A 288,358-nucleotide genomic window follows, 5' to 3' on the forward strand; every position below is an offset into this window, starting at 1 on the left:
TTTGAAAATCTGATAATGAATAGCAAAGCAAACACAGTGTTCTATCATACAGCTATCATAGTTCTCTGGGGTAACCTAAACAACCTGGTATCTGAAATTACCATGTTCAGTGGACTACTTTTTCCAGCATTGCTTCTAGCTATTCTCCTTCAGCCCAGTATTGAATGATACAGTTTTGTACTCATATAAATAATCAAATTAATTTTAAATACCCTTTTAGTTTTAATGGCTGGTGTCATGGTTTTTTACAACATGGTTTGTTGTAAAATAATTAACATGTCAAATTAAAAACTGCAGCAGAGTGTATCTTCTGATTAAGAAATAGTGCTTTGAAACAAAGTTGCCTAGCTATGCCTAGAGCACTGAACTGAGACCTGAAAGATCTCCTCATGGGTTTATTCCTGGATTATTTTGAGTAAATCACTTTTCCTACCCATCTGTAAAAAGGGGGTGGTAATATAGGTACCTTCATCTGCAGATCTCAAGGCCTTTTGCAAGTATGAAGTATTCTATTTTAATTCAATGCTATCTATGAGACTAATTAATGTAATGGCTCAAGAAAATCTTTTGATCATTGAAGGTGAGAAGGGACACCAGTTTCTTTTGATTTTGAAGGCAAGAAAGCACAAACAGCCCTCCACAGAATCAGACCCTTCAAATTATGTAACTGTTGAAGACAGATATGCTGAAGCTCATATGGTTCAGAGGGATTTTCATGAGTTTTATTATTCAGAAAATAGACAGAATCCTGAGATGAGAGAACTTACAGACAAGTAACTTTTTTATTTTTCTATTTCTCTTTTGGCTAATCAAATGGACATTTGAACTCATTTCTAAGAACAGGGAGTACCATTAAAATCTTGATATTTGCTCTTCCCAGTAATTACATTTAGCAGAGTATTCAAAGCAATCTTGCTTCTAAACACAGTAAATGCAGTGGGTCAGGTAAATGTTATGATTCCGTAAATACTGAGGGTTTCATGGTACCTATGGTAACATAAGGAGCATGTGAGGAGACAGGCACTGAAGAACTCAGGTTTTACCCACTACATAAATAAGGGCTTATTTTCAATTTTCAGCTCAGCTCCCCTTATGTCCCCTATTGACAGTGTTTAAGAAAAGACAGAATTTTAATCTCAGGGTTTTCTCAGAAACTGTTGTTTATCAACAGAGCTCAGCTTGAGAAAGCGGTCCAAGCAAGAAAGTTCTGGTTGGAATGATTAATGGATTGACAAAATTATAAGCATCTGGCAAGGTCTTATAGTAGGATCTGTTTGATAAGACCAGTCTAATATTTATGGTCCAAGCACTGAAGGAAGATTATCCCTTTGCTATTTTATCAAGAATCCTTGATCTCTTTGCTTTACAGTTAATCACCACAATGTGGGCAGGCCAATATCCTAAGCGAAACAAACAAACAAACAAACTTACAACTGAGGCTGATATACGGAGAGAGGTTTTTTGACAAATTCAGAGTTATTGGGGTCCTACAGCTCACCCTTGGGCTGGGAGTTTGCAGACCGGCAAGTTCCTTAGCTTTGATGTTGAATGTATGCAAAGAAAGTTTTGTGGCAATTTCCTTATCTGGAATATGGGTCTAATGATACTTCTCTCTCTTCCTTCAGCTCTCATAATGAAATGGTTATATGATGGTTAATATTAAATCATTGGGACAGGATCAGGCCTCTTAAGAGGCAAATAATAAGTCTTATGTATTTACTAAGTGACCGTGTCAGAGTGTTATCTTTCCTCCTGAATGATCTTCTAATTATCACTTTTTAAATGCACTTAATGGAAAAGGGGAACAAACATTTCAGCCTCGGGACCTCATTTCAAGGTTGCACATTGAACAAAAGTGCATTATGAAAACGCTTTTGTACCAACTGTAATTAGAGATAATTGCCAGCAGTCTAGCTGGTCATTTTCAGGAACTAGGCACAGCAGGTTATCTCTGCTTAAAATGCCCATCACATTTGATTCTGCTTGCATATTTTTATATCAAGGACCTCTACAATTTTACTTAAGGATGTGAAAGGATAATTTACAGCCTGGCTGATTACAGTGTACCTGCAAATACGCAGTGTGGATAGCCCACTTTAGCTCTGATGCTTGGAAAGTAAGAGTGCTCTTGTTGCATAGAATTAGCTTGTGCCTGATCAAATTAATTTAGCTGTTGATTCTACTTTATGGGATCTTAGGAAAGTAACTTTACTCTCTGTATAACTTGAATAAAGCTACTCAATTCTTACATTATCAATTTGCACAGAATGGAAGAGTCAGACTGTACATCCTGGCCAGCTTGTGAAGATAACATGTGATTGAGGATTTTGAGTCTGATGATGATAAGGAGATGACCTCAACTCTCATATATCTGTACCATCTACAATAGAATATTAACTGTTTTTCCTGCCAGTCTCTCAGGTACTAGGTATGGTATGAAAGCAAAACCTTTAACATATCCTGGAAGTGTATATATAAGATATACTTTTATATATATGGACAAAAATGAATGTGTTCTGTATCTACTTGTGTACGTTGCATATATATTTATAAACACAAAAATACACTTTGTATTTTTGCTTTCACTGGTTCTTCAAAGCAGTTATGTGTCAAACCAGTCTCTTACACTCGTGAAAGTAAAAAATTTTATTAGCTTAGATGGGATTTGTGTCACAGTTTTGATACCTAACATGTAGACATTCAGATCTGCACCAGTCATCCCAGGCTCTCCTTCTAACCAAGAGATGCACTTCAGAGGAGTAATTCATATGCCCTATTATAGAGACTTTATGTGTCCCCAAACTGCCTTTTGCTTTCCTTCAATTATAGAGGGACCCAGGAGTCGCTAGATCAATGCATTGCACGTGTCTGCATTTAGTTAGACAAGTCCCATCCCTTGTTATTCTAAGGTGTGGATAGTGCCAGGTCTGAGGCACAGGAACAGACAGATGCCTGACACACAAATTAAGGAATGTGAAGTGTTAGCCACTTTGTAGCTGAAATATGGGACACTGAGCCCAGATGACGTGACGTATATAACATGGGAAGTTAAAGGCAGAACCGAGAGCAAACTCGACATTTTTCTGAATCACGCTACAGGGTTTCGTTTACAAACTACACTTACTGTCAGTGTAATTAAAGTAGCAATTAATACCAAAGTAGCAACCTTAAATAACTTGACCTAGGCAAATCATTGAGTCATTACTCTGGTTCAATATTTGTCTTGTTTACTTTGGAGTAGGTATTACTTAGATACCATCTGTTTCCTGTTAGCTGTATTTTAAGAAAAAAAATAATAAAAACTTATCTTGAGAAAATCTATTACAAAGGAGTGCTCAGGAAATATACAGGACAAGGCCTAGCAAGAAAGATGGAGCTACAACCTGTGACTTACAAGGTATTGGCAACAGTAAGGTGAGATTTCCCATACCTTTATACGTATCCTTTTATCTTTGCCTTTAGGAAAGATCAAAGGAAGTTTATGTTATTTCTATTTCTGCTTAGTGCTTTGTAAGTTGTACAAATATTTTGCCTAATGCAGTGTTACAGTCCTTTGGGAGTTGGACTGAGTCCACCGAACACATTGCTCATGATCATTTTGCCCATGTTTTTAATCTCTTTATAAAACTGTTCTTGGTCCTCAGGACAAATTCTTTAACCTATTATTGTACAGAGCCAGAAGCCAAAAAAGCAGGAGTTAAACAGGAAATGAGTACACTTATTTAGAATGTTTTTACCTAATATTTTTTAAGAAAGAAGAGCTTAAAAATTAAGCCCAAAGATTCATGTCTTGAGTATTGCAAGAGCTCTTGCTATCATGACTTCCAGAGACTCAGAGCATGACACCCCTGGAAGTTTCTAAGACAGGCAGGTCCTGATTCCTATCTTTAACTAAAGACCCTTAAATGAACTGCTTCTGCTAGGAATGTCATTGATATTCATGCCATTTAATGCTGATGGTGGATATCTTCAATCTTTACAAGGTATTGCACAGCAAGGGGAGAAATGCAACCTGAACATTATAGTCCTTGCCATCAAAGAGAAAAAGTAACGTTTGTGCAAAGAATCTAAAGAATCTTATGCATTTAACAAGACAGTTCATAGTAAATACTAACAGAGCATTGTTATTTGTGTCTGTCTCCCTGTTCTTTGACATGGTGAACCTATTCTAATCAGAGAGTGAGCAAATTGCTGCTACACTTATTTATTATGCATCTCAGTTAGCACAGCTATTAATTTGGGCTTGGAAATGACTATTTTTGCCCATTAACCTCCTGTATCTCCATGTGTGAAATAACAAATCTGGAAATCCTATCCACCATTAATATATAAAGGGTTTCTTAATGAAAACCTATAAGACACTAATTATCTAGTTGGATTTCTAAGTGGGGACTGTATTGTGCTTGAAGTTCAGCTGCTAGAAGAGGTTGAAAACTGCACAGAACAGAATACGTGGCTCTAGTTCAAAAAAATGTATTGAACGTATGCTTAAAGTCTAGTTATGCATATGCTTGAAGCTGCACACAGGTTGTGGTAGTGTCCTGAATCACACGTAAAAAACCAATGTCTTCATCATTTAATTTCTTCATTCAGCCAAGTGAAATATTTGCTGCATTCTTGTCACTGGAAAGAGCAGTTAAAAGATGTGCTATCATCTTCTTTCTTCTTAAATGAAGAAATCCCTTGTTTAACAGATAGCTTTTCTATCATGTTAAGCAATGCAGTTTATTAAATTTATGGTAATTTTTACTTACATGACCATACTATTACCTTTCAAACTGAAATATAAATTCAAGGAAGAAATAGAGTTCATGAAATTTCTGAAAATGGCTTTCTTAATGATTTTTATTCCAAATGTCTTTGAAAACAAGTTTGAAAGCTTTTTGAATGTGTCTTAAATATTCCATAATGATAATAAAAGACTTAGTCCTACATTGTAAAGAAAGGGAAGGTTATATAGTGATAGAAAGAGGGAGAGCTCTTCAGGTAGTTCTGATTTCTATGCCTATGTTGGAGTAATTTTACCCCAGCTGAAGATCAAGACCTGAATGTGAACATTGCAAGCATTAACTGCTCCAGTTTAATGAAATGCAGAATGTAGTATACTGAGAAATGAAAAGTATCTTCATGTAGTTTTAACAACTGGAGGGAGAAGAGTAATTAAAAAAATAATCCTCATATTTATACAGCATGAACCACAACATTAAGGTTGACCGTATAAACGTTCACAAGACTGTGCTGGTTGTCAAAGAGATTTAGAAAGGAAAGAATAAGGGTCTTCATTGGCAGGAGGCTTTGCAAAAATCTGGTTTCTTTTCCATTCTGCAGATTCTCTGGTGTCAAATATTACGATTGAAATCCTGAACATCCAATTCTTATAGTTGCAACACCAGCTGTAGTCCATCTCCCCTTTCCTCCTAACTACAGTTAGCAGACTTAATATCCTTGAAACACATACCTCTTGTCTAATGATGGTTGAAACTGGCCGACATATTTAACGAATAGTGGGGACGGGCAGACATACAGGAGGATTACAGAAGCTTCCTTTTCTTAGGAAACCAATTAAAAAATGATGAAGACTTGTTTTGCATCTTGCATTTTGAAAGTTAGTGGTGATGGGCAGGTCAAAATGGAACTGAAAGCTTATTTTGTTACGGCAATTAAGAGAGAAGAGGTGTATAATTAGGCTAATATTTTATGGCTCTACTCATAAGCAAATATACATGTAGAAGTCCAGGGACTTGCTAGAGTGTGTGTGTGTGTCTGTAAGAATATATCACCTGAGCAAGAATTGTTTTTTAAAGGCCAAGTGAAGGGACAGCTGAGAAACAAGACAGATTTTTTAAGTCTCTGCCAACTCCTTTCAGACATGTAAGCTTTGCAAAAAACAGCTGCTGTTTTCAAAACCTGACATTTCAGAACTCCACACAACCTCGGTGCTGGTCAATCTTAGAGCAACTGCTCTGCCCAGCCTCCCAAGGGGCAGAAACACCTGCAGAAGGTACTGTTTAATTGGCATAAAAACAGAAGTGGAGAGTCAAAACCTGTCAGCTTCATCTGCTGCTCCTTCTTCATCCTCAGCTACTTGTCACTTCTGCAAAGTTTTCTCTCAGTGTAACAACCATGTCAACGTAAATATGCCAGCTTCATAGGGGAAGAAAGGTTTAAAGTATTATCTGATATCCCAATCATTCCCATCCTTTTAGCAGGTAAACACACATCCTGGGGTATTTATGGAACAATGTTTCTTGGTGGTGTAATGGCACGAGGATATTCTTGGCTGGAAGTTGCAATATGGCACAGATCAACATTATACTGATTTTTTTTTTTTTTTAACTTGATTTGGTAACTTATGTTGCAGGCTGGATTCTGTGGCGTTTCACACTACTGTACTTTCATAAGGTAGCACAGAAGCTTCCAGAAGAATAAAGGAAAAGGATAAAGCTTTTACATTTGGATTTTATCTTTACCTTCCTAATTGGGTCAGCTGCTCTTAAGAGGAATGCAGTAAAAACCCACAACTTACAGATGTCTCAGCTATCTTAAGCTGATGATAAGAGGAGCAGGAAGAAAAATTGCGTAAAGTCAAATCACACAAAATACCACTTCATCTCAGATACTTTAACATGTTCATGCAGTGGTGATGACATCCAAATACTGTGTCTGGCTTGTATTTTTAAGAGCAGAAGGGGAAGTTTTATCTCTAACATACATGTCTATGACATGACATTACTTGGGGATCAAACAGCTTTTACCCTGCTCTTACTGGAGGTGTTGCAAAAGCTCTCAAGGTTCTTGATTTAGTCTTAAGAAACTTCCAATCTGGTCTGATACTAAAGTGGGTTGGTAACTTCAAGAGAATTAGGTATTGAAGGAATATAACTCTGTTCAAAACCAAATTCTGTTCAAAAGTTTGGACTTTACTCCAGATTAATGTCTGCATTTACAGACAACAGGACAGATATTTCTGTTCCACAGAGATTGCTTCCCTATAGCTTTGTATGCCTGCTACATCATTTCTTGTTTGTTAAGAAAAAAAATCCACCTTTTCATCTTTCCTGTCTAGCTAAGGCTGGCTTGTGATCTTTGCAAAAATTTAAGCTTTTCTTTAAGGGGGGGGGGGGGGGGCAAGAGGTGGGTGGAGGGAGAGGGGGCTACCCTCTAAACCAGGAGTATTGAGTTTACTCTAGTTGATTTGGCTTCTATAGTTCATGAAGAGTGAAAGATATATCCAAAATATTCCTTTTCATCTTAAACATAACTTCAGTGAGAAAAGTTCCCTCTAGAGATACTACTGTGTCTCTATTTACTAAATCGGAGAGCTATTGAAGGCATCTAAGAGCTGGGTTTTTCCTTTTGATCTTCCCTTCCCTTCCCTTCCCTTCCCTTCCCTTCCCTTCCCTTCCCTTCCCTTCCCTTCCCTTCCCTTCCCTTCCCTTCCCTTCCCTTCCCTTCCCTTCCCTTCCCTCAATGTCTCCTCCTCTTGTCTGCAAAAGGGAACATGGAAAGTTACCCTTAGCTTTGATGGGCTACCTAATAAATCAGAAACACATGATAAAAATGAGGAATCAGATGCTGCCCCAGGCACACGTGACCAATAACTGGAGCTAAGAGGTGATTTGGGAAGGTGGATATATTTATTCAAGCTTACTTCACTGAAGCCCTTTTAACTTTCTTAAACCTCCTGCTTGTTAAGGTAGTCTCATGATTGCCAAATGCATGGCTGGAATATGGCACCTATGTACATGATGGGCAAGATCCTTCAAGGAATTATGAAAAAACAGAAGTTGTTGTTTATTCTGGTGCAGTGTAGGTGCACAACTTACTATCTCCAAGAGCTCCATCTTCTTTCCATTGCAAAACTGCCATTGCCAATTGCATTAGATCAAAATGGGTTTGTAACTCTGGGGGAAGGTTTTGGTATTTGCTCTCCTTCCCATCCACAGCTCTCACCACCCTCGCCATGCTCCATCCTGAACTTTAAACCCATTTATTTTTCATTTATGGGATATAAATAATGACCCCCCAAAACAGACCAGCAGAGAATTAGGCCGACTGTGAACTGTATGAGGGAACCACAAAATGAAACTTTGGTGTTTGTGTTTTCCATAATAAATGACCGTAATAGTACCTCCTGGTCTTAAATTCAACATGTGCATTACTACCACAGATACAGAAAATTGAACGTCTTTCCTAGTATCCTTCCATTAAAATTTCTATATTACTTTTTTAAACCTCATAGAGAGATACATTTGTGTTCCCCTAGTTAGTCCATTTCTCAGGTATGGATACTGCTTCTATACTACAAAATAAAAAATCCCCAAAATACAGAGAATTTGGTTCATGTTACAGCCAGAGATAAAGATTTCTAGCTGTTTGAGAATCCTTTTGCTACCTGCATGTAAACAACTGTAATGATCTTGAAGGGTTGATAGCTTAATCTCTAGAGAATAGTAAAGGTGAAAGGAAAATGTCATACTCTGACAGTAATTACATAAGTATGATTAAGCTAAACTACTGAATGGATGCCTACGGACTTTGATTGTGGTACAGCTATGGAAAAAGAAAATTATTTCCTGCTTCAGAGGAGCACACAGGAAAAAATATATTCCAATTTTTGATGTATCAAATGTCAGAGGAATGATATCTCAACATTTTATTTGTACAAATACATTTGGGGATTTAGAATCATAGCTCAAGGAGAGTATTTGGATTGTGCATTAGAGTCATCAAGGCTATAATTTAATTTGTGATAAGGGAAAGAAAAGAAAAATGTGGATAAAAATGGTGCTGCGTGTATGTGTAAATACAGAAGTACATAGTGCTAAAATACAGCAGTCTGTATTAACAGTAAACTACGATTATTTTGGAAGCTGTGGAAAGACAGCAGAGACATGACCTGTTTTTCCCTTTCTCTTTATTCTGGAGGGAGATGGGAATACTTATTTCAGTTTAGCAGTGTTTTCATCTGTCTTTGATTTTGCAGTGCTATCACATACCTACCCTTTTGGGTCCAGAACCACAACTAGTATAATTTGACCCAGCACCATTGATTTTACTGGAATCACACCAATTTACTATATCTGAGAATTGGGCCTGCACTGATTTCTTCTTCTTACTGTAGCAGTTTGTAGTATCTTGTTGTCTTGGCTCTTTTTTTTTTTTTTTTTTTTAATTAAATATGTTCTTTCACAGCTTATTAAACCCTGTTGTTTGCAGACAGTCAATGCAATAAAGGTTAAGGTGTCAGGTTTTGCTTCCTGATATAAGTGTTTAGGCTTGACTGAGGCCACCGGGGAATGACTTTACAGAGGTACAAGTTGCTCATTGGAATCTGTGAAAAAACTAACGACTTCAGAAGAATCCAGATACTACATATTAACTAAATTCCTAATGCCTGGGAAAAAAGAGAACACACTCTCTACAATAATAGTCCGTAGTTGTACCTCATCTGATCAGCAGCATTCTTAACCTGGGAAGGGCAGCTAGGCTGATGAAGAGTCAGGAATGTGCAGAACCATTTGCTAATCTATGTATAATCTACCCCAATGACCCTTTTTAATTTTGTTTTTACAAGAAAGAGAAATTTCCAGAGGGCAAGCTGGTAAAATGCGAAAATAAATCCAGGAAGGACCTATCAAAAAGCCTGACTCAAGAAGAAAATGTCATTTTCCAAAAAAAGGATCTTTTCTGAGGGAGAGGGGAGTGAGGGAAGGAGATAGTGCTGTCCTGCGATGGAATAGTCCTCCTTTCCCTTTCCCTTTCCCTTTCCCTTTCCCTTTCCCTTTCCCTTTCCCAGGGCTGAGGACTGCTCTGGAGTTTAGCACCCAACAGTCCAAAGGCCCTGGAACAAAAAAAATTATTTCCTTGGGCCAACTTCTGTGTGTAGGAGCAATGTTCAAAATTAGTCAATTGTATGACAGCATATTGTCATTCTCAAATCCTCAGGTGGCCGTGCAAGAGTATTTTTTTCCTTCATCCAAGCTATTTCTCAAGATATATTTCTACATATAAACTACACCCTAGGATATTCCTGAATTCCAGCATGCTTTTATTGGCCAGGGCCCATGCTTCTTTTATGCAGACACAATCAAAGGTATAATACGCTTTCATCTGTTCTTTATAAGACATGTAGATGCAAGTCATCAGTCTCTTTCTGGTCAGTTTAGAGGAGATAAGAGTTGCTCTCCTCCCTTGCTGGAGGGGTTTGATTTTGCAGGCCAAGGTATATTATGGTTTGTCGGTTTAGATTCGACACTCCTCAGCAAAGTTTCCAGATGGTTGGCCATGATGGTGGCCCTTTTGCAACCTTTGCCCACGCTGCTCAGTTTTTACCTGAATTAATGCATCAACTGGATTCTGTAAAGGTGTAATGCCTCTGGGCTTTTTAGATGGCTCCTGTAAGCACAGAGCCCTGTAAAGTAGTGTCTGGTTTTTGGCTGCTCTGTAGTGCCACCCTCTATTGCCTTTTCAGGGATCTTTGATATCAAATCTGGTTTTGCACTGGTAACTTAGCAGCTGGGCCTGCTGTGTAGTAGATGCAGGAGAAATACTTCCCTGCTTCATGACCAATGTGTCCATTGCAACCAGCGCAGATACACGGTGAGGAAACGGGAGGCATAAGGAGAGGGGGCATCGGATAATCCTTGCACGTGAAGTGTTGGATTTACTGGCTCTGCTGTCTTTCCCTTGGGAGGGATTTTCTGCACCTCAGATGTCTGCGATGCAAACGTGGATGTGAGCTTCTTCCCCCAAGGCTTCCGTGACCACCAATGGACAAAACCAGGTAGTTGTGCCGCACGGCTCATCTCACCTACATTAGATGTCTAGTGGAGGAGGAGATGAATTGAAGCTTCCTAGTCCATTGACTGAATTGATTAGATCTTCTGAAGGAGCCCTGGGGGACTAGCTTAGGCAGAAATGCCTACTTTGCAGGCGCTTATGGATAGTGAAGGTAAATCCTTTCCTTTTCTTTGTGATAGATCTTTTCTCTTTTTCTTTCACACAGATGCCTAGAGCCAGCTTTTTAGCCCAGAGCCTTCTGTTTGCTTCTTTTTTTCTTCTCCTTTTTTTTTTTTTAATTATTAAGAAATCCACACACAAGTTCTCTGTTGCTCCAGGAATTTCTCTCCTCTTCTTTTCATATCCTTACCTAGAATTGCCATTTTTTTTCCCCTGGACTCATAATTATCTCCACAGCAGCTAATGGGGATTCTCAAAAAAAGGGTTGTTATTTCATTTGAAAAATAAGCAGCAGAAGCAGATACATGACTGCTGCAGCAGAGGTACTGTCTGGTCTGCTTTTCAGAGATTTTGAGCATCCCCTGACCTGTTTTATTCAAAAGATATGACTCCAATGTCACCTTGAGTGCATAGCTCTTTTCTTATATATTCTTGCTACTAAAAATCATTAATTAGGTAGACACTGAAAAAAAGCTCTTGAATCCCAAAATATTAACTTGAAATTTAAATCTGAACTTCTTGCTCAAATGAGCAAAAAATCTAAAGATAATCCACTATCGATATGGAATTGTTTAAAAACAGTTTATTTTCTGATATGGTCAGGAAGTGGTAAGTTTTGAAGCTGGTGCCTAACATTCACTAGCCAGGAAAGGAATAAATATCATTCTAACATTTCACCAGAAGGGCAATGAAGGAAAAAATAATACTTGCCATGTATGAAGGAACCAGTGCTCCCAATTGTCACGATATTTATTGTAAGTCTCAGAAAGGAGGGTGAAATTAATTTCACTTAGCTATATAGAAGCACCCAAACTACCTGTCCCAGATCTCTCTATGGTCAGTGAAAAGAGAATGGCATCTCCACTGTGTGATTTTGCCTAGACACGTTGTATCTAATATGAAATTACTCTGTAAGATGAAAGACCATATTTAAATGAAACCCCACATTTTTATCTTTTTTTTTCTTAAAGCCCCAATTCCTGTGTCAATATGAATAGAGAAAAAACTTAGCTATAATTGAAAAGAAAAATAAAAGTATCCACCTTTCCTGACTGTCACAGAAAGGCTTTAAAACATGTCACGATGTTTCTGTAGAAATCAAGAAGCAAAATAAAAGGAATTATGGTATTTAGTACTTTAGAAGAATTATTATTTATTTCAGTGGTGCCTTTGGGTAGAGGTGTCCCTATAAAAGGTTGTTATTATTTCAAGATCTTTGAGTTCAACTGCTAAGTAAGCATTCCTTCAATGGAAAACTGTGACTGTCCATCCAGGTCACATTTTAGAGTGAAACCCCACAAGACTGTAAGGTAGAGCATTGACACATTGACTGGCAGTTCTCTGGCTCAAGCTCTGTCGGAGCCATCACTTCCCTTCCAGACCTCCCAAGTCAATCTTTGAGAGCCAGGTGGCCAAAAGGGACCGCTGACCGCCCGTTAGGCACTTCATACCACCATGTTTAGGCATCTGAGTTAGAAAGAAAATACTGATGGTATTCAGACACCAAATGCTTAACTCAAGTGCCCCTATTACAACAGGTCTGAGTGATCAGCCCTATATAGCACAGGCAATTGGTGGTGCAGCAGAATGGAGACCTCCCACATCTGTAGTGGCTGACGGCCCTTACCCCTGATGCCACTGGAGGAAACCCTTCTTTTGAGCCAGATGTTCTTTCAACTGCAATTTGTCAAACTTCTCACAGGGGGATCTGAAAGTTTGCTAGGGTAATTTCATGTTCAGTAAGAGCATGGTGACTTGGCTGGAGAAACAAGTGATAGAGCAGGTAAAGGTCATAGCGGTCACCTATTTTGCCAGGAAAAGCAATTACCTAGTCTTGTATAGCTGTGGTCATGGCATTGGCAAATTAAATAAATAACTACTGAGATACAGTTTTCCTGGAGATTTGCCCAAGATGAATTGCGCATACAGTGATCTTGCATCATCTGTGCTGTTGTAAAAGCACAAGGTGGTCTAACAAGCTGTAAATCCTCTGGTGAAATGACTGCTTTAAGGCAAAGCCAGAGGATCACAAGTGACTGCGTTTAGAGAAGTTACTACGGTTTTTGCCATAGTGTCACAGCTGACTATGTACTTACTGTTACTCCATTGGCCTGCAGTCAAAATCAGTCATGTCAGGACTGAAGAGATCCCATTTTACTTTGAATTGTCAGAAACTAAGGGTGTACACATTGCCCATAGTCGCATCTCAGCTGTTAAGGATAGCTCATCAGCCCAGATTTTGTGTGGGTCTGTGACCAGAGACCACATCTCAGGTGCTCCTCAGAGAACGGGGTGTGCTCTTTTCTCAGCTCCCCCACTTTCCATCCACGTTATTACCAAGACAACTTCATGAGCTTTACAGAGAGGGCAAAAGAGCTTTGGGAATCCCACACCTCTCCTGAGTTGCTTTAGAATGTCTGGCAGAATGAAGGCAAAACCACAAAACGCTCATAAACGAAGTCAAGGAAAAAGAAATCAAGAATGTTAAGAAACAGAAACAGGTCCAATCAGTAGTAGGATGGTCCAGCGCAAGAAAGCGTACATCAGGTGGGCAGATTGTGTCTCCTTTGGTCCCAAAGGATGTGGGGTTTGTAGTCTGTGCATATTTTAAGATGGGAAACTCACGGAAACAAGCATTTCCCAGGAGCAAAGGGGTAAGCTAGGTTGGACACAAACCTCATTAGAGTGGCAGATTTGGAGATTTCAGAGCAGCAAGTCTGCCTGATGCTGGTAATAACTGCTGGTTTTAGAGAAACAGGACTGGATAAAAATTCTGTGCAAATTCTTGGTGCTTGTTTACCATAAGGAAATAGTGAATGAAATGAAGTTCTGTGCCTTTTGCTGCTGTTCATCCAGAGAAATACCCATAATCCAAGACTGTGCTTATTCCTGCACCAAGAATTTTATGAATAATTATTCTGTACATTTGCATAGGCAACAACAGTATTTCTGAGACTCTGAAACTGCTGGAAATGTAAAGAGTCCACTCTTTTGCAGTCTTAAAAAAGGAAAGATTCAGTGAAAAAATACTTAGATCCAGATAAGGCAAGAATTTAAAATTTTCAGCTAAGGACAAGACTAAACATTTATCTGACTCAGCTTTTAAGAAGGAGTGCTGCTGAAGGGTCTTAGGGAGAAAGAATACTAGGCAGAACAGAAATGGAAAGCATGTGGTGGCTGTGGAGTGGAGAGGTCACTGAAAGTATGAATTTCATCTGAGATCTCTGTCTACCTACTGTTAGGATCCATGTAAAATAACACAGAAGCCACTTCACAGAGGAGATCCCTGCCTTTATTATAGCTGCCAACAAGAGAGCTTGAGAGAATATTTAAGATGGATAGACACCTAAATCATATAAATTTGTCTTCTGGTTTTTTATTTCTGTGGGTGCTAGGTGTATGGCCTCGTTCCATCATGACTTTGGAAGTACATAATTTAGGGCTACAGTCATATTTGTTCCCTCCAATGTCAAAAGAAACAACCTTTGCAAGGAAGTTTAGCCATTTTAGGCATTTTCCTCCCCTTGTGCCCAGTCATGTATCTCCGTCACACTTCTACATTACTCTTTAAGATCCTGTTCGTAGAGGTCACAGTTAGTAACTACTTAGACACCATCTCAGATGAGTGCCACAGTCTGAGATCTGCATATACTCAAAAGTGGAAAGTGGTGGTTTTTAAATTCATATATGTTGACTTATCTGTGATTTGTGCTATTTTGAAAAATGCAGCTTTCTGTCCTTTGTGTTGGGTTTCAGATCTTGCGTTCTGCACAAAGAATACTTCACCCTCCTTTGCAATCAGAGCTGTGCTAAAAAAAGGGTGACAACAAATCACCCATGCCAAGCAATGGTGAGGAACCCCGGTTCCCTGATAGCGGTCCTGGGGACCAGATCCTCATTTCTGTTAGTCACATGGTTAAAACATAATTTTTCTGTCTTCAAGATCCTTTCTTGCCCTGGACTAAGAAAGGCTGAACTTTTGCATTACGATAGCCTATGCAGAATTCAACTAAGCTTCTCCTTCACGTGCCTTAAAAATTCCTTGTATGGGGGTTTGCTTCATTCCCAGGGATTGAGGTAAGGTAATTAGCATGTAGCTTCCTGTACCCTCCTTGCCTTTTTGTAAGGATTAACATAGCTTTTTTTTAATTTTATTTTTTAACATTGGGGACCTCTCTTAATCACTGAAAACTTTCAAAGAAGGTGGAGAGTGGCAGCATTTTGTCAGCCAGCTCCCTGCTAGATGCATCCAATCTGGCTCCAGGACTTGTACATGTCCAATTTACCAGGTTCAGGAGTTTACTAGATTCCCAAATTCCCAACCCAGTGCTTGAATTTCTTTCTCTCTGAGAAGAGAGGTATTTTCTTTTTGTTCCTCTCTGAATCCATCAACCTAATTATTATGAACAGCCACAGCTGAGGCAAACAGTATCTACAACATTTCAATTAATGCTCTATTGAAAACACTTAGGGCAGGATGTATTCACTCCACCCCTTCCATCCATTCTCCTTTTTCCCCTCCCAATCTTAAAACAAGCCAGATGGAAGAAAAATTGTGTGCAGCAAACCATACATTTCTTTCAGGTCACCACAGTGAGGCATGTAAAATGGATTGATGTTGCACATAGCAGAACAGAAGCTAATTTTACTTGTCTCTTTAGTCCCTACTGAGCAGCCGAATCTGTGCTTGACAGAAAATGGCTTATGATGAGAAGCAGCTTTGTCTGTCAATGTGGCATGTTGTCTAACCCACCTTGCATGGTCCAAATATTTGCCTGAAACCAGCATGTGTTGTGGATACAGTTGTCAATGACGATTAGAGCTTTTCCCAGCATGTTCTCTCTTCTCCCATCTGTCATATAGCCCTCAAAGGCTGTTGGAGACCCAAGTAAAGCCATAAAGTGCAGCATGGGCTGAAATCACCCCCTTTCTTGCTTGGGACACCAGGGAGAAAGTAACAATTCTTGCCTGAGATGGAGGGAGATAGAAGCATAGGAGCAGAGCACATTTATTTTACACCAGACAAATGCTCCGTGCAGTGAAGAATTCACAGATGAACTGGCCTTCTTCAGCTTGGGCCTCTTTCTGCCAATGCTACAGACTGAAAGGGCCAAAGCTAAAAAGGAATCTGGTCTGTTATCTTCAGCTGATCTTATGTACAGCTGTAAAGAGAGGATGAGTGGGAGCCAGCTCACTAAAAGTAGACACCGACATTATAGACATTTAACTCTGGGGTGGACACCATTGACTGCTCACTTTATAGTCAATGGAGATGCAGGATGGGATTCTGATTCCTAAACAAAATTGCTTGCTGACATCCTGCCAGCTTTACAGTTGTGCTCCAGAAGGGCACAAACCTCCTATACATCTTGCCGTGTTTGCCAGGCCTGTGTGGATGTCTGGTACCCTCAACATGAGAGCATCCCTAATGCCAATGGGCACAACCACGTAGGTAAATGAATCTCTCCCCTGAAGTTTGGCATGGTAAAACTTACCCACATGGGTTAATTCATTCCCATTCCTGACTGTGTCTTTAATTGGTCCCCACATGGTTAGAATAAGATTTCTGTTTTGTCAGAGGGGGAAAAAAAACGATTGTTCCTTGATTAAGATGTTATTTTATTCCATTCTCAAAGGGTTCCCTAAATGACATGGGAAACAAGCTGAAATTTTAACAATGATGAATGTGATTAATATGTTGGAAGAGCTGGTAGTTTTATTTTTCTAGTGAAAAGGTTTTCTTATCCAAATAATGGAATGCATTTAAAAATATTTTTTTGGTGAAAAAATAGTCAGAGCTGCTTCCTTTTCCTTCCTGGAAGATTTTTCCCCCCAAAACGAGGGAAGGGATGAATTACTTGTTTGTTTGCCCTTCTAGGTCATACTTCATATTGTTAAATCACCCCTGTCACATTGAATAATGTCCTTCTCATGGAAATGAGATGTTCAGTGTATTTCATGAAACAACCCTGCAAACCACATCTTAAGAGATAGAAACTATGTACTTCAGTGAACACCTTAGGACAATCTCACAAGAAGATTAAATTAAACAATTAATTCAAAGAGCTCCTCTGTAGAAAGAGTAGGACCTATGCAGTATTTTGCTTGAGAATCACTGCACACAGTACAGTGGATTTTTCTGTATAAATTTTGTTCCTGTGGGTCTCGTTATGTGACTAGAGCCCGTCCACCACCCTGGCTGTGCCAGAAAATGCATATGTGATGTGGACATGCACGTTAATGCCCTTCAACTACATGCCAGGACAAAACTATTCCATTATGTACCTTGGCTTCTTTTGGCTGGAAGCCCAGGCATGCACATAGGAAAAAAAGAAGGTCTTAAGGCACTGCAAGACGTCAGGATGTGCAGTGAAGTTGCTCTTGCGGCGGAACCTATAGGAAGCCTGTACTTTTATGTTCTGGTAGGTGAGGGCCAATCAGAAGACCATAAATGTCATTTTTTTAAGCAACTAATTCTCCCTTTGATGTCTTCTTAACATCCTAAGGGATATTCTAATGTCCTCCAACTGCTGATCTAGAAGGAGTTGGTCTCCTGTTGGTGCTGTGTAGTATCTGCCAGTCCCATGTGGATGTCCCATGGAACCTAGGATGGCTGAAAAAACATTAGAAGCTTGCATTAGGAACAAAGCTCTGAGAATTGAATGACATGGATTAAACTTTTAGCAAAGATTGTTCTGATTGATTGTCTAATTGTGAGCCCAATTGGAAGGGATTAAGAAAAAGATCAGTAAAAACTAAAATTCTGGAAAACTTCAAAATCAAAATTAAGGAGGACTGGAAAACTAAAATCAAAGAGGATGTGACCAAAGTCTCTACGTATTATTGAGACCTTCCGAAAATATTTTTTTCCTCCAGAACAGGATTTCAGTTTGAAAAGAAGAGAGAAATAAGAGGAAGCTCTTCAAGGGAAAGCAATAAAAATGACAACCTGCCAGAAGGTAGAGATGACACACAAGGGAATCATGATGATGACAATAAAAACTTTATGTGCATGTGAAAAATTTGGTGATATGTTATTTACAGAGCACAGAGGTGTCTAGAGTACTGACCATAACTAAGTACTGTGCTGTCAAATTATTGGCATTTCATAGAACAAAGGAGGTATAAAAACCACAGAAGAAGCCATTTCCTTTCGACAAACTGTTGCAGCTCATTTGTTTCAGTGTATATCTGTGGACTTTTTTCTTTCTTATTACTATTCTGTCTCCCTGTGAGACGTTTTGCTTCCAGGGGTGGAAAGGCAGTTACAAGTGTATGCAAGAGTGCCTGCCTGCCAAGACTTGGGATCTATTGCTCCTGAAAGATCAGCCATCAGGTCAGTCTCAGCACTTATTGATTTGACAGTAGTGACTATTCAACTGCATAGAAGTAGAAAGCTGCAAGACTATTTCCAGGCAAAAGCAAGAGCTTGACCTGACATCGGGAGTATTAATGGGCCGCTAAATTCAAGGTGTGCCCAGGAAGATGAAGATCCCCTTAAGGCTGTATACAGCATTATTTGGCGTACAGCAAGTTCTTCCCTTGTGCATGTGTTTGCTAAGGGGCTTAAAAGTTCAAAGATGGCTTAAATCAAGGATATTTTCTGCATGACAACATCTTTTGCTATCCTGTTCTGCAGCCATGTGTTCTGAATAAAAGTTTTATGCCCGACACGGACTGAATAAACCCCCTCACTTCTAAATGAGCTTTACAACCTTCTCTGGTTGAAAACTCACATTTTTGTGAAGAAGAGAAGCTTAAACACCAGAAAATATATTGGGGTAGGTTTTCATTTCAAAAGGAAAACAGAGTTGACAGCCACAATTTGAATTTTTCTTGAAAGTAAAATTTATGAAAAATTAAAAATGGTCCATAAATGTATGACCAAAAAATTTTTTTTCTGGACCAGGGAAAAAAGAGGAAGAAATGGAGAGGAGGAATAGGAGAAAGAATGTGAGCAGGAGCTTTTATTATATGGTCATAATTACAAATCAAAACTCTAGGACTGTAAGGTCATAAGACCTGTCAATTTGTTCTGCAAAGGGAGTCAAAAGTCTGGTCTTTGGAGAAAAAAGTGATCCTAATCTCCAAAATCCACATGTGGAAACCATCACCGAGAAGTGATGAAGATTCACAAAGCTTTACAGTGATCTTCCCTTGTGATCTTGTGCTTGGAAAGAAGTTCCCATAAGGACCCACAGTATCTCATTATCTTGCTATAAATACTCTTTTCACACATACCTGCAAATATATTGTTAATCCATTCAGCTGGAGATCCTGACCTATGTTACTGCTTAGTAATATTGACCAATAGCTTCTTTAAAAATTTCTTTAGAAATTAAATAATCTACAAATAAGGTTTTCTCTGTGTTTCACTGTTTGCACCATGTGGTCTTTCTCCTTGTAAGTATATTTCAAAGGTAGACTAATTTTAGGCACATAAAAGTTTGTTTTGTACAGACGAACATTTCAGTCAATGGAGAGATGATTTAAAAAAAAAAAAAAGAAAAAAAAAAAGAAGAGTTAAAATCAGCCAAAATAGTTTCTTGTTAGTCCATTCCGAACCAGCACCGGTTGTTACTGTTCTGCATGGTCTGCGGACAGATCAGGTTTTGAGTGACCTAAGAGACCTGCAACAGCAGTGTCATGGGAATAGAGAGGACCAGGCAGAGATAACCAAAATACACATTGCTTGTTTTCATGAGACTTTTAGGAAAGACTCAGCTATCACCAGTAAAAAATAAAATAAAATAAAATAAAAAATATTTCTGAAGGCAAAAGACAGATAACTTTTTTATATACTGATGTTGTAGTTGTTTGGTAGATAATGGGAGGAAACAAGCGGATACCTCTGACAAGGTTAATGTGTTTGACAAAATGGCAAAAACAGTCTTGTCAAACATGAGGTTGTTTTCCTAATTAATGATTTATAACATAATTATAATCCTGTGTTTAGATCACAGCCAAGGTCCTTTGCTATAAATAATTCATAAGTCAATGATCAAGATTCAGGCGTAGCAGGTTATAGGAGATTTAGTAACACTAGGTAGTGACAGAAGGCAGAAGCCAGGCTACAGGCACTAGAGGTTTAGCTGAGATGTGGAGACGAATGTAAGAAGAATGTGTATGACCCAAACAGGATGATTTAATTAATCTAAAATACTTTGTGAATCTCTTTATACAGTCTCTGCGGATAAATAGGCAATGGTGAGTTATGTGCGGTATCTAAGCTCCTTTCCTTAAGCTTAGGGAAGACATTGAGTATGAGCTTCTTCTCCAGACCCAGACTTGGAAATCTTCTGAGGGAAAATGTTGAATTGAGCAGACCTCCTCTACTATCTTCCTTCTTTTCATGTAGTAGCCATGTGATCATACTATCCCCACTAGGGATTCTGTTCTATGCTTTTTTGGATGGAGATGATTTGGATCCACTAGCCCCGGGAAGATTTCTTAATCGGTAGCCCATAGGTTATGTTAAGAAGGCTACGATGGATCTGTCTGCTTTGATTTTATTACATTGCTTGAATATCTGGAACGTAAGAGCCACAGATTTAGGTATCACACCTTGCCTTAAAGGTCAAGCAGATCTAGGTGGGATCTTGTGTAGTTTGCTGAGAAAAGGGACATGGCTGCTCTGTGCAGGCCAGCCTGCACTGGCCAAATATCCAGTGAAGGCATCGGTCCTAATCAGAGCAACAATCTCTAAAGTTTTACCAGAATTTGTGGCAATCACCATATCTGCCAAATAATACATGATATATTAAGTTCATATTGTGTATCATCCTTTCAAAATGTTTATCATCTGAATCATATAAAGAATAAGAGCTTGCTGAAGCAAACAGATTGAGTTCTCTCTAAACCTATACAATAAAGTCTTTTATTTGGTTTTAAATACTTCTGAGCATTGTTACACACCACAGTTTAACATATATATTAAAAAAAACCCAACAAAACCAAAACCAAAACAACTATTCATGACAACTTCTTGTAAATCAGGAAAAAATATTTTCTATGAACAAGTAAAATGAATGGACCCACTTCTGCTACACACTTTGTTAAGAAAGAAAGAGAGAAACAGAATAAGAAAGAAGGAAAGATGGTAGGAAAGAAGGAAGGAAAGAAGGAAAGAAGGAAAGAAAGGAAGGAAGAAAGAAAAAGAAGGAAAGAAAGAATCAATTATCTTTATTTCAGATGACAGTATTTGACGAAGTTAGAGATTAATTAAATAGGAAATATAACACTTTGATTTTTAATATTGACTACAGGAGAGCAATGATGGCAATAGATCATAAGTGTGCTGCTTCTCTATCAGAATGTACACCCTATTATATATGGGGTAGGGAAATGTATGGCTTTCATAAGGAATGCTTAAACTCATAGAGTTTAAGGTAAAAAAATCATAATCTAACATGATTTTTCATGATCTAATATGATCCCCTGCATGCCACAGCCCACCAGAATACAACTAGCATTCATATATGGTTGACAGGCCAGGTATGCTGTGTCTTTATTAATAACATTACAAGAAAAGCTGAAAAGGATCATAGCTGCTTCTCAGGACTGCATTTGGTATCCAAAGAAGAGCAATGAAGCTGGTGATGGGTCTGGAGCACAAGTCCTATGAGGAGCGGCTGAGAGAACTGGGGTTGTTCAGTCTGGAGAAAAGGAGGCTGGGGGGAGACCTTATCGCTCCCTACAACTACCTGAAAGGAGGTTGTAGTGAGGTGGGGGTCGGTCTCTTCTCCCAAGTAACAAGCGATAGGACAAGAGGAAATGGCTTCAAGTTGTGCCAGGGGAGGTTTAGATTGGATATTAGGAAAAATTTCTTTACTGAAAGGGTTGTCAAGCATTGGAACAGGCTGCCCAGGGAAGTGGTGGAGCCACCATCCCCGGAGGTATTTAAAAGATGTGTAGATGTGGCGCTTAGGGATGTGGTTTAGTGGTGGACCTGGCAGTGTTAGGTTAATGGTTGAACTCGAAGATCTTAAGGGTCTTTTCCAAGCTAAATCATTCTATGCTTCTGTGGTTCTATGAAATTCAGCCCATGCTGAGCCTGTGCTCAATGATTTGTGTCTGGCTAAAGCATCTTCCCAAGAAAGACATTAATTTTCATTTGAAGACATCAGAAAGGAAGAATTTATGGCTTGGCTTAGAGTTGTTTACCATTTTAAGTACTAAAACAATGTTTTATTTCTAATATGAAGTAATCTGACTTTAACTTCCAGCCACTCCTCCTATGCTTTTTACCATTAAGTTAAAGAGCTTATCAGAAAGCCTTATTTCCTTCCAATATAGTATATTCATATTAGAGCACTATCAGTCATCTTTATGATAACCAAAACAGACTTTTTTCCTGTCTTTCAGTCTGTGATTTATACAATTAAATATCAGTTTTTACAATAGAAATATCTCTACTGGAGTTATTCCCTCCTGACTCTTGTCAGGCACTGGAGAGCCAGTGAAAACAGTCAGTGGAAACGAGGACACAATTTATCTCACCCTAAAATAAATATCTGAAATAATGCATATGACTTGCACCTGAAAAGTGCCTATTTCTTCCCACTAACTATAAAATGAGCCTGGTGTGACCTGCTCAGCAGCAAATGTCTGTTTTGCATATAAATAGTGTCAAACATTTTCGGTAAGGGTTAGTAATTTTTTTTTTTTTTTTCAGCAGCAGTGCACAAGGGCATGCAGTTTTCCTGGATGAATTCCACAGAAACAGTATAGAGAGCAAAAATGACACATTATTCTCCTCTTCATACATCCAATAACTGCTTCCAGTCTTTTTTGCATAGACAGACAAAGAGCATCACAGTGAATCTTATCTTCTCTCCCTCTGAAACCTTTTTGAAATAACTGCTTGTCTAAACACACCCCCAGTTGGGTCTTTCATTCCTAATTGTCAGGTGTGTAACTCTCCAAATCACTAGAAATCATTACACTGGTCCTCTTGGATTTAAGTGCCTCATTTGCTGTCATTAGATTATTTGCTGTGAAATAAACCACACATAAAAGTAACTTTTTTTTTCTTTCCATGAAAGCACAGATTTAATAATGGTCAACATCCTTGCTAATGCTGGTCATTAGTTATCTTGCTCTATCTATCTTTGGGCCTACATTTCATCTTCCATCTAGGCCTTATCAGGATGCTGCAGTTGTCAATTAGCCTCATTATCTGCAAGGAAAAATAGACCCAAAACTGCTGGCTCATGTGAAACCTTTAGTGGTCATTAAAAGAAGATTTGGCCATCTGAAAATAATTCTATTTACAACTGAAGAGTCTGCATTTTTATTACAGTCCTGAGCTCCCTTCCTGATCAATCCCTTTGTCTGAGACTGAAAAGGTTGCCTCTGCACTGTATAAAATCATATTTACATTTATCATCAGTGAGCTGGATAGGAATCTTACAGTCACCTTCTAACCTTCCCTCTTAAAGCTCTTAAATTTGTTGGCTTATGAACTAAAATGCTTTCCACATCTCTAATCTCCTTTAATAGATTTTTAAGACTGTCCATTGCCAGTTAGGGTAGACAGTTGCAATATTTTAATATTACCCTTTATTATATTTAGAAAAACTTCCCCATTTTGCTTTAATGGGAATGACGTCTTCGATTACTTCCAGACCTCACCCTTACATCATTGAACCACTGTACACAGCAAGTAAATGCTGCTACTGCTCATGAGTGATGTGGAAAAAAAAAAAAAACAAACCCAAATCAAAGCTCAAACCCCAAACCAAACCTGTTTGGGGCCTGGGGATCCCAGGCAGCATTTCTGCGCCATCATTGCTCTGCTCTTCCCTGTGTTCCTCTGCGCAGGCACATGATATGCAGCTCAGGGACACAGCAAGGTAGAGATAACAAGCCCAGCTATAAATCTGCCAGAAACTAGACAAGCAAAACACTCTGTAACAAATCCAAGGCACTCAGGGGCAGTCCAGCTTCGATTTGCTATGTGTCATAATTGTTTGCTATTCCAGAGTGATCACAGGGATAATTCCCCAATTCTAAGGAAGACATTTTTGATGATGAGGGTGGTGAAACCCTGGCACAGGTTGCCCAGAGAGGTGGTAGATGCCCCATCTCTGGAAACGTTCGAGGTCAGGTTGGACGGGGCTCTGAGCAACCTGGTCTAGTTGAAGATGTCCCTGCTTATGGCAGGGGGGTTGGACAAGGTGACCTTTAAAGGTCCCTTCCAACCCAAATCATCCACTGCCTGAGATAGAGACTTTCATTATATGGAGCACACTACAAGGCTCATGGAGGACAACTGGATATTTTTTATTTTCTCTTGAAGCAGACGCAGGTACACATGTATGTCCTTGAATTATAGTCTCACCACTACCTACTCCATGATGGATTTATTTGTGAATTAGTAATTATCACCTAGCAAGACACGGCTGGATGTAATGAGTGATTCTAGAAAATAAAATCTTACTGGGAAGAGGTGAGATTCTCAGGCCATGACTGGAAGACCTTGGCTAAGAAACAAACACCTACTCCTTGAAAAGACACCTGCCAGAGCAAGATGAAGTTTATTTACATGCTAGGTAATTAAGTCTATTTGATTGACATTTCTTTGAGATCAGAGGTGTTCTAGACATACTGAAAGTGTTAATCAGAGCTCAGAAACAAGAGGCTGTAACAGAATATGATTGGAAGTAGCTGTTTTACTGATGAAGAGATAAAGTTGGGTCCCAAAGTTACGCTACTGAGCAAATCTTGCATGGCAAGATGTTTGTTTCCCAAAGAAAGTCTCTGTGCTCAAAAGTGTTCTCAAACTTTATGTCAGATTCATTCAATGGCTTGGTTTGTGGGGTTTTCTCCCCCAGCCCACCCTTAACTAGCTAATGTTCAGATTATGCTACTCTTTCCTCACAATCTAAGTGTGATTTATTTGGGATTCCAGTTTAATTGTCGCTTGGACACCCTGACCATAGACATTAGGTTGACAGGGTCTATTTGAGGCCAGTGGATTTCTTAGCATAGACCCAGCATGAATGTAGTGATAGTGCCTTCAAGGTCACCTCTGTTCCAGGAAGAGATTATTGGCATTCACACAGCATGGAGACCAAGCATAAACATTTTGAGGATCAATGCTGGCTACATGCTGAGCACTACAAGCCTGGCACAGAGACCCCCTTTTCTCAGCAGCTCTGCAAGTGGCCACTTGGGGATTGCTGAGATTTCTAACTCTAGCTGAGTGCTGTAAACCATGTCTGACTCTTGAAAAGCAAGTGGGGTGACTCTACACCAAGTCTCTTCATAAATACTATCTTTCTGTTACATGGGAAGAAAAAAAAAAACAAAAAAAACCCCCCAAAACAGGCAGGCTTCCTCCCTCCTTTCCTGTCCTCTCCTCCCCTCTTTTCACTTGAAAAAAAATGTGGTCAGCTGTATAAGATTAAGGGAGAACAGCACTGTGCTGAGAAAATAGGAGCAAAGCAACATTGTGCAAGGTACTGTACAAACCTCTAAAGGTGAAAGTCCCAAGAGCATCACAAGAACCAAAGGGCTTTTTTTACAGACAAACTGCAGCAGATGTCTGTCCCTCAGGAAGACCTAACCACAATCCTCCAGCTGAAGGTGTGATTGCCATGCATATGGACCTGAAATGGCTTCAAAGGGGCTGGCTCAGGGGCTGACACCATCATTTTCTGGCCTAGTCTTCATCTCTTCTAAATTTTCCACTTATTAAATTACTACTTCTTCCACTCTCTCTGCTGTCCTATTGCACAGCCATGAATGTACATTCCATCCAAAATGTGACTTTATTTTTGAACAGGGTTAAATCAATCTCGACTTCATTGGCACCCAAAGCCTTCCTGGCCTGAAGGTGGGGCTGGTGTTATCGTACTTTTCCTTCCCTGCCTATTCAGTTTTTCAGTGGCCTGGAAAGTAATAAATTTGGATTACTCTAGAATGACATTTGACCCATTTTCCCTGGTGGCTTCTGGTAACTAACACAGCTGAGATGTTTGTAGGCTTGAATTTGCTACATAACGCTGGAGGAAGAAAAAACCCAGGGGTTCACAGATGAGAAGATACTGAAAATCACTGCTTTAGATTTACACTGGAGGAAACTAGAAAATTGGCAAACTGCTTACTTTGGTTTTCTGGATTCACTCGTGATGAAAAGTCTGCATAGGCTACTTCTCGTTTCCAAGGCAAGGCTACTTAGGTAGCTCCCTGTAGGAATTGCTAGCTACCTAAATGTCTTTAAAATCCTTGTCTGATCATCAGCAATCTCAAATCTATAGAATACTCCCCTTTCCTATTTTTTTTCTCTACCATGTTGACATTTATAGTCACCTGTGCAGGAACAGTACTTTTATGTTTGGAAAGACTCTAAATACAAAGGGAAGAGGGCATGAGGCTGTCTAAGAATCACTTTGAACATCTATCCCTTCTATAACAGTAGATTATCCAGGGGGTGATGCGCTGTTAGCAGGTACTGTGCTTCTCTTTAGAGGCACAGCTTTTCAGTGACGCAGAATATGAACCCTGTACTGACTGCTTGAGGGCATTGCAGGGCTCTGTGATGAAACATATTGCAAGCATGGGGGATAATTATTATTTCTACAACACTTTCCTTGCTATTCAGGAATCCCTGGGCTGTTTGGTTCCCCCATAGAGCTAATTCTGATTCATATTGCAAATTTCTGCCTATGATTCCTTCGCAGATGAAATGAAGTACTTCAAATGAGAACGATCACTGGCAATTTTACTTGGAGACAATTCTGTGCAATGTGAAATGATTGTGTTAAGCCAGTCTGCTTGCCTGTCATGATTTGGGAAGCTCTTTGAAAAAACCTGAAAGTGATGTTCACAAAAATTGCAGCTCCACAGCTTATAAAGTCTTTATTGCTAGTGATGACATTTTGGGTTTTTTTTTCTAGATTTCCAATCCATGTTCATTCAGAGCATTTCATTATGGTCCTAAGTGTAAAAGAGCAGGATTGATAGAATGATGTGCTTTACCGCTCATAAAAAAGAACTAGAAATGAATAAAGGGAACATTTAGTGTTCAGAGGCACTGCAGCTGGAGTGCGTTTTCATGCTTATTGCAGAAAACTGCATAATGTTATTGCCTCCATGGCTCATTGAAATATTTATCAGCAAAAGAGATGCTTCAAAATTATCTGTGATAGTCACAAATATATGAAGAACCAACTTTAATGTTGGCCTCTCCATGTTGATGGCAAAGTCTTAATGGAATGTGGGTTACTCTGGGCTGAAGTGCCAGTTTCTAGACCCTGAGAAAACAGACGTGTCCAGTGGTTGTGCAGTTATATCTCGTGTGTGTGTGTGATCATGTGTTTCTCCAAGATGGAGGAAAAATATATCTCAGAGTTGTTTTGCTGGTGTTTTCCAAGGGAGACCAGTACCATAATTGCCATTTTTATTGTGGAAACTGAGGAAGAGAAGGTGAAATAAGACAAAACAGTCACTCAGGCCACTGTCCCAACTTCAGCTCAGGTCTTTGATACCTCAGGCATAGCCATCACTTCAGATAAAGAGTAACTTTGGCTTGATTCTTAATGTATTTGCAGGATATATATTTTTTAAAAAATATGTGGAGAAATTGTTTCAGAAGATTGAATGGTACGTTAGCATTTTTGTAATATGTAAATTTATACCGTATGTAAAGCTAATAGTATTAAGTGTGCATGTACTTGGTGAAAAGCCAAGGATATCATGGGAGACATCTGAGAGATGTATTTTATCTCTGGCTGTTAAATGCACTTAAAAGCAGCATGAGCAATGTGTATTCTAACAGAAATTATTGACCTTCGTTGTACTGAGTATGGGTACATATGGAAGAGGAGGCTGTAGTGATAGTCCCTCCATATTTATACATGTAAACATTTATACTGTAGACATCTTCACTAAGTAGAACAAACACATCTTATATTTTTGCTTTTAGCAGAGACAAAGTATTTTAAGAATCCCTTCACTAAGAGGAAATGGGTTGAATCGTAGATTTTCATCTATGCCACTATTTCTAAAACCTTTCATTCACCACTTCTTGTAAGGATAGTGGTAAATTTGCTCCTGAAGGTTGTGAGACACTCAGATATGGCATTGCAGAGGGCTGCAGAAGCTTCTAAAATAATGTAAGTGAACTAGATGAACATCTGGCTGACCATCTTCTTTGGAAATGTCCACAGAAGAATGAGAAGATGACAGAAAGAAGTGAAAGACAGTACACAGGCAGATGAAACCAGCAACTTTAAAGCAGCAGCACAGGTGGACAGCAGCCAGAGGAATGAAAAATAGAAGACAGACGCAAACAGCTACAATTGGATAAAGTGCAAACATCAGAACTGCTTGAAGAGAGGCTGCTGTAGCCTTTGTACGAGGTTTTAGACTAAAATGAGTAAGAAAAGAATTAGGCTGCAAGGCAGACATTTAGTGAATTAATGATATGTTGACAAAAAAAAAAAAATTATTTTCCCTGGACATAGGTAGTATTTGATTCTTGCTAATCTTGCTACTGCAGTGCAAAAAAACCCTTATAAACCACCAATTTTTTAGGATGAGAGTGTGTTATATCTACTTTATGTTGTGGCAACCTGCTAGGATCAGACTGTACTTTGATTAAACAGAGAGCAGGAACAAAGCTGGTATTTAAAATAAGCAACACGTGAGGAACTCTTTATTTCAAATGTGGAATATGTGTAGAGTTAAGCTAAATTCTGAGATAATATTCCTGTGACAAAAATACAAAAGAAGCTACATTAAATCTATTGACTTTATGCACTGTTTATTGTACGATTATGTAAAACAAGTATAAATGATTAATAAAAATGGAAGTTAGACAGTTCAAAGATAAAAGAGAGTGCTAAAGAATCATTTTTGGGAGCTTTTCCCTGAAGTGACATTCCACCATGTCTTGTTTCTACCATGCTAGGGTATGAAATATGAGGTCTTTTGTTCTGTATGACTTTGATTTTAGTAATTAACTGGCTTTCTGTTTTGCTTTCTGCAACATGTATTTCTCTGTGTAGCTCTAATAACAATCCTTGTTACTGTAGAAAGACAACTGACAAAGTCAAGAAATCCATAACCTATTTAAAGAAATAATAAGAACTTCAAAAAACGAAGTGATAAATCCCAGCATAGAATAAAAATCCAGATACAAATAAGAACAGAGGGTGGGGGTTTTGTTTATTTGTTTGATTGGTTGGTTGTTTTATTGTTATTTACATCAGAAAATAAGATGAACAGGTTTTCTTTTCCAGGAAGTTTTGAGAATATAGGGATCTCCTGATTCCATCAGGTCCTTTGCCTATCTAATCCAGTCTTCACTTTGCCCAAGACAAGGTGTATTAGATGAAAGTGTAAGAATCTAATGCCTAGGGTAGTATTTTTTCTGTGTTATTTTTACCCTGGCCTTTAGTAATTAGGGACTGATTAAAGCTTTCAAGCTTTAACATAGCCTACTAAATTCATTTTATCATTATTAATGTTTCCTTTGGATAATCTTGGTATTTTTCTTATTTTCCAATTCCTTCCTTTCTGAATTGTACTCTCGGTCTCTATAGTTTTTTTATGGAAATGTGTTCCACCACTGAAAGCTTGTCTTACAAAGTATTTCCATTTGTCAGGCCTGAGTTCCCCAACTTTTCATTCATCTGGCCATCATAAGCCACTAAATTTTATCCAGTTATTGAAGTCACCTATCTTTAGATGTTGACAATATGGGTACCTTTTTCTGACCCAAGGTTCCTTTAAAGTTAGCGGAAAGAAATAGCACTTTTAGAATGTGATTTTTCTCATTTATTTTACATACCTCCCTTAGGTTAAGGTGATTCATGCACTGATTTCTGGTGACTGTAAGAACTAGATTTCTTTTGACTAGAAAGGGAAACAAGGATTAGTTCAGTTACAGGCATCTACATCGCAGGTACATCTAACATTTGATTAGATGACTCTTACAGAATAAGAACCTTCCCCTTCCTCTGGTACATTATTCCATTGATTGCTTTTCCTACTTATTTAAGAAAGCATTTTTTTATTTCTGAAATAATTTGTCTGGCTTTGCTTCCGATCACTTGCTTTTCTTTTTCTTTTCTCTGCTACGTTTGACAGAGCTGAAGGAGCAAGTGTGCTCGTTGTGCATATTTTATCTAATTTAATGTTTTCATATGTTCATGTTACAGGACATGAAGACAGAAATTTTGTATGAGCCTGCCTTTGACTGTTTGCATAGCATTTTCATGCTCAGAGAAGGAAAGTGGATTGTCAGGGAGGCCACAGTCTCCTGCAGGAGATCAGATTTCATACCAATGTACACTAGACTGCAAAGAGTGTCATGAAACATGGGAACAGCAGAAGAGATATTGACTAGAAGTCAAAGGAAAAAGAATTTTAGCTTTGTCATATTTGATTTAAGACAATTGGCTTTCAGCCAAAAGTAGAGGAAGACAATTTAAATATAAAAGAAAAAATACATATAAAGGGAAAAAAGCAGAGAAAAAAAGAACATATCTGAATATAATTACCAGTTATGTTCCAGTGACAAAGCATGTCCATTATTACAGAGTCTGGCTTACTAAATGATGACAAACTCCTACTAACAACAGTCACAGCTATTCCTTTGATGTGAGTGCAAGTAGGAGATATTTTGTAATGGTTAAAGTCACATCTCTGTTCACTGCTAATGACTCATATTGGAAGGTATTATTTCACGTAATAAATGCTCTTGGCACCTAGGACCCAAGACAGTGTATTAAGAAAAACAAATATATGTAATAAAAGGAGTAAGAAATTAGCGTGGTGAAGAAGTTCTGAAAGAAATATAACCCAAACAAATTTCATTATCTACATACAACATTATTTCCTCATTCCACATAAAGAATTGCATCAGGTAAAACAGCCAGCAGGCATCAGTCCCACAAGAGAAAACACCATTAGTGGCATTTGCAGAGGTAGCAATAAGCTCCTTCCATTAAAACCTTTTCATTGTGGCTTGGCTAACACAGATTTGATACTCAGGGTAATCATACACCTTCTGCAGCTCACACTAGAGTGTTATTTGCTTCCATCTTCTCCTCTTTTGAAGGAAAAGTTATTTGCTGGTCTTCTAGAACTGCAAATTTATCCAGTTGTCGTCCTTTGGCAGTAGAGAAGACTCTCCCTCCAAAGGTATTTAATGCAAGAAGAAAACACCAGATATTAGACTTAAGTAATTTTGAGTGCCAGAATCAAAGACAATGACCACAGTTGGATGATCCTCACCTCACAAAGAGGAGTGCAGCAAGGAATTTAACTCAAGACATCCTGTCAGAGAAATTAGAAGAAAACCATTTGACTGCAGGGTTAGAGGAGCCATCTGTCTATGCCTAGAGATAGATAAAGGAAGGCAGAATCATCCAAAGTGACAAAACCAGCTTATAAATCAAGATAGTTCAGATGGGAAGTGTGACCTTTGAATTTAGGCACAAGATGGTCATTAATAACTCTAGTAAGACCTGTCTAAGGAGGATGTAATGCATCTCTCAGCTGCTGCAAAAGAAGACTCTGCAAGATGAAGGAAGGTGTGTGTCAGTTGGAGATGGGAGCTGGATAGATCAGTGACTTCTTCCTCAAATCTGCTTCACTAGTGACTTTATTATGCTTCAATTAAGGAGAAGTTGTCTGTGTCAAGGCTTAGGCCACAAATCCTCAAGCCACCAATCTCCAGCACAAAAACACTCACGTGGACTCGCCTTCAACTACCTTCTAGGTTTGAAGGTCAAAGTGGAAATTTTCTGGGTGGCTTTGGTTTTAAGAAAATATTTAATAAATTCTGATAGGTATCCACACTCTTCAGATGATAGAATAAGAACCCCTGAAAGGAGACTTCTGCTTGTCAGTCACATTCTGATAAATGTCCATGAAGGTTTGTATACTTGTGGAGGGTTCTTTCCATACTTGTTGACAAGCAGGAACTACAGACAACTTTCAGCCTTCAGAGGACACCTATTTCTTCTAACATTTTTGGCTTAGGCTCTTTATCTCACTACAATATCAACTATTCTAAGATAAATACTGATAAGAAATACTCCTTACACCTGCATTTGTTTATCGTTGCATGATTTCTTTTGAAACAATCACATATTCTTATTAAAATACTATTCATTAAAGCTTGGTGTATATTGAGCTTCTTTATATTTATAGGTGGAAATTCAGAAAGAGTTATCAATTAATCTTTCTGCAGACCAGTAGCTACCGATCACTGAATTATGAGAGAAGGCACAGATGTATATGCCTTGCTATATTACTGCTGTTTTCTCCAATTCTTTTTATAAATAGTCAAAATCTTTGGTTAAAAAAAAAATCTATTGTAGTAGCTCTTTTAGTGAGAAATGTTTTCAGATTTCTGTTTTGAGAAATAACAAAAACATTTTTACATTTTTTCTTATATCTGTTTTGGAAATTGAAAAAAACCCTGACCAAATCATTGCATTCTGGTGTTACTTAAAGACAATCCTCTCATCATACTATCCCGCCACTACTCCTCCAACCATCACCCTCCAAACAAACAAAACAAGCCAAGAAAAAGATAAGAATATTTCACTTAAAATTGCAATTTTCCTTCTAAACCTCCTGCTGACACTTACGGATTGTGCATAGCTTTGAGCAAACTCATTAAATCAGTGGGAAGGCTCGTGATAGCAAAGTGAAGGACATGAGTAAGTGTTCCCAGGACTGTGACCTTAACAAGAGCCTTGATAGGTATGGTGATCCCTTCCCTGTCTCCACACAGAACTTCTTCTGCCTGCCTTATTTGCTCTGTGATGTGCTTGAGCAGGACATAAGTCACAGCTCAGAGCCTGTCCCTAAGAGCTTCTCAGCACTTTGTTGCTGCTTTCCATTTCTGACCAGAGCTAGGAATACCCGGTATATCTTCTTCCCCTCCTTCCTAGAAGGCAGAAAACTTAATTCATCTGCGATTGTTTGTTCTTGGACACAAATGGTCTGAGAGGCGGACTTCTAGGAACAAAGAAAACACGAGAAATCGGTAGACTGGCTCTCATCTCAACAGAGTAGTGGTAATATCAGCTGTTGTCTTCCATGTGAAACTTCAGTATGACTTCAGATATGATAACAGCAGGTTCATAAGCTCATCATGACAAAATCCAGAGCCCCAGCCTGGGCTTAAAGTGCAGTTTGAACAATAGACTCTTTCTACACTTTTGTGGTATTGTGTGGAGGTTCTCATCATCAGCTTTGTTTTCTGTAAGAAGTAATGCATCTTTTTGTGCCCTGTGCTCTTTGAGGGATTGCGTATCTATTCCTCCTGCGCTCCGATAAAGAAAATGGTGCTGTCAGAAGATAATATACGTTTCCTTTAGTGAGTGCCAAGTATGGAGACACAGTGTAACCATTGTTGGTCTCTTCCAATTTCAGTTTTATCCAGGTTTGGGAAGGAGAAACTCCCAGATGTTTCATCAAGGACATGGGAAAACTTCCTCCTGGACAGCAGCATAGAGTTGAGTGGTAGGAGGTGGACATTATCCCCTGAGATTGTTCATTTTGGCATTTGTCTCCCTTCCCCTTCAGCAACACCTGATGCAGTGTTCCTTCACACATCAGCATGCTGTGTATATATCTGCATGACTAGACAGCTCTTACCATCTAAAACAAAGACGCATCCACATCTGGTTGGTTTTATTTATGCTATTCGTGTTTCTTATCACGTCATTCCTCATGCAAAAATCAGCAAGCCCCCCCAATCTCATTAAGGAAGAGGATAAGGTGGGGTTGAAATTAATGAATACTCACTATAATCCTTAACAACTAATTTATTTAGAGAGCTCACATTTTGTTTATTAGAAGTTCAAAACTTAAACATTTTATTGTTTTTTCCAGAGTTTGCACAGAACTTTCAGTGGGTCAAATTTCAAGACTGTATTGCAGTTTAGCATGTATATTGAACCTTAAATACACACACACAGACATTTATTTATACAATCAAGGAACAAAACTGTTGCAAAATTCAAGTAAAAATCAAACTAAATTTTCTTAAGATTGTTATTGACTGAACATAGACACCTGAGTGCCTTCCACTCAAAAAATGCTTTAGAGATCATAATTATAAAAATGGATAAATAATGGACTACATTCAAGGAATTGAAACAGTTCAGAGACAGGAATATGTCTGAGAAGGGGATAACTCAGCTACTAGAAATCCCACCATTAAAAGCATTACTTGCAAGTTATTTGTTCATGCCTAAAAACAAGTGAGACCTTCTTTTACAGATGGTACCTCTGCAAATAATTTTCACCTTAACAGTAATACTTAACATCTTACACCTGAAAGTACTACTTGGGTGGTATATGTGATAACCATATTACACATTTTTCCCATGTAATCCAAGTCACTTCAATGCAATTTAGAGTATAGACAGTGTGAGCTCTTTCTAATACAGTCAGTGAGCAGGCAGGGATGTTTCAGAAGTACCTGACAGTCACAGGAGGGGTCTATCTCTAGAAAAAGAGATCATAGAGCAAGGAAAGTCCTAGAAAACTCATTCATCTAAGAGTCTAAAATGTGGTAGGATGGATCTCGGCCACGTAGCAACAGAGAAGTTATAAGTAGAACTGCAAGAATGCTGGAGCTTTCAGTTCAGATCGGAATAGTAATTTATACAATAAATTACATAACATATATTTATAGATGTATTTATAAAATAAATTTAATATAATATATAAATTATATATTTATATGGCAGTCAAGTGAAGTCCCTGTCGACTGGTAAAAGGGAAACATTGCACCCATTTTTAAAAAGGGTAGAAAAGACCGACCTTTCAGCCTCACCTTTGTGCCTGGGAAGATCGTGGAACCTTCTCAGCCTGGAGAAGAGAAGGCTCCAGGGACACCTTATTGCAGCCTTTCAGTACTTAAAGGGGCTTATAAGAAAGATGGGGGCAAACTTTTTAGCAAGGTCTGTTGCAATAGGACAAGGGATAATGGTTTTAAACTGAAAGAGGGTAGATTCAGACTGGATATAAGGAAAAAAATGTTTATGATAAGGGTGGTGAAACCCTGGCACAGGTTGCCCAGAGAGGTGGTAGATGTCCCATCCCTGGTAAACATTCAAGGTCAGGTTGGACGGGGCTCTGAGCAACCTGACCTAGTTGAGGATGTCCCTGCTCATCACAGGGGGGTTGGACTAGATGACCTTTAAAGGTCCCTTCTAACATAAACTGTTCTATGATTCTATGATATTTATTGTTTCATATCAGTCCAAAGCATCTTTTTGCCCCCACAGTCTGAAAAATAGTACAAAATTTCTTTCCAGATCGATTCAAGCTTTTTGCTAAAAATGTCAAAATGGAGACCAAACTGTCAAAACCTTTCATTTAGAAAGAACTAAAATGAAACCTCTCCATCCTTTTCTTTTTTCCTTATTCATCAAGCACATCCTGATTACACAATAATTTAGTTCCTTAAAAGTGCATTTTTTTCTAAGATTATATTTTTGTCCTAATTTCTCCCAATTATTTGTTGCCCTGATTACAGAGCTTATGGCTGAAAAGTTGAATGTTGAGGTACATTGAGGTGAGGACATCAATAACATTATGTATTTCTGAAAGATGTCAAATGAAACCTTTGCTTCAGATATGTAAATCTCTAAAACCAGTGAGATCTAATCCCTAAATCATAGCCTGGTAGTTTGGGGCTATTCATACTCAGGAGTGGTAAGATGTTACTACCTTGTGAATGTGTACCTGAACCTTTTGTTAGAAGTAACTGTTCTCCAAACAAAGTTTGCAGAAACAAGTATGTCTAAGCTTCCCAGATGCCACTGGTGCTGTGTAAGCTGTGTATATCACAGTCTAGTGACCAAACTAAAAAAATCAACGATTTGGGCTAACAGATTGGGTGAAAAAGTGTGACAACCAAAAATGTAAGAATGTCTGCACTGAGTTAGACCAGATACCAGCATGTAGCCTTGCAAGTCCCTAGAAAAAATATAAACAAAATGCAAGCATTAAGATAAAAGTGTCCCAAATTATCTCCAAGCACCTACTGTGTTTCAGAGACTTTCTGAGGCAGAAGTGGGCTCATGGTATTTAATTGCCTTTGTGGACTTTTCCTCCATGGATTTGCTTTGAACCCTTGGAAGCTTCTAGTATCCACCAGGTCATATAACATTTTAGGTTAAGATTCTGTGTTGTTTGGAACCAGGCCTCCCTGATTTTTGTTCAGCATCTTTTCGTTCTTGCATTGGGAAGGACAGCGAACATTTTTTCCTTATTCACCTCCTCAATACCCCTTTTTATAAACCTCCACCCTTTTCCCTCTCAGTAGTCTCTACTGAAAGCTGAAGAACCCTAATCTAGCCAGTTCTTATAGGTAATTCATTCCATACATTTAATCCCCTTGCTGACCTCCTGTAGTGTCTTGTTTGTTACTACTTTGCCCATTTTCTATCAGAGAAGCTCACACACATTCCCTTCTGTTGACTCCTTTTAGTGGGGATATAACTTTCACTGGAAGGATGATTCACACAATGTAATTTCTTTAAACAGAGGATCATGAATCATAAGAGTTTGTCAGAGGGCATCTTTAGCTTATTTACCTGAGAAGAGGAAAGAAATTCTGCCCTCACGCCAAGTGGGGCTGGGGCTCCAGAAAGAGAAGGTAGGTCAGATAGGGATAATAACTTTGTGTTTATTTGTAACTGTACTCTTGACTTCAAGAAAGGTAGGATACAGAAGCCTTGCGCTGGTCATGTGAACTATACACTTTTTTAGTAGACCATGTGTATGTAAAACATTCCATTGAGACTGACAGATGCAATACAGGAGCTGCAGGAGCCCCATGGTCTTGTGGAACAGCAGCTGGTGGAAGAAACAGTCCTCTAGGGCATCTCAAAAGGCACTGGACACCTCTCTCTAGGTAAGTGATTGCTACCTAAATGTTACCTAACCTATGGATGTTAAAAGAGCCAACATAGTCTAGGGAGCTGTTTGGTGGGTCACATGCAGCCATATGGAGAAGGACTTGGGGGTACCGGTGGATGAGAAACTGAATATGAGCCGGCAATGTGTGCTTCCAGCCCAGAAAGGCAATCATATCCTGGGCTGCAGCAAAAGAAGCCTGGCCAGCAGGTCGAGGGAGGGGACTCTCCCCCTCTCCTCCACTCTGGTGAGACCCCACCTGCAGTACTATGTTCAGCTCTGGGGCCCCCAGCACAGAAAAGACAGGGACCTCTTGGAACAGGTCCAGGGGAAGACCACGAAGATGATCAGAGGGCTGGAGCACCTCCCCTATGAGGACAGGCTTGAGAGAGTTGAGGTTGTTTGACCTGGAGAAGAGAAGGCTCCGGTGAGACCTTATAGCAGCCTTCCAGTACTTAAAGGGGGCCTACAAGAAAGGAAAGATAGGGAGGGACTCTTTACAAGGAGTGTAGCGACAGGATGAGGGGTAACTGTTTTATACTGAAAGAGGGTAGATTTAGATTAGACATTAGGAAGAAATTCTTTACTGTGAGAGTCGTGAGACACTGGAACAGGTTGCCCAGAGAAGCTGTGGATGCCCCCTCCCTGGAAGCGTTCAAGGCCAGGTTGGATGGGGCTTTGGGCAACCTGGTCTAGCGGAAGATGTCCCTGCCCATGGCAGGGGGGTAGGAACTAGATGATCTTTAAGGTCCCTTCCAACCCAAACCATTCTATCAGTCAATGATTCAATGCAGGTATCTATGGTAGGGTGAGCTCAGCGTATCCCTAGTCTTCACTGACTATAATGACTAGATCTCCGTTGACTATAGTGGGAACATACCACCTAGCTGACATGTAGATACCCACATTCATCTCTTGATCTGCAAACTGACTCCCATCCTTTGTCCCTGGGATGATATACCTTCTCATGTGGCAGTCTGTGAAGGCTGATCAAGGTAAGGTATGGCTACCACCCTTTGGATAAGCATGCCCTTCTTTATAGTTGGCCTGCAAGCTGGCTAGCAGAGCATGCCTTCCTGTCGTGCCCAACTTCTGGTGGGTGATTTCTGCAATTGCAAAAGCCTGAGTCAGAGGCAGGTTAGCCTTACCTGCATACACTGAAAACTAAGCTTAATGTGTGTCCTCCCTCCCCTCATTTTTCTAAGTAGTTAATTATAGCACCTTCTACAGCAGAACATGTGTGAGGGAAGAGAGGAGATGGTGAGGGAAGGTGCAGTTCTTCTCCAATAAACCTCATTATAGTGCTGGGGGAGGCAAAGAAAGGCTGGATACAGGAATCAAGTGTTTTGATTCAATTAAATTCCCTTTGAGGATAGCCAGAACAACAGCCTCCTGTCCAGCCAGCTGGGAGTGAATTTACAGCACCTCAGCTTCCCACTGAAGGCTGCTGTGCCACCTTCCAGCATCCTGAGGTACACATCTCTGTGGGCTAAGCTACCTTATATTTACTAAAAGGTAAGAGTAGGCACACAACAGGATACCTACTGCTCTTTAAGTTCACACTTTGAGTTACTGCCTTTTAACATAGTGATGTAGACCTTTGCCTACACATCAAGTATGTCCCAGTTAATCATAGCAGGTGGAGCATTTAGCAGACTGCACTCTCCCTGTCTGTGGACACAGTTCTACTGGTAGAAAAGTCTGAAAACAGTACAGCTCATTTACATATCTAGAAAGGGAACAAATGACTCTCGTTTGCATAAATAGCTGTTTTCTCCCACTCTCTACCTCCACCAGATCTTATCTTCAGGAACCAAGAGTTATCTCTTTCTGACTGTTAGAAATCTACTGGTTGGTAGGAAGTGACTAAACAATATCCAGACTAGAGGGTCCCATCTGGCATGAGGTATTTCTCAACCTCACATCTCAACTGCAGCACAGGAGGTCTTTCCTTTCTTCTGGGTCTCTTTTTGACCCCTGGCACAGCTGATCATCACATCAGAGGATATGCAGGCCAACAGGGTCTGGCAGGTGGGATCTCACTGTGGGTGGGAGGTTGTGGGACTAACTGGGGGTAGTTCTTGCCCTGGCAGAGGAGAATAAGCCAACTGGGTGAGTCTCAATATTTCAGGCTTGTCAAACCTGATAGTGAAAGAGGGATTCATTTCTTTAAACCATAGAGGTCTACTTTGTGGGTGTTGACAAGCTGGGCTAGTGTTCCCAGTGTGTGGAGAGAGACACATTTAGGACACAGTTCCTCTGACCTGTTTTCAGTATCTCCTTGGGCTGAGATGGATCGTGCCTTATATTCCAGTGACAGTACTGATAAGATCTGACCTTAATATGTAGGGAGAGATGGTTGGCCAGCTCAGACCTAGCTGTTCGGTCAACTAAATCACACCTGAGATGTCAAAATAAAAGGACAAGGATCTTCCAACAAAATACCTCTAACCTAGTCTCTGCAAACACTGTTGCAGCCAGCTTGCCAGTGTCTTGCCTCTATGTAGGATGACAGATGGATGGCTGTGTAGGTCATTTAGCAGTAACTCACACTTTTCTCTCAGGAAACCTTCTCCTGCCCCTGTCAGTCTCTCATCCTAGCCAAGATAATGGCTGTTATGCTTTACACACACTTAAACAATGAAAATCTATTTAATAGACTGCTCATGGGATAATAATAAAGCATTTTTTTTTGCCTGACAATGGCTTAATTGTTTTCTCCTAAAGAAAATTTTCTTTGGAGAACAAACTTAGACTCCGCTGACTACTTCAGTAGGAAACCTGATATGAATATCATCTGAGATCATCTAAGGCAGTCCAACTGCAGCTGGATATGGGCCACTAGATGATTCTCTTGGCCCGTTGCCTTTCTCCTGGGAAAGATAGGGAGCAGATGCTGGAGTAGCACATAATAATTGAACAGCTGGGAGCCTTCTTCCATGCTCAGCAACCCAAGACAACATTTCATAGTGGGACTTCTGGTTTTTGAGGTAGGACTGCCATAAATTCTGGAAGTTTTGAGGGGACACATCTGGGGTTTTGTCTGTTTTGTTGTGGTAGGTTTTTTGGGGGGAAAGATGTTCTTTAAGACTGCAGAGCAAACACAGATGTTTTATCATGGAAAGAACAAACATTTTGTTGTGGAGGTTTCTTTGTTCTGCATCTTACCCTTTAGGATGCAGAAAAATAAGGCTTGCTGAGATACATCTGACTAACAAATAGGTGTTTACATCTGATTTATTTAGTCTTGGCTCCCTTTATACTTTATGAAAATCTAGTCAGGTGTTTTATACTATGTAGACTTATAAAGTGGGTGCAATGGATGACATCCTAACAGTGCCTCGCTCTCATTAATGTCTATATAGAGTGCACAGGCTGATTAGCCCAGCTGTACAGTGTAAATGTCTACATCTTTTGTTTGTTTTCTTTTTTTCCCTTCATATTTAGTGAAGTTACTGAAAGCTGTGAGATGTGGCTAGAGAAGATGGCATAACTGGAGGAAAATGTGCAAAGGAAAGCTTTGAAAAGTCTAGTTGATTCTTTCGGCTGCACCATGGTGCTGGAAGAAAACCAGAACTGAATGCATTCACAATGTGTATGTGCATGCTTTTCCCAACAGAAGGCATCGATGCAGCCATGGGGCTGTTACTGTGCCAAGGGCTGTCTGGTCTAGTGCTGCTGTTGTGGAGCTGTGTCCCCTCTGGGTCCTGCAACTGAACTAAGAGCCACAGGGACTATAACATAAAAGTAAGTAATTGGGTCAGGGATTTTCACACTAGACAGGTAATGGATTTAGTTGCTTTTATGACCAAACTGCCTTTTTTCTGCTTTGTTTAATCTGGGAGCAGGGTAAAGGCAAGGAGGATTTGAAATGAATTTACATGCTAAGGGAAATGGAAGATGGAGCTGCAGAAAATAAAGGGAAAGTGGTAAAAGATGAGCAGAAGAAAGGGCTTCCACAATGGGAAGAGCAGCAGTATCAGTGACATGGTTTAACCCCAGCCGGCAAGTAAGCCCCACATAGCCGCTCGCTCACTCCCTCCGTGGGATGGGGGAGAGGATTGGAAGGGTAAAAGTGAGAAACCTCATGGGCTGAGATAAAGACAGTTCAATAGGTAAAGCAAAAACCATGTGCACAAGCAAAGCAAACCAAGGGATTCATTCCCCACTTCCCACGGGCAGGCAGGTGTTCAGCCATCTCCAGGACAGCAGGGCTCCAGCACGCCGAACGCTGACTGGGGAAGATAAACGCCATCACTCCCAACGTCCCCCCTTCCTTCTTCTTCCCCCAGCTTTATAGGCTGAGCATGACGTCCTATGGTCTGGGATATCCCTTTGGTCAGTTGGGGTCAGCTGTCCCGGCTGTGTCCCCTCCCAACTCCTTGTGCCCCCCCAGCCTGCTCGCTGGTGGGGTGGGGGGAGAAGCAGAAAAGCCCTTGGCTCTGGGTAAGCGCTGCTCAGCAGGAGCAAAAACATCCCTGTGTTATCAACACTGTTTCCAGCACAAATCCAAACCATAGCCCCGTACCATCTACTATGAAGAAAATTAACTCTATCCCAACCAAAACCAGCACAATCGGTATCCCAGGTGCTGTGAAATTTCAAGGTAATTAGAGGAACCTCATCAGTAGCCAGCTGCTCTTACAGCACAGGTCTCAGAATTTGAGTAAGGATGTGGGAATATCAGCATCTCAAGTTCTTGACATGGATCTGTGGGGCCTGAGAGCAGCATGGCTGGCAGCAGCAAATCAGCTTGGCACCAAGTGTCTCCATGGGATGCCCTGGCAGAGGGGTCCTGTAGGTCTGCTACAGATGTTCAGACTCCTTTAGTGATCATTTTCCAGGTCTGGAGAGCTTTCCCTTGAGTGGTACTCTCTGCAGAAGAGGGCAGTGACTGGATGCTTTTGTGCACTGGATGCTTTTGTGCACTTACCTTGGAGGGAACATGTGCCACCCTGCTCATGTCCAGATACGAGTCAAAGGCAGCAGTTGTACGTCCCACCAACCAGCTCAGCCCCCTCTGGAGCTCCGCTCCACTGGTTTTCCAGCAACAAGTCCCACTCCTAAAGTACTGTCGCAGGGATCCTGGTGCTGCCTAGCTCTGAGACAAGGGAGGACGGGGCAGATGCTGCTGTTCCAGTGCAGTCACTGCCCTTCCTAAGTGTGTGTGCCTGAGGAGATCTTTTCCACAAACTCAGAGGGCTCACCCTGGACACGGGCCACCTGCCCGTCTGCAAATACCATCTGCGAAATGGTGCTTCCAGGTGAAATCCCTGCTCTGCTTCCCCTCCCTGACAACTCCAGCTACTTTATCGCTTTTCTTTGCAATCAACTCTTCTGTAGCTCAGGGAGAAATTGCCTGCCTTCACCCCCCCCTCCCACAGCCCCCTCTCCCTTCCAGCAGCGATGCCATCTTCCCTCCCATCACCGTGTTTTGCTGACCCTGTCACACTAATTAAAAAAAAAAAAAAAATCTCTGGGACAGAAGAAACGGTGCTTAGGTGACAGGGAGAAGGAGGATTTGGGGGAGGTAGGAGGAGGAAAGAAAAAGGGGAAAAAAAAAAGTGTTTGATTTAAGAAACTTAATTTGAATAAACCCCTCCTCCCGCTCCTCCTGATTGGTTTTCTTTTCTTCCTCCATATTAATGAGACTAGCCAAGGAAAAGCTATTGGTTCCATATCCCCTTTCCTTTCCTCAGGCACTTGGGGGCGGAGGTGTTTGCATTTCTCCGCAGGACCAGCTCGCTTTGCAGAGCATTGTCTGGGTATGAGAATCACACACACACACAGAGAAATACAGGGGCGAGCACACCATAGCAGAGCATCTAATCCAGCCTGAATATCCCTCTCCTCTCCCACCCCAGCCCCTACTTCCCGATTACGAATAATCCCCCCTAAAAAAAAAAAAAAAAAACAAGCAGGAAAAAAAAGAGGGGGGGAAAAAAAAAAAGTTTGCAAATCTCCTGCCTCCCTTCTTGGGTTTGTTTTGGGTTTTTTTGGTTGGGGTTTGGGGGGGGGGGGGGGTCGCTTTTTTTTTTTTTTTTTTCATTTAGCGATGGCAAATTCCTTCACGGCCAGGACCTGGCCCATCCCCTGAGCAAAGGCAGCCTGGACATGACCGGCAGGCGAGGGAGGAGGAATTTGGATTCCCTTCGGAGACACCGACCCCTCCTCCGCCGGGTACGAGCGAAGCGGGGGGGAAGCCCGGCTCCGGCCGCTCACTTCCCCCGCGGGCAGCCGGAGCTGGACACGTTCACCCGGGGACCCACTCGGTGTCCCTCCACCGCTGGCTCCGACCCCACCGACACCCACCCCGCCCCGGCACGGCGGGGATGCAGCATCTCCAGCACCGGGACGGATCCCTGCTGCGATGGTAAGTGCTTTTCTCCGGCTTCACAACATCCCCCCCCCCCCTCCATCCCCTCCTCCTTCTCCAGCCGGGGTAGCAGCGGCTGCCCGACCCAAAAAGCCGCTACCGCAGCCGGCGAGGAACAGGGGAACCGTCGGCTTGTCTGAGAGTGACATTGATTTACCGGCTCTTCCCTCATCTTCCCCAGGTGCTGGGAATACTTCTTTTGGGGAGGGGGGAGAATCGCATGCGAGGCTTTCTGCCTTCAGCCACAACTGCAGGCTCTGAGGATGCGGCCGCAAGAGAGATTTGGTTCTTTTTCAAACAAATAAATCGCCCCTTTGCAAGTGGTGACAGGTTAACGTGCTCGGTATGGGAATCACGTCTGTTTTTAACGCAATATGGCTGGTAAATAAAACCCGATTGCTAACAGTCCCCGGTGCTGCTGTTGGCATTTTCGAGCTCAAGGCTCCCTTTGCAGTTCTGCATCTTCACCTGCCGCAGAAACTCTGATTCACCCTTCAAGCAGTGCACCAGGACTCCTCTATTTTTCCTGGGGGGTAGTAGTAAAAATTGCTGTTAATGTGCCTTTGACCTCTGCTTGCGTGCCTCTGTGCACTTCTCCTTATCGGTGTTTGAACAGCTGGCTCTAATAATACCATCTTTATGCAAAGCACATCTGAAGTCAGAGGGACAGCATACAGGACAGACTCTTTACCGCTATGCTGTGAATTTAACATGCGAACACTTCAGGTATGTATTGGAATTTGAAGAGTTTACAGCCAAGGAGAGAAAGATAATGCAGCACGTTGTTCAGGACTGGAAAATGCTTGGAAGAAAGATAGGTTCGTTTAGTGATATAGCGGTGTTTATGGCTAGATGATCATCCCACTTACATAGAAACAGGTCTGGAAGAACTCCCTGCAAGTCAGTGGCTTTCGTCTGCATCTAATCTGCTGCTAAACAGAATCTGGCCTTTAGCCTGAACGATATAGTGGAGTAGCACTAGAGGTAATTACAATAATAATAAAAAATAGTAACCAAAGTGAATAAGGCAGCGAAGTGACCTGATTCTTTCCTAGGGTATTATGGATTACCATCCGTCTTGTGTATGTTAATCACAGTGCAAGTGTTGGACTGATACGGCAATATGCAATGTAACTGAAGTAGTGTTTTGAGTGTGGGTTTGTTTTTTTTTCAAATCTGTTGGACTCAATAAACAACAAATGGATTTTCATTTGATGTTATTTGGGTACACAGCCATCTCACTTCTCTGTTCAGCCTATGCAACTCTGGTCAGGTACAGTGGGGAAACGTTTCCCTGGCTAGCACACGCTAATAAAAGGGAATGTATGATTACTTAAGGTTGCTGTCAATGACAGCGTGAAGGCAAACTCCTTAAGTGGTGTTGGTGTAGCTACAGAGAAAGAACACATTATACAAGCGTCTATACTTGGCTAATGCAAAACCACACTGGAGCTGTCTTGAAAGAAGTTGTCCTATAGGATGGGTAAGGCAACTCTGCTCCAATCTGATGAATAATTAAGGAATGCTATTCAGTGCAATAATGGGAGTTGGATTCAAGTTGATGTCTCTGCTTGTGTCTCAGTTGCAGTTCTGGGTTATGGTCTCCTACCTTTTTTTTCCCTGTTTCTGTGTGCTGAGGGTAATGGTTGCTGCTTTGTTGTTCATTCAGGACAGCTACAATTGATCTGTTATTGTACTGGCAATTTATCTTGGACATCGCGGAGTGGAAGGTTTCTGTTTTGTTTTCTCCAATCGAAGGCATGTGTGCAGTGACTGGAAGGATCACCATTGGCACTGAACAGACTCCAAGGTCATGGGGGGCTGTATGTGTGATAAATGCACATATTTATCTTTAAACAAGAAACTAGCTTTGTGATCGCTTCTTGTCTTTAGCCTTCCATCATTTGTTGGGGTCCCTGCAAGAAAACAGGAGGGGTCCTTCCTCCCTGTAGATTTAAGATGTCTGCTGTTTGCATGGTGGTGCCACAGCCACATGTAGCTCTAGATCTGCTGTTGTCTGTGTATATGTGAAGCTCATAAACACGGAGGCAGAAGCTTTGTTGTGGGATGCTACCAGGGAGAGAAAAACAGAGATTTCTGAGATTGTGGGCTGCGCTGTTGATCACGTTCAGACCTTTGTTCACCACATCTCTCTTCATTTGGCTGACTGAGCGAGCATCCTAGAGATATTTTTTCTGGGGTTGAGTTCCATATGTGCCTACGCCTTTGATAAGTTGAGACCCATGTCTCCAAGCTGATTCATTTCAACATAGCAGATTTTGTTTTCCTTTCCTTCTTTCTGAGCACACTTAGTACAAACAGTCGAATTCCTAAATTAGCTCAGATTATCTTTTATTTAATAAAACCAGAGTATTTGAGTTAAGAAGCACTGAGAAAAAGTAAACTCAGGACAGGATCATGCTGTAACTCGTATCTGGTGGAAAGACCTGCCAAAATATCGGGTCTTACATTTAGTCCTGATTTAACAGAGGAGTTATTTATTCACTACAGTTCTCAGGACAAGTAAACTGATATCAGGATATAGAAGTCGGTGGAGATACTGAATTTTATTTCACCCCGCTATTTGGCCCAGGGAGTGCAGCCTCAACATTTAAGTCAGCAAAGTGTATTTTTGTGTTGGCTCACGTTCCTTTGTTTCCATTCCCTGTTCTCCGTTCACATCCAGCCATCCCATATCACCTGTGAAGACAGCGGGGGTGGGATTTGGTACACACTGCAGCCAACAGGATTTTGGAGTGAGTTTTTCACACCAGTGTAGAAGTGGAACAACTCTACTGAAACGGATGTAAACGTACCAGTGAGGAACTCCCTCTTTTATCCTATCCAGAACTTTAAAGTCTTCTTTGCTGATAATGTATCCTCAGGGATAGCTGTAACACCACTCTGTTTCACAGTACTCCTGCTGCCCGATATATACAGCATCCCTTGATGAGGTACTTTTCTAGTTCCCTCGGTCCTGAATTAGTTCTGTCCTTAAGAAATGCTCTGCATACAGAAAGGTATTTGGTAGTTTTCCACAGCGCTAACAAGTCCTAGAATTCATGTGTCTGTGGTGGCTGTTGAAACGCTGTTTGGATTGCAATTGAGTGGACACAAATATATGGGAAGAAAGGCAGACTTTTTTGCAGAACGCTTCACGACAGAACGTCAGGTCCTCACCCTATTGCTTTGCGTGTGTTTTATTCTCTGACCACCTTTTGCTATCTCAATTTATTGATCTGTCATCTTAGGGTTGAACTTTTATCTCCACAAGACAAACTAGGAACTCATGTAAAACAAGCCAGATTGTTCAAGTCTTGTTTATGTAATTCACTGCAGTTCATTGATTGTATCCCCATGCAAGCTGATGGGCTGATCTGTAGAGTAGCCGGCTTAATAATTTCAGGGTAGAACTTCTCAGGAGGTGCTAAATCGTTCCATCTCCTGAAGAAAAGGTAGAAGCATCATCACACAGAGCATTTAAAGCTAACATGGCTGTTGTGCTGAGGAATATTCCCTTGGAAAGGTTCCAGCAGAAATACACAGACGCAGTTGCAGGGACTCTTGTTTGCTGCTCTGATTCTATACTACTGTTGAATCCAAATTCTTCCGAGATACGTGTCCCATGAAATGAGCTGATCTGCATTTGACATTAGAGTTTATCTGCCCTGGAGATATCCTGACAGTCTCATTCCTGCTCATTCAGGTGTCACATTTTACTCTTGGATGGCTTAAGGTAGGATTATGTTCTGAAACTGCTCTGATCTGTTTATTTGACAGATTCATTAAAAAAAAAAAAAAGTTTTAAAAAGTGGGAAAACCTATGCTTACTACCACTGTTTAAAAAAAAAAAACGAACAAATAACCCCCCAAAACCAACCAACAAATTAATGCAATAATTCTAGTTTTTGTTAGCATAACTCATAATTCACTCTAACACTGACAGAAAAGGGGATAAATATTTATATGGTCTAATTCTTCTTCTTAATAATAGATATAACAATAGCAATAATAATAATAATTTCTTTTATAACATGTTGGGAATATTGAAGTCTAAGAGCTCCTTACTGAACATAGAACATTAAACTTCTGCCACGTATGTTTGCAGTTTTGTCCGTCCAATGTTGAGGCATTTCACAAAAAGCCTCAACCACGGTGGCTTTTGCACTCCATTAGAGATGACTGGGTCATGATTGCTCGGGAGCTGCAAATGGAAAGATAATTATAGTCCGTTATCTGTGATTTGTTGGGCCTACTAAATGGAGCTGATGGTTAGGGCAGGAAAAGCCCTTTTAATCTGCATGGTGGATTAATAGCCTAGATTTTTTATTTTTATTCTTTAGATCCTTAGAATGAGGCAAGTTTTGCTACTTTCTTTTCCTGCAAGGGACAGTATATTGTTCTATCTGATTGGGTGTGGGTTCTTAAGGAAAAACGCCTTATTGAAGGGAAATGTGACAGAATCAAGTTCTTCTTTTGCAGGGAGTAGACATATCATTAGTTCAATCTCTGAGGAGTGGAAGGGGTATAAATGTCCTCCTTCTCAAGGTGAAAACTTGGCCCCAAAGGATCTGCTGGCAAATCTATCATTCATTTCATGTGGAGGAAGGCTTTCTCACTCAGGAGAAGTGTTTGGCAGCCTGGGTGACGTTCATCTACTCTCACTTAAGCATCTGAAAACTAGATGGTGACATCCAAGCTAATCATCCCAATTGACTATATTATAAGTGGGGAGGGTGGTTCATCTCATCCTGAAGTGGGTCAGATGAATCACCCTATGGAGGTTCTTGCAGCAGCTGGCTCAGAGATACACATCCAAAATCAGTGAGATGAATCCTTCCATGGTATCTCAGAGATATCCCTGGGAAGTGTAATTCCTCTCTTGCTCCCATCTTTTCTCAGGGGGAAGACTGGTAATTTTTTGCTAGCTCATAGCAATAGCAATAGCAAATTGTGAAGGATGTTAAGTTTTCTGAAAAGCCCAAGCCTGCTGTGGTGGCCCCAAATCTTCCTCACCCACATCTTCCCTTTATTCAACCAATGGCAGACTCAGCCTGTCCCTCGCAGGGAGAATTCATGCCACATGTCCCAGACAACATTCTATCTACTTGTCTTTTTTAAATTTTTTTTTTAATTCTTCATTGATTATTTTAAATCTCAGAGGCTTCCTCAGTGTATCAACACTTCCTGTCTTCAGAGCATGTCCAATTGCTAAGAGGAATTTGTCAGTTGAAGCTTGTATGTGATTTTGTGAACAGGTGGGGATACATCAACACGGGGACATATCTAGGATGGCTACATGATTTTCTGCAGGCAGATGCAAGCTTGCTCTGCCCGTTCCCTGAGCCAGCCAGAAGCTGTGCAATGCTCCAAGCCTCATCTAATATACCCTACTTGTCAATAGCTACACTGTAAGTTGCAGGAAGATGGAGATGAATGCTGACCAGACCTCATTAGCTTAGGGTTGGCATCTTGTGAAATACATTTTGACCAGCTTGGAGCACTTGACGTGCTTAGAATTAGGTGACCTAAAAGCCAGCTTTTTGCCATAATCAATAGCTCAATGCTTTCTTATTATAATGCACCCACCATCTGTTCTAAGCTAAAAAAATCCCCGTCAGTTGATAAATGGATTTAACTAACACCTTCGTCTCTAACTACGGCCTTTAAAAATATTTACCAAAAACCAAATAATGAAAAAAAAAAAAAAAAAACAACAGGTGAACCTCTCAGAACACATTGGTATGTAGACTGGAATTAAAGCTGTAGTAGTAAGAGATACACTTCTCCACAGCGGAAAGAAATCACATTTGTTTGGAAAGGGAGTTTAAAATAGCTAAGATATCCTTAACTATTAATTCCTTTTCCTGGAATGGCAAGACTTTATTAAGTCATAACATTTCTGTTTCTGCTCTTACCGTCACATTTTTGAAGTAGGTTTACAGAAGATTTTTTTTATTTCTAGCAAAAATATAAAATGGCACATTCACGTCCTAAGTAAAAAGCATTTCCTTTAAAAAACAATTTTTGTAATAATGACATTTATCTATGTATCCAAATTCTCTAACTGATGTAACTAGTACGAAAAGCCAAATATGAGCTTGGGCTTAGTACAAAGATGTCGGACACACAACAGAACTTTCTTAGAGTTGGCATAGAAACAAATTATATAAAGAAGCCAGCACAAGTGCATTATATAAAGGCCCAAGTTAAAGTTAGTAAAGTTACTCATTTCCTGTGTTTGAGAGAGCTGGATCTTTGGATTCCTTCCAGGAGTTTTGTGCTCTGACTTAAGATGCAGAGGAGATGAGAGAGCATCAGAAATACCGCAGATGCTTAAGCTCTTCATGACTAAGGCTGTGAATGTGTCACAGCTGTCACTGGAGCCTTGGATTCCACAATCCACACTCATTCACTCGAGTTGCATGAAGTTTGACAGCTTGGATGGTGGTTTTGTGCTAGTGAATGGGTTAGTTAGCCGAGATGATTATGTACAGTGGGCGAACAGCTGGAACAAACTTCATTAGAGAATAGTACTTGGTGACTGCAGAGGAGCGAGCAGCATGCAAAGACATTATTAGCTGTGTTGAAGTTGCTTCTCTGCAGCATTCAAGTCTCTAGACACTGCTCTATATTCTCTAGTTTTTTGTTCTCTGACTTCCTCTTCGTACCACAGCTGGATGTAGTAATGATGGTTGTGGAAAAGAGCCTTCAGAGACTACCAAAGTCTGAATGTTATTCAGAAGAGGAGAAGAAATAAATGCCACAGCCTTTCTGGTTCCCCCAGCAAGTATACCCCTGACAGATTTTCACCTCCGGTATTCAACTCATTTCCTTTTCTTTGTATGGAAGACTTGCAGGTCTCTTTTGCTAAGATAGTTTCTATCATGCTGACCAGAAATGGGATTCAGCTCGCAGATTAAGACACCTAAAGATAGGTGTGCATTTTGAAGTGTCTACCTGTATCTAAGTACATCCTGTTATAGTCAAAGGGGATTTAGGATGCAGTTCAGTCACCCAAACGTAAGTGGCATCCGAGATCCCCTGGGGTATCTAACACCCACTAGGTATCTGTAGGTACGATGCTTATCTACAACACATCTTTTATGCTCTGTATGAGGGCAGGTAAAATGCCCTGGGGTATTGGTGACAGCAAACACCAGCGTTTAGGCTACTGATTCTGGTCCCAGGCCAATGAAGAGTCAATATAGATAAATATAGTTATCTACTATAGCGTGAGCTCTGTAACTCTTTAGCCTGAACAGTCTTCAATAAATGCCACTGAGATAGTTTAATCTGCAGTCTGAATCCTGCCCTGGGTTTCTGATCCCTCCTGATGGTTTAGAATGAGACTGATCAAACCTTGGCCTCAGTGCTCTTACCACACACATAAAGAGTTCAGTTGATTTTCATATACTCTCACGCAGGGCTTGGAAATACCCTTTGGTATTGCTGTCTTGGGATATCACAGTTAAGATACTGGGCCACAAAAGGATTACTACATTGCAAGTGTATCCACTTAGCTCCAAATCATTCCTGGAATTATTTTCCCTGAGACAACCTTGAGACTGCATTCCCCTTTTTCCCAATTCAGCTACCACAGGCAGCTCCTGGTCATCCTGTGATTGAATAATCTAGAAGGTGTTTTTCTCCCTGTATAATTTAGGGCTGAAGTATTCCCAACCTGAGCTTCATCATTTAGTATGTTGCCTTGTGCAGCTCACTAGGCCATGCTGGCTCTGTCCTGTTATCTTAACCATTCTCCCTTGATCTGTGCATCATTACTGTCCTAATCTCAAGCAGAGGAAAAGGTCAATCCACACAGACGTACTCGGGTCATACCTATGATCTTGCTTTACTTTCCTTTTGACAGCCTGACTGAATATTCTCACTTTATCCTGACACTTCTGGGTGTCCAAGACACAGCTCTTTTGTTGCCCAGCTTTCTCTCCCCTGTTACTTCTAGGTTCTTTGACTGTTTGTGATTCACCAACTTCAGCCTGGAGTTTTTCCTTGTGACTTCTTTTCCCAGCTTCCTTGAGACGTAGGTTCCCTGAAGTTTCTGCATCTTTATTGCAAAAAGACCTTTCTGTCCAAGTTCGCTAGAGCTGCTGACTTTTCTACCTGATTCTCTCAGTTTCTCCAAACTCTCCTGTTTGGAATGAAGACTGTCAGCTACACACCTACTCTGGTGAAGGTTTGTATTGCTTTGCTTTGCTTTGCTCTCTTTTTTTCTGGGATGTTCTCTACCTCCAGAAAACATGGAGCTGGGTCCAAGGCGATTAAAGCAAAACATGACCTATTTAAAGCAAAACTCTTCAAAGAACAAGGCTTTAATGTTATTCTGATAGGCCCAGCTTCTTCAAGCTCTTCTGGGAAGTTTTTCATTTGGAAAACCTCTGATGTAACTCTTCCTGAAAGAAAAAGGGTTTTTTAATTTTTCAAGATCCATTTTATCTGTAGCTTCCTGGTCTGGCAAAATAAACCTCACATCTTCCTAGCAGAAAAGCAGAAACCACAAAGGGTTCTCCAAACTAAAAGCCTCCCTTTTGACTCTGTTGTCTTGATTTTATTTTTTTTCTACTGATAGCTCATTAAATTGACCTCTTGCTTTCCTTCCCACTGTCCCTACTGAATTAGAACAAGGGCATAACTTAGCTGCTGTACTATTCCCAAAGAGCTTCTGAGACAACCCTCAGTAAGTAGATTATGTATATTTTGCAGCAGTTTCATGGACACCACTACCGCATTATGCAGTACAATGGATGTGACCCGTTGTCAAATCTATCCACAGCCACAAAAAGTTTAGTGTGTGAAATGTCATTAAAAATATGAGTATGAAAGCATGCAAGCAACAATGTGATCACTCAACCACACAACTTAGATAATTTGTAACACCTGGCTATTGTCTTAAAAGGTGAAAAAGAAGCTCACCTGAACGTTAACATGCCATTCATTTCTTCGCTAACTGGAAAAGCTCTCACCTGATATTCTGCTTCTGAAATGTCCTGGGCCATTTCCAAAATGCATCACTCTACTGTGGTACTACTTCTGTGTGAGTCTGAAAAATCACTAGTTTTAGTGCCTCAGCATTTACATTTAGCCTGCAACAGGTAAAAGATCAGACCAGAGATCATAACCTGTACTACAGAAAACAATGTGCATTTGTATCAGGAATGACAAAGGTGAAGGAGACAGACTTGAAGATGGTTGAACCTGTCTTGCTGTTTCACATCACTACAACTGCCCTCAACATAATAATCTCCATCTTTCCTCAAAATGCATCTCCAGACTTATCTTCCTTGGCTCGTGGAGCAACTTAGATCAGAATGCTGTCCCGTCATCCTCCTGCCTTGATTTTCAGCACTTCTAAACATTGTAGTAACCTTTGTGGCATTTTTTTCTCCTCTAAGATCAAGAAGGCTAAGAACAATGACTGAGGTAAGGGAACATGAAGAAAGAAAAATATCTAATGTGCTCTATATTGAACTGGTAGTAGTGACATCATCTGAAGCTGACCTTTACTTCCAACAAAGAGCTAGTCTCTAAAAAGATACAAACTCCTCCATGCTCAGTGAAATGAACCATACTGATTTGCCAGCCCATTTAATAATCAAATGAGCAAAAGAGTAAAGAAATGCACATTCCTCCAAGTACTTTCCACTCCCCTATGTGCCATGCTTGTTCAGTACCCTTTTTGCAATGTGCCTTCTCTGTTCAATTGGGATTCAGGCTCTTCTTACCAATGCCATGACTTCAGACAACATTAAGATGAGATCCATAGCTGGCAGCTCTATGTTTTCATGCCTGGCTTTACAAAACGTTCTGTATGATTCCACACCTTATTCTTTATTTTCTGTATCAGTAGACTGCTGTCTTCAGCGACTCATAAGTAACAATACAAAGCAGGTGAATTACAGTGTGACTTACACGTTGCTCTGCCTGTTTTGAGTTTTCCCCTCTTAGTTTCCTGTGAGAAGTTTTGGAAGAGCCCCTACACAATGTTTTGTAATGAGCTAAGGGAAGGAACCACTGTTATTAACGTCAGCAATGTTGAAATGTTGGTCAAATATATTCTTCCTGCTTGTTGCAACTTGGCCTTACTACAATACCATTAAATCAACGAGAGATGACCCTTTCTTAACATGTCTCTCAGTAAATATTCTACCAATGGTCTTTGAATTTTTTAAAAATAAATCATCTAAATGAATCGGTCTGTATATTGAAACTTGTTTGTTCATTTGGTGATTTCTTCAACATGTTGCTCCAATAGCAATGAAGCTCCATTGCAAATGCACAACACCCTGCACATGAGACATCTGGAGAGCTTACAGTTTAAACAGATTTCTACAATATATCTATATCTGAGATACATCTAAGGAGCATAAGAATATAGGGTTCAGTTCGTTTTTTCCTGAAGCAGTAATTTAAAATATATCAGATGACTTGTGCCCCAAAATGGCCTTTTTTCCCCACTGTCCATTAAGGGAGTCTGGGATGACTTGGTTATCTATAAACATCCACAAAATAGATGTCTGAAGTTACTGGAGGGAATTCCACTTTGATTTGCATAAAGATCTATAGAAAATTTGAAGGAAAGCTAATAGTGGCGTATAGTTTCTCTGAGGACTTGTATACTGTTGCTATCAAAACACTCTCTTAACTTTCCTCATGGATTTACAAAACAAAGACCTTTAATGTCACGGATGGAACGCTAGGGTTAATAGATTTAAAGCAAAAAAAAAAAAATCAAAATATTTCTTTCATAGAGTTACAGAATTTAAAAGTGAATACTTACTCTTCTTCTCCCAAAGGGTTTCTTAAAAGTATCACTGTCATTATACTAAATTGGTAGTTAATAAGGAATGATCTGTAGAAAACTCACAACCTCAGAGTTCTTATGTGCTTAGAGAAGCACAGACTCATCGTCAAACATTTATCAATTGCTTAGGTTTTGCAACATGCTTTTTTATTTTTATCATACGTAATGACAGAAATTTCTGTTGTCTTTTCAAGATAAAATAAATCTCCCTTGATGTGGAAGAAACTGCTTTCAGTAAGATCTTTTCAGCAATGGTACATTTGCTTGACTCAGCACTGGCATGAATACCAATTAGACAAAATGGTTAGGAAAACAGATTATCATTTACACTGCTGTAATGGGAGGAAAACAGGAAGAATCTGCAGTAACCTGGGAGACTGATTTCCAAATGAGTTGTTCTCTATGCCACATTTAATAAATAAGATATTTAACAAATAAAGGCCAACACCACAATTACAAACAATGCTCAGGGAAAATCACGGCCCAGAGACTGTTCTCGTAGGCAGTTTGGATGAGGCCATTCTAATTTGTGGTAAAGCAGTTTAGCAGACTGGGTAAAAGTGGTGACATGTTACTTGACCTCAAGGCCAAGGAACGGTCCCAGACCTGATGTATTTAGCAATGTAGTTGTAACATTAAAGTCTATTTCTTGTCCTTGCCCCTGCTATGAAACCACCATTGGTGGTTGTTGGCTCCTTGCTTTGCTTCCTCGAGCCCCTTATTCACAAACAAGTAGCTGACAAAACACTTCTGATACAAAGGGGGTGATGAATTTAACAGAAAAGCAAAGGCTTCTGGTTGGTTGGACAGATAGATTTTTACTTTGGTAGAGGATTGCTCAGTGGTTATTCAATTGTGGCCATTGACAGATGGATTCACTGTGGTCCAGCTGTTTACTTGGACAGAACAGCTTTGCTTTTAGACCTTTTAAGCATTTTTGGTCTAGAGGCCACACAAAGGAGAGTTACAGAGAGCCAGATTACGCTTTTACACGAGGGGAAGGGATATAGAAGACTAGAGACTGCAAGGAGCTAGGGACACACCAGAAGTAAACTTATCTATGGGGAGATGTTCTCATTCTGGGATAAACATAACAGTACATAAGCTTTCCCTGACACTGCCGAGGAACCTTAGGAAGTAGGATCTGACATGGACACATGTCAGTGGTAACGAGAAAGTATTTTAAAAGCTCAAATGCCCTGAAATGATTTTATGTTAGTGAAGTCTTTCCACGTATTCTATTTGGCCCATTGTCTGTAAGTCTTGGCTGAGTACCCGGTAATTAAAACAAATAATTCTGTTCGTTAGTTGCTGCCTGTTATAAGCTATATCTCTTTTCAATGAATTTAGCCACTATTTGCTTCTTAGTCTGCAGCAGAACTGGTGACAGGGGCTATCTGCATGCATGCTCCTGTTTGAATGTATTTCAGCAGAATACATTGTTTATAAAGTTCTTTGGGATACAAGGGACTCTATGACTGTGGAATACTTTGGCTGTGCCAATGCTGAGAAATTAAAGACCACTAGAGAACATCCTGGACCTCTGAAATTTGGTCATTAAACTGTTATTAAGTTATTATTAAATTAATTTTAAATTATTTACATGGCACGTTGAATGGGATTGCAGACAGGTCAACTGAGATTCTTCTTTGCAATGCCTGGACACAGTTCAGAGATTATCAAATTTCATACATTGTTCCCAATAGGCAGTTTGCCAATGGCCGCTCTGTTTGAAGGGCAAAGAGCTTAAACAACCTATATGTACCCTGTTGGCCTCAATGCAAGAAAAGCATACATCTAAATTATTGGGGGTGGGGGGAAGGTGAAGTATGGCTGAAAACACCACCACAAGTGAACAGACAGAAAAAATTCTGCCTTGTGCCTCCCACATTCCCTAGCTCCTGTGCTATTCTAGATCTCCTGGCAGTGCTGTTGGACTGCAGAGGGGAGTATCTTAAGGCAAAATCCTTTGGCTTAGTCATGACTCTATGCTTTGATATCTCATGTTGTGGCAAGTCTGGACTATGGCTTTTCTGGAGCATCAGAGTTCAATCTCCCCATGCAGTAAGGACTCAGCTGAGACAGAGCAGGAGGGATCTCCCTTGGTAGGCAGACCTGATTCTCCAGGGAATTGGGAAGTGTGTTGGAAGAGAGAGTTGGCTGCATGTTAGAAAATCTGTATACTCAACTTGGAGATTCCTAGGAAGTTGTTTCCTTAGTGACAATAACAACAAGAACAATTTTAGATTATTTTCTTCAGGTCTGTTTTTAGTGGTTTAGATCTGTTCAGAAGTCAAAGAGTACAACTGGCACTTCTCTGCAGAAAGGGGGTTTTTTTGGTTATTTTTCTTCTTTGTAGCTCACACTGGCACGTAGGAATTCTTGTTTATAATAGGGATCTGTCTTAATAATGTTGGCATTTTTAAATTCACAAACACTGTGGGAGCTGAAGGAACAGATCTTGCAGGATTCTTAATGTGTCTTGTAAATGGTAGCAAGCTGGGAGGTTATCTCTGCAACGGGAGTGCTGTGGGCCATGTAGGGTAGACACACCTTAAAGCCTACCCAACTCCAATGAGAAGGTACTCACCAACTCTCAAAACTAGGCTTGTAACAGGAAAGAGTAGGAAAGTGAAATAGAAAAAACAGCAGAAAATTGTGTTTAAGAAACAAACCTCGACATAAGCCAGCAACTTCCATATTTGCCACTATACACAGTAGATTCTGAAAACAAATTTTGGAATCTGATTTGGGAGAAAAAAAGAAATTAGCTGCAGAATGGGACTGTTCTAGCAATGAGACTAATTTTTTGGTTTAGCGTTTGCTGAAGAAATCCTGTAGGATGAATACCCGCTCTGCTTCCTAACAATTAAAGACCCTGAGCACAATCAGAGGAATTTAGCTTTGATTTCCAAGAAAACAAAACTGACTGAAACTGGCACAAAAATGTGCAGTTTGGAAGCTGGGAGAACTTTTAGAGGTCACAAGGTGCTAGTGAAACAGAGGTATAACAAGGAAAAAAGTGTAAGGACTTATGGGCTGTGACAGAAGGAAGTCCCAAGAAGTAAAACCATAAAGATGGTACTAAAGAGCAAACTCTATTATCATGTCTGAATTAGAAGCGCAGTCAGTATAGGCTTCACCTTTAACAAAAGAAAAGAGCTAGACATCTACAAAGAGTGACTGAAGTCAAAATATGATTCATGCAATGGAGGTGTCTGGCTCTTTTTATTAACAGGAGAAAGAGTTTTAAATATCTCTGCTTATAATTTAAATGCTAAAAAGTAACCGGGGAGGACTCAAGCCCTGGTGACCAGAAGCAGTACAGTCAGTTCACTAATACCTCGTGATATTTTCTTTGTTCAGAACATCACGTAATTATAAATAAAATTCAATGTCATGAGGAACTTTATTTTCCCTTCCTCAGTCAGAGCAGTGGGGCTTAAAACATTGTGTATGTGTGCATTTCCAAAAGTGTTTTTAATTTCTGTTCAATTCTAACACAGTAAATCATTGTTCAATTATGAATTGTTACGAAGTAAATCAGAATGCATCATATGGCATGGTCTAATATAACAAAATGAATTTTAAAATAGTGATTAAAATACATGTCCACTTAAAATCTTCCTGAAATACATTCCCCAGTTATCAAAAAGAATTTCCAAACTGTGTGTCCCAAATCAGCTACCATCAATCTTTCTTTTGCAGTTAAAAAGCTAAAAATGTAAATGACAAACAGAAATAGTACTTATGATTAAAATATAGATTGACCGTTTGCTATTTTAACACTTTGATTTGAACGATTAATTTAAATGGAGATCCCTGATAGCTAAGCAGCAAGGTTAATTAAACTCAAAGTCCTGCTTTGGACTACTTGTGCTGATATCCACATTTCACACCAGTGGTTTGAAGCCAAATTTCAGTCTCTCTAGGGAACTGTTCCTTGCTCTTATGCAACTACTTTTTTCAGTAACTCACCATTGTTAAGCAGTTCCAGCCTAGACTTGAATATTTATCCTTTCATCAAAAACCTGATCAGGTTTGACTCAGCTCTGAAACACATGGTTGATAAAATCTGAGATTACAAACTGTGCACTGCATGTGTATTTTACATTACACCACTCAGTAGTATCTAAGAAAATGAAAGTGATTTTTCTTAGCTTCAGCCTTCCGGACTCTTTTGTGGGTGAATGTATTAGAGCAGAATACTAAATTAGGAATTAAAAGATTTACTAGGTTAAATCAGAGAAATCCCACATGGGATGCAAAATGATATGTTGGTTATGTATTGAGGAAGGTGGAAGCAAGTGGGATGAAAAAAACAACCACAATAAGGGTTTAACAAATTAAACTGACAATGCACCATTTAACGTGCATGGTAAGAATACATTGATTAAATGGCAAATGAAATAGCAGGAGAATTTGCTGTATATTTTCTTACTGAAAAATGTTTCTCGTCACAAAATTAGAATATATACATTACTAAGACTCATTTTCACCTGCTCTGTCAAGAGTGGCAGAATGAATCTACCAGTTGAGAGTTGAAATTATGAGCATCAAGAGTGAGGAATAGTACATACAAGAAAAAGGGGAAAAAAACCCCAAACAGTTGTGTCATAGGAAGACCTTGGGTTTATGAGTTCTGTAGCCTGAAGTCTACACAACTGCTGTGAAGTCCTGTAGCTGTCTGAAGACACCACCACCTCCAGCCAACTCCACCATCTTGTCACCAGCTCTTGAATCTGCCCGCTGAGCTGAGAGCACTCCCTAACCCGATTGTATCACATTGACCTTGGTTAGCAAAGCCTTATTATTGAAGCTAACCCAATTTATTTGGAGTAAATTGGGTTAGGCAACGCTCGTACGATCAGCTCAGCAGGCAGATCGGAGGCAGTGCAGCATGGATTAGTGTCTCTAAACTGACTGGGAGTAATGGTCTTTTTAGCATGGCTACAGCTGGAGAGAGAGATGTCCCCAACCCAATGAAGGTGTCAAGAGCTGGCAGTTGTTTGAAGAACTCCTATGGTATTTATACACAATGGTGGGCATCTCATTTCTACAGAGAGTCAGCAGAAGGAAAGAATTCACATGCTTTCATGAAGAAATCTCAATTACCTTTCAGCTAATGCAAATAAGTTCTATTAACGTGCTGGAAAATAGTTAAAAAGAAAAACATTGTGAAAGAATAATAAAGAGAATTTTGTGTTCTTCCCTGTATTGGTGATCAGAGGAAATACAGCTGGTACTCAGAGCTAAATTAATCCTATGCATATCTGTAATACTGAAGCTATCTAGATCTGAAGTACTGTATGCCCTCATTTCTCACTGAAGTCAGTCAAAGCAGAAGTTGCTACTTTTGGCTTCAGAAATGTGGGCCTTTCATTTGCTTTATGGCTTCATTGATATGCAAAATAGGAGTGCTAACCCTAGCGCAAATATACATTATATCTTCAGCAACAGTGTTTATTTCTAGGTAAAATAATCCTAAAAGACTAAGATTGCCTTCAGGATGTCTTTACATGTGTGAGCAAACTGTGGCATTTGGTTTGCTTTGGAAAACAGATTAAAAAGGCAGAGGAAAATAAAACACATTAATTTCCATTTTAGAGACATGCTGATCTGTTTTAGAAGACAAGGAGGATGCTGGCCTTTTGGATTGGAACTGAATGACTGACACTGAATAATGTATTACTGTACTTAGGGCTTATTCACCTACATATTTATGACCTGTAAATCCTAATGTCCTGGTTTGGTTTGGGGTTTTTTGGGGGGAGGGCATTGTTTTACTGTAATCTTGCATTATTTTGTTTTAAAATTATGATTCTTTTCACCACTGCCTTGAAGATGACACAGAATACCACCACTCCTTTGCAGAACAGGAGACAGAATTACTTCTGTAAAACCTGTGGTTATTGCCCATCAAGGAATATTTTTTGATCCATTAGAGCCAAGCAATGCTGGATAAAATTAAACAATCCAAAGGACATCTAAATCCATGTCACAAAATTTTGGTTTCATCTAAGTGGGAGACATGCACACACACAAAATGTGCAAAATATTATTGGAAAAATTATTCTCTGCCTCACACAGTGTTTTCATTTCATGGCTGTTTCTGAATAAAGCAGTCCTCAATAAAATATCCAGTTCTTTGGGCGTCTCTAACGGCAGCCAAGCTGTGCCCTGGAGACTCCTCTAGTTCATTGCACAGTGACTGTACCATCCTATCTAGACTCCATCACAAAATGTATTCTGCTTGTCCAAAACAGCCTCACAATGTGCTGACTTTAGGTTATCAGACATTTCATTTTATTTGCCGAGAGAGGATCATTCTCTTCCTTTCCCTTATGTGTCCCTACCCTGGTCTCCCCAGTGAGTTACACATTTCAGAACAACATAAAAACTCATCCCATGCTTCATTTACTCCAGCTGGCAAACAAACTCTAGGGACAGAAGTGAACTCTGGGATGTGATGAAAGAAATACCATAAAATGCGAACTCACCTTTTCTACTGCATGCGGAGGATCTGGGGTGGGAGGTGGTGGTGGTATTGGTTTTTTACCTGGTGCCTCAAATGAAATGCTGGTCTTTGCTGTAGAATACACTCCCAGGGGACAGCCACAAAAGTCCCTGACATTCCAGTTCACCAGTCTGGGCTGAGCCAGAAAATAGGTGTAAAAGTAACTCAGAGTTATTCTGTGCTACCACTACCTAGTTCCTAAAATTGCTTTCATGTTTAAAAGCAAGGATGTCTTAGAGGTTATCAGGCTATTAGCCAATGCACAGACAAACCATTAAACTTTGGTCCGTGTTTTGCTAGCTGACTCTCACATACCACTGGTGGTCTCTCCTTTACTTTGTTGTCCTGGTCCACCATTAATTCTCTACCTTACTGGGGATCGGAAAACCCAAGAAGGCTACTTGCATATAGCTCTCTGCCATCTGCAGGCATGAGGGTCATTAATAATGCAGCCTGCAGAAACGAGGGCTTTGGGACATCTTTATTTCTCATCTTAATAAATTGCATCCTTTGGAGGATGCTGAAGTGGATTTCCCAGTGCTGGAGATCAATAAAGCTTTCTGTTTCTTAGGTTGCTTTTCTTTTTAAAACGTTTTTGTCAAACACTGACTGGGATGGGCAGGTACTGTGTTTCTGTGAGAAACCAACCTGTGAAGCTGTGCCTGCCTACAGCAATGTTACTGTAGTTATGTTAAGAGCTTAGAAGAAATCCTCTCCACAGAGCATACAATAGGGGAATAAAGAAATAATGGAGAACTGCTGTATTATACTACAGTGAAATTGTGAAACCTTTGGCCAAAATCCTTTGACCTATTAAGTTTCCAAAGGGTCAAAGTTTTATCCCCAAAGTGCTTGAAAGGCATGTGAGGATGATCAACATGGTAGAACCATACCAACACTTTAAGGCCATAGATTTTACTTACTTTGGTTTTTGAGCAACTAACCTAAATAATCTTTGCTTTGCACGACTGCTCCACCTGCTTCTCAAGACACCATTTCTTTGGTGCCATTTCTGCTGAGCTTAAATTACATATTAAACCCAAGGTGGGTGCAAATGAAGACCTGAACAAAATTTAGACTTGATCTTATGTGAGGAAAGTAAAGGGAGGAGGTTGGAGCAACAAGAAAAAACTTCTCTTACTGAACACTTCACCTTATCTGACCTTAATTTGCTGCCCAATATAAGATGCTATTAATCAACTGAGTGTAGCTTTGGCACACTTTTACTGTTTGGGCTGAAATTTTTCATGCTGTGTGCCTCTCTCAAATCTCTTCCTTTCCCTTGCTCCCTCCCTCCCTCCTTCCTGATAGAAAATATAGAGAAATAAAGCACAATTCATCTGATGCTTTGAGATACATGATTTGGGATGATCTGACTTGTGCTCTGAACTCTGCTGGCTGTACTGGCTGTGTCTTAGTGACTAACAAGGAATCTGTGGAAATTAGCTCTGTTTTAGAGGTATACATTTTAATGAAATGACTCTCACCCAAAGCCCTGAAAGACCACCCATGGGGAAGAGACATTTCCACTGTGTCTTTGAAACATGAGTCAACCTATTTAAAACTAAGCAGTGGACTTTTTGGAGAAGAGGGGGATTTCAGCCTGATTGAATTTACATCCTTATTTCCTAGGTTTTACGGGTATGCATGACAATAAATGTCAAAGCTATCCAATGGAAAGGAATAACATTTTAGTTGTCTTCTGGGCTACATGGGATAGTCTGGTTCCACGTGATTTCTAAAGGAAAACGTGAATCATACCAAGTTCGGTTGTATCTGATCTGATGACCATCCTATCAATAAACTTCATCATCACATGTCTTTATATCCGTAATCAGGGTTTTCAGGTTTTACCTCAACAGCCACATTCAATAGAGCAAAATAACCCACTTTTATAGATCCCATTGACTCCTGTTCACACAGCTTCTGCATATAAGAAGAATTCTGCCATAGTAAATTGGAGTTCCACAGAAGTAAAAACAATGCTATAACAGATACGACTGATCTCGTCTAGTTTTGTTTTGGTGGGGGTTTTTGTTTGTTTTTTGACACCTCTTGAATTAATAAAAGAATAGAACGTGTCATATCTCAGCCAACAAATTTCGCATGTACCTGTATGTTTATGTTTGTATGTATGTTTATATTAAACTGTTTTGATCCTGCATTGTTCAGATCTTCCCAGGTATTCACTTAGGGCCATATTCTGCCACTTTATAGGACACTACAGGGTCAACTTATCTTCTAGAATTGTCATATAGAAATCCATGAGCAGATCAGGAAGATGAATATAGAAATCATCAGTTTTAATCACAGGCTGAGATGATTACATGGGAATGAACCACTTCCATTCATTTATATTTACTTTTTTTCTAGAAGCGGTAGTGCTGCTGTATTCAGAATAATAGTGAAGCAGTGGTGTGTTGAATTAAGCTGAATATTTACATTATCCAGGTTTTAGTTTTTAAAAAGTAATCCCCATAAGAATCTTCACTGCTGTAAGTCATGTGTATTCACACCTTTTTAAGGCACTGGACACTCTGAAGTGTGACCTCCACTAAGACATCATAAGTGCTCTGAACCATGGCTTGGGAAATCAGTTTTATAGTGTGGAATAATTTTGCAATGCTACCCAAGTTATTAGGAATTCCAGCTTTTTCAAATGGCAAACTGTCTAGAGACAAGCTAAGAGAAAGGGCTGAAAGGGTTGGGATTACCTGCAACATTCTCATCATTGTGTGATCTGATGTGTCCTTGCTTCATGAGAGGGTCCAAGGGCCTTTGTCACCTGCTGAAACAGAAAAAAAAGAAGAATCCCATAACATTTTCTCTAGACTCATTTCTTTCTGTCAGACCAAAGGAAGGAGACTTGGACCGCCTTTTGTGAGTAGGATCTTTTCTACTGAGGCTTGAACTCCTCCTGTCTGTCCACGTGTCTAAGCTACAATCACCCTCATCACCCACTACCAAGAAAAGCTCTGCAACCTTCACTGCCTCTAGACAACTGGGAGCAGGAAAGGCCAAGAACACGTTGCAGTTTTCTCATTGCTGTTTTCTCCTGAGACATGAGTTCACTCCGTGCTTTAAGGTGGCTGGACGGGAGCCAGCTCTGAGTCGGAGGCCATGTGATTGGGAATCTATGTCTATTAGCACTGCAATAATCCACAGGTCAGAGAAATCAGTTTACAAAATATTCACATTATATAGAGTCCTCTTTAAATTCTAAGCTCTTTTGACTATCCTCCTTTTTCTGGAAAGTGCTTCCAGAGCCTCTTTCTGCTGATGGTCTGAAGCTTTCTTGTAATTCCCAGCTTAATGTATTCTTGTCCCAACACTGACTTTAATTTCAATTGCTTTTCTTCCTCCTTTGTTTATACTTCTGCTATGCTCAGGGCTGTCCCTACTCAACACAGACTCTTATGAGCTAATCAAACTTTTTCTGCTTTATTAGCTCTCTGTTTGCCAAGATGAGTAGCACATTGTCGCAGAGCAAAGCAAACCCATGTGCTGCTCATCTTCTGTTTGCTATGAAGGGACCTGAAGGAAACTAGCTGGGATATAGATGTTTCACTTTTAGACAGCCAAATTTGTGACATGAATTCCATCCCTGGTGTTGCAAGAACACGTGCTGTGGAAGGTGCTAATACTGTCAAAATGTAATGAGTTCATTAACCACAACATGGGATACAGCTGGGTGAACTTAGGCTGTTTGAGGTACAATAGAAAAGGAGGACAGTAGGAAATGGGGGGGCAAAACAGGAATTATGCAACTTGCTAGTGCTTATGCAGTGGCTTAACCTTATCTTTTAGTGTATGAATGAAACTGTCCAAAAAAAAAAAGTATTTCCATATTCCTAAGGACAGAAAAGACAGGGTTGTACTTCCAGACCTGTTCTGGGATACATTTCCCTGAGAACTGAACAATATGCACTTGAGGAATCACAAAAGTAGGGGAATGCTTTTCCTACCAAGCAAGGAAACAGGAAACATATTATATCTGTTCTTTTTTTCATCAAGATGGGCTGAACTTTGGCCCATGAAAGCTTTGTATGTTGGTGTTTAGAAGTGTGGAGGAAGCCAATGGTTGTTCATCTGGGACATCACCATAAATTGCCAAGTTGAAGTGCTCAATGAAGTACATGCTGTTAGAATGGCTCTGCCATTTGCATTGGAAAATAATAAGGAATTGTACAAATAAAGCAAAGAAAGATCATTTGGTCATCCTATCTGAACATCTTGGCAATTTCTCCACGCTTCCAAGCATCCTTCTGTCAATGCCAAGGTTATATCAGACTTTATTGCACATGAATGTCACATATTCATTAATTTGGCACCGGGCAATTGCTCATTGTATTTACCATCTTCCAAAGCATCAGATAACTCCTTTTCATTGCATACTTTATTACTTTAGTTCTGCTTTGAGATGGGAAGGGTAGACTTGTGTTGTAGTTTAACCCCAGCTGGCAACTAAGCACCACATAGCCGCTCACTCACTCCCCCCACAGTGGGATGGGGGAGAGAATCAAAAGGGTAAAAGTGAGAAAACTTGTGGGTTGAGATAAAGACAGTTTAATAGGGAAAGCAAAAACAACATGCACAAGCAAAGCAAACCAAGGAATTCATTCCCCACTTCCCACGGGCAGGCAGGTGTTCAGCCATCTCCAGGACAGCAGGGCTCCAGCACGCTGAACGCTGACTGGGGAAGACAAACGCCATCACTCCCAACGTCCCCCCTTCCTTCTTCTTCCCCCAGCTTTATAGGCTGAGCATGACGTCCTACGGTCTGGAATATCCCTTGGGTCAGTTGGGGTCAGCTGTCCCGGCTGTGTCCCCTCCCAACTCCTTGTGCCCCCCCAGCCTGCTCGCTGGTGGGGTGGGGGGAGAAGCAGAAAAGCCCTTGGCTCTGGGTAAGCGCTGCTCAGCTGTAACAAAAACATGTCTGTATTATCAACACTGTTTTCAGCACAGATCCAAACCATAGCCCCATACTAGCTACTATGAAGAAAATTAACTCTACCCCAGCCAAAACCAGTGCAACTTGTTTTCCAGAGACAATATGAGGTTGGTGTGCTCTTGCTGGAGTTCAGAGACCGTGTCTTGCCCATGGGCCACCACCAGCTGCAGGGCCACTCCTCTGGAGAGTGCCTGTACTAAATAGTGGAATGTCTTCTTAAAGATACCCCTGGTATTTCCTCACAGCTGAGAGCATGCAGCACCTTGCACAGGGCTAGCTTGGGTCTGGGGAGCAACAATAGCTTCATAATGACAGCTTTATCTCAAGATAATCAGTTCAGCACATCAACAGAGCTAATTAAGGGTGTTAAGAGTGTCATCACACTCCACTAAATATATTATTTTCAGTTAAGGAGTTGGTTTGAAGGTACTGTACAAGTACTGCACTTGAGAGGATCTTCAGATACAATGGGAATAAAGTGCTCTGGTCCAGAGCTTTATTTTTCTGCTCTTACTCTTTCCTCCGGCTGTGATAGATGTCTGCTCAACAGTGATGCCGTTGAGCAGAGATATATCAAGCCAGATTGGTTCAAAGCAGAGAGCGATGGCAATGCATAGGTAACAGCGTCCTTACGAGCTCCTATGTAAACAATAGTTACAGCTATAACCAGGGCAGGAAATGCAGACCACCAGTCAAGGAAAGCAAATTAATCAATAGCTCTTGTAAAACTTTGATATGGCAGATAGAGAACACATTTTACTGGTTGTGGAGTAATGATTTTGAAGGACCTTGCCAAGCAGCACTTAAAGCTCTGCTGGAATGGAGCAGCGCGTAGTTACCTTTATGATCCCATATTAGTTGCATATTAGCTATGAATTACCACATACATCACAGATGCTTCAAAGGGGTAATTGACCTGCCTGTGAAGATAAAAACTTCTCATATCATTTTTTACTTTGCCTACTAATGCTTCTTAAATGCGTGGTAGTTTATAAATATTTCCCTGCAACTGAGTATCCATGGTCTTTAGTTAAAGAAGTCATGCCGTTTCACCAAGTCTGTGGGGACGTTAACAACATAAGGGCACAATAAATCTGATAGATAATACGATAGGGAAAATAATGCTAATCAAGGCAAGAATTGCTGGATGAATTTTATGGGTGATGTTATATGGGAAATCTGCCAAGAATAGCAATCCTGTGCACAAGGAGTTATGAACTGTATTCCATAGTCTCTGCTATCATAAGTCTATACCTGCTGTAGTTGCAAAGATAAGCTAGAAAATCTTGACCTGTAGATGAATGATCCACTCATGTCCATCTGAATTTTCAGAGAGCCTGAAGCAACAGTTCCAACAAACAGAATTCCAAAGTCATTATAATGTCAAAATACTCAGAAAACCAGAACAATCCTTTAGATGTCAGTAACCTTCAGTGTTTTATCATACCTGTATGGGTGAAGAAGCATAATATGAAGGAGAAGAACTGTTATGTAGTGAAAATTTTTATTACTTATAAAAGCAAGGCATTTTAACTGGAGTTTGTTTGAAAAATCAAGTGTTGTTTAGTTTTATACACTATGTCCCAGAAGTGCATAAACTTTCAAAACTCGAGAAAGGTCGTGCTTTATGATCACACATATGAATGGATGGGATATAGTGGATTTGGATTTTCAAGAAGTTTTTTATAATGTCCTTACTGAAGAAAGATTCTACCTTGAAGGAAAGCAGGCATCAGCTGAGCTCAGAAGAGCTGAGTGGCTCAAACATGACTGATTTATGTTAATTTAACGGGTTTCCACACATATGCTGGCCTATGGTAACTTCTTGTGTGTTCTCTTTGCCTATGGTGAATGCAGTGCAATGAAACTTAAGCTTACTGACAAAACTAACCCAAAACTAAATTGTATGTCCTTGAATTTGATGTGAACCAAGAGGGACATATATACTTACTGCGTATCAGCTGCAACATAGTAAGTTTGTAAGCTGTAAAAAATTTATCTTGTGTCTGACCCCTAAAAAAAGACAAAACAAAGCAGCAGGAGTTTACAATTCTGTCTTAAAAATAATAGCGAGTGCCACAACAAGCTATGCTACCCTAATCTCATGTAAGGTCTGAAAGTGAACAATATATTAGCACAATTTGCAGATGATCAAGAAATGAATCAGATCTTCAGAAATTGTGACTTGGTATATCCTTCTTGAATTGGCTGTACAACACTTTTTAAAATCTGTTCTAGAGTAGTTTTGAGAGAAATTTTTGAAATGTTAGGAAAATTCTATAAAGCTAGAGGGCTAGGAAATACAAGAGCTGTCAGGTTATGCAGAAATGATAAGGAGTGTACTTTGCAAGGACAAATTAAAATACTCTTACATCTTCAGGGAATTTCAATTTAATTGAAACCACTCAAAGGAAAAGAAAAAACCACTCCACCAAAATTACAATCAGGGCCAGCTGAAGTAAAACATACACAGAAGTTATTAGGCTGTGTTAATAAAAGGAATGAAGATAGTACTGAAAGTAAGAAAAGGCCATGACATAGACGGAAGTCAGTGCTCTGTTGGGTTTACCATTAGTGCTTTGGTGTCTTAAACTTTGGAGATGGAATTGTCTTTGTTTGCCTTCATCAGCCTGAGTAAGCAGAGGAAAAAAAATAGACTCTTTCAAAGCAGTAACTCACTTTGTCCAAAATCAGGCATCTAGCATTAGGGTATAAAAATTGCTCCCTGAGGATACTTACCTCCACTGACTGTAAAGAGAGCCTGGGTAGGCTGGGCTGAACTACAAAGGTCTAACATTTGGATGTGACCAATGCTGTTTAATGTTTTCTTTAATGACCAGGATGATGGGGCAGAGTGCACATTCAGGATTTGGGAGGAGTGGTTGATAGACCAAGTGGTTGGTTGTTCTGTTATTCAGAGGGAACTAGACAGGCTGGAGAAATAGGCAGAGAGGAACCTCATGAAATTCAAGAAAGAGAAATGCAAAGCCCTGCACCCGGAGAGGAATAATCCAATGCACAAGGACAGGCTGGGGATTAGCTGGCTGGAAAGCAGTTTTGCAGAGAAGGACCTAAGGATCCTGGTGGACATGAAGTGGATCCTTAGCCAGTAATGTGTCCTTGTGGCAAAGAAGGCCGAAAGCATCATCTGCTGCATGAGGGAAAGCGTTGGCTGCATGTCTCAACCCTGGTGAGACACATCTGGAGTGCTGGGCTGCTGAGTATGAGAGAGACATGAACACACTGCAGTGAGCCCTGTGAAGAGCCACAAAGATGATTAAGGAATTACAAGGAGAGACTGAAAGAGCTGCGGCTGTTTAGCCTAGAGAATAGAAGATTTGGGGGGAACTTACCAATGGGTAGAAATATCTGACAGAGGAGTGTAAAGGACATGGAGCCAGGGTCTTCTCAATGGTGACCAGCAACAGGACAAGAGGGAAAAAGCACAAATTGATATATAGGAAATTCAACTTCAAGATAAGAAAACACTCTTTTATTGTTAGAATGGTCAAGTACTATAACAGGTTGTGCAAGGAAGTTGTGGAGTCTCAACATCTGGAGACATTCAGAACCTGATTGGAAATGGGTTTTCAATAACCTGTTACCTGCTCCAGCTAACCTGGCTTTGAGCAGGGGAGTTGGACTAGACAATCTCCAGAGGTCCTTGCCAATGCCCAATTCTGTGAATCCCCCTTAGCAGTTACTCTTCTTGCAAAACCACATTGCTCTGATTTCTTTCCTACACAAGTCCTCATGGAAGTCAGCAAAACTGATAATCCTACTTCATGCAGAAATATTCAAACACCTGGACTCTCATTTGCATATGGGAGTCACACCATCTGCAATTTACCATTTCTTATTTTTGTAATCACACCTTTATCTTCATTTTTAAAAAGGCAATTCTAGTAAAATTCATAGGTGTTTTCTGCATGCTATGCAAGGAAAAAAAGAAACAACAAAAAACCTGTTCCTCCAGATGGGAAAAGGACTGAGTATTGCTGACATACTTGGTTATTCTTTAACACTGAAATGCCTAAGCCAGTCAGCAAGTTGAATATATTTCTTTCAACTATTTCCATGCAAAATTACTGCTAGCCCTGTATCAGCTCCTTTTAAAAATTTTATTGCCTGAAGTCACAAGCAACAATTTTCCTGAACGGTGAAATCACTGGATATTAGAAGAGACTACCTGATTACATCTGTCATTACTGGACATTCTACAGCACACGACCCCCACATCAGTTCATGTGTTAGAACAAAGGCTGGATGTCCTACAGATTGCGTCCTTCCTTCTTGTATTGAGCTTGTAGGGCAAGGTTTTGGTAGCGGGGGGGCTACTAAGGGTGGCTTCTGTGAGAAGCTGCTAGAAGCTTCCCCTGTGTCTGACGGAGTCAATACCAGCCGGCTCCAAGACGGACCCACCGCTGGCCAAGGCTGAGCGTGTCAGCAATAGTGGTAGTGCCTCTGGGAGAACAGATTTAAGAAGGAAAAAAAAAAGCTGTGCAACTGCAGCCAGCGAGAGGAATGAGAACATGTGAGAGAAACAACCCTGCAGATGAAACAGCCCTGCAGACCCCCAGGTCAGTGCAGAAGGAGGGGAGGAGATGCTCCAGGCGCTGGAGCAGAGATTCCCCTGCAGCCCGTGGGGAAGACCATGGTGAGGCAGGCTGTCCCCCTGCAGCCCAGGGAGGTCCACGGGGGAGCAGATCTCCACCTGCAGCCCGGGGAGGACCCCACGCCGGAGCAGGGGGATGCCCCCAAGATGGCCATGACTCCATGGGGAATTCTGCGCTGGAGCAGTCTGTGGCTGACAAACTGCAGCCCGTGGGAAGAACCCACACTGGAGCAGGGGAAGAGTGAGGAGTCCTGCCCCTGAGGAGGAAGGAGCAGCAGAGACAACGTGTGATGAACTGACCCCAACCCTTATTCCCTGTTCCCCTGTGCTGCTGGGGGGAAGGAGGTGGAGAAAATCGGGAGTGGAGTTGAGCCGGGAAGGAGGGAGGGGTGGGGGGAAGGTGGTTTTAATATTTGGTTTTATTTCTCATTACCCTTCTCTGCTTTATTTGGTAATAAATTAAATTAATTTTCCCCAAGTTGAGTCTGTTTTGCCCGTGACAGTAATTGGTGAGTGATCTCTCCCTGCCCTTATCTCAGTCCAGGAGCCTTTCGTTATATTTTCTCTCCCCTGTCCAGCTGAGGAGGGGAGTGATAGAGCGGCTTTGGCAGGCACCTGGCATCCAGCCGGGGTCAACCCACCACACTTTTGGACAACCCTCTGACAAAATCCAGGTTGCTGGTTGCCATCTCTTTCAGGTAAAGGTGTGGCTTTTCTGCCTGAGGCCCTCAAGACATTCATGTATGGCTGAAAAGGGCCGACTTGTTCCTTGTAGCAGTAAATCCTGTCTGAAAATCTACCTCTTAGACCTCCTGATGTAATTACCCTTCAAATCCTGTTTTGTCATTAACAACAGACATGGTAAGTGGAAACAAGGACACTAAGGACTTTTCCAGTTAAGCACACAAAGTGAATAAATGTCTTCTTGGTTTTTAAATGGAAGATAGAGTCAGATTCTCAGCTGCTGTGATCCGTGCAGATACTTTAATATCAGTGAATTTACAAAGATTAATGCAAGTAAATGAAAAGAACCCAAAATATTTAAACTCCAGAAATAATAAGTGGTATATTAAAGACTGTAAAAAGGCCATGATGTTGTTCTGTTTGTTTGCCTTAATAGGATTGCTCTTTACAGACTACTTTCTATGGGAAACTTTAGAGCTCTTGCTGTCTGGTATTCAATTAAATTTTCTTTTGTTTTTCTGTTAGCTTAAATATTTCAGCATCAACTTATTGACACCCTAAACAGTCTAACTCCTTCTCAAGCCTTTGTGGTAGGTCAAACTTTGCTACTTTGGGTTTCATATTGCTGATCTGTATACTTCAGAAGAGACTGGATGTGGGGTTATTCTGGCCAAATTTTGATATCCACAATATAAATGTCAACATATGAGCTAGCTGTTAAGAATTCCTTTACACTCATGAGAGAGCATTAGAAAGTTTAAAGTAGTTAAAATAGTTAAAATAGGTCAGACAAATTGCTTTCTTCATATGTCTACTTCCTTCTGTTGACTACATAAAAAGAGACTTGACAATGAGCTCATATGTGAGTATGCATCTTCTAGGTTTCTAAAATTAGGTGCATGTCCTAGGTCACTGAAGTATTGCTTCCCCAACTCTGCTTATTTCTTGCTAGCAAGTGTCTCTGTTGACATGAGGAGGGTTCACCATGCCCTTTAATATAAATTATTAAGCTGGCATACTACATTTAGGAAGTTTTAGGAGGGAAATAATAAAATGCACTGGATTTCACACCTTGTATTGAGACCCTAAAGGAGATAGATAATCAATTACATAATTACCTGCTCAGATATTAGCCAAAGATGTCCATCTAGCAAACTTTGTGCCATAAACAGCTGTGGAGTTCCCTTCCCTGGGGAGAACTTGGAAATGCCAAGGGAGTGGTCTGTGAGCCAGACTGACTGGTGATGGTTGGAGTATTTTCTTCAGCATCTTCTTTCTTTTGCACCCCATCATTCTCCACCCATGTTTATTCTGCATAGGGAAATATTCTTCACGTTGCTAGGAAGTACCGCGATAACTGTGCATGAAGTGGGTGACTTTGCTGCAATGTATTCAGTCTGCAAAAGCTCAATTGATCCTGCATGTTGTCAGCAGCTTTCAGATTTCCACACTTGTGTAGTAGCTCGACCATGGTGCAGGAGAAGGATGTGGTGGGCAGCCCTCACTAGACACTGAATTAAGATTACTTAAGTAATGAACTCACATTTGGTCATCACTGGTCTAAGCCATTGTGGGTCAGCCTGGAAATTTATTGCTTTCCTTTCAAACCACTGGCACATGTCCCAGAGGACCATAACAAGGAGCCTAGCAGATCAGGTTGTTTCCGTCTTTTGGGTGAGATCTCAATAACAGCTCATAACGTAACTAAAAAAAACCTCTTTCATTCATCATCTGAGATGGGTACACTCTGTCTGAGGTGGTGTATGACAATTCCACCCATTACTTGATATGGTGAGGTTTGATTCTTTTATGCAGTGATTCTTTTATGCCTCCTCGGGAGCAGGCACGTCCTACTTGGAAAGGACTCACTACCTGTCTTTGTTGGTTACTGACATACTGTGCACTTGGCACTTAAGGGCTTCTCACGGTGCAATTCTCCTCACCAGCCTTTAGGCTTCTGTAACATAGTCCACATATGAGCTAAGCACTCCACAGTCCCTTTTTAGACAGGGGAAAGAAACAGGCCCTTGCAGCAGAACATGTTTTGCCAGAGCTTTTCCAACCTGCCCTTGAAGTACCCATGATTCGCCACTAAGTAACACAAAGAATCTGCTGTGGCACTGGGACTGTCTACAGTGGACAAATGAATCCACCTTTATAGATGGTGAATTGCTTTCTTAAGTCATCAGCTGACCAAAAACAAGTCTTTTTTTTTTTCTTCCTGTATTTCAGCCATGCTTGAAATAATTGAAGCCCATTCCATTTTAGTAACAATCAACAGATTTTCAGATTCTCAGACACTTTGACAGCCCTTCTGTTTCACCAGACACAACTGTTTTTTTTTTTTATATTGGGGAATTGTATATGCATAACTGAAAGGTGCAACCCCCATGCTATTGGCTATTCTGGCTTCACTAATTTTAATCACAGTAGCAGATACAGATAAAACAATAACATGAAGCACCAGTGTCTCTAATTTACTAATGAAGTTACAGGATTTGGCTACCAGTGACATCAGAAGATAATATGATAATTCAAGCTTCGCTTCCAAATCCTATATTCATATATTTATTTCTTTTCCCAGTTCTGAATGGAAATGGAAATGCTTTATAAACATTGCTCATATTTTTAAAAAGTTCATTTTTCTAGCAAAACATAGCTAATAGTACCTGTTTATGAGATAACTAGCCTTTCATTGGTAATAAGTGGACTCTGCACCTATGTGTATCATACATGCTAGGAGCTGCTAGCCAATATATACAGGTTCTGCTGCAGGTCTGGGGCATAAGTTCACAGAACTGGTAGCTGTTATTACCTAATAAACACTTGAGTCTCTGTGGACGACATGAAGGCCTCAGCCTAGTTTTTGATACAGGTTTCCATGACTACCTTGAAGGCAAAAATGAAGACGCTTCTTTTACTTTCTCTGCAAAATGTGAAAGGCAATGAAATGGTTTGCAGATGTTCTTGTTGCCTCTTTAGAAGTTCCTTTGAAACTAAGATAAAACAGAAAACATCCTTTCTCCACTTGTCAAACCCAGTGAATGCCAGGTTAAAGTAAAACTGGGTCTTCAAATATTGGAAAGAGTGTATTCTAAAGGTTACCCCTTTCCCACAGGGTATCTGTGCATCCGTTTAGTCAGGCATCTCCCACCCTTCCATTGTATTTAAATCATATTTCTGATGTACTACAGTGTCAGAATCCAAGGATAGAATTCAATTTCCACACCACTCTCTGGTCTTTCTGGACTGGGCTGCACACAAGAGTCCAAATGACCAAGAAATAATTTCAAATCCAATGTCTGCTAATGCACCTGTCTGGTTTTCTGTTGCTTCTGTTAATGGAATGACTTTCTTGTTCCAACTCACTGCTCAATGTCACCACATATGTTTGCTGTCCTCCTCAGCTGAGATCTTATCAGTCCCTCATTATTTGATAAACCATCAGAAATACAGTTAAGTAATTAAATTTAGTGCCAGAGCAGAGCAAGAGTGACTGATTGAGTAAGGATGGAAGAGAGCAGATCAGTTTAGAGGGAATTTTATGAATCATTGTTCTCCATTTAGTCAGGGTCGGGATAGAAAAGACAAAAATTTAGAGCGCGCTTAATTTTCCTTTTTTATTTTTTAATTGAAAGACTCTCTCGTTTCTAAATGCTGATGTCTTGGCAGTATGTTGCAGTCAGTATAAAAACTGACTGCCCCCGATCATAAAAGTTCTTTTACATTTGCTTTTGTAATTCTTTTATTTACTTTCTGTCTTTGGTCTGTTTTCTTTTCAGTCTTTTCTCCTTTGTTATATTTCCTCACATTCCCTCTGATATTTTAAATGTTTTTCCAATATACCCTTGCTTTATTCTTTCTCTAATTATTTATGTGTCCTGTATATCTGATTTGTTATTATCTATGATCCCTTTCTTTTCTTCTCTCAAACATTTACTTATCTGTTTAAACATTTCTCTAGTTGTGAAGATGTATGTCAGTTGTGTTTATGCCCACGGAGGTGATAGGTGGTGGCATGCAGGAAACCGACATCAGACAAGAAGATTTTAAAAGGGGCCTCGGCATTCAAAGGCTTCATTTACACTTGGAAATAAAACAGATGAGAGACAGTTCTCTGGCTCTGAGACAAACTGGTGTAGCACAGCTCATGAGGGCTAAGCTCTCATACCATCCTAAGCAGAGAGGTTGCACCTAAACTACTATAGATATTGCAAAGAACATCTGGCAGAGCTTATCTTGGAGGAATTAGGTCTATAGGTTGAGATGATACACTGAAGAGGTGTAGCGGTTAACCTTGGTTGGATGCCAGATGCCCACCAAGCCACTCTATCATTCCCCTTCCTCAGCCGGCCAGGGGAGACAAAATACAATGAAAGGTTCGTGGGTTGAGATAAGGACAGATCATTCAACAATTACCATCACAGGCAAAACAGATTTGACTTGGGAAAGTTAATTTAATTTATTACCAATCAAATCAAAGTAGCATAAAGAGAAATAAAAAAAAAAAAATCTTAAAACACCTTCCCCCCACCCCTCCCTTCTTCCTGGGCTCAACTTTACTTCTGAATTCTCCACCTCCTCCCCTCCAGCAGCGCAGGGGGATGGGGAATGGGGGTCGTGGTCAGTTCATCACACGTTGTCTCTGCTGCTCCTTCCTCCTCAGGGGCAGGACTCCTCACTCTTCCCCTGCTCCAACGTGGGGTCTGTCCCACAGGAGACAGTCCTCCACGAACTTCTCCAATGTGGGTCCTTCCCACGGGCTGCAGTTCTTCACAAACTGCTCCAGCGTGGGTCCCTTCCACGGTGTGCAGTCCTTCAGGCACAGACTGCTCCAGCGTGGGTCCCCCGTGGGGTCACAAGTCCTGCCAGAAAACCTGCTCCAGCGTGGGCTCCTCTCTCCACAGGGCCACAGGTCCTGCCAGGAGCCTGCTCCAGCGTGGGCTTCCCACGGGGTCACAGCCTCCTTCGGGCACCCACCTGCTCCGGCGTGGGGTCCTCCCTGGGCTGCAGGTGGAGATCTGCTCCCCCGTGGACCTCCCTGGGCTGCAGGGGGACAGCCTGCCTCACCATGGTCTTCATCACCACAGGCTGCAGGGGAATCTCTGCTCCGGCGCCTGGAGCATCTCCTCCCCTCCTTCTGCACTGACCTGGGGGTCTGCAGGGCTGTTCCTCTCACATATTCTCACTCCTCTCTCCAGCTGCAGTTTCTGTTGTGAAGGTGGTTTTTTTCCCCTTCTTACATATATTATCCCAGAGGCACCACCACCATCGCTGATGGGCTCGGCCTTGGCCAGCGGCGGGTCCGTCTTGGAGCCGGCTGGCATCGGCTCTGTGGGACATGGGGGAAGCTTCTAGCAGCTTCTCACAGAAGCCATCCCTGTAGCCTCCCTGCTACCAGAACCTTACCAGACAAACCCAATACAAGGTGATTCATCTCAGGTGAGGGACAACTGGGGAAATAAAACTAATGAATATGAAAGTATATCTCCATGCTAAAAAACTGACTGTAGGTAGGGCATCAAATAAGACCTCTGTGTCACCAAGGTATCAAGATCTGAGGCAGGAATGTGTTTTAAAAGGTAATGAGGGTTGGATCCAGCCAGAGATTGAGACAGAGAAGTTCTCTTGAATGAAAAACTGTTTGAGGAATCATCATGATTTGGAGCGAGTGGGAATTTTTAAACAGTGGGTTATGGCAGGAGGTGCTAGGATGGAGCTAATGTCAGGTATGCGATTCTGTTGATGTCCTCACCATCTGTCTAGCTCCTTGGCAGAGACCAAGCAAAGGAAGTCACAGATATGCGTGCCACTGTTGTCCATATAAGTCAGTGCTTTCTTATGTCATGGATGAACCTTTAGCCTGACAGTACACTTCATTCCTTTGCACCTCTATTGCCAAGTTCTCAAAAAGCTATCAGATTATTAACAACTCTGGCCACGGATCTTGTTATCTGGACAAGTGATCTCTGGGAATAAATCATCATGTCATATAGTCTCCTAAAAAGCCCCCAGACAGTCGTGCTTTTGAGACACTGCTGAAAATTGTGAAGGTCAAATCATGACTTCGGAAATGAAGCAGACAGTTAGGTCCTTTTTCTGGTTCAAAATAATCTATTCTACCTTTTCTTTTGGTACAATTTAGGTCTTTGCAGCTACAGAACCTGTTTCAGTAGTTTCTATGATACAAGTTACTGATAATACAGACATGTCCTTTGGCTTTAAATTAAGTATCCAAGATCATCTATAAGATCTGCAATCCAGACAAATATGGTTGATCTCTAATATGTACAACTCATAGTTCAAGTGTTGGGTTCTCTGTTTTCTGTCCATTTATTTTTCATTCTCTTAATGTTTTTCATATTTAAAATAATTTTCCTCTTTCATTGCAGAGATCTGAGCCTTGACTTGAAGACCTTAACAAAAAGATCTGCAGAGAGCGTGTGCTTCAGCCCTAATAATAGCATTAACAAGCAAAACTTGACTAAAGTTCAAAATTAAGAGATAAGATGGCCATCAGTCGGAAGATCTGCTTCTTTACTCTCATATTGCTTCCCATGGTAAGGAAAGATGTTTTTATTTACATTGTACTTATATAAATACATGTTCTTAAGGCCAACACTTGCTAAGAGTGAAGGATCTGTTGCTCACGCTGATTCTGGCTTTTTCTGTGTGGCCCCATAGGTTCTGTTAAGACTTTTCAAACCTCCTTTGTGGATGCAGTAGAACTGTGATCACTGCTCACCCTGTAGAAGGGCGAGTCAATTCCTTGAGAGGATTTGTTCACTGTTTGGATCTGAGATTAAAAAGAAAACAAAATGAAGTAATAATAAAAAAAAAATAGTGGGGCTCCTGTTTCAAATTCATTGGCTTATGATTATTTTTTCCAGACAGGGGGGGATAAAATTAGAGATTCCCGTCAGCCCTGTGAAACCTAAGCCTTGAGATATTTCAGCCAGTGCTTTTGGATGCCTCCATTTTCACAGGGCCAACTTTAAGAAACCGTACAAGTCGGCCTCTAAAGATACGAGCACTCAAAGTCTTTCATCACTTTTCTGAAGACCTTCAACTCTTTATGAAGATTACAGGGATTTATTCTCACCACAAGTCTTTACTTACTAAGTAACATGTTGTCCCATGAATTACTCAGTCTTAACATGTCTGGGGATTGTAACTCTGTTCCTGCCCATTGTCCCCCTACACGTTGTGGCTGTATCTAGCCTCACGTAACAGCCATAAGATCACTGAATCAAGCATGCTTTTTCACTTTGTAACTGTGATGAACAATATACAACCCCTACAATAAACTTATCTCGCATTTCAACTCAGTTCTTTGCTAGACCATTGATCATAGCTGTGCTTTTCATCACTTCTCAAGAAACATTGCACAGAGGGATACTGTGACAAATAGCACTAGTATTTAAATCCTCTATCCCATTCTCATTAATAGCCTTCTATAACTTCCACGCAAATGCTTTAAAATTGCTTAATATACAGCTATTCTCATGTTACTGCACTTTAATACCTAGGTATTTTAAAGCATTCTTGACATATATTTTGTTTTCATTTTTAAATAAGAACTATTTAATATGGTATGATGTGACCAGAGTATCTTTTAGCAGTTTTTACAGAGTTTCTTGCTCGTCTGTATTGATTGTGGGACCAGTCTTTTATGATACATAGCGGACAGCACACAGGTCTCGTCTTTATCTTGGCACACAAAAATACACATTCTTTCCTCTTAGGTCTTATTTAGGGACCACTTTAATTAACTGCATAACTGAAATGTAGCATTATTCAGCTAAATTCTGTAGAATAGGATTGGAACTGGTAGTATACTTCTGTTCATCCAAATGATATAGTACCTTACCATACAAATATCTGGTCTTTGAATTTCTTTCTAGCACATGACTCCTCTGACTATTGCCTAGCTTTCTTGGTCAGGTAGAAAGTATTATTAACAAAGTGAGCATGTTTAATTTTTATACTGTATCTCTGAAATAGTTAGACTAGAGTTGCTCTAAGCTAATGGGGAGGGAAAAAAACCCCAATATTTAACCTGTTTTAGGTGCTTATGTGTTAGTATGAGATTCCTGTCTTCTTGACTATAAAAGGAGGTTAGCTCAAATTCAGATGCTGGTTTTTTGGACATACATTAGATTACATAAACACACCCTGTTGCTTCTGGTTTGAGACCCAGAAATGACAACTGTCATGTCTCAGTCTCTTAGGAGCTCCCATCTTACAGCTAAGCCTAGGACAGCCTCAATGGTTCCTCATCTATAGGTGTTGGTGAGAGGCATCCTACAACAGGTGAAAATGGAAAGCAGATTGGTAGAGCTGCTGAATTCCTGGGTATTCAAGCATTTTTTTCAGCCTGGAACAAAATTAATTAAATGGTCATATGAATGGAAAGGCAAAGGACATTTTTCTAAATGACCAGTGATCTTCAACGTTTCAAGATTTTTGGTTTCAGCTTGAGACAGCCAAAAGGTGTCTTCTCATTTAGAGGTGAACAATTTTTAATTAAGGGAAATAAATGTGACTGAACATATCTCTTGAGTTTTCAGATGGATGACCTTCCTGGCAAATGTAGAAGGACAGCAAGTTTCCAATTCCTAACATTTCAGGACATAACTCTGATCGCTGAGCTGGATAATTAGTGATCAGCTCCAGCTTTTGGAAAGAACAGCTCTCTAATGAAATACTATGAAGCAAACCAGAGCTAATAAGAACAAATATGCTTTTATATATGCTGTTTCTGCAATGTTTATCATCTTGTGTATGAGTGCAAGATTTTATTATAGTCTTTTGCAGGAACCCAGGTACTAAAGTTAATGATTTTATGCACATGAACTTGTGTATTTGCACACACACTTTCTTGGTTAGCAAAGAGACTTATGCCTATGACAGCGATTGTACCTTAATTTGCGTATAGTATTCATTCCTTATTACATCTCTAAGCTTCTTTTCACAGACTGAGGTTCAGGAATGATATAATGTTATTTATGGTTCTTCCCTTGCTGGGACTCCTTTGTAATGCTTGTGGTAACACATTTTCTCTCCACTGGAACACACACTTTCTCTTCAAACCACCTCTAACGTGCTGTGCTGATGTCCTCAAATTGGTACTTTTCTGTCATGCAGATTCTCAGATTTTCTACCAAGGGAGTGGATGTGACTTTTAAAAAATGTGGAGTAAATTTGAATGTCATCCTAGCCTCCAAGAAGTTCTGGCAAAAAATTTTAACATTGCTTTTCTCTAAACGTATCTGGTAGTGTTCAAGAAATCTCCCGTTACTCTCAAGGAGAGCTCCTGTTCGCAGCAGTTGGGATTGATCCCCATTTTGTGGCACGTCTCCATCCCTCGCAGTCAGCATGGCTGCATTAGCTCCTGAATCTGTGCACCTGCTTGGATGTGCAGATTTTGGCTTTGGTAATAGACAGACCCATTCTACCCACAGAAAACCAAAGTGCTCGGACTAATGTCTGCATTCATAAACAGGTTAAGAAAAGGTAAAAAGAGGACAGAGTGTATTAATGGAAAGTTCTAGGTGTCCTCAAGTATGGACTCACACTAGACAACAAGAAAATAATATGCTAATAAATAATTAGAAATGGGCATGTTAAACCAATTCTAATTGTCAGAGACTGGCGTGGTTAGAATTTTCATGTGTTTTACAGGCTATTCTGTATTTGCCTATCACAAAGGTATTCCACCTTCTTATTAATCACTTGGGACTGAAGACAGGATCTAGAAGCGTGATAGCTGCTAGGCCTTTTAGAGGAATTATTAAGCTTTATTTTTTTCCCCATTTTAAATGCTTTCCTAGCTTTAAATGTCTATGTTGCTATTTTAGCTGTTTTTAATCCATTTTTTGTTAGCTAGCCTGCTTCTTTTCATTGTCATTCATTTCTCTGTTTTGTCTGAACACCTCTTCTTTTCATTTGCACATCAGTTTTCTTCATCCTACCTAGCTTTTGCTTCTGAATTCACTTTCACTGCCATTTTGATTTCTCATTCCATTAATCTATGATAGCAGTGGGCTTGGTTTTTTATGGGAAATATTAGCAAAAGTCATCATAACATTATTGAGGAGATAGGGTCCTAAACCATCGTTCCTTTGTCTGGTTCCAAATGTACTTGAGAAACAATGAAATTCATGACTCACAAAGTTGGCTTAGTATATGAACTGAATTTTAAATGTAACTGCAATGCAGGTGTTCTAACAGTCTGTAATAATTCAAATGGATGTATTTCTTCAGCTAATACTTGGAATTTCTTGTGGATGCATTTTTAATATTGATAAGCGTAAATGTTTCAAATGATAAGATATTCTTCATAGTATTTCATTAACTGGCAAACAAGTTCACTGACTTCCTTTAAAATAAAAAAAAAAAAAGATGAAAAAGAAAGGTGCAAGTTATGTCTCTTGTATACCAACATTGAAGTGCAATCACTTTATGAGGGTCAGTCAGATGGGCAAATACAGATTTGGATGTGCAGACAGTATCTCACAGATCAGAGAGTGAAACCTCAGTCTGATTATGTTTAAGCAATTCATTAAGAAGTGAGGAGAGAAACTAGACCTCTTCGCTCAGACCCTGTTTACTGAAGGGGGTAATATTTCTCAGTCTTCTAAGGGTGTGTATAGCCTACAGAGCAAAGAGCTTTCTATATCCTCCATTATTCATCTGTAGCTGTCACTTCCAGTGCCAGGCTATGTTCAAATAGGATCATCTACATTTCAGTCTCTGTCATTTTTTAAAGATGAGTGACACTCTATGCAGGCACACTATTCTACTAGTTTCTCTCCAATCCTGCTATGTTTGCTAGAGCATCCATTTTCTGCTGCAGCCCAAATGTGATCTTCCTCAGGCACAAACATAGGTGGTTGTGTTGGTCCCTGCTCTTTAAGCAATCTGTTTTTTCCATGTGGGACTTAATGAGACAGCTTTTAGTGAATTTTTCTGCCTTATGATTTGTAACATCTCATAATCCTATTAGAGAAGTCAAGTTGTCTGTAGGATTGCAACCGTCTCTAACATAATGCACAGTTAAATGGGACTTCCCTGTTACTTATGTAATGCAAATACAAGTATGTACAAATATAGCTAGGGAACTGCTGGGAATGTTCTCCAGAGGAGGAAAAACTCAGCTAGCCAAGACGTTACTGCTGCTATAATACTGCTGCTATAATACTGCTGCTATAATATAATACTGTTTCCTTTTTAAGGCGATGGTGCTGTGGGCAATCAGCAGAATATAACAATCTCATAAAAGCCTCTGCCTTGTTTAAAAAAAAGTCTCAGGATGTATGATATTGGGTAAGGTAGTCTCAAAGAGAAGATTCAGAATTTCTGGTAAGGTGTATCACAAAAAGCATCAGAGAAAATCGGTGTTGCAAAACAGTGACAGTGCCCTTGATACTAATGAACTTCAAACACTTTCCCTAAAAATTAGGATCCTAGGTTCCAGCTGGTCCTTCACCTGTCAGTTATGTGGGATAGGTGCTTACAGAGAGTGACAGTGATAGATATCTCAGGGTGATACCTCCACCTGGGATATCTACAAGTTCCTGAATTTTCTGAGAAAGCCTGGCATGTTGACACTCCTATCTAAGATGCCTGAAGTTGGTGGGAGACCTTGATGTTGTGTTGGTGCTCTGTCTAGTACACTGGCACTTCTAATCTCACACTGGGTACATCAGGTGTCAGTTATGGTTATTGCAGAAGCTGAAGAAAGATACACTTGGTTAAAATGTTTTTAAGCTTATTAAGCTGATTTGCACAAAATATGAATGACAACCAAAAAAAGAAAGTCTAGAAATACGCATAATCTACCAACGTGTGGTTCATAACGCAATGCACAAACACAGGTATCTACATGCAATTTTCCTCATTTAGGCAGGCAAGATATCTAGGTCTTAGAAATGCATGGCAGCAGGTTACGAAGCAGAAAATGGTTTCCCTACATAAATGTGTTCACTTTTTTGCCCTCTGGTAATAGTAATAATTTCTGTGACAAGCAAATAATATGATGACAACACTGATTTAAGGACATTAATATGATTCTTTTCCCTGATGGCTTTGTATTCATGAGCTTGGAGGAGCATTGGATAAGCAGTCAAATAACAAATTGGGAAATAAAAAAAGATCTCTCAGAAAAGGAGCCTGTAAAAAAAAAAAACCAACCCAGAAATCAGAATCAGTGATTTTTCACATTGCTCAGCTATTAATATCCAGCACCTGGAGGGATATTATTCAAGTCTCTAGCAAGTGTGCTAGCCTGCTCTTCCTTGGGTTTGCTGAGTCAGCAGCCTAAGAAGATTTACTGTGGATTCAGCTTGAAGACATAGCTGCAAGGCAGAACTAATGCTACATTAAAAGGAAGGGGGAAATGGAAGCAAAAGAGCAGGAAGAGTGGAAAATAATATGAAAAAACCTGTATTTGCATCACTGCACTGTTAGGGATTTGGTCTTTTATACACCCTCCTGCCTCTCTCACCAGGCTTTTAATAAATAATTTCTTCCCAATCCTTGAAATAAACTCTGCCGCTTCTCGGAGTGAATCTATATCGTACAGCAAGAATTGGGGCCTTTGCCCCAGGGTTACCCACCATGAGGCTCTCCAGGCGAACTGTCCAGAGGTTGCCTGTGCAATAGCCATAGGGTTAGGAAATAGATGCCAGACAGCTTAGAGTGCTTAAGGCTGCTTCCAGGGCTTCTTTTTCAAAGCAGTAGAGACATGGCTATTTAATCAAAATCTGTGAGGCCCGTTAAAAAACACTGCTAACCATAAAGCCTAAGTGTTACTATCATTGTAGTCCCCAAGGGCACAGAACCCAACTCAACAAACCGCTCTCTGTTTCTCTGGATGAGGGGTGAATAGCTCACTCCAGGCTAGCTTGTGCTCATGCTCCTGATAAGAAAATGGGGTTTCTCTCAGACTTTTTTGTTTTGTTGGGGTTTTTTTTCATGGGGAAATCACTTGGAAGTGAGGATTTTAGAGATATGGGTCCCCTTCTGTACTAAAATACGGTGATCTCTGTGATATATTTATTCCATGCTGTACAATGTTAGTTGTGTCTAAACCGGAGAACATCACCTTCCTAATAAATGCGACCTGCCTCTGTACTTTTCTGTCCATGTTAGAGCTGAGTTGTGTACCAAGCTGATGTCAGGAAATGTACTTTGGCCAATATTTAACCACCTAAATTCTGGATATCTAGATTAAGATATTTACCTATATTAAAATACATTAATGATGCTTCTATACTCAGTGGCAGGGACAGACACCTCCAGATAGTGGTATAACCCATCCTAAACCCCTCTAGGGCTCTCCTTACTGCAGGGTCACAAAAATTAGCTTAGACTCAACTTTGGTTTTTTTAGATTTTAGAAACTTCAACTTTATTGAGCAGTATGTTACATTTTATGAATGTCATGTCGATGATGAATAGATGACAGTAAGTCACTGTTGCCCAATTGATTGTCTTGCATTATCAATATCTTGGGACTCATCTTCGTAGGGTGGTTTGTAAGGTTATCACAAATGCTGTTTACTACCTTTCATGGAACACATTTTTAAAATCAAGTATTGAATGTCTGTTTTTGTATGGGTGAGGGCAGATGCCAATGGATCATTGTGCCTGTACTGAAGAAAAATAAAAAATGCATACCATGAAATACTTCAGGATCTTAAAAAAAATGAAAGAAGATCCATTTTAGAGAGAACAGGAAAAATATTTTCCCCACTTAATAACATTTAAAAAATATTTTGTAGTACTTTGATAGAATTATTCTTTCTAGTAAAGTTTAAAGAATTTCATCTCAATTTCAACCACTTTTCCCCTTTTTTTGTACAAAATAAGATTTCTAAATAAATATTGTCATCAAATAAGACAATATGGAAAGGCAGCACTTTATAACTCTCCTCCCCCTTTTTAAAAAGAAAAAATGACAGCTTTTTTTTTTTTTTTTGTTATCAATACGGTTTAGACTGTAAACTTAATCAAAATGTTGTTTCTGAGGGAAAATAGTCTCAATGAACATCTTTCAGCCAGATTTCATTTGTGTCATTTAGTGGGTTTAATGGTTTCCCAACTTTTGTATGTATTCCATGGTTGCGCTCACTGTTCCAATATACTATATTCACGTACATTTATGCTGAAAAATTCTGCTGAGGATTGCAAAGTGATAAAGTTTTTTACTGTTTCTGGCCTTCCTGATAACACATTTATGCAATGTCCTTTTCTGTCAAACATTGCTCAGTAGTCTTCTTTTGGAGTGTAAAATTCTTATTAATTCTCTAAGAGCTTTAGACAGAAAAAGAAAACACTTTAGCTTCTGTGTACTCTTTTCAAATGCTTTCAGTCCCACAATCTCTCTCTGACTCAGCATCTGCAGCCAAAGTGTGTTATTCAGGGGTTATTTAGGCTAAAGGCTGTTGCTTTCATTGTTTGAAGACTCCTAAAACAGTTTGTCAACAATTTGAGCTACTGGTATTTGCAGATTTGGGAAGGGAAAGTACATAGATATATTTTTTTTAATTATTCTTACCTGATAGCCACACCTGAGCATGTTACATATTTTGGCATAAAACTGTTTTTGGCTTTCTTGTTTGCTAAGGGCTTGCCAGATAACTGATAATGCAAAATGCATATTGGATAAGATTAGAGATATGCTGAAGCTCAAGGGTATAAATTTGTGTTTACTTCCTCACCAATATTAAAATGTTCTTTTTTTCTTACTGCCCTCTGGCTGAGCTGATTTTAGTTATTATATCTCTGTTAGCCAGTTTAATGATAATTTGTTCCATTACTTTTAAAAACTTAACAAAATACATGACAGTTTTGCATTGGAATAGAAACTAAATTCTCATGAAATCACAGGCTAAGCTAGTCCATTTTAATATCTCTTCCAGCAATGTAGATGTGCAAAATCTAAATCTTTTTGGCTATCATGTGCTGTGTATTGTGTCCGAACTAACACAGAAACACCAGGTGAACAAACTGCATGCTAATTTAAAATAACTATTGAAGCTCACTGCATATTTTCAGTCCAAAAGCTTTGACATCAGACGTGATGAAGTTACTCTTCATGCTGTAACTGCCTGTAGCTGTAGACATTCCCTTGCACACTCCATTTACAGAGCAGCTATGGAAGAAGCAGGAATTTTGTACGGGCAGGCAACATCAGTGGGAATGGGCTGTAGGATGCTAAAGGGCTTTTGATACCCTAAGGAAAGCAGACTAACGTGATCACATCTACACATATGTATTTGTTTTTCTGTTCCCCCAGGTCCTTTATCTACCCCTAAATCCTGAATGCTATGAATGGCTTCAACTAAATTTGACAGAAGGACCACATTCTCAGACAAATTAATTTTCTAATAGTTTCATATGAATGTTTAGGCAAAGACAGAGATTTTGTTAATTCCCTACAGAAAAATGAACTTCAACATAAGCTCAAGCCTCGTTAAACAGCAGAGTATCCCAACAGGAGCTCATCTAGGAGACACTACTCCTTGCCATCAATGGCTAAAGCCTTGTGTTACTGCTCACAAAACTTGTCAGCTTTTTTTTTTTTCTTAAAAATCTAACAGCTAACTCAGGTATCTGGCAATTCAGGATCACTGGCAATTAGAGCAGTTACCTAAGGCATGAGAGCTTGAAGATCAAATGTTCTTATTGCCCCAGATTAGTGCTCGATTTGAGCAATGCTGCAGGTTCTTGTTTCTCAGTTCTCTCTGCGTCAAACGAGACCAACTGCACTCTCTAAAAGTCTCTAAAAGGTGTGGAAAAGATAAATCCACTTAATGCTAAGCTATGCTCAAGCATTAGAGTAATGGTGCCAAACACAGATGTATGAGATATGTCTGGTTTGGTTAATCTCAGTGCTGCACTATGGAGAAGCACGTGCTGGTGAGCTGTCTGGAGATCTGTCCAGGGTTAAGGAGCAATATGAGACACTTGGTTTTCAGACATTCTGAGATTTCTATCTTCAGCTAACCTGAAAAAAAGTGTTGGTTTCTATATTCCATCTATTTTACAGCTCAAACCATAAACAAAATCATCAGTCATATCTGAGTGAAACATGATATTATTTCATCATTGTACTGAAGTGATGATCAAGCATCCCTATTTTTCTGCCTTTTCTCTCACATTTCTTTGTACGTGACCTGGTATCTAACTTATTCTCACCCATAAAATCCATGTACCCGGATAGTACATGTCATAGCAGCTGGGGGCCACCCCTGGGTGCTCTGGAAAAGCACAGATGTGGATGGCCAGGGCACGGCACAGTGCCTTCTGCTTTTCTAACACTGGTGTGAAGTCCCACATCATAAATCTTCATCTGGAATTCCTTCATGTTTGCATTCTCATACTAATTCCTTCTCCACAGGAGCTTATTTGTTCTACTTATCCAACTGTTTACTAGCTGCATTTTAATATTTTAGGGATTTATCTGTGAATTAAAGGAGTAGATAGGGATGAGAAATGATAAGGTTTATTTTGCTTTGGTTTTAACACTGTAACCTATTGGTTACAACATTAATTCTGCAAATATTTAATTACGGGACACAAAGATGGAAATGCAACTTCTTTTCCCTCTCACGTCCATGAACTTTTCCTATATGTCTGTTAATGAAATCCAGAATAACACCTTGTGGATGACAATTAATATTTGAAGGGCAGGTCATCTTGTACTGAGGTCAGCTCCCACTACCTGGCACTGCTCACAAAGGGAGGCTTTTGGATGTTGAGCAATGTGAAGTGGCAATCTTCCAGCTGTGTTTATGGCTTTGGGAAAAAACAATCACCAAACAGCTGCAGAAGCTGGCAGAAGCCATTTAAAATAACACCGTTAAAACTGTGGAAGAATGAAATCCTCTTTAATGTAATGTAACAAAAAATAAAGGGAAAGTGACAAGGATGTGTATGAATACCATTAGCCTAGAGAAAATTCTGTTTTCAGTACTGATTGTTTGCATTTTGAGGCAGTAGTTTTTATTCAGTTGTTTTGGGGTTTTTTTAATATGTGAAAATGTGAAATATATATATATATCTGTTGTCCAAGGTATAATGCAGAAATTCTGAACACAGTAATCCCTAGGATCAAATAAATGACAGCTAATGTATATTGGAGTCACCCAGAATAACCCATAATGGACATTATAAAATAGGTTTCACCAATTTTGCCTTCAATCTTTGTTTACCTTAAGTATGACAGCAATTTGCTCTCATGGCAGAAGAATCCCTTCTTTCTCTCTCTTCAGTATGTATTAGACATACAGTATTTACATGTGTTAATGTTTTCTTCTGATAGCAGGAAAACCAAAGCTGTCTGAAGTAGCTGCCCCCATTTCTGACCCTGCCTTTCTCCATGGAAAATGAAACCTTCTTCATTCTATTAACTTCAATCTGAACCAAATTAAAAGATTACTGCAATTAAATGTTACCATTTCAAGGGTTTCAGAGCTATATTTCTTTTTTTGTCATAATACAATTCAGAAATAAGTAGAGAGGAAATGCTTTGCACATCTTTATTCCATCGCACATATATGGCTGTAGGATGGGCAATAAGGTCCTGAATTCCCTGAGAAGTAAAAATAGTATACATAGTGGAACTAAGTTTTCTTTCTGTAACTGGAAAAACATTAGCAGAAGAGAAATTAACTTCTGGATATGAGTAGGGAGCTGAAAATGAGGCTGTTAAAGTTAATAACTGAGAAATTCTGATCACTTCAGGTCCTGGGTAGGCATTCATGTGGGGAAATTCATCTGAACCTGAGCAACAACCTTTTCTGAGGCTTTTTGGCTTACTAAAAACAACAGTTGAGGGAAAGACACAGGCAAAATTTGGCTTGTACTGCTGGGATGCATACTATGTCAAGACACATCAAGATGTGTGGGAATCTAGGATGGCTGAAGATTTCAGAACCAGGTATCAGTGAGACTATGATGTGGTCATTGTCACAGATGAAGTAGGATCCAGCATTTTCAAGCCCAAATACATAAAATTAGTCTCTCTTAGTCAACTTGCAAAGACCCTATTAAATATGACATGCATAAATACCTCAGCAGAACCCTTATCTCTTTCTCCAGGATGCCAATTTATTGATGCTTCCACCTATTTAGCAAAATAAATTTGGGAGGAGAGGCTTGAATGTATCAGCCAGCACTTACTATCTTTAGTGTAGAGTAGTAACCGTGTATGCTTGGGCTTTAAAGACCTTTTTTTTCCCTTTTCTTTTTTTGTGACACTGAAAAATTGTCTCTTGTTTAAATATGCAAAAGATTCTGAATCCTAAGTGTCTGCGCATTGCAGTCAGCTGCAAACAGCACAGCTGAAGCATCTGTTACCCTTGGAGAGAGCCCCTGTGCCACTGAGTTCTGCATCAAGAATGCCCTTGTACCTGCCAAAGAGGTGACTGGCTTAACACTTTAGATGCCTGCTGCCTTTTGTTGGAGCTGAGAACAACAGGAGATGTACCATGAGGATAATAAAATGCGTCCTGAATCTGTCCTTATTCAGTAAGATATCCCGTATCTGAACAAATTTCTGTATAGCAGTAGAGCAGAAAATGCTGGAGCAGAATCTGGGTCATGAAAAGACTCTGAAAGTGAGACCTGTGGCTTATCTGTCAGGGTCTGAAATGCATCCAAGTCCTGCCGGTTTATTTGGAATGAAGTCACCCTTTAAGGGGGAGATCTGTTCTTAGAAGAAGACCATCTCTACCACTGCATGTTGTCCCTCCTTAAATCAAATCATACCCTGCAGTGATATCAGAGTAAAAGAGGAATTTGAGATAGGGTATGCAATCTGGCACTGTGTTTTGTTGTTTTGTTTTCTAGTAATTTTGCAATGTTATATCGCAACACATCGTATTTCTGAACTTCTTGAAATCTGCTGGAGGTTCAGCTCATGAAATATATTGTAGTCACTGGTAGGATTTTCTAAGAACGCCTCATGAGCAGTGCAGATGTGATAAATTCATTGCTTCATGCATTTTATGCTGCTAACAGAGCAGTTAGCAGAGCAGGGGTTGGGTCCCACCTATATCCTACCCACATGATTGTCTCATGGGCAGTCTCTGTGCAGCTTATCTATCTTCACATCACGTGAAGCAAAGCATTCGGATAAGGAGTCACACGGGGATAGGAATCCCACTTTTTGCAGGAGATGGTAGCATTCTTACATCATGGTTCATTAGAACTTCAAGTAAGTGTTTATAATGGCAGCATATTCTTGATACAGTAACTAGTAAATAACAATATTAGCAGATGAAATGTCAGGAAAGGAAAAAAACACAGGAAACTTTGGGAAGAAGAAAGAGGGAGCTGTATGTCTAATACACCTGCAGCTAGAACTGGTCTCAAATACATTGTACCATGCCATCCGAAACCTTTTATACAGTATGTTACCCTTCCAAAACAACATCTCTGCTTTTGGGGATCCTATCCCACAGCAATGTGAAAAAAGAAAAAAAAAAAAAAAGAAAAAGGAGGAGTGTTCAGGGTTGGTTTCTAACAGGGAAGATTTACTTGGGTGTAAGAAGGTTATAGCTGGCCCACTGTTAGTACGTAGAATTGCTGAATATTCTGCCCCGTGCGTGATGTGGACTGGAGATTTCATCATGCACTGCTGGTTCCTCTCTCTGCTCTCCTTCCATATAGCTGCTGCTCTCAACTCCTCAGAAAATGGATTTAGGTTGGTGGGTCTGGATTTTTTATAGCCTGTAAAAGGAAAATCCCACTACATGTCACAACTCATCTAAGATGATCTAGAGTTCAACTCTTGTGATTAAAGAAAGGAGTTGGGTGTGATTGTTTCCATATCTCTCAAGCTCCTGTGAAAATATCAATTACTGCTGTCTGCCTATTGTGTTTTTATTGTGGCTAATACATGGGTCCCTGCTAATAGTGAGTCTGGGCATGTGCTTCTCTTTTATGGCATATAAGAAAGCAGTAAGTTTTTATTGTTCCTTTGAAATATCAGGAATGGGGAATTGAGGTCCAAAATTGTACTCCATCACCTGTTCACTGCATGTTCCTGAATGGGGCACATTGGAACTGCTTTCAAATCACAAGGCATGGGTCCAGTTCAGAGCTGCATGTTCTCAGGTTCTGAAAATATAGGTTATAGGTTAAAGACAAAGGCCAAATCTCCCATTGTAAGTCATTATTTGTCAATATACATTAGTTAAGAAGTTGACTCCTTTACTTTAACAAGACAAATACAATACAACAGGTAAGGTGGCTTTTTACATTCAGTGATGACTGGGGCATCTTTAAACAGGTATCATTTTTAAGCTTACAAATGCCCCAAACAGAAATATTGCATGTAGCTAAATTACTATGAATCACAAACGTACCAAGTACTGTCTGCTGCATCAGTGGAGGGAAGGAATTGTGTTGGTGGAACTAGTCACCCCTTTGGCAATGATTGGTCTACCCAGAACGTGGCTTTTCACTGTCTGATGTAACTGCATATCACCAGAGATCATGTTTTCTGAAAATTGCAATTAAATGTTACTGTTCAAGAGCTCTTGCCAGATATTTAAATACTGGTGATTAGCCATGATTAAATTGTGTACCCAATGACAGTGCAATACTTCTGCTGGCCTATAAAATCTGGGGTGCTTAAGGTGGAAAAACAATGCACTGATAACAGTTTCCAAGATATGGGGTGAGGGTGGGATTCATTAGTGCAATACCTACAGCTGCACAAGTCACCTTGGGCTCTCCTTTTTGTTACTAGCAAGAAACAAACACTGACACTGCAAGTCTCTCCCCATACCGTGTTTTTCACCCAGATAACTTCGGCCATAAATATTGACCAACACTGAGTCTCCAAAACATTAACAGGCTGAGAGAGGAGTGTCTGCTGATGCTTCTCAGGAGCATGGCATTGATGCAGTCCTAAACACAGAGATAAGGTACCCATCATTAGGCAGACAACCATCAGGATAGGAACCCTATTTTATTAGATCACCTAATAAAAGTATCATTGGTATCATTCTCTGTGGTATAAACCCAGACTGAAGGATTACAGTAGTTAATAACCTTATACAGGAAAATTCTGAAATTTTCTATGGTGTGGAAAACTCAGTTGTTTCAATATATTTTGTCATTCTGCAGGAATATGTTCATATATCTAGACTTTTTTTTTTTTTTGACAGAGCAGATTGCATCATCTTTTAAAATTTTGATTCCAAAATAGTGAAATATTTCACACTGACATCTTTAAGCAGAGTAAAAGCTTTCCTTACTCCTGAACTGGATTACTTGAATGACACCTCGGTTCCTCAACTGATCAGTGCAACATTTTCTAATGCATTTTGTATTTGTGGCAATGTTAGATGGCTGTGAATGTGGCCAACACATGGGAAAGCACAGCTACATCATACTCTTCACAGTCCTAAGTTGGGACGTCAGAGGAATAAGGCAGCTCATGCACTGTGGCTCTGCCAGCAATCTCCTTACAGCCACTGCTGTACTTTCCTCCCAGGCAGTGTCCATAGCCCAAGGACAACCAAAGCTGGACATAAATACCTCTTAAGATGACTCTTCTCTTTCTCCGGTAATTTGTTGTTGTTGTTGTTTTTTCTGCCTCACTGATCGTCATTAGGAAGTTTTCCTACATTGCTTCTCTTCCTTTCTAATCCCCTCTGCTGAGCTCCATACTGGCTCATCTCAATGTTGGAGCTCTGACACACCATTCAGTCTGCTCCCTTCTTTCCTTTGTGAATGTGTACTTTATTCCCCTCCTTGAGTTTTTACAGTGAACTAGTGGTGAAACCCTCCAGAGACAGGAAGGAGAAAGAAAGGTTTGTTTAGAAAGCTACTCTAGGCACAGTCTTTTGTGCAAAGATTTGATTCCTTGTGGGATTGAGTGTGGTTTTTTGGTTGTGGGTGGGTTTTTTTCCCCCTCCGCTTTGGCACAATGTCTAAACCAGTGTCTCTTAACACTGAAAGGAGAAGGAGGGAAATTGAGAATGAGCTTGAGCACTTCCCATTACCACTGATGTAATGAGCTCTTTGCCTCCGTTCTTCAGGATTCTCCCCAGTCCCAAAGCCCCTTTGGGGAATATTAGAGTGAGATCTGTAGCACGACACACTTGCTGGAGCCGCCTGTGGGGAGGAGTGAAAGGGAGGAATGTGTGTGATAGTTGAGGGCAAATAGCTTTAATTTAATTAGTAGATTAATTAAAGCTTTCTCCCTTAGGTAGGGTGTATGTGTGTGTGTAGAGAAAGTGTTTCTGCAGCCTCCTGTAACTGTTCATCACACATTTCTGTTCCAAGTGTGACTCAGATGGGGTTTCTATTGAACTTGCTGGGAGCCTGCACAAAACAAATTTCCTGTCTAGATCTTTTCTCTTCAGGGTTTTGTTTAAATGTAATGAAGTATAAATGGGCAAATAATAACGAGTAGTAACAAGAACTTGCCTTGCAAATGAATGTGGCATCTGGCAGCACGACAAATGCAGAACTCTTAAAAGCTTCTCTGTTTCCCAACGTTCCCGCAGTGAGAGAAGTTTTATGTTAGCACTGATTCCCTCAGTCTTCACTCAGTGAAACTCATCAAGAGTTTTTCTTCAGTGTGATAAACCCTTCAAGGCTACTTGGTAGCCTTGACTCTGCATGTTTTACATAGGTCCTGAGGAAAGCAGATTAAGGCCAACAGAATCCTGGGCTGTATTAACAAGACAAGAGCCAGTAGATACAGAGAAGTGATTATTCCCCTCTACTCAGCACTTGTTGGACCACTTCTAGAATATTACATCCAGTTTTAGGCTCCTCAATATATTAAAGATGTCAACTAACTATAGCAAGTTCGGAGCGGGGACACCAAGATGACCTGTGAGGAGAGGATGAGGAAAATGGGCTTGTTTAGGTGGTGGAAGGAGAGAAACTTTTGGGGCAACCTAGTAGCAGCCTTACAGTATCTACGAAGAGATCATCAGGAAGAAAGAGCCAGGGTTTTCATCATGGTGCATGGCAGGAGAACAACGGACTATGTGCATAAGTTGAAACAAGGGAGGTTCATGCTAAAGACAGGCCTTTTTACCGTGACGATAGGTGAGCATTGGAGTAAGTTGCACAGAGATTGCGCGGTTGCCATTCTTGGAGTTTTCCAAAACCCAGATGGAAAAAGCTCTGAGAAATCTAGTCTGGTCCCACTGCTGACCCTGCTTTGGCTGGGAGGCTGAGCTGAAGTCTTCTAGAGGTTCTTTCCAACCTGAATTATCTTGTGATTCCATGATTCTGTTTGAAAGACACATCATAGATACTTGCCATGGTCTCACAGCCACCAAAGACAAGGATGTCTGGATGAAGGCAAAGGTGTATGAGGGACTGAAGCTTTAAATATAAAATCTGTAGATGAGGAAAAGAAGGTTAAGAGAGCTTTAGGCTATCTTTTATATCCTATTGGTTTTGTGTTGCTCTGACACCAGATACAGCTTTCCAGGGCTAAACGGGATATTCCTGTATTACCACTGCTGCTTGAAGAGTGAAAAAGAGGTGTGCCTTTCCTAAAAATCCTCTGGAGACAATAGGAACAAGCCTTTCTGTCTGTTTCTATTGCTCTCAGAAAAGGCAACTTTAAGGACAATGGTCAGGGACCTTCTTAGGGATCATCTGGAAGAAACTTAACCCCCTACTCAGAGCTTAGGTGGGAATTATTAGGCTTCAGAGTAGGCCAGTCTTTTTGCCAAGAGAAGGGACTGATTTAACAGAGAAAGTCTGGGAGCTGGACAAGCAAAATCATTGTTACCTACAAGTTTATCCCATTGGATCAGCAGTTTCTCTGATTAGATGAACAGTGTGTCCCAGATTGGTCACAAATTAAAGAGTTCTTCTTTCAGTTCCCTCATGGCAAGTGTTTAGCTGAATCTGAACACCATATCCCAGATTTCTGTAAATATAATTCCTCATTTCTCAGCCAGACACAATGGTTAAAAAAGGTAGATCCTACCCTCCAACTTCCATTCCAGTCATTTCTACTTATTAATCAATCTGAACCGTTGTGCCGAATCTGCACAAAATAGTTACCTGAGGCTTGAGCAATCTGACCACAGAGCCCAGAGGAAAAAAACCCACTCATTATTTATTCTCCTTTGCCAATCACAAATTCCACCAATTTACATATGCATTACTTGCCTGCAAACCCCATTCAGTGAACTTCTTGCTGAGACAGTCACTGGTGGTTTGGCTAAATCTTGGATCTACACTGGGTTGCTCTATTCCCAACAGCTCTGCCATTGTCAAGGACCACGGTGCCACAGCCCGTGTCGGGAATTGGAGTATCCTTGGAAGAAATTGTCAGTGATCTCTGCAAGCCCTGCACCACTGATGTCCTGAAGTGAGGCCACACAACCCACTTTTGTTCCATACTAAAAGCTCTTGGAGGAGTGAGAATCTTCCCCTGAAGTTTCAGTCAGATTTGTAAGAGGTTAGACCCTGATTTGGACACTTAAATCCCATTGCTCTTGAACACTTTTGAAAATAAGTGGGAATTGCAAAGTTGGCAGGAGACTGCCAGCTTTTCAGGCCTAGGTTGACCTCTGAGGAATGAAGGAGGAAGACATCTGTCATGTGTTACTGGGAGTTGTACTTCTAGAGTTTTATCTTTGGAGGAGAAAGCCATTTTATGTAATACAATCAGCAATCAGAAAGGGCTATTGAACCTTTAGTTTCATCTCAAGCACATTATGTCTAGCAAGATTTTTAAACACTTTCCCAATGAGTGGTTGCATTCTGCCAGTACAAGGCTTTGAGAAACATCGCTTGGTATTGCCTGCTATTAGAGATAGGATAAAGGTATACCTTGGTTTAACTCAAGATGTCAGTTCCTGTGAAAGTCATGGACTATACTGAGAATACCTCACCATGCTCAAAGAAAGGTTTTTCAACTGATTTCCAAGATAAAAAACTAGGAAAGGCAAACTTAAAAATAGGTTTACCCCATGTTGCATAACACATCTTTTGTCCAGAGTTACCACTTGTCATGACCTGGGCCGGACATACCAGGGAGTCATGTTGAATTCAGAATTCCCTTGGGCTAAATTAAGGCAAAATGACACCAAAGGTTCAGTTAAACATTCTGTTCATGACAGAAGCAACCTGAACTTGGGAGGTGTAACAGTAGGTGGCGGGGTTTCTCACAACAGGAATTGCCACGGCACTACCTTAGTGAACCATGTAACCTGTGGTAACTATCTACATCAATTCAGGGAAGAAGGAGATCCCTCCCATTGGGTCACGAGGTTCAGAGCAGACCCCCTTGCTTTCTAGGCTCCTTCTCAGAGAAGAGCCTGGGGGCGGCTGGATCTGCTCCTAGTCCCAGACTTGGTCAACAGCTTATGTCTAAAGGGATGAGGTGTAGGGGTTATGGAAAAGGAAAGAGAGAACAAGACAGAAGGAGAAAAAGGAAGAGAGAAAGATGTCACCAGTCCTGGGTCCAGCATTGGTCCGGCCAGCCTAAGGGTCTCATTCTGGTGGGCACACACACCTGGGACTACAGTTTGTGTCCTTTTATCATCCTTGCCCCTCCTTTGGGTGGGCACTTGAACTCATTAGGCTAATTAGGTGCAATGAGCAGTTTGTGAGCCTTTGGGCTTGAGGGTCGTTTGGGGAGTAACTTCCCCTTCCCTGCAGACATGATCTTTGGCCATGCATGGTGAGCTGTCCTGCTCAGCACATCAGAACAGGGAGCTGGGCACCCTCCTGCATGCCCTCCTTCTTTTCACCTGTGGTTCCTTGCTTTGCAGGGTTCGTTGTTATGCAGAGTTCATTGTTAAGCAGAACTTGCCCCACTACAATGTTTGAGACATTAACTCTTTCAGTCTCTCCCACCACTTCAGAAGGTATCCATTGAGTGAAGGGAACTGTTGATTATGCTGCTGCTATTTTCTAATCTGCAGTGAGACCTGCATCTCTCCAGGAGTCATCAGTGTCAGAAGGTAACCGTATCTTAAATTCCTGTAAGCCAGTTTGAAAGGGATCAATGCCTTTTTTTGGTAGTGTGCACTGTTTGTGGGGTTTTTTTCTGCACAATTTGCTTAAGGCATGGTGCTGCAGATTGTACAATTGTGCCTTGGTTTGAATAAGTTTCTAATCACTTTACCCTTTCACTTAGTCTGAAGTGTTTTGAAATTACAGTAGTTTGGGTGCCATCTACACAGGCAGACAAAAACGCAATCAAGTAACAATGTAAGGCCTTCCTGGAGACAACAATTTGTTTGACTGCCAAGCCGGTGTTGTGGGTACCAGTAATGATGTAAATCAGTTCTTAAAAAATCCAGATAATCAGAGCTTCTTCCCAAACACCTCTATTTTTAACACAAACTTTTGCAAGTCTTGGCCCTGGTTTGACCAGTTGAATCATTGCTTAATAAGAACAGGGATTAAATCTAGTAATGTTGTTTCTATGACAAAGTAAGGTTCTTTCGGTGACACTCATGTAATAATGTATCATTTTTTAAGCTAACTTTTTAAAACTGAAAGTCATAATAGAATTAGTAAAAAGTGTAATTCAGTATGAAGTGAGTGATCTAATATACCTAGTGGATTAAATGGCCCTCTTGCATAACTTTAGAGACAACACTTAGATGAAAGGTGAATCAGAGTCTACTTCATCTCTATGTTGATGTAAAACACTGTCCATGAGGGATTTAATGGAGTTTTGCTGTTGTTGTTTCTTTGCTTTTTCTTATCCATATTTCGTTACCCCTCTCCTTATTGTCTTGGTGCCTGATATGACATATGCTGAATGGAGTGGAAATACTCTCATTTACTCTGCAAAAAAAGAATCAGAACTTTACAGGCATAATAGAATCATAGAATCATTTAGGTTGGAAAAGGACCTTTAAGATCATTGAGTCCCACTATCAACCTAACAGTGCCAAGTCCATCACTGAACCACATCCCTAAGCACCACTTCTATATTTCTTTTAAATACCTCCAGGGATAGTGACTCCACCACTTCCCTGAGCAGCCTGTTCCAATGCTTGACAACCCTTTCAGTGAAGAAATTTTTCCTATCCAATCTAAACCTCTGCTGGAGCAACTTGAGGCCATTTCCTCTTGTCCTATCGCTTGTTACTTAGGAAAAGAGACTAACCCTCACCTCGCTACAACCTCCTTTCAGGTAGTTGTAGAGAGTGATAAGGTCTCCCCTGAGTCTCCTTTTCTCCAGATTAAACAACCCCAGTTCCCTCAGCCGCTCCTCATATGACTTGTTCTCTGGACCCTTCACCTGCTTCATTGCCCTTCTTTGGACACACAGAAATGCAGAAGAGGAAAGAAGAACTAATGGTACTGAATTGCTATGTTTCATAGAATCGTAGAATCATAGAATGGTTTGGGTTGGAAGGGATCTTAAAGATCATCTAGTTCCAACCCTCCTGCCATGGGCAGGGACACCTTCCACTACACCAGATTGCTCAAAGCCCATCCAACCTGGTCTTGAACACTTCCAGGGATGGGGCAGCCACAGCTTCTCTGGGCAACCTCTTCCAGTGCCTCACCACCCTCACAGTGGAAACAGAAGGAAACTTCTTCCTTACATCTAATCTAAATCTACCCTCTTTCAGTTTAAAGCCATTACTCCTTGTCCTATCACTACATGCCCTTGCAAAAAGTCCCTCCCCAGCTTTCTTGTAGCCCCCCTTTAGGTACTGGAAGGCTGCTCTAAGGTCTCCCTGGAGCCTTCTCTTCTCCAGGCTGAACAACCCCAACTCTCTCAGCCTGTCTTCACAGGAGAGGTGCTCCAGCCCTCTGATTACCTTCATTGCCCTCCTCTGGACTCGCTCCAACAGGTCCATGTCCTTTTTCTGCTGGGGGCCCCAGAGCTGAACGCAGTACTGCAAGTGGGGTCTCATGAGAGTGGAGTAGAGGGGGAGATTTCCCTCCCTCGACCTGCTGGTCACATTTCTTTTGATGCAGCCCAGGATACGGTTGGGTTTCTGGGCTGCAAACACATATTGGCCGGGCCACGTTGAGCTTCTTGCCAACCAACACCCCCAAGTTCTTCTCTTCAGGGCTGCTCTCAATCCATTCATCTCTGTAGAAATGAAAATGCCAAGCGAATTGCACAGTTCACCATCACATCTTTACTATGACTTCAAAGCATGTTTTCTGATCCTGGAGTTTCTCAAGAATACTGGTGACTTTTCTCCCTTCCGTAGATCCACTGAGTTAACTTGTGTAGTGAAATCACATTTTAAAGCAATCGTGAATATTCTTACAGAGAGTAAAATGAGCAGAACAGTATTTTTTGAATAACTGAATGTAGTCAAAGACAGTTCAGGTTTCTTGGCTAGACTGGTTTGCACTGTTGGCCCATGGGATGATAAGTTTGGATAACACCGAGACCTTTTTCAATTCCAGCTTTGATGTGTTAAAAAATTTCTAAATTCTTATAGCCACCCAATCACCTCTCCTAAGCACAAGTCTTTATCAGTGATTATGAACATGGCACAAAGATAATGTCCCATACATAGAGAATGTCCTGTTTTTCCTCAGGACAGCTACCTAAGCATGGTGTTCAGTTTAAGTTCATATCCTTTGTTCCTTAGTACCAGTGGTTAGGAAGCATCTTCCTAATGTGGTCCAGTACTGCTCGCTCTGCTGTCTACTCACAGCCTTGCTTTGTGCTCTTTGGATGTATTATCAGGCCTATTCTCTCCCAATTTGCAGGTTTACTGGATGTGAGAGTCTGAGGCACATTGTCAGAGGCTTGTACCACGCTGTACCATGTGAGGCACAGTCTGTGCTACATGCTGGGAAGAGGTGCAGAGCTATTACTGTGCTCTGTAGATCTTTAGGCAGCAAATCAGACAGCTTGACTTGTCGTCTTTCCAGTACAGATATCTTGGGAAAAGGAAGAAGTTGCTCTCGAAGTTACCTTCACCTGCCTTGCTCCCAGTGTTTGATATACTTGAACCAAAACAAGAAGAAGGAAAGTCTATTTAAATTTCCTGCTGGAATAAGCTGGCAACACGTATTTATTTCCATGGCCAGGGAAGTGTATGGTACCCTTCTGATCTGCATAATTCCTCCCACACGGTTCCTTCCCTGGAGCATCCGTATGTTTGAGCAATGCCTTGCTTAAACACATGACTCTACAACTTGCTAATATCTGATTTACACATATAGCTAGGGCAGGTCCAGAAGCAGCACAGATGTGTTCACCTGGTTGTCTGCTCAGGTTTATGTACTAACAATGGCTTTCTTAATGGAACAGTTCACAATCGCGGCACCTTGAGAGTACGTGCGAGAGAATACAAGTAGGTTGTAACATAACAACATGATTGTTATTAATATTACCATAATGTCAAGAGAACAACAAAGAGTTAAGTACTACAAGTTATACACAGCACATGTCAGTTTGTTTTTGTGGTGGCCAACTTAATAAGAACAAATGACGAAAAATGAAAGCTCTTAATTTGTTGTACATCTGTAGTGTTGTAGCTAGCTGCTTCGGTCCTTTTGTGTGCTCTCAGAACTAAACAGTCATTGATTGTATTTACTCTGTGTGTAACTATACAATTATATGCCTTTTCAAAACTGGTGTGAGTCAAACTCCTTCACTTCATTGAGAGTAATAATTTTTTTAAAAAGAGTGAATTTCATGCACTATCCCCTTGGTTTCTTGATTTTTCTAGTATGTGTCAAAATATTTTTTAACTGCACATATCACTGATATCTTTCGGGAAACTGAAACCAGACTGTCTCTACTGAACTCAGGAAATTGCAAATGTCCTTGAGGCAAAAGAGATGAAATCAGGAGGCCATGAAGTTCAGGCTTACACTTCCACTTGAATTGTGCTCTGCCGTTCAGTTGTTGAAGACTGACTCGACAGATTAAAGGCTCTACCAGTACATAGTTAATGGAGAAACATGAAACGTGGATCCTTTCAGGAAAAATGATAACATTAAAGCATCTCTGCATTCAACAGAGAAACCTTTTGTTATTAACAATCCTATTGTGGTTTAACCCCAGCTGGCAACTAAGCATCATGCAGCCTCTGCCTCCCTCACCGCTCCTCCCTCAGTAGGATGGGGGGAGAGAATTGAAAAAAAAAGTAAAACTTGGGGGTTGAGATGAAGACAGTTTAATAGGAAAGGAAGGAAGAAAATAATAGTAACACCAACACTAACACCACTAATAATAATAATAATAATAATAATAAAAGAATTGGAATATACAGAACAAGTGATGCACAGTGCAATTGCTCACCACTCACTGACCAATGTCCAGTTAGCTCCCGAGCAGCAGTCTGGCCCAGTCTGGCCAACTCCCCCCAGTTTATATACTGGGCATGACGTCACATGGTATGGAATACCCCTCTGGCCAGTTTGGGTCAGCTGCCCTGGCTGTGTCCCCTCCCAACTCCTTGTGCTCCTCCAGCCTTCTTGCTGGCTGGGCATCAGAAGCTGAAAAATCCTTGACTTAGTCTAAACACTACTTAGCAACAACTGAAAACATCACCATGTTGTCAACATTCTTCTCATACTGAATCCAAAACATAGCACTGTACCAGCTACTAGAAAGAAAATTAACTCTATCCCAGCCCAAACCAGGACAAATCTAAGCCTGGTTTTATTTTCTCAGATACAACATTGCTTATTAGCAGAGATGACAGTTTCTATTCTCTCCTCTGGCACTGAGGTTAATGTTTCCTCCCTTTCCTTGCTTACTGTCACAGTTTCCGTGTTCCCTGATTTTTTATTTTTTTTTTTAAATCTGTTGATGAAGAGTTCTACAAAATGGCATAAAGGTGGTTATGGGAAGTCACATCAAAATATTCTGCCAATAGTGAAAGCTTAAGGCAGGCTACAGGGACAAGAGAAGTACATCACTCTAGTGCTCTCTGTGCCCAGCAGTCTGCATTTCAAATACCTCCTGAGCCAGACTTACTCAGATACAATTGACTAAATTCAGTCAGTTTAGTCAGATACATCTGACTAGATGTGCCTGTTTGCAAGAAAAACAATAAAATCTGAGCTTTTAACCTTAGGCTTTCTTTATAATCAATCAAGTCCTGGCTTTGATTTACCTCTACTAAAGAAGACACCAAAAATAGGAAGGATAAATCACACTCTTTTGTCGTTTCACTATAGACTGAATCTAAACCTTCTTCTCAAAAGTCTATGAGTACCCCATAGGACATCAAAATCTGGCCATGGTGGGTTTCTTAGTGTTCAGTATCCTTTGATGGACTTTGCATAAATACATACATATTTATATATGTTTTGAACTCCTGTAACATTTAACATCCACAATATCAAGGTGAAAAGAGTTCTGCAGGTTAAGTGTGTGAAGAAACATTTCCTTTTGTTTATTTGTATCCTGCTGGCATGAACAATATATATTGTAATTATATTACTACTACTACTACTACTACATGACATGTTTTCTTATCTGCACATGCTGAACTGTATAGAAACTGCCATGTTGATGTACTGAGACAACCTCTGGACACTCCTTTCAGACCTGGGCAACTGTGGAGAGTGAACCAGTATTAGCAGCAGAACCCTGATTTACTTGCTATTTCTCTTTTCTCTTTTTAAAAGATATTCTAAGAACTTAAATGTCAGCCAATACAATTTTCCTGATCTTTGACAAGATTTAGGGGACGATGTAGCAAAAGCCCTTAAGTTCTTGGGAGATCCTAGAGTTCCGTGGCAATATATATTTTCCAGGCCCTTGGGAGCCCTTAGAACAGAACAGTGTTTTGTTTTGAAGATAAACAAATCTAATATGGTTATGCCTGGTGTATCCCACGGGGAAAATAGCTGAAATTTATTACTGGGGTCTTGGAGACGAAACTGTGTGGCATTATCAGTTCCTACAAATGGTGAGTAAAGCTTTCTAGTAGAGGTTCATTAGGAACCCTCCCCTGGCTTTGAAATAGAGGTGGTGGCTTGTAACTGTTACAAGGTCAGAAGTGTGCAAATGGCTCCATGCCTCCCGGCACACACAAAAGCACAACACAAGCACCACCAAAGTAGGATTACGCCTGCCTTGGGATTTACTGTAAGTGTGTATTGAGTTCGATGCATTAGTGCCCCAAACTGTTCACTCCATTCCCTCTATTGGGATGTGAGGGAAGTAAGACTGAACTGTGCAGATGGGGCTTCAAAATAAACTGAAGTAAATTGAATTCAGGTATTGCTTTCCCTGTTTGCTTGTTCCTACTTAGCAGGTAAGGGAAAACAAACCACTTGACAGGTACACTCTACTTCCTCTGTAGTTCTCCATCATCAAGAGTGAAGGAAATGGGATGGGAAGTATGAAACAGCAAAATTGCTTCAATAAACCAGGGTGACATATGCCATCTTCAACCAGTGCACTGATTTTCATGGTGCTTTCCACAGAGTGGGATTTGAACCTTAGCAGTGCCCCTATAAAATGATCTAATGAAACCTGAGATTGTACTGCCCTTGAATTGATATCCCTTGGCCACCCTCTGCAACAGGAATGAAATCTTGTATTGATTTCTGGGAATGGGTCACATTCTTATTTTGTTGCTGCTTTGGGATTGCCTGCATTCTAGTGGCTGCAATGTTCCTCTTATAAACTAATTTACCTTTTTGTTTTCTTCCCCCCTCTGCCCCTTTTTTTTCTTGTAGTGGGCTGCCTTAGAGCCTTAAAGACAGAAAACAAAAAAAAAAAAAAGGAAAAGCTTTGGATCAAGTCATCTCAGTTTAATTGGCATTGCATTCTCTTTTGGCAAGAAAGTTGCCTTGTATTCACTGGGAATAAAGGAAGAAGGAAACATTAAGAAATGGGCAGGGGTGAAGGACAGAGAGAAAGAGCTTTTAATTTAGTTTTGAGTCCTGAGTGAGGTTAATAGATTGTGCAAGACTCATAAGAAACTGTCGGAAGATCAAACTGAGCCTCAATTGATTTCTGATTCCTCTTTGAATTATTTCTTTCTTTAGGGTACATTTGCTTCAGTCTTATATGAGGAAGGAATACAATAAAATAAAGCAAACACATTAGAAATTACACTTGGACAGGGAGAGCAACATAAAAACTGCAAACAATTTATAAGCAGTATAATTCCATAGAGTGGCCTTAGGCATTCGGGGTGGGGTTGTGGAAGAAAAAAAAAAGAAAATAAAAAGAAAAAAAAAAGAAAATAAAAGGAAAAAAAAAACTTTGTTGCAGTTTTCTCTCATCTTCTATGGTTGTTTTTATTTCTTTTCTTTTAAAATGAGACCTCAAAACTTACTGATGTTTCATCATACACTCGCTAGCTCTTTTAAATTCATAATTGTTCTTTCTCCACTTTTTTTCCCCACACTTCAGGTTACAGCAACCCATTCCAACTGCATCATTAAAAAGGAGCAAGAGACTTGTCTGGAGAAGATACGGAGGGCAGCTGCCCTGAACCCTCTCAATGACTCTTCTCCAGGTGAGTTGCAGCTTCAAGGACCATGTACGTTGAAGTGATGGTTTCTAAACATTTCCTGTCGTGTCTGCAGGGGTTTTCAGCAATGTCAATGCAAATGTCTTACGGTAAGAGGTGCAGTCGCTGCAGCTGAATGAGTTTAGAGAAACATTATAAGGACAAAAAAATCAATCAATGGGGATATACCAGAACAACTGCTCGTTATTATCAGAGGTCAGGAATTCTGTACTTTAGGTGATGCAATGATGTATCTACAAAATTAATCCAAAAAGAAAAAAATAGAAAAGAAAAAAAGAAACAGTATGCTTGGAAAGGTCTTTATAGTGTTTATGTCTTCAAAAGGTGGAGACAGCTATTGGGGACTGGACATAAGACTAAGTGCATCATTGGTCTGTTCTGTAACAACTCATTCCCCCTCATCAGCTCAGTAGTAATTTGTGCCTCCCTCTCACATGATCTGAAGACTTTACAGGGATTAACATTGTGATGACTGTAATCTTGATAAAGAATACTTGTGCTATTGCTGAGATAAGAAACTGAGGCAGCAAGTAAAGAAGAAATTAATAGTTTAATATCCTGTCTCATTTCCCACTGACGGCAGCAGGAGCTGCCTATGGCCAGCACCGATGAGAGAAGGGCAAAGAATGACAAAGAAACTAATTGGAAATCAGCGTCTATTTTCTGAGTCCTGTCCAAAGTGCTTCTACTGTGACTAGAATTGGTAAAACTGCAGGGAAAAGCAGATAAAACACATTGTGTGTGTGATAAAAGAAGGGAGATTTCACTCCCCTTTTCCTCGCCACATATTTTAGCCCAAAAGCAAGGGAGGGCAGGATGCAGATATCTGTGTTATCAGAGAGTCCTCTGAAGCAAGCCAGTCCTGCATTTTAGCTGCTAGGAGTATTTCCATCAGCATCCTGCTATTCATCTCATACCTAAGCTCATTTTTGTTCTGCTTTCCAGCTTTGGGCAAATGAACTGTGTGGTTTGGTGGCACAGAGGAAAACATGTACTTCAGGCAGTTCATTTCAGCCCCAGGGATGTGTTTTTGAGACCCTCTTTGTACATTACAGAAGAGCTTCCCAATTCTTCCCTGGTCCTGAAGTGGCATAAGCAAGGACAAAAGGGAAAAACCTGTTTCTCCTCCCCTACCCCCAGAATGATGTCAGAAGCTGACCATGAGCCCTACTTCTTATGATTAGGCAATGACTATTATTTGGATTCAAGAATTCATAGATTTTCCCGGGTCAGAAGAGACCATTTCACCAGCTAGTTTGTTCTTTATCACTCAAATCCAGAATAACCCTGGTAGTTGGGGGACTATTCAGACCCAACTCCTCCCCCCTGCCTGTTCCAAATTCAAAGAGCACAGCTCAGAGATAGAGGAGGTCCAGAGCCATTGGAAAGGCTTTTGCATCTCAATGTGATTAAAATGTATCACCCACTCAAGCAGGAAGGGACTGAATCCTTTCAAGCACTAGCTCAGCAGCACAACCCAGCTGCTCTTTATTCTGTTCCCTGAGTAGTTTTGGATTGAATCACTGTAAAGAAGATTTTCCCAGGCTCACTGTGCATCTTTTAGTTGTTCACCACATCCTGTGGCAACAAGTTCCACAGTTTACTTGGCTTTGGGTAAAGAAGCCACATCCCCTCAAAGACATTTATTTTCCAGTGAAGAATTCTGGCATATTTCTTATTTGAAAGCCATTTCATTCCATGGATCCTGTTTGTTGCCCTTTCCCTCTACCTTTTTTTAATTATTATAGACATGTTTTACATACATTTCATTTTACCTCTGGGACTATAGCATTCCACTCTATCCCCTTTAAGTCCTGACCTTCCAGACTCACCTTTCATTACATGATACCTATTTCAAGCCAGATCCTGCCACCCTCATTCCCAGCAAAGCCTTATCTTGGTAGTTAAAGGATGGGACATCAACAGAGCTCTACCAGCTTCTTACTGTTTGCTCAACATCATTGAGATACTACTTACTCTGTTTTGAATGACACCTTGCTGCTGCCTTGCTAACAAGAGGTGTATCAACACGGGATACTCCAAACATGATGGATTCACACTCCACAGTATTTGGGAAAATACTGCAGGTATCTGTTTACTCCAAAAGCACTTTTGCTCCTGGTCTATTACTGGAATGGAGCACTATTCACTACAGCTGAAGCTAGCTTTTAGGTTAAGTTATCAAGCATTGTTTGCAGAAGTTTCATTACGAAACTCCCTGAAGAGGTAGTAACTGCCCATAAATTAAGCAGTCATATCTGCGGTGTGTTGATTCCTCTCAATTTTCACCTGCTGCAGACAACCTATTTTTCACTTGGCAGAAGTGAAAATTGCCCAACATTTGTTTTTTGTTATTCATCTCTAGCGATAAGACTTACTAATGATGGCAGGTAGTGGAGAAATATATTAGCTTGTTTCCTTCAAAGAAAGAAACAGAGGAAATAATTCCCATGTTTGTCAGAAACAGCTGAAAGAAGGAAGAAATCCCTCCTGGCTGGTGAGTAAACTTCTGTTTATTCAAGAGCAAGGAGAAGCCTTTGACCACTTCTGCATACAAATTTCCATAGAACAATTCAACATATAAGTTTTCTGAGGATTTATTTCTCCTCAGAGGGGCTGCAGGCTATAAAATAGGATTGAGATTTTAGGGAGTCTGTAGAGACTTGGTCACATGTTCAAGTTACAAAAAATCCACCAAATCAGCTGAACTACAGTAACCTCTGTAAGCAAGGTAGCTCCACATTCTTCTGTTGCAGGTGACACAAAGTCAGATGATCACATCTAAAACTTGAATCTGGGACAGGAACAGTCTTTGTGATGTGTATTTCTACAGTATCTAGAACAATAACGTTACAGATCATGAAACCTACTCCACGGTGCCCACATGGTGCAAAACCCAGTAATGGTAATAGTAGGTTCTCTGCTCCTGTTTAGAGACCATGTCTTCTGCACTGATATTTCCTCTGCCTAAAAGTACTGTATGGAAAGCAATGCACTTTGAAGTCAAAAGAGGAAGAACATCTTATGGGTTCCTACATTTTGCAGTAATTCAACTCTCCTGCCTTTGCTTTGCCCCCTTGCTGTGTTCAGCATCTGTGAACACAGACACAAACTAAATGGTACCCCAGAGCTTCTCTGGGTGAGGTCCAACACAAGCACAATGTTCATGCTGCAACTGCAACCACAGGTCCTGAAGAGGAAGGCTGGCACTGTATTATGGAAAGCATCCAGCCCTGGCTTGTCAGGGCTCTGATGTTTTCCTCTTTCCCTCCCCCTCTACCTCTCATGCCCAGATGTTATGCTCATCACTGTTTTATTCTTCACAGCACCGTTTTCTCTCCTGCTGCTGTGTAATGCCTATAATGCTTCAGAGACAATGATTGCCTTGAGATTTTCTGTTTGTTTTGGTTTTTTTTCCATTAGTTTTATGATGGCTTCTTCCTCTTAAATGCTTTAAATTCTTCAGGAGCCTTTATATGAAAAGAAGTAAGGGGCATGTGCTGACCCTATGTGTCCATCCCTGTTCAGCCACCACCTACAGCCTGAATGAAAAAGAGAATCTGAAGAAAATGAAATCACAGCAGGACCCAGAATCTGACTCCTTCACTCTGGAGTGGGAATTAAAGTGATAAAGGGAAATAATGAAAGCCAAAGTCAGAAAAGAAAGGAAGGAGGGGAATGATTACTTCATACTCAACTTCTCTGGGCAGTGGAGCCAGGCTATTTCTTACATCTGTGTTTCCATTCTCCCTTGTTTGAGTTTTTGTCCCTGTTCTAGTGTAGAGCTACCCCAGTTCCTGCTGGACCCTCTTCTAGCTGTCAGCAGTCCTCAAGGGACTTTCTGCCAGATAACAATTGATAAAGCTCACTGCTGATCCATATGCACCCTTTTTCATTTTTATTTTTTTCCATCCAGACTCTGCTCACCTGTTCCCGACACTGGCACTAGGAAAGTATGGCACAGGAGTTACTCAGATACTTAATGACAGTTTCCTGGGTCATGTACACTTAGCATGGGGTTCATCTAATTAAGTGTTGATACCTGTAAATGCATCTACACTACAAATGAGCAAGTCACCTTACTCATTTTGTAGCTATGGATATCTAATAAGTAGAGCCTGAGACATAATTCATTTCATCCTCGAAGTAGATTAGATGATGCCTTTTTTTTTTCTACGGACATATATGGAAGTAAGGGTGACCATCTCACCTATAAATATTTACACTGTAGATGTCTACATTTTATCAGACAAATCCTACCTTTAGCTTCTGGCTCTGTTATACTGACTAGGTCATGCTAGAGGTCTGGATTACCCAAAAAAATCTGGACCGTGATTTTTACCATGGGATGTTTTGATATGTAGGTGTCTTCTTCATGCCATCCACGCACTTAACTGTAGTAGATTTACTTAGACCTGTGTGAGCAAGTTTTGCAATAAATGCTTCCTTTAGTGGTGACCTCAAAGGACAGGCAAGTGTTCAGCAGCCTGCACATTCACGCTTGCCACACGCACGCGCTGACAAAGAGAATCTCTCAGCTGTCTTCTGCTTCCTTGTGGGCTTCTAGCTCACCTAGAGGTCTTACCTAGGGCCTTACACTTTTGTCTGGCTTGATCTGGGATCTACTGACCAGTTGTATCTGATACTGTCCATGGGGGCACAGGATCACAGCCAGGAAATACGCCGCTCGGAGAAAGCCCATGATGGAAAGAGCCCTGCTGATGAAGCGTGGAACATTTCTCCAGCTGTAGATTGGCATGATAGATTTTTCGCAGTCTGTTACCTGTCTTGATTTCCACTGTTGGGACATGATATTCCAGACTTGTCCCCTGAATGTGGCTCGCTCTCAAATGGTGGGGGAGTTCCTTGAGTGATCTGCAGATTTGGGCCTCTTGATTTAATGTTTATAGTGCTTAAAATGCACTAATCTGGAATAAGCCAATGTATGATAATAGTGAACACAGCACAAGAATTTGAATAAAAATAGAAGTGATGAGGACTTATTGGTGATTATGTGGTTCATGGCTCATTGTTAAATTAATCTTTAACTTGTAGTCCTAGTTCTCTAGTCCCAATCCTCCTGTCCTTCCTGTGAAAAATGTTGAAGGGCAGTAGCATTGCCAAGCAAGTCAAGAAATTCAAATCAAATAAGTATTTGCAGAGATGCAATGCCTACAATAATCTTTGTTAAGAGGAATCCTATCAGCAAGTTACCCTGTAAATCAGCAAGAAAGAAACTGGTAAGGGTGCCAAGGGGGTAGGAGGTGGTAATTTGAAGGTAATGGTGGTGACGCAAGGAGAGAGTAGATTTTGAAGTGTTTCCATTTTCATATGATGATGGAGCAGGTTTTTTTAGGTTTAGATTTTTATTAGGTGTCTCATCAGCCTCCTGTCCTTTCAGAGCCTTTTAATTACCTGCTTTTATTTCCCTTGGCACCACTGGGAAGACGTTCATTGTGTGCTTGTGTACGTGTGCATGTGTCTCCCTTGTTGATGCAGCTGTGCACAAGAACTATAGGACTAGGACTGTTCTTCTCACATTCAGCCTTTAAAAGCTATTGAATTCTTAGAGTTGGGAGGGCGTAGCTAAGAATGTCTCTACACATAAATGTTTTCTACTTGGCTTCTGTTTGAACCAGCTTTGAGCCTAGACAGCTTTGATCTTCCTGAATATATCTGTCTTTGGTCAAAGATGCTTTTTTGCACTGATGGGTTTATCCACGACACTGCATAAAGTGTCTTCTACTAACCTCATGTTAGAGATGGTAGAAACAAGCGAGAATAAGCGAGGGACCATGTGATACCAGGGTTAGGATCTGTGCTCATTTCAGACATCTGTACCGTAGAGGTCTCTATCTGAACAAGACACTTGTGCAACCCTTGGTACCCGAGCTGTGATCAAGCTTTACTTTTTCTCAAGCAAATGCAAGAAAAAGAGCTTCACCAGTCTCTGGTTTCCAAGCATTGACTCATTCTTTAGCTCTTTGCTGAATGTCTTTGAGTTTATCAACATCCTTTTTAGTCGTCTGTTCATCAGATACAATGGATAAATACATGTCACCTAAATATGGGATTGTAAAGTAAAGAGGCCCTTATCAATGTCAGTTATTTAAATTGTGTTTATAGTCAATAGATCAAAATAAGTACTTAGAAGTCACTTACTTACACTTACAAGTTCTTAGAGGACTTAAACTTGCCCTATTTTCGACATCCATCTTACGCTGAGAAGACTGTATGACAAGTGCCCATTTCTCTGCATTGCCTATTAAAGCAGTCATTATGGAGGTCTAAGTTAGATGGTATGAATCCTGTTGACAATAATGCAGCAGCACTGGAACAAACAAAATCTTCACAATCCAGGCATAAACCAAGGTGCAGGCTCTATAAAGAATCTTGTTCTCAAATGGAGCAGCAGAAGCTAAAAGGGATGTTGCTAGCCCACTGTGAATTCAGTCACATTAGTGAAGCTGAAAGCCTGGAAGTGCACTGTCATTGAAAAAGTTCAGGATCAGCTTGGCAGGGGAAAGAAAGGGTGCTGCGTCACAGACAAACTGCTTTGGAATAAACTATCGAAAATTTTCTTGCTAGTCACGGCTGGAGACAGGACAAACCTCCAGTGGGTGAACCACTGGTATGTTCCCATTTCTTGGAAAAGCCTCTAGCATATTTCTTTCCCATCCCTCTATAATATGGAACCAAGCTATACTTATATGTATGGTCTGCCTGGGAAGACAAATAATATAATAATAATTTTACTGGTGAAGGATTCCTGGTAACGGGGATTAAAAACCCATCCATGTTGTGCCCTAGACATAATATGAGGATGCACGTATTAATGCCAGTTGAGCAGGGATATTCATTTGGCATTGTAACTCTCAGCTGAGATCATAGTCCTGGGAGCAGAAATAATTTGCTGCAGGGCAGTGGTGTGCTTGTACAATCCCACAGCTTTTATTTCCAGATCTAGCTGAGTTGCCATTAGACTGAGGATCTCTGTACCATTCTTTATTTGGGATCACAGTGTCTTTGGTAATCTTATGTGTCTCAGTGTCAAGAAAATCTTTCCTTAATATACTATCCCTTTCTCTTCAGCGCTGTGTGCTACCCACAGCATAGTGTTAAGCCATGGTAAATTGGTGGAGTGTGTAGGGCCATAGGTGCATCCTGCAGTACCAGAGCAGTATCCTGCCATGGATTTTCTACAGCACATATGATTGGTCTCTATCCTAAGAGTCTGTCGTGGTTTAACCCCAGCCAGCAACTCAACACCACACAACTTCTCACTCACCTCCCTCACAGTGGGATGGGGGAGAGAATCAAAAGGGTAAAAGTGAGAAAACTCGTGGGTTGAGATAAAGACAGTTTAATAGGGAAAGCAAAAGCCACGTGTGCAAGCAAAGCAAACCAAGGAATTCATTCCCCACTTCCCACGGGCAGGCAGGTGTTCAGCCATCTCCAGGACAGCAGGGCTCCATCACGCCGAACGCTGACTGGGGAAGACAAACGCCATCACTCCCAACGTCCCCCCTTCCTTCTTCTTCCCCCAGCTTTATAGGCTGAGCATGATGTCCTATGGTCTGGGATATCGCTTTGGTCAGTTGGGGCCAGCTGTCCCAGCTGTGTCCCCCCCCAACTCCTTGTGCCCCCCCAGCCTGCTCGCTGGTGGGGTGGGGGGAGAAGCAGAACAGCCCTTGGCTCTGGGTAAGCGCTGCTCAGCAGGAGCAAAAACATCCCTGTGTTATCAACACTGTTTCCAGCACAAATCCAAACCATAGCCCCGTACCATCTACTATGAAGAAAATTAACTCTATCCCAGCCAAAACCAGCACAGAGTCTTAACCCCAAATCCTGCTAGTTCTTATTCACTGCTTTGTCTCCAGCGATGTGATTTGTCCCTCTTGATATCAGTAGCTAACACCTCAATTGTCTAGTCTAAACTAAGTCTAAGTAGCCACTGAAGAGCTGTGGGTCCTTCCTTAGAGCTATTCCTTTCAAACAGCTATGGGTTCCTGACATTTGTGGGATAATTTTTTCTGTGGAATGGCATTTTTCTCTCTACTGACTCAAGAGGGAACCTGGAGGACAAGTTAAGCTGGATGGACTCCCTAAGATAGTTAAAGCTTAGTTGAGGTGATCATCAGCCTGGGAACGGTCAGTTAAGATGACTCAGAGAAAAGATGCAAAAATTGCTGTAATGGAGCAGAAATTTCTATTATCTCCTTGGGCAGCATGAACACATTCTGCTAACACATTCAGCAGCATTTTGGTGGTTTAAATGAGGACTGCCCTCCTTTGCAAGCCCTGCTAATATACCTAAGTTTAGTCATCTTCTCAGCATTTCCTGGACTTCCATTCAGATGGGAAATGAAGGGAAAGAAAAGCACTGGAATTTAACGCCTACAGCTCTGAAAACACCATTAACTGCAAAGCATGTGTATGAGCTACTATTCCATCCCATAATATACTCACTGTAATAATTCCTACCTGGTTCTTTCAAAGCTATAACTTTCATAATCCCCAGAACTGCCAGGAAGTCCTTCTTTAATAACCCAGGAACAGAAGTCAAAAGAAAATAAAAGGTGAAATGGATTTTGTCCAGGCAACTGGGTAAGATACTGACTCAGAGAAGATGAGTTTCTGGGAGCAGGACTGAATAAAAGTACTTTTCTGCAAGCAGTTTAGTCATTGAAAAATGCAGGTTTAGGTTAAATTTTGAAATAATTTAGGCTGAAAAAATCATTAACAAACGTGGAAAATAAAGATGTATTGACATTTCACGACAGAACATTGTTTCAGAAGTATTGCTACTTAAATTTAATTAGTGTTAAAAAATAAAGAAATGTTAAAATTTAAAAAAAAGAAGCTAAAAATAAAACTTCCTGTCTGACTGCCTAACTCTGTCTTATTTCATGTCAGCCAAAAGAAAGGAAAAAAATCTTACTAAATTGAATGGAATGGCTTTTTTCCCTTTTTCTTTGCTTAACAATCAAAACAAAATATCAATTATTTACACTTTTCCACTTGTGAGTTCCTTGTTTCTATGGTGACAGCTAGTTCATTAAACCACACCACCTCTCTTTTTTTGTCTGGAATTAAATAGTATCAAGAAGCCCAATCTTCCCTTCCGCTACATGGCATCCATGATGTGCAATGAGAAGCTGATCTAGAGTAAACAGGGAGAGCTTCTTTATAGTATATGCAGAGGCTATCAGTAAGTTGGGTTTTGCCCCATATGTTTATTTATTTGGTTTTGTGTTTTGATTTTGGTTTGTTTCTTTCTTTCTTTCTTTTTAAATGACCATTTTCAAATGCAAAGTGTAGTAGAAGTGTTTGCAATGGATTTTACCCGTGGGGCAGGGGGATTGTTTTAATTCATGTTACCCCAAGCGGCAATTGTGATCATTACATTTAATTGCAAGCATGATATACGAGGTCACAGCTGTTAAAAAATAAACAATGAACAGCAGTAAAACTTATGCAATTAAATGAGTTGTGGTCTTTCCTGTGCTGCTGTGATCTGTCGATATCTTCAGTCACAGACAGCTGGAAGCTGTGAACAACTTACAATCATTTTTAACTTTTTAATGTCTATAGTACCATGGCAGAAAAGAATCCCCAAAAGACTATTAACATGACATCTGATTTATAACTGACTATCTATGATTTTAGTATGATTTTCATCAGATCTTTGCAGCTCCTTTTAAACCATGTGCTTGTGCTATATCCCATCAGGCAGCTGCTGCAGTCTTCTGCAGAAGCGGATGCATTTCAGTGCTGAATTAAAGTGTTGCCTTGCATGCAAACTGTATTTTCATGAAGGTCCTAAAAACATGTCCTGTTTCTGTAAAAATGACTGTCAGGTGTCAGACAACCGGATATTCTTTTAAAAAGGAATTTTGCGAAAATGCTCTTTTGTTCCTATTCCCATGGCATATTCTGTAGCTGTCTGATGTATTTTCTGACAAAAATGAGTCTTTATTTCTTCTTTAGATTGTTAGTCTCACTGAGAAAAACAGCAGTAAGAAAGTGAATTCGATTCTTGCTGGAATCAATGGCACAGTTGACTGGTTTCTAGGATCTTTATTTCTAGTGATGGAACATGGATTAAGACAGCACTGATTGACTTTGAATTTCTCCGCACTGGCAGTGACTACATTTCAGAGAAATCCTAAGTGAACCCTAGACTTTGCATGTAAATTGCGTTCTAGTGTCCAATAAGCTCCTGAAGCAGGAGAATTAGAGAATTACTTTGGAGATTTTTAGGACCAGATTCAGGTGCGCATAAACAGCAAGTGTCTCTAGATTCCTTAGGGTATCAAGACATTCTGACATGGGGCCTACAGAAGATCTGTGTCTATCTGGACTAGCAACTTGATTCCCTGAAGCATCTCAAATTGCACTAAAACCCTATCTTTTTGAAAATAAATTAAATCCTTGCAGTGGAAATACCTGATGTAGCTACCTAAAAATTCCATGTTGAGTCTAAGTTAGTCACCCAGGCTCCCTCAATAATCAGAGATGAAAACCCGAAGACTTCTAAGTGCAGATCATTACCCACAGACATCTTCATTTTATCACTGGAATTACTTTCAGGGCTTCAGTAAATACATTGACTTTGTGGACTATAGTGGAAGCTGAGACGCTGGGGAAAGGGTTTTATTGTATAGAGACAGATATTCAGTGCCATTTGCGATGCCTTGGGTGTTTGAGACACCCACACAGTGCTGAAGGAACTCACAGACTTACTGGAGTAACAATATTGGAATAGAAGCAGGAGGTCAGCTAATAGCTCAGGTGGCCCTAGTGACATGCACTGAGGCAGCTAAAGCCCACCTCTGTTTGCGTACAGACATCTGTGTTTAGGTTTCTTAGTCTGAACCTAAAGACCTGTAGGACTCGCTGAATCAGGGTGGTGAGACACAGGAACAGGTTGCCCGGAGAGATTGTGGATGCCCCATCCCTGGAAACATTCAAGGTCAGGTTGGACGGGGCTCTGAGCAACCTGGTCTAGTGGAAGATGTCCCTGCTCATTGCAGGGGGTTGGACTAGATGACCTTTAAATGTTCCTTCCAACCCAAACTATTCTGGGATTCTATGATTCTATGAATCTCGATGGAAAGAGATAGGCATCTTCAGAGAACCAGTCATGTTTCCTAAAAGTCCTCTAAAAAAATGAAGGAAGGTTTGTTTGCTGAAGGATGTTACTCAACCTATGAAAAAAATGCCTAGCTTTCTGCATTGATTGTAGAGACAAATAAAAAAAAAAAAAAAGATTACTAAAGTGAAGTATTCTGAGCACTAGCTAACAGAGACATGCTTCGTTGTTTTTGACAGAGAAACTACAAGATTACGGCACACACGCATCCACAGAGTTTGGTTGTATTAGTCAAATTACCCAAAGGCAAGGAAAGGACAATACAGCAATAATTTGTGATCTCTGCTTGAGCTTATAAAAGCCTAGAAGGATGTAAAAGATACCGGTACATATGCTAATAGTTAGTAAAGACAAAATACAAATGTTGTTCCTTTCTTTAATTCCTCTACTCTGGGCTTCTGTTGCTAATGAATTCATCAAGTCCAGGCAGTGAATATAATAGGATCTACCAATACAGACTGAAAGTAGGATTCTTGCTGTGTTAAGGGTATGTTTTATCACCGTGGTATGATGAAGGATCTGTAATACACCTGCCAGTTCCCAGTCTATCCCACAACAGCTCCCCATATGGAATGATGTTTCCTGTTGCTGGCAATGACAGGATCCTTGTTCCTTCTTCTGGCTCTGTGTTGGGAAGAAGCACAGACTCTAGAGCAAAGACATAATGTGTGACGTTGGTTTTGCATCACCTGACAGGCTATGAACTTGTAGAACGCACAAAGCTTTTCCAAGAGAAGTGTGTATGGGAAGCAACGTTGCAGCCTGGGACCTGCTGCAGAGAAGCATGGCCAGACTCCCCCTTTTACTTACACGTGGAGACTGGGGTCACCCAGTCCATCATTTGCATGAGATGACAATGTCAGTCATCAAGCATCATGCAGGGTCCTTCCATTTCTGCTTTGTTTCTATTCAATCCTTCATTCAGTCTCTCATCAGAGGTAGATTTACCAGGCTTAGCAGTGGCACAGCCCAGGAAGTTAACTGGTTGGACCTTATTTTCTGGGATATAATGGGACTTTTGTGAGCCTGTGATGAAGGTGACATTGTTTGAAATTCCGTCGTTATTCTTCTGTACTTTGATACGAAGATAAGAACACTATCAGGGATTTTTTTTGCAGTGAGACGGCATGAAGTTTTTCTCATGGAACTTGAAATTTCTATGCCATAGGTATTTTTATCTCAGCTATTGTCCCAAAGCTGCCTTCACAGTCAATGGACAAAAGTTGGCTTTTTGAGGGAATGACTCATCAGACTTATTTCAAATGTCTGCTTTCAGATGAGAGACATTGTTCTCTAGGACTGCCTATTTCTATCTATTCGTACAAAAATTTTGAGGGCTATTCAAATGTAGATGTTGGCACTTGGACAGTTGAATTCCACTCTGGAAAGCACATTTGCCAGTTACTGCTTGCTTTGTTGATGAGGATGGTTGCCTGTACTTAGACCACTAGTGGGAGAAAAGCAAATGTGATGGGAACAAGAAGGCGTTACAACAAAATCCAATGGCTTTTTGTTAATAACTTCAATTGGAAGATTTTCTCTACACTTAAGAATCACTTCCTTTTCACCAGTGTATGGGCTTCTGGAGGAACATTCTGACATACTACATTTCGTATCTTTAGAATCACTCCTTTTGGTATCTGTGTGTATTGTAGGATCACTTGGGAAGCTCTAGTCATTGATCAAGTGTTGTTAGACCAAAGACTCGAGAGAGTTTTCTTAGCCTGTTCTTTTCTGTGAATTTTTTTTTACTTATGAGACTTCACCAAGCACTGATATTCTCACATAAGTGGCCAACGACTAAAATTGCCCAGCTGTACTATTTCATTTCTTGTTTCAGCTTATTCTGAGCTACATCCGCCACTTCTTAATATACCTTACAAACTTAAGCCAAGAACTTCATCACAGGAAACTGCCTACTCAATAATACATGCAATTGAATTGGACTCCTGACAGGTTTTGCATATTGATTTTTCCTCAGCAAAATAAAATTGAAGAACAGTAAGTTAAATCATCTTCAGACAGACAAGCAAGTTACAGTTCTATAACAAGTTATTAAGTACTCCATCTACTAGGATGTACTCCCCTCACCATGGCAAAAATTAGATAACTCAGTTTTACTTACTTTCAAAAGCAGAAGTGCAAAGTAAATTACATGTATAATACCACCTTAAATATGAACTCCCTAAGCGCTTACTAAGCCCTATTTTTTTCCACAAAGTTCTTCATATTTCTGCTTAATTAGACACTTAAGCTGTGCCCTTTCTTTTGTTGCAAATTACAATGGATCAGATTGTGATCTCCTCTGAAGGATGCTGAAGAGATTTAGAAAGTGGAGACAGCCCTGCAGTATCTGCTGAACTTCACGGCCTCTTCCATCACTGGAGGAGCACAGCAGCAGGATCTGCATGCCCAATATTCATTGTATTTTTTTTTTTTTAGTTTCTGGGCAAGGAAGGATGGGGGTGGGGAAAGGGAGATCCTTGGCTTTGCCCATGAGCTGCTAGCCAGCACTGCTGACTCAGAATGTGCATGGTAATTTGCTCCTGGCAAAAGGGAGGAAAAGAAAATGTGCAATTCCTTCCCCAAATTCCTCCTGTGAAATATAAGGAACAGGAAAGGAAAAAGGGAAAAATCTCTCAATTTCATGCAGTTTTCCAGCCTTTTGTAAAAGAAATGAAGCAAAGAAGAACTCTTCTCAAGTGTTTTGTTTTGGGGGCCATAAAGCTTAATGTGTTGAATTTTGCATGCTATACTAGAAAAAAATGAACTTGGCCTGTGCTGTTGTTATGCTTCCCAGCTTGAGATTTCATTTTCTAATATGAATTCCACCACAGAAATAGGTTATTCTGTGTTGCAGGAACACATTAGCAATACCATGCTGAAGTCTAAAGGTGAAATTAATGTCGCATTAGCTAGCTGTAAGCAGAATGTATGCTTAAAGTGGACATGTAGAGTCCTCCATAGGAAAAAAAAAAAAAGAAAGGAGGAAAAAAGTTGATTCAACTAGGTTATCTTTGATATATAATTTAAGATAATTTGTTAATTTCAGATACTTCAGAAGTAGGATAGTGTACTTTCTCTCCTATTGATGTGTGATATGTTTTTTCCTCATTTGATATCTACAAGAACATTGAAAGTTAGAGTCCAATTCTAAGCCAGCTTTTGGTTTTGTTTATGTTTTCAAATATGTGCATTATCCCCGCAAGATAGTTGGAAAGGAATAGAATTTAGAAAACTTGCCATCCAGACTTCAGATTGATCTCAGTTAAAATAGATTTCTTTCTTCCTTTCTTCCTCTTCATTTCTAAATTTTGCTTCTGGATGCCCTGAAGACTCATGATTTTTACAGCTCGATGAATACATAGTGTCTAATAAATGATTTACAGATGAATCAAAGTAATTACCTGCCTCTTGCACCATACTGTAAACATGTAGTTTAGAGGCACTTTTGCTTTTAACAAGGGTAGTTTTGAGCCTCAAGCCATGCGGAAATATCGAAACAGACTCACCTCCCAGCTAATAATATATTTATAGCTTCCACCAGCTTGTTTTGTGAAAAGATCACTAACAAATCACACTTTTAAGGTTTTGATAATTCTTAAACTAAACCTTTTGACAAAATAAGTGCAGCAAATACTCAACCGGCAGGGGGAGGGTTCTGCGGTCAGCATCAGGCACGGCTCTCACCTTTCGCCAGGGGTAATTCTGCTGCTGTCAACCTGCAACCTCAACGCCCACGGAATTCAACAGGCATTTTCAACACCTCTTTCAGTAAAGAGAACTGTAGTGGGCTCTGTATTTAGGGGAAAATGGTCTCCTTGGGGAACAATTCCATCACTGGATGTTAGACATCTAATTTATTGGCTAAATTAGCTGGCTAGTCTCCTAAGGCTCCTTGTACAGTTGATAGATACTGAGATTTACATTCAGTTTGCATATTAAAACACCTAAATTAAGGTGGCTTAATATGCAAGCTGAGTCCCACTCAAGGCATATCCATAATCTCAAAGAGTTTAGCTGCCTATTTCACCTCCCAGTCCTGGATTTCCTTTCTCCATAATTCACATTTATGATTTTATTGTCTGGCGCTTTTTTTTTTTTTTTTTTAAGTAAACCAAGTGGGAACCCTACACAACTAGCTTTGCCAGGTAAGGCACATGTCTGAAGTTAGATGGTGCAGTTTTCACCCTTCAAGAGCAGATAGTTGAGTCTTGTGGACAAGCACCTGAGGTGCTCTTCTTATTGATCCTTTTCCTTGCCTTTCTGATTACCCTAAAAGCCAATTCAGACTTCCTGAATACCTACTTTTCCATAGCAGCTTGCACTTTTGATAATCAAGCCATACACTTCATGCTCACACAGTTGCTAGAATTGATTGGTTTGTTTCCTTTACAGAAAAACAAATCAAAGGAAGCACAGTGAAACAACGCAGCTAGAAATCACAACCAAAACAAAGGGCAAGGTTATAATAATCCATATTGAGTGAATAACCAGGACCCGTGTGAAAAAAATTATTTGAAATAGAAATCAATGCACAATTAAATGCTTTAGGAGAGAAAACAATTATTAGAGTGTGTAACAAGAGTATGCCCAAACCACATGACAAGAGCAAAGCCAAACTGAAATAATGACCACAAACAATTAATTAAAATGTGCTGAAGGACTGTTGTATACTTTTTGAGAACATGCCTCATCTTTGTTCCCAAGACATGAAAGTACTTGACTCAGCTCCAGGTTTTTGGTCATATAACCAAATGACTATTATAATTCTACCTTGTCTCTGCTAACCTGCAAACTACTTAAAACAGAACCCATTGTTATCATAATTGAATAAGCTAGAACAGAATTACATGCAGTACTCCCAGTCGGTAGAACTATTTCATAATTGTCTTCATACAGGATATACCAGAATCACTGATTTGTTTCCCATTATTCTTCTGGATTGAGAACCGATAAAAAATTTAAATGGTATGATTACAATAGCTGATCATTCCTGTTGACATGAATAAGATTTCTCGCTTGGGTTACAAATGGAGCATTTTTTGTGCACTTTCTAATTTTTCTTCTACACATACCCTAAACAGTTAGTCTATGGACAGAGTAATCTATCTGAGGATATGTGTAAATATATATCTATTCTCTATACCTGTAAAGTACATACCTATACCTATAAATAATTTCTACATCTAACTGGGTCTTACAGTAGGGGCTAATTTTATATCTGCTAAGTAATATGACTTCTGTTCATTCTCAGAAAATCATGAAGAAATTTGTTACCATCTTTATATATGACACTGATGCTATCACAATCCCTGCAAGTCAAAAATTATCAAATGACTGAAACATAAAGAAGTTTCTGGACCTTTACTCTGTAACTCAAGCATGCAGAATTGTGCCCTGTAAGGTACTTTTCTCATCCTTTGTCCAGCTAATAAGAATGTTGCAGACAATGAGAACTCCCAACTTCCTTTTAGATATTTTAATTATGGTTTATTTTGCCTGGGTGCAGTGAATAATCTCTTTGACCTCCCCAGGTCCCTTTAGGTTTATTTTCTGCTTTTCCATAATTATTCCACATTCCAATAAATACCACGAGTGAAAGAGTATTGATTATATGTATGCAAATTTTCATAGTTATTTATTACTTCAGATGGGAGTGTAATTACCTGCCCACACGTATTTGTGAGCAACACCACAGAACAATTTATCTTCCTACTAGGTCTTTAACCTTTTCTAGTAAGAAGAGAGGGAGGAGGAATAATATACTTAATTCATTTTCATGTTTCTTTTCTAACTCATCTCTAAATTCTCTAAACCAATTAATCTCTCACTTACAGCAGCTTTATACATGGAGAAACTCATTGACTTTGTTGGAATTAAAGCCTCATTTACAGGAGTAAGCCAAAGGAAAATGAGGATCTGCAGACACTTTTTTCCCAAATATGGTTAAACCCCACATTCTTCCCCAAATACCACTTCCTGCAATGACTACTGTAATGGCTTTTATGGCAATAGGGACTAAACCAGCAGTGTTGGAGGTTTGCTGAATATCTCTATGTGTTACTGATGTTACTGGTCCTCTACCATAAATCGTCAAGTAGTGATGGCAGCTTCAGCACTCTCTAATGACTACTTCCCATTTCTTCCTGTATCCTTTCAACCTTTAGACAAAAAAAACCCCCAGATCCACCATACTTGTTCTGATCTAAAGGCAAGCAAAGGGGAATTATCTTGTCTCTAGCAGTTCAGATTTTGCATTTCCACCACTGTAATTTTGGGCCTTCCTGTGTCCAATTCCCACGGTTTTCTGGGCATTTTCACCTAATATGTTTCATGTATCTAAACATCGGAAATACTTCTGACCTCTTCCTATGTCTCATTATGATGTTTATGGGTTTTAGTTTTTTGTATTTTACTATAGGCTGTTGGGAGATTTTGTACTTTGTCGCTCACACAATATAGAGTTGTAAGCAGTATGCACACATTTACTTTTTCTGGATTAAATTTATATGGCCTCTGCTTGCTGCTGATAGTGCTGGTCTGGGTGTGATGGCACTGGTGGTTCCTTCCCAGTCCACATTCCATTCCATTTCTTCCCCTTCTCTCTCTGCAAAAAAAAATTTTTCCAGGGGAAAAAAAAAAAAAAAGTGAAAAAAAAAAGAGAAAGCATCCGCTCTTCATTACCAGACGAATGATCATGATAGTTCTCCATGCTTCACTAGCACCTCCTTTGTCCTTCTTCATCAGGCACTCTACCTCCCTTTTCATCTATTGATACATTGCCTTTTCACTAGAGTTCAGTTTGTAACCTGCCCAGATCAAGGCATATATCTTTATATATCTTTACTTTTGACATGAAGGCATCTAGTAGCTGGGAACTTACTGAATAGTAATGTCATTTCCTTTAGGCTCTTTGATACTGACCAAAATTTTCCAGGTGTATGCAAATCCTTGTGAGGCTGGATTGCATTTAATTTTCGGTGTTATTTTTTCTACTCTTTGAATACATTCCAGGTAGCCAGAGAAGTTCAATATGAAACAAGAGACGGGCTTTGTTAAACTCTGACATCGTTATTGAATCACATCTTTGCTTCAAGATTTCTTTTTCAGTTACTCCAAAACCTTGAACAAAATACAGCTTCTGTCTTCCTGTTCAAGAGTATGAAATGCAATGTGTCAACGTGCCTCTTACCAAAGTCTGAACTGGCTTTTTGTCATGTATTTATTTCCTTTGTTTCATCCACTAGATCATAAGGTTCCATGGATTCTAATAAGGAATTGCTTGAGTCACCACTAGAACAATTTCCAGGAGAGGTTATGGAATTTGCACACTGGAAGAAATTAAGTTATTTAATTCAGTCATTTCTCATTCTCAGAAGATTTGAAGGAGTAAATAAGAAATAAATGCCTCTCAAGAGTATCCATATTGGCGTCACTGTGGTTACATCAGGAATGAATTTGGCCCAAGATCTGTTAGAAGTTGTCTTCTACTACAGATGTGCCTTTTCCACAGAGATAACTATTTATAAACAATAGAAAAGCAAGAGTGAGGAGGACAGGTCTTCCTCTGAGTCTGAATATGAAAGGGCAGCTTGCTTCTGAGCTCTGTTATAACTCTTGCTCTGGAGAGTGTTTAGCTTTCAATGTTAATGTTTGTTTTGTTTAGTTTTCCAGCTGTAAAAAGAGCAGAAAACCTTCTCACCCTCAGAGCTACCATGAAACCTAAATAATGATAATTTGTAAATTCCTTTGAGGGAACTTAATATATGTGTAACAGAATTTAATATAAGTTCTGAAATTATCAGTCATATAGACTTGAGGTCAGTTGTTATTTTCAGTTGTTTAATGTCTGTCTGTTTTGATTGGTCAACTTATCCTTTAAGAAACAAGTCGCAATTCCTGACAAATTTTATTGACTAGGCAACTGTTGACCTCAGGCTTTGCCTGAATAAGTCCTATTGAAAATCCTGTTCTACTACGTTGGGATTTTTTAGGATTGAATTGTAACCCCATACCCAGAGACTGATTCAAGCTTTGTGTCCCATTTTAGTCCCGCTTCAGTGCTGTTGTGAGATTAGTTAGAAACTAACAAATCAAAGGAATATGTTATCATTTTTTTCTTTTGTGACAGAACAGATTTGAAGCCCTGAATTTATTACTGGGAAACCTCAATGCTCAAGAGACCTGCTACTAAATCTTCTTCTCATCTTCTTCCATGCAACTAAATCCTCTCTCAATTTTCAAAGGAATGCAGACTCCAAAACACCAAAAAGACATGCTGAAAATATTTCAACTTTCTCTGTATCCATGGTAACTAGTTATCTTAGTGATCTTTACAGATTTCTTCTTCACAGGCCCACAAATCTCATAATGGGCCAAATATCACTACTCTCCATGGGTGGCAAAAGTGGCAATGAACTGTACAGCTTGGAAAGGTTCCTTACCTACAGCCCTTGTTGAAAGCCAGCATTTGCTGAGGAGCCTTAATACTTGTGGGGAAAAAACATATTATATATAAATTTTTATATATATTATATATAAAAATATATAATATGTATTTATATCTATCCAGCTCCTCCATCACCAAAACCATTTGTAGGCTTAGTTAATATTGTTAATTGAAACTATTCAAAAAGGTAAGACACAGCTGATAGTGCTCCACTGTGTTGTCTTTAGTAAATCACTTTTTATGGGTAGGTTGTGCATGTAAAGGGGAGGCTTCATTTGGGTAGGATCTGACAGAGGAAGGTCAGCCTTTGTGGAAGAGGAACACATCTTTCTGGTTCTTACTCTATTGCTTTCTTCTCAAACTCTGTCTTTACTCTGCAAACGTCAGCCAGTATTTTTACTATGCTCTTCCCAGAAATTACTGTGAGCCCAGCCATTTAAGGATTAAAATTTGTAGCACTGTGATGTATGAAAAGCGTGCTAGGCACTGGTGGAAGAACCTCCCTTTTCCCCTCTCTCTCGGCTTGGAGAATTAATGGAAGATAGAGTTGATAAAGAAAAGTGCATGACCACTTCTCCTAAGAAGCGAGGGAAGTGAGTCAGAGTGGCGTGGCGGGGGGGTAGGATGATGACAGTCATTTCGGCTGCCACCAGCAATAAAAGAGAGGGGTACGGGCTGCTGCCAGGCAAGGCTACCTCCAGCAGTACCCCATGATCTCACATAACACATGGCCTGAGTGATGCCAGATTATCTGCAGCTGGCGAGCTTGGCACTGGCTCAGGTTCTGGCAGCTTCTAAGTCTCATTCTGTCCTCCAGCAGTGTTGGAATAAAATCTCCCATTTTTTTTAGCGATTTCACAGAGTCTCTCTACCTCCAGAACAGCAAACTGGTGACTCTCTCGTAGATGAATAACCAATCCTTTTTATTATATTTAAAGAAAGTTTTTTTAAAAAAACACACCTCTCCATTTCCCAGATTATTGGCTTTCTACTCTTCTGTATAATTAGACAAAGAAGTGTTCCAAAGATTTTGCCAAACTGAAGTTTCCCTTTAAAACTTTCCAAAGCTCACCTAAGGCCATTTGGTTGGCAGCATTTAAAGGATTCTGGACATTTTCTTGGATGAGGTTTTCTTAGCAGGTAACAATGCAAGAGCAGAAATAAGTTCAAGCTTAGAATAAATATGCTGTGATTGTAAAGAATTAAACAGCTTTAAAAGAAGAAAAAAGGCTTATTCCTCTCTAATTATAGATAACAGCTCCTGTCATTTAAAGGCTGATCTTTGCCATATATAAAATGTTCAAGGAAAAAAATAATAATTTGGTATTAACCCTTCCTTTTGAGGTGTGTTTCACATGAGACCTAGACAAGAACCTTTCACCCTCAAGATTAGTTCTAATGGTTGGATTTTTGCATAAATGAGATCTTCATTCTCTTTTCACCTTTGAGACAGGTCATGGTAAAACAGTGACTTCTGTATGTATTTGTATCTACTTTTTTCCCCCCACCAAAATAGTAGGAATAAGGATAGAGTTCTAATTTATAATTTGTGTGGCTCAGTCCTTAGGTGGTCAGAAGTTGAACCAAGGTGCTTCAGTGATGCAGAACATCCAAGCCAGGTGAAATCCTCTCTGTTGAACTTTGTTAAAAAAGACTAGCGCTCAGTTCTAAAATATACAATTTATGTTTGACAAAGGCAAAGCATACGCACCTAATATTTTGAGAGCTAAAGCCTGCTATCTTCATCTTATCTTTTTCTTCTCTTATGCTATAAACCCCACCATTCCAATCAAAGAAAAACTACTGTTTCTGTTTCTTTCACTTTTAGTTTTTAACATAATCTAGGATTAACTTCGTACATAGGAAGTGAAATATCTCAAATCATTTTTTCCAATGTTCTCTTTCATATATTAAGCTGATGTTTTTAATAGTTCTTTGAAAACAGTGCTGCACTTAGTACATCTTAGATCTCTGAAAATGTCATCCTGTAAAACAACTCACTTTAATGATAATGGTGTACCAGTGCAAAATGCTCTCGTGTTTTATATAATTATCATTACATAAAAAATGGATTCTAAATACTCATAATATAGTGTTGCATAACTTTATACCAGGGACAGCAGTTATCTAGAGAAAGGTAATGGAAAATATTAAGGTAGGCCAACTGTTGGTAAGTTTGACCACAGTTTATTTTTCTTCACATACAGCCCTAGCTGAGTCACTTTGACTATACATGCAGAATTCCTCTGCTCTGATTCCAGCTGGTTTAAGCCTAAGATTAGGCTTTCTCTTGGTGCCTTTTCTAATCAGTGGAGGAAAATACTCATCTCCAGAGGATAATTTATCTTAGAAACCCTCTGGCAGTGCCCTCCGGAGGTGTCTGTTTTTCTTCATGCACTGTAAAAGAAATGTAGAACTTAGCTCAGATTTATGTATATAATGTTTATACCATTAAGGTGAATGAATTCCATGTTAGACAATGCAAGGAGCAGCTCGGTGCAGCAGTAGCAAAATTTGGATAGAGGAACAAATTCTTAGTGTAATAGCTGGTCCAGATGACATATGCTGAAAGAATAAATAGACTTTGTTCAAATAATTCCAAAATCTATGAGGAACAGAACTGGGAAGGAAAAACCCTTTCGTTTTCTCTGCTCAGCTTCCCCTTGTGCTTAGTCTTTCATGCCTGCTTTGCATATAAGATATTTTAAGGAAGGAATAACTTTTCTTTTTCCTTATGCATGATCTAGTATTCTCTTTTCCAACATAGAATGTCTTCCATTAGTGTTTTTTCCCCTTTGTGTTTTTTTCCTCCTTTTATAACTTACTCTGGAATTTCAGTTGATGTTTCTTTTCTACTCTCTTATGGCCTGGACTTTCAAAAGAGACTATTGAATCTGAGTGTTATAAGTTTGCTTCCCAACTCGAAACATCTACAGAACCACCATTTCTGTAGTAGGAGCTCCTATAAGATACTTTTACTTTGAAATGTCAATTACTTTTGAAAATCTAGGCCCTATACCCAGGCCTCACTTAAGCCTTTATTTATTTTGGTATTTACCTAGATTTATGAAAGAACAGATAGGACCTATCTTATATTCCTCTCTCTCTGGAAGGCTATATATGTAGTATGCCCTTTAAAAGTTATTGTGCGTCACATAATTCAGTTTAATATGCTGGCTTGTAACATTACATTTCCTTTGATATTACTCTCCTGAAGGCAATATGACCTTGAAGGTGATATTTTAAACTAATAAATGAGGAGACGAACTGAAAATCAAACTGAATGCTGTAAGCCAAAAGGATGGATTTTCATCTCAAGCCTTTATTTCCATACATGAAAAATATGGAAGTCTAACATTTATATATTTACATTCTTTCTTGATTTCCTAAGGAAACAAATTTTATGCGAATTCTTGTCTATTCCCTTCTGTGTATGAATCCATAAATCCCTTTGTCCATTGTCCCGTCACTCCCTTTTTCACTCCCCTCCCTCACCCAATAATTTTGAGTCCTCTGAATAAAGTCAGCAACATTTGACAGAGGTGCACTAGTCTTAAAGCTGCAAATTCCTGTATATTTTGTGAAAACAGTGTGCTGAGTACAAGAAAGTTGTCAAAATAATTATTGTCATGGACAGGGGTACAGGTAGGACTAATCCACTTTATTAAGAAGAGTGAAAGAGTGAGCAATGAATTAGCACACAGGGTCTTGCCATCCAAAAAACACGTCTCTGCTTTTGCACCTTCCTTTGCCAAAAAGTTAGCAGTGATGAGAAGGAGGCATGTTACACTACGGACAGGAGAAGGACATGGGAGGATGTTGTGGGTACTGTTAAGAGTATTTAAGTACAGAGAGTGTAAATGAGAGTATTGCAGTAGAGGCACTATGAGAAAATAGGATACAAATCTATAGAAAAAGAACAGTTTGTACATAGTCCTGGTGACACAGTGACTCCATGTTGATGGAAGATAATAGGCTCTATTCTCTGTGGATTTAAAGAGAGGTCCATTCCCTGAACTCAGTGAACTTCAGCTATGGGGCTGCCTAAAATCTGGTTTTATATCTAGCCACCATCAGATCTGGGACTCTCAAGACAGCCCTAGACAGGAGAAAAAAAAGATAGGGACCATAAGCAATTTCAGAATTGCTCTTCATCACTGCTATTCTACCAGTATGGCTTGGTTTGTTTGGTTTTGTTTTTTTTTTTTTTTCTCTTGGTGCTTGTCCAGACATTTCAGGTAAGAGGGGAGCCTTTCAGCTGCCAGGACTAGCAGGTTAGAGAGAAAGTGTTTTGCTCTGAGAGGCTTAATTTGAAGCAAAGGATGGGAACAAGGCTTGTGTGAACCTTCACGAAAGGAGGATGACTAGAATGGTTTTATTGTTAGGTATAATTTTAAAAATTCATCAGAAGATTCTGCAATGATAAATATCCATAGTTTCCTCCTTGTTATGGAATTCGGCCTTTCTCTGAAAGAGCTGTTCTTTTTCAGTGGCTGCAAGTCAGATCCATCCTTAGGTATAGGAGGCACCCCCGTCAGCTTCAACAGTAGTAAATTTAAACTTAGGTGTCGTGGGCTTCATATGAAATTCATAAAGAATCCATGTTGTGCTTCAGCTGAAATCAGGACTCTGTTTTTTGAGGTGCATTTCACAAGAACAGTACAAGGTGGATCCAGCCACAGGAAGCTTACAGTCTAAACATGGGGTTTATCTCACTTTTACACAAAGAAGCTTGAGACAGAGATGTAGGGATTGATCACGTAAGGGATTTTCATAATCAACCACTGTGGTTTGCCTGTGGTTTGAATTGCTCAGGAGCTATACAGGTATACTGACATTGTTCACAGCCTCCAGTAACATGTCCCAACCCTCAGCTGGAATCCTTCGCTCAGGGTCGGAAAATGGCTAAGGGAGGCTCCATAGCCACTGGTTAGCCCTCTGCCCAGAGGGGAGAGCTGGTTCAGCTCTACTCCAAAACATCACATAGACCCGATGGGCAATACAAGCTTCAACCATTTAATAAGCAGCTGTCTGGGCTAAGCTAGTTCTTAGCCTTATTCTACTGAGCGTAGTCAGTGGAGAGATGGAAGTAGACTTTACAGGGTGATTCACCACCTTAGAATGGGATTTTCCCTATCTATCTGGAAAGTCTCTCTCCATGAACTATAGAGGCAACTTTGCTTAGCTGTATAGGGTAAAAAGGGTAAGTCTTAGCTATCTGAAGTTAAACCAATCCTGACTAATCCTATATTTGAATGATCACTTTGTGTTTCCTCAAAAGTCAGTGACAAGGAAAGGGGCTCCCAAAGGATCATCCATCCCACCGAAGAAGAGGTAACTAGCTGAATAAGATGAAGCACTCTTCTGCCCACGCTATGAAGAGGACATAAGTACTTACTCAAGACCAGATGCCAAGCTTTATACCACTTATGTTAGCTAAGATGAAACCCACAATGTTTACCAAACATGAATTTCAGTCTGCAGGTTGTAGTGCAGACTTGGGAAAGAAAGGCAGGATTTGTGCTTTCTGCACGGTGCCTTGTTTTCAAGACCACCCATTAGCAAGACCACCTTTGGGGTTTTTTTCCCCCACTCCAGCCCACATGAAATCTTACTCTTTAAAACCATTTCTTATTGTTACTGATTTCTAACATGTTAAGAAGCAGGAAAATTTGCCCACTTGAAGCTGCACCTTGCTGCTTGCAGTACTTGAGCTACCTCTTTCAAAACTAGTTTGGGCATCCCTACGTGACACGGCAATGGAGACATAGCGTCAGTGCCAGAGGAGATCACTGCTGTGCAGTTTCACACTCAAGTCACATTGATTTCCGTGGGCAGATTTCACCCAGCGGCAGTTGCTGGCTGTATCATGGTTTACAAATGTAAGGGGATTGTGCACGCTGGCCTTTATTCCATTTGAATTTTTTGTCATCCTTTTCTTTGCTCTTCTAAATTGTTTGTTTCAAATATGCTTTTCCAGGCAGCATCAGGCAACATTCTCAGCAGTAGTGTTCTTTCCAATCTCCATCACTCACCTATTTTAGTAACTAAGGCAAATCACTTCACTCTATGCCTCTCTCTCCCTCTCATCCAATGTCAGCACATCAGTGATTTCTAGCACAATGAACTTATAGTGTCTTTTTAAATGGAGCTATTTTTTAGCTCTGCATGATATTACCACAAAAACAGCCACCTGGTATAACTTAATTTAATACATAGTGCTATGCAATATTTATTCCGTGTCTACACTTTCTTTTCTGCAGTATGGGGATTTCCTTGCATTTCTCTAGGTTGGTTTGCAGTATCTATTGCTATCCCAGCATTTGGAAGACAACTGATATTGAAGTAATAATAAGAAATAAGAAAGCTTTCCCTATTCCTATCAAACTCATTTAATTTAAGCAAGCAAGGCTAGCAGGTGGTTCTCAGAAGATCTCATTAGCCATTTTGATCGTCTCTAACACCTCTTGTAAGCAAATATCTCTTTAACGTATCCTTTACTTTTGTACAGAGTGCCATACATCAGTGAACCACAAACCCATTACTACATGTCTTCAGAGTTACATGGTAAACACAGTCCCTACTGCGTGGACTGACGCTAGCTATCAAAGACAATAAAATCTAATAGTGCTCAATGTGATCTTGATTTCCATCTTCGGTACGCTAACCATATCACAAAACTTTTCAAACCCCATCCCTTGAGCCTTTTGGAGATGTTCTAGTGAATCACACCACTCATACAAAGACATCCTCATCTAGTAAAGGAAACAACCTGGCACAGGAGTGAAGAAAAGAGAGAAGGAGGGGCAAATGAAAAGGATTCCTTTTTTCCAGCTTCTGCGATGATTTAATGAGCATTTTTGCAGTAATATAGTATTTTGGTGGGTCTGGCAAAGCTGAGGGATTTTTATCTAATAGGGTCAGGATTTTACATGGTTATTAATTTATGTTATGTAATCTGATGATGCATCCTTTGATTTGAAAGAATGATTGTCAACTGCTTAGCATATGCCATCATTGTAACATCGTAACAGTGTTGTTTGACACTGACCTAATTCTTCAAACACTTTATCACTCAGAACTGCCCTATGCACCACACATGGTAGTATCTGGCTTATATTTTTGTGAGGAAAAGATAGGGTTTGATTCCTTGCCACTGAAGCTGAAGGAAAAAAATACACTAATTCCAGCCCTGTGAGGATACATTCTCCACTGATGGAAATCTGCTACTATCACCAAAGTTGATAAAGCTGTTTTTACACTGTTTTTACAAGTTGATAACCCATACCTCATCATATTGTACTTGTGCCAGTCTGAAAGTATGACACTTTGAAGTATTATCTGTTTTTACTGAAGATCTTATTTTTCTTGGCACATAGTCAAAGAGAGAGCATATTAATTGAAAACCACTTAGAAAATCATGTAGCTTGCAGCTTTTAATAGTTGATAAAATTATATGCTTGATCCCAACATTGAATGCAAATAAGTAGTGGAGATGTTTATATTTAGGTTTTCTTTCTTTTCCTGCTGAGGTAGAAGAAGATTCCCATTCGCGATTCTTTCACTAAAAGTCATTTTTTAAAACATTAATAGGAAATTCGAGAGATTGCTCTGAGTTCTTCTGTACACTGGGTAAGTCTTCTAGGTTTATGAGCTAGTAAGGTAGTGGTTCACAGAATTACAGGAGGGCTATTATGCTTCTTGGAAGCCAGTCATAGTTTGTCATGTCTCTGACACAGTGATCAGAAAGAAGCAGGGGCTGGGCTCCTTTTTTGTACTTACAATAGCACATGGGACCTGACTTTTTCCTATATCCTAAGAGAAGACAACTCCCATCCACAATCTCATCACCTCCTCTTTCTACATGCATGTAACAGGAGGTTGGTTCTTTCCGGCTTAGATCTTTAGTTCCAAGCTTGTTACTTGAAGCCTAGTCTCTGAACAGTTAGTTAAATGCCTGATTCTGTCTTTAGTTTATGCAAGTAATCATTAGGGGTCAAAATCATCCTTTTGGCATTGTGAGTTTATATTCTCTAGCGTAAAAGCCTGCAGTAAAGATAGTGAATGATATTACAACAGTTCTTTACTGAGGAAGGATATTTCCATTCCCAATATTTTTTTAAGAAAATAAACAGCATGAAAGAGGTGAGCTTCCCTCCCTCACATATCCACAAAACTGGCTGTAGGATGAAGCAGAATCTGTTTTTCAGTTTCCAGTCATCTCCCTGGGTCAAATTCCAAAATGTGCCAATACCCATCCTTTGACAAGGATTAGAGCCAACAGAAATTTATAGAACTTAAATCAAAGATGTGATCCATAAACAAAAAAGATTTAACCCAGCAGTACTGAAAGATAACTAAATGGCAGCAGATTTCATGCTCAAGGGAAAATTAGTTTCTGGTATATGTTGGAGTGATTTAACTGGGACTAAAATGTCATCTTCTGTGAGGGTAGAGTCTGGCCACTATTGTGCCATGCAACTACATATTTTATGCTATTCCTATGAATGAAAATTTTTTTATTCTAGGGAAAGCTTATTAGAAAATGATACTGTTTATTATTCTAAACGAGCGCATTTTCATGGATAGAAGAAAGAACCAACTATAAAACACAATAACAGTGTGAAGAAAGGAATGGGTTTCCACCACTAATGTATTTTATCCCTCCTTCTCTTCTATAGGTTGCCCAGGAATGTGGGACAATATTACATGTTGGAAACCTGCAAGTGTGGGTGAAATCGTCTTCGTCAAGTGTCCTGCACTGTTCAGATTTATCATCTCTGAAGACGGTAAAGTATTTTCTCTTTGTTCTTTGCTTCTGTCTGATAAAGCTGCATGGCCAGCATGAGTGTAAAACCTCATTTACATACTCAGTATAAAGGGAAATCTAAAACTTCAGTAGTCTGGATTTGGGCTTCAGTTTAAAAAATACTGTAGAAAACCAGGATGTTTGTGTGTAGATATGTGTGTGTGTGTGCGCGCACACGTGCAGGGGTAGGAGGGAATGTGTGAAAAAAGCCTTCACAGACTGTACAAGATGAAAATATCACCAACTTTAATTGCTAAAGGGGATGTTCTGCCCTTGGGTCTCCACTGAAATCAATGAGACCTGAAACTGTTTGGGTCTTCAATAACTAATCATCACAATTCAAACCTATTTTAGAAAAGACTAAAACTCAGAGTGGATTCCGCTCATGCTTAAGGAGAACATAGGCATGAGATGACCAATGTGAGGTGTTCTCATGTGGGGAGTCCAGGGAAGAGTCAGTGGGAATTAAAGATTCCTGCCTTTTTGTGGTCTGTAGAAATGAGACCTCACCATCCTTCTGCCCCTTGCAGCTGGCATCAGCAACCAAACAAGCAAATGAAAAATTGGAAATTGGGCTGTTTCTGCTTCCAACATGCATTGCTGCCTAACAAAATTGTCCCTCGTCTTGCAAAAAATACTGCAGATGGTCAGCTAGGCTGGTGCATTTTCTCTTTTCTCTCTTTCTGTTACCACCTTAAGCTTGGACCAAAAGTCCCATGCACTCACCATGGTTGGTAACCAAATCCTATGAGACCCCACTTCAATCCTTATACAACCCAGCTGCTGCTCCCAAATGAGTTGCTATTAAAAGGAGAACCTATCTTAGTAGTGGTAATACTAACTATTTGACATAGTTATTAATATTACCTAGTGCTTTTTAATGGTAAGCGTCTCCGTGCAAGCTACAGTTTGCATGATACCAAAAACCTCCTTGCGCTTTCTCAATTTTTTTAACCTTTGAAATGCATGAAAATTTGCCAGGTAAAAATAAAAGTGTGTAGACAGGAGGAAATATCTATTAAATTGTTCACAGCAGATATATAGATAGATTAGGTGTTATCTTGAATTCCTTTTTTATTTTTTTCATGATTCCATGAAATTATCTTCCCAGCTAGATGACTGAGAGAGTCTAAGTCCTCCCACCTATGTTATCTAACAACAAGCCTTTGCTGATACTTAACACAGTATTGTCCATCTCCTCCCAGCACCCATCTAGGCTACTGCAGATCACTTAATTAGCACTGTCCATTGAGAAACAAGTTCATCATTGTCCCCCAGGATCCTTTTTCCCTAAAATTATTTTACCAATGAATAATTCATTTACAGTCTTGAGTCCAGAATCCACCTTCTCTGTGTTACCACACACAGAGCAGAATTTGTGGGAGACAGTGTTTCATACACAGCTCCAGAAACACTGAAATCCTCACCTTTAAATCCATCTACCTGAACTCATCCAGACACTGAAGCAAGTGCCAATGCTCTTGTGAAATAGAAAGGAATTTAAGGATGATCATCTAAACTTACCCATACGAAACTTGAGATTTTTCTTTATATGAGTCCTCTAGACTCCATCTGTAGTCAGTGGAGAGAAAGAGACCCACAGAAGGCAAATTATGTTATTCCAAGAGACATGAAGTGAATCATACCTTGGAGATACCTCTCTTTATCCAGCAAGTACTAAGGGCAATTCACTTAAACTAGGCAACTAATTTTTGAACGGGGAAAGATAAGTCCCTCTTTAAATTATGAGGTATAAAAATATAATCACTGCTGTAATTCTATGTGCTTTAATTATAGCCAGTATAATTAAACATAATCTTTACTGCTGTGATATTTGTTCAGTATTGACTTGGTGGGTACAATGGCACATACTAAGCCATCCGCATATAGTGATAATAGAAAAAACAACATGTCAGCATCCAGTAGGGTTTGTGTCCAGCATAGGTAAGGTAATATTTTTCCATCTTTCAGTTTGGTGGGTGTTTTGGGGTGTGGGTTTTTTTTTTTTTTTCTCAATTCTCCATGGTTTTGCAATCAATTTTTGTTGACTACTTGTGAGCCTGATTGTTAAGCCAATTTTGGTCATCCTTTGCGCAGGTTATACACTCAACCAAAAGTTTTCACTCCCCAGTTATCAGTGATGCTTGCATCCCATAGGCAAAATACTTTTATGTTATTTATTGCGCATCAGCAGATGGCTGATGTATTGTTATCTTCTGAAATAACTGCAGGAGGCCTGTTGCTCAAGACAGCACCTGTCTGAATTTCCATTACAAACCCTCCTTTTCAGTGACTTGTAACTTACACCCCCTACACACCCTCAAGCTACAATATGCTAACACATGGTAACATAACATAACACTTTTCTCTCTCTCCCTGCATGTTTTGGATGCAATGCTCAGGGATATGCCTTCCTGACTCCATCCCTACAAAATCAGGCAGCGTCCCTATAGTCTTCCCAGGATACCTGTCCCTCCTTCCACTGCCTGTGAATTTCCTTCTTGCCTTTTAGTCTGACCAGCAGGTCTTGACTCAGCCATGCCAGTTTCTTGCCTTCCTTTCCTGATTTTTACACCTGGGGATCAAGAGCTCTTGCAGTCTATGGAAAGCATTCTTAAAAATCTGCCAGCTCTGTTCTGTTCCCTTGTCCCTGGGGGCAGCTTCCCAGGGGCTCCTATTGACTAATTCCTTGAAGAGCTGGAAGTTTGCTTACCTAAAATTCAGGGTCTTGACTTTGCTCTTCACCTGACCCATAACACTCAGGACCGCAAACTCCTCCAGTGCATCATCCCTGCAGCCCAGGCTGCCTCCAATCCTGACATCATCGACTGTTGTGGTTTAACCCCAGCCAGCACCTAGGCACCACGCAGCCCTCACTCACTCCCTCCCACCCAGTGGGATGGGGGAGGGAATTGGAAGGAAAAAGGTAAAACTCGTGGGTTGAGGTAAGAACAGTATAATAGAAGAGAAAGGAAGAAACTAATTATGATAATAATAACAAGAATAAAATGACAATAATCATAAAAGGATTTGAATATACAAAACAAGTGATCACAATGTAATCACTCACCACTCACTGACTGATGCTCAGTTAGCTCCCGAGCATTGATTTGCCCCACTCTGGCCAACTCCCCCCCAGTTTATATACTGGACATGACGTCTCATGGTATGGAATACCACATTGGCCAGTTTGGGTCAGCTGCCCTGGCTGTGTCCCCTCCCAACTCCTTGTGCCCCTCCAGCCTTCTTGCTGGCTGGGCATCAGAAGCTGAAAAATCCTTGACTTAGTCTAAACTCTACTTACTGTACTCTACTCTACAGAAAACATCAGTGTGTTATCAACATTCTTCGCATACTGAACCCAAAACATAACACTATACCAGCTACTAGAAACAAAATTAACTCTATCCCAGCTGAAACCAGGACACCAATGTCACCTAATCCCCTCCCTCCTCAAAGGCAAGGTTAGCTCAATATGATCTATTCCAGAGCTTAACTAACCTGCTGCCTATTAATGGGAAAGAATATTTTTTTTTAAATAAAAAGTAATATAAGTTTTAGGGAAAAAAAAAAAAAAAGAAAAGCTCTATCATAACCAGAGCTATGTAAAATAAAGGGCTGAAATAATATTTTTACATTATTTGCCTAACTTTTACAGACCTGTTCAAATACTGTACTTCACATTTGACCTGTAGCAGGGTGATAGTATGACCCTAAGTGAGGAGTAGTCAGTCCAGTGTAAACATATGTCCTGCTTTCTTTATCTTCTTACAGGATCACTAGCAAAAGTGACAGCTATTACCTCTTGTAGTGCTGGGTTTGAGGGGTTATTGGACATCTGTGCAGTAGGAACAAAACCAAGATTCATAATTGATTAGATAAACAAACATTTAATCTGGAGTAGTTTGAAATCTCTACAGATTCAGCTGGATTTGCACTAGTGACCCCAAGGTGGAAATGTCTACATCCATAATCACTCTCCTGGGTGAATCAGCATGAGTTTTCACTATCATTGCTGCTAATTTTGATTAGCCAAGTGTATTTGTTTCAATGAGGGCTTAATGAAAAAAGTCACATGATATGATGGTGCCTTAAATAAAGGGTTATTAGGTAACTAAAATGTTTCTAAGTTGTGGTTAAACACATTTTATAGATTGTTATAGCATGCTCTGGCTGCTGCTATGTTTCTAGAAAATGTAACTAGGCTAGGCACTGACACTAGTATTTAATAGCATATTCATTCTTAATACACCAAAATTTTCATGTGACCAAAAGTTTGTCCTATGAAGCACTGAAGCACCTGTAGGTACAGCTGCTTGTATAACAACAGGCCAACCATACGATGTTACTCTTAAAGAGGGGGTAGGAGTTATCTCACTTGGCTTTGGATATCTAGAAGTTACATGTTTAAGTCTGAACTGATCACATGGATTTCTGGTTCAGTAAATAGAAAGCAATGGGTACTCGTAGAAGATGTTTCCTCTGACCTATCTCAAATACTTATCTTGAGATGAATGAAGTCACTGGAGGGGGCTGGTTTTTTTATGAATTTCAGAAAGGGGCTGGGATGTCTGATTTCCATATGCAATAAAAAGAAAAAAAAAAAGAAAAAAAAAGATACTACAAAATAAATATTAACCAACTAAACTGTCATCTGCAGAGATGCTTTGTTGAAAAATTATCTATGGATATAGCTAAAAATACCAGCTGTTGCTGTTTTTAATTTGAAAATATACTCTGCTTTAACCTTCACTGCAATTGAACTGAGTAACATTTGAACTTGTGTCAATGTCATACAGAAAGCTTAATGTTAAATCCCATGCTGTGTGGTTGGTGACCCTTCCTTGTAAAACCTCATTTCACTTCTCTGCTCCTCCAAAATCACCAGAACTTTTCATCTCCTTTCAGATGCAGACTGGGAACAAAAAAGATTGTTCTCAAAATCTGTCCACATGAAAAAACATACTAGCTCCTGAGTATTTTCTGTTCTAGTAGGTTAAAGATTTAGAGTGGCTTTCCTTCTAGAGGGATCCTAAATATTAATTTCTTTTCCTCTTCAACATTCATTTCTTCAATTGATATCCATCAATTCACAATTTTATTTTCACTGGGAGCTATAACTTCCATGATGTCACTGTTGTATATTATGCTTTCTCCAGTGCTTTCCTAGTACCGACTCCAGAGACAACCACTCTAGAATGGGATATATTTAAAGCATTCTAAGGTAGCTTTGCAAAGGAAGAAGAAAAGTGTGTCAAGGTGTGATGTTGCATTTCAGTATGACATAGCAAGACCTAGAGATGGCCCCAACATAGTGATCTGCACTTCTAGCTAGAAAATTTTTTCTGTTTTGTACTTTTTCCTTTTTTTTCCCAGACAGAGGCAATACTGCCTAGCAGTGGAAATCTACAGAAGCCAAATCCATGCTTTTCTTTCTTTACCCTGCACAACTGAGATATTCTGGAACCTATACAGCCACATTACTCAAAAGGACCATTGAAAGAAACCCAATAGCCAGATCAGAAATGAGCATATTTTTAGATCTTTGATTTGCAGTAAAAACTAATACAAATGATAATAGGCAGCTTCTGAGCATTGCTATATGCTCCACATCATTGAGAAAATGCTTTCATTCACAAATCCAAATAATAAATATGATTAGCTCTTACTGAATCTTCCAGCAATTCAGAATGTTTATCTAGTGCTCAGTCTAGGACACTACCTGCTACACCCAAAAGAGTATTACTACAAGGCATGGTTTCCTATGTAAGACAGAGAAAATGTGCATAATTTTTACCAAAGACATAAAATGCATCCTATGTTGATACCAGGATTAAGGGGTCCTAATTAAAATCCAGTAGAATAAAGAATGTATCCAGGTATCATAGAGTTTAAGAGGGAGTTACATCCTATGCTCACATTTTTGAACCAAAGTGTTTGGCTTGCTGCTACTCTGGAAGTTATATGACTTCAGTGCTCAACCAACAAGCTTTATTTTATTGCCCCTGAGAACAAGAAATTAAAAATAGTCTATTACTGATCCCATTAAAAACACTGGGAGAAACTCAAGTACTTTGTCGCAAGAACACCAAGCTTCATATATTCTGCACTAGAGATATCATGGGTGGAAAACGGGATTTATGGATGCAGGGTTAATTGGATTTGGGAAGCCATCTGTGGCTTTTTTCTACTGTCTGAGTTTAGAAGTTATCCCTAATCAAACAGAATAAGATGACAAGAGAAGAGGTTACGAGAGGGGAAGTGATACTACACGTTCACAGGTGGAAGGCCCTTCTGTCATTTCTGGGGAAATAGTCCTGGTAAAGTCTTTAAGTGCTGACTATGTACCACTGTGTAAATGGTACGTAACTCCCAAACTGGATGAAAAGACAATAAAAGTAATTGTCTTCCCAAGGTGAAAGCTGTTGAAAATATTTACAAGTTACAGTTTCTATTAATTTGGGTTGTGTATTGATATTTTTTGATATAGGTAGAAAGAAAAGGTGACTGTTAAAGATCGGGGCTTTCTAAACAACAAAATGTATCTGGAAGATGATTGTGCACTCATTTACTGCTGAAGTAAAAGATGCAGGTTTTCTTTGCTACTCGCTGAAATTAAGGTCAGCATTGCAGCAGACTGAAATTGGAAATTGCATTTGCCTGTCAAATAAGCAAGGCAAAAGATCAATGCAAAGGTCTAGATTTCTATTCAAGTATATCTCACCCCTGGTGCCCTGGTGGGTATTTCAACATCCAGCATGAAAACCAAGGGAAGAAAAACACCAGAACCAAGGAGTAGTTTCTGAAAAACAGACATGACCTATCCCATAGCATTTTCATCATGGGAATAATAATGAGTCATCAGAGCTTAATTAGTCTTTGAACCAACCAGGACTCTGTGCATACCTTAGATCCATCCTTCACTTTATATAAAATCCTATGTAGCACTCAGAAGCAAGTTCAATGCAAAGGTATCTGGTTTTATATATATATGTACCAGCTAAAGGTTTTGGACAGCTTTCAAAGCTGTCTGCAGATTGCATATGTGTTACCGTTGCTTAGTGTTCAGCAAGTCCTAGAAAGAATTGCAAGATAAAGAATGGGTACCAGAGATCTACCAAGTGTTGATGTTAAAAATAATGTCTTGCCAATAAGCAAGATAATAGTGTTTACTAGATAACAAGTCCTTTCCTGCTGGTTTTCATCCCTAGGCTTTCCACAGGCAGTAAAACCATGGGATTACTTCATCTTTTCTAAAGCGAGGAGGACAAGCTATAATTAAGCATGCTTCCTTGGTCACAGCATCACAAAGTCTATCTGCAATGCAGAGGGAAATGGGAGGAAAATATTGCCATCAAAGAATAGTAACTGTATCTACATTTCCAATCAAGTAGTTAAGGCCTCATAGATGCTTTTTACAGGAAAAGGACATTTTATGGCCTTTCCCACCAAATTATGGGGACATAAGACTGTGCATCTGATGCTCAAACGTACAACATGACCAAGAGCGTTTCACCTAAAGATCAAGTCCTTGGTCCTTTGCAAGATGTCATCCTGCAGTGGCAAGGGGAAACCTGTAATGCAGCTCAAGACCTTTGTCAATATGATCTGAAAGCTAATTTGACCTTGGAAAATAAAAAAATCATGCTCCTCTGGGAAGTGTGCAAGGGTGGAACATGCTGAAAGCTGCTGAGTAGTTTGGAAAACGCTTGGACAGCAAAAGGTAATACATTGAAGTATCACTGTAGGTGCAATGTAGGCAGATGCTTCAACCTTTAGTAGTAGTCTTTGCTTCATTCTTGTTTCTCTTCTTGACTCAAATAACTGAGAAATGAGTTCCAGTTGATTGCAAGATTTTAGGTGTGGTGGGCACACATTCATTCTTTAAGCAAGTGATTTAATATGCTTTCTTCTCTGGGGCTTATTTCATAACTGATAATCTCCATTAGGCAATGTTTCTTATTTTCTGTTTCTTGTTTGAAACCCATTTTCTTTTCTCTGAAATATGACCCCTGCCCTCTTCAGAGCTAGGAGACCCTTCAATAGTATTTGCATTGATCTTGCACTCTGATGGATGCTCCTGTGACAGCCAGCCTCCTAGGAAGGATACGCATAATGTTTAGATGATGCCTAGCAGTTGCTATGGTGACCTCAGTCCACTGCTAGTTTCATAGCCTTTGATAAGAAAGAGGAAGAAATCATTTCCCTTACATGTTATCGATCATATCTACATCAGTTCTGCCTCAGCCAGCCCTATGTACTGTGGCCTTTATGTTCTCCATATGGGACCTCACTGGTATTCTGTCATCTCCACGCATGATTCACTGGGTCATCTTTGTCATGAAACTATGTGCCCTGAAATTCATATGGGATATAGGAGGAAAGGACTCATATATCAATTCCATCACTGCATTTACTGCAGTATTTTGCACAAACCACTGGGTAACAAAGAAGTTGCAGAAGCTAGTTCTCCTCGTCCTATGGTAGATGTCTAAAACAAATCACCCTCTGGAAGTGCCAGTCTCTTTGCTCTTTATGGGAGGAGACTTAAAACCCAGATGAATTTGCCTCACAGGACCAGTTCCTCAGATGTCCTTAGGCACCAGTTCTCATTCAAACATACTAATATGAACCAGGCTTCCCAATCTTACCCTTAGTTTTCCTCTGCCTGAGTTTTCTTGTTTTCTAAATACAAGGAACAATACCACTTAATTTTGTACTGTTTCTGTGTGAGGTCTATGTTCACAATTCCCTTTGACAAGGCAAATGGCAATATACAGTAAATGCCAAGTGACTAATGACCTTAAGTCTGTAGTTTAAAGTATCTTCTATGGGGCATGAAGCTGGAGAGACCAAAACCCCTGGAAATAGTGGAAGAAAGCACTTAATATAGGGAAAGGTGTAGGAATCTGTAAGGCCATGTACTTTGTAACCTTGCCTGGCTGCCTGTTAATGAGGTTGTAAAGCCCTAGCAACTGATTCTGGATTAGGTCTCCCTCCCAAAAAAAGAGCCGTAATGAAGGAACTGGGATGGTTGGGTAGTGTGCATGTGGGATTGTGTGTGTCCAGCTACAGGACCGGGCAGAGCGCATTAGAAGCAGCGGGCAGAGTGTGCAAGCGGTATCGGTGTGGGGAGCTCAGAAAGCCCCAGAAAAGCTGCTAAGTAGACTGCTGTTCCCGACTGCGGCTTTGCCAGCCGGCTGAACAGATTGCTGGTGCATAAGAGCAGCGTGCAGCAAGAGGGAAGGGAGTGAAAAGGCACAGTGTGGTGGATGCCGTGGAGTCGGGTGTGAGAGCTCACTGATTTATTTCGTATTTATAAATAAAATGTTAAGCTTCTAATCAGGGCTATATAAAACAGGAAAAAATCAGATCTGCCTAACCAGCTCATTATCCACATAGCCGGACAGCACAAGTGATTGTAGGAAATGTTTTTCATAACCTCTCTCTGCCCCAGTCCCCGCACTTTCTGAAGGGACAGAATTAACATGCAGTAAAGAGAGCGCGAGCTCTGCACGTTGATCTCAGTGCTGTCAAAATCCAACCTTTTGGAGGATTACCTACGTGAACCAGTCCTCCAACCCGTAATACTGAGATGGGAAAAACAGGAAGAAGGGAAAAGTGTGGGCAAGCCATTTCAGGACAGAACAGTTTTGGAAGGTTTTCATTCCCCTGCCCCGCCACTAGTAAGGGACAAATGCTGGAACAAAAGGGTTAAACGCAAGTTGTGTTCAGATAAACAAACCTATGGGAGATAAAGCAGTTGCCATGCCAGCTGACACTGAAAGCAGCCAGCACAAATTTGGCACGAAGGAGACGATCTAAAAGGCTGCACTGAGCTCCGAGGCTCATCGTACACAAGCTGTTTCTTGGCTTTAGCTTTGCCAGTCCTGTTCACTTTAAATCAAAAGCAACAATTGCTTGCATCAAATTTCTCGTCTGTTGGAGGATAGTGAGGAGGTAGTTATGTTTTTTGGGACTCGGCAAGTGAAAACCAGGGAAGAAAGTCTGATAAAAGTGCAAGAAAGGGGCATGAAAGTTCTGGTCTCTGCCACTAACTCTATGGGAAGCCTTTGGCAAGTCCTTCGATTATTTTTTTTTCTTCTCTTTCACCTCTTCATGTAGAAATTAGAAACAAGAAATGTTTTCTGTGTTTCCTTTCTCTGTACAGTCTTTGGAACTGACAGTTCAGCATTTTGATGGATCTTCTCTAGGTTCTCTAAGTAGTACTGCAAATAACATCTAATTAATAATGCCAGTTAAAGTACTAATGGAAGATTTGCTTTACTTCCCAAAGAGTGACACTTACCTATTCAGTCTGGTCAAATAGTGAATAACACTATCTGTCAATACACTGGATAAACTGCGCTTTGTCAAGGATAACTTTAGCTTCCTCAGGAGTTTATTGACTGATGTGAGCAATTATTGATTTAATAAATGGTGTTCTAAGACACTGTTTAATAGCTGCTGTTCGCTCCATCTTTCCATAGTTTGGGCTGTGCTGTTATTTAACTACACATGAGGAGCACAGGTGTCATTCATGTAAGTCATGAATGTAATCCTTGAATTAAACCCCTGAAAAATGGGTTTCCAGTCAAAATGCAGGTGAAAAGCATATTTTATTTCTTCTTCATTTCTGGGAGGGTAATGTATTTAATCTAGCCTATTGTATAATCATCTTGATGGGCTTTCTCTGCTTCATCAGTGAAGTTTAATGAACCAGCTTCTCATTGTTTATGTCCTAAGAGTAAGGCAATGAGAGGGCTCCTGTGAAAGCCCATGCAGTGAGGTGCCCTATAATTTTGCCCGTTAAATGACTGACACTAGAGTAAATTTGCTGAGGTCTCTCTAGAATCAGAAAGGCACTCAGGTGAAAAAAAAAAACCACAAAAATACAGTTTCAGGGTAATACTCTGAAAAATGAGAGGGACTGCCCTACTCCTGGTCTTCCTACAACCCCAGCTCAAATGTAAGTTTGGGCTTTGTCCCTATATATGTAGACAGATTAAATGTTAAGAACATAAATAATCCAAATGAACTCCACCCCACTCTCATATATGTGAGTAAACATAGCCATTGGCACAGTTATCTATCATGTAAACATCCATATTCTGGTGCACGATACATAAACATATGGTGTCAGAGAGAAGGGCAGCAGCAGCACGCAGAAATTTAATGCCAGATGGTGGCTGTATCTTCCCTCATTGTGTGTTTATATATACATATATATTAAAAATAAATATATACATGCATACACACGCAAATATAATTGTATATGTGTGTATGTTATCCCAACACTCATTAGACAAACTTTGACTAGTAGTTGTAATTCAGGGCATAATGTTCAGTGTAAATCTAATTGACTTTCCAGTAGCATAACTTATTACTGAAAATTAGGTTGATTGATCAAGTCTAAAAGCCTGTATAGTAAAAGGTTGTACTGGAACTTTCTTCAGTACATTAGCAAGGACTCAGATATAGAAAAATATGTTAATAAAAGGCAAGTTTGCTCCTACAGCAGTGAGAAAATTAACATTGTTGAAAATGTGAATCCCTTCATAGTGTCCAAACACAGATAAAATGCAATAATAATTTGGGTATATAAAAAAAATTATTAATATAAAAAGCCTCTTCATTTCACAAAACTATATTAATATGATGTTTTAACTGTTATTACAGATGTCATGAAATCCAAAATGAACTAAAATCTAATATTTTAACATCAGTGTGACTAACTACCACTCATATGTAGAGTGAAATAATGGTAATTTTTATTTCCTCCTTTTTAGATTATAGGAAAATAATAGCTAAATATAAAACATTTAAATTTTAAAGAAAGATCTTTTTCTGAGCCATCAGTGTAATATGCCAGCATGCCAGGAACATCAGACTTCAATCTACTTAATATTGGCCTGGTCTTCCTCCAACAAGAATTCTGGAAAGTTCGTAATATTACATTTCAGGATTTAAGCCACTCTATACAACTGATAAAGTAAAACTGTTTTTTTATGAGTCAAAGAGGGCTTTTTTGAGTTTTTCTTCTTACCCTGCTTCTGTGGGTCATTGTAAGATACAGGTTATTGAGTGGGGTGACATGATGTAAGGAACCAATTCCATTATGAACTACTGATTTAAGTGGCAGCAAGTTATGAAAGACACTATGAAAGACAGTGATCAGGGAACAGTGGTTTGCTCTTCAATCCTCTGACTAATAAGATCACAGGCAAAAAATTCCTACAGGATATCCTATAGTTCGTATTCTGAATTCAGATTTTAGCAACAGAGCATCTGCAGCTGAGCTATAAATAAAATATTAAACCTGTTAATAAAGTTGGGGTTTGGTAGACTCAGGAGAGAAAGAGATCTGTCCAAAATATTCTGCAGAGGCATCCCTGTTATTCTGCCAAGAATCTGAAGCACAGCCATAGCGCTTCTGCAGCATCTGGTAATTTAGTCTGATGCAGCAGGTCGAACGATCTTTGTTGGAAAATGTTTGCTCAGAGCACTGGTGACTTCTCTTCAGAATTAGTACACCTACCCAATATTTGCAAACATCCAAGAATTTTCATAGGTGAAAGCTTGAAAGCAGCTGGAGTTGGGCAGAGAAGCCAGGAGACCAAGGGTGTTCTCATCATGGCTTTCAGTATTAACCCTTCAAAGTAACTGGTGGGTCGAATGTGTAGGTTTGATGTTGAATACATCCATTCAAAGACACAGTACACCCTACCTGATGCGTCAGCTCAGATTTCTAGGCTTCCATCATCATCTTCACATTAAATCCTGTGTTTTCTATCTTAGAATAACAAAAACCATGTCTGATTTGTTTTAGAGAGAGGGAAATCAATGAATTTAAAATTATTACATGATAAGGAATTTGAAAAAGCATAAAATATAAAATGCATTTTATGCTGTGCTGAAAGGATCCTCTTTACTATTTTGTTTCCTTAGATGCTGTCTTTCTCCTTTCCCATAGGATCAAAATCAATCTTTGTTTGGTGAATACCTTTTCCAATCCCTAGTTAAGATTTGACCATACGTTCAGGGTTAAAGAAGAACAACCTGAAGCCCTGCGGTTAGCTCAGGGGATACAGAACTAAGATAACCTAAACATTTAACCTGCCGTAGCAGGAGTGTTGGAAATATTTTTTTCACTAGTCGGTGGGCCACTGGCAGAGCTATTTGCAGAGAGTTTTGCCGGGCTCCTCGGTGTCTTTCTCTGCACGATACAGCAGCACCACTCGGTGGCTTAAGGCATTTTAAGCATAATCTTTGTGCATTCCCCAACACCGAGCTTGAGCCAAAATCCACTGAGGATTTGGGACGTCTGACTTCAGTGCAATTTGGTTTAAGTACTTAGTAGGGTGGGTGAGAGGCAGGTTTGAGATAATCCCAACGTTTTATTTTGGAAGGATGAAAGAAAGGAAAAGGAAAATTTTTAACGCAAACTCAAACTTTTATGATTTGGCATTGTAATATTTTGTATTTTTAGTACACAAATCGGCATGGGTCTTGGCACAGTATTTTGGAAACGTGTGGGTCCTTCTTATTTCAGAACCCTCCCCCCCTTAAAACCAAACCAAACCAAACCACAAAAAAAGCTCCCTCCACCTCTTTTTCGTATCTTTCCTAGAAGTTGATGAAACTCCATGATAAACAGAGATTTAACAATAAAATGCAATCGACCATCTTCTGAAAACCACTTTTCAGCCATCAAATACAGTACTGATCTTGAAAAAAGGATTTAAACAAAATTTTCTTGCAGTTCTTATCTGGTCACTGCTACATCCACTCCTCTTATGGGAAGTAAGCTACTATCAAGATCAAATGAATTATTTTTATTCTTCTAATTTCAGGTTGGGAAGTAGATAACTTGGGGCAAAACCATGCAGGTATGGACCAGTTGTGCTGACTACCTCCTATGTACCTCTGTTCTCAAAAAATTGTATGTAGAGCACATGATAATATTGGATTATTGAAAAGTTGTTTGTGTATTAGCCATTATGATAATGAATACGTGTAATAATTTGTAATACTCTGATAAAAAGTGAAAGTAAAAATCTGGTAAGTTTCTAGAAATCGATGTGATCTAACTTAAACCCACAAAATTAAACTATCTTACTTAAAACCAATTAATTATTGCTTTTTGTCATTGATGGATGGAAATAATTTTTCATGAGTTCTGCGAAAACTGACCATACTTAAATACCTATGGATTATAAATGTAAATTTCTAAAGATACAATATTTGACATCTACATTTTTACAATAAAATTGGTCCTAGTTTGACTGTATGTGTTTTTAGCTATGTGCTCGCTGCTTTCAGTAGCAATTTTCTAATTTTATAGGTTCAGCTTTGATTTAAAGTCACAAGTAAAACTGTATTTACTTCCTGAAAAGACAGAATCAAGTATTTATTACCTTTGGGCCTGATCCATACAAATAAAAATCAATTGGAATCTACTCACTGATTTCCGCAGAGACCACTTTGGGTCCTAATAGAAAACACAATCAAAACAATTTCATACCAAATTTCCACTTTTATAGGTGATTATGACCTGCTGGAAAGCACAGCCCAGTCTCCCCTAGGTAAGAAACAGAACCATGGAATGTTTCTCTTTTTATTTTAACTCTTTTAAAAAGGAAGCTCCAAGTTTTTTCTCCTGCCATTTAGGTATTATTTTCTAATCAGTTCTAATTATGGTGACACATTTTCTGGTACGTTACTTTTAGCAGTATTATGAAAATTTATTCCTCCACCGTTGAGCCTTGCAATCTAGCAAGTATGTTGTTATAAATTATATCTACCTGCTTAGCAGTAATTACTAAATGGTTTTAAAGAAAGTCAACACCGTGATTCAGTGGTTATTTTCCACAGAAAATTAGGGATGGATGTGCAAGAGTAATTTACCAAAATTTGCCAGGTAATGCAATGTTCTTAAATGAATGCTGTGATTAAATAGACATATTCTGCTGCATGGATGGCAAACAGATTCTCTAAAAATAAGGTCACTGCTAGTGTTATGAGCTACTTTACTAAACTGCTCTAAGAATGCGAAGCAGCGCAACCTTAATAAAAAAAAAAACACCCACAACTTGGAAATTTCCATCAATTTTGGTCAAGGTACAGCTCCAACTCCAAGAACTGTAATAGTTTGATAAATGGAAACTGTTCTATTGTGCTGGAGAGGAATAAGTGCAGCCCAGCTCTAATTTTTCAACCAGGTTACTGAGCTCTGGCAAGAATAATGGTGCTTAAAAAGAGCACCACGGGGGCCATCCCACCTTAGGGCAGCCTCAGGAACAAAGTGAGTGTCAAGAGACACTTTCCTTTTCTACCCCCAGCTCCTGCTTCCCAATACAGTTTTAAGCCTTTTGACTGTGTCAGTGAAAGCCATTTAGGAGCTAGTCCTTACATAAGATTAGCCAAACAATTAGGGTAAAAAGAGAGAAAAGGAGAATGAGGTTTTCTCTGAGCCTCCTTACAAACACTTGCTTTAGAGTAAGGTTATAAACTGGGTTTGGAACAAATAATAGGTAGAGCAATGTGAGAAGCTCTGAAACAGGTTTGAAATTGTCAGCTGATGCCACACTGAGCTTCTGGAGATGTAAATGAATATATTGTTATGAAGGCAGAGTCAGGGAAGACATTCCTGCTCCATCTTTCCTGTGTTTTCCTACAGACCCTTCTCACAAAGTCACTCTCAGATCAGAGCCTAGGCTTGAAGATAAATGAGTGGGATACATGTTATCTGACTATAGCAGAACAACCCAGCTGCCTCTCCATAGACATATAATGGCTATTTTAGATATCCTACAGTATCCTGCGTGGCTTCCAGCAGCTGCTCCAAAAATCATATTAGCCTTGTGTTTTCTTGCCAGTCCCATGCATATCCCTCAGATATAGATCATCTTAAACAGCACAAAGTCCCTATATTTAAGTACTGACTTACCCTTTAGCCATCTGAAGTGTAGATATCTACATCAAAGCTGTGTTCCCTAGATGCCTTTTGGAGTCAACGGAGAGAAATGGACATTTAGCTGGCCCCTGGTTTAGGTATCCTCTTGAGAATGAGATCTTCGGTGGCCTGGAGGCACTGACTACACTGGTTAAATCTTTTTGACTCTCTGGTGACCAGCTGTAGTAGTAGACATCTGTAGGTGCCTATTGTAGACCTGGGTCATTAAAGATGTCATTAAACTTTCAAAATGCCATTAAAGTCTTCTATGGATAGCCAGATAAATAGTACCCCCAGTAGTACTGTGGGGTTTTCTTTGGTCACGTACCAAGGGGGCGGAGGGTATGTCCTGGGGTTTGCTTCAGCGATGTCACATTCCCAGCTCTACTTGGCATAGGTGACATCAGCAGAAACTGCACTGAAGATGGCTGGTCTGAACCTTTTCCTCATTATTATGATGCCTGCGGCTTTGATGAAAATGAAACAGAGTCCGATAACCAGGTGGGAATTAATCTTATAATTAAAAACAAATGAAAGGGAGGAGCGGCAGGCTGCTTTTTGTCCAGCCTCTGGTCATGTTCTGATTTGATGGTCATGAGAATGAAACAATCGGGTATTTATGGGCACAAAAATGTGAGAGGCGAGATTTAAATCCTTCCTAGCCCTGTACTGAATATTTCCAGAATATGAGTGTTGACTGTTGATACAGCCTGTAACTTCTAGAAGCATGGCTTAGCCCCCAGTTCTTCCCCTACTGACTGAAGAATCCCTTAGCCAACTACTTTTTTTCTACAGACTCATGTACAGTGCTCAAAGAAATATAGACAGCCTTTGCTAGCTCACTGTCGACTAAGCTTCACAGTATGCAGACCCAAGGGCATGCCAGACATAGAGCAATGCTCTAATACACAGTGAGATCTTAGGGGAACCAAGAGGAGAAAACAACCAGGCTGTCCGAGAAACAAATCCTGCCTATGGTTCCCCCTGCATGTTGATAGGGTAAAGAAGATGTGACCGTAAATGAACCGTTTAACCGTGTGTTGTTTGCCTCCCAAGGATTACTACTATCTGTCTGTGAAGGCTCTGTACACAGTGGGATACAGCACTTCTCTTGTTTCCCTCACCACTGCCATGGTTATCCTGTGTCGTTTCAGGTGAGTCAGGCCACGAGCAGTGAGCTGTGCAGTCTCTGAAGGAAAGAAACTGGAGCTCATCTGCCCCCAAAAAATGTTCAAGCTTTTATCTCACCAGATGTCGAATAAGAGGGAGACAACACTTTAATAGAGTTGTTCCTCCAGCTTGGACACATGCCAGTAGTCACATTTCAGTAGGTTGTAAATGCCACTGCAGAAGCTGTGGGTCTATTTTATGCAACTGCAGAAGCTGCATTGGACTGGGTCTATTTTATGCCACCCTGCATGCTTTTACAGGAAAATCTCCAAATCTTCCTCTTGGTCAGGTTTAGGGTCAGTACTGTCCACACTCCTGGCTTTCCGATGTTGCTATTCTTAGCACCAAGGTGCTCTGGCCGTGTGTGCAGATAGGCCTAGTGTACTATTTCCATGAAAGAAAAGTTGGTTTTTTGCTCTTCTTTTCCTCTCCCTTGCTCTTTCTTCCCTAGGAAGCTTCACTGCACTCGAAATTTTATCCACATGAACCTCTTTGTTTCATTCATCTTACGTGCAATATCTGTATTCATTAAAGATGGGGTTCTTTATGCTGAACAGGATGGCAACCACTGTTTTATCTCAACGGTAAGTAAAACCAAAGCCAAAGCCTTTATTATTTTCAGCATGAGATAACAAAAAATCGTGAGGCAGGCAGCAGTCTGTTGGGTATCATAGGTTGAGAAGCTATTGGGAGAGAAGATAATTGCCGGTAACCTTCTCTCCCAGTTCACAGCAAAACTGTGGATGTTACTGTCTCATGATGACATCAGTGTCCAGCGGTCTGTCCTTCGGGATAAACCTACAGGTTTTGGTTTCTGACTCTGCTCAGGTTCTTTCTCCCTTTCACAGATCTGTGTAGCGATAGGTGGGATGAGAGCAGACACAAGCAATTTCCTTCATCTGAAGGTCTGTTTTTCTCCAGAACATTATTTGTTCTGGATGTCAGGCAGAGTCATGTGTAAACAGGGTGACCATTCAGACATAGAAAGTACCACTGATGGTCACACTCTCAAAAAATCATTAGTATTAGCCACATGTTTGTCTCTGAAGTGTATAGTTTCATGGAAAGCAGTCTCTTTCACAGATGCAGTTAGCTATGTATTACATGTAAATCCCAATTCTTTTCACATTTAAGGCTAGTATTTGGTTTGATAAATCAGCTCACTGGGTGTAATTATGATGGAATTACAGTGAGTTCCCAAACTGACATCTCCTTTATCCATCCAGTTATGAGCTAAATTCCCTGTGAGTCACTTCCACAAGGAAAGTGCAGCTGTGTAGTTTCTTAGTCAGCCTTTTCTTTGTCATTGAAACTAGTTTTTGCTTTTAATTCTTCTCCATGATAAAGCTGAAGCCGTGTTAGATCTGTAGTTTGTTCATACCACTCTTCTAATGGTGGCATCTGCCTCTGTTTTGAAACACTTGAAGCATAAAACATGAAGAAACTCAAGTTCTGATGGTTTAAACAAACCATATAGGTTGTAGATTAGTCCCCGAGGATGGAGTGCAATTGGGAACCAGTCAAAACTGTCAGCCTCCCACTGCCCCAGGCAGGAGCTTCCAGTTTAAACACTGATTCTGCTCTGATGTGTTGAAAAGTCCTACGTTTATGGGCTAATGAAGTCTCACTGGGATACAACTCTGCAAAGACAAGTGTGTCCTACTCTCACAGTCACGATAGACCTTGGTTTCCACCTAAGGCTTTTGGAGTATTTTTTTTTTTCTTTTTTCTTTTGTCCGCTGCTTTTCCCCCCAGTAAATGAATGAAAGCTTCTATCATTTTTTACAGTAAATCACTCCGCTTTCTTTACACTTACGCTTACTTTCATTTTCTGTCCCTGAGTGACAACACCCGCAAATGGCAAGGAAGTACAATTCTCAACTGCACACAGGAGGGTGCATCCCTTCTGATCCCACTCTCAGGGCTTTCTACAATCATCCTGCCATTTCACATCCTTCCTTAGGTTTCTCAATACACAACTGGATTCTTTTCTTCTCTGCACTTAATCTTTGGAAGGGGGCTTAAAGCTAGCAATTAACGTTCATTGATGATGTGAACTCCCACTAACGCAAGACGTTCTCAAGCTGTCTGCAGACGCTCATCGACCGCCTCCCACTGGTAAAATTGGCTACCTGCCCTTTCAGGCTTCGCTCTCTAAGTGGCACCTCACATTCTTCTCTTGCTTTTAAAACTTTAATATTAAAAGTGTATAATACTAGTCCCAACTGTGTTCCTTTCCACTAAGAGATTTGGAGAGGTTGAAAGCATTTTCTCTATCTGTTAGGTGGAAACAACATAGAAATAACTTTGCTTTTCTTGATTCCCTGCAGGTGGAATGCAAAGCAGTGATGGTGTTTTTTCACTACTGCGTCATGTCCAACTACTTCTGGCTTTTCATTGAGGGATTGTACCTTTTCACTTTATTGGTAGAAACCTTTTTCCCAGAGAGGAGATATTTCTACTGGTACACTATTATTGGCTGGGGTACGTGACATTTCTTGTCTCAAACGTGTCTCAGTGTGCAAGACGACTCCACGAACATCAAATATTTCCACATACAGTCTCAAAGTATCGTTTTAGTCTTTGTACAGAAGTACCACTGCAGACCAAACCGTGTTGTGCTTTTTTGTCTGAATAGAGTTGAACTGAAACCTGGAGGACACCACATCTCTTGCAGAGATGTAGTCCACAACTGAGAATTGCCTTCTACAAGATAAGAACTTAATGCCAAGTTCTTCAACTTAATCAAACATGCAGTGCTAAGTCTAGTCCATTTTCTAAGACTTCATTTGTGCCTTTCTTCCAGATAATAGCTAAATTGAAAACAAATCTGAAGGGTATCCACATATGCTCATCATACCTGGGTGGGAAATGGAAACTTGCAATGGGAAGCCACAAGATTTGTTTCAGAAAGGCCATTTATCTGATGATAACCAGTGTAATTATTTTTCATGCTGGCCTTCTGGAGATAAATTGATTCCTGCAACATGTTAATTCAAACAGTTCTTCGCTGATGTTTTTGTGCAGAAATGAGCTGGTGAATATAAAGTGATATATAGTGGTATAGAGAACAAGTGATTAGCAATAACCTATGGCACATAAAGGCTATTGGAAAAGGATGGCTATTGGAAAAAGATGTTCAGAGTTCCCCTTGTACTCCCTACAGATGTAGAAGCACATTTTAGCTGAGATATTAGACTGTTTTCAGGGAGAACATGGAGGTTATGTACGTGCAAATGTGACAATTATAAAAGAAAACAACGTGTAAATTTTTGCAATCTGAACATAAATCAGAGGTTGGGTTCCTTTAATTGTTTGCACAAATTTCATATCTGTAGGTTCATCTGAATGTGAGAATATTGCAACACACCATATTAACTGATTTTTTTTTTTTTTTAAATCAGTCTCTGTAATGTAAGAACTACCCAGATGGATTGATTCTGTAATGCAACCTCAGAATATTTGTTCTTGAGTTAAATACTATAAATAAGATCTAGCTGTTCAGTGTCAATAATATACATTAATAACACTAAGAGATTCTGAAAAGGCAGATGTTTGGGGTTTTTTTAAATACAATATTTTCTTCTGCATATTTCAACTTAAATTGGCACTTTGCAAAAACAGAAGCACTTCCAAACTCTGGATGGAAGTCATGTAGGGCAAAAGCAGCCCCTCAACTCAGAGCTGATGGGGAGGAGGTGCATTGAAGCAGCAATAAGCAAGAGCTCAGCATTTTGCAGCATCTGGATGTTAATCTGTTTCTGAAAAATGTGCTGAGCGCATCAGTGTCCTCATTTGATTAATGAGAACTACATATGGCTGTGTCAAACCAGACAATTTTTTCCTCTTAAATATGCAATATGCTGCTAAGTTCTCCAGATAGACTGCTGTCTTCCTGAGTTCTCTGCTAATGCCTGCTCCTTACTCAGGGCAGAGACATAGTCAGCAAGAATAGCTCTCTTCTCAGCCTTTGGGGCTCGTCTGTTTTCTAATGTTACTCAGAAGCTGATAAGAAGATGATGAAGATACATATCTCTCTTTTGATGTAAAGAAAAGTAATGTGAGTGTATGTATATCTATATAGCAGATGGTTCAAAACTCCAAGCTGATCTCAAACATGCTTTTTGAACTATATTTTTATGACACATTTAGTCTAATTCTGCCTTCCTGCCCATATTTCAGACTTGGAACACTATTCACACCATCAAAATTTATGTAGTGCAAATCATTGCAAACTAGATAGCACGTGAGACCCATGTTTGATCTTTAAAGATTATTTTTATTATTGTGCATCTGTTAAGTGCACAAAGATCTCAATGTTTTCTAGGTATTCTCACGTGAGAAAAGCAGACTTCAATTTAAATTAAATATGCATGATTTCTTCTCCCCAAAGCCTGTCATTTTATTTCTTTTTATCATTTTCCTTTCAAATGTTTCTGTGTGTGCTTCTTTTAAAGGAGGAGGGTTTCATCAGTCATCTAGGTCTAACAGGGATATTTTTATTTCTGATAGCAGGAATATGAGACTTGACAAAGATTCACCTAAGTGGATTCAGTCGAATGACTAATTAATGTAATATCAACACAGCCTTGCAAAATGCATGAAACATAATTGTTCCTGTCAACTTATGACAGTCTCGTTCACTGGTGCAAGCTGGGGTTATCAAGGTCCTTGTTCTGTTTGCTTTTTAGCACTTTATCTTTCCAGTGGTGCCTGAATAGATGCAGGCAGTTTCCTAGTCAAAGATTTTATTTGCTATAAAATGTAGACCCAACTTACCCAGCATTGTCTCACAAGACTGCATTATTTTATAAAAATATTTCCACTGAAAAACCACACTTCTATTGTTTTCAGCAAGGAAAATAAATCCAGGCTTCTCAGTGGATTCTTACTGTTTTGATTTAATTTGTATTTATTTTCCATGCATTTTTTAAAGAGTAAAGAAATATATGAAACAGAAATGAAATTCTTGCTCCCAGTATTCTCTTTTGGGGGTTTGGGTTTTCTTTTTTTCATGAAAAAGAATGAAATATTCCTGTGAGTAAAGGAAAACTATCCTCTCCTGATTTGTTTTGGTTGAATAAATAAAGCAAAATCAGTTATTTACACAATAACAGAGAAAATGCAATATATGCAAATAATTTACAACAAAACCACATAAGAATACAAAGAGTACAATACAGCCATTACAGCTCAACATCTGCCACTCTGCAATTATTACATAATTACAGTAGCTGTAGACATGGAAGCTGATGTCACTGCTTTTATTTTGTACAGACTCTGTTTTACTGTTCATGCAACAAGTTGCAGTACAACAGCTTTGAGCAATAACAACCTGAAACAACATCATTCTTTCCTGTTATCACTTTTGCTTCTGCTATCCCACCAAGATTAACCCATCCTCTGAGACAGATGTTTCTGGAGCTCTGAATTAATGTAATGAATTGCATTGTTTCATGCACCAGTGCTAAGTGGTATTAGGAAATAAAACCTCAGTGGAGAGGTTGCAAAAAGTGCTCATTGCTGGGTAGTAAATGTGTCTAGACCGCTAATGATATCACCATCTTATCTTCTGCAGGTACCCCAACAATTTGTGTCACTGTCTGGGCAGTGCTGAGACTTCACTTTGATGATACGGGGTACGTATTGCTGCAGGGGAAATAATTTCACGTACATTCAGCACAATGGCAAGGATGAAACAGAAATAGAGTGATCAGAGGACATGACTAATTTCTCCTTCCATTTCTGACATTGACTTGGGTATGCAAGTAGTTTAGGTCCAGTGTTCAACCCGGAGTACTTTCCTGTTCATCTGCATAAATAGCCATAGTTCGATGTTTATGTCCCTAGTGTGCTGGTGAATTCATAAAAGATGTAGGCATCTACTCCGTAAACATGCAGCTGACCCAGTGGCCCTCTATTCCCTGCCCAGTTAAACTAGTAGGAGCCCAAGATATGGTTTCTCTCATCTTAAAACAGCTGTCTGTTGAATCACACCTGTGATTGTTTACTCCTTTCCAACTGATTATGAAGGAAGATGAAGGTGAAGAGCTCAGCCGCAGAAATTATTGCAGATATCTCTGATGCAACGAGTGAAATCTGCACAAGACGTTGCTGAGCTTTGATTTACAAAGGCAATTAGGAGTTTAGCTTCCCCTTGAAGAGTTTTCTCCATAAATCTAGTGGGGGAGATGAGTAGGGGTGAGACAGAAATCCACATCCTGTCTTCTGTATGAAAAAAATGAGGACGTGGAATAATTTCAGAAAGAATTCAAGAGGGTAGATTCCACCCAAGTGGACTCTTTCAGTAGGGAAAAATCCTGCAAATATCCTCTATCTTTTTCTAAGGGACCAGAAGGAGAGGCTGCTCACAGAGATGGTCCTGCACATCTCAGTAGTCAATAGATTGACTGGTCTGATGGAGCAGCAGACATAGCTGGTAGGAATGGACATATATGTACACCCTGAAAATACAAACTTACCAAGGTTTTTTCAGGACAGCTATGTTTGAAATTGGTGAAATGTTAGAAAAATCCTGGGAATGAGGGAGACTGAATAAAATTTGGAAAATATTTGGTTCTTTGAAAACCTTGATCTGAGTGAAAGGGATCGTGTACCCAAGTCCCATTTCCGAGAGATTTAGGCTTAGGTTTTAATTTTGCCTTATACTAGAGATAACCTGGATCCAAAATTTGCATGAGGCTCACTGTTCTGTCAGGTTTTCTTCCTCCTTGTTCTTTCATGCTCTTTTTGGAAAGGACATAAAGCCCTTCCTCCACTGGGGAGGCCAGTGCTCTGACCCAATGTTCTATTTTGACATTAAAACAAATTAAATCATTTCTTTCCATGCAAAACAAGCCAGAAACCCCTGTTGTGTCATTATTATAATTACAACACTGGTCCTAAACGCATTAATTTTTCTTAGGAGTCCAAACAGTCCTTGCATTTTGCTGGTAGGGGGAATGTCTCACAGAAGGAAAAAGAAGAAGAAGAAAAAAAACACCTTTCTTTTCTTTTAGTTAGAGAAGCTGTTTAGCATGCAACACATTTAGACAGATTCTAGCTGAGCGTCTCATTGGTTACTTTTTAAAAATCAGCAAGCATTGTTCTGGGGGTGGGGGAGAAGCCAGAACGAGCCTGAAAACATTGCAGAAATTACTGAACTGGGAAACTACAGTCGCAAAGGCATAGACTAAAATACAGACTCCGAGTCTGAATCTCCTCCTGCTTGCTCCTTATAAAACTGGCAGAGCTCCCTTGACTTCAGCTCCTGATTCACATCACTAAGTGACAGGTTTGTGGCGATAAATGCAACTGTCTGTTTACCCAGAGCTCTGCTACTGAATTAAATGGAGTTATTCCAGATGTACACCAGAGATGTAACCGAGCTCAGACTCTGGCCTTTTCAAATGGAAATCGCATCCCTCCCCCATCCCACTGGCTCCCTTCCCTTCATCCATCCTGAAAAAGAGTCCTGTGTGTCTGATTCCCACTGTAGCAATGCATTTGAAAGAAATTAGGGAGCCTGTTTACGCAGAACAGCTTGTTGGCTGATACTACAGACTGTTCTGTTGTGCATTGCTTTTTTTCCTTCTGGTCATGTTCATCTGAGGAAAAGATGGTGTTTATTCCACTACATCCATCCTATAGGTGTCACAGGGACTGGACCAAAAAAGACCTTGAAAAAACCTTTGTGTGAGCTTGATCTAATTCATTGTTGACATCTACAAGGTAGACATTGGCAACTGAGCTTGCTGGGGACACATCCTGCAAAAAGAGAGGAACAGGTCTAAGAAGAATTTGTAGGGGATGATGTATCGCCCCAGAATACACATTTAAAATACATCAGTGCAGAAAAACCCCTACAACACCCTCTAAGTGTCTATTTGTCCCAACCAGAGTCTGGGATAATTAGCTGGGCTGTAGGTGTCTTCAATATAGATGACTGGAACTAGAGCAGGTAGATTCCATCCCCTGTAATTTCTCATTTCTAAACAGACAAATTGCCATACATCAATGCTTGTTTGTACAGCCATGTTAATATTAGAATTTGCCCAGATTCTTCCAGCAATCGTCAACTCACTAAAGACTTTCAGAGTAGATTTAATGTGCATCTTAGAGAGGTTGACCTCTGCAAACAGTGGATAAATTTCAGAAGAGGGGACCTAATTTATAAATGCATACAAAGAATTAAAAAGATAATTGGTGATTTGAGGTGCTTTTGTTTTGTGGCATACAATTGTCAATAACTGAAAAGAACCTGATTTCCAGGCTGTGGGTAAGAAGGAGTTCCCTCTGAACATTTGTCCTCTTTCAAATATTTTAAGTTGGGCATCCAAAGTGAGGTAATTCAGAAATGTTACTTTGCATTTGAAAATCTCAGCCATCAGTCCATAGATTTTGGGGGATTTTAAGTTTTTAGACTTCATAGACGGAAGCAAAAATAAGTAATTCTTGATGAGGGAATTTTAAGTCTGCCTCCTCACACCTACACATTTATATAGTTTTGTTTAAAGATTTTCACTTTCCCCCCAGATGCTACCAGACTACTATATAAATGACACAGAAGTTGCATTAAGCTCTCATAAGATCAGCAGTGTTTTATTCCTGCATGTTCTTCCAAATTGTTTCTTGGCATCTGACAAATGCACCATGACAACCACTGCTGGGACTTTTGGCTGTTGTCCCAGTGGGAGGGAAACCCTCCTTCTCAGAACTGCAGGTACAAAGTAGATATTTTTCTGTGATTTTATATTTTCTAGAGGGAAGCATGTGGGGAAGAAAGCGGAGACAAATAAAAGAAAATTTTTAACTGACAATCAAATTCTTAGTGACTTAAAATAGTGTAGCAGGGTGGGGTGGTGTGACAGGGGAAACAAGATTTTTTTCATTATTTTTGTTTTTCTAGCTTTAAAAATATAAGTTAACATTAAAACCCCATATGTATATGGGTCCTGTAATTAGCTTTTTCTACAAATGAATGTCCAAATGCACCCATATAGAATAAACTTCTGCAGAATCCTTGGAAGATTTTAAATGCTGAGGTAGAAACGCCATTTTATTTATGATCACTCACTCCCAACAGCTTAAAAAAGGAGCTGGCCCCAACTGTTGTCCAGTACTTGAACCTTTTCAGATGAATCCTTGCTCCCTGGTAGGACTTGCCACCAAATGAGTGGAAAACCATTCCTATATGTGAATACAACCAGTCCCCTAGTATATCCTGGTGTACTAGATATGTGTAAGAATCCTCATATCAGGGTCAAGAACTAACACTCCTATCTGTTAACCCTGGACAAGCAACTGAGACATCAAACTTTGGAATAACCATCTCTTATCCTGTGAGGTATCCTTGTCTTTTTTTCCCTTCTACACAGATGTTAGCTTATAGGGACAATTTTACAGTTGTACTGCAGACACAGAAGTACATAAAGACATTTTCCAAAATGTCTAAACTGCCTAGTAAGAGGTACCATTGAAATTGCCACAAAAATATTTATTTTACTTTCAGGTAAGTTGGGTAAAGGCTGTAAAAGCAAGCTACAACAGGGATAGACTAAAGAAGTAGTACCTTTGAACTCAGATAATTTAGCTACAAGACCAATCTCCTACTCTCTGCCCACTTAAAAATTGTTGTAAGTTTATTAACTTCCTTGTTACACCTTCATCTTTTGCTTTCCTCCTCTTTCCCCACCCCATTCTTTCATTAACGACTGCAGCTGCTGGGACATGAATGACAACACTGCCTTGTGGTGGGTGATCAAGGGTCCTGTGGTCGGATCAATCATGGTAAGTAGCACTCAGAGGTGTTTCCTCAACACTTCTGAGGGCAAGTAACTGATGCAAATAGCTTCAAATGGCTTTACAAACTATGGACCACTGGACAGCTTGTCTGGCAGTCCACCATTTCCCATCCACAATGTTAATTCTATTGTTACAAAGAAGGTTTAGTACATGTTAAGTGATATTGCACCGTCTGCAAAGACCATATAGACAAGGAGTTATTCAGTCACTTAAACAGATACCAAAGGCCATAAGTAAAACCCTAGAGCATATGGAGCATTTTCTTGGGGCTGGCAGATATGACACGGGATGTATGGGAATGGTGCCACCTGGGATGGCAGTTGAAGGCCAAGTGGGAAACCCCAGGGCATCTAAAATGATACTAGGTGCAAGTGACTGGGAAACTGAATTGTGTCTGTCGGATGGAATTAATTTCACAGCTATGTTTATTTTAGCTAATATTAGCTTTATAATAGTATTGTGGACATAGTGCAATATGCTTAATTTTCAATGAGGTATCTATCCTTTCTTTAGTTGGTAGAGGTCTTGGGTTTGACTCAAATGATGCTAGACACCTATGTGTGGAGAACTGAGAGGTTCTAAAGGATGCTGTTTGGCCTCCAGCTGCTGGCCCAAAAGAATATGGGAATTTTAAAATGGTATTGGGCTCCTCCATTTAGGAAATTAAATCGAGCCTCTAGACAATATGGTTAGTGGCACCTAAAAAGCTGTTTGGCTTACCACATGTAGGTGTCTAATTCTGGGCATGCTAAGTTGCTCTCCATACTCCAATGACAGCATTGGCCAGGTCTTCATTGACTGTTGTGGGAATTTAGACATCCAGTTCACAGGTAGCTGTCTACAATCAGGTTTGGTGTTTGTCTTTTTAAATATTTGGACACCTATCTAAAGTACAGTAACCTTCAGACACACTAAAGATAATGCAGCTAATAACACTGAAGGATACTGAGATGAAGAGGGTCCAATGATCTGGGTATTTTGTGATATTAGTGTATGTGAATTTCTATGCTTTACAGACATATTCTATGAAGGATCACATTTTGGCTTTGGGGAATCAATTTTACCTGGCTTCTGTTGATGGCATTAAACATTCAAGCAACCTAGCAAGGGATGACTCCACTTATTTGTAGTCCTCATATCAGATGATAGAAAATTCTTCTGAAAGAGATCCTTACATCTAGTTTAAGTTCTTGGTCTCCTTACAGGAGTACTAGGTTGCATAAGAGACCAACTTAAATTTCCCACTGTTTTCTCCTGGCATTAAGAAGCTATGGAGTTGGTGACAGCCAAACCTGAAGCCAAAGCATTGAAATAAACTAATTTTATTAATCTCCAAATTTTTAAAACTATGTCTGTAATTACATGACTCTATGAAAGAGAAGATGCCCAGGATGACATAAAAGTAAAAGACATGAAGATGAACATTAACATCCCCCCGCCACCACGCACACACCCCTCCCCTCCCCAAACCATCTCATCTTGGGACAGATTCAGCCAAGCAGAGGGAAAATGACACAACTTGGGATTTTCAGGAAAGGGGAGACACTCAATTGTGAGTGAAGGAAATGCTGATGGATGCTGTTAAACTGAGAAGTGCCTTAGTTTAGAGAATAGTAGTTAAAGATGCTTTTACTGGTGAGATCTTTGCTATATGGTTTTGATGTGTGCAGGTCTTTTTTTCTTTGCACTGGTTGATAATGACAAATGTTGAAACTTTTTAGCTTATGTTTGTCTGATCCAGTGCTTGGGAATGAAGAAATTCAGCTTTATTTTAGCTGCTGCAAGGGGGATATTTTTGCCTGGAAAAGGGGCGATAAGGCCCTTCTAAACATATTCCATTACTCCTCACCCTATAAAACTTCCAGAATGCAGTTTGGTGAACAATAAGGCAATGGAGCCAGCAAGTCACTGGAAATGTGTCATTCTCATACTTGAAAAAAATATATCATTGTCATAATTTTTTTCTTTTTCCCCTAGATAAACTTTGTGCTTTTTATTGGCATAATTGTGATACTTGTGCAGAAACTCCAGTCACCTGATATTGGGGGCAATGAATCCAGCATTTACTTGTAAGTATAAATAAAGCAGTAATCAATTTAGATTTCTAATATACACATAGGAAAAAAGACAAAGTCAAAAAGATACCTCAGCTGAATTAATCTGATTTTCAAAAAGAGGCACAGGATCTATTAAATTGCTTCAGTTGATTCTGACTGTTTTTTCTTTTTTTAATCCAAAAGCCACTAAAGTGCATTTTAATGCCAGCTTTCACCTTTCTTTAAAGACCTAGGAAAAAAAGCACAAATACAAGATTAAAAACAAAAAACAAACAAAAAAACTTCTTTACAGGCCAGTTATTTGGAAATTAACATATTGACCAGGCATAAATATTATTATACTCATGGGACAGTCTGCTGTGCTTCATATGTTCCAGGGACATGGTCCAAAGCTCACTGAAAGCAGTGAGATTTTGTGAAAAGATTTCATTAACTTTGGACCAAATTCTAATTTAGGAAGATTTCCTAAAGTTGCTTATGTTCATGTTTCTTGTAACCTTGAATGCATTCCACTTGAGCCAAACAATTCCCCCACACAGGTAGAATTGCTTAAAAATGCACAAAAAATCCTAAAATTTTCCTTTAAAAGTTTTAAAACTTTATTTGTGATTTATATTTTTTTAAAGATGACATACTTTTTGTTAGTTTCCACCTCATTAGAGGACAACGATTAGCCATTTCAGAGGTCCTCATCCCCATTTTGAGTGCATGCAGTCATTCTCCATATAAAACTTGTATAATCATTTTGAATACCTAGGGTATGTGGTGTTTTCTCGGCTTTTCAGCCTAAACACCATGCACATTTGTTTGCAATTTTTTCTGACCTCTAGTGATTTCTAGCACTCATAAACTTAGCTAAGACTATTTGATTTAGCACTGGATTCCTGGTGAAAAAAGGCAAGTCATGCAAACCTTAAATAAAAATAAAAGTTGTCAGGGTAAAGTAGGAGGTCCTTATTTTGTAGTACTTTTAAAAAAAATTATCCAGGGATCAGTTTCACCCTAAGTAACCACACTCATAGTATAATGATGTCATCCATCTAAATGACAATTTTCAGGGAAAAATATGTCCTCCAGCTGCTTATTTTTCTTCCCTTCTTGTTCACATTTACATGAAATGATAATATTTTATGCATCACTTTTGCATCTCTGTAGTGAAACATCCGCTTACTGAAAGTACTCCCCTGGAACTTTGCTCTAAACTCTGTTTCCACAGACAAAAATAATGCTTTAAATTCATTCTGCAGGTGGATGTTTCTCAGAATTAAAACTCAGGAGAAAGTGTAGTGAACAGATTGTCTGCATGGTTTGCCTAAGGTTGCATGAAGACTTCCCATGTGTGTGCTGCTGGGAAGTCGTTCACGGAATCTTAGATTGTAATTAGCACCCAAGATGTGCAGAGCTAGTTCTGATTACGACCTGCTAGGTGCATGTTTGTTGTCCGCTGCACATCTCTCCCATATGAAGCAAAGCATGCCATAGAATCCAGAGATTTAACTAGATTATAAAACATCCTTGTCATTTTTGATCAATATGGTGACTGGGTTTTACTGATATTTTTCCTATGTGTATAGTTAGCCACCAAAACCAAGAGAAAACATCATATTTTCTGTTTCATTCGCTGCCATTATTTTTCATATTTTTTTGCAACTTTATAAATGGGTGTGTACAAATTGATCTTGCATTTATGTATGTGTTATGAAGTGGAGTGTTGTTTATCCAAACAGATTCGACAACAGAAAAGTCACACAGAAATCATATAAAGAAATGAAATTAATAAGTCTATGCAGATATACACCAGACATACTCAAGATTTGAGCACACATATCCTGTAAAAAAAAAGAGCTGTTGTAACGAAGGAAAAGGATAGATCATAGTATGGTTATGTCACCATATTGAAATCTCTGTGGCATTTAGACTGTGGTCCATATTAAGCATTTTCCATGTCCTATTTTGCTGTTTCAAACTATTACACGTCATTCCATTAGACCAAATTCTCCATCTAGATCTTTATTCCACAACATATTTAAGTACTTTGTCTTTAGTACATGAGACAAATGAGTTGTGGTAGAAGAAGGATGTTCAGCCTGTTTCCAAAGGTAATATCACGTGACATCTGCAGCAGAGACTGAGATTTATTCTAGTGTCAGTCTTCCAGTTTTTGGAATAACCCTTTAGCCAGGACTTCCATCATCAAAAAAGAAAATAAAAGACCCCACAAAAACTCGGTTATTGACTTTGAGTAGGATTTATTTTCTTCTTATATAAAAGGTATATGTTTACATTCAGGCCCTTTTAATGATTATTTTTGTTAGGAAAATCCGCCTCCAGTTCTATTTTATAGACACTATGGTCATGGCTCTGCAAATCAGTTAAGCCTGTATCTGACTTTAAAAGCCTTGGGGATGTGCTTAAATTCAAAGATTAATTATATATTGTTACCATTTTGCATTCATTATTAAAAATTCCCACTACTGAAGCTAGCTGCGAGCTATGACAGGAGCACAACAGAACAATGCACTACTGGGGAACTAATGCTTAATTAATGTAGTGTAGCCACTAGAGAATGTAAGACTTGCTTTAAAAAATCAAACAATAATTTGTATAATTTGCGTAATTTGCAGCACAATAACGAGTGCTTTACTCCCATAAAAAATCAGACTTTCTCTCTAAATAACCTGATGATCATTATATGCAATAGCCTTTGCCTTTAGGCTGACAAAAACTTGGAAACACATAGCTAATTACTAACAATTTTCTGCAGCGGTCAAATGCTTTAGTGATTATAAACTCGCATTTTATCAACTTGTTTGTTCAGTCATTCATTACCAGTCTCATGCCTAATCGGTCTTTCTTCACATATTTAGTTCCCCCTCAAAGCTGCCTGCACGCTGCTGATCCCATTTCAGACTGAACTGCTCAAAATAGGTCAGATTCTGAGAGAACAATAATAACTCCATCTTCTTTTTACTGATGTTTTAGATAGAAGCTTGTCCTTATGGCTGAAATGACTGGGGGCTAGATTAATAAAAAATATCTAATCAGCTGAGGTAGGAATTAAAAAGGAAATAGAAGCCACATTTTTTAATGTTCATTTTAATTTTATGATTCTTTCTGGGTTTTTTTTCTGAGAACCTTAAGCACCTTTCATACTTCCTCCCAATAGTCATCATAATCATTATTTAATTTTTAGTGTTAGGAGTGAACTGCCAAAGGCATAAAAAAGACATAACGCTGTTTCTTGAACCATGTTCTGGTTTCAGTTAATCTCATGTCAGCCCTGAATATTTCCACCAAATTAAGCATCAAACCAAAGCAAGACCAGTAATGCAAAGGCAATAGATTTTTATCTGAATGAGAAGCTCTGGTGCTGGGGAAATATAAAGTGATATTGATTATATTCCTAGTGTAATTGAGACAACTATCTGCATAGTTCGGACAGGTTTCTTGCCCCATCTGGTGAATGAATTGCATAAATAATTGTAATGTGCCGTGGTCATGGACATGACATGCTTAATCCTATAGTACAAATAACAGTTTCTTGTATTTGTACCTGTATATTCCACCCGGTTAGATTTTACTTAACGTGCTTCTAAGCAGAAAACAGCCTGATTTTTAGCAATCTCCAGTTGCACAGTTTGTAAATATTTTGAAGTAGTAGATTATTTAGGGACACTGTTACAACGTATGCTGAAAGCCAAGTAGCACCACATCAGAAGTCCACAAATCCAATGTGCACTCACAGTTTTGGGGACTGGAAACACATATTCACAACCTTACTATGGCTGGTTCATCACACAGTGTGCCACATCAGGCCCACATTATTTGCATGGATTTTCATATATCAGTTCCTTGGCTGGAATTTTAGGAAACAGATAATAAATTCATCTGGTAAGGCTTCACTGTTTTTCCTGTAAGAAATCCAGCCAATAATGTGTAACATCACATGTCAGAATCTGCTTTCAGGCATCCTGGTTTTGGTCAAGTTGTTGTAGAGAGAGTACATTCACCCCCCCAAAAAGCCATATTCTCATAGAAATACCTACACAAAGCTTAAATCCACGCTATTATTTTCATGAGCGTTTTTGCATTGCTGAAAGATTCATTATAGACAGAAGGTCATCTAACAGTATCACCACCATAAACCACTACAGTATTTAAGTAGGTATGCATGATGTAGATGCATGCTGGAATAACCCTTAAGGTTAAAAAGGCCCACACATTTCCATCAAGTCTTTGCTTACTCATTCTTTTTCAAGGATCAAACACATTTAACTGAAAAATATTCTTTTATTATTATTATTTCCAGTTTATCATGAATAGTATAATTTGGGAGGGGGAAGCTTGTTTCTGCTTTTGCTTTAACAGATTCTTCATAAATTTTGTATCACATGTTGAAAACTCATTGAAAAGAAAATAAACCCCACATATATCTAGCTAATTCAGGTCTACGTCATTCCTCCAATCAGCATCTTGCTGGAAAGAAAGGAGAAACATGGCATATATCATAGGTAGGTATGATTTTACATATGGTGCAACCTAGAGGGTTAGGGCAGGAAAAGCAATGTGGTAACACAAATGTTTTGGTAAACAACACTCCTCTACAGTTCACCTACAAAGTCACTGGACACTCAATGATTCATTCTGCTACCGCTTTGTCTTGCTGCAAGTGCTTAGACTGCCAGTATTAATAATTATTGACAGGGTCTTCATGCCAAAGTCTCATTTTGACATGAAAATGGCAGATGTTTGATGAACAGTATATTCTTTAGTATGGCACTTTAATTTCTTAGCCCCAGGTACTATCAGTTTTGTGCTGGAATGCCCACTAACCCAGCAATGAAAGGAGCTTGTGTCCCTGGGCTAATCCTTTTCTACCACAAGAAAATACCATGGAAAACACAGACGATGATCATTTGGTGTCAGTGCATGATCAGCAAGGACCTAGTTCTCATTTCTAAGAAATGCTAGGAGAGTAGATGTTTGCTACTTTGATCGACACTAATTCTTGATGGACTTATTTAATGCTCTAGAGAAAATGTTCTCATTCACAACTACTATACTTCTCATTTACATTTCCCAAGGCAAATTATTATTTGGGGTGTTGTTTTAAAGTTTTTTTCATTTCTGTTTTGGATTTTTTAGTGGGGAGGAGGGTATTAATTTGTGCCAAATCTTCTCAAGTAGGGATTGGAAAAAAAATTGGGTGTACTCATTAGGAATGTAAGATCATGTAGGCTATGTACCATAATTAGCAAGAACATAATTACACAGGGATTTATTTATTTTCAGATAAAGTAATTGAAAATCCTATTCTGCTTTGATTATCTATCTATAGATTTGCTGTCGTCTCAACTACTGTAAAAACAAATAGCGCAGAATATTTAGTGTGTTTATAATGTTCCTGCGAGCTGTTATTCTTATTGAACAGCTGAGGGTATGACGCACAAAGGGGGCTACTCAAAATCCCCCTCGGTGCCCGTGGCAAATAGAGGGACATGAACATACATCTTTGGTTGTCAAATCTAGCTTCCTAACATAAACACTGTCCTTTCATTCGGTATGCATCTTTTACATTCTTACAGTGATGATGGGATCAGACCTAAAATTATGTCCACCTTGAAAGTGGTTTTGTTATTTCATGGGTGACTTGCCAAAGGGATATTCCAGAAGAGTAAATCAATATTTTTAAAGGAAATCCCATCCATTTCCAATGACATACAAGTGCTTTACTGGAGCTTTGACAGGATCTGATTTTGAAATCACTGATCACAGAACTTATTTCTTGCGGTTACAAGATCATCTGTGATGAATGTAATGTTAAAAAGTGATCTGCTTTTGTTATTTTGAAATCCTTACAAGGTGGTTAGAGTGCAAGTCCATTGTGCCTTGGCCTGCCCAAGTGATGTCTGTATGATGGAGGCTGACTCCTGTTATTTTCAATTTTGAAGTAGCAATGAAAAATAGGATGACTTTGTCTTTAAACACTATTTGTGCGCGTTGCTGTAAGGTATTTTTATGGGCAATTTTATGGTTTCAGTGGATATACGGGCAGAGGAAAGGATACAACACTGATTTATGTGGTTGATGAACTAGCTGACTTTTTTTAAATCTGCCTAAGTTTGTGCTTAACAATTCTCTATGCTCTGTGGCAGCCTTAGAGAATGAAGTTCTTTGTCCACAGATTGTGTCCTAAATGAGGGGAGCACTGACTTTTTTCCCCATCTGTTACAAGAGCAAGCCACAAACTGGAAAAGAGCATGTTTACATTAAAAAAGAAGCCAGTAATAGATGGTCCTTCTCTAGAAAGATCAAGGAGGTGTGCAGGTTAGGGAGGGAGAGAACAATGCCATGTTATATTCAACAGTGCGGTTCTCTTTATAGAAATGTCCCTTCCATTTTTTAAGAAGAAACAGTAATGTAAATCTTGATGCTCTCTCAGCAGTTCTTTCAAGGGTTGGATAAGCCCTAACAGCCCTGTTTCCAAGGAGGTTTAGGCATAAAAAAAGGCTAAATAGTGTCTTATGAATTCCCATTGAAATGTTAGTAGCATGTATCTGGGTATTTCAGACCTAAATGTCTTTCAAAGCCAGTACCTAAAACATCGTGGCTTGATTGCCATAACTGCTATGGAACGACACTCATAACATCTGAAGGCTCAAGCCAGAGTGCTTTATATAAAAGTGTTTGTGTCTGTGCATGTGCACCTGTGTAAATATAGGTCTTTGCCTACACATGTACTGTCTGAAATGCTATATATATCTAAAATTGTTCCAGCATTGCTTTTTAAAAGATCACAAATACTTTATCAATATAAAGCATAATATAAAGCTTCTTACTTTAATGTGAGACTGACTACACTTAACTAAATTGTCTGTAATACTCTAACCTCTGCCACACATTCGAGTTTACTGATTTGCAAAAATAATGTAGCCTCCCTAAAGAAAATGGGGTACAGACCTCAAATGTGTTTCTAAAATCACTGCACTTCATCAAAGTGAATAACCTAATTTTGATCTGTATTGATAAACTTCAGTTGTCATGGAGATCAGCAAAATAGGGAACGTCCAGTGCCTAAGGCCATGCATCTTTATGAATTACCCATGGATTTGGGTGCAGTGTTGTATCCTTTATCAAGGTAGCTTACTTACTGGGAAAGATAATGGTTTTGGAGAGTCAGATAATTTTTCAGAAACCTCAAATTGAGAGCTAAATTGGGAGCATCCAAATTAGACCGTTCTGGCTGTTTTCCCATTCCCTCCTGCATTGCTCATAGTGAAGTTTCTTGTTTTGAATGCATTGTTAGGCTGAAAGGGATAGATCTGGAATTTTATTTGTCCCAAAATCAGTTTGCACCTTTGTTTCTTTGAATCGGTTACTTAGTGTAAAGATAAACGTGGAGTTGAAGCAACTGGTCATGCAGCAGTTGTTGCGAGACTGCAGACAATGGGCTATAATTCTGACATCTCTGATCTTGAACGTGCTTTTGATTTACATCAAAGCTTGATGCACACTAGCATCCATGGTCTTCCATTTACTTTTTGCTACCATTCACGTTTTTGCCTCTACCATATGAGAACAAAAGGAGTTTAATTTCCCCTCAGTGTCTCTGCTTCTCCTTGCCATTGATTTCTTGTGTCTCACTTCAGCAGCTAGCATGCTTCACATCCAGTGGTTTTAGTTTTATGTCTGAAGAATTATTAGGATGTACTCCAAGCAAGTACATAGTCCTTAGAGTCTGAGGTGTAGAAGGGACAAGAAAGATGGTGCTGTCACAGTGCAGGAGGTTTTTTGATCTGGAAGGGTGAACTTCTCATGAGGCTCTTGTAACTAACACTGTGCATAAAAGGAACTGTGTGGTGCGAACTAGGTAATTGGTTAATTGTCCAGGAGCAAATTCTTCCTGCCTTGGAGAGTACAAGTACACACTCAAAGGCCACCAGATTGCAATGGCTTAATATAGAATTAAGTCTCAATGAAGGTAGTTTAGACAAATGTATACTACCTCAAGATCGGACCAATCCAAAGTCGTGCATATGATTCACATCACAGTCTTAGGGCCTCATTTGCTGTGCACATGTATCATTACTGAGAGATTTCCGAACTGTAATTCCTCTTATATATTTCCAATGAAAACACTGGAGTTGTTCAGCTGATTAAATGTCTGCAAGCCCAGGCCTTTTCAGCAAAGGCAGCATTCTCTTTTTTCATTAAGGAGGGTTATAGAGATGGATTGAAACTTTGATTATTTTCTGCAGGGATATGATATAACATGTAAGGCAGGTGAGGCAAAACAATGTAACTGAAGCTTCAGAGCTGCAAATTATATAAACTCAGTGTAGTTATACTGATGCTGAGCTCTGCCAGCTGGCAGGACTAGGACCTGTCTATAATGCTTGAAAATCCACTTCTTGTGGCAGACTGTGACAATAAATATTCTGTGGATTTTGCTCATATGTTTGTTTTAAGGATAATGAGCTAATCACATTCTTGGGTATTTTACATCTGGATTTGGACATGCATATTCTTCATTTCAAACAGTAAACCTATATTCAAAACCATTTAAGAATCTCATTTGGTGTGGTACCTTTTTCTCACTAAACATGCTATTGTCTTCTATACTACAGTTATGTTACTGCACCTCCATCAGAATTATTCCATAATGCGTGACATTACTTTATGCTCTGGAGTCAGTGAGAATAACCTAGCTTGTTAAAATAGGATATCAAGAGTTAATGCAGAGGAAGGATCAGGACATGTAGCCTTGAAGCTACAGTCCATTTAAAGACTGTTTATGACGGAAGTATTCTGCTCTCTACTGCCAGCTTTCTTCTCTAGAGCACAGTTAAATATTAAGCTTTATCTCTTCATTATTTGATCTTTGATGGCTTTCATCATCCTTGCATGTCCACCCTATAGAGGTTAGCAAAGCCAAGAATGAACAGGCTAGAGATTATTTTTGGCTCTCTTTGACCATTCTGTTTCATCTTCAAGCCTCAGTTCTGCACAAAAGTCAGAATTATTGGACAAAAAGTGCCAGTCCAAATTCATATTTGTTAAACATTCATTTTCAGCTACAGCTGTAGTCTGCAAGCAGTAATCCAGCTTCAGTCTCTGGAGAGGTGATAGTGGTTTCCTCACAGACATACTGTTTCTTTGTCAAATTATTGTTATAATTACCATGTTAGCTTTCAGTTACAATAGTTTTAAACCTAACTTTGGTGGAATTAAAAGCACACTCATGTAAAGTGTATAGAGGATATTAAATGTTCTCAATAATGTAGGAGCTCTGAAATCCAGAGAAGACCCTCATGAGGTTTCCTACATACGTCCTAGTTTTTAACTTGAAGTTCATAGATTTTGCAAGTACATCGGCACAAAAAACTGCAAATCTTCTTTATGTTCCTCCAAATCACCAGAAAGAAAAGCAATCCACTGAGTTGTCTAAGACACACCTACTCAAAACAGCAAAGAGAAACAAAACTGACCTCTCACATGTTAAACCAATGCAAGAGCCCTAAAAAATGGAGACCAGAAAGTCAGATGAAAAAAAAATTACTACCACCCATTAAAGTCAACTGATTTTAATGTGTTTAAGACAAGGACTGTAAAGGAGACCTCACACTTTCTCTTTTTTTCCAACTTGTTTTCAGATTATTCTCAGGTATCAGATGATTCTGGAATACCTCAGACCCCTTAGAGAGGTCAAAGGAAAGGGGTTTTTGGTGTGGTGGTGTTAGCAGTAAAAAATAGAGCTCTAGGTAACAAGACTAAGACTTTGGCAAAAGATGACTAGACTAAGACTTTTGGACTTGTTTTCAATTGAAAGGTAGAAAGACAGAGTTGCCTCTTTTTATGAAGAGCACAACAATGCTCTAACAACTTTCAGCAAGACAACATGGGATCCACCTGACTTAATAAGATAATCATGCTGGGCTCCTTCAACAGTCAGTAGATATCTACCCAGTCCAGAGAATAAAATCCTTGGTACAATTTACATGATTCTAAACAAGTTGTTTAAAATAAGTCAGATAAATCTCACTTTACGGTCTGTTTCTCACCACTGACTGCAAAGCTAGCATGGGATGACAAGGTAAAAGGCATACAGCTATATTGTTAACTTCAAAAATTAGATGAGTGGGAATTAAATAAGAACTTTGCTGAGAAGCACCCATGCTTTTTCTGTGTCTGGATGAGAGTCATGAATGAGTCTTCTTGTACACAGTGGATCAGGGCCCATAGTCACTGAGGCAGGATGGAATTGTGTAGTCTGTTTTCTGCTCACAGAATAAGTTCAGTTTTCCAAAGTGTTTACATCTGATCTGTGAAGTCCAGGGTTTTTGTAAATTTAGTTGGTGTTTTGCCCAGGAAAGAATTCTAGCTTCAGAAAAACCTTAGCTGTCGAGTAGCAAGGAAAAGAAGTCCGCCAACCTATAACAATATCAGCTATAGGTAAGTAGGCACATAGCATAAATAATAGATGGTATGGCTCAATATTTTTTTTTCCCTTTCTTTCCCATACAATCTTTCTACTTTCACTTTGGTTAACTTTTTACCGTATTTTTCAGTACTTTATTTCATTGATTTGTTTCAACATTCCTTTTTCTACTACTACATGGTTGCCAATCCTATTTGTAGTGAGGTTACACAGAATTACTTGAGCAGGGTGCACAAAGATTCTTACTAAGGCACAGTTTTAATTTGTGTGAATCAAATTCTACCTTTACTGTGTTTTCCCAAAGGATTCCCCTTCCGCATATTCAGAGACAACCCACACTCTGTCATTCCCTGTGTGCTATTAATGACCTAAACCCAGAATCCTGATTTTTTTCATTATGGACTACATGGTCTCGGTAATAGAGAACTTCATTCCCCTGAATCAGCATGCTCATTTTACTTCTCTCAAGCACCTCTGAGAAACCCACAAAGTATTTAGAATTGAATTGCAACTACCTTTGCCTCGATTTTGTGTATTCTCTCATTTGCATTAACTTGCCAGACGTCAGGGTGTTCAGTCTGACAAGATGGTCTTCAGCCACATCATACATCACTCATTTAATCCTGGGAATGTTTAACTTTTTCTTTCCCCTTCCACCCTAGCACCCTCCCTCTTCCTCCCAGATGCAGCTGCAGTCCATGCACAGGACACATGCGGTGAGACTCAGCTTGTTTGCCTCTAGCTGTCTAAAGTCTCGTTTTTAATCTAAGCAGTCTAGTCGTCGTCTATGGTCAAACGGAGAGACTAGGGAACCTCTATAAGACAATGCGTCCCGTATGTCTTGGATGCCTCTGTTACACAGGTCAGCTCAGCCTCTGGAAGTGCCTGTTTCTTTCTGTGATTGAGTGAGTTAAAGGTGATAGTTCAGTTTAAATTCATCTTGGATACATATAGTTAGATGTGACCAATTCCATTCTGTGTGTGCCTACAGAGATCTGAGGATCCTGCCCTAATTCATGTACTGTTTTGATATCCATAACCTCATTTATATTATTTTTTTCTTATTTGGCTGGTTTTTTCCTCCTTCCCATTTCTTTCTGGTTCCTGCCCCCTCTGTCTCTTCTCTCTTTCTCCCTTTCCTTCCACTAATGTTTCTACTTTGATAATAAATAAATAAATAAAGTTTTTAAAAAGGGGGGTGGGGGAAGGAAAGAAAATTTCTTTCAGTTCTGTACTTTGAAGATTTTGGGTCACTTTACAATATCTAACAACAGAGAGATGATCCTACCTAATTAGTATGGCAGAAAAAAATGCTAACAGCACTAAAATATTAATGTTTTCTAAGAAGTGCTGGCAAAGTTTTCCATCAAAAGCCCATGTGTAAACATCCCCTCATTGGGTAGGGAGAAGCAGTTAATTCTTAGATACTATTTTCAAAATCAAGTCTGTCCTTTTTGATAATTCTAGCAAATATCAAGTGATGTTGTGTTAGGTCTACTCACTAGAAAAACCTACAATGAAAATCAATCCCTGCCAAATGAAACACCGCATAGGAAGTAAAGGAAACATGGGTGTGGATTTTTTTTCCCAGATTATCACAGCAAGATTAAGCATGTCATTGAAGAACACAACCCCCTACAATACCCCACGACTAAGAGTTTTCAAAGTGACTGTTGATTTTTAGATGTTTCATTTTCAGGTTATGTACCTTAAGATGCTTTCATAAGCACTGCTTTTCAATACTTGCTGAGCAGCCCTCTTGTGGTAAAAATTGGTCTGATTGATAAAATGTGTTTCAGATCAGGTGATCAAAAAATGAGGCACTCAAAATCCATAGTCACTTCTGAAAGTCTCAGTCACAGTAAAAAGGAACTATCTCTAAAACTTCCCTCCTTGTATTTGAGCAGTCTTATCTGACAATTAATGCACAACTCAGCTCTGTGAAAAAAAGAGGCAGTGCAAAATTGTATCACAGAAGTGATACTGTAAGAGGAACAGTGATTTTCACATTTATTTCCTTAGCATCATCCAAGAAATGAGATTCATTCTGCAAGCTGAAACATGATTTCTATTTCTATTTGCTGGATGTGTGCATGCCACAATACTGTATTCTTTCTAGCTCTTATGCTATAATCTTTAATAACAAAGGAGTTGTCAGGTTTTGATTACCCAAAAGGAAACAAAACAAAACAAAACAAAATAAAACTCTAGCAAATGGGATTGGCTTAAAGGAGTTAAGAGTAGGGAGAAATTTAACTTGTTTTCAATTTATTCTATTTTACTGTTCAGCTTATAAACTGCATCTTCCATCTATGGTTAGGTGAACACAAATCTTAGACCATGCATATTAGCAGAGCAACAGAAACAGAGTTTGATTTGTTTGAATAAAGTTAGATGTTCACCTTGTAGGCAATTGCTTTGAAAAATTGTTATATTATCCTTTATAGTCAATGGGGATTTAGTCAGGGTAGTCAGTGGTGTTTGGTGTGCTGTTCATCCCAACCTAAAGTGGACATCTAAAACAGGTCAGGTATACCCTGACCAATAAGTGTGTATTTCTCTCTCAACTACTTATTCTCTCTGATGATTCTCAAAGGTCCAAAGATGTCTGGTTTACTTAGACATCTATACTATAAATATCCAACCTTCCCTGAGGTGAATCCCATCAAAATAACTGTGTGTTGAAAACAAAACAGAACAAAGAAACTCCCCTTGAAAACTGACATGAAATTACTATTTTCAATTCTCATGTTTTTCAGCCCATCATAAGAGATACAAAATCTCTTACAAGATCCCTCAAAATGCCTTCCCATGTTGTTTCAGATTACCCTTCTTGACAGCTGATTTAAATTAGCCTCTCTCTGGCTAGTTGTAAATGTAAACATCTCATTCTCCATAGCAGCTCCTTCTAGAATACAACATGTGGAGATCATGGTCCTGGTCCATAGTATATGTGCCTGCTGCTTTTATGACCACACCTGTCTTAGTGTGTGTGTGACAAAACCAGAAGCGGTACCTCTGAATTACCAGTCAGACATGCTGTTTCCATACTGAACTCCCCTCCCCATGCGTAAGAAACCTGGGCAAAAAAGTGCTTTGATGTCCTTAATAGTACTCTTCACTAAAAAGAAGGGGTCCACACTACCTTAGGTACTTACACATGAAAATGAGGAACATCTGATCCAAATTCATCTTAGATTAATCTCCATCCTACAAGATTCTGTTACTAATTGTTCTCCACAAGCGTGCAGTCAACTTTCATTTACTATATTGTTCTGTTACCCTCCGTACAATGCCAGACAGCAAAGGTTGTGTGTATTTTGGATTCGTAACGCTGCCCGCCTGCCTCCAGGTTGTTCAATCTTTGGTTTGTCTGTGAATCAACACATCACAATTGCCAGCGACAGCCAGTGCATTTTAATTTTTTTTTGTTTATTTTTGCTTCAGTCAAGCAGCTGGTTTGTGCTATAATTTCATTCTGTCATGTCCGCTTTCCATCTTTGTGACATGTCTCATGAAATGTGTTGAAAGTGACCTACCTTGGCCTGTTCACAATATGCTGAAAAAAATGCTAATCTTGTCATATTTAGCAGCTGCGTTCAGAAATGCTACTGTAAGCCTAAGAGGGCTAACCAGCACTCTTGCAAGATGTCAGAACTATCTACCATTACCCTGTAAGTGTACGCAATCCTGTGACATTACTGTGTTTGTATGACGCATGTTGCAAGTAAATGAATGGATATTAGCAGAGGGGTAGTAACCAGGGAGCAAGCATTCATTTAGTTCCTGTTGCATGTAGAATTTTTTGTGGTTGTTCTGTGCTTTTGTTGATGCACCGCAATCAAGGATTTAAAGGTTATTTTTTTTTTAATTTTTGTAATTATGGCTGATGCTATTTATGGTTTTGGGTAGTGTCTGTATAGAAGCTATTAATAGTTGCTCTTTATTATACAGCAAAGAGGTGAGCGCTGGTCATACTGAGAGTAAATGTCTTACCTGAAAGTTTGCTAGAACAACAAAGGCAGGGCAAGATTGAGTGAATCAGACTCTCAGCTGGTGTAACACATCTTATGTCCATTGAACTGAGTGCATTTGTGTTAGTATTCACCCTGGGGTGAGAAAGGCTAAGGTTAACCTAATGTCAAAATACGATGTATCTAGTCAGAAGTCATTGTCAAAGATTTGCCTATGGAGAGTGAAGCATCTAGAAAAGTGAATAAATGCCATTTATTCTAGAAACAGGTGAATTAATCACTTTCTCATAGTGCACCTCACTCTCTGCTACTTGTACAAGAAGCCCACAGGATTCATTTAGATCAGGTATACTTTTCAGAAATCTTTTATACAATATATTTCCTGATGAACTTTCCTCTGAATTTCACAGCGGTCTTATGAGTGCAAATCAACACTCTCAGAGATGTCCTGCCACACCAATCCAACAGTCCAGTATTCTGCTGAAGAATACTTAGTAGATATCTTTGACACCATTAAGGAAAAAAGGTTATTTTGTAACTTATAGCTGCATATTTTGTTATGTTTGTTAGCTAGAAAAAAACATTTAAAACATGAAAATACATTTTCTCTGTGATTTCACATCTCCTCAAGGTGTTTAAGATGTAGACCAATGAAGATGTTCAAAAGATTCAGTCAACAGTCCGACACTGTGCAAAAGCAGAAGAAATAGAAAATAGAACCGTCAGCAGGTCCATATTCTACATTGAGAGAAGCTTGAAGTCTAAGAACAGCTAGGTAAAACTAGGGCCTACATTTAGGAGGAGATAGTTTGAAATACGAGGTTCACTACTTAATCCAAAACCTGATGCAGCGTAGACTTCATGTTGGGCCTCTGCAATGAAACAATTTTCACATTAAGTAAGTGCAGTGTTTCAGAAAGATGGCAGACTGACAACTCTCCAAGGTGAAATCCTCTACCTAGTCAATGGCAAGAAGAGTTCAGCCTAAACAGGAGCCCAGAAAAACTCTGTACACCTCCAATAAACATAATTAAACCTTATTTTTTGTGTTAAAATATGAAAGTCTCCATATGCTTCCACTGCTTTTCAAGTCCTTAGTCTGAAGATGTGATTTATGCATGGGAAAATTAAAAAGCTGTAAGCAATTCCTGTGTTTAGGTGTTACCTCAGGTCTTCAAAAGTGATCCTACAGATGTAATTAAGCTTTTGGAAAAGACATGCATCTGTCAGAGAGATTACTAAGGTTCCCGAAAGTCACATGTTAACTATGGTTAGCATTCTTTTGATAAAATAGATACATTGGTTTATTAAACATCAGCTATAGTAAGCATTTCATTACTAACAACATCCTGTATCTTCATGGTTTGCTCTTTATCCTTCTATTTGAAATATTGTCATGGTTAGTTTTTGTACATATTCATCACTGAGTTATGGCCAAAGAGATGGGATTCCACTAACCTAAACTTTACAAGGCAACAGTGCAGCAATTTATATGACAAACTCAGTCCAGATTCCCTTGTAGTCAATGGAGAGACTTCGGGTGGGATAAGGCCTTCCTTAGGGACAGGTGATTCATCCTTGCGCATAAGTGCCTGTTACTCTTCATTGACAATAAAGGAAATGTAGGTGTGGAATTAATTTAACTAAAAATAGATGTCATCACTGCAGGTATCTCCTAACTCTAAGCTAGTCAATGTATACATGCATTCAGTACATAACCATGGGGTTTACAACGGGAGTCACCTCCTCTTAAAGAGGCATCTATAGCAGGCAAGAACAATTCCTTAAAAGTGCATTTTTCTCTGCCTCAGCTTTAGAGACATTATGTTAATAATTTCACTATAGATATCTACATTATGTATGTCCAAACCTTGGCGACGTGAATGTTGTTCTACATGACTACCCCAGATCTTGATGCCTTCACTGCAAAAGTTTATATTTGATCAAATTAACTTCACTTAAGACTCAGCATTTAAACTGAACAATTCTCTTAAATTGAAGAGGCAGGCCTAAATAGCAAAACGACTACATAGTGTTTCTTCAAAGGCTATGCTTTGAAGATCTTTAGCTTCTTTTGACAGTCTGTGATATTTTGTCTCAAAATTTGGGTGGTGAGAACCTCTACGACCAGGGCAACAAGCTCTTTGCCAGGGTAAAAGTTATACTGCATTTTATCCTTAGCTTAATAGCACACAGTGTCATCTGTCAAAACTTGTGTAAGTTACAATGGCTTTTTTGAGGTACACAACTTTGCAGTTAGTCCAACAGAAGCAGCCACAGTCCCAGCAGAAATGGCACAAGACACATCCTTGGAGATACCTGGAACTGATGAGAGAGTAAGCTCTAAGCTACAATTTTCACCTCTCTCTCAGAAACAGAAAAAACAAAGACAACCACAAATTCCCTTACACAATTGCTTCTGGAGCTTCAGGTCCACTGATGTAGAGGACCCGTGTTTTCTGATGGCCTCCTTCATTCATTCTAAATGGCATCATCACGTATCCTGCTCAGCAGTTCTTAGAGTTGTACCTGCATGTTCTAAATCTAGAGATATATCTTTGTTACATCCTATTCACAGAAGCTGGAAGAAGTTATTTAGACCATTTAGAACCCATTGTTCCTTGTTCCCTATTGCACAGTTGCTAAAAATGCTTGGGTTTTTTTCATCTGGTATACAGTTACCGTATTTGTTTAGGGCACAGCATTAATTTGTCTTCTCGAAACCTGTTTTAAAATGCACAATAGGAACACACTGGAATATTCAGTAGAAATCACTGGAAATTCTACTCAGCAATGCAATGTGCTGTGATTTTCATTTCCAATTCATGCCCAGTTATGTCCCATGTAATATCCATAGACACTTCAGCAGTCTCCTTAATAAGTGTGGATGTGCAATGGAAAAATAAAGAAGACATAGTTCCTTCAGATACTGGTCAAAGTTAGACAACCTTTCTACTTTCTGTTCCTTTTACTATAAAGATATCTTTCCATAATTCAATAGAGGAGTGAGGAAAAACGGTGGACACCATTATCTGTGTCTTTTTGTACTAACACTTTATGGAAAAGCCACATTCATAGCCATGCTATTGGAGAAAATCTTATGTTTAAACTGTTTCTAAGGAAAATAACAGCTGAAAAATAGAATGTTAGCCTCAACAAAAATTGAAATATGACTTTTTTTTTTTTAAGTAACCTTAAGACATTCCTCTACCTGTTGGAATGTAATCAAGACTTTTGCTAGACGTTTTGGAGAATGTATCTCTTCTAAACAGCCAGTTTAAACACAATTGAATGACTATTGTCCTCAAAACTTTTGGATCCATCCCCTAAGTTTCTTGCTTGTATGAAAGAGTGTGGGAAGAAAAAAGCATCTTTTTTCAAAGATGAATATTTTTGGCTGTTACTCTCCTGAGAATTTCACTGTGTCCTTTAACATCTTCATTTCACCATTGCACATAAACTTACATGTCTCACAGGTGCTGCGTTAAGTCTTCTTTCTTCCTAATGCTCTTGAAAAAACAACAGTTCATCATCATCCACACCATCATTAGTATCTCTCAAGTTTTTCATATTATTAAAATCTTCTTTTCCTCTTTATCGATCTTAATAGTCTATAAAATTCAGAATGTGTTATTTCTTACATTTCATGTATTTTCTTCCTGACTGTTGTGACAATATTGAAGACAGCATCTCACATAAGTTGACGATGACATTATATTTCAAGATCTTATAAACTAATTGTATGATTAATCTGATTAATCAGATATAATTAATGCCAGAAAACTGACAATAAAAAAAAGTCTTCCTCTGCATCTTTCTGAAAATTAAACTCCTATGACTCAGGTGAGATACAACCTACTAATAGACAATTCTATTCTGACTTTTAAATTAAGGTAACATTTATTCTTTTGTTGTTGTCATTAATTTTGAATACAAAGGGTAACAGACTTTGAGAGATGATACTTCTTTCTCTGGTTTACTACCTTAATTTCATTTCTTTTTTATTCCATGGCTAGTTTAAGACACTTAGGTTCTTTACATTCTTTTTTGTTTATGGAGATAATATTATTCTATAATCTTTTCCACAATAGTTCTGTTTCTTTTCATTAATCTGATTACATGTCCATAGAGAAAAAGGACTAGAAGGGACTTTGAAAGGTCTTTTGGTCCATTACACTGGGTCACGCCTGTATAGCATATTCTTTCTAGAGATCACCAAAGTTGAAGACTCTGTATGCTTTACATCAACCTGTTCCAAGATCGTTCCTCTCTTTTTAAAAAAAAATTTGGTCAATATCTAACTTGATAACTCACAAGAACTGTAGTCTCTGGGTCTTTCACCAAGACTGAGATTTGGTGTGCATCAGACTAATGAATCATGTGTGTTTAGTACAATCTCAAGGCAAGGGCTGTGATGTATTTATCACCATTAATGCACAAAGAATGAGTAAGGGACACCACCAATGAACTGAAGTCCCATTTCCAGTTTAGTATTGGATACAACAGCATATGTTCACAGAGTTCTTCGAGATGTATTAATTAAGTCTTCACTTTCAGTAAGACAAACACATCATTTCTGGGATGTTGTTGAGCATGTATTAGCAAATTCAAATGTGTCTGCAATATACCATATAGATATAAACAGAGTGAGCATCTGAATTTCAAAAAGTATGCAGCTCTTCCAAAAATCTTTATGGCTCGTTAGCTTCCTTTGTCCTCCATTTACCTCCTTAACTTACTTGAAGGAAGTCAATCATATTTTTTCCTGTTTGAAAATCTAGAGGTTACTTTAGGCCACTTTGCTTATAATAAAGCACTTGCCTTATTTTCAGGGCAGCATTTGCTTTCTCTTTGGTCTTTTTTGCTGCTCAATCAGCAAATGACACTGACTAAAACATGCATAAGTCTTGGCTGGACCCTTGCTTTTGGGGAATTTCATCCATACTCATTTAAGTGCTTACAGGTACAGACATTCATTTCCAGTCCTTTTGTTTATATCTACTGAGTTTGATTTCCTTCTAAAACCTCTTTATACTGATGTAACGGAAATTAGTTACACAATGGAATTACACTTAGGTTTCCAACAGTATAAATGAGACCAAAATTAGGACCTTGAGGAATAGTCATGAGTAGAAGAACATACAGGGGTTTTTTTAGCTTTATTAGTATTGCTGGTTTGGAATTTTTTGCTGTGCAGAAATATATTCAAACACACACACACACACACAGAGTGATTTCAAACACTCCACTGGGATTAAGCAATTGGGTGAGAGGTTTATTATTGTGTTATGGTAGCAGTCTGAATCCCTTAGCAAGATTACCCTCCTCATGTTTGGCATGGTAGAAAAAATCCCTCCTTATAATAATGCAAATTAAAATAACAGTACAGAGTATTAAGCATTGCTAATGTGCTATTATTGTAGCAGTGTGAAGAAGTGGGAGCAAACTACAGTGTGTGTGAAATCACTGTTTGGGAACAAATGGGAATGTTGTATATTTGTTTGTATAATTACACAGTGTATGTATTTCCCAAAAGGGAGGCAACAAAATATTTTCTGTGTTTTCTTCTTTAATTAAAGCACAAGTTGTTTATTACAAAGCTGCATTAAAGTTCTTTCACTCTATTATAACAGGAGACTGGCTCGCTCTACACTACTGCTTATCCCCTTGTTTGGAATTCACTACACGGTGTTTGCTTTTTCTCCTGAAAATGTCAGTAAGCGGGAGAGACTAGTGTTTGAATTGGGACTGGGATCTTTCCAGGTGATTATACAGTGAATTCTGCTTTTGTTAAAAAGAAATCTCTATTCATTAGAACTACTTTGCATGCACAGTTCTCAGACTGTGTATTTGTTTATTTATGTATATGCTTTGTATCCTAGGATTTTGGTTTTTGTTTGTTTTAACTCCAGCTATTTTCTAACATTTACTGAAGGATTTGAATTACATTTTTTTTTTTCTCTCCCATTTACCTAGGGTTTTGTTGTTGCTGTTCTCTATTGTTTCTTGAATGGGGAGGTAAGACTTTTAATATTTAACCTCCCTCACCCACCATCCCCATCTCATTGCCTTGTGGGAGTAACCGCTATTCTAATCCTTCACTGTAACTCATCATCTACCATATTCCCTAAAACCGTAGGCTGAATCTCACATCGTCTCAGAAAAGAAAGAAGATGTATTGATGTCTTTATTAAACCAAAACATTGGCCTTGCCAGAGATGATGGCTCAGATTAATGCTTCCTAACAGAGGTCGGGACTATACTGGGCTCTTTCGTTATGTCATCCCAGCTGCACTCTTCCAGCCTGTTCAGTACTCGCTGTAAAGTGGATCTCCTTTCTGACATGTCTTCCTCATCACGCAGATGGGTGTCATCAGCCAACTTGATGAGGGTGCTTTCAATCCCATCATCCAGATCATTTTTGAAGATGTTGAACAGTATGGGGTGCAGTATCAATCCCTGGATGATCCCACTAGTAACGGCTACCAGCATGAGTAAAAACCGTTGTTCACCACCTTCTGAGTGTGGCCTGTTAGCCAATTTCCTACCCATCTTGCAGACCACCCACCCAATCCATATCTTGCCAGCTTCCCTAGGAGAAGGCTGTGGGAAACAGTGTCAAACATTTTGCTGACGTCCAGGTAAACAACATCCACTGCCTTCCCCATGTCAACAGAAAACATTATTTTGTTGTAGAAGATGATCAGGTTAGCCTGGTATGATTTGCCTTTGGTAAATCCTTGCTGGCTTTTCCCAATCAATGTGATAGTTTCTAGGAGGTCTCGTTCCATTATTTTGCCAGAGACTGAATTAGCACTGATAGGCTTGTAGTTTCCTAGGTCTTCTTTGGAATAGAATAGAATAGAATAGAATAGAATAGAATAGAATAGAAAAGAAAAGAAAAGAAAAGAATAGAATAAAATAGAATAGAATAGAATAGAATAGAATAGAATAGAGCAGAGCCTCTTTTGGGCCCTTCTTGTAGATTGGTATGACATTTGCCCTCTTCCAGTCATCAGGGATATCCCCTGATCTCCATGACTTTTCAAATATTATAGACAGTGGCCTTGAAACAATGTCAACCAATTCTCTTAACACCTCGAGGTGGATTCCACCTGGGCCCATAAATTTATGTGGGTTGAGCCCCTGCAAGAGGCTGCAGACCAGCCCTTCCTCCACTACTGTTGGGTCAGCACATCTGTTGTCATAGCTACTTGATCCTTTGACCTGGGGTCCAGCCGCACCAGAAAAGACAGAGGCAAAGAAGGTATTGAGAACCTCTGCCTTGTCAGCATTATTAGTGACTAGTTTACCTGTGCTGTTTAGCAATTGCCTTGTGTCTTTCCTGTGCTTCTGCTTACTGCTCACATACCTGAAGAACCCTTTCTCGTCGTTCTTGACTTTTTTGGCCATTTTCAGTTCTAGCTGAGCCTTAACCTTCCTGACTGCATCTCTGCAGGCCCTAGCAAGGTTCTTGTAGTCCTTGATGCATATTTGGCTGCCTTTCCATAGCTGATATGCTGCTGCTTTTGCTTTTAAGAAAAAGCTTATTGTTAAGACAACTGGTTTCTTGTTCTGTCTTCTTCCTTTCCCTTTGTAGGGAATGGACTGTTCTTGTGTTTCCAGGAGGCTATTCTTGCACTCACAAGCTTCTTTGCCCTCCATGGATGCTTCCCATGGAATCCCTCATGGTTGAGCTTTGAACATATTGAAATTGGCTCTTCTAAAATCCAGGGACTTTGTCCTACTACTGGTCTTCAGTGTGCTCAGCAGTACCTTAAACTCCCCAGTGCTATGATCATTGTATCCAAGGCTACCATTGGTCATTAGTTAGGTTGTCAAGTAAGTCTTCTTGGTTTGTGAGCAGTAAATCTAGCAATTATAGAATCATAGAATCATTTAGGTTGGAAAGGACCTTCAAGGTCATCGAGTCCAACCTAACACTGCCAAGTCCACCAATAAACCACGTCCCTAAGTGCCATGTCTACATGTCTTTTAAATACCTCCCAGGATTGTGACTAAACCACTTCCCTGGGCAGCCTGTTCCAATGCCTGACAACCCTTTCAGTAAAGAAATTTTTCCTAATATCCAATCTAAACCTCCCCTGGTGCAACTTGAGGCCATTTCCTCTTGTCCTATCACTTGCTACATGGGAAAACAGATCAATACTCACCTCGCTACAACCTTCTTCCAGGTGAACAGCAATGCACTGTTCCTAGTCGGCATGTCCAGCATCTGTAGCAGAAAGCAATCCTCAATACACCCCAGGAACCTGATGGAGGACTTGTGTACCTCTGTGCTGTTTTCCCAACAAATGGCTGGGAAAAATCACCCAAGAGAAACAGGTTTTGTTGGCCTGAGACTTCCTTAAGCACCTGAAGTAAGGTTTCATCAGCTTCCTCATCCTAATTGGGAGGTTGATAACAGATACCTAACAAAAAATCCCCCTTGGTGACAGTTCCTCTAATCTTGATCCAAAGGTATTCAATAGAACTTTCGTTGTCTCCATAACTCACCTCCATATGCTCAAATTCTGTTTTACACAAAGGGCAACTCCACCTCTTCTTCTTCCCTTCCTATCTTCCCAAAAGAATTTGTAGCCATCCATTGTGATCTTCCAGTCATGTGAGTATTCCCACCAAGTTTCTGTGTTTTCTATAGCACCATAACTCTCTGACTGGGCAGGGAGCTCCAGTTTCTCCTGTTTGCTGCCCAGACTACATGCGTTGGTATACACAAACTCGAGGTAACTGGACTTAGGATTCTTGCCTTTAAGAGGTTTGGGGGAGCTTTCCTCACTACTCTGGTAAGTGAACTCATCCAACCTGCTGCTTCTGAATATGCAGATGTCACAGCTTTGGACACTACCCCCCAAATTCATTAGTTTAAAGCACAATTCACTAAGTCAGCCAGTCTGCTAGTGAAGATTCTCCTGCTCATCTCTTCCCAATAAGCTGTATTCATTAAAGAATGTCCTATGATTGTATAAAACAGAACCCTGGCAATAACACCAGCCATGAAGCTGGGTATAGATCCACATGTTGCATCAACTTCTGCCTGCACTCCTATCTCTGGCTGGCAAGACAGAGAAGAAGATCACTTGGGCATCTGTCCCCTTCACTTACACCTCCAGGGCTCTGAAGTCCTGCTTGATCTTGCCGAGGCTTTGCTTTACCATGTCATTGGTTCCCACATGGAAAAGAAGTAGCGGGTAGGAGACTGTGCTTTTAACTAGTTGTGGCAATCTCTCTGTGACATCCTGGATCTTGGCTCCTGGCAAGCAGCAAAATTCACTTGACCGTATATAAAGCAGGCAACTGTACCAACTGGTTGGTACATAAGAAGAGTGAAGTGATAACCTGCTCCCATGGGTCACCAAAGACCACGGCGCCTCTTTCTTCAAGGTGCTGTCTGTTCACTGGTGAAGCTCTTTGTCTGGTAGTCCTTGGAGGTCAGTGCCACAGGGCCCTAATATTTCTTTTTGCAAAGTCTCAATACTCCATCTGGTTCTTGTTCACCCTCTCTAACATAACATAGCCTGCTAACTTCTCCTGCAGGTCCTCCACCTGCTGCCTAAATAAGTCTACCAGAGCCCACCTTGAGCGGGTGCAGCTTCCACCTTCCTCCACCCAGGACGTGGGGTTACAGTCTTTGCATTCCTCCACCTGAACAGCAGCTTCCCTGGTACGAAGCTCTGTCTAGGTGGTTGCCTCCACTCTTCCCAGGCTAGCCTGGCTAGGTAGCTGATTCCTGTCTGCTGCAGAGCACAGCCCTTGCCTGGTCTTTACCATCATGCTTCCAACAAGCTCAAAGCACTGCCTAATAAACCCTTCTGATTCCCTGGAGACCTCAAGCTGCTTGGTGGGCTTGCAGAGCCACCAGCTAGGTTGGGTGACCATGGAGGCTGCAGCCTAAGCCTGCAGGTGAGCAGAGCAGGCAGCAGCCCAAAAACCAGCAGAATCCCCAGCCTTTCTTGCATGAACTGCCACACAAACTGCTGATGCCGCTCCCAACAGATGCCACGTCCTATTGCTGATGCTCCGCTCAACCCAACACCATGCCCTGTTGCTGATGTTGTTCCCGACAGACACCGTGCCCTGTTTGCACTCCTAAGGTTGCTGGCACTCGCCAGGAGCCAGTTATATGTGGCTTCCCACGGTTCGATCTGGCCGTGGGGACAGCTGGCATCACCCAACTGTTGCCCACTCCTCTCGTGAGACCTGCCATCTGCCAGCTGGTCCCTCCACACACACAGCCCAAGGGTGTTGGATGCCCAGAAACCCCCTCAGACATCCCCTGGGTACCTTGCAAGCCTCGTGGTAACTCTCAGCACATGGTAACTGCTGCTGCTAGCGTCAGCTTCCCACGTTTGTTTTTTTTCTGATTCACCCATTCTCACCTGCAAATTGAAATTCCCCTGCCTTTGTTTATCAGACTGAATACTTGAGATAATTGTTTTCTGAATTAACAGAAAAAGGCTCCCTCCTTAAGGCTGCCTTAAGAGGAATATCTACAGTTCATCCATTCCCTCCTCCACTGATACACATCTATTGTGCAGTCCAACAGGAGAAGACTTCTCCTAAAATCACCTTCTTTTTTTCTTTCCAAGGAGGCTGAGACCGTTTATTTCTACCAGATTTAGTGCAGTAGTTGTTCTATGCTTGTTCCCATATAGCGTACAATAGCTGGTCTCTAGTACAAAATGTCTCTAGCTCCTTGATCCAAGTGATTCCTTCTGAGATAACCTTAACAATCTTCAAGTTCATCAAACAAACTTATAGGTCATCTTTGATCATGGGCTCAGTCAAGGTAACTGTCAAAAGACCCACAGGTCTGTTAAAGCATTAGTCATAGCTCAGCCCCAAGTAACTCAGAAGGTGAGTTCTGGATCATGCCTTGCTGGAATTAGTGGCTGCATTCATATTTCACCAGCTGGCATTACTGGATATCCACCTCTCCCACTTACAACTGTTGTTTCATTTATTATATTCCATGAGTTTTAAAAGAATAGCTATAAGGTCTTGTCTAAAACTAATCCGGAGAGAAGCACCTTCCAAGGTAACATGCACAGTGTGTCAGATTTTCTGAAACCCCTTGGAGGGAGTGGAGCGGTCGTTCTTAGCCAACACAAACAGATTAGTTAAAACCATTTTACCTCTCAAGACATTAAAGAATGTCTTGCGCCTCCGCTAAATTACTTAGGTTAAGAAAGTATTCACCTTTGGTATATTACACTGTTACAGATGCAAACACTATTTTCTTTTTACAGAGGTAATATACCTCCATACTGTATCTAATCTATATCTATCTATACTTTAATCAAAATAGAAATTTACAGATAGTAGAAGGAGAATGCAAGTTTTCAGGTAGGATTTTTCCTCTCTGCAGTTTGTGTCCATACAGTTGAAGCACTTGTTCAGCATTTTGGCGTATGCTGATCCATTTTGACAATTGTATTAGTCTAGGAAAATCTAGCAATGACTGTTACAGACAAGAAGAACATCTTTGACACAGCAGCTCATTGGAGACCAGAAAAATATTTTGGTAAAATATATCTACATATTTCCTTGTTCTTATGCTGTTTCATTCAGAAATATGCTACACGCTAGTGTCAGGAATGAGTAATAAACCGAGCAAATGTTGGTCTGAGTTAGTATGATCTTTCTTATATTAAATCTTCACTATCTTATATATATATGTACACTTGTGCACACCTAGCAGGATTGCCAGGAAATTGGTGATGAATGAAAAGTAGAAAAGCTACAGATTTATTTGCTTATTTTCTAATAGAACTTCTGACCATAGATTGTTTTACTCTTGGTGATTTACTGTGGGTGCTCATGAAAAAAATCTCAAGGGAAAGGAGGTTGTCACAGATGTATATTAATCCAAGAGCTGTTGTCTGCTTAGAAGTGATCTGAAAGCAGGAGGCAAAGTTTTCAGTAGACGTGCATCCATTAATGGCAGGTGAGACACAAGCTGCCTGTATGGACAGGTTATTTCATTACTGTCTAGTACCTTTTGGTTGCTGGTTTCTTTGGCTCCTTGTTAGGTATTTGGCTCTGGCCATTGATGAAAACAGAATATTTTTTCCAAGAAGCTAGCTCAAGAACCATGTAGGAGTTTGTGTTGAACAGGTCTTCTATGCACCTCTGGGCTGATCCTAAATTATCTGAAGTCAGAGACACAGATCCTGAGCTGTTGCTCCCACTGCGTGCCTGGACCTCTTTCAGACATGGAGAAGTCACTTCAGATTTAATAGTCTTAAAAATATTTCGTCCAATTGTGGTTTTTTTTTTCTAATCTTGATAATTTGTCAGCATGTCCTCGAGCAGCTAAGTACATAAAAATTGACCTTTTGAAGTTTCTCCCTAAAGGTGCAATCAGAAATAAAGAGAAAATGGAGGAGCTGGAAAGTCAACCGGTATTTTGCTGTGGATTTCAAACATCGCCATCCTTCTCTAGCGAGCAGCGGAGTGAACGGGGGGACACAACTCTCCATTCTGAGCAAGAGCAGCTCTCAGATTCGGATGTCCAGCATAAATGCAGAGAACCTAGCGACATGAGCAGCTAAGGAAAACAAATCAATCAACAAACAAACCAAAAACCATCCCGTTAAAAAGAAAAAAAAAAAAATCATAATTTCGGTGGTGGTGTAGGTCCTTTCCTTTCCTTTCCTTTCCTTTCCTTTCCTTTCCTTTCCTTTCCTTTCCTTTCCTTTCCTTTCCTTTCCTTTCCTTTCCTTTCCTTTCCTTTCCTTTCCTTTCCTTTCCTTTCCTTTCCTTTCCTTTCCTTTCCTTTCCTTTCCTTTCCTTTCCTTTCCTTTCCTTTCCTTTCCTTTCCTTTCCTTTCCTTTCCTTGATATCTGTAGAGGTGAAAAAGCAAAGGAAATGTGTATATATATCTTTTTAACAATCACTGTAAATACCCAAATGTACTCAAGGCCATTAATGGAAAAATGTTAAAAAGATAAACAACAGGCCAAGCCCACCCACTCAATGATTTACATTTCAGAGCACCTGCAAGTAATCCGTCGTCAGTCAGAAGTAACAAGTGATTGCTGTGCAGTTGTGATCCTTGGTTGCCAAACTGATACTAATCTGTGAATGGACATGACAATTGTTATTTTTCAAATCGGTTTCCATTTGGGTTTGGATTTGCTTTTTTTTTTTTTCCCTAGTCGAACGTATCTTAGCCTGTCCCTGTCTTTTGGCATGTGAATTTCTGCAGTGTTTCTCTTTTAAGTCTTAGGATGGAGCTAACATGCTTGGGTTAATCAAACCAGCCGATTCAGGAAGAACTCCAGAAAATTGAGTTCCTGGCTGGATTTAGTCAGATGTTCCCAGTGGACTTAAAGAAACTGCTGTGCCAATGTGAAGCTGCATAGGTACTCTCAATCAGTGCGGGGACTCCAGGCAAGAGAGATGGGATCAGCTGTCCTTTTCCATACCCAGGGACACTTCTGAGAATGCTTTACGTTCTAGCTAAGCTGTGAATTTACTAAAAGGGCCATGCAGTTGAGATATATTTATATTTTTGGCATTGACTGATTGATAGATTGATCGATTGATCAGATTCTTTGAATAACAAAAATAACTGTCCCCTCTTCCCACTTTAAGAGCAAAAGTCAGTTCCAGGATGGCCTTTCCCTCCAGATAACCTTGATCCCTCTGCACCTGTGTTCAAACATGGCATGGTTTTGGGTAGTGCTTTCACACAGAGTGTGGTGCCTTTGCAACCTGGTTGACTTTTGTCTGTTGACTCTTCCCTGCCAGAGCAAGAGGCACAAGAAGGATCTGGCATGATCGTCTTGGAAGGTAAAAATCATCTGCAATTGGTGAGCAACTAAACTGAACAATGAGGTAGTATGGAAGGAAAAGATACTGACTTTGGATGACTTCCCACACCTGGCAGTTTTCTCTCTCTTTGGATATTCTGTTTGTTTAACCACCAATGGTCTTACTGCTTTTCTTTGAGAGGAACTAAAATGTTCTTTCAACCTTTGCCTTGTAGTTAAAGCCACGACTGGTATATATCTACTTCAATCAAATGTCGATGATGTCAATTCTTAAAAGTCTTTATACAGTGCATAAAGGCTTTGAGGACGGTCCTAGCTCTCACTTAATTTTGGATTTATGAACTGATATATATATATAAAATATATATATGTGCGTCTATGTGTATGCATATATTAAAAAAATGAAAATGACATTTTAAATGTGAAGTTTTGAACTAAAACTAATGGTAACCAGGAAATTCAAAATTCAGGCTTGTTCTTTGGTGTTAGTTGACATGATCATGAACTAAAAAAAAAAGTGAAAGCCTCAGAATTTTGGTGTCAGCTGAGTGTGAGCTTTTAATTTCACTGGTTTTTGTTAGTTTAGGTAAAAAAAGTTTTAATGTCATTTTAAGCATAGGTGTTTAAAAACAATGCTAGTTTCCTTGTTTTTAAAAGGAGAAAAAAAGGTCTCAGAGAGTTGTGAAAGAAATATTAATTATAATATTTAACACTTATATTGTGCTTTATGGGACATAATCTGTTCTCAGTTGTAGCAGTGTGAATGTAAGTATAATTTGAAACAGAGAGAAATGTTGAGATTGACTTCATATTTGTACAGGATCATGCTCTTACAAGATGCTCACACCCCTTTCAGGTGAAATCTACACTTGCACAGAAGACCAGCAAAAAGATTTAAATTACTTACTTTATACTCCAGTATCTTAAGTGGGAGTTAAATGATCCAGACACCTTTTTTTTTAAGTCTTCAGCACTGGTTTGCTGCTCTGAGAGCAGAATTTGTCCCCCCTCTGCCAGACTCTCTGCAAAAGTCACTGAAGTATTTTTAACTGATAGATTGCAGCTTCCTCTCTCATTAGTTGCTGCTAAAAGCTATTTTAGAAAGTTTCCCAAGGAACCATGCACTTTGCAGTCCAGAAAGACATGGGAGATGGGGAAAGTCAGATCTATCAGGTAAATGCCTACTTAGACATTTTTTAAATGAGACTATCTAATGTTAGATGAATAGATAACATTTAGTTTTGTATTTTCTGTAGTATGGGCTTTCACAAGGTATTGTATTGACAATACTGTAAGTGCATTACTTAAAAAAATCAAAAAATATAATTCGCATGAATGGCTAGTAGCCAATTTTCAAGCACTAATAAATTAGAACTTTTGAGAAAAAGGTGTTGAATAACTGCCTCTAGCTGGTGACTTTTTGCCATGTTTCAGTCCAGAGCAAGAAGGCGTTTGGATCTTTTTTTTATTTTTTGTTTTTATTTTGATTGTTGTTGTTGAGGCTTTTTCTGAGCTTACTTTTGGATTCTGTTGTTTTCCTGGCTGTCCTACAGTGCTCTGCAATTTGAGTTGGTGGATCTCAGTCCAGTGCCTCGTGGGCAAATGTCCACATCACCAAAACCACCTTCCAATCATGCACACTGGAGACCAGGTCCTCAGCTAAATTAAAATCAGTACAGAAAACTGTTATCATTAGAAAAAAGCCACTTCACTTTGGCTTGGGATTTGGCCTCAGCACATTACTATTACCATTATTTTCTGCCGATTTCAGCAAGAGAGGCCAAGGACTGAATAGTCATGAGAATTTGGACTTGCCCCTTAAATTCCTAGAGCCAATGCTCAGGAGCAAGACAAGTTGGAGGGCAGTGGAGGGGAAATTTCTGCTGTTGCAGTTGCTGTGTTTCTTGTTCAGTGGGCAAATTGAAGTCTTCAGTACCTTTCACCAGCACTGAATTTACTAGAACAAAGGGTATCTCTTGGCATATTTAATACACAATATATTATACAAGCAACCCCCTTCTATTATGATTTTTTTATTGGCAGAGTTATCAACTCCGCAAATGCACTTGCAAATGTGGCTTTCCTTAGTCACTCAAACTTTCTCAGTGTTACTGGAAAGATCATACTTCAGGTGTCTATTTTTATCTAAATCAGACTCTGATGCCATCGCACAAATTAGCTCTCAAAAAATCTTTATGTTGAATGTAAGCTGAAGATGCTGGACATGCATGGCCACCATTGACAGTGGCTATCATTTCTATTTGTTTCAGGATGGAAGAAACCAACAGGTGGTTTGCTTCTAAGTGTGTGTAAATATTGATTGAATGTAACAGTGCTTTGTTTGATTTTTCACTGTGAAATATATTTTGGAGCTAGAAAGGCTATGTTATTGAAAACAATACATAATTAAAAGAAAAACAAGTGTGCAGTGCTCCTTGAGCCATTTTTTCTACCATGTCTGTAATGTATTTCTTGTCTAATTTTCTTATTTTGCTTTTGTAAATGTACAAAAAGTTTCTGTGCTGCAGCTTTTGTGACTATTTACTGTATCTAACCACTGTTTGATTATTGACTTTTTGATGTGGAGTGCTGGTACTACAGGACAATTAACATCCCAAAATGAAAACTACAACCTGTATTTCAAAGGACAAGACTTGTTTCATTGTTGCATGATGACCTCACCTCCTTTTACCTTCACCTACATTTAGTATGTCTGGAACTCAGACACCAGGTAATGAAACTTAAATGCTTAGTTTGGGGAGTTTTTATTTCATAGAGGAAAAATACCGGAGTTCCTCTGCCTCATTTAAGAATTTGTATTTGAAAACCCGGTGTTAAAATGGGGTGGTAGGAGAAGGGAGAGAGATGAAGGCAGGTGAGTCCAGAGTGAAATGCAAAAAAGGTGCAGTTTGGAAGTTAAATTTAGACACCGTATTTGGTCTCTAGCTCCTCCTTTGCAGCAGCTGTCCATCTTGCAACTAAAGAGCTGTGTCTTGCAACTACAAGGCTAAATAACAACCAGAAGTGAGCAGGAACTGGCTGTGCTGATAATTCGAGATTACATTTGCAAAGATGACTCTTCCTAGACTCTCTCTATGGTCAATGGCAAGTGTGAGATACCCTCCAGAAGGCAATGCAGAGCTGTTCATAGAATCATAGAATCAACAGCCCAGGTTGGAAGGGACCTTGGACACCCCTCTGGTCCAACCTTTCATGAGGAAGGGAGCCTAGATGAGATTATTTACCACCCTGTCCAATCGCATCTTGAAATCCTCCGATGATGAGGACTCCGCCACGTCCATGGGGAGGTTGTTCCAGTGAATGATTGTTCTCACTGTAAAAAATTTCTTTCTTATGTCAAGATAAAACCTCTCCTGGTGCAACCTGTACCTGTTCCCTTTGTCTTCTCCATGTGGGTGCTTGTGAAGAGACAGCCTCCATCCTCTTTGTAGCCACCCTTTTAGTACTAGAATACTGTGATGAGGTCCCGCCTGAGCCTTCTCTTCTTCAGGGAGAAAAGACCTAACTCCTCCCATTTTTCCTCATCGAGCAGGTTGTCCATCCCTTTGATCATCTTCTTGGCCCTCCTTTTGACCCTCTCTAGTGGGGCCACATCTTTCTTGAATTGTGGGGACCAGAACTGGACACAAAGTAGAGTTTGTTAGACTTCTGCTCAAAACCTGACCTGGGAGAATCTGATCCTCTTCAGCAGTGACGAAAGGATTAGTTGCCATAATTTACATTGTCCACGTCATTTTGTATAATTGTGTCTTTCCATAATAACGTCATATCAATGATGGATGAAATTCTGTTTCTGCATAGCATGATAGCTTCTGCACTTGCATATGAAGGGCTATGCAAGACCTCTGCTTAGCTCAGAGATTCAGTTTTTTCTCATAAATCTCATGGACAAAAGAAATCAGTAACTAAAAATATTGAAAGGCAAAATGATCAAGAACAAAACATATTTAGCAGAGTTAGAGCTGTTGGTCTCTCATCCTTAGGTGTTCCAAAGCAGTACAGTGCCATAAGGACACTTAATCTGAAGGAAACTCTGTAATTGTCATTATTTTCACAGCATCTTACCCCCACTCCTAAACTGATCAACTCCCCTTGTAAAATTCAGTAGGCTTTTCTTTTTCTCACGTTCTCTTCCCACTGGAAAGTTATTGTAAAACTTCACTCTTCTGGCAGTTAGAAACCTTTTTCTGAATTCCAAATTAAAATAACTCCTGGCTCACTTGTGCTCATTGTCATACTAATCTTGCCTCCAGTTCCTTTCTCCCTTCCTGAAATATGAACAGCTTTATTTCAGATAAAGTCTACAGTTTATCTTTGATCACGCAGCTGAAAGATAAGCCTAAAAATAATCATGCTATTAAGCTGCATTTGTTTCAGCTGTAATCTCAATATGGGCAGCAAAAACAGTGCAAAGAAGCAAATACAGACATATGCAAATCCATTGAGAACAGCAGGAAAATTAACTGGAAGCAGCATGCGAAGCACCCTGAAAAAATAAGTAACAATAAAACTAGGAGAAATTTTTCCAGTTCTTGAAAGCGTATAAACAAGATTTGGGTTTTGAGCAGCTTTCATTCAGTCAGATCTAAAGGCAGAAATGAACCCAATCTTCTCCTTTTCTGGTTTCAGTTATAATCTTGCAAGACAAGCTGTATTGCTGCTGTTTCTGTTCAAAGGGATAGGACACTCATTCAGTCAACAAACTGCAGGAAAACAACATTCAAATAGGCAAAAATATACTGGCTGTGTCAGCTTGTGAGGTTTCAGTTCTCACGTGTCTGACACTGCTACTAAATCCCTACGGAATCTGTCCTATGAACTACGCAGATACCTAACTTCACATTATCTTTCCAGCCCAGCCCTGCCAGAAATGAGATATAAAAATTTCACAGGGTATAGCAAGAAAAGTATGTGAGTGACTTTAGTAAACAGTGGCAATAAAAGAAATGCAAAACCCCATTTATTTAATTGGCTTTATTTGCCTTGTTATTTGAAATTATTCTTCAATAGTGTTTCAGAAACAATTGCTTATGGCAGAGGTTTTCAACCTGTGGTCTGTGGAGACTTCAGAGCCCATAGACTATTTCTGAAGGGTCCATGGAATATGATTAAGTAAAATAAGTTCATTCTTTGCATATAGCAATATATACTTGTAAGGCTCCTGAAGGGCTTTTGTCTTACCTGTGATTATGTGAAGGCTCCCACAGATTAAAAAAAGGTTGAAAAGTACAGCTGCAAACAGCTGAGGACGTGTTACTACAAGCTATTTTCCCAGGACAATCTAGATGAGTGTTTTTTCAGCTTTTTGCACATAGCGTCATCCAGTCTTTGATGAACCTCTCAGTGCCTCCCATCCAACATTCACTTTGACAAATAATGATAGAGAGGAGATAGCAAGGAAAGCATGACCACTGTTAACCAGCTATAATCAGAAGGAGTGTCTATATCCCAATATTACAGAAGTGCCAGGCTGAAAGAGCAGTGTAGCCAGGTTCCTTTGTAGCTTTTTCACAGTGATTTATTTGGTTTGAGAAGATACAGGTAGAACAGATGCTGCACCCTGGTTGAAGCTACTTCACTTACTCCTCCGTGTCCTCAACATCAACAGAAACATGCAAGCTGTGATTTCACAGCTGCTATGAAGTTCTATGAAGCCTTCTTACATGACAAAGTATGGGATCCAAATGCCAAAGGTAATCCTCATATTTTCCATGTTCAGTGGATGTACCTTGAAAGTTCAACAAATTAAGCTTTTCCTCCTTGGTTTGATTATGTGATTTCATTTTAAGACTTTTCTTCTGAGATTTTCTCATGTGGGCAAGGCTTCCAGAGGAACGTAGGATGCTTAAAAACATCTGCTACATGACACTGCAGGGCAATAAATATGACCTCAGCAGAGCTATTATAGCATAGAAGGTCTAAAGGGAAGCTAGACAAGGTAGTAAGAACAGATAGAGCAGGATATATGGGACACCCTGTGGGATCCTGCTTGGCCTCCAGCTGTCAGACAAGATTAGTGTCTCCTATAGTTCCTATGTCATATCTATGAGCTCTGTGTGGATATCTAGGAAACTGAGATACACTCACTGGTAGGATTCAGCTCCAAACTCTGATAGCTAGACTTTGATAGCGATGTGAAGGCAGTGTCTGTTGGACTCCTGAGTCTACAACTATAGAAACGTACATAATGCAAAGATACAACCAAATATCTGGTTCTACCTGATTTTCTTTCTTAGAGAGTTACATTTCAAGGGCTATGTTAAATATGTGTCCCTCTCAACATCCGGTACTTTCAGCTTTAGGCACTCTGGCTCACAGGCAAAGTCCTGGAAAAGATCCTGTGCCAATAAGCAGACGGCTAAGGAGACATCCACATCACTTAACTTTAGACATCAATTTTGAAGATGTCTTCCTTTGATCTAGTTTCTCCACTTTGCCTTTGTAGTCACAAGAGAGAAAAAAACAATTTTAGAGTACAAGGATCAAACACATTTTTGATGTCTACTCAAGGGTCAGATGATTCATACTTCGCAAGTATCTGTTTCTTTCCACTAGAAAGTCTAGCTGACCAGATCAGAGACAGATGTTGACACTGTGGAAGTCTACATGTAGATGACTTTTCCCATGGCAACGTTGCCCCACCACTATTGTTCTGTTTCATGCATGCTGAGAAATAATGGTCTTGAAAAGCTTGGAGGTGGCTTCTGTTGGGTAATTGGCAACCAGATTTGGGGGAGGTGCATGCCTGATAATGGCAGTAGCTCTTACCGATAGTATTTTTCAGGAAGTCTTGTTCTCTCTGTCAGATTGTGTCTACATGACCAGCACTTCTGTGTCCAGAAAGAAATCATGGTATATAGTGTACATGCAGTGAAAAACAGTTAGGATTTTGCCTTCTGCTTTTAGTAGTCAGGCACATGCAACCAGTTCAGAATTGCATTTAAGAGTAATGTTAGGAAGATATGGAGTATGTGGTAGTAGTTAATGATGCTCTGATGTTAAGCTCCGTGAATATCTGTACTAAAGAGCTAAGTTCAGCTAAATACACATTGTACTTTGTGTATGAAAACACACCAGCAGAGCTTGAACAATGTTTTGAACCTCATGGTCTTTCACCTTCTTATGATTAAAATTGCAATTTCCCATTGGCTTTCTTTTGGGGAATTCATCCATGTGAAGTATTACTGTGTGATATGACACTGTGTGATATGACACTCTTCAGTGTCTGCAGTGACTTAGGCTTCTGGATATGCCTTTTCCAATGGACTTTGTGCTTGCAGAGAAGTCTCAAGAGGCCTTTGTGTACTGGTATAATTTGTAAAAACAAATATTTGGTGTGTTCATTCTCTTTCCCTTCTTGTCAATTTGGTGGCAATGCAACATGCTATAGCTCTGAGAAGAGAAGTACCAAGTTATTGGATGGAAAGCTGTATTTTGGCTTTTGACTGTGTCAAGGTACAAACTTACTGGCCTGTTGGGTCTAACACTGACCTTTTTTGGTCAAAATTGATTTAATTGGTAATGGGATCTGGGGTTATTCAGCTTTGTTATGAGGTGGAAACACAGATATCAATTGCTGCTTTCTAACCCTTTTTGTGTTTTGAGAAATTGTTTTTAACGTGTATACTGCTGTAGATGACACAATAAATGTATTATCATTTTGTATAAGTCTGTTCTGATATAAAATTGCACCAAAGAGAACTTTTTGTCTGTGAAATTACAGGGTAGCCTATTTCTTCCTGAAGCAGCAGGATGGAGTTTTTGGGGGCTAAATGGGTTATCTTCCTTCCTCATGGGAAGGAGTCCCTGGATTCTGCTAAGCAAAGTCAGTCCTGGACCAACCAGACATGAAATCTTTGCCATTAGTGGCCCACACATGCTATTCCTTCACCATCAGTCGGTGAAGTTACATGGGAAGGTGTTTAGCACGCTGCATCAGTATCAAGCATGACTATGCGCTAATACTGCCAACACAAATGCAACACGCTCTCCATTGCAACTAATAGCCTCTGAGGTGCTGAGCTTTGATCCACAGGTCTTTTGGGGCCAACATATTATTGGTTGTTGGTATATGGGTACAAACCAGGTTGTAGTGTCTGGTAGGAATGGTGGGGTTGCTAGAGCTGTTGAATTTTTATGAGGAGACTGAGCACTGAATGACTGATGGAAAGGTCCTTCCTGGTGCACTGGGACCTATCACCTTTCTTTGCCATCATTTCTCCTTCCTCTGGATCCTTGGATCAGTAAAGAAGCTTCCCAGTAATAAAGGAAGAGGACACAGAGTGAGATGGGTGGTCTTAAAGTGAAATGCAGGCCATCCTGGGAGCTCAGCTGGGAAGGGAGAATTGCTGTGTGACACAAAAGATGGCTGATACATGCACCAAATAAACGATGAAGTTAGGTGGGAGAGAAAGTAAAGCATAGATTGTACTGGAAGAAGGAATTTTCATAACATAAATCCTCAGGCCAGTTTTTTTTTTTTTCAAAAGAAATGTTCCCAGGTCAGCCAAAAGCAGAAGCATAATTCACTCCAACTTTGTTCCTCCCCAAAGGCAGATGAAGAGATATGGGTCAATTCCTTCATACAAACAACTCAGTAATGTTTACCACAACTGTTTCCTCAAGAAAACATTCAGAAGTAGTCAGATACCTGAACTAACAGCCTTCTCTCAAAAATCAAAGCAGCAGGGTACCACAGACCTACGTCTTAGTGATGGTGTCTTGGAAGAGGAGTGGGGCATTAACTCAGGCTACAGGATCATGTAATGTAAATCTTTTCTTGGATGAAAAGGTCAAAATTGTACATATTCATTGGCTTCAAAACTGTATCCATGTAAACACAATTGTAAGACTGTCCTTTTTTTATAAAGTCTCAAATGAAATATCCAAACTGACATAATTAAAAACTCACAACAGCTGTAATTATCACTTGCATTTTATAGATGTACATCATACAAATGTGTTCATATCACTATGCTAGGCAACAAACTTAAACAACAGGAGCAAAGGTTACTTTTACAAGGAAAAGTGATAAGGGGGTCAGAATAGACAAGATGACACCTTATAGAGGACATCTGATTCATTGGAACAGGTGTGTTAAAATCCTAATTAATAAAGGCCTGAACTGAATCATATTTATAGAAATCTGAACAATTCATCTCTGCTTTAATAAAGGAACTGAGATGAAGCACCTAAAATCAACAAAGAGGTTTCCACCAAGTCAAACGTCTCCTGGCCTAAATAATTTAACCAAGAGTAGAGCAAAATGAGGGACTGGAGCACTACTTTTTAAAGCTAAACCAATATTGCAGTTCACAGAAAGCCAGCATGTACTTGAATGGTCTTGGTCTCTAGCAATGCTTTCAAGTCTGAATGCAGGTTCTCCTGGGAATGGTCTTGTCTTGAAGGGAACCATAGCTATGTCTAGTGTACCTTGTGTGCCCTTTCTTTAGTTTTGGAGAGTTTGAGGTAGAGTCCAACTCAGTCCTGAAGAAAGAGGAAGGCCACCCAAAGAAGTGATGCAAGCATAGCATTGGTTCGCTCTGTTTTGCTAGACCATACTTTGCTTCACTAGACCACACTGCTCTGTTGGTAATTCTGACCTCAGAAACATCCAGTGGAGTGATAATGAGCTGAGAAATGGTGGGCAGGACTGAGATAATCACAGCAATCACAGCAGACTAGTTCTCAAAGGGAGGTCCCCCAAAAAACACAGTTTAATTGTGTATTTCACTGATGGATCCAGCCAATCTTCAAGGTTATGGTGGCAGAAGGTCTGTTCCAAATACACAAGGACCAGCATCTGGACAGTAATTCTAGGTGTGTAAGTTATTCTGAGCTCAAGGTACCCCAGCTGGCGTACTGCATTGGGTTTGCTCTATGTTTTTCCTTAATACACACATAATCTGCCTAATGTTCAGCTACCCCGTGTTTTTCCATGGACAAGAAAGTGCTTGGGGTCCTCTGGCCTAATTTAATCTCTCTGTTCAATAGGCATGGAAGAAAAAACCCAAACAGATAACGTAACTCATTCTTTTCTTGTGTCACTCTTGAGACAGCTTGAGATTCCTTTTAAAGGGTGTTGCTGCTCCATAGGTAGGTGCTTAGCAAGTTTCTGTGTATAATTCCCATTAAGTTGGCTCAAGTTGTCTCAAAACAACTAGTAAACATTACTAATCATTACAGCAAACCTTCTCTACCACGTAACTGTTTGAAATGAAGATTAGGAATAGTGCTCTTGAAAACTGGAAATTTTGGGAAACACTAACAAAGACTTGACAAACATGCTGGCCCTGGGAAGAGTTAATGTAGTTCCTTTTTTGGGGGTCCTAACCTGTTGATTCACACTAGCTCAAGGTCTGGCTTTTCACAACAAAACAAATGGATTTTATATGCCTAAGGAGAGAGAGAACCAGGGTTGTGGTACTGATCTGTACCAGGTGAGAAAAGCAGCTCACATTCAGGACAAGAAATTCACAGAAAGCTCTTGATGTTATGGAAAGCCATAAAGGATCCGACCTGGCCGTCTGTTAGGTAGTATATTACAATGTCACAGCAACTCATCCTGCTAGGAAACCTCAGACAGAAGTTACACCATTCTGACATACAGATGTTTTCCTTTTTGGACTGATTTTTTCAAGCAGTGATAAATGAGTCACATAGTTGACTGGACTGTTTTCTCTGGACAAAGTCCCGTGTTTGTGTATGAAGTTCAGGTATTCTTGATACTGCCATTTGCACAGTTGTTTCTTCAGTTCACTTTGAACCTATAGAAAAGCAATTTAAAAACAAAGCATCAGAAAATGAAGACTTAGTGGACATTGAAGGTAAAATATGCCAAAATATCTGCCTAACTACTTAGCCCAGATGCACAAAGGCACCCAAATCAGTCAGGATTAAGCTTTAACACATTTTTAGAAGAACTTAAACTATGTCCCTCTTCACTTTTGAAAATAAACAGACTTAATTTCCAAAATTCAGAGGATGACAAGGAAGTTTTTGTCTGCAGTTTCTTTGTTTATTGTTGTAGGTCTGCTTCATAACTATTTCTACCTTTTTGTAAAATTTCTATTTTTCCTCATACTGAATCTTCTGTGCCTCCTTGCTGTGACCTGCTATGTACAATAATGGTCCTTCTCCAGGCTTTCAGTTTATCCAGTTTGAAATCCCTCTTAAAGATCCCTTACTGACTCGGAAAGATACTGAATCAACTTGAATACATATTACATTTGAGAGAGGTCTTGGGGATCCTCATAAGCATAGGCAAAAATGAATTTTTTTTACCATCTGACACAAAACTAACAGGTAGGTTGAACAACCCTGGAGGTCCACAGCCTGCTATTGACACTACTGGTACCGGGGTGAGGGGATGAGGGGAAAGTAGGTTCTGTTGCCCTACATAACGCAGCTCATACTCCAAGCTGTAGCAGAGGGAGTGTAAGTAGGTGCAGAAAACACCCAGTCGTTGTCAGTGTTCACATGAGCAATCTGCTCCTGTGGATTAATTGCTTGCTGCACCCTGTTACTTCTGTTCCCGTTCAGCTTCATCTCTATCTGCTTCTCCTACAAGGGGGGTGGCTCTCCTGAATGCCTACAAATTGACTTACAAATGCCATCCTAAACTAAGAAGATATGTCAAATGCTTCTAACCACACAGCTGCCATCTTCTGTAGCTGTCATTAGTGCTGAACATCTATGACGGTGTTATAGTTGTAGCACCATTAACACAAGCCCGCTCCAAATTAAATGCAGAAATAAACTGTTAAGTGAAACTATTAGTTCTTATAGGGGATGTATGTATGGACAAATGTGATTTAAGTTCTCTGAACTGAGGAATTCCTCTAGTAATTCTGCTATCTAATCCTCTATTAGGTATGGTCTCTACAGCGACATACAGAAAAGAGCGTGGGACATGCAGAAATACCTCTTGGACATAAGGGCTCCCTGAAAGTCGCTGGCAATATTTATCATTGAAGTGGCCCCTATTCTGCCTTTATTCTCTCTGTTAACCACAGAGACATGCCAGCCCCTGTGTGCAACTTCAAGTATGGGCAGAACATGCCTCTGGAGGTTTCAAGACTCTAATAAATGAAAGAGCGGCTTCCCCCACCAACACAGTACTCCAGTACTATCCCAGAAAGCTCAAGGTCCTTCAACACTCTTGTGTGTAATACCAGACCTCAGTTTCATCCCGTACAGATACCAGCTTGCTTGGCAACAACACAGTCTCTCACATTGTTGCAGATACTTAAAAGTGAAGAAACACACACACACAGAAAAAATAATAATTATTTTTTATGATTGCAGGGAACCATAAGAGATGCACTGCCAAGTTCTAATGAGTGGCCAATCTGCTCCAGAAGCAGTTATCGTTAAGCAGTATGGATGCAAGCCAACCCATACCACTTAATCTTGGCACCAGAGATGACTCTCTGCCTGTCCCTTTTTAACACCTAGTAGATTTGTGTGGTGTGAGATACAATATGCAAGCTATTTAAAGGCTGTTGGCAAGGAGTCTATGCAGACAGAAGGCAGGTGGGAAGTAGAGTATTCTGTATTTACAGGTAGTCTTGAAGGCACTCTCTCAGAACAGCACTAGAATGGTCATTACAGATTGTTTTCCTAAGTAAAAAACATATTTTAGGCATTATACATCCTTGGGTAGGATTAATTTCACCTACATTTAGCCATCCCTATGAGAAGTGTCCAGTCTAAGCTAATGGGGAGACTGAGGCACCATTCTTCTCATTTAACCTACACGCTTTTCTAAGGATGAGATGTGTTTTTACATTTTCTCATGGATTTTGATTCATTCTGCTCTTTTGGGAAAAGTGCAAGCAAATTTAGTTAGGTTTTGAAACTATAGACTCTCTAAAATGTACTACAGGGAATTTATCCAAATTCTAACAATGTTACTAAAAAAGGAAAGAAAGTGTTTGAACAAAACTACTGAAAATGTACAGGATGCCCTGGAAAAGGGAAATGGAAAGGGAAATTGAAAAAGAAAGGGAAAAGGAAAGGGAAGAGGAAACAGAAAGAGAAAGGAAAAGGGAAGAAACTCACTAGGAGAAAATAAACCCAAAGAAAATAAGGAGAGCTACAAGCTTTCTATTGAGACATCATCATGATAGCTATCAGACATAAAGCAGGAAAAAAGTTCCCTGACAGGACAGTCACCAACCATTTGTAAAGGGTCATTGCTTCAAAGCTTATTTTGTGTCCTTCTGTCAGAACTATATGAATACAAATAAAATCAACAAAGGTACCAAGGGAAAAAATGGTACTGGTATTTCATGCTTTCAGGAGCAGATCAAAGCACAGATCTGTTCTGGAAATAGAAAAACAAGAGGAGCCCATGAGTTTAAAAGGTTTTGGTAATCTTATGTACTTGCTACTCACCTCTGCATTTGAGAAGCAATATAGAAGAGCAACAAGAAAACCCTAGGACAGGGAGGGTAGGGAGAAAAAAGACAACCATCAGGATTTAAAGCATAGAATCAGAGAAAGACACCAGGTTTCGTTCAAAATTTGAGTAAGGCAGCAAAAAATACATATTTTCTATTGTTCCATTGGAATTTATGTGATGTGTCACTATTTATTGGGTTTTCATAATAGGATTAAATTCCTTAATGGACTGGTGACATCATATGTATATTTTGCCCTTGTATGGAGACACTAAGGACTAACTTACTGTTTACTGTATCCTACAAACAAGTTCTCCCTCAGATAAGGTAGTAGGGACTTCTGTCTTGTTCTAGTCTATATTTACAGTAGTGGATAAACCAGGTGAGGACCTGCTCTTGTTTTACATCTTTACTGCTAAACTCTCTTCTTTCACTCACGAGAGGATGGCCGTGTTCAGCCAATAACCTATTGGGAAAGGTCTTGGGTTCATATTCACCCAGAACTACAGTCAGGCACTGTTTGGGGGAGAATTAGTCAGCTGGGAGCCAAGCCATTTCACAGACTGTACTAACACAGGCAAACACTGGACAGTGCCAGACTATATCTGTATTAGTAAACTAAACAAAGCACAGCCCTGAATACTGGGCTTTGCTTCTCTATGTTGTTAAAATGTCAGCATGGTCCATGACACAGTTTTGGCTTGGGCCAGCAAGTATTTTCCCAGAATCTGGCCATGGTTGAGAGGTAAGCATAGAAGAGGGATCATTTTCAACACATATCAATGTGGACAAGCTGTTCTGGGGTACAGGGGAAAGGGGAAGGAAAAAGACCTCAGCTACGTATTACAATGTGTACCATACCCAGGCCCTGGCCCTCTCAAATCCAAGATATTGTTCTGTACAGTGGTATAGCAAAATAAAAGAAACAAAGAAGTATTAACGTGATGGACTCACTACTGCTAAAGGGTAAGGGCAGAACAGGTTGCTATATATTACCCTTATTTTTTCATTGCTGTTATCGTCACCTTTATTATATGTTGAATTAGTTTCAATCAGTTCACCTTAATCCATAGACTGGTCTTCATGGCTCTCTGTCATTCTTATTCAATAAAGGTAGATATTGTATTTTTTTGGTGATTATTAATATGAAGTCTGAGTCAGAACTCAAAAGTAGTGTGAGATTTCAAATATAAGATAAGGGAACAAACAACCGAAAGAGCTTGTGAAAGAGTAAGATGGAAAGTGTGCGTTGAATTTAGATACATTATTAACACCTGCTCTAAAAAGCAACCTAAAATATAAAACTCCTGAGAGTGTGGTCTTTCAGATCAAACCTCTTAGGACTGATAAACATTTTGTCCAGCTTACCTGAAAAGATCCCAAGCCCAGCTCAATATAAAGGCGAGCTTCCAGACCAGTGCTTTCTGGGAAAAACGCAAATACAATGTAGTGCACTCCAAAGAGGGGAATTAAGAGTAACGTGGATTTAGCAAGTCTCCTGGCAAACCAAAAATTAAAGAACAATACACTGTTAGAAAGATGGAATTACTGACAGCAATTGTATGTTGGAATAAATTTTAATAGAGGACAGCTCTGTAATGGAGGCAACTATATCCAATGAAGTTATGGAAAGATTACTTTCCGTCACTCCTGTCAACACCTGGTGAACAAAGATGGACAAATCAGCACGCAAGTTTTCTGGATTGACATTTAAAGTTTCTTCTCCCTGCTATACATGCAAAAACAAGGGCACCAAACTAAGTCCTCCCATCTACTCTCCTGAGACTGATCTCAATCCCATGTCGGTATCCCCCATAGAAGTGTCTCATCTTCCAAAACTGTCAATGGAGATCTAATCATTGCTGTCCACAGGACTTGATTCAGTTGCTTAAACAGTGGTGTGAGAGCCTCTGGTGCTATCCTAGGGTATTCTGCTTGGCCTTCAGCTCACTCCAGAAGGGCACAGGTTTACGCTAGGTCCTGTGCCATAACTAACATTCATGCCTACCTATCTTAGGATGAGTTAAATAGCTCGCTAGAGTCCTTTGACTGCATTGTTGAGATCCCTATTGATTGCGAAGGGGATCGTAAACAGGAAGGACTAGGTTCAGTTACCAGAACATCAGCATCATGTTGCTGCTAAGAATTTAAAGGAAATTATCTACATCTTTCTCTATGTGGCCATTTGTGTGGAAAGGACTGGGAGAAAAGTGGATGAATCACCTGACATTTAGTGTTTACACTTTCAAGCTGGGTCCTTTTGGAGTTGTAATACTTTATATTTTACTTTTCTTATTGTCCCCAACATATCCACCCCACCTTTCTCTCCCTGAAGAAAAAGAGGGATGTGATATTTTGGATTAAAAGGAAAGTTTACATTGTGATTTCTTCTGGGGATTTCTCTTTCTGTTAGTAAGGAGTAGAACATTTTGTGCTACTGCCCCTAAAGCTTTTCGTATAGCAACTTGAATGGGTCAATATCAAGAGACCCAGAAATACTTACACAAAGTGGCTTGAATGGCTCCCTCCTCCCTCTTGAGATTTCAATTTGTGGACTAAAATTCTGATCACATTAATAAATATAATAAAGTTAATCTGAAAAGACAAGACAAAATCTGTAAACTTACTGCAAATCACGATGTATCTTCAGTTGATGCAAATTAACTAAAAATCTCCAGTCATAGGAATTGCACTGCTATAAACCAGTGCAGATCTGCTGTCAGATCAAATCAATAGCATTAGAAATAGTATTCATTTTTCCCACCAATATATAGTTATACATAAAGATATGCTGAAAGTTATGCTGAATTAATATAGACCTACATATCTCAATATCGGTTTATGTTTGATATTAACTCCTTGTAGTTGTTGTCAGCACCTGGCAGATCTTACATGATCTAAATAGTCCCCCCCATTCCCTTCATTGTTTATGACAGGAATTATAACAGATACAGACCTAAACGACACACTGTTTCTTCCCTAAATTTAGTTGGAATAAATGAGTGCATAAGGGAGATTTTTTGTCTTAAGTTTACATCTTAAGAACTCATTTTAAAAATATACTAGATAAAATGATCTATATGTATTTCTTTTATTAAACCAGCTTCATATTATCTAAGAATATTGCCAGTATGGATTGCCTTTCTTCAGAAGAAAGATATCTCTGTATCTTACAGAGATACAGATACAAATGTGGTGTGTGGAATTCAGGTGTCAAGATGATTCCATTATGTCCTAGCATGACTCTAGAAAACATAGGATTTACCCTTTAGATTGTGATTTAGGGTGGTTTGGGGGTGGGAGGGAACCAACAAAACCAACAACAAAACCACATGCTATACAATTATTTCCAGCTATGTGAAATTCAATACCATAGCATATGCTATTACTTTTCTCCCAGCTTACTAAAAGGTGACACTAACTTAGCTTTCATATTTCAAAAGATACTCAAGACAAAATGAAAAAAACATACTAATACAGTTAGCAGAATGGGGCCTTTGATGATCCATAACACCACTCCATTTTCATCATCATCCCAACATCTGAAACAGCAAACAAAACCTGTCATGTTATCTGTCCCATGTGAGCTTTCCACAACACATGAAAGTATTTCTGTCACAGAATAAGAAAGTGATAGACACTAAGTTTTAAATCACTATTTAAAGGTCCCTGCCAGTATTGGTACCCTGATACCTCTCTAAAAGTTTCTGTGCCGCCCAATATAAAGGAAGTTCATTCCGTAAGAGGCAAGGGTTGAAGAACCAAAACAAAGTCAAGAAATGCACATTTCTATTTTCAGGCTTCTTTCCTGCTCTTCCTTTGAAAAAAATGACTATTTTACAGAGTACAGATCAGAGACTAAACTACTGTGCATCCACAGATGTAATGGCTTTGGGGTCATGTGGAAATAGGCAAGAAAATTCTAAAGCCCTAGTAAAGGTACCTTTGAAGGGAGAGAGCAGAATGGGCTTTTGGTCCCTGTTTTGAGGCTGTTCAGGTATCAATAACATCAATAACAGTCCAGTTTAACTCCGTCCAGCCAAGTGCCATACACGTTAGGTTATATCATGCTCCCTCTTCCTGTATTTTCCCTTCCAGTTTTGTGACACAGGATATTTGGCTGCACAACGATAAAGCTTACAGATGATGGCTTACCCCAGCATATCTGAGTGTAAGGTGTATCTTTGCAATGCAAGCAATGTGAATTCATCCCAGCTGTGTCTGAAGAACTTGGGTTTCCCATTTAGTAGGCTATTAGGTAAAGGATGAGTGGTTGTGATACTATAGTTTGTTTATAGATCTAAATTAGAAGAGCAACCAAACGAATGGAGGATCTGCAACGAGATTCATCTGACTGTGTAGATGTCTTCATTGGATCTATTCAACTACATTTTCTTTGCAGTCAAAGGACATCAATATAGCAGGACACAATCTCATCTTAAAGTGGACATCTAAAATACATCAGAGAAGTAAACTGAGCAGGTAGGCACTTTGCTGGAAGAGCACCTGAAGTTCAGACACTTTTCAGCCCCCTCTTTAAGCCTGTGAGAACTTGTCACAGCTCTTGTTACTTGTTTAGTAAACAACCATCTGCTTTCTACCTTGCTCTCATATTAAAAGATAAAAGTAAAAAAGTTAAAATAAAAAAAGAATCAAAGAACTGAATAGAAATGAATGAAGAAACTACTTATCAGGACATAAGGTGTTTGTTTGGGAAGTACTTACTTGAAGAGATTAGGGGTAGTAATTTAGAGCTGATTTTATACAGAAGCAGTGATATTCTTAAAATATAATTATTTCACGGACTGGGCATTAGAAAACTAAATGAAATTTCAATACTTACTATGATATTTCCAGATTTTATTACCCCATATATGCACATCAAAATCAGAAGACTTAAAACTGTTTTCTCACTTACTTGCTTATGAAGTGTAAAGATTAGAGGCACAACTTTGGAACAATTTTTTTTTTCTTTTCTTTTCTGTTTTTTATATCTATTTTTTCCCCACCAGAAAATCAAAATACAATACAAAATAGGACATCCTTGGCTTCCTTATCCAAGCTCTGACTTACCCAGTATTTTGTCGATGGATTCTTGTGAGGACCCAAGCAAACGTCACAGCAGTGGGAGCTCCTGGACAAATCAACATGGAACACAATATAATTGTTTTGAATACCATGCCCCATGGAAACTTTATTCCAAGAAGGTTCATAGTGCAGCAGATTGGATATACATTAAAGGTCAAACAACGGGTCAGACAAATTAAATGACTTTATGAAAGAAATTAACTTGCAGTTCAGGGGAAAAAAAAAAAGCAGGAGAATGAAATCAAAACAAAGGAGAATAGGGGATGCTGTGAAACTGTGTTTTCAAAAATAACAGCTAAGAATTACTTGAAGGTTTGGATATGAATTATGAGCACTTGTGAAGCTAGAGGAATCACTTATTTAGCTAGAGGTCTTTTCTCTTGTGAATTGTGGCCAGCATACAACTCTTTGTACACTATCTGGAAGAGTTCATGTTTTTGTCCTGAGAAGTCTCTACTAATCACTCTAGATCCAGCAGTTGACAAGCATTCCATGAAAATTTAGCTAAATCCAGGAACTGGTGATTTCTAGCCTCACTTTATCACTGCCTATCCTTCTACATTTATGACTGAATAGTTATTTCCTTTTTTATTCTTTCAAGCAGGCATATAAACTAGCAATTGCTTTTGCTCTCCTTCTGTGGAATTGAATTTCCAAAGACTAAGCGACTTTCAAAGCTGCCACAAAAAAGACTCTAATCTGAAGAAGATGACATATTCACTGATAAATCTATAGAAATATAGGTAATATCTTTCTAAGTATCACTTGACATCTGTAGGTAAGGCCCAGTTGTCCTTCCTAATTTTGGACCTTTGTTCAAGGCCTTTAAGCTGGGACCATATTCAGTTCAATTTCTCTTTTTAATTAATGAAGAGAAATATTCACATCCATATCTCCTAAGATCTGAGTTGCTCCGAGACGTCTCTCAGTTTCCATTGATTATAGAAGGAGATGAGGATTACTACATAATTGAGGTGTTTCCTTTGTTACCTCAAGTTAGCTGTGATTAATCAAGCTCTAAGCATCTAGTTTCAGGCAATCATAATTGGAATAGCTCCAAATCAACATCCTCTTTATAAAATTCAGACTTTTAAATTTAATTACATAAAAGAAGTCTGAGGATCTGAAGATGAAGGATAAATTACTATTTACTTCAGAATAATTTGGATTTCACTCCAAAGTAAAAAATGTTAATGTAACTGCTCAGTTTGGGTGCCTCTATTTTAGAATAACCAAGGTGAGGTACCAGAATATCTGAGAGTCACAATATACAATTCTCTGCAGTGAAAAAAATTTTAACTGTTACATGCACATATTCTGACAATATCAGAGATAATTTTAATTGCTGTAAAAACTCAAAAGATTCCTTAGAGCCAGAAGGTCTCTGAAAAAAAAAAAAAATTGTTTGATTCCTAGGCCTAAACTCACATGTTTTAAGATTAATCTATCTAATTCTGCTTACTAAAAGCAAAATGTCAACTTAAAGTTAGTCACCCAAACTTCTTTAGTCAGTGGAGGAAAGCAACAAGTTTCCAGGATGTTATCCAGCCACATTAGTCATCTTCTTGAGGACTGGATTAATCACCACTTCATGCATACCTCACTCTACTGACTGCAGGAGAAACCTGGAGAGATAGTTTAGATTAGATGGCTAACTTTTAAATGACTGTAGTTGCATGAAATTACTTCCAATCATGAAGATGAGTGCTGCAGTCTTTCAAGTAGACATATCATAGTGCTTCTAGTAATCCATCCTATCCTCTCCTTCAAAGTTTTGAATGGTATAAATATCTAACAAGATAAGAAGAAAGGTAGTGTGATGGAATGGTTTCGACTTAGTAGTACTAGATGAATGGGCAACCTTAATCAGAAAGGTGGCACCTTTGATAGGCACCGTTTACCCCAGAACAAATACTTTTTCTAGTTCTGAAAGTAAATGGAAATACAAATTAACACAGAGGAAAAGAGTACTAACCCCAGCCAGTAAATATGAACCACCATACATACTGCTTGTCCGAAACAAAGGTCAGCAAAAGCAGTGTTTGCAGGTATATCCCTTCTATAAGAAGCCAGAAGAAATTGGCTAAAATACTGAACTGGAAGAATGCCACAGCAGCCTTACAAGCAACCTGGAAGTGCAGAGGAAGAAAAAACTATTAGGTCTGTTTTCTCTACAAGTATAGGCAAAATTCAATGTTACCACACAAGAATGAAGAAATTATTACAAGATTTCAGTATGTTTGGGATTCCACAATTTCAACTGACTTGACTTCAGTTTCTTGAAAGGGAAACATTGGCCCTCTCTTATAGATGAAATCCTTCACTGATAGAAATTGTTACAGCTTCCTTAGAGTCAACAGACCTGTACCTTATATATCAAAGCTGAATGTAGCCATAGCACTTGGTCTTTGGGTTTGTGTAGGATTGTTTATTTTAAGAGATTTCAGTTCTAGCAAACTAAAGAGAAGTGGGATTAAGAAATCTCCATATTCTCTTCCGGTAAAGAATTAAATGTTAAATCAAAGATAAGAGAGAGGGGAAGTTTAGTACCGTTGACAGTAGGCAGTGGTCCATAGTTTCATCTGCAAACAAAACAGCATCTTTGGTGAAAACAGCAATTGCTCTCAGGATAAAGGAGACAAACAGGTGCATATGGATGTAATTTCTTGTACAGTGGAATTTTCTGACATGGAAAGAGAAAATAAAAATTGTTCTTCAAGAGAAATTTCTTATGGTCTTATCAAAGCTCAAACAGGAATACACATGACTGCAGACACCTTCCAAAGCAAATAAATGATCTGTCACTATTTGAAAGGGAGCTAGACATCAGGGAGCAGAGCAGTTTTTATCTGTTTAAGCTAATAAAAGTGCTAGTATAATTGTCCTTGAATTACCACACATTTAAAGGAGATGTCAGAAGCAGAGAGTAACACTGGGACTCTTGGGCTGTATTATAAGAATGTCTTTTAATTATTCTAAATAACATTTTTTGTTGAACAAGTTTGCAACAGGCTCTTCAGCCCCTTTCTGGCCAGAGGAGAAGAGAGTATTGAGTGGGTGTCAGTCACGTGTGGGATGGCTGCCAGAGAAGTAGCTGCCTTACCCTAGACTGCATTCATTTTATGAGGAGTCGCTGAGGGAACTGGGGTTGTTTAGCCTGGAGAAAAGGAGGCTGAGGGGAGACCTTATCGCTCTCTACAACTACCTGAAAGGAGGTCGTAGTGAGGTGGATGCTGCTCTCTTCTCCCAAGTAACAAGTGGTGGGACAAGAGGAAATGGCCTCAAGTTGCCCCAGGGGAGGTTTACATTGGAAAATTAGGAAAAAATTTTTCACAGAAAGGGTTATGAAGCATTGGAGCAGGCTGCCCAGGGAGGTGGTGGAGTCACCATCCCTGGAGGTATTTAAGAGACGTGTAGATGTGGTGCTTAGGGACATGGTTCAGTGGTGGACTTGGCAGTGTTAGGTTTGCGGTTGGACTCGATGATCTTAAGGGCCTTTTCCAACCTAAATGATTCTATGATTCTATTTCCCTAGATTGCCTGTCCATAGTTTTACCTTGTGCTGAAGGAATCTCCTTCAAGATTTGGACACCCTACTTGGTTCTGGGATCCTCGAAGTGATATGACCTTTAAGATTGCCAATCCATTCCAATTAGGAAACTGCTTCTATGCTCTGCATTCCTGTCCACAGAGTAAGTTTAAGCCTTTTGTCCAAGTGCATTAGAACCAATCAAAACCAGGATCCATTTCCTAATATCCAACATCTTCAAACATGACATTTAAATCTCTTTAAATCTCTTTCTATAGCTCCCAATTATGGAAACAATGGTCTTCCACAGTTTAGAATTACTGCTGATTCAGGGGCATGAGATATTCAGTTTCTGCAGAGTATGTCCTGCTGTGCACTGGAGGAATAGTTATCTTATGTTAATAGTGAACATGTTGGAGCATTTCCACTGTATGGTGTCATTGAAGAGGCTAAGACAGACTGCCCAACCAGCTTGATTGTTTTAACATCTGCAGGGAAATGCAACTACATGAATAGAGGACCCATTGCCATCAATGGTGTTATGCCTGAGAAGGATTTGAAAATAATAATAAAAAATCCCACAAAACAAAAACACAGAAGGTTTGAGAGGAATTAGGATGAGGCTGTCTTAAGACATCCTGAAAAAAAAGACCATTTTTTTTTTACCTGAAGGCAGCAAAGACAATTAGAGCTGTAATGAGTGAAGTCACTGATGCTGCATAGCCAGCAGTGTAGACACGCCAAAATGCAGAGTAATATGATTTCTATGAGAAAAAGAGAACACAGACCAATGCTGGTGGTTATGCAGCATGCATGCTGGTGTGCTTATTCTGCTAAGATACATTTTCCCTTACTAGTCAGACCCATCACCTATGCGTTGCTTTGCATGCTTAAGATCTCCTTCAAGTTTTTCCCTCCATCGCAACACACCATTTTTGTTTTGAATCCTACTTAACCTTACATGAGACAGGTTTCACAGCCCACAGGCTCATCTACAATGTTCATCCCTTTCAGCATGTTCAACAGGAAAATATTAACTTTGTTAAGTAACTACATTTTCTTCTATAGGTACATAAAGCCTCTAGGGCACTGAAACCTGCTGATGGGTTATTTGTGAATCTGTCACTTTACACCTGGGCCAGATTCGATAAGTATTGGTTTTCATCAACAGCTATAGCTGAAAGAGAAATAAAACTTGCATTTTTGCAGGTGAGGAAAATGAAGCACTGTGAAAGAGTCACATCATATCGTGGAGGTAAGAAAGCTAAAGCAAAGAAAATAACCTCACAGTCTTTAATTCTTTGGACTAAGTGTTCATTCAGTTGTCGTATACGGTAACGCAGTAAATTCTTTATAGTTCGTTTGTTTGTTTTGCATTTAAACATCCTATGTCCTAAGAAAAATGAAGCACGTTTATGTTGCTTTATCCGTGCAAATTTTATTCTGATTCACTACAAGATCACCTAATTATTTAAAATCCCAAGAAACTGAATTCTCTGAATCCAGGCAAATTTCCTCCTTGCAAATGCAAATGGACATTTTGTTCTCTAATTGATCCAAACTGTTTAACCAAAAGGCAACAATTCTGGGTTGAGACAACCAATTAGCAATTTTAAGTAGATCCATAAATAAATCATGCAACTCTGACAACCTAGGAATCATCCTGGTGTTTCTGAAATAGTCCTAATCTTTTATACAGTCTTTTCAAAACACAGGTGAAAATTAGAAAATAGGTTCTTCAACTGAACAACGAAGTATTTCAATGCATTTTATCTATTTTTGTAGGGTAGCTAAAAAACCCTACTATATGCAGAAGATAACATAAGTCCTCAGTGCAGATATGAAATACAAAATGAGTGGTTCTCTTAGAATGTAAGTGGGATTCTTCTTTCTTACTTCCCTATGTTTACAATGCAGTAGAGCTTACTGATCTTGTCTTCCTTTTATAGACCTTGTGGGTTTGACTGGAATAACAGACTAAAAACAACCGCAGCACAGACATGAGCTCTGCCTTGAAATCTTCCATAATGTTAAAATGTAAATATAGTCCCTTGCTTGATTTCAGCCTAGGTCAGCTACAAATTATGTCTGGTTTAACACAAGCCAAGAACTGCTCGGAGAAAGCCACCCTGGAGAGTAAGAGACTAGCTTTGTGGGTGAGAGCCATGCCATGGCAGCTAGCCCCAGGGCTGGAGGACTGTGCTCCAGAATATATGCCACCTTATGAGTCTTATATCCCTTCTGGACTGTTTGCATGGTTTCCAGCATCTTTCCAGAAGTTTTTTAAGCATTTATCTTTCTAGCTTCCCCACAGTGTAAAGAAGGACAAATGTTCTTAGTTTACAGGCGGGGAATTGAGCTCCAGATATGTATACTGCCTGTTACAGCTGTGCTTGAGTTTCTAAGCTCATGGAGCCAAATGGCTGAAGCCAATTGTGTCTACACTTCCTAAAGATTCAGATACCTGAACTAGTACTTCTGTGCTTGAGCTTGCATGCCTGGACAATCAAATGGTTTACTCCAGGTAACATCCAGAGTGTTACTGATGACAACCCTCGTCACCATTCTGTGTCGTGCTTTGGCCTGTGACAAATGACCTTTTTCCACTGTTGAGTCATGACTCCACACTCACAACAAGCTATATGAGTTAGTCTTCTCTTTCATACATTGGAGGGAGTCCATTGCTTCTATCAAAATACCACAATAGGAGGAGGCAGTGATGTGCCCCATTTTGCATTTGTGCAGGATATATGAGCCTTGTCCAATACAGACTGGAGATGAGGGAATGGAGACACCCCTATTCTCTCTTGCTAAAACTATCCCATTTAGCAAAGGTCAGAACTCAAAGGCAGAGGCAGCGAGCACGTCTCTGTTAATCAACAACCTTCAGCCATGAGGCAAAGTTCACCACTGAGGCACTACCATCACCAATGAAGTGTGAGGCATTCCTATCCTGGGGACAAGTACGATGATGAAGAACATGAAAATTTAAATCATATGAAGATGTGGGGGGCAAAGAAATGCTGCTGGAGCCTCATTGAGTACCAATGATGATCATCAGGTAAAAAAAATAGAGTTCACTTCCTGCTCCACTTAGCACCCAAGATAAGTGTGGAAATACTCAACAGCATCCAAGAGTTCCCTCTTAAAGATGTGTACTCAATGGCATCCAAGTTTTAGCTCCTAAAGACATGCATTGACCACCATGCTATAAAGTTACGGAATCTTTTTCTCTGACTCAGTAACATCTGGAAAAAAAACCAAGAGGGATCCAAAGGAATTTTCCCTGAAAAATTTCCCCCCAGACAGATTGGTAGGGCTTCCTTGGGAGATGGATACATGATGAGGATTCAAATCACCTGTCAGAGAACCAAAATCTTTGTTAGGCAGGACAAGTGAACAATCGTGAGTCTACTCATTAACACCAAGAGGAGACACTTGGATGGAGAGGAAAGTGCTACCTGCTACTTCCTTGCTTTATATTAAGCCTAGTTTGTTAAACAGGCTCTAAATATACCTAAAAGGTTTGAGGTTAGCACTGAAGATGGGTAATTACTGGATTCTGGCAGGGCTCAGATGTGTGGGAGCATCCAACTACTCAGCACACCAAAAAGGGTGCTCCAGAGATGTCCACAAGCAGGAAATAAAAACTCACCTGATCTTCAGGCCCTTTACTGGAACCTTCATCAAATCCACAGGCAGTGGTGTATGGTGGGAATGGTTCTGACCAATATGCCTCCTGTGTACAGTTTCTCTGAAGGAAGCCTTTAATGGTAAAATATATCAGAGAATGAATTAGCAGGGGGGACGGACACGCAGGGTTCTTTAAGTTTTGATGAACAACGACAAATTTTTATTCCTGCTTTGATTCTTAAGTTAGGTACTTACAGGTCTAGTCATGTTCAGCAAGATTACCTATACAGTTATATTATTCTATATATCATTTGAAAAGTTGAGACAAATGTTCCTATTCATTTCAAGATGCAGTGGAACTTCTACATTTCATATAGGAAATTCATTCTGCAAATTCAATCCTTACACAGAGGAAATCAAATTATGCAGCCTATCCTGCATTTACAACATGATTTTTGCTTATGGACAAAGCCCTGAGCCACCCAATCTAGGTTTGAAGTTAGATACAATATTTGAACACGTTCCTGCTCTGGCTGGAGGATTGGACTAGATGACCTCAAGCAGTCCTTTCTAAATTATTCTATGACTTTATAAATCAGTGATTCTGTGACATACTTATATTCCTTTATAACCTCAGCAACGTAGTGCAATTGCCCATAATTTTTAGACCACCAAAGAGACTAGACAATTCAGTGCAGCATAACACAAACCAAAAGAGTGCCAAATATTGATCATAAGACAAGATCTGTATCTGGATAATTACTGTATGTCGACTGACATAAGATAGCATTGTAAATCAGGAAAATAAGCAAATTACTGAATCTATAAATATTAGAATGCATTTTAAAAAATATGTAGGGACAAAAAGTATAGGAAAAAAGTCTTGCCGTGGATATTGGTGATTTCTTCAAAAAATCTTGGACAAGGAACTTTAACCACTTCCCCAAAAGTGGCTCTGGGCCAACAGGTTAGACCATCCCAATCTCTGGTGCATCCTGAAAAAAAAGTGCCTCTAAATAACGAAACACACAGAGAACATCACACAGTTGATCTTCCATAATGAGGTTGTCTGTGGGTTTCCCACTAATTGATATGCAAGAAGAGCTACAACAGGACATGCAAATGAAGCAACAGCTCTGCAAGTGAAGGATTGTATTGTTTTCCTCTTCTCTTTGAAAGCATCCTTGCTCACATAAGCACTTGGCGTTCCAGTTCAACCTTCCCCCACCTTATCTCATGAGAGAATGTACCTGAAATTCAAGCAGACACAATCTGAAAGTCAAATCAGCCGGAGCTCTTTCTGTTGACAAAACAAAAGTCAGCAAAATAAAAACACTGAATAATTATTAGCACTTGAGATTTCTCATTACGGGTTTCACAGTCTAACTGAAAAACATCAGACTTAAAAATTCAGCCTTAGTCTCTTGATTCCATGCTTAAAGTCTGAAGTCCTGTTCTTAGGCAATCAATGGCATTTTTACAATGGACTTCAACAGGGATTAGATTCATCCCAAACTAGAAGACCATCTCCCAGCATCATATAAAATAACCATCATCAGGAGTAGGTCTGACTGGTTGGCATTCACGAGGTTCTCTAAACCGGAGATTGCTAGCTGAGGACAGAGGGCACGTTACTAGCTAAAAAATGTTTTCAGAAGTTATAGTTAATCACAGCTTTGTCAAGGGTGCACCATACTGAGACTCAAGCTGTGGTCACGCAGTGTTTGTCGGCAAGTAGGTGTGGGTGCAGCACAGAAAAATTATCAGCATGTAAAGATGCCTGAACCAATAAAAAAAACACCACGCTGTAACCGAAACCGATCTCTAGGTAGTCGTAAGGTGGATATAAAGCAGTGCATGAGTTTCATTTGGGAGGTGTTATTTTCTTTCACTGATTCTTTTCTGTTTCCTCTGTGACAGATGACAAGGCAAATCTAAAATTGTCAAAAGCTGAAATGTGGAAGCAATATTACTTGCCTGTAGCTGAGCAAAGTTACTCTCCAGCTTCCGAAAGGATAGTCCTGAGAATCTCCCACAGCATTATGCGCACATCACCCTTGGGAGGACGAAGTTCCTGGTATCCCCAATTTGCCAGATGGGAAAACAGAAGCCTTGATTGGTTTTCTCTAATTTTGTCTAAGATATGTTAGCTAATCTTAGCTGTGTCCCCTCTGTAATCAGTACAAATAGACAGGGACTTCCAGCGCGTGATTCATCCCATATATTGGTGGCTCCTTTCTGAGGACAGGATGAATCACTCAATGCAAATACCTAGGTTTCTCTGATGATTACAGCCTAAATTAGGCTGCTAATTTTCAAACTAATAAAGTCAGGTAATATGAGTCCCACTTAGACATGCAGCAGCCCACACGCTTAGACTTAGGGACTTTAAGGGTCCCTCTTAGAGTGACTATAGTACCTTTGATGATCTGGGTGTAAAAATCTGTTGTATTTGGCAATGTGGGGTTAAAAATGAGAATCAGGTGGCTTTATGTAGGAGTGGAACCTGTATGTTGTAAATCCCAGATCTGGCTTCATTTCCAGTGACTTCTACAGTTTATATCAAAGAAAGCGCTGAGTGCAGAGGCAGAAAGAGCATTTTACACACTAAGATTTTCAAGAGACTAGTGATTGTCCAAGTCACCTGTGACTCCATAAAGACAACTGCAGTACGAGTTGTATCGAGTAATGTTGACATCACAGATACTTAAGTCTTTTGCAGTGACCCTCAGCTCTTTTTTTTTTTTTTTCAACAATGGAGAAAAAATAAGTATTTTTAGAGCTTGATTCAATTGACCTATTTTAAATATCTACTTCAAGATGAGAGGAATTGCACCCTGGACTCTACCAATGATACTTGTTAGACACTGCTCTGTACAACAAGAATAATGTGGAACTACTTTAGATTAAAAAAGTCTGCAATATAGACTACTTCCAGCACAGATTCTTTGCGACTACTGAGAAGTAACTCTCTACAAATTGTGATCCTTCAGTTTGTCTCATTCAGTTCCTGAAAACTGAAATGCAAGTCTAGTTTTAAAATATCCTAGATAAAATATTGGGCATGAATTCTTTTTCTAGATCTAATGTTTCATTTTAAAATATATTGAGAAAGGCTGTAAAGACCAGAACACATTTTCATTAAAATCTTTCCATCTCTAGAGAATGAAAGGTGGAAAGGAGAGCTTTGAGAAGATCGGAGTGGACAAAGTTGAAGATTTTTAATAGTTTAACAGAACTTTCAGGGATTTTTATTTTTTTTGAGTACCGTTTGCTACAATGAGGATTCCAAAATCATGTATTATTTTTCTGGTAAAGAGAAAAATACTTGGAATATCATAATGTAACGCATGTAATAGAACATTATCGAAAATGCCTGATTTTTGTCAGAACATTTTTTGGGTGGGTTACTGGGTGTTCCAAGTGCAAAATGTGTCCAGGAAGTATTCTGGACTTGATTGAAGGTGGGGGCAAATACCACTAAAATAGAGTAGGCAAGTACAAGAAGGATATCAGCCATTAGAGTGACTGGAAATGCTGCAGAAAAATAAAGATGATGATAACGGAAGCATCCTGGGGGTTAGTCTCTGAATTTCAATAGGCTGCTAAAGGCAGAATTCCAGGTGGTTGCAATACTTCTATTCATCCTAAGTGCATGAAGCATCTTTGTCTCATAACTCCTTTGTAGAAAATTAACATCTGATAATTCATGTATCTGAAAAATCTCACTGAGGTGGATTCAGACTTTTCTAAGCAAAGTTGGCCAGAAAAAATATGACTGAACTTTTGAAAGAGTTTGAACATTTTGAAATTTCACTTTGAATCGATTCAAAACATGTCTCCACAATGCCAAAACCCCAGCAAAGAGAACCCCCTACACAGCATTTTACAAATATTTTACAGGATCTCTGAAATGTTCATTTTAATTTTCAAAATTTGTATTTGAGCTTGTAATAGATTTCAAAACGCCACCACAATAAATCTTTTCAAACAAACAAAGAAACAAAGAACTTCCAAAAATATAGAAATAGAATATTTTGAAGAAGTTGGGTTTAATTTTTTCTTTTGTTTTTTTTGTTTTGCAAAGAACATTTTCACCAGATTGGAATGATTCCCAACACGATGTAATTTCAGCATGCGTTTCAGTGTCTTCTGTGTAAGCTTCTCTGGAGTTTTGGATATAAGTGAAGTATACACCAAATACTTTAGGAATGTAAGACATTCCAAGTAGGGTTTTCTTGCCCTAACTAAGCATCTAAACTTCTCAGGGTCTGAACTGATCATCTTAGTCTCATTCTGTAGTTAGTAAAGAGAAATACTATTCCAGAGAATGATTGATCTCATTCTAAAGTAAGCATCTAAACCAGATGCAATGAAACATGCTCTAGGGATATCCATCTTCCTCCATTTACTTTAAGGGAATCTAAGACGACAAGTCCTGACTTAGACATTGAGCTTTTAAAGATGTCTAAAATGAGATGAGGTAAAGTCCCAGCCTACAGAAGAAACATTTCAAACTATTAAGAAACCAAATAAAATAGGAATTATATCTTGATTGAGGAGAACAAATGGTATCTTGATATTGTGCCCCTGAAGTGATATACAAGGGATATTCATATCAGAGCTTGACAATCAGGACCATTACCTTTTAGATCAGGTGAAACAGATTCATTCGTTTCTAAGCAGAGAGCCTCCTCTTTGAGCACCTGCTGGAATATCTTGCATTCTGGATGGATTCCCACAACCTCAGTAAGAGAAAAAATAAAACAAGAAGTTCTGTGATTATCGGAATGGAGAAGAGCCAGGTTTCTTTCCAGTTTGTACCTCGTGGCTCATACTTTGAGGTCTAAGAATGTGAAAACTCCAGCTGAAGATTTTTCTGCAAATGGGACATGTAAACGGCAGAAGGAGGCTGTGATCTCATACATTTATCAATTTGGATATGCATCTGGATATGCATACTCATATGGATTCTTCAGTGTATCATAATGGTCAAGCTCATGTAGCACCTCTTCTTCAATCTGGACATTTATACCACCTCTCCTTTACATCTGTGTTTTTCACAAAACTTAAATGTTTTTCACATTCTTTGGATTTCAACCTCTTTTTCAGGTGGCCAAAATTGGATGAATCCATCAGCTATGGGAATATTCACACTGAGTGAGTCCCCCAAACATACATGCAGTCTGACCATATACATATTTCTTCCCTGTAAAACAAATAAAAATAAATCAATTTCTTTAAATATACATGTTGGGTTTTTTTTTTTTTTAGTTAATTATTTTGGGTGTTCAGAACTACCTATTGGCAAAATATTCCTATTTTGATTCTTGGGCACTCCCAAGAACCCAGTTTTCTTTATTGGAGGAATCAGCCCTAAGTGTGACAATAAAGTCTTAATTACTCTTCATACTCTGCTTAGATGCTGACACTAATAGAATGGGCTCCTGGTCTTCTTTGAAACCTTGAGATTATGGTGTCATAGTAATCACTCTACTGAGAGAGGATGGTGTATGCTCTTCCATTCTGAAAGCAGTTGGTATAATCATAAAAACAGAAGCAAAAAATAGGAGCAGAAGTTTTATGTCCACTGGGCCTTAAATAAGAAATACTGAAGTCCAAGAATTTAGAGAAAATAGAAAAATAGTAATCTTGGCCATAGTTTAATCTGAGTGATTACAAAATTTTATCAACTTATTATCTGAGGATGCTACACACACCTTGGACAGAGTCATTGTTTCCATTTTACCAGATGAAGAAATGAGAAAAAATTAATGACTTGTTTTGGGAGCTTAAGGAATTATATTTATCTCACAGATTAAGATACCTACATTTAAACAGCTAAATGGATTTCTAGACTTCATTTGTTGAACAGGGTCTAGATTCATCTTCTTAAGTACAGATACTTAGTGTCATTTAGGTGCTGTCACGTATTTTGCTTGGCCTCCAGCTCCCACTCCAGAAAGTTTCATGTCTCCTGTAGTCCTGCATCAAATCTGCTGTGATTGTGAAGATGTTCTTAATACCCTAGAAAATCCCCAAATTATTGCCTCTAGAAAGGCAATTAAATTCTGGGAAAGAACATACAATGTCAGAGTCTACATGTGGTCTTGTTATCTGAGCTTCTTTTGCAGTCCGTGGAAATGTAAAGGATGTCTCACCCAGGAATGGTTAGTGCTGTTTGGGATGCTATAGGGTATCTCAGCCCTCTTGAGTATATTCTGCATTAATTTTGCCAGCCCCATGTGGAAGTCTCAAATGCATTACCTGATGCCTCAAATATTTCTACACACCCATGTTTAGGTAACTGAATTAAACCCCAATTCAATAAAGTCAAGTGAGTCTAGAAAGCAACTGAACTGTATTCAGACAACTGAATACTGCACCAAAGCCTCCTTTGGGATATTGGGATGTTCACGACATAGGGAAACTTAAATGGAATAGCTCAGAGGGTTTGCTCCTTTGCAAGCCATGCTATTCAAGACAAAGCCAGGGGCTCAGGGGGTAGTGATTTTAATTGAAATGATGGATTGAAGGCTTTCTGAGACACTTCTGAGGAAGACTGTAGGCCATTTGAAACCTCTAGGGACTTTGACAACACAGTACAGATGAAAACATCACTGCTGTAATGCCTTTTCAGTCTCAGGAAGTTGATTTATTGGTTTTCAGAATGTATTCAGTGAGCAATGCAACCAGGACTTCTTTTAGCCTCCACAGAAACTTTACTGCAAGTCATCTTAGCAATAACATCTGCCTAGGGAGAAAAAAAGAACACAACTTTATCTTTAAAAACCTTTAAAAATTCTGCCTACATTTGGGTTTTAAAGTAGCATAGACAGACTGCTTTTAATTATGAGGCCCTAGAGATGGTTCATACATCCTAATATTAGAACAGAAAGGGGATTAAGGACACTGTTCAAAAAGAAAATTAAGACATGGCTTTTTTCATGCATTATAGTCCTCCAGTGTGTAATTCAAAATACATTTTATAAATCAACATGAGTGACTCTTAAAATAGTACTTCTTGCTGTTGAACTATAGTAACAGAATTCTGAAATGAAAATTTTCTGATATTAATAAGATCCCTGCTCATCGCTTTGTATTTTAACATACATTTCTCTTTGCATTCGGCCTATATAACAAATGAATTATTTCAGTAGTAGTAACAAAATGATTGCTGTATAAATCTCCCACTATTTCAGTTTATAAAGATGGATTCAGCTGGACAGGAGAGAAGTCTTTTCTCTACTTTCTGGAATTTCTGGACTCTGTTACTCCTGAGAAACTTTGTATTTGGAATATTCTTAGGCTTGACGTTTAAAAGTCATGACAACTTGACATGATGCTGTACAACTTACCATCTATACTGAGTCCTCTGGTAAAAGTCTTGAAAGCAACAGCCAGTCATAACCCAAAATGAACTCAAAACCATGAAAGGAGATTTGAAATGCCTTTGAGAAACAAGCACTTGGGAGAGATGGATTAATTTAACTCCCATCTCTTGCCAGAGGTGCTGGCAATGGTAGAAACAGACACATAAGTAGTTGTGAAAAGTTTCAGAGGAGGAAGGCTTATTTTTCTCCAAAAGTCAACTTAAGCAACACATGCAGCTGATGCAGGTGGACCATAAATGAGGGACTAAGCAGCTGAGCTCTCCCAAATAGTACATCAAACATTGAATATGTGTGCCAGGCTGTCTGCTGCTCGAAGTAGGCTGCGTGTCCTTTTTTCTCTCCTTTGGTAAATCTACACCCACTGAACCAGACCTTCAGTCCCCATAAATCAGCAGAGTCGTACTGAAATCAGTAGAGTGCTATTCCTTGACAGTGGCTGGGGAAGCCCCTACCCTACCCATAGGGAAGTTGTACTGCATTGGTTTTACACACACCAGAGGAACTGCTATAACAGATCAGATCCCTAGTCCATGTAGTCCAGACTCCTGCCTCTGAAAGCAGTGATGAATCACCAGAAAACATGATTTTACAATTTCTTCTAGAAATCCTGACCAAGCGCTGGTGATGCTCACCAATGGTGAGATTGTAGTCAATCCCACTACCACTGATTGGTAAGCAATTAATCAGAATGCTCACATTTTGTTTGCTTCTGCGTTAACTGGATTTGGGGTGGGTGTGGCTATAGCCACCAGAGCCCAGAGGTTTTATTATAGGCCGTTACATAGGTTAAATATTACTGACACTTCAGTGTTTGAAAATCAGCATCAAGTGCAATTGCAGGTGTAACCTACAGACTATCCCATAAGAAACAAAAATGAGGCTGGTGGTGTTAACTTACAATCATGTAGCCTTACTGGAAGTAATCCCACTGTTACAAAAAAAAAAAAAAAAAAAAAAAAAAAGAAAAAATGACTCGTACACAACAAATTGAGAACAGTGATGATGCTTCAATTTGTTGGTTTTCTTCAGGCTTTAAGAAAAAGAAAGACATTAAACCATTTTACAGTTAAAGAAAAGCCTTCTGGGCAGAACATTACTTGTGATTTGTTTGCTATGGCTTACTTATTTTTTGTTATTAGTCTCACAATGCCTTGAGAGAAAAGTGCATATTGTTGGTGTAATCTGCCTACAATGGTTAGGTGATGGGGCTTTCTAGAGAACAGGGGGTCTGCATTTTTGCAGGGACATAGTATTGCAATTTGGGAGGCATCTGCTGTAACAACTGAGCTCTTGTAGGAAAAGAGTAGCTCCTGTTCACCTTAGAAAAGGATAATTTAGGAACCAAAACAAAGCAGAGATTTCTGAGGCAGGGATGTCCAATCTGGCAGTCTTCCCTGCCACAGTAATAAGTGTAAGAGGCTGATTTAAAATGCTACTTCTTAGATCAACATTTTCTAGTAGCTAGACAGTAACCTGGCACGTATCTTACTGAAAATTACAGTGGGGTGCCTTCACCCCAAGGCTTATACAGAAAACTTAGAGGTTTCGTGCAGGGTTGTAGGCAGCACTCAAGGAACAGAGCTTTGCATTGCTGAGCATTGTAACACAAAGATCTTTTTGCCGGCTTGAACATTAGTGAGCAGCCAAAATTCACAGGGGTGTTTTAACTCTAAGTCCTGACCACTGAAAAAATCTTGCCTGGAACAAAGCAATCACGTAGTGAACATTAAAAAGTTAATCTATGACAGGCACAGACATGCTAAAAACCTGAGACAGTTTAGAGAGCCAGATTTTGGGTTTGCGCTTACTTTTAGACTTCCTTTTCTTAACATCTGTAAGGTTACTGCATTGAAACCTTAAGTAGTATACTCACTGATAGTAAGTATAGCATTGTATTGTATATTTCCTCTGTTACATGATAGTTTATTTATTTGCCCAAATCTGAACAGAAATTTCAACCTAATGACACTTTAGGGTTTGAGTTGCTTATGTTGGACAACATCAGACTTGGCAAGCACTGGGAAGAGAGTCTTTCTAGCAACATCCTCATGCTATACCTGGTGCAACTTAGTTAAAAGCAATCTTTTCTGAGAACCCATCCAAAGATGGTGCCCCTGGGCTGTTGTGGTGGTAGAAAAACTGTAATTTAGATGGCACATAAAAGACAGATCTTCACTCATTATGAAGTCCATTAGCACACTTGGGGAAAAGTAAGGACATTTTCTATTCTCTCTGAAAACAAGGGAAATGCTTCAAAGCTGGGCACCTAATATATTAGTCACTTTTGAAAAAGCAATTCAATGGGATCAAAGAGCCAGAAGGAAATTGGTAATACTTAGTCTTTTTGAAAATTAATCAAGAATTGAAGAAGTGGCTGAATTCGCTGGCAAGTTGGGAGGGTTTCAAGAACTTTAAGGGTCCTTCCAGTGATCCGGTTTAGTTTCCAATGCTGTGCAATCCTAAAACCTTATGAATGGTTTTTGCATCAAGTGCATAAATCATTTACTAAGCATATTCATCACTGTTCTTTTTGCCTCTGTGTCTACAGCTTGCATTCGTGTCTCAGATCTCATCTCAGATCTGCTCTGAAATCATCCCTGTACTCCCTGTTCTCCCTGTCTGTGCTTCCCCTGTTCAGTTTTTCTCATATGACTCTGATGCCTGAATGTTTTAGCTCTCCCTTATACAAAACTGGAGTTGTCTGCCATTCATGTCACACACTGACTCCCAGCTTGGAGGATTAAAATTCACCTGGTATTTTAGGATACAGAAAGGCACAGCAAAGACATTCAACACTCCTGCATCCTCTGCCTATTTTTAACTGTGGAATGAAGAGTTCAGTCAGTCCTGAAAGTTGGCCAGTGATGCCAAAGACACAGTGCAGAGAACCAGCATGTGCTCTGAAATGCATACACTTTTTTCAGCTGAAATTTTGCTGAACAGGAAAGGCTTATAGGATGAAAGGAGGCTCATGAAAAATGTTGAACACAGGTTGAATAACTGAAGGAGACAAAGAAAAACCTCAGCCTTTATCATAAACTTCTTGGTTGAATATATCTCATCAAAATCTTCCATAAGGCCTGTCTTCTTCTATCTGCGTAACTCGTTTCTCAAAAAGCCAAGTGCTAATTAGAAAGCTCTGAGACTGGGAAGCCCAGGTCACTGGAGTCAGAGCCAATTTTCACATGTGCTTTGAAGGGAGCTGGGGCCAACCTCGATTTCCATAAGCTCTTGTCCATTTCAGCACAGCTACCTTCACAATCACTGCAGTAAGGATCTTCCTATCCACTGTGCCCTATGAGTAATTCTGGGATATTTATAATGTAATATATGTAGTATTATGTTCTGCCAGAAAACTACAAGAAACTACAAAAAATAACCAAGGAATTCTTATGCAACAAAAAAGTCCCCCACGCAAATACACTTGTGAAAATAGATGGGCATCCAGTTTGTTTCTACCATATCCAAGCCATGTTTACCACTCTTGATTTTGACTGACCCTAAAGCATGAGGTCACCACAGCAGTGACATGACTGCAGTCACCAGCAACATATTTATTTATTATGGAACATCCTGCCCTCAACTTGCAAGCTCTGACACAGTCTTGATCCCAGAAGCTTTCAACCCCAAAGGTAAAGACCTATTTCCAATCTTGCTTTTCAGCCAGTTAAATAGATTATTTCAGGAGTCTTTTGGGCTGAAAATGACTACCTAGAGGACATTTTCAGTATTTGTTTTCTCTTTCTAACTCAATTACCTATGGAACAAGAGAAACTGAAACACTGATTGCCTTACAGTCATTTAGAGGAATATCTTTTCAAGATTGTTTTTAAGACATTGGAGTAATGCTTGAATGCTGCTCTGTGTATTGGATTGTATTTATCTGACTGTATTTAACTGCATAGCCTTATAGAGAACAGTACTTGCTATACGTAGATATCCATGTATTTCACTATATGTATTTATTCATAGGTTTTCTGTATGTGACAATACAGCCATACTAATTTATTTTGTTTATAAACTTTATGTAATTAGTATTATCTTGAGAAAAATGAAAATGACTTTATTAGCTCTATGCTAAATTTGGTAGAGCATTTAATTATAACACTTAAAGAATAACAGAACACTAATAACTGAGGATCCTTGTTTTCTGCTATTGCAAGTATTCCTCCCAATTAAAGAGAAATTTCTCCCTTTCTGCATGTGTAGTATGTTTGCCTAAAGGTGGGGTTCATGTCACCTAATGCCAAAGAACTGAAACCTAGATGTCAAAGTCCATCAGCAAGTTCACTCAACTGAAGCCATAGCCGTTGTTCTTGGAGTGTTTCCACCTCTTGCCAGCAGTATTGAAGAAGGCTAAATGAGTAGCTTTAGACAAGATTCTAATTTTAGATAGATAATTTTAGATGATTACTCTAAACTCCCCTATCAAGCCTTCTTTAATGATCAATGAAGGCAGACAAGCAGTTCCAGGGGAGGATTACTCCTACCTGTCGCAGACACCTATTTGAGGACAGAGTGACTCACTGTACACCAGCCTGTCTCCCTCCATTAACTCCCTCCAGGCTAACGAAATGCCTAAACAGACTGACTCTTCCACACCTCCAGTTCCCTATGGAGGGGAATTTAAGTTCTGCAGGGACTGGATCCCTAGAAGAAGCATGTCCCTCCAACACAAATTAGGCAATAGTAGCTATATCAGAAATTTAGGCACCCAGCTCCGTTTTATTGGGAGATCAGTGTCTTTCCCCAGATTTGGATCCATATGCCTATTACCACAAGAAAGGCTTTGTTAAAGCAAATGTATAGCTCAACGATAACCCATCTATGTTTCCATTCTCACCTCCATTCATTAGATCAGACTGAACCCCTTCCCCAGAAATGTGAAAAGGTGTTACGTGTTTGAAGAAGAAAGCAGTTTAGCTCAGCAGGAAGGACAGTGAATGCAGAGGCTTTTCTGTTCCCTGTCCTCTGTTTCCTGAGATTCTGAACCCTTTAAGACAGGAAAAGTAGGTTTTATGCATTTCCAGCACCCACTGCTCTGTTCCTTGTCTCTTACAAGCAAATGGTAATTTTTAGTATCAAGGACTCTATTTTTCAAGGCACAAAGTATATCCTGCAACATACAGCTCCCCGTGGAGCTGACAGGAGGTAAAACCACCCAGTTTCACAGAGGAAGTTTTCAGGATTACCCTTCTGGTTTATTTTCATATCTGAATAATGAACTATTTGCAGAATCCACACAAGACCTATTTCTTTCCTCTGACGTGATCCTTTGAAATGTGAAAGGACTGTTTACTCAATACATCCTATGGGTGTCTGGCCTTCCCTGACTGTCTAACATAGGGTGCAAAGCTTCCCATGAGACCTAGTTTGAGACATGAAAACCACTGACATTTAGAGCACTGACTCTTACCAGACATGTAATTAGAGTTTATAGATGAGCAATAGTTTGGGGCCAAAAGCTACCTACAGCATGCAGTTTGTAGAATTTCTTTTATTATGGGCAAAGTCTGCTGCAATATGCTAAAACATTAAAGTGATGCATGGCAGCCCACAGATGTGCGTGATACATCGCTTCAGGTTAGCTCCAATCTGCTGACAGCTGCAGGAATAAGTTGTGCCTCTATTATGTGTAAAAAGGCTAGTCCAGATGCCAAAGTCACTGTACCTGTAGCAGTGTAACACTTCAGGCTGACTAGTTTTCCCTGAAAAAAGGGTATTACACATGTGTAATAACTATATGCAAGTTAAGTTAACACTATATATAGCGCTATATATATAAAAATCTATATATAACTAATAGCAAGGATCTATGTTCTATCACTTGTACATAAAGCTGTGTAAATACAGAGGAAAAATTTAGTTCCAGAGGACGTGAGGTGTGAAAATCTACATCCCATCTTTCACTTTTTAAAACTGAAGGTTTTCAAGACCAGTCTGTACCCACCTAAGCTCTCACTATTATCAATAGAGGAACATTCACTCCGTCTGTCTTTCTCAGGACAAGATGAAATGCCTCCCAGCAAGGTGACTCTCTCCCCCTTGACTACAGTGGGAGTCTAAATCCCAGCCTACACTAAACATTTAACTGTGAAATGGCTAAAGTTAGAATTAATGAGTCCCTGGGAATCGCACCCATAGGAAGGTTTCCAAACATTTCTCTGAGGCTGAAGATTGAGGGTGAAAAGGATATATGACTGTACTTGTACTTACACTACCTTTTGCTAACCAGCCCAGGCAATGCCAGCAGTAGAGCATAGGGCTTAGAGAGGGATATATGTGCTTGAATTGTGTCTCTGTGCCCATACATCTTCCCTGATGTTTAATGTTACAGTCTCACCTGCTGCCTCCAGTGCACAGCAGGCATAAGACCGTTTGTGCTCCTGCTTGGTGATATTACAAGCAGATACCTTCAGCAGTATAAACATCAGTGCACTCTCAAAGAGGTAAATGTCCCAAATCCATCAGGAGGAAGTATTCCTTTTTAGTTATGCTCTTTCTTCAGCAATGTTGCCTTTATCAGGACAACTGGGACAGCAAACCACCCCCTTCTGTCTCTCTAAAGCCATGCTACAGTTACTCAGCTTTGGGGATGCTTTTCTGTCCTTTGGAAACTGCAATTCTAATGAGTGGAAATGACAAGACATTTATTAATAGCATCTTAGGGCTGGAAAATTTTGAAGCAAAGAGCCGGGTCAAACCTCTAACTCAGTAATATTTTTTCCTTCCTCCCCTCCTACATCCCCATCCTCTTTTTTTTTAATCCTTTCCTGATTTTTCTTTCTTTTTACCTACTCCTTCTTATGAGAAAAGTTACCTTACCTTTGCTGACATGCCCCCCGGGATCCTGCGGAGCAGCTGCAGAGCCATCCAGCTGTGGTCAATGGTGTCAAGAGCCAGATGTGCGATGCCCCCCCCCCCCGAAGGACCACCGGGCTACTCACCAGCGGGAGCAGCAGCCAGCACAAACTTATCATCCTCTGCAGCAGCCGCTGGGGCTTCCCTGCTCTCTCTGCCTGTTGTGAAGCTGCCAAAAGCCGAGGCTCAGCCCATCCCCACCTCCTTAAAACCCGCCCCGGAGAGTCTTGGACCTCCCTTCCCGGACACCCCAGTCTTTCCCGGGGGGATTCCGGCACCTTTTTGCCCTGCAGGACCAGGCTTGTAGAGGAGGGAAGGAGATTCTCCAGCATCCCCCTGGGATTTTGGACTTACCTCTATAAACGTGTTCTCTTGTCACCCACCTGCAAAACTGCGGGGAGCTAGCTGGAGCACCGACTGGTCTTTTAGGGTGTCTTTGGAAGCAGATGTTCTCTGTGCAAGAAGAGATGCTGGATTCACCCCCTCCTTCTGCTAATGGGACCAGGCTCGTGGCCGGCGGCGGCAGGTTTTCAAAGGATCGGGGTTTGCAGTGGGTCTGACAGCATGGTATTCCCTGGGGACTTTTTGAGATGGAGTTTCTGGGTTTTGGCATCCCCCTCCCCTCAGATGGAAAAATTCAAGCAGTGACAGAGAATTTCCTCCACAACTTGCATAAGGTCTTTCTGGCCCTTGTGTTACAAAGATTCCTCGAACGTTGCTTTATTTCTTGGTGCAATAGGTAAAAGCTAAAGCTCTTCTTGCTTATGGCTTGTATTGGCGGGGGGGGGGGCAAAGAAGTAATAGTAATTTTTTAAATGTCAGGTTTCATAGGACTTAGACACCAGTTCTGTGTTTTGCCACAGTAAATATTGCACCAAGCTATCTTCAGGGCCTGGGAGAACAGGAATTGTGGATATGACAAAAGCATTTTTTCTTGATAAGATTTAAGTGCTATTTCATATTCTGTTTATCATTCATTATTTCCCAATGGTGTTAAACACAAAAGTTCTGTAAAGTCAGAGGAGATTCACGGCTTGCCTAAGTTACCCCCAAATAGGCATCTAATACCATTAGAGGAAATACATATTTCTGCAGCTTTCTCCATAAGTGTATAGCTCTCCTATAAGTCCTATATCTTGTTTGCCAGCTCCACTTAGATATTTCAGATATACAAGGGCACCTTGAGCGGCATTCCTTACCTATGTTTAAGAAACTGAGTCATGTCAGTAGTATCTATTAATTTCTCTCTTTGCACCCCGATAGTCCTCACCAAATCACTCTGTTGTAATGGAAATCTAGACAACTTGTATATGTATGGACAGCTGTATTAAAATGCTGAAATGTGAGTGTTTTGTATCAGGATGTATCCTACCTTAGTCTTGCAAATCTAAGGAATTTGGGTCTAAAATCAAATATTATCCCCAGGCTCATACTAGAGAGACAGTTAGTTCTGCAACCTGTGCAGAATAAAGAGTGGGACAAAGGGACAGATTTGTGGGATAACATTTGTAACCTAATTCTTATTTACCTCCTCTTTTCTATATGTTTGTCTTTCATTAGTTCATAATGGCATCTGATCACTTTTACCTACACAGATAAGCCTCAAATGCTACTCCAAAAATCAAGTTTGTCATAAAATAAAGAGGTTAAAACCTAAAAAAATAGTTTGAAGTCTGATTTTGACTGGTTTTCCCCATTTGTAATAGATAAGTTAAAGCTGTGGCCAACTTTCAGGTCAGAAGAGATCTATGAAGATCTGGCCCCAACTGTGTCCTCCCCTCAAAACAGGTCAAGTTTCAAAGTCAAGTCATGTTGCTCAGGGATTTGGTGGCTGTGTTTCAAAAAAAAAATTACTCTCAGGAATCACAATGTAAACACAATGATGCAATTAAATGAATATCATCATGATAGTCCAGTCTACAATATTTCAACTGGATTCCATCATTTAAGGCTTCTCAGGTCACTTCAACGAAGTCTTTTAGGTCATCATAACCAGTCTCCCAGTTTGGAGCAAAACCAAGTGAGAACCACTTTTTTTGGTAGTTTTTTGGGTAGTTTCTTGACATGTGTGTTCGAAAGTGGTCCTTAGGAGAAGGCATTGCTTCTTCAAGCAGATGTGGTCTCTCAGCACTTCCTTCTTAACATATTTTCTCTCCTTCATCTGCTTTTCCTGAGTGATCTCCAGCTGATCTAAGTACCAGGCCACATTCCAATCCTTGAGCTTTAAATTAATTAGCTGGAAACTCCTCTTGTAAGAGTTTTTGTCCATGATAATAGAGAAAACAAAGCCTGCTCTTGTAGGGTTTTTGTAACATCTCACTATAGTTAATGTTATAGATCTTGCCTACATTAAAGTCTCTGAGTTCCTTAGTCTGCTTATATCCCTTCATTACTTTAAACAGATCCTTTTGTAGGCTAAAACCTTATTTAGGCTAAAACCTAATTTCTATTTATCATATTCCTTTACTTTATTCATTCTACTCTGTTATTTCTCTGTATGTACCCAAAGAAGATCTAATAATGAAATAATGCAGGAAGGTAACCATACTGATCACAACCTCTTCTATGCTCTGATACACTTTGCTACTTTTTATCACAAAATAGTTCCTTACCTGATAAGCTGGCTATAACTAAGCAATTTATTTTTTCTTCAGCAATTAGAGGATAATTAATATAAAGTGAGGACCAGCTTTGTTTTTCTACTGCTCTACAACACTAACCTGGGCTCAGAATATAACTCTGATGCGCACAAAAATGTCCTCTTGCTAACATCAACAAGCAATCTAGCCATCGTGATGGTATGAAACTTAATAAATGAAGCAATAAACCTGAGATTCTTAATAATCCCCATCATGGATATTCTGAATCAATTGATGCCATTTAATGAAAATGACTTGACATTTACTGAGCTGCTTAGAACCTTTGCAGAAGCTGGAGAATGTTTTTTCGATACCATATGCTACCTCAATAAGGTTTTTCCATAACAAAAATCTTTCTGAAATGCAACTGCGTTTCCTCTGTGTGCATATACAAGCACCTCCTTAGACAACAAAAGTATAGTGCACCAACACCACATTGCACTACGAGCCATCAGCCAGAGAATAAAGGTGAATCTATTGACATTTCTAAACAATCTTTTGATAAATCTGAATAAAGATGCAATACAAAAAGCCCTGGGAGTATGGGAAGAAGGCTGCAATTACTGAAAGCTTGTAATCCAGTGGTTAGATAGAACATGACATTACTGAGAAACATATTGCAGCTATAGTTAAAAGCAAAACTCCACTGTATTTAAAAAATGGAGGGTATGTAAAAAGGATGGAAACTTTATTCCTGAGGGTGATCTCTGTGTGATGTTTGAGAGAGTGGGGTGAAACCAAGAGATAAAACAACAGACGAAATGGATTGGTTTTGAAATAATAAAGGCGGCATTAAATATCAGAAAACAAGTACTTGGACCTGCATGAGGATAGTTTGTCCAATTCATTTTGTTTGTATACACTAGCTGTGTTATCTACTTACTATTTTTCTTGGGTAAAATTGACTTGGGGCTCTGAATCTATAAGTACCCCTATTCTATTGCTGCCACCTGGCCTGACTTCAGGGACACCACAGAAATATAGGCAGAGTTTTGTCATACAGTCATGGCCACTTGGCTCATCTGTATTCTGTCCCACATGTTTTAATCTGTAAACTTAATTCCACCCAAGCATCTAAGATGCTCTCTGAATTTGAAAAATATCTTATCTGTACTTATCTACCACAAACATACTATTTAGATTCTTTTAAAAAGAAACTCCTTTAATATTTTCAGTATTTCTACTTAAAAAATATAAATCTGTCAGTGATCCCTTCTCTGTTTCTATTGTATCTTATTTGTTGAATAAGAAAGTCATTTTTTCAACCTAAGGGAAGTTACTTTTCCCAGTGAAACACAATGTAATCTTCATTCCTATTAATAGTGTCTAAAGAGTTGACAAACCAGCTGTTCCTGTCCTCAGAAATAGTTTTATGCATTATATTATTCATTTGTTTTCTCGCTATCCTCTGGCCATTTCAGCTCAAATCCATTTCTGTGTGTTTTTCACGATGTGTAGAACAACATTGATTTTTATTCACTAAAATGCAGTTTTAAGACTAAGCTTGCTCCCCTCATAGGGGCCAAGAAAGATCCATGTTTCTCTTACGTATATGTTCAGTCCACAAAATAGAAGATAGGTAAACATGAGTAACCTATTTTTAACAACAAAGTTCAGTAACTAGTGTATACTGGTCTCTGCTTCTTTTACATTTAACAGAGAGAAGGACAACTTTTGTCCAGACTTTTCTCTTTGATTATGCCAATTTCTCCACTGACTGTAGAGTGAGCTCGGACAGCTAGCTCATCTCACACCCCTACTCGTCTCATCTAATTTCAGACGTTAAGAGTGTAAATATGAACGGATTATTCCAGGTTATTTTCACAGTCACAGGCACCATTGAATGGAATTTGTCTGACGTAATTTAGATGTCTACAGAGGACAAGGTAATCAGTTCCTCAGGGTGTACTCCTCTCCACCATCTCTAAAAGGAGGATAGGATGATTGCTCAGACATAGATGTTTACTGTTGGGGTGAAATTCCATACACTGATAAGGATACCTAATGTAGGCATCTGTCTGGATGTGTAAGCTGGAAAAGTGAGCTCCTGCTGTGGTTAATAGCCAGTCTAAACTAATTAGCTAGGCTTCCTTTACAGTTATGGGAACAATAGACAAAGTTCCTGTTAGAAACTCATTTGTACTATATTGTGGTGGGAGGTACTGAGTCCTAAGCCATTCTGTCTCTTTTGAGTGACTTCAAAGGGACATGAGAGGTGGAGTTTGTTGAAGACACTGAGAAATTCAGATATCAACATGTAGGTGTCTAGATGCAGATTGGATGTTTAAGCTTCCATTGGGGTCAATAGTCATCTAAAATGGCACCTTCATTTAATCCGTTGAATGGTTCTTTAGACTCCATTGACTGCATTGGCTAAGATCATGCGTAACTTCGTACACTTCAAGGCTCAATTAAGTTGCCCAATGATAGGTGATCAGTGCCAACTGAGATGCCTTGGTATATTTAACATTCACAGGAGGCTGGCAAATATGAAACATGGGCACTGAAGGCATGGCAGGTTGAGGCTACCTGGGTAAATGGAACTAGATTCCTCTGTGTGGGCAAATGAATCAAGCCCAGAAATCAAATAAGATAAATCCCAGCCAGACTAGACATCTAATTTAGGTTGACTTTTAACATTCATCTTCAGTAAGATGAATCCATGCTCTGTGTTCCTCAAAGATGGTTTGAATTGCAGCAAGGCCTGGCTGCACTCCTTTACCTAAACCTATTTTTCATGCCATCACAAACTGTTTCTCCGTAGGATGCTAAGCTTCTTGCATGATTGTATCATCTGCTTGTACTACACTTCATCGATGATTTCACTTCCTCTATTTAAAGCAGCCCCTTCAATCACACCTGAAAATATATATACAGTCTTTTGCTGAGGGGGCATTATCATTAGATTTTTGTTTCTTGCTTGTTGTATTTCTGCATATTACAAGGAACCACATAACTAAATTTTGGACTATTCACAGTTGGACTCCCAATAGGAAAGTGATGACATTCGTGACTTTATGAGCACACTGCTAGTCCTTTCATCTATATTAAAGAGCTGAGAACACTTAAAGGTTCCCAAAGTTCATTTTCTTCTTCAGCTTCCTAGGTGTGGCAAAATACCTGCTCATAACATCATGTAGTTTCTGTGGTGATTTTAAAGATGCATGGATATTGATACAAACACTAGCAGTTGGATAAGTATTGTTGATGTCATTAATTTCTGTTCTTTCAATGGAAGATATTACTGCGTACTTCTAATGATCCCAGTGCCAGCACAATGCATTAAGGTTATTTGAAACAAGCTTTTGAAGGGTAGATGATAAGGAGAGCAGAACTGTCACAAGAGCTGTGTCAGGAGATCTGTGCGATCTAAAGAACTTCACTGGCAGTGGCAAGCCAGAGTGCTCTGCTGTCCAAAATTATGGTGGAACAGTTGTTGCTGTGCCTTCCTGTGTTACTCTTCACAGTAAATATAAGGAATTGTGGTCAGCGCTGTTATAGATATACACCAAGAGACAAACCTGTCTCTGAACAATGAATAGAAGACTGTCTTTCCACCACTAATTTTTCTAAACAACAACAAAAATGTTCTTGATGTGTTCCAGTTCTTCTTTCATGACCTTCTTGGCATTTCTTCCTAGTCTCTCTGCTTTGTGGAAATATCATATCGCACTCGGTTCAATCCAAAACCCAAACCAATGCGAAGGGCTTTCTGAGAGTTGGAACTGGTCCAAAGCTTACATCTGCCTTAGCAAATCTAAATGGGCAAGGGCCCATTCTGTGGCTGCAAAAGCAAGTGGTAGAGACGGTTCCTGTCCATATGGCTAGCTTCTCTTTCCCCCAGAAAGAGCCCAGCCTCATCCTTACCATCCATTGGAATCATTCTCTCGACTGTGCTATCACCTGAATTATGCCCAGGCATGGTCTAAAAGAGTGCTAGGCCATATCATGCCAGGTAGTATGCCACAACATAGATGCCACAAACACACCAATGCTTCTATCTAACCCTGGCCCTCCTTATTTTCTAGTTTTCATGCCATGCAGATAGCCCTGCTCTGAAAAAAAATGCCTTCCTCACAGGACACTGGCAGAAGTGAGGGCAAAGAGTCAATAAAGTGAGACTGAACCAGGTGCAGAATTATTACATCCTTCAAAGCCCATGGATGCAGACAGAGGACCACAGTGAGCATTACAGCAAACGTGTGTGCTGCTACTACCCAGCCAATTAACTCGAAGACACTCATGTGTTTTCAGGAGATAAGGGTGCAAATATATTCACAGAAGTTTTTAATGTCTAGAAGAAGCATCACTCCTGGGAGGAACAGTGTAAAGAAGGTGATACATGGGTGTGATGAGTTGGCCAATTTCTTAATAGTCACAGGACAGAGTAAAGAAGAGCCATCTCAGAGGATGAATAATTAAGAACTGATTACCTTTTGATTAGCTAAGAATTACACACAGAGCAAGATTGCAGTATGTAAACACACTGATTTTTTTAAATGACTGGTTATTAGAAAAATGCAAAATATCTAAATATCTATAAATACAAAGACACAACCCTGACACATGTTCAGCCACCATTCCTAGGTGATGAATTCATCCCTGATCCTAGAAAGTATGAGGTTCTTCCCACCTTCTTTAAATTTTTCTGTTGTAGATATGTACAGCTGAGCTTCTCATGCCATAGCTTTATTTGTAATGAAAGAAGAAAAGCAGACATGCTTCAGTGTCTTTTTTTTCTGTTTTTTTCTTATATTTTTATTTTAACCTTAGACCAATTGGATCCTGTATGCCATTGGCTATACTTATTAAATGACTCCAACATATAAATCCTTTATGTGATCTACCCCCTGGAGACTCATTATTCTGAGTGCTAGCATTTTGGAAAAGAACTAAAGAAAAATGAAATCATAACAGGAACCAAAAGCTTTCCTGTGAGGGAAACTGTGTGCTCAAGGCCAAGCACTGCAAGCTATGCGTAGGGGAAAATTAGTTGACTCAATTTCTGGGAGTGCAAAATACTATAGCTAAAGATTTCTGAGTCACAACCCTCAAATGGGACAGAATCAAATCTTATAGGAACGGAACTTTCTTGTAGGTCTTCCAGTTAAAGTTGTAGTCATCAGAGCACTAGTATTTGCCCTAAAAAGTAACTAATGTGGGAAAACAGGAGGGTCATCAATCTCTAGGATTAAACAGAGAATTCTTTTGGTATGTATACAAAACATATCAACACCAGTCTACTCCCTTCAACAGACATATTTGGCCTGTGGAAGGAGAGCTGTGGAATAGCTCCATTTACATAAATCTTGGACAAAATCCTTATATTCCTCTAAAGAGACTCAGTCCCAGGAATGCCAAAGTTAGGCTTCTGCTCTGCACTACTTTGTGGAAAGGCATCTCTCTCCTTTTCTATTGACTACAGGGTACCTAGGGAGACCCTCCCCTGATGTAATGTACCTAAAGTTTGACAAAGTGGATGCTGCAAAGTATATTCCCTAAATGTAACCCTGAGAAGCACATGCAAGTAACCGCAAAATCTGAGCTACCACACGTCTCAGAAACAGCAAACCCTTTAGGCTTTTAGGAGCTGACTTGTTCTCTGTTTCACAAACAGTATCTGACAGGCTAATAATGAGAAAGGACCATATATAAAATATATTAAAATAACCACCATCAACTTTGGCTATGGAAACTACTAGAGAGAGACCTTTTTCTCATTTCTTCTCTTCTTTATTCCCACTTCCCTCCTTACCTTTCTTTCACCTTCCTTTTCTAGTATAAAAGATTCCCTCCCTCCCAAAGAATAAATACAAGGAAAAATAATAAATCTTATGGCTGTCAAAGGGTTTTCAAATAATTGCTTTTAGATTTGATGAAAACTGTATTTCAAATAGCATATCTAGCCAAAATCACAATCCAAACTAATAATCAATGAATTGTCCCTTTTGTTAGTGGCAGAACACCTCTTCATGAAAAATCCATGACAAAAATAAGATGGAATCCTATTTTTTTTTTTTTAGAGCTAGGCTTTTATTTCATGTTAACACAAGAGTGGTAGCACCAGATAATTATCACCTTACCCTCTGATACATAAGCACAGGAGGGAAAATCCATGAACCTCCCCCAGGAACAGACCAATGAATCAAAGAAGAGTTTTTATCCTGAAAGATTTGTGAACTTGCAACAGTTTAACTAATCTGCAGGAAAACTGTAAAAAATTATATATGTCATTATTGTGGCATTCACGAGGAAATTAAAAAGAAATCTTGATTTGACTCAAAGTGAGAATATTGTTTAAACTTTTGGCAGATCAGTAAGTCAAAATACCATCTGGGGTCAAAATTAAGGCTGGTGTCATTGCTTAAGTGAGATTCTCTTCTGAGCAAACTTAACATTTTAGAAGAATAGATTGTGTATTTTATTGCTGTATCTGCTACATTTTTTGTCATTAAATGTTTTTTGTAGTAACTCAACAATATGATGTATTAAGGGTAAATGGATGCAATTTTGAATGCTACTTGAAAAATCCATATTTTAAGAAAAGAGTAGTAGTGGAAGCAGAATGCCACATGAGCTAATTCTCCAACTCAAATGACATTATTTGAATCCTGTCTAACAAATCAACCATTGCTTGATTTAGTAATTCTAGATGATCAAGAGTTAACTACATTGGTTTTACCGTAAGTACGTGGGGAAGATGCTGTTTTCTAGTTATGTTTTTTTATAGAGCTTGCCCATTGCTAGTCTTATTTTTCTAGGGGTCATTATAAATAACAAAAATAAAACTGTGTGAGAAAAGGCATCAAACCCATTTTCTTTCCATTAAAAAATTTGTAATTCAACCATAAGGTGGTTTTGGGTTATTTTTGAGAACTGTGCAATAGTGAGTGTATTGCACAATTATATTCAGTGAATTAAGCCATTTTCTGCAGCATTAGTTGACTAATGTGAGACAATTCTTATTGTAAATACCCATGAAAAATAGCTGCATGAAAACCAAGTCAGCATTAGGATTGATCTATACCCAGGAACTCATGAATAGAAACCACGTAAAAATTAACCCAGGGAAGTTGTGGATGCCCCATCCCTGGCAGTGTTCAAGGCCAGGTTGGATGGGGCTTTGGGCAACCTGGTCTAGTGGAAGGTGTCCCTGCCCATGGCAGGGGGGTTGGAACTGGATGATCTTTAAGGTCCCTTCCAACTCAAACCATTCTATGATTACAATTGTTTTACACCCAGGAGAGCTGGAATAAAAAGCAGTGTAATTGTGCCACGAAGCACAGAAAGGGGACAAACTTACAGGTTGGGATTGTGAAGTTTTACCTTTTCAAAGATCCTATTGTATGAACTCTTATTCATCCAGAATTTCCTTTCTTTTAAAGACAATCAAGATTGCCTTCCTCTGTTTTCTCCAACAATATTTCAAAACTAGTAAAAAACTCTGGATTTATGGTAGTCAAGCCAGAGAACATAAAACCATAAAGTTCCTCTTAAACAGGGATAATTCCATTTACACTTATAATAGCTAGTTTTCTGTGCTGAACACAGTCAATAGTTCATCATTTATACATATTCACTGAACCCCTTTTCCTGTTACTTAATTTTTTAATTGTCCCAGATTAATTATTTAAAAAACTGGTGAATAATTCTTGCATACTGACAAAATAACTTTGACTTGAAGCTTCAGGCACATGGTAACTTTACATTCTCTGATCATACTGACTTAGCTACCAGTCTTAGTTTCCTGAAACAGAAGTTACAGTGATTTATTCAATATTTAGGCTTTTTTTGTGTGTCTGTAATATACAATACTCACCTGAAGAGATCATGAAAGTGATTGCTTCCCTACTTTTTCTTTCTCTCCCAAGGAAAATAATTGTGAAAAATGAAAATAGAAAACAAGTTCATCACAAAATCCTTACAATAGCGTTAGTGAAAAAATGCTCTAATATTGCTCTAATCCATAAGAAGAGTCAAGATTTACAAACAGGCCAGCTAAAAATACCTGAGGAGATGATGAAGCAAACAGATGAAGAAAACCTGAACTCACTCATCATCCTTAACAAATACTTACTTTTAATAGCAGTCAATTGTCAATTTATAGGGCCAAATGGGTCAGCAGGCATTCAAATGTGACCAGCTGGGCCTAATACATTGTGTTTAAAGTGATTGACTTGTATAACAAATAATTAAGCCATTAACCAATTTGGCCCAGAACATTTTTCAGAAGTTGCTGAGCTGCAGATTGCTGGAAGTCAGCCAGGTATTCTTGGAAGAATCACTGCACGGTCCTTGTGTTCTTATACCTTTACTGAGCTTTCTGCTACAGCCACTGTCAGAGAAAAGAATCAGCAATTAATGCCTTTGTACTGAACTGTACCACTGTTTTTCATGCTCTTAAGCTTTAAAAAAAAAAAACAAAAAACAAAAAACCCAAACCCAAATCAACAAGCTAATGTATTTTCTCATTTAAAATATTTCAGGACTGGAATGTTGATTCCACTATTTAAATAAAAGCTCTTTGAGCAATAATGTTTTATTATAACATTTGCCATTAAGAGACCCTGAATTTTTCTCTGAGATATTATTAAGGAAATAATAAAACAACACTCCCATATACATTTGCTGCTAAATCTGCAACTCTTGATGGAAATATTAACCAACGAATTAAATGAAATAGAAGCAGAAGGTAGGCGAAGGTGAATGCACAAAACAACGCAGGCTTTTCTGTATTGTTAGCTTATTCTTAGAATTGCTTTTCAGGCAGGCATATGGATCCTGAAAAGATACGTGATTGATTACATCCTTGAGTACAGATCTGGCCTGGGTACACATCCTCAGATCTTTTCTTGGAAACATCACCACCTTAATTCAGGTTGAAATGATCAGGTGATTAGTAGGTTATTTCTGCAGCCTCCTATTACAAGGAATATAACTATCAGTTGCAAACGCAATTCTCTTCTGAGAATGACAAAAACAGCTCCTGTGGCCTCTGTTAATTAGTAGATGGCGGTGAGCTTTGTATCACGAACTTAAATGCTTCCTCCTTAATGCAGGGTTTGTTGTTATTATTATTTCTCCTCCTGACAGTGGAGGGTTTATATAGCGGAAAAGCTACCGAGGTAGAATCACCATAATTAAAAAGACATTTCATGAAACATGAAGCGGCAACTGGAAGACTGTGCTCTTTTGTGTTGGTTAAATGCGAAACTACTTAGCGGCCTGAAGAGTCTGAGGGGCTGCTGGTGTATGCCCAAGCATTGTTTGTGGTGGTGTCCTAGCTGCAATGGTGAATTAAAAAAAAACAGATTTATACAGCAGAGGATTCAAGGATCTAGTGAAAAAAAGAAGACAAACATCGCTGGCGACCTTTAAAGGCGCTGGTAATGCAGGCATCCCATGCGGATTCCCGCGATGCTACTCAAGGTACTTTCCCCCCCATACGCTGTCTTCTGCAGTGAGACCTGACAGGCAGGTGGGTTGGCATCACCCCTCGTTAACAGCTTCGTGCTGTTTTGCATTCATCTGCCCGTGCAAAGGCAAAGGTCTTACCTCTGACAGGTAGCTGACATCTGAATTTCATGCCAGAAGTGAGCAAGTGCTGTTGGTTAGGAAGGAAAAGAAAAAGAGTGTGCAAGTCAGGGCGGTACCGAACTGAGATTTTTGAAGTGGAGGAGCAGGAATAATAGATTTTTCAGCTTGCTGTTAATTCTTATAAATGGAAAAGATGTTCAGGCTGATCTGGTTGTTTTTTCCCCTTCAGGTATACCAGTGAACAAAAAAAAACAACAAAAAAACCAGGTCAGAACAAGTAGGAATGGTTTGCTTAGGTTTTATTAATTCCTTATTTTTTAAGTAAAGGTCATGGAAAATCACAACATGCTAAATATTGCATGATACATATCAATATACTGTAAATAAAAAACCATACAAAAATCCTCTTTGACATATTTAACAGTTTATCTCCTCATATCTCTGCAATGCTAGAACAAGAAAGTAGGGGTCAAATACTGCAAAGTGTTAGAACGTAAATGCTACATGTATGTGCAAAACTGAGATAAGTCAAGCATTTGGAAAGGTGTTTTGAGCTCAGAAAAGTGCAATAAAATAGTTAGAAGGTTTATTAGCATGCACTTGCTAACAGAAATCACATGGACTAATTTTAAAACTGATAGCAACCATCTTTATTATGGAACCCATTACAGAAATTTAGGCACACAGAGAAGCATCTATGTAATGCACATTTATAAACTTGGTATATGTTTGTACAAGGCCAACTCTTTAAAGATCTGCTGGTGCATAAATATTAATGACAAACCCATGACGAAGGAAAAAAGAACAGACAAAATTAAGTCATAAATAGAAGAAACCTAGACAATTTTTTTTTGGAGCAGAACTGATTAGCCTGATAACAAAAAATAATCATCAGATTTTATTGTTGTCTGGCTTTTGAGAAGGGGTGTAGGTATCTCATCCATGGAAAGTGTTCACTCACACTTTGAATCCTACATTTGCAACCAGACCAACAAGGTGATATTTGGGGAGACACTCTATGGATTATGTCTTGCTCATAACTGTACCTCCAATTATGAACTTTGTTCTAACACTGTATCCAAAGCTAGATCTGAAGGCAGTGGAAATTGGTTAATTTTTCACTGAATCTAGCAGAATGCCACCAAAGGGAGGCAGTCTATAACTTAAGTGTCTTTTCATCCTCACCCCACTTCCAAAACAACCCTAATCCAAGAACTGTGCTTTAAAATTAGATTATAAATTTTCCAACTAGATACAACTTTTCTTTTTTTTCTCTCTAAAATACTGTATCTTTTTCATGAGTGTGGTTTTTGTGAGTATTTTTCTTAGGAAAAAGTTTAAATGTTTCACTGAAACCCTCCAAATCAAAACAAGAAGGAAGTATTCCCACAACAAATCTGACAAAATGATCTTTTTTTTTTTTTGCCCAGGCAACTATTTAAAGAGTAATTCAAGTGCCTAAGGATGGACATCTGGCCCCATTTGAGATACTTGAGAACATTCTGCCTGGCCTCCAGCTGCTGCTCCAGAAGGACACAAAATCTCTGTTGAGGTTTAACCCCAGTAGGGAGCTCAGCCCCCCACAGCTGCTCACTAACTTCACCCCACACTCCCCACCCGTGGGATGGGGAAAAGAACTGGAAGGGTAAAAGTGCAGAAACTCATGGGTTGAGAAAAAGACAGTTTAATAGGGAAAGCAAAAGCTGTATGTGCAAGCAAAGCAAAATGAGGAATTCACTCACTACTTCCCATCGGCAGGCAGGTGTTCAGCCATGTGCTGGTTTTGGCTGGGGTAGAGTTAATTTTCTTTATAGTAGCTAGTATGGGGCTATGGTTTGGATTTGTGCTGGAAACAGTGTTGATAACACAGGGATGTTTTCGTTCCTGCTGAGCAGCGCTTACCCAGAGCCAAGGGCTTTTCTGCTTCTCCCCCCACCCCACCAGCGAGCAGGCTGGGGGGGCACAAGGAGTTGGGAGGGGACACAGCCGGGACAGCTGACCCCAACTGACCCAAGGGATATCCCAGACCATAGGACGTCACGCTCAGCCTATAAAGCTGGGGGAAGAAGAAGGAAGGGGGGACGTTGGGAGTGATGGCGTTTGTCTTCCCCAGTCAGCGTTCGGCGTGCTGGAGCCCTGCTGTCCTGGAGATGGCTGAACACCTGCCTGCCCGTGGGAAGTGGGGAATGAATTCCTTGGTTTGCTTTGCTTGCACACGTGGCTTTTGCTTTACCTATTGAACTGTCTTTATCTCAACCCACAAGTTTTCTCAGTTTTACTCTTCCAATTCTTTCCCCCATCCCACCGGTAGGAGTGAGCGAGTGCCTGTGTGGTTCTTAGTTGCTGGCTGGGGTTAAACCACAACAAGCCATCTCCTGGAAAGCAGGGCTCCATCATGCGTGACGGTGACTTGGGAAGACAAGTGTCGTCACTCTGAACGTCCCTCCTTCCTCCTTCTTCCCCCAGTACAATCTCTTAACTACAGTGCTGTATCCATCTGCCTTGTGGAGACATCTGAGATACCCCTGGATGTTGGCAGTGCAATTAGCTATCCACTTTTTCATGCCTAAACTGCTCCCTTACTGTGAAAACAAATGTCAAGAAAAATGGTTTTGATTAGCAGTAATTGAGAAAAAAAAAAATCTATCTTTGGGGAAGTAAAATCAGGCTTTCTAATAACTTCCAGGCACTGGAACAAATTCTGTGAGGTGACAGCAAAATACAATGCTGAAATTAGTGACATGGAGCATCTTAAAACGAAATCGCTCTGTGGCTCCTTCAGTGGTTTCATGGAAGATGAAATGCATGATCCCTGTCTACTTGTGTGCTCTTACCTGTTTTCCCCTCAAAATTTTGAAATCCAATGTCCAATTCCAGGCACTCTTGACAAAGCAACAGAGGTTGAAGACCATTACTTTTTGGCCAGTTTAATGAAAATGAAGAACTATATATTGGAGCATGACATTTTTAGCACTCCTTATTGATGAAATGGTGGAAATTATTTTATTTGTGTTTGCACTGAGGCACTGTTGTTTCCTTTACCCAGTTTGTTGGGAGTGGTTGGTGGAGAACAGAGGAATAGACTCAATAAATCCTCTTTAAACCATTAATTAGGGGGGAAAAAAAAAAGGTACTTCTGTCCTTATACTAATGTGCGGTATTCTTTGAGATGAACGGTCATTCTCTGAAAAATGAAGATTTGGACTGACTGAACCATTTGGTGAAATAATGCTAATTTCATAATTTTCTTTCAGCTGAATAAACATAGAAATTAAAAGTAAAGAAGAGAGGGCTCTGACATTCTAAAATAAAAAAGATTTTTTTTTTAATTTAGAGTAACTAAAATTTTTGTTTTCCTTTGTCTTTTGTAATCTTTGAGGACTTTCGAACCTTGAGATTCAAAGAGACCAAGAAGAGCTTCAAATCTAAATGAGACATCATACAATCTTTCAAACGTGGAAAAAAATATCAGGTACATTCACATTTGACTTTGACTTTAAAACTAGCACTGTTCTTAATTTCTCAGTAACGAAAACTAAACACAAAGTCGGTTATTTACATGGCTGTATTTGCACACACTGAACAAATACCACTGGACGTAAAATCAATTTTTCTTCTCAAGTCCTAAGTACAGTACATCTGACCTCTGCCTGCCTATATATAGGTCTCACACAGAATTGCTTGTACATCTTCTTGATCATTGGAAGTAACCACATATTTGGGAACGATTTGGCTCCCATTGAGCTTGTTCTTCTGTGCATAATGTCACTGCTTCAGAGGAGAATGGGGGGAAAGTGCCCCCAAAACTTGGCAGCACCAAGCCAGGGGCAAACCTACTTCACTGGGAAACATCAATTTGAGTCTAGACAGTCCGAGGAGATGGCTACTCTGGGTTATCTCCCAAGATGTGCGAATGCTCTAAATGTTTAGATATCTATTTTTTTGAATGGACACCCCCACAAGGTCTCTGCATCCTGTGTCCTTAAGTGACCTCCGAGAACATCTGCAAGCCCACTGGAAGCCTCTGAGAAGGATGTCAAAGAAATTCCAATGTCAAAAGAACTGTCAAGTTTGGGGTCTGGATTGGACATTACTATGAGGAAGGCTAAAACTCCTTCAACACTTAGGAAGGCTAAGTGCTTCTAGGAGCTAAAAGAATAATTAAAAGCGGGGGGGGGGGAAATCATGTGCTTATGGAGTTCTGGCCCATTCTGTGCAGAGATTTTTAGAACTGTAATTTGGACTTTGGTACTTACATTTTTATAGTTTTTCTTTGAAATGTAGCTCTATGGAACATGCCTAAGACACTCAACTCTGGAGAGGGGAACTCAAGCACTTGCTCCCATTGACTTCTCACGTCGTGCTTACGACTAAAGGATCAAAGCTCTGTCCTCGCCTCAGAATGCTCAGCGGCGAGCCGCTCGGTATCTCCAGGCCTTGAAGACATCAATTATCCCTTGCAAAGCTGTGGGGGAAAAAAAAAAAAATAAAAAATAAAGACCTGTAAGTACAATACGTTAACAAGACAACCCTTTCCAAAAGAGCAAACCTCTTTCTATTCTTGCTCAGACATGTTTCATCCACCAAAGTGTTTCCTTGGGAGAATTCCCTTGCTTTTCTGGCTCTTTATTCACTCCCTGGCTGTTTGGCTGTGTGGCACTAGATGGAGCTGCGGACCCGCTGAAGGCACGGCCGGTCCTCTCGCCTTCTGCCCGCAGAGGGAACCCAACCTCTTCTCATCCCGTCCTACCTGGGGGGGGATCAAGAAAAGGTAAATTCGGTCCTGTGACACGTTAGTCAGGTATTTGGAGAGGTCCGTCAGGCAGCAGATTGGATTCAATCCTTCTGAATGACGATGGGCTCGGAGGGGGAGGAATTTTTAAAACTGGGTCTCGAGCAATCCGGATTTTTGGAAGTAGGCAGAGATGGGGAGAGTCGAGGCGCGCAGCAAAGAGTTTGTGAATGTAACGTATTTGTGATAAGCGCGGCTTTGGGATGCTTTCCGAAGCTTAAGAATGCAAGATGGGAAAGCAAAGACAGGATTGCTAAAAGCAGGACTTTCAAAAAGCTGCATCTTCGCAGAAGCGCAGGAGACAGATGGATCCCTCCTTGCTTCCCACCACCACCATGGCTGGTGGGACAGCCCTGAATTGCCATCCTCAACTTCTGGTGTTCCCATCCTCTCTCTTTTCTCTGTCGCTTTCCACCAAACTACAGAGCCAACTTATGCAGCTCTGTGGTCTAATGTTCACCCTCAGCTCCTTGCCCTGTGCGCAAGGTCTCCAGAAATCCCAGGTGCTCTCCCAGCCAAATCCTAAGCCATCCCAGAACTGCCCCATTTCAAAAGCAAATGTGTTTATCCGATCGCAGCTGATGTCACTCAGCTTCATTTCTAGTCTTCCTACCACATAGTTAAGGGAACTTGATAAAAGATGGAGCAGCTTCAACAAGGGGACCACAAGGTGATCAAAGCTTCCAGGTACTGTCCTAATAACATCCTGCATGTTGATGATAACATACAAAATGGCAATTCTACAGCAATGTTTAATGTTTATTTCCCATCTCAAAAGTAAATCAGGCAGATGCACTTTCTCCTTATCAGATGAGAAAAGCACCATGAAAAGATTTAATGGCAGATGACCCTAGTAAGCCATACACTTTGTGTAAATAGTTATATAGTATATAAGCTACGTAAAATATATATGTCTCTGTATGGCTTTATCCAAGTACATACACGTTTGTACATATTTACCTTCCACTGAAGATAAACTTTGCCATGTTTACTGCCTATTCAGTCTAGAAACTGCAGTCACTAATGAGAGGGTATGTTTGTGGAAGAGAATTAGTTGACTCTTTACTGCTTTGTCTATTGTGATAATAAAGCTAGGCAAATATGACAGCTGCTGGGGAAGACTTCTGGTTTTTTGATTTGCTTTTTTTTTCCGTATGATTTCAATTTAATTTTTTGAATAATGCGTAGGACTCCTTTTGTAGCACTCAGGACATTTTTTTCCACTGACTTCACAGGCAACAGGTCTCTGCCTTAATGAAATCCAATGGGCCTCATTTTGAAAAGGGCATATTTGTGAGTAACTTTGACTCATATGTCCATTATCTGCTTTGTGTATGATGGCAACGTTAAAAATCTGACCTTCTTCAACAGCAGGACTGCTTCCAGCTTTAATGAAGCAAAGCCTGGAAACAGAGGTGATATCTTTCATTAGAATGGCAGACAATGGGAAAAAGCAAAGGTTTTGAGCACACTCTCTTTTCTTCAAGTCTGAAACAGCAGTAACAACAATGTTCAGCCTAAACAAAGCTTGGGGACATTTGTTCCATGTTTAACTTAGTTGTGCTAAGCAGCCTTAGCATAAGCAGAAGCAGGCCCTGGAAAAAGGGAAAAATCATAATTCTCTGTGTAAATCTTTAGGTGTGTCTTTATTCACTTCCTGGTAAATTAGATGCCTGGAAAGTTTTTTTCTTCCTAAAGTGTGTGCATTTTTGTTTTCTCTTTAGAAAAGATGATGTCATTAATCTTTATAAATCAACCTAACTTTGGTCTCCAGGTCAGGCGGGTTGGTTTGTACCAATCCAAGTGGTATTTACCTTTCAGTTATGTAAAGTCCTTTGGACAAGGAAATAATGAGTCATAGAAACAAAGTTCCTGTAGAAAAAGGGGGGAAAAAAAAAAAAAGAAAAGAGGGAGATGCCTTTTAGGAGGGACTCTAACAAGCTACCAGGCTGGTTTACTGTCTTTACCTTCTCTACCACTCCAGTGCATCATTAAAAAGCCACACGTGTTGCTGAAGGCACCTTAGCAGTACAACCAAAATCAGGTGGTTTGTCCCATTCCTGAAGTACTGAAGCCTGATAACTCCTTCAAAGGGAACGTGGCATGAAAGACCCAAGAAACAGAGTGGGGGAGATTCAGAAAACCGGTTTTTTGTATTCCTATTGCTCCTGGAGAATAAGAAAGGTGCTTCTGAGGCGATGTAGCAAGGACTACTGAAATGTGTTGTCTCCCTGTGGTAGGGCTGGTTCTGTGCCTCCAGCATCTGCCCTTCTGGGGCTAAGCAGATAGCAAAACCTTAGGGTTTTGGGTTTTTTTTCTTTTGTGTGTGTGTGTATGGGGACGTTGTTTGTCTTTGGGATACTTCACCTATGCCTTTTACGTAATAAGCTTGGCTAATATTTGGAGACCGTTTGATCTTCCTTAAATATCAGGGAACTTTTTTCCCTAGTGAGAAGTTTTTTTCTTTTAACTGTCTGAACATTAAACAACAAAACCCAACTCTGACCAGTAAGTCCGAATGTGAGTTCCTGCTACCAAGTTAATTATAGGAATGAATTAATAAGTTTACACAGGATATGCTCAAAACACAAGGATGCTAGAGACTGTGGGGAGAAGAGTCCATCAAAGACATTATGCATCAGGGAAAGTGTCTTGGTTTGTTAGAACTCTAATGGGTACACTTCTGCCCTGAGTGCTGTGTGAACTGACTCTCTCTTTTAAACCTTCCCTCTGATTGCTTTGAATATCTTTTATATACCTGCTTGCTGGTGAAGTAGGAAAATATCTCATTTTAAGAGTCTTTCCTTGCATTAAAAAGTCATTTTTGCTTTAATCTGGGATGACCACTGATGACAGAAGGCGTGGAATTAAGGCCCTGATTACAAGAATCCCATGTCGTAGCAGGGACTGATTTTGCTTGCAAACAAGTCTCTCAGAGATCATTTATGTTTTCAGTTAGCCTGCTGGTGATTAAGGGCAGGTTGGCAGAAGAAGGGACTGAGAAAGGGATCAGGCTGGTGAGCTAAATCCATAAACCAGCATAGTTGATTAAAACAAAGCCTTTGAGGGCTTGATTTTATTTTTTTTTAATTTTGTTGAACCAGTTATGAAATGTTTCTATTCAGCCATTATTATTTTTATGAATTTTTTAAAGTGCAAGCAATTTTGTTATCTTGCTGATTTTTTTTTTTTTTCCCCTTCATATCTGCCCTGTGTTTTCAGGAAGCTGAAATTCTTATGGAGACATAACACTTTTTACTGTATATGTTGACATAGAAGGAAAAAAGCCCTTCTGTCACATCCCAACACCATCATAGCTACAGCATTACACTGCAAAAATGGATTGTCACAGTGTATTTCCTTCCTTAGTGAAGTCCCCTTCAAGGTGTTGCCTATATATTGCCAGACCTTGAATTCCCACTGACATTGAAGAGAGAGTCCTGAGTCCAGACTTGTCTTCCACATGGTCTTCTACATCTTTATTTCTCACTGAACTGAAATCAAAGAAACCTAAATCTATCCAACCAGGTGGGGTTTTGGTTTGTTTTGTTTTTTCCCCAAACAAGTCTACATATTTTTGGATTTTGAGTAGTAGAATGGAAAAGCAGAATTAATGTATATGGCAGCCCTTACTGACACGCATGGGGGTTCTTCATCTCCTTAGCCCCAGGCAAAGTATTTTTCTTTCTCAGTTCTTTGATGCTACTTTCATACGTGCCATCTCTGTTGTTGACAGTTACTGTATCTCCAGCCTAACACAATTCAGATGGTAGCAGACCTTGAGTCCATCATGTGAAGTGACCATCAAGCAGCTGTTAGCTGCTGTTCCAAAACACGATATGAATTCTTTCAGTCCTGGAGAGGGACTGTCAAAGACAGACAGAAAGCTACATCAGACTTGTCATTAAGATAACACAGATACCTCCCACACAGTAAAACTGGGCAGGGGTGAGGGAAATCAGGCCCAAAGTCTTTTTTTTTTTTTTTCATTATTTTTGGAAGATTTTGATCTGTTTACATGTTATTATCAAAAAATAGAGTTAGGGAAAAAATAGCCATTTTCCATCCAAAAATCACCAGGGATTAATGTCATCCTCTCACATGAATGGAATGAATGAGGAATATTGAAGGACATATTTCAGTTCTTCATTTTACACAATAATAACAGTTTCATAGCAAGGATAATATCTGGATGCAAGGTCTTAGGGAAAAGTAGTAGCATTTATTACCCCAGCTGTGATGAAGTTAGATGGGAGCTTGTCCGTTTTTTCCAGCTGTATCAGCTACAGATACTGAATGCTGGAAGGAATCTTGTCTAATTCTTGTGGCCTTTTTCCTACCTATTGGAAATAGACTACTGTGTTAAATCAGCTCTTGGTCTGAATATTTACGTTCTTGTGGTCCACCTTGCACTTCTTCTTCTACATATGCAGATAGACAAATGCAGTCATCCTTGAAAACATGCATATGTCTAGGATAACTGGTTAGACCAGTGTGTTACAAATAAAATCCAATTCTACCATATGCTAAACAGATTTGCCTATCTCCATTTAGGTGTTGAAATCCTTCTCATTGCTATGTCAAATCCAATCACAAGTGTGTGGAGAGGACTGATGCAGCAGTCATTTTGTCTTTGCTGGAGGATGGTGAGGTCCATCTCTATCAAATCTATATAACTACTTGGTAAAATCTTCCTGAGTGCTGCTTTCCTCTTGCACTAGCCACAGACAGCATACTTCTAGCCAAGCACAGTAACTCATCACATCAGAATTGGATGTATCCTGTGCCTGCTTGGTGGCCATCAGGGGGATTTTCCTGGCTATCCCCAAAGCCTCAAAGACAAGCTTCCAGCAGCTCAGCCTGAACATGAAGTTTGAAGCACCTTAGGAGTAAGTCAGAAGGTCCCCAGCCCCATAAACCTGTTCATGAGATGAGAGCTGAATTTATTGTTTAAATGTGTGTCTTCGACCCTCATTTCGAAGACAAAGTCGAATATGAAATTTTGGGGCTGAAAAAGATATTCAGCAGATTCATTAGAGTCCGCAGTCTGTGTGCCTGCACAGAAATCCACAGTGGGGATTTTGCTGGCTACCCCCAAAATGGCAGAGATGGACATATGTCACCTTGGCCTGAGTGCCAAAAGGCACACGTAGGAGAAAATTACAAGATCATTTAAAAAATAGAGGCTGTTTTTTCTGGCTTACAACTTCTAATAACTAAATATTCCTGTCTTGCTAATATTGCCTTGATAATAAATAGCCCACACTGTTTCTGTTTTGTACAGTGTTGTTCTCTTAAACGTCTGCTGCTTTATAAGCACACACAAGTCTACTACAGATTTTTCTGTTGCCATCCCCACTAGTTAAAAAAATTAGAGCTACTGATAATGGCTATGTCCTTTTGTTTCGCTCTCATTCAGATAGTTCCTGCTACTGTGCCTTTTGCTTTACAGCATCCCATCTGGTGACCCAGATTAGCTGGCTTTCTCCCAAGTTTATCTCACTTCTGTCTCACTTGCATAAAATACCCGGTTATGCTAAGGGCATTGTCTCTTCTTCCAAATGTGAAGAGTAAGATTTTGCTGAGGGCTGCAGTAACTTCTAGGACTAGGCACATTTCCCCCCCCTCTAGATTAAATCCAGCAACTCCTTCCAGAATAATAATTTCTGTCTAACCAGGGGCAGTAAAAAATGAGGACCAACCCTCAGGGATACAACTGATGCAAGAAGACTTTACGCTCGTGCACCACTTCACTTATATTCAGTTCTGGTGTAAAAAAATGCATGGATCTGACTTAGCTGGGTCACTGGCTAAATCTATTCTAAAAGCTAAATGCCTCCCTCAAGATCAAACATACCAGCAGGAAAAAAACTGTTAATGGCTTGTTAATAATCTGTTAACCTACTAGCACTGTAAGAGGATGCCTATGGGATTCTGAATCCCTGGGTCCAGGGAGGAGTTAGCACAGGTTGCTTAGGAGCTGCCAGGGACACACAAGAAAAGAAGCAACGTGGTCAGTTTATGACAATTTTTAGAGCCTAATGGCCTTTGATACAAAATCAACGAAGAACGCTGTAGAGGAGGCACTAAAGGGAGAAATAAAGGCTTACCAGGACTGGTTGAGACTCCTTGCAGCTTGTCAGTGCAGGAAAAGAGTTTGGCACTAATGTTCACAGTGCTTTAGAATATAAATAATGATATTAAGGAACAATTAGGCCTGATAGTTTGCACCCGTCTCCTAAGGAGACTGAAGGAGGGATGGTAATGATTTACACCCTACCATTGCAATGTGGACAGTCTTTCTTTAGTGGATAGCTTCAAAACAAGCAGACTTAAGCAGCCTATTCCATTACATGCTGAAGCTTAGACCCCACATCCATCTTTGGCATTTAGACCCCAGCCTGCTTTTGCTGTGTGCTGCCATTAATATTTCTCTAACTCCACCATTCTTCTTGCTACCTACTACCCATCCACTTGCAGATGCTAATGGGAGTTTTGGCTGTGGGGGGAGAGAGGGGCTGATTTATCAGGTCATTAGGCTGCTCTTAGTGAAGCTCCCTCAGCCACAGGATCTGCTTTATTTAGTGAATGTCTCTAGGTTTTTGGTCATACTGGTTTAAGGCACTCAATGTTTTAGGGAGAGGGGGTACATGTTGAGCTAGGAGATAGCTCTAATTATGGCTATGGACACACAAAATCTTTCCTGAAGGTTTTATGGTGGGGAGGAAAGGAGGAGGACCCATCAGCTACATATTGTCATAATCATAAATTCCTTAGCTAGCTCATTTAGCCAGTGAAGTGGTCTTTGCTGTCCAGGGGACCTTAAAAACATTTAGTATCTGATTTTTTTTTCTTTTTTTTTTTTTTTCATTAACTTGCTCCATTTCCAGCTCTTTATGAATTTTTTTTTCCCTTCAGTTACAAGTTGTATGTGCATCTCTGACCCAGGAATCTTCCACTTGCAGCTCTCCTTTCTGATCTCAAAAGTTTACATTCTGCCCTAGCCAGAGGTTGAGCTAATTTCCTTCCAGATTGGGAAATGCTTCATAGCTGCTTAGCACATTGCAGACACAATAATGAATTAATTGTATTTTCCTCTTTACTTCTTGAAGAAAAGTATAAATATATGAAGTGCTTGTTTACAGGCAAACATTTTCTGCAGTCAAGCTTTATGGTGTTTGCTTTTCCAGCCCCCCCATCCCATAGTATCTGCTATTATGAATACTGAATGAGAGGGCAAAACTCCATATGAGTCTCAGGAAGATCCCTAAGGATACAGAGGACACCGACCTTGGCCAGGTAAGAGTAAGAGGAACCAGTCCAGGGCTTTGACTTAACTTTGGCATCCCCCTTAAAGGACTTTTCTTGGTACAGGTACCTGGTAAGTTCACAGCATGATGCTACATTACCTTATCCAAGATATTTTTTTGTCTTCTTGAAGAGCACTTATTTTTCTGGAATAAAAATGCTAGTAACTGCAGGACTTAAATGTTGATAATGAAAGCTACTCTAGATGAAGCGTTCTAGCCAGTGTCATAGGGCACACGGAAGAAAGACTGAGCAATGTTCTATTTTCAGCAAATGGTGTTGTCCTGTCAGCTTCTGTAGAGAAAAACAAGCCTGAAGCAAGCTTTTCTGAAGCTGAGACCAATTAATAAGGGATATAGAGCTAGCATTAAATTCACTGGAATGATAGGCACATTTCCTTGTCCATTGGCACATTAAATGACTTTCCTTGCACTCTTAAATTGGCCCCTAAGTGAGAGCCTTGCTTGGCCTGCTAGTCTTTGTGGCTTACCTCTAAAACAGCTCCTCTGAATTTTATTTATTTTGTTTCTTTATATTTCTGTTATTTTTTATTTTATTTATCTGAATTTTATTCTACACTTCTGTTTCCTCTGCTGAGATGGTGAACTGCTTAGGAAAGGGCCACAAGTCTTTGTTCAGCATTTTTTTGTTTGTTTGCTTCTGATTTGCTGTTCCTTAACATTCACTTTAATTAGTGAAATTGAGCTAGCTTGCAATATGCATGGCTTCTTGTGCAGCCTTTAGAAGTAGTTTAAGGTTTTCACAGATATGTGGACCACAGGTTCAAAACCATTGTTGCACATGCTTATAGCTTGATGGACTGTTTAACGGCACTGGAAAGCAAACATTGACATAAAATCCACTAATTATCAGTGAATATGGCAATAGAATTGAGTGCCTACTATTCTGTGATAATGTCCCAGCAGACTGTTTTCACCCTTGTCCAAACACAAAAAAGATGCAAGCAAATTCTGAGCAAGATGAACAGCAGAGTTCTTCATCTGTGGTGTGTTGCATGGAAGGAGGGGGAAAGAAGATGAAGAGTGTCCAGTGGACTGACGTACAATGTGCTTAAAAAACAATTATAACGTGCTTACTCCTTCTTTGCCCTTCTCTAGCGGTTTCCACTTGAGGAAGTCAAAGCAGGTATTCCCTGTGTTTCATTAATGGCAAAATTTACAGGATTTTAACATTAGAATAATCAGACAGGTTTTTTTTTTTTTTTTTAGAAACATTAATCTGTCTTGGGTGATCCTCAAGAGTGCAAAAATAGATAGTGACAGCATCAGTCTTTATCTGCTGATCTGCACAGAATCACATTTCAAATCTGACACTTACACATTTAAAAATACAAGATAATTTTACAGAACCTAAAGGATTTAAGTGCCTAAGTACTCTGGGAATCAATGGGAGCCAAACTTTAGGTGTGTATGTAAGTCTGAGATCTACCTAATGACGACCTCGCTACATGTTACGTGCATGATTAGGCACATAAATGCTTTTGAAAATCTGGTTTTCAGTGACCAGCTTCAAAACCACATCGCCAATGAACAGAAAAGATGAAAAACATGTTAAGAAGTCATAGTGGCCACATCTTATACCTGTGGTGTTCTATAGAGAGATCAGTAGAATGTTTGTAGGCAGAGGGTTTATTTTAGGTAGCAGTATAATAAGGAAAAATAAGAAGCTCTTCAGGACTACAGTATGCTTTGCTCTAATAAAAAATATTAGCTTATCAACAAACTTTTCTTGCATTAGAAGTCATTATTTCTGCCTCTTTGCCTTAATCATGAAAGATTATTCTTCTCTTCTCTTCTCATTATCCAATGTCAAACTGTGTTATGCCATCAAAGAAAGACTGGAAGAGAACATCTTCTGCATGGTTACAGATGTGAAAGCATTTTATGCACCAGCTTAGGAACTGGGACACAGAGGTCCATTTTTTTCCCCACATTGATGGGCTCTGACCCAGAATAGTTACTTCAGTCTCCGTGTGCTCAGGAATTCTGCGTGGGCCCCCTCCTCTCCCACTGAATCCAAGTAGGAAGGAGTATAAGGGTTATGCAGCAAGAACACTAGCTCTAAATTTGATCCAAGCTCCCAAGTCTCATTGATTTCATTAATTTTAGAAATATTTATTAAACTTCTTTCTTGTATTGGTGAAGGCACAAAAATGGGATTTCAACCAAGCATGGTAAGGCTGTTAGAAAACTGGGCCTGAAAGGTAAGAGAAAAAAGAAACCTTATTTGTGTGAAAGAATCTGTGGTATGAGCAATTAACATGCCTTTTGATTTGTTTGCCTCTAAGCAGCCGTCAAAATCTGTAAGACAGTTATATTCCTTCCCGCTGGTGATTTATATCTAGTCAGCCATCCCTAATTAGTGCTTCCCGGAAAACACCAGTAGCCTTGTGCATACAGAGAGTTTTCCCACCCCTGTCAGAAGGAACACAGCAAAAAACTGAACATCTCTGTAAGGGAGCCACTTCAGCCCCTGACTCATGCAAATTAAAGACAACAGGACTGATTGTGCTCCTAGACATAACTGTGAAGATCAAAGGACCTCTCAGAAACTTGTGCTGCCTGCCTTGAATAAATCCAGTACTGCCGTTCCGGCCACGTTCGCAGGGAGAACATTACGCTATCTTATGCAAGGAAAGGTTTGGATGGAGATGTATTAGCTTTTTATCAGACCTGCTCTGAGCTGAAATCAAGTAGGTCGGTCAATGAGACATTTTGAAATGAGAAAGTGGTTGATGATATCTGAGGGCAGAGGGATGTCACCCAAGGGAGACTTAGGAGACAGAGACAGCTAAATAATTGTCATCTCCATAAAAACATTAGTCTGCACTTTCTTCTATGAAAGGTAAGAAAGGCCACTTCCATAGAGGGTTCAGTCCTGACAGAAATCAGGTGGGATATAAATCGGTTGCGGTCATGTGGATGATACCCATGATTAATATCAGTGATGTGATCCGTGAGGACTACTAATGTGCTTTAGCCCTCTGGAAAACTTAAGACCCAAGGGACAGCTCTGAAATGGGGCCTGAGCAGCATCTGGGTGCCTAGGTTTAAATCTGCCACCCTGAAAACACCCACATATCTGCCACTTAATCTATTTTTCAATGCTGAAATGCCTCGGACACCCACACTTATGGGCTGTCTGTCTCTGAGCATCTCAGTCTTGACAGTGCTAAGGAGAATGGTGCCTGTCTTCTACCTCCTTTTTCCTCCTGACAGGCTTCACCTGATAATCACTTGCTGGAAACACGTATCGGATACTTCCGAGATTATCCACCATGTGAAATGGTGTCTCAATTTCATGTTCTTCTGAAACAGGGCTATAACTGCACAAATGTCCCTTTTTCTCCCCACAGTATGAAAGAGTTTGTGTGCGTTTGGTTCCCTACCATGCCTTGGAGAATCTCCTCTCCCATCTCTGTGGAAAATGCTGTAGCCATGAGGATATGAGCTGAAGAAGCTGGTGTTGTTTTGCCATGCAAATCCCTTTCATATTTTTCACCAGTACTAAGGACACTAGTGTATTGCTGTGTGGCTCTGCTATTTTGTGTAAACCCAGAGTGAAGCTTTCAAAGTACCTTAGTATAAGCCAAAAGTTTCAGCCCTGAAATACCTCAAGCTACAGCCCTGTAACTTGTGGTTCTTCTGCTTTTTACTTTAAGGGACACCCCTGTTTTTGCCATGCGGCTAAATCCTGAATAAGAAATGTATTTCTTCTTTTAATAACCTTTTTGACTCCCTATGTCTTTCAAGGCACTCTCCATGTTTACCTAAAATAATTTCTCCCTAAACAATGGAGCTAATAAAACAATATGGCTAATTATCACGATTCTGTCTCTTAACCCTAACTATCTACAGCTGCAATAATACCTACTTCTCCTCATTGTAATCCTGCATCCATACCTCCCTGACCCTACTTGCTAAACAGTAGGAAAGCACAACCTGTATGATGGTTAATTCCAGGTTACCTATGTGTTGATTGGATTGCTAGCCCTTGAAAATTGGTTGATTAGATCAAGTGAAATAAATAACAGGTGACCTCATAGGGAGGTTCTTTTTGTTTTTCTTGTGCTGTATGGAGTGAGTTTGATTTTATCCTTATCTCTAAGGCTCCGATAAGGTAAGATTTATGAGTGTTCACTAAGTGGATTTAGTGATGCTTGAGAAGTACAGTGTATAATTACAGGCTTCTGAGTGTGGATTGTAATAATTGTTGGTCTAAAAGTTGTACTCCTACCTTTATATTTTCTGTGTAAATTAATCTGTACGTTACGCTTTTGGATGTTGGTTGAGGTGTGTAGAAGCTGATATGGTCTAAAAGTGTTTTTGGCAAAGGTGTTACTGGTTTCCACTACCACTTCAGTAAGGAATTCTGGGGTTGCAGTGTAGTTGATAAACCAAGTCTCTTAGATACAGATGGTACAATTATTAGCATTACTACAGTACAGTTTTTTTTTTTTTTTCTTCTAGAAGTTGACAGAGATATTTACATATGGTTGGATCTTTTTGTCACTGTAAGTGAGAATACTGACTGTCCTAGGTGAGGCTGCTGTCGGTGAAGATGAATTGAATGATCTTGACAGTACAAAAGGCTCAGAAATCCGAGTGCAGTTCTTGCAGGACTTAGTTTATTGCTATCACTATGCCATTCCCTGCTCCCTTCACTGGAGCTAACAGCCTCAAGAGTTTCTTATATTACTACACCCCCACAGGTGTCAAGCGCTTTTTCTTTTGAAGCAACTAGCCTGCATAGTTAAATTGCACACAGATTGCACAGTTGCACTCTTCTCAGTGTTTGTTAGGCTCGAAATGTGTTACTTCTGTTTCAGATCCACTTTACTTCACAAAAAGTAAGGAAATGTAAGTTGTCAGACATTCAGGCCTGGCTTTTTAAACAAGATTTAGTTGTTTGTTCCTTTCATGAACTTTTTAATGTTGCAAAGCAGAAGTTGCATGTGCTTTTTCTAGTCTGTTTTGTCTTTCATTTTAATATTGCTACTGATACTGGCATTTATCCAAGTAATCTAAACTCAGTTTGATCTTGCTAGATTGATTTTTCTATTTACTGAGAGTAACACTAGGAAATATTTATGTAGCTTAAATGGATCTGTAGAGACATGCTGGAATATCCATACCATCTTTATATAGTTTATCAACTTTGTCAGTTCTTCTTACCTAATTCTGATAGTTATGTGACCCCATTATTGAGAGATCTGACCATTTCAGTCTTTTTTTATCTTGACAGCTCCTTTAAGAGATAGGGACATAATATAGTCTCTCTCTTACAGTTGGCTGAAACCCATAAGATAAAGCCCAGATTTATTCATTTCTTTTAAGCAATGTTCAATCTACTGTGCTTCTCTGACTCGGCTATTCACTTACTTAGGGACCACAGTCCAATTAAAAAGCAGATTCTTAAAGGTAAGTAGATTTGTAAAAGATGCAATAGTGAAATATTTGCATGGAATTTATTGGAAATAAGGCTCTAAATCCTGTCTTTAAAAAAAAAAAAAAGTACAGTGTATTTGGGAAGTGGGATTTAAGCATTTTGATTACTCAGGTTTTGCAATACTGTGTGAGGAAGCATTGTATATTCTCTTAAGAACCTGGTCCGAACTGGCTTGCACAGAGTAATGTTGGTAATTCCATTAAAAGTAACCAAATCTGAACTGTCAGACTAACTGCTGTCCCAGTCTACTCACAAGCACTTATTAAATTGCCTTGGTTGATGAATTTTAGACGCTACATCAACATGGTACAACTGTCCCACTTCAAAAACAGGGAACATAGAGAAACATACCAAGCTCTCCTATTTCCCAGTTTGTGTCATCAGGAGGAGTTCTCCTGCTCACAACTACTCACTTCTTTAGAAAGTTGCAGGGGCTGGAGAAACTTTCACTCCTGTGCTTTTGCCTCCAGGTCTGGGTTCTCATGCAAAGAAGTGATGCAGTTTGGGAACATGGACTATTCCCAGTCATTTTTTGCTCTTCACATTGTGGGTTTTCTAACACCCTCCACACAGAAGACAAGAGTCATTCTCTTCCATGAGAGTACTGTTGGCAAGTCGGTACCACAGGCTTTTGAAGATCGTTACCCTCCTTTGCAATTGGTGGGGCCATGGGGACAGCAATACAAGAGTATTCCTTAAAAAAAAAAAAAAAAAGTAATTAAATTGAATGTCTGTTGAACTTAATGTTGTGTCAGGATCAAAGAAAAAGGTAGATTTTTGCCCCAAGAGTTTATGTCTCATGTAGTCATTTAGAATCCGGGTTTCTAATGTAAGCTGGTTGTTGGGAGTCCCTCCAGTTTTGATGGAGAACTCCAGAGGGTGATTGACCCCAAGTAAGAAGACTCAAAAAAAAAGGTAGGTGAATATCTCCCTACCTTGATTCTAGACAACTGGTTTAGCCTTTATCTTTTAGGTGACATCCTAAATCCTGCCCTAAGAAATAAAGTGAGACAAATATTGTACAGAGATGTCCACAGTAATTAAAACAATCCATAGTGGTAATGATGTAGATGTTTTTTATCTCGCAACTTCTTCTGAAACTTCAATTTTTATTCCATAAAGATTAAGCAAAATGATCAGAACACCTGAAATATAGTGACTGGACTCCCTCTCCCAAATAAACAAACTATTTAAATAAAGAAGAGGCAACTGCCTTGACTTGTTCTCTGAAGATGTGTAAATTTGTGGAAAGGAGCAATGAAGAGAGTGAGAAACATGGCTCGGAAGGAAGCCTTCATTACTATTTCTATTTTGAGATGTGGACATCAAACCCTCCTCTCTAAGCTGTGTTACACCCAGTGCAACCATGGGTGCTCAGTCCCTTGATAAAACAAGAACAGGGTTTACATCTATGTCTGTCTCACTGAAACAGTAGTTATTAACTATTTAAAGCTGTTTACTCTTGACCTGACCACAGTCAGTACATTTTTTTTTTTTAATCTAATCTCTTTCCTCAACTAGTGTCTTTAGGCTGCAAAATTCTCTAAGAAACACTTCTTACTGCATGTTTGCACTACTTGCACAGTGGAGTTCAAGTTTAGATGCCTCCTGCAAATCGTCATCATTGTGGGGTTAATAGTGGAGGCTCGATTGGATCTTTTATTCCTGATAAGAAACTTTGTTTTCTACATGTTACTTTTTTCACTCTGTTACAAAAAGTACTAAAACACAACCTTATAATTTTTAGAAATTTGAGACTATGCAGCTGCTGGAGCTGACAGTGTCTGACAAATACTTTTCCTTCAGGGTTATGTCAATTATGTTGTTACAGAACATGCTGAGCCTGGATCTATCATGTCTTTTTTTTTTTTTTTTTTGACATGTCGCTAGGAGTTGTCATTTGCAATGATGGATGAAATGGCTACATTCAGGGAGCACCTTCTAAATAAAGTTGTCCTTTCTGGAGAAAGATCAGTGTTTAATTGCAGGTTGGAGCCATTGTAGGTTTTTGGTTTTTTTTTTTTCATTAAGCAATCTGGTAATTGAATAAACGTGCCTCTTAACATCTATGGCTGTTTGTGTAGCTGCACTAAATAAAGATTCAGAAAGCTGCAATGTCCTTTTTCCACCCTGAAACTATTTACAAGCTCTTTTGGGTTTTGCTTTGTTTTTCTCCCCTCCCCCCTCCCCTGGCTTTTCTGATTTCCAATCTGGATTTCTGTAACAGATAGCATTCTGAGAAAAAAGCACAAAGCTTGAGGCAATGCCTTACAATTGAATTGAACTTCCTTTTGTTTTTTATTGAGTGTAGGATCGGAAACCTCCAATAGTTTCTAAATTGGATGTCACAGTTTCTGCCTAGCAAACTATCCAGGGCCAGAGAAGAGCCCAAGCACTGGCAGGTTTGATTACCCATGCAGTTGAATTGTTGTTATGGTTTCTGGCATGGTTTTGGCCATGCGTTCGAAGCAATTCCTAGATTTGTTTATGTAAATTAGCACAAACCATTGGTTATTTTCAAGAAGCAGTTTGAATGAGGCCGTGTGCCCTGAGGGGAATGAAAGGATTTAGCTGAATAGCTGTGAGCTATGTTGTGCCAGCATGTTGAAGAAGAACAGCCATTGCCCCATTTCAGATACAGTACAGATGGAGCCCTGTAGTCTAAAATACAGCAGCTCAACACAGTCTCAACAGATCTCAAGGAAAGATACGAAATTTTAGGACTGAGGTATTTAAGGGGCAGGATTTCTTTCTCCTGCCTTTAGACAATCACAGGTATCTCGACCAAGGCTAGTCATGTTGACTTCATAGTCAATGGAGAGAAACAGGCACTTTTAAGCCCTGCTTTGCTTGACCTATTTTAGACTTTTACACTAGGATGAGAGAAACCACACGTGCAAAGCTTTATAGTTCAGACATAAGAGTTGGAAGGGACCCACCAGAGATGCTGTAGTGGTGTGTTTAACTCCCTCCTGAGGACCTGTAGTTGGTTGGATGACACAAATTGCACCCAAAAAGTTTGTTTCTCAACACTGTTTGGGAAGCAAGTGGATGACTGTCCTTCAGGCTGCCTTCTGCTTAGAATTAGAGCCATAGATGTTTAGGAAGGTGTTTCTTTTAAAGATAACAGGTTAGCTGCTTCATTCAAAAAATCCCTTAGTTTAGATTTGAAAAAAGTAAGGACACCTGCTTTTGTTAAAAGGAGTCTCTAAGACTGTGCAGTCAGTTTAGAGACAGGTTTAAATATTTTATTCTTTCTGGATCTCTGATATCATTGTTATAAAACATACACAACACTGTATCTCAGACCACCAGAGTGAAGGCAACTCATCAACAAACCCTGTGAAAGGAAAAGAAAAGGTCTTGCAAAACGTACAGTTGTTGGATTCAACCTTACACTGCTGTTATTAGTCAACCCCACATGTAACAGCTCATAGGTAATTGCATTATTCCTGTGCCTTTTCAGATGTTCACCACCTGTTTAAAATTTCCTTATGTTGCTTGCTTTGAAATTCCTGCTAAGTGCCAAAACATTGAATCTAAAATCCGATGTTGTATCAACCAATTTCTTGGCATCTTTTTTCTAACCACAAGGTATGAGAGTTCTGCAACTTCTCATGACACTTCCCATTGTACTATTTGTTGTGTCTATCTGATCTTTTCTGTTTGCTTTTTCAGTTACTTTATGGCTATGTGATGGCATTTAACCCTCCTTGAAACATTAAAGGTGTAAAAGAACAGCTCTGCTTTGATTTTTGGTTTGGTTACATTACACTGGTTCCTGATCTAAACAAATGTCATAGTCATTTTGGATGTAGAACTTTTCCCTCCTTGGCCCAAGAAAAAAAATATGAAAAAGTAGTGCTCCTACTTACAATTAATATTTGGAATGGTACAGCATGACAAATCTGTGAGAAAACTCTGAATCTCACATTCATCTCAAATTCAGTCAATTGGACAAAAAGCCAGATGCTTCTAAAAAGCAAAACTTGTGGGCCTTGTTTCTGTGGAGAGAAAAACTTCTGGCCTTAAAGTAATATTCCAGGACTCTTAAGGAGTTTCACATCAATTTTTCTCAGCTTCCAGGAGTTCCTGTCCTGTGACGTTTGACATATTACCAACATTGTAAGCCTGAGTCACTGTTGTCCTATTTTTATAGCACCTTCTTTATTAGGAAAGCCTTTTAACACAAAGACCACTTCAGTTCCTCTATGCTACCTTAACAAGGATACCTGTTTCAGAATAAATGCACCCAAGAGTTTCATAAAGATACCTATCCCATTGCACATCCCACTGTAGGTCAGGATAAATGATTGGGAAGGTTTAATTAAGGCAGAAGAACATGTGTCTTTAATCATATATGCGTATACACTTCTGATCTCTGAGGGCACCCATAAAGGCAAAATATTTAGGCTGGATTATTCACTAAAACTTGTAAGTAGTAACGCATATAGTCTCTCCTGTTGCTCTTGTATAGGCATCTGTTGGAGTCCTGAACCACAAGCTGTTATTGCAAAGAAGGAATAAGAAGAAAAGTGATTCTTCTTGTAGCAGATCTTTCTATAAAGGTGAAACCAAGCAAGATCTAAGCAGGAGGTGTCCAACACAGCTGGTTTACAAGTCTTCTTGGTAACCAGTCAACAAGGACTGAATGTAGCATCTGACTTAGCTGGGCTGAAATGGTTTGCATGTCAACACTGTCTCAAAGTTGGGACAGCTGAGAGTGATCGCTGGCTGTTGGGAATGATTGCTGCTCCATCTGCCCTGATATATATCTTGGCAATAGCAGTCACCTCATTTTGCCTTCCCAGAAGCACAGCTGGTAATGGGGTCCTGAGCTTTTTATTGACATTGTCTACACTTAAGCAACAATCTGCTTTGCCTTCTGGGCTTTGGTGGTTTGCTGCTATGCCCAAGCTAGTGAGACTTCATGATCAAGAGAGCATATTAAACTGGCTATTGGGCTATGATGTTGTAGCTTTCCAGCTTCCAGCATAGAGCTGGTTCATGTCTGACCAGCTCAGAAATGTAAATAGAGGAGCTCACATCCCTCTGCTCCTGCCTGTTAAGGCCTAGCCAAAGTCTTGCCTGGGGATATTACACTACTTCTTAGAAAGTGCAAGTGCAACTTAAAACAACAAAGCTTAATCAAGATATCTGACACAGCTGACAGCCTGATTAATGTAAGGATAGAACTTGAAAATTAAGGTAGTAAAAAATGATTTGTTTCCACAGTCATTTTTATTAGAGAGTAGGTAAACAGATATGGGTTGTCCAATAATTGCTACCCATCTGCATTCATAGCAAACTGGACCCTGCAGAGAAATTTTTTAGTTACCAATTTATCTGACAATCTTCTTTGTAGATTACAAATCCAAGATTCAAGTAACATAGTCACTATTATGAGATGGCAAGCTGCATATGACTTGAATGAGCCAAATGGGCCATTTCAAGAAAAACTGTATGATTACTTCCACCATAGGGCATCCAGGTGTCCTCAAATGGACTATAAGGTTGCAAATCTGTATTGGGAACTGGCTCATGGTAACCCCCTGTTTGCTTCCTAGGATCCACGTCAGTGCAAGGCATGAGTGAAGAAAGCTCTGCTTTTCTCCAAGCTTATGTTAAGTGGAGCCAGAATTAAGATTATCACTTCTCCTTGAGATTCGTTGTCCTCAGTAAATCGCAGCAAATGTTCATGAACTGCTTAATTCCTGCTGGCAACCTTATTCTTGTTCAACTTCTAGGCATTTTGGGACGTGGTAGTTGGAGACTGTAATGTGCTATATGAATGCCTATCATGTATAGATCTAATGAGGAAAGTTCTTTGATAAAGTAAATTATGAGATTTAAATGTTGTGGGTAAGATTCATCTTATTTAGCTTTAGACACCTGCAGTTGATAGCTCAGCTGTTCCTCCTGAGAAATCCTCAGTCAGCAGAAAGAAATGAGCACTTCCAGAGTGATTCATTATGCCTTTTTAGATGTGTATGGTAAAGTGAATTGTGCCATAGACTTCACTGATGGTGTTGATTAGATCTCCCACGAAGAGAGCCCAGGGTCAAAAATTAACTTTATATTTACATAGGCATTTGTGTTTAGTTAAATGCTTTTACCTTTTAATTCTTCATATCTATTAAAAAGTAGGACATACATGTGGGAAAGGAAGATGCTACTGTTTCAGTGTTCATGGGCATGTTGGTTAAATTACCTCTGCAGTCAGGGAATGCAATTTTAGCTTGTTTCACTCAGAATTTGACTTTAGTTTTGCCTCACAGTTGAATGTTATGATTACTAGGCTGTAGGCTATTCTTGAGGGTAAGCTTTTGAAGAGAAAAATCCAGCCTGTATCTCAAAAACTGTCTTTACAAAAACTTTTTGGCACAGAAATAGTTCCATAAAAGTCTGCCTTTACCAAAAAAACAAGGTATGTGAAGGGTATGGAGTTGACCCTAGTTGTCTTGCTCAATAGTAAAGTCCCTAATACAGATATTCTGAGTATTTATCTATGCATTAGCACTGGTGTGTATATGGGAACAGTAGGCAAAAAAAATCCTGTAGTTGATCCATTCAAGATTTTTATTTTACTTCAGTCTTGGAAGTGACTCAGGCTATGGGCTATTAGAGAGCTTGATGTTTATTGTTTTATAGCACAGAAAAAATGAATGTTTGTGAAGGGTAAATAGACTCATTGAGCCCATCAGTTCCTACTATCATGCAGCAACATCTTATTCTACTTCACCTATGGAAAATTCCAATGAAGTCTAAATGACTGATAGAAACCCCCAGTTATAACTGTTGATATTTGTTTAGCTGATATTTGCTCTGTAGAAAACTTAGACCCAGACCTTTAGAAGTACAAATCAGCGTATCTCCATTTCATTCTTATTTCTCTTTGCAAATTGACGTGGTGACTGAATCTGGTCTAGTGTTAATTGATTCTTTCCTAAATCAGTTACTGCTTAAACCAATGTTTTCTTAGCATCGCTGAGGCAACCAGGCTTCATTTATATCCAGAATGTTTGCTTAACAGAAGTTTTTGTATGTTTTTTCATAGTGATATTTTACATATTAAAGAAATGAAAACAGCCCCATGTGGTATCTTCTCCATCACATATTTCATCCACCTAACCTGCCTCAGAAAAATTTGTCTCAGGGGAAGAGATACGTCTGTGTTTCCTTGGAATGCCAAATTAATTCCTACAAATGTGATGGATGGTCATACAAAAATCTGTTTATTCCTTAAGCACCATTTGAAAATGTTACTCTCCTAGATCTCAGGTAATGACTGCACAGTTAACTAACTGAACCCCCAAATTTATCCCTATAAGTAATTTAATTGGTAGCAAGTAGATTTTTGGGATGATCCAAACAAACCTGATTACTAATAATTCAGTGCTTTAGAACAGAAAGACAAGGGGCCAGAGGATAGAAGACCTTTCCTTATCAAGCTTACAGCCTAATTTTGCTGATCAGAGTAAGATGTGGCAATCCATCCATTTCCAGTTTCTGCTCCTGAGTGCTAGATATTAGAAACTTAAGAATGACATGTTTCTGAGTACCTGGGACGAGAATGTTTTCCCAGAACTTGCAATGATTGTCATCTTAAAGAAAATACTCATGGCTCCATCTGATACAGTTTTTGCCTCATTGCTGATGATATGAATAAAACAGAGGTTTCTAGAAACTTGGTCAAAAAATGTAACGCAACTGCTTAAAAAGTATATCTGTATTCTAACTGTATGTAATGAGCCATGATCTATCTTGTCAGCATGTTTACCAGTCTTATAGGATGTGTCATAATGAATAAGCACAGGGACTGTCACTTTTCACACACTGCATATATATGCATACTGGAGCAAAAAAGGCTAGAGTTGTGCATTTACCTGCTTATGCCCATCCTTACAGGCAGCTGACTATAACCATTGGCACCGTACTGCCCAGAGCAAAAAGGAAATAGGATGTCATGAGGCAGCCCAAGGAGTCCACAGCTCTGCCTAAGCCAACGCGGCCAAATGGCTGTAAGCTCTAGTTAACTCTGTCTCCCAGAAGTCCTCAGTCTGAGGCAATAATACACCCCATACCTGGAATCCCAACCAGTGGTCATTTTTCTTTGTAATTGAAGGTTTGCTCCATAGCTATTCAACTCACCTGCCCATTGGAGGGAAAGTGGTTTAAAAACACATTAGCGAGGATGTCAGGACTCTTGGTTCCTTTGGCCGTGTTCTTGTAGTGTGTCAAATGAACCATTTCCATTCTGCTATACAATCAACCTGGAGAGAAAAAAGTCCATTAGGGATAAGCTACCTCCTGATTTCTCCCAGCTGCCCCATGATAGAAACAAACTTGGAAATTGCTTTGCATTAAAGCCAGATTGCTAGAGTCAGTGCTGTCAGGGAAAAGACAGCATCATTTTCTAAACAATGAAACACCCTCACTTACGAGATGTAGGAATGAAGCTGTGTAGCCAATTTTATCCTTGCAGAGCTCTTACTTTATCAGCCTACACACTATTATCCCTTTCACCGCTGGCTAGAGCCTGCATTATAGACTTGTCACTCCAGCAAGGACCTGGAGGGATTATATTAACTCTTGGGCTGCTGCCAGGCTTCCCGCTGCAGAAATCCCACTGACCTAGCAAAATACAACCAGATTGGGTTTTCAGCTTCCTTCTGCACTTATAAAGGCAGGTTCTGTTGTAACTAAAGACATTGTCCTTGTCCTGTGGTCCCACACGCGACCTTTCTGTTAGGAAAGCAGGAGCAGGGATTGGATTCCACTTTAAAATATAGGTTCTAGCTCTCACGCTCTGAACTCGGAAAAGTATTTTCTACTTCTTGCAACAACCTGAACTCAACAGTTTAGGATTTTACAACTTGCTGAATGGTAAGAACTTAAGTTGTACAGATCTGTTGGTGTTACTGGTTTCCATAAGCTTTTCACACTCCTCCAGCTGTTCCTGTTGGCCACGCCTCACATTGCTCCTTGCTCCCATTTACCTCTTTTTCACGCTGTTTCCTTTTTCTGCTCAACACCTCTTAGGTGGACGTCTCTCTGTGGTTGTGATAGCTACTCTAAATTCAGAAACTTTGCTAATCATTAATATTTCAGGTAATAGAAGAAGAATTAAACCATCTCTCAGGTCACAGAAAACTCTTAAACCACTATTTCCTGTCCTTCTACTTATCTTGAAAAAGCTTCTCACACAAATATGTCTGTTTTCATTCTATATTTTATAAACTTTGAATGTAACCTTTACTCCTCTATGCCTTACAAGGCGTGAATAACTTGTCATCTCATACATGTTTAGATGGTGAAAACTGCTCTGAACTTCTAAAGGTTATTGTAATTGTATAATGATTGGCTCATTTTAACAGAAACACTTTGCAAAACACTGAACTCGCAGACAAACAAGTTTTAGTTCTGGCTATTGTTTTTCCCCCACTTGTCTCTCATTCATCGCACCAGATAACAGAATCCCACCCTTCATAAGCTCCCCACTTGTAGCTCTTAGGGTTTGCTTTGCCTTTAGGCATTGGGCTGGCAGATGGTTATCTGTTCTAAATAATATCTACGTACTACTGTTGTTGAGTCAGCCTCCAACACAAGAAGGCCACAGGATAAATCTGGCTTCTCCTTTTTATGCCCGATCTGTAAAACTGCCTTGGCTGTAATACTTGGCCCCCCAAAATGGTGAAAGGCTTGGAGAGTAGGGGATAGAGGAAGAAGCATGGTTGGGAGATCCTTAGGAAACACAAAGGGCTGTGTGTAGGAAGAAGGGGAGTAAGATTTATGTGTATTGGTGAAGGTGGGGAGGGGTTTATGTGAGCAATGTCCCCAGTGAACAGCTATTTTAAAATAGCTTGTTGGAACTTTATTGTGGAGCAAGAATTATTACAGGTAGACTATAATAAAGGTTGGGTTTAGTAGTCTGATTAAAGGTTTAAAAAATTAAAATTAAACTTTTAGCACTTGATCCCACAAATTCAGTTTGATTCTGTAGAGATACTATAGATTGTCTAGAGTATGTAATTCAATATTATGCAGAGCACAGGTTAAGGTGACTGGTTCAGATGAAGATTCCTGGTCTGATGGCCCCAGCCAGACAAGTGTTTAATTCTGCATGCAACTGACCCAAATTCTTTTTATTTGTACAGTTAGCAAAAAAACTGCAGGCCTTTTTTACATCTCCAGTTGGACACAATATAGCCCTTTTCCTGGGGTACTATTTTATTCTGTATTTGGTCATATTTCCAAACTGGAGTTGCAGTTCCCTACAGGTGCAAGTCAATACAGAGTCACTCCAGTAAACAGGACTCCAGATTTGTGTCAGTTAAGGATGTGACTACTTTCCTCTAAGCCTTTACATTTCTGTCCCCCCTCATCATGCCAATTTGAACCAGTGCAAATCTATAAGTGTTAATAGAATTGTGCCTGATTTATAATGTTGTGACACTAAAATCAAACTGAAAACCCACAAAACTTTTAACTAATCATTTTAACATGCAGTAATCAATTTAACCTACTTTCATGTGAATTATTTTACTTAGAGAAATAGATCATCATGAGTTAATTCTGTATTTCTTCAATATAAAAATGACTGCAAGCTATTTACTGTGTGCTTGTGGCACTGAAGGACCCTGCAACATTTCTGCATATTCCTTATCTGCTACAATTGCCTTTATTCAGATTTCTGTACTTTCCACAATCTCCAGTAATTTATTAAAAATATCGCCAACCTGAGTAATTCAAACTACATGTTTCAGCTTCCTTGGCATTAATCTTTCAGCCTCACTCTCCCATTTTTGGCATCCACTCTAAGACAACAGAGACACCCGATTGACTGAAAACGTTTGAAGAGAATAATAAGCATTTGGGATCAAATAGAGGAAGACAAGAAATTGTGTTTGGACTTTGTCCTTCAGCCTTGATGGCCTCATTATCTTTTGTCAGACAAGCTCCATCCAAGTCATAGAAATCAATAAGGAATGCTGGCAGACTGTCTCTTTAACTGGTCCCAAAAGGATGAGTATGTACCTTGAAGTTTTGCTGGTTCAGGATACACTACTACAAGGCAGTTGTGAAGCTTCAGCACCTCGTAGGATGGTGGTTGCCATCATCTGGACTTCCCAGATATGTACGTATGGTGTGGCATTGCACTGAGAGTACATCTGATCTCCACTGTCCCTCAGTTTCCGTAATGGATTCTTAAGTCACAAGAATAAACCAGATGAATTCAGCAAATTGGTAAATATTACCCTGAAAGTTGGTTCTTTTCCAGTGTTTAATTTCACACACACACACACGCACACACGAAATCACTTTTCCTCATCAAGACCCCAATATTTTTTCACCTTAGCTAGTGAAACAAAAACTTTCATGGTGAACAACTAAAAATATCCTAATAGTGGAGTTGAAAAATGTGCATTATTAGATTGCAACAACCAGACATGCTCTCCAACCTCCAGTGAAGACATGAATCCCTATGTCTTCTTCACAGTTCCCGTTACACTGGATGCTTTATTTTCCCTCCTTAAAGGATAGAAGCTTCCAAGTCACCTTGCTGTATGTGAATCATTGCTGTTAGAACAACTGATGCAATTTTGTTCTATTAATTCCACTTCACAATTCCCAGCTGTAATTTTTTGTTACTGCTATAATCCTTTGAAAATGCACTTTTTTTTTTTTCCCTTGCCCTGCTTGCATGCACAGTGGGGAAAATGCCAACAGTTGTTCTGGAGAGACTTCTCAGGCCACGGCATTTCATAAGCATCATTAAAGAATGTCACCATTCTAATGTTTATGCAAAACTTAGTGGTCTACCATAGCAAAAGAGAAGCAGAAGATACTAAGGCAGTTATCCAAAAGGAATTCCACTTATCACACTGGAGGAATCTAAACCTACCAGATACCTTGATTGATTCTAAAATTTCCCATGTATCTAGAACTCTGTTTCCAGGTGAACCTCCCAGTGCTTGCACCACCCCTACCTGAGTACCAGGGGGTTCCAAAGCTCCTTGTCCCTGTGCCTCGACTGCAGCTGGAGACTAATCTCCTTGTTATGTATTAAGGCATATCTAAAACTTTCAAAATTGGACTGCCTGCAAACTAATTTATGGCCATTTTATTTTAAAACGCACTCAGGCTAGCATATGTGCTTGGAGTTTAATGGTTAGAAATGATTAAGAATGGGAAAGATAAAAAATGAAGTCTCTCCTCACTCTGAGACAGACAGATTTAGGCCATGCTTATGCTACTTTTAAGGTAGAGCCTTCCTTGTTTTTGGGGATGGCGTCTCAGTCGTGCTAACCTCAGCAGTGGCTAAGGAGCCTTTTCGACGTGGCAGCATCACCTGCTGATAGCTGCAGGATTTTCTGCAAAGTAGGTGGCGTTTGATTACGAGAAAAAAGGATAATTTCCAGAAATGCAGAGGAACAATAGGAGGCAGAGGAACCCCAATAATGTGATCAGAGAAATGAGCCTCAGCTGCTCCTGGGGTTGTCCCAGGAGAGCCTTGGACCCATGGGCTGGGAGTGAGACCCATCACCATGAGTTAATGGGAGAGGGCCCTGGATCGTCTTACGGACTGAAAGGGGGTTTACTGCTCTGGGATATGGGGCTCAGGAAGGGATGCAGGGGAAAAACATCGTGGGATGGTAGAAAACTTATGATGAGATGGTATGGGGAAGGACAAAAGGCAGGGAAAGGAAGGGATTGGGGTGGCTGGGTAAGGAACAATCATGGAAAAATAGATAAGGGGATAAAAAGGGGCCAGTCCCATGTAAACAGTGGATGGTCAGTATGCTTCTCTGGCCATGCTTTATGCCTGATTAAAGCAGTCTGTCCTGTCTCTTCGTTAAACTCCATTTTCCTGGGTAAGGAGTCCCTATTCTGGGTGCGTATTTGTCCATGCAGCAACCAGGGTCACACCATGGGTTGGAGAGCCTGTTTGTCTACGGTGCCAGCAGCCGGCGAGACCAGAATATGTGCGTGTTGTGTGGATGTGTTTCTGTGTGTGAGCGCTACTGAACATCGAGCCAGACTAGCTGGTGAGGGAGATACATGCCTTGGGAGCCACGTGTTGGCATGGACAGAAGTCTGGGCCAATTTTTGGAGAGATGCAAGTAGGCTGCTGGAGGGATGAGGGGGTCCAAGCCAACTACTGGAGGGACCGTGGGGTTTGGGGGTCTGCTGAGCCCACCTGCATGTGTGTGTTTGGGTGTGAAGAGACTGGGGGATCCAGGGCCAGATACTAGGTAGACTGAGTGTCTAGGGCCAGTTGCTGGAGGGATCCGTAGTGTGTGCGTGTGTATGTGCATGCAAGGGGGTCCAGCAACTGGAGTGGGTCTGTAGGCTTTGAGGGCTCGTACACCCGAGTCCTGGCAGCTGGGTAGTCCAAGGATCCAGGGCTTGGTTTTGGGTAGACTGAATGTCTAAGGCCAGTTACCAGAATGATCCATAGTCTGTATAAGTATGTATTTCCCACTAACAGACCTTCCCCTTGATCAGTCAGAGAGGGGAAAAGGATGAGGCTATGGGTGCTGTTTGTACTTGTGTGAGTGCTGTGTTTTCTCTCCGTGTTGATCTGTATGGAATCCACGTGGTTTAGACGTATGTGTGCCTATTGGAAATACACGCCCAGCCTTGCTGCTGGCTGGACCTGGGGACATGGGTCTGCAGCAGTTTCAGATCTATGAGCTAGCAGTTTTAGCAGTCCCTGCCAGGTAATAGAGTTGCAGGCAATTGTATTTCTGGAGTGGTCCGCAGCAGTCTGTTATATATAGTAGTGGGGCGTAGCAGGCAGATGGAAGTTTTAAGCTGGACCGGAATACTAAATTTGAAGAATATGAATACTGAAAGAAGTAGAAATGTAAATGATTCCTTAATATATTCTTTTACCCTTCTTCTCTGCCGCCTGGTACTTTTTTTCTTGGGGAAACACTCATAAAATTCATGTTCCAATAAATAGCAAAAGGTCATTTCATAATTATTATGATCATTTTCATTAAACTGCTCCTATCTAAACAACCCTGGTGTGATTGCTCCAAAATGAATTACCTTTTCTAAATTAGTTCTGCCAAAAGCTAAGTAGACTCATATAAAACCAGAATGAAAATTAATATTAGAAGAGATTGTGTATGGTTTGAATACTGTTGTGATCAGCAGATTTGGGACAATGTGTCCCATTTGGATCTGCAATATAATTGTATATGCAAGTTGTACTAATAAAGGTAAACAACTGGAAGTCCAGGGAAGCACTTCTTAATCATCTTCTCAATCCACCGCTTTGTAACATGTAGTGCTGGTCTGCATTAATTTGCACTTTACCGAGGGAGGAGGAAGAAAAGCTGCACAAGTGGCAAACTCCTAGATGTGAGCATTCTTGCACAATGTAGCAAAATTCAGATGCTGCAGTAAGCAAGAGGCAATAAATCTATAAACCATATGGGAACTAGGGACCAGGAACCATGATAAGAGCCCTGTTATTATTATTACTTTTTTTTAGCAGTAAAAGATCGCAGACATTTACAATTTGAGCTAGAGGAAACATTTACAGGCTTATACACAGTAAATGTGGCTTATTCCCTGTGTTTCAGAAGCAATATTCCTTCACTCATGCACTCCTTGAAAATACTTATATTGCTATAAGGTGAATAATGCAGTTACAAGCTGGTGTACTGAGACACAGAAACCTAGTCTACAGTTTCCAAAACAGTATTTCTACTACTGAATTCAGCAAATGTTTTAAAACAAATTCCCCATAATCCAGTCTATTTGGTAGGGGATTTCCATGTAAATACTGGGGTTTAGTAACACTCGTGGAAAGGATCAACAAAGTTTAAGTCTGAGCTTACTCATGTTGGTTGACTGTAGTCTTCAACAAGCTTCCTTCTTCAGACTTCGAGGACTGTAGCAGTAATCAGGGTCTACTGAAGCCAATTATTCTGTTGCCTCCTAAAGTAGGTGGATGTTTTTCCCATGTTTTCTGAGCTCCTGTGCTTTTTGTGGTTCCTGTTCTGCTGTTGGCCCGGACAGCATCACTGGAGTCGGTCACTTAAGCAGACAAGTTGTCCTAGCCCAGTTCACTACTGGTCACCTTCTGCCGTGGCTGCTTTTTGAATCTTTTCCAGGTTCCCTAGGAAGGATATAGAGCCAGAGGAATTGATGTGGAGATATGTTTATAGTGGAAAATTCCCTCAGCCAAATCTCTCCTTTCCTTTAAAAATAAATAAATAAATAAATAAAACCCCTCAGAACTTACTTTTCCTATGACTTTTCACCCCAAAAGCAGAATCTGCAACTTTAAATGGTGATTACTTCCTTATGCAGGGCTGAGATGTTTTGTCCATGTAATAAATGCGACTGTAATTATTAGGGTTTCTTCATCTTTGCACAGATCTGTGCTACAGAAATATTGGAAGGTATTGGAAAAATAGGGACCAATATGTTTTAGTTTGGGTCCATTCCTGTGAACTTTCCGCCTTAGTCTTCAAAACCACAGGGATTTCCACCTCTGTAGGGAGGTGGGAGTTGCTCTTTTTTTTGCCATTCTGTTTCATAATGTTAGCTTATATCAGTTCATTATTCTTTCCACACTGCACCTGTTTCCAACCTTTTTTTCCCCCCAATCATTATCATACAGTATAGCTCATACTTTTTGCTCTACACAAGTTTTTAGTCCCAGTAGTAATTTTCATGACAGACACTACCATGTACCTAATCCTTGACTGCTGAATTTTTTTACTTCTTAGGAGACATAGTCAAATTATTAATTTCTGTATGCAGGTGATGCTCTCTGTTACGTTCCTGTTCTGCCAGAAGGCAAACCCATTGCCATGCATTGGATTCAAATATTTACATTGTATGTATAAAATTGATGTGCTGGACCATGACAAATGTTAATTTTCCCCAAGGACTTTTTGCTACGTATTGCTGATGACCTGATTGTAACATGTGCTAAAAGCGTTATGCAACCCTGCAACTTCGTTTGCCAGACAAATTGTCCCCACTAGTCTGTCTTTCTCCTAATAAGTATCTGAGGAGTCAGACAAGGAAAAGACGTAAACAACACTTGAGCAGCCTTTTGCTGAGAAACCCTTTGTATAAGTAACTGGAGAAGCAGAGGAACTTCGAAGGTTCTCAGTTTGTACCTCAGTGTGGTAGAAAATCAGCTTGAGGCCTCTTAGAATACATCTGTATTTTTGTGACTATGGGTTACTTGTAGGAAGAAGAAAATAAAAATAATTTAAAAAAAGATTCTCTATAGTGAGAAAACCCATACATTGTACTAGCAGGGCCGAGATACCTGGGGAAGATCAAGATAAGCTGTCTGATGCAATCCTTTGCTTCAACTTTTGATGCCTTTGCTCTAGTAAGGAGACCAAAGACATCACATTGACATTCGTAGGCTTTTCATATAGAAGAAGGAAAGAATGAAATGAGTCTGAAGGATGTCCAGGAGGGATCTTGGGAGGCAGACCTCTCTGCTAAAGATAGGCATTAAAAAAGAACAAAAAGTTTGTGTCAAAACAAGCCTTAGTTTTTACTTAGTAGTAAAGTGATAAGAGTACTTCCCCAGCAATTGGCATGTCCAGGTCATAGAAATATCAATACTGTTACCTACACCCAAACTGAGTTAGGTGAGCCCTTCTGTTCCAGCTTTTGAGTTTTATTGAAATTAGCTTATTTTGAGAGCTAAACAGCAGAGAAGAGCAGATTTTGGATCCGTGGTGGTGATATGTACTGATCACAGAAGTTGGGTATATTTCATATAGTTGAGCTTTGCTGCTCAGCACAGTTCCTATTTGTAAATTACTCTGGGTCTCTGCTGAGCTGGTACTTCAGTCTACATCCTTCAGTAATGCACTAGAAAGGACTAATGCAAATACACGCTGCTTTATCCTCCTGCAATGCATTACCAAGCCGTTTTACTTCTTATCTGTGGTCCTATCATGCACTTTCAAAGGACAACAGTTAAGACACCAAGTGAATTTGGATCAATTAGGTTCAAAGAGTCATGTCTGAGTTGACTAAGTCTGGGAGTTTCAAAAGACCCTAAATAAACAAAGAATACAACTTCCTTGGTATTTCAGAGAGACTTTGAGAATCTGGAATTTCCAGATCCTATAAAAGAGCAAAGATGCAGTCCACCACACCTTGTACACTTCAGCGAACATTGGAATCATCTGTTGTGTTATTTAATGTTGAGAAATGTAATAACAGTATTGCCATTGCCTGCAAAACTATCCACTATACTATGGGTATTTTTGTCGAGGAAAGTCTCTCACTGGTTTATTTGTTTTAAGCTGAAGATGAGGATGCTGTCTATACCCTAAAAGAAAGAAAGAAAGAAAGAAAGAAAGAAAACTGGCTGGCAGTTTAATTCTATCAAATATTCTTACAGGCAGATTAATTTCTAGTCCTGGGAGTCTTCAGGTTTTGAAACAGGTTTTCCAGCTACGGGGATGAAAGAGAATGAAGCCTGTTAAAATCGTGCATGTTTAATAACAATGTTTAATTACCATGAAGATGCACACTTTGTATTCTACAGTTTCATGCATGTTACGGTTTCTTGTTTGCTTTAATTGATTCCATATTAGCCACAGGTTAGAATATTAAATTTTGATGACTAATTTTATATATAGTACTTACATGTCTGTCTTGTTGAATGTCTTTCTTTTCAAAGACCTCTTTTCAAAACGATTTTCAGCTGAACTGTTTGATTGGAGGAGGACTAATTTCTCTCCAAGTCTTACCAGTTTCTAACAAATCGTATAAAAACAGTTAGGAGTGCATGCACTTGTAGGGGGATTTTTTTTCTAGAAACACACAAGGGCAGCAAGATTTCATTTGAATCTTACAACACAGCAAAGAAAGAATTGAAATATTAATAACGCATGAAATTTATATTGCCTATTCATTTTCAAAGCACTTGGCAAATGTTGCAGCTAATTAAATTCATAATACTGCTGTGGAGTTAGGGAGTAAATATTGTTGTGCTGAGGACACGTGAGCGTATACGAAGGCAAGATTAGGGGAATGCTACTGGAGGAGGGCAGAGCCCCAGGTCTGATCTTGCAGCTCTAACGTGTCCCAGAAGTCAAGCAGGAACAAAAGTCAGGAAAATTATTTCACAGTTCAGCATATAGTGCCCAGCTAGCTTAGATAATAACAACACTTCATCAAGGGTGTGTGGTAGCAGTCAAAAAGACCCCTGTAGAAAATGAAAACTGAACTACTTCAGAGTTCAGATACCACCTGGAACAAGCTCCTCTGAGGTTGTTACAAGAAGCCAAAGACCTCAAGGTGGTGTTAGAGCTCGCTGTTGGTGTTGGTACAAGAGTCTGCACTGAGCATCAATATGGAACTGGCTAAGGGGAGAAAAATCATTCAGTATCATGGTTAGCATTTACTTCAGAAACTGTAAGGTGAATATTTGATCCTAAAGCTAGAAAGAATGAAAGCAAGACTGCTAAAATGGCAGCTACAGATGCTTCTTGGAGACTGCTCTTACATGCGTATTCACGAATTTTACTTGTTACTACTGCTAACTTTGGTTAGAACTCCCATTCTCTCCTGCTTGCACGTACAGTTAGAATGTATAACTTGCAAACATCACAATAGTACTCTCTTACTGAAACAGGTGTTGTGCTGAAGCCAGAATAGAAGTAAGAAATGAAAGACCAGTTCTCAGCAAGCAGCCTGGTTGTCATGACAAATAAAGAGATAGTTTGGGGGTTTTTGCCACTTTTAGCAGTACCTAGCAAGGTAATGAGTTTTGGCCCAGTCAATGCAGGTTTGTTTTTTGTTTTGTTTTGTTATGTTTTGTTTTGTTTCATTTTGTTTTTAACAAAGGCAGTACAAGTGTTTGATGGCTTGCTTTGTTTTAACAAGTTAATCAGAAAGACCTGGAAAAAAGTTGCTGCTGCCCTTCACTGATATAAAAACATTACTTATCACTAGTGGGAAGAAATCCATGGATGACTAGTGATTTACTAGGAGGGAAGTGATATGTAAAGAAACACTTTTTTTTTTTTTTTTTTTTTACAGCTCCCCCCCAGTGGTGGGATCTACCCAGGCTCAAACCCAGCCTGTTTGAAAAGAAAGGTGACTTTTAGGGGGTAAGGTGATGAGCCTTGCCCTCTTCATACCAAACCCAATCCTTTGCAGATTCAGCTTGCTTTGCAGTAGTGTTCTCTAATCGTTAGCATGAAAGAGATGTTATGATCACAGTGAAGCCATTCTTTGCTTTCTGTTGAGCTTGCTGATTGCTCAGTTGCTTTTTTATTTTTTGCTTTTTTCCCCTCCTCCTCAAGAAAACAGAATTTTGCAGTCAGGATAGTCAGATGACTGTAAATCACCAGGTTAGCTCTCCTTGCATCTGAATGTCAACATCTTTCAACCAACATTCAGTAACAGGCTGTACATAAGCTCTTAAGCTATTATAAAGCTAAGCAAATTGCGTTTATTGAAACCACTTGGGGTGGCAGAGTCAACAAGACTATTGCTGTTTGCAGTGCAGGACAATAGTGTACACACAGTTACTGTGCGGCAGCTCGTGGCAAGTATTTAGAAGTGAGGGCTGGTAATGCCCTCAAGCATGCTTACTTGCCATTTTCTGAGTATATATTGAGTTATTTGGGCACAGGAGAAACTAGCCACCTTCCCCACTGCATCTATAATGATTTACAGGCTAAATATTGGGCCAGTAGGGATTGCTGTCTGTGTTAGGTGCCAAACATCCTTGAATACAATGTATCAATAATACTCAAGCTAATGAGTTTGCAATCTAAGATTAAATAAAGACAGGCACATGAGAGATTTTGATAGGAAGGTCCACGTTTTGGCTTCCCTGTCCAAGTTCTGCATCACTTTACCTTTGATCACCAGGGCTTTAGGAACCAAAGATCAGGTTCTCAAAGGTATTTAGATATATCAGCGCTAGGTGTCCAAGAACATTCAAAACTGTTTCAAATATAGTTTAGCTGTTAAAATCCTTTCCATGAGATGTAACAGATAATGACATTTTATGCATGATTTCATGGACAAAAAGTCCTGCAAAGTCTATTAAATACAGAGTTGCTGTCAGGGCTCAGTCCGAGTCACAACTTGCTGGAGGATAGAGGAATATGCTGGAAATGTATCACTGCATGATTTCCCAGTTTTGATATTGTCCTCTACATATCCACTATGGACTGGATGACAAAGAGAGATTTTCCTCACTCCTAAGAGATTTATGACTACAAGTCTTATATCAGATGACTGAAATCATTATTCCGCTGAAAAACTGATACCAGAGTGGTAGACTTGCAGCTCATTGCACCAGATTAACAGGTTTAGCTCATGTAAGCTGCTGTCATGGGTTGACCCTGGCTGGATGCCAGGTGCCCACCAAAGCCACTCTATGACTCCCCTCCTCAGCTGGACAGGGGAAAGAACATATAATGAAAGGCTCGTGGGTCGAGATAAGGACAGGGAGAGATCACTCACCAATTACTGTCATGGGCAAAACAGACTCAACTTGGGGAAAATTAACTTAATTTATTACCAATCAAACCAGAGTAGGGTAATGAGAAATAAAAAATAAATCTTAAAACACCTTCCCCCCACCCCTCCCTTCTTCCCGGGCACAGCTTCACTCCCGAATTCTCCACCTCCTTCCCCCAAGTGGTGCAGGTGGACAGGGAATGGGGGTTACAGTCCGTTCATCACACGTTGTCTCTGCTGCTCCTTCCTCCTCGGGGCAGGACTCCTCACTCTTCCTCTGCTCTAGCGTGGGGTCCCTCCAACGGGAGACAGTCCTCCATGAACTTCTCCAACGTGGGTCCTTCCCACGGGCTGCAGTTCTTCATGAACTGCTCCAGCGTGGGTCCCTTCCCCGGGCTGCAGTCCTTCAGGCACAGACTGCTCCAGCGTGGGTCCCCCACAGGGTCACAAGTCCTGCCAGAAAACCTGCTCCAGCGTGGGCTCCTCTCTCCACAGATCCGCAGGTCCTGCCAGGAGCCTGCTCCAGCGCGGGTCTCCCACGGGGTCACAGCCTCCTTCGGGCACCCACCTGCTCCGGCGTGGGGTCCTCCCCGGGCTGCAGGTGGAGATCTGCTCCCCCGTGGACCTCCCTGGGCTGCAGGGGGACAGCCTGCCTCACCATGGTCTTCCCCACGGGCTGCAGGGGAATCTCTGCTCCGGCGCCTGGAGCATCTCCTCCCCTCCTTCTGCACTGACCTGGGGGTCTGCAGGGTTGTTTCTCCCACATGTTCTCACTCCTCTCTTTGGCTGCAGTAGTGCAGTTTCTTTTTTCCCACCTTCTTAAATCTGTTCTCCCAGAGGCACTACCACTGTCACTGATGGGCTCGGTCTTGGTCACCGGCGGGTCCGTCTTGGAGCCGGCTGGCATTGGCTCTGTGGGACATGAGGGAAGCTTCTAGCAGCTTCTCACAGAAGCCACCCCTGTAGCCCCCCTGCTACCCAAACCTTACCACACAAACCCAATACAGCTGGCATGATAGTCTGGACCTTTATCTGGAATATACAGTCCTGGATCTCCTATTTTACCATAGCTCATCCAGGCACAAAAATCTGCACAGGTAACAGGAGGAGAGTGTGCAATGAAACCCTAAAGCTTCATGTGAAGAGTTTCATGATTCTTTCATGTGAATTAAAGGATAGTGGACTACTTAATCCATTAATGGACTAATAATGGATAAATCAATGGATAGCCATTAACACATAATGGAACCACCTCACAATCAAAGAAAGGACCATACTGCTGCAGTATCTGAAGATTTTCTATCTGCTACTGTATATATCAACATTCTCTTGAGACAGGGGACCCACAGGCCCAGTGAGATGAAGGGACTTCCATACAGGGCTTCAGGTGGGATTGGAGCACCAAGCCCTCCTCTGAACTTACAGCGTTTGAAGCATTTGAACTCATATCTCCTTAATGGTCCAGAACCACTCTTGTGTTCATGGCCTTCAGCAAACCAGTACCTCTTTTACACTGTGGTGGCAGTTTTTGTCTTTTGCTTACATGAAACAACCTAACAGGCACTTCTGGTGAAAGAAAACTGGATTCTTACTGTAAGCATGTGGCAGGTACACCCGCCCTGATAGAGAGCGAAACTTTTTGGCCGTTGAAAAGAGAAAAAAACTAGAATCCATGGTTTGGGGGTCAAGCCGCCCTGTCCGCATGGTGAGCTTGATTTAAGACCACCACATACACACTTTGGTGGAGGAATAAGTAAGCATTGGCCCTTGGCCAGTGAGGATTAACATGACCTTATTTGACCACAGATCAGATTTGACTAGGGTATAAATGGAGCCTCGCTGGAGGGCAAATTGAGTTGGTCCTCCTCAGAGCAGTGGGTCTGCTGTCGGGGACTCTCCCCTTGGGTCGGGATGCTGCCCAAGGTAACTCCTCGAGGTTGAAACCCCTCATCTTTTAGGTGAGCTATATGTGCATTTTGGGTCATCATTTCTAAAGCTTAAGAATTCTTAAGTCGGTTGTGTAGTATTAATTTCCCCTTACAACATTGAGCCTGTGGTTTACTAACATTATTGGAGTTCTGAAGGATTTTTATTGAATAATAAATTTTGTTAACACCTGTCTAATTTCACTGTGTGAGCCTCCCTGACAAAGCACTAATACCTTTATTTGTACGATTGTCATGGTTTAACCCCAGCCGGCAACCAAGCACCACACAGCCACTTGCTCATTCCCCCCTGGTGGGACGGGGGAATGAATTGGAAGGGTAAAAGTGAGAAAATCCGTGGTTTGAGATAAAGACCGTTTATAAGTAAAGCAAAAGCCATGTATGCAAGCAAAGCAAACCAAGGAATTCATTCCCCACTTCCCACGGGCAGGCAGGTGTTCAGCCATCTCCAGGACAGCAGGGCTCCATCACGCTGAACGCTGACTGGGGAAGACAAACGCCATCACTCCCAACGTCCCCCCTTCCTTCTTCTTCCCCCAGCTTTATAGGCTGAGCATGACGTCCTACGGTCTGGAATATCCCTTGGGTCAGTTGGGGTCAGCTGTCCCGGCTGTGTCCCCTCCCAACTCCTTGTGCCCCCCCAGCCTGCTCGCTGGTGGGGTTGGGGGAGAAGCAGAAAAGCCCTTGGCTCTGGGTAAGCGCTGCTCAGCAGGAACGAAAACATCCCTGTGTTATCAACACTGTTTCCAGCACAAATCCAAACCACAGCCCCGTACTAGCTACTATGAAGAAAACTAACTCTATCTCAGCCAAAACCAGCACAGTGATGCACACAGGATCCCTATTTTGCATGATATGCTCTACTTCAGAAGTTGGTGCTCCTTAGGAAGAGATTTTAAAAAACCGTTATGCACACAAGCCACAGCTCCTTTTGTTGTCACTGGGAAGACTAGACCTTATTGGTGTAAAATGGGACACAGGACATCTGCTTTCCCTCTACTATTTTGCCACTGTCTTGTAAGAGCACACAAAGGTATCCCTTGGGTGTCTGTGGAAAAAACAAACCCAACAAAAACACTCATAGAAAACAAACCAAGAAAAACTCCCCCAAAAAACTCCAAGCCAATTTATGCTAAATTTAGTCATTCGTAGTGGAAACATGGGACCTTCTTTGGATACTAAGACATGACCTTCTGTCCTTAGATGTCTGCAGCAAGCGGGAGATACACTTACTCATTTTTTTTAAGAGAATTAATAACTGGGTTAACATAGTTTATTGGGATGGCTCTAGAAAACTGAGGAATATACTCAAATTCTTTAATAATGTATGAATCCTGTGACAGCTGCTCTACTAAAATGCTTTCCTGACTCGTCCATTATAGCCTTCTGGTTTTGAATCTGAAAGATAAAAAAAAGGGAAGAGAAATTTTAGGAACTTACAGATTGTGACCTCAGGCTTTTTGGGTTTTTGGAGAAGGATTTTTTGTTACTGATTTTTTTCTCCTCTTTCTGTTGCAAATTGTGTGAGTAACAGATACTGAAAGAAGCTACCCTAAAATAGTCTGTAATCAAAGCTAAAGGCAGAGGGTCATAAATGTTGCATCTTCTTACATTCCACTTTGGACTGTTACCCTGTTTTCTGTATTCAAACTCAATCTATTACGCTGAATAATTTGAGCTTTTTGATTGACAGGCTTCTCAAGACTAGGTTTTATTTCTGTTCATATTTTCATATTGTGAGTATTATCACGCCACCAGGATAGAAAAAATTTCACTTTTAGCTATGCTTCAATGCTGCTGAATCATAGCAGCCAAATACTACCTTCAAGCCCATCTGTCCAAGGAGAAAACGAATCAATTTGAAATTTATCTGTGCACAGACTGTTCATAAATCATTGAGTTATAGGAAGCACTGTATCAGCTTCAGAAACATTGCTTCATTATCAGCAGCTTCCATTTTGTCAGTCACAGCCACTAAAAATATATTGAGTTTAAAGAACAATGATTTTTAGGGGGCTTTTGTAAATAAATCATGGGATTTTTGTGCTTAATACTCACTTGTTAACACTTGAGTTTTTTATTACAGTCTAATACTTATCAAGCTTTTCTCTACCATAGTAAAAGCTGAAAATTTTGTTGTTTATTTGTGGTTTTTTTTCTCATGGAAAACTTGCTGTTTCACGTTATTTCATGATATCGGAAACTGATGCTTCAAGAAACACAATGGCTCTCAAGCCTTGAGGAAATCTTTTTATTTCATCACAAAAGCAGAAGTGTGTTGTGCTCTGCTCTACCTGATGTCTTGTGGCATCTTCAGTTTCACAGTTCCAGGATTGCACACTTTGCTTCACAACACCCAGAAAAAGAGAAAGACCTCTAATGAAGAGTGAGGCAGATGTCAGTGATGCAAAACCGAGTCCACTGGTTCGCAGCATGGGTTTGCAGCAGATAAGTGATTCAGGGATGTTCTTGATCCTTGGCTTCAGTGGAGCCTCCAGTGGTGTCAACACAGTTGGTGTTCACAAAGCACAACAGTCCCTTCCCAATTTAACTCATTTTCTGGTGAGGAGCCACACAGCAAATGCAGTTCTGCAGCTTCTTTCCCAGTTCAGCTTCAACTATCATTAATCACTGTGCAAACCCTGCAACCTAACACGGGTGTGTTTTCATGAGAGCTTCTTTACTAAATAAAGTTCCAAAACCTCCAAAAAACCTAGGTTCATAATAATATATTTGAGGGACCTTACACTGTCTTAAATTTAGATCAATTTTAAAGCATATTATTCCCAAGATCCAGCTGACTTGGAGACTGATCTTTATGGCTTCAATGAGTAGGTGGAAGGGAAAGCTGCAGACAGGGAATCTTCTTACATGTTTAAGAAATATAACTGCTGGCAGATTAGGCCTTCAAACAGTTCAGTGCTGATTTTCCAAGCATTCAGTATCTTCCTTTATCAGGTATTTATGTAGCCTGGAGAAGGAAGCTAAATTTTCAGACCTAGGATGCTGTGAAATGTATTTATGTTCATTCACTGTTGCTATATATCACTGGAAAAAGCACAGAAAAACATTGACAGAAAGATTTGCATCACCAGAAGAAGCTTGGTATATACTAATTATATTATATTTTAGGTACAGAGGACAAGAAAATTCAGAACTGAAGACATAACTGTATATTGTTTTTACAATTCAATTTAATCTTACTTTATTGAAATTCATAACTGAATAAATGATGCAGAGAGCTTAAAATATTAAAATAGAATGTTTGGTGTTTCAAAAATTATAGTGTAGCTCTACTTTTTAATTTAGTAAGATCAGTTAATCAACACGACCAATATCACCAAGTACACTTGCAATAGCTGTATGAAGACATTTCAGTTTTAAATAGTACTGAACGCAGTGTGATTTTTCAGCTTGCATATTGACATTAATAGAGCTCCTCCAGGCCATGCAAAATTATGTTTTATGTGCTGTGGTGTAAGGAACCAAAAATAGGCTTGGTAAGCAAATAGCAAAAGTGAAATATAGCATACTCAAAAGATAAGGATGAACTTTTGCCTTTGTTTATCTTACACGGCCATGGAGCCCATATGGACTTCTCCATCAGCTCTCTCATTGCTTCTTGAAAACGTAATTTTTAAAAACTTTCATATGGATGGAATTCATCTGCCCACATGTGTCCAATATTTGTCTTGGTGTGTAGTAGTTGTGTGGTTGCCACCCACTTCTCCCTTTGTGGTCAACAGAGTTCTAACCACTATAACGAATGGAGCCTTCAGTGAAACTTCCTTCATCCTAAAGTAGATATTTTGCACAGATGCTCAAAGGCTGAATGCTTGTTAAAATGGAAAAAATAATTTGCTAGGATCTTCTTGTAGGACAAAGTTCATGTGTGAAATCAAATCACTCAAACTGGACTATTGGCTGCTGTCCTATGGTCACAGGGGTCTCTGTCATAAGAAATCTTGCAGCGGTACCTTCAGCTGAATCTGGTGAGGCTTCCCAAACCTCTCTTCTGTTCACTTATAATCTAGCTGGGCTGTGGTCCTGTGTGAAAACTCCATCTCGTCTACAATCCATCTTTATTGGTAATATTAACCACATACGAAACATCTCCTAAAACTCTTAACCACCGATAAAAGACTGTCCCACATTATTATTTCTGCATCTGCTGGGAAGTTTGTATTGTTTGTTTACAAATACCTGTATACAATTCGATAACTTCAGCAGCAAGGAACTGCCTGGAAATCAATGACTCACTTTACCCAGGATGTTAATCAACACATTTAAGCATACAAATTGGACTGGGCTGAGCAGAATGTGCCTGGGAGACTCTCCAGAACTGTATGAAATTCCCACCTGGGAAGCTCCTCTAACATTCAGATAAACGGCTGATTGTTCAGTCAGTCCCCCAGTTTCAGTTCTGTCTAATGCTTCAAACCAGTCCATTATCTCAACTATGCAGACAACTAGTTCGTCAGTCCCTGAAACACCCGGGGAATTAAGGGCTTAAATGCACAGTGCAAGAACAGGCACAATCCTGATATACCCAGCTACACTACAATTGTAACTAAGAACAAATTTTATTTTCATACCTACAAGTCATTTATAACTGAAGTCCCACAGCTCTTGCCACAGGAACAAAAGCTGGGCAGATGAATTTCATCCAGAAAGTGCTTCTTTCTCACCGCTTATTCTAGCGAGTCCAGAATAACTGCTTAGCTGCAGATACTTCCACTGTGTATGTCTCCACTCTGAGACCCAGACACTGTGACTCTCAGGCATGACTCACGGTTATTTTATGACAACTCTGAACCATATGCTAACGTCAACTGGAAATTAAGATGGAAGTGTGAGAATTTTGAACAAACACAGGAGAAAATTGCTGGAACAGCTTTCTGATCAGAGCAGTGCAAGCTAAAAGGCTGACTGAATTCTCATTCTTATTCTGTGACGAACTTTTCTTCATTATTAAGGTATGGTTGCCTATGTAGTAGGAGTCAGAATATGATAATGACATTGCTCTAAGTAAAAACTGTTCTACGGTTCTGGGACATGATTACCAGTGCCGCTAAACTGCTAGAATGATGCATGGCATGCCTTCCTCCTGGGCCAAACAGCACTCTCTCAAACAATCCCCAGGCACAAGAATCAAGAATCAATGTCTATATCTATATTAGCAAGTTGCTCAGCTCAGTAGAAGTGGTTACATAAACAGAAATAGTTGTGATTGATAGGAATTTGACAGCTAAACTCTACATTGGGGGGGAAGGACAGTCATGTTGCATCAGATTAAGTCTGGTCTGGTCCCATGGATGGGATCGCCCTTTAGTGATGGGAGCACATTAGTTGTGCTCTCAGAGTCTTCCAATTTAGCTTCATTTGATCACAGCTCACAGTTTTCAAGACCACTCCACAACGTAAAATAAAGCACAGGCATGGGAATGATCAAGAGATTCACTTCTCAAATAAATGCCTGAGCCAACTGTAGTGTTCCAGTAACTATTGCCAAAAAGCAGTTTGGAAGAGATGATTCTGGTTTGGAAGAAATCATTCTGGTTTGGAAGCTAAGGGAATCAACCAGCACAGATGCACGCACTGCTGTGCCAAGTGACCTTGATTCCCAAGGACTTTTGTCAGGCACTTGCAGCTTACTGGCATAGACTCAGTCCATCCCTGACAGTCCTTTCCAGTTTTCTATTAATATAAACTGAAAACCTGCTCTTTAACTTCATTATTTCTGTTACAGAAATTGAAAGTATCTATTAAAATCTGAACTTCTGAAGGGCCTCAAAGTGACCCAGGGTGGATTTCTGGTTTAAATAAAAGCTTAATTTTGGCTTAATTTGCTCATTTAGTTCTCTGACAGGAAAAGAAAGTAAGTTTTCATATGATCTCCATTTGAGAAGACAGAATACCTCAGGGAGTACTATACTGCAGAGTTCTTGGGAAAAGAGAAGGAAGAAACAGGGTAACAAAGTCTCTAATAGTCTTATTTGTTGTTCAGAAGTTCACTACAAGAAGCCGAGTTACAAAGGCATTTGAAATACTTAGAGATGAAGCAGGTAGCAAGAAAGAAGGCAGAGGCATGACTGAAGGTTTACGATTCAATATTTAGAACAACTTTAGCAGTCCTAGACTGATAAACCCGGAGTTAAATTCTCTATTGTGCAAGTAATGTTTTATCAAAAGTTTTCATAGGGTTCTGATATATACATATATATTTGCAGTTATTAGAAAACAGATTTAACATGATGGATGTTTGCTGCCTCTGATTCTGTCCAGGCATCCTTCCACCCCCCAAAGAGATCAATGATAAATAATTTTCTACAATATAGTGGAAAGAAAGCACTTTCTC

At 39.7% G+C, this 288,358-nt stretch overlaps 2 protein-coding genes across 6 annotated transcripts; one reads left to right on the forward strand and one right to left on the reverse strand.

Moving 5' to 3' along the window:
- Positions 1-42,924: 42,924 nt before the first annotated feature.
- ADCYAP1R1 (ADCYAP receptor type I) lies at positions 42,925-191,934 on the forward strand. 5 transcript variants are annotated; one of them, XM_052807956.1, is made up of 17 exons: positions 42,925-43,237; positions 77,222-77,389; positions 104,160-104,265; positions 132,569-132,676; positions 146,550-146,585; positions 147,240-147,281; positions 149,049-149,152; positions 149,708-149,805; positions 150,273-150,405; positions 152,152-152,305; positions 155,400-155,460; positions 159,541-159,610; positions 161,603-161,694; positions 175,711-175,794; positions 181,728-181,857; positions 182,071-182,112; positions 188,460-191,934. In XM_052807956.1, the coding sequence occupies exons 2-17, from the start codon at positions 77,339-77,341 to the stop codon at positions 188,667-188,669; spliced, it is 1,521 nt and encodes a 506-aa protein (XP_052663916.1). In that variant the 5' UTR covers positions 42,925-43,237; positions 77,222-77,338; the 3' UTR covers positions 188,670-191,934. The 5 variants fall into 5 exon arrangements, with proteins under 5 accessions (XP_052663916.1, XP_052663920.1, XP_052663939.1 ...); XM_052807960.1 differs by having other exon boundaries at positions 188,473-191,934; XM_052807979.1 differs by lacking the exon at positions 175,711-175,794.
- An 8,033-nt stretch (positions 191,935-199,967) lies between these two features.
- On the reverse strand, positions 199,968-229,971 carry LOC128143772 (vasoactive intestinal polypeptide receptor 1-like). Its single transcript, XM_052791458.1, has 13 exons — positions 229,909-229,971; positions 220,213-220,312; positions 216,455-216,562; positions 215,590-215,699; positions 212,601-212,698; positions 210,956-211,088; positions 210,381-210,534; positions 208,391-208,451; positions 206,790-206,859; positions 205,821-205,912; positions 204,686-204,815; positions 203,313-203,354; positions 199,968-200,680 (listed from the first exon to the last, which is right to left on the reverse strand). Exons 1-13 carry the CDS (start codon positions 229,939-229,941, stop codon positions 200,492-200,494), a joined length of 1,320 nt encoding a protein of 439 aa, XP_052647418.1. The 5' UTR covers positions 229,942-229,971; the 3' UTR covers positions 199,968-200,491.
- Between the last annotated feature and the right edge of the window lie 58,387 nt (positions 229,972-288,358).

Source organism: Harpia harpyja, chromosome 1, assembly GCF_026419915.1.
Source record: "Harpia harpyja isolate bHarHar1 chromosome 1, bHarHar1 primary haplotype, whole genome shotgun sequence".
In the NCBI taxonomy this organism is placed as follows: domain Eukaryota; kingdom Metazoa; phylum Chordata; class Aves; order Accipitriformes; family Accipitridae; genus Harpia; species Harpia harpyja.

Coding starts and splice junctions, on each gene's coding strand:
- ADCYAP1R1 (XM_052807956.1), top strand. CDS start 77,339: ATGGCCATCAGTCGGAAGATCTGCTTCTTTACTCTCATATTGCTTCCC. Junction 150,406..152,151: donor ACCACTGTTTTATCTCAACG/GTAAGTAAAACC, acceptor GATTCCCTGCAG/GTGGAATGCAAAGCAGTGAT. Junction 175,795..181,727: donor GAACTATCTACCATTACCCT/GTAAGTGTACGC, acceptor CTATTATAACAG/GAGACTGGCTCGCTCTACAC.
- LOC128143772 (XM_052791458.1), bottom strand. CDS start 229,941: ATGATAAGTTTGTGCTGGCTGCTGCTCCCGCTG. Junction 216,563..220,212: donor TGTTTCACCTGATCTAAAAG/GTAATGGTCCTG, acceptor CTTTTTTTTCAG/GATGCACCAGAGATTGGGAT. Junction 215,700..216,454: donor AGAAATCACCAATATCCACG/GCAAGACTTTTT, acceptor TTACCATTAAAG/GCTTCCTTCAGAGAAACTGT.